Source organism: Cynocephalus volans, chromosome 17 (genome assembly GCF_027409185.1).
Source record: "Cynocephalus volans isolate mCynVol1 chromosome 17, mCynVol1.pri, whole genome shotgun sequence".
Taxonomy (NCBI): Eukaryota; Metazoa; Chordata; class Mammalia; order Dermoptera; family Cynocephalidae; genus Cynocephalus; species Cynocephalus volans.
This window is the reverse complement of record NC_084476.1, coordinates 42,438,580-42,665,695: the sequence shown is the minus strand read 5'-3', so window position 1 is coordinate 42,665,695 and position 227,116 is coordinate 42,438,580. Positions and strand designations below refer to the sequence as shown.

At 45.0% G+C, this 227,116-nt stretch overlaps 7 protein-coding genes across 18 annotated transcripts in view; 2 read left to right on the top strand and 5 right to left on the bottom strand.

The window, feature by feature from the left end:
* Positions 1-16,127: 16,127 nt before the first annotated feature.
* Positions 16,128-27,878, top strand: NUDT2 (nudix hydrolase 2). 2 transcript variants are annotated; one of them, XM_063082449.1, is made up of 3 exons: positions 16,128-16,210; positions 24,388-24,528; positions 27,109-27,878. In XM_063082449.1, the coding sequence occupies exons 2-3, from the start codon at positions 24,402-24,404 to the stop codon at positions 27,423-27,425; spliced, it is 444 nt and encodes a 147-aa protein (XP_062938519.1). In that variant the 5' UTR covers positions 16,128-16,210; positions 24,388-24,401; the 3' UTR covers positions 27,426-27,878. The 2 variants fall into 2 exon arrangements, with proteins under 2 accessions (XP_062938519.1, XP_062938518.1); XM_063082448.1 differs by lacking the exon at positions 16,128-16,210 and adding an exon at positions 16,220-16,318.
* Positions 27,879-40,780: 12,902 nt separating this feature from the next.
* On the bottom strand, positions 40,781-50,851 carry MYORG (myogenesis regulating glycosidase (putative)). Of its 4 annotated transcripts, none has more exons than XM_063082009.1 (3): positions 50,810-50,851; positions 45,130-47,206; positions 40,781-41,121 (listed from the first exon to the last, which is right to left on the bottom strand). In XM_063082009.1, exons 1-3 carry the CDS (start codon positions 50,849-50,851, stop codon positions 41,090-41,092), a joined length of 2,151 nt encoding a protein of 716 aa, XP_062938079.1. In that variant the 3' UTR covers positions 40,781-41,089. The 4 variants fall into 4 exon arrangements, with proteins under 4 accessions (XP_062938079.1, XP_062938081.1, XP_062938078.1 ...); XM_063082011.1 differs by lacking the exons at positions 40,781-41,121; positions 50,810-50,851 and adding exons at positions 47,351-47,718; positions 50,550-50,667 and having other exon boundaries at positions 43,363-47,206; XM_063082008.1 differs by lacking the exon at positions 40,781-41,121 and having other exon boundaries at positions 43,363-47,206.
* Positions 50,852-52,201: 1,350 nt separating this feature from the next.
* SPMIP6 (sperm microtubule inner protein 6) lies at positions 52,202-77,322 on the bottom strand. 3 transcript variants are annotated; one of them, XM_063082233.1, is made up of 7 exons: positions 77,191-77,322; positions 57,772-57,916; positions 55,540-55,649; positions 54,492-54,567; positions 54,027-54,261; positions 52,766-52,852; positions 52,202-52,307 (listed from the first exon to the last, which is right to left on the bottom strand). In XM_063082233.1, exons 1-7 carry the CDS (start codon positions 77,320-77,322, stop codon positions 52,202-52,204), a joined length of 891 nt encoding a protein of 296 aa, XP_062938303.1. The 3 variants fall into 3 exon arrangements, with proteins under 3 accessions (XP_062938303.1, XP_062938305.1, XP_062938304.1); XM_063082234.1 differs by lacking the exon at positions 52,202-52,307 and having other exon boundaries at positions 54,032-54,261; XM_063082235.1 differs by lacking the exons at positions 55,540-55,649; positions 57,772-57,916; positions 77,191-77,322 and having other exon boundaries at positions 52,766-52,849; positions 54,174-54,261; positions 54,492-54,558.
* Positions 77,323-77,870: 548 nt separating this feature from the next.
* FAM219A (family with sequence similarity 219 member A) lies at positions 77,871-144,793 on the bottom strand. Of its 6 annotated transcripts, none has more exons than XM_063082401.1 (6): positions 144,647-144,793; positions 85,179-85,278; positions 82,272-82,374; positions 81,955-82,035; positions 81,247-81,301; positions 77,871-80,757 (listed from the first exon to the last, which is right to left on the bottom strand). In XM_063082401.1, the coding sequence occupies exons 1-6, from the start codon at positions 144,704-144,706 to the stop codon at positions 80,599-80,601; spliced, it is 558 nt and encodes a 185-aa protein (XP_062938471.1). In that variant the 5' UTR covers positions 144,707-144,793; the 3' UTR covers positions 77,871-80,598. The 6 variants fall into 6 exon arrangements, with proteins under 6 accessions (XP_062938471.1, XP_062938472.1, XP_062938474.1 ...); XM_063082402.1 differs by having other exon boundaries at positions 77,871-80,754; XM_063082404.1 differs by having other exon boundaries at positions 85,230-85,278.
* Positions 144,705-203,938, top strand: DNAI1 (dynein axonemal intermediate chain 1). Its single transcript, XM_063081691.1, has 20 exons — positions 144,705-144,827; positions 144,920-145,021; positions 168,427-168,525; positions 168,732-168,812; positions 172,299-172,425; positions 172,694-172,809; positions 173,058-173,177; positions 174,202-174,261; positions 175,568-175,702; positions 179,425-179,509; positions 182,986-183,103; positions 191,746-192,013; positions 195,658-195,747; positions 195,886-195,973; positions 196,590-196,669; positions 197,781-197,929; positions 198,028-198,127; positions 200,621-200,806; positions 203,747-203,818; positions 203,885-203,938. Exons 1-20 carry the CDS (start codon positions 144,705-144,707, stop codon positions 203,936-203,938), a joined length of 2,253 nt encoding a protein of 750 aa, XP_062937761.1.
* A 617-nt stretch (positions 203,939-204,555) lies between these two features.
* ENHO (energy homeostasis associated) lies at positions 204,556-204,786 on the bottom strand. The gene has a single exon (XM_063081566.1). The coding sequence runs from the start codon at positions 204,784-204,786 to the stop codon at positions 204,556-204,558; it is 231 nt and encodes a 76-aa protein (XP_062937636.1).
* An 18,700-nt stretch (positions 204,787-223,486) lies between these two features.
* Positions 223,487-227,116, bottom strand: part of CNTFR (ciliary neurotrophic factor receptor) — a 17,707-nt gene continuing 14,077 nt past the window's right edge. The window contains exons 6-8 of the mRNA XM_063082435.1: positions 224,667-224,847; positions 224,094-224,262; positions 223,487-224,002 (exon numbers count right to left, since the gene is read on the bottom strand). Of these exons, the coding sequence (XP_062938505.1) occupies position 224,002; positions 224,094-224,262; positions 224,667-224,847 (351 nt within the window). The 3' untranslated portion in view covers positions 223,487-224,001. The remainder of the gene's footprint in view (positions 224,003-224,093; positions 224,263-224,666; positions 224,848-227,116) is intronic.

The following is a 227,116-nucleotide window of genomic DNA, read 5'->3' as shown; positions in this document are numbered from 1 at the left end:
CCAAGTATGTTCCAAGTACTTATACTAAAAAATCACTCACTGTTTATCTAAAATTCAAATTTAACTAGGTGTCCTATTCTGTTTTGGTTAAACCTTGCAGCCCTACATTAGAATCAAGTTTTACATTTATGGTAAAAATATTTCATAGGGGGCCAGCCCATGGCTTACTCAGGAGAGTGCAGTGCTGATAACACCAAGGCCATGAGTTTGGATCCCATATAGGGATGGCCGGTTAGCTCACTGGCTGAGAGTGGTGCTGACAACACCAAGCCAAGGGTTGAGATCCCCTTACCGATCATCTTAAAAAAAAAAAAAAAAAAATGTCATAGGTGTTATATGCTTCATAATGTGTCACATGAGAATATATACAAATGTCTGCTAGGACTGCAGCTTGGTCCCTTCATTGTAAAGTTCTCTAATAAACCAAATTAATCCAATGGTTTCATCCACTGAAGACCTGCCTCATTAGGAGTTACAAAATGGTTATTTTCTGATCCTATCATTCTTTGCGTAATTGTCCTATAAAGGAAAACTTTCTGTTAACAGCTAGGGCTATCTGATTACCCAAAGTAGAATTTGTACATGAAGGCAGGTATAAATGTTTAATTCTTTCCTTTTAATTCCCAATTCTCAGAGTAAGCAGGAGTTGCCCTAGTTATTCTGGATGGTATCTAATGATTTCTTTTAGAGTTCTTTTTTTTTTTTTTTTTTTCCAGGTTCACTATTAACTCATGGGTTTTTATATATTTCATGTGTTTCAATCAATTGCATTAGTGTTTGGTAGATTCAACTTGTATATTTCCTAGCCAAACCATAAAATCAGCTTTCCTCCAAGGAACACATGGCTCTGTTTTAGAAGTGGCTGCCTATAATCCTAAATTCAGATAAAAGTTATGCATTCCCAGCAAGTCTTAAGCAGGGAGGGTCTGGGCATCAGAGAAAGAGGGGAAAGAATGAGCATAACCACACTGGCCCTACTCTTCCTTTGGAAATCAGGAATAGCTCTATATACCCACAAGTAACTAATGCAGAATGGTCACTAATCACTTTTATTTGAGTTCCTGGATATTCTCTCTAGGTCAATTTTCAACTTCAATGTCAACTCCAAACAATTAGTTGTGGCTTCTGGAGGGATTTATTAAGAAGGACTTTGAAGTATTTACAGCCATTAACAGAATATACTTAGGAGGAGGATTCTGGGGGTTAGGTCAAGTCATTTCCATTTTATTTCTTATGCCCCTACCTATACATTAGAGCTAAAAATTTACCATTGACACCTTTGTTATATTGTGATGATAACGGTGTAAATGGAGTTCCTCTACATAAAGGTGACAGGATACAATAACCACTAAGAAGCAGAATAATCAGTTAAGTAAAACATAGGACAAAAACTTTTAGTAAATTAGGTATTTCAAACATTTTAGGAAACTTGTCTGATCTCATATGCCCTCTACCACTACTAGTTCACGAAGATTCAGATAAAAATGACAAATGGGTAAAGGAAGAGTTAGAGGTCAAGGTTGATGATTGCTGATTTTGCTTAATGTTTGAGCATTCATTACTATATTAGCTATAACTAATATATATTGGGTATACTAGAGCAAAGAAAGCAAATACACAGCCTACTATTACACAACACTAATATATATTTATACTGTTCTTCTCCCCTCCCGTATCTACAGTAAATAATCCAAAACTATTTTTCCTTATTAAGCTCTGAAACAGTCTAAGAATTCTCCCTTTTTGGGGTGGGTATGCATGACAATATACAGTTCCATGAATTCTGACAGCTGTATTCACCTGTGAAACCACCACCATAATTAAGATACGGCCAAGGTCAAGGGTTCAGATCCCCATACCTGCCAGCCACCAAAAAAAAAAAAACCCCCAAAACAAAGATACAGAACATTTCCATTACCCTCAAAAGATTCTTTGTGTCTCTCTTTTTTTTGTTTTTTGGCAGCTGGCCAGTACAGGGATCCAAACCTGTGACCTTGGTGTTACTCATGCCTCTGCATTCCATCCTTCCCTCTGCCCAAGCCCTAAGCAACCACTGATCTACTTTCTGTCATTATACATTATTTGCATTTCCTAAATTTTATATAAATGGAATTATATATTCTATTTTGTATCTGGCTTCTTTCATTTAGTATAATGATTCTGAGACTATTTGTGATGTACATACCACCTCCTCATTTTACTGAGGAGAAGGATTCAGAATGAATCAATGGGTTGCCCAAGGTAATACAGCTCTCAAGTGACAGTTCCAAGATTAGAACTTAGGTCTTCCCATGTCTGGTCCCATGTTCTTTCCATTACACCATGCTGTCTCCTTCAAAGGTAGCTGCAAAAGCAGCCCCATTGCTAGCCCTCTAACAGGCCTAGTAGCTACCCTGTTCAACAGACTGTGCTGTTATTGCATGGAGTCCCTCACAGCTACCACCATCAGGAAAATGCCCTGCAAATCAGTGAACCCCAACCTGGGGGTGGGGGTGGAGAACTGATGGGCAGGTTTTTATACATAGGGCCCACTGTCATTTAATGCCACAAAGATGCAGAGTTCTACTTTGTGACAAGCTCAGAGACTGCTAGATCTCAGCTGTTGAGGTAACAATCAGAAATAGAGTCTTGGAAGAAATTTCATTGGCAGAAATTCAAACTTTTTATCCTACTGGCAGAGAAAATCAATTGGAAGGGTAGTACATGCAACTTTATATACAATTAAGAAAGTTTATTCACATTTGAGGATGTGGATAAGATCCAATGATTTAACATGCTCCCTCAAACTCTCCACTCATATACCTAAACTATGTAACTCTACCCACCTGAATTAGCTGAAACTGAAGTTGGAATCAGATAATTCTCAGTCTTTTAGCTGTGCAACTTTGGGCAAAGTCACTTAGTTTCTCTGAGTTTCATTTCTATCTCTCAGAGGATGCCATGAGGATGAAATAAGATACTTATGTAAAACTAATTTGAAAACTGTAAAGTACAATACTCCACAAGAATGGGGCCATGCTGTCTTACTCGGTACTAAATCACTGTGGCCGACACGTGGGAAGTGTTTGTTGCCAAAGACAAATAGATGTACCTTATGAAAGTCTTTTAATACTATTAAAAGATGGTTTCTATTATTTAATTGAGGAAAAGCTGGGCCGGCCCGTGGCTCACTCGGGAGAGTGTGGTGCTGATAACACCAAGGCCACGGGTTCGGATCCCATATAGGGATGGCCGGTTTGCTCACTGGCTGAGCGTGGTGCTGACAACACCAAGTCAAGGGTTAAGATCCCCTTACCGGTCATCTTTAAAAAAAAAAAAATAATAATAATAATAATAATAATTGAGGAAAAGCTGAATAAGTAGTACAGAATCAAAAGGTTATGGATTAGAGATACTGAAGTAGATATATACTTGCAAAATATGTATCTACTTTTAAATATTAATGCTGTGTGCAGGCTTCTACTAACCTAAGAATATTTCATCAATGACAAGTGCTTTTCTCTCCTTCACTGGCATAAATAGTTGATATAATAATATGGAGATATTAGATGCTACATATTAAAAGACAAACACTTGATGCAAATATAAGTCTTGTGTATGGGTGGTCTTAATTGATTTTCTTTTAATCAACTTTACTTAGACATAGTTTATGTGCAATAAACTATACCCATTTTAAGTGTACAGTTCTGAGTTTTGACAAATATATACCCATGCAATAAAACACAAAAACAAAATATAATCAAGAAGGTCCCATTAATCATCCCTGAAAGTTCCTAGTGCCACTTGGCAGTTAATCCTGTCCTCTATCCTGGCCCCAGGCAATCACTGACCGGCTTTCTGTCACTATATCTGGGTTTGTATTTTCTAGAATTTCACATAAAATTATGTAACATATGGGTACTCTTCAGATTTTCCATTTTGTGGAAAATCCTCTTTGTGCAATTTTTCTTTCTTAGAACTTTAGAAATAAGTTAAAATGATTATACTATTTCTCATAGCTCTTTTTTCACTGACCTAAATGATATCTGCTAGTGAAAAGAAATTTCTTCAAATTTAAATCAATCAAAAAATTTTAAGTTAACCTGAGGGGGGGGAAAGTGTTGGTGAAACAAATATACATATAGAGCCAATGACTCAGAAAAAAATATTCTTTATAAAAAATTGTTTGAAGTAGTCCCTCGGGTAGATAGGATATTTTTGCTAAAAGAGTTTTTGTTTCTACCTTTAGGGGGAAACAATTCACTAACTAATGTGAACCCAGGAGCAGGTGTTATAATTTCAAAACCTTAAATATCGGAATCTGCTGTTGCCTGTTTGTATAAGTTTCAAGATTATTCAGTATTTCTTATAAAAGTTTTTAATCATTATAAAAAAGTAAAAACCTAAATCTAAGGTCTATATAATATTCCTTAACAATTAGAAAAACTGGGGAAAATGGCCCAAGTTCTAAGGCATTCACATTATTTTTAATTTCTCAAAGTCCTGTAATATCCCAAATACTTCAATTATCAAAGAGAAAATAGGGGGGAAGGGTCAGTAAATCCTTCAAGGACATCATTAAATTCTAACAACTTTATTGAAATAAAATTCACATAAAACTGACCCACTTAAAGTATACAATTCAATAGTTTCTAGTATATTCACAGAATTGTGCAAACATCATCACAATCCAATTTTAGAACATTTTATCACTCCAAAAAAAAAAAAAAAAAAAATCCCATACCATTAAATTTTAGATGCATCTAAAATGGAAAAGCTCTTTTCCTAAAACAAACAACTCTACAATTATCAAAAACAAAATTAACCATGGAAAAAATTGAGACAATATATTGACAATTCCTGTAGAAATTTGAGCTGTGTTTAGAGTTGTCAAGAATGCATATGTAGAATACATTTTTAGACTCTTCAAGCAGAGAATGAAAATCCCAGGAGCTTTAGCTGGATAAATTAGAAGAGCATAATGAACATGTTTTAGGTGGGTAGCAATGACCATAGTTTTAAAAAACTAATTCAACATAAACCTCATAATGTACAAACCAAAGCCTATTGCATTTTATTAAGATGCTTGGGAAACCTATTCTTACTTATTTTAAATAAAATAAATCTGCCTGTTTAAAAAAAGAAGCCTAACTTACTTGTACATGGATTTCATAATATCTAATAATCTTCCTGTTATTTTGATAATGGCTAATTAAACAATTTTTCTGTAAGGGTGTATTTATTTCTACTACAAAGAATACAGTGAAGAGGAAAGTAATACATGGCTTTCGTTAACTTTTACAGTAGCTCTACGTAAAAACATTTGAGTGTTCTTTGCCTTTTTAAAAGAAAAATATTTGAAATTACTACAGAAATAATTCATGTTCCTACATTAAAAAAACTCTCCATTCAATAATAAAATTTCAAATTATTTATACTGAGCAACTCCTAAAACTAAAAGTTCACAAATACCAGAAATAACCAGATTATTTGTAAGCTAATTGAAAAACAGAGCCACAAACAACAACAAAAACACAGCCACACAGTAAAAAGAACTTAAATCGAACTAATCCTAGATTGAATCTGACAAATATAATTTACAAAGTCCTTCAAATGGCCATTAAACTCTTAGATAAATATTTCTGCATGGAAAAGATAAACAAAAGGCACTTTCAGCAAGTTACATTTATGAAATATAAAAGGATAATATCTCCTAAATAGGATTATATTATGTTAGAGAAAAGATTCTTAATGCAATGGCAGAAACATGGTTCCCTAGAAAAAGAAAGTAAAGGGACAGTGAAGCAGGTTATCTCTACCAAGGGAAAAAGGTATGGAAGAAGAGAATACAATAAATTAAAGAAGACAGAGTTATGGAGAACTTTCAGAGTAAAGGATCATGGGCCTAAATCAGTAACACTGAAAATTATATGGCATTATCTTGTGAAGTTGAATCTTCATAAATCATACAACAAAGCAACTCTACTCCTTGACTAGAAAAACTTTTGCACATGTCCTTCAGGACAAATATACAAGAATGTTCATAATAGCACTGTTCACAAGAGCTGAAACCTGAAAATGATCTGAATCTCCACTGACTATAGAACAGATAAATCAATTTGAGTATATTTGCATAATAAAATATTATATAATAGTGAAAAATGAATTAACTACAGCTACACTAAACAATTTATCAAATCTCAGAAGCATCATGAGAAGAAAAACAAATCCCAGAAAATTATGTTCCTTTTTATAAAAGCAAGCAAATTAAAACAATGTATTATTTAGGCATCAAAACACAAAATTTAGGTTAATGGTTACCTCTGAGGGGAGATCAGGGAAATAGAGAGTGGGAAGAGAATATAAGGAGATTGTGTGCTAGGTCTTGGATACTTATTCATTCTTTATTATGCTTTATAACTTACACATACTCATATGTTTCACACATATTATTTGGTATATACATTATATTTTTGTAAGATAAATTAAAATAAGAATCCTACATCTAGGCAGGTCAACAGATATCATCTAATGTATAGTTATCCCTAGAGATCTTGAGGTGTCAAAGAAAAAGAAAAAAACTCTATAGCTGATCTGGTCATTAATATTTGGCCCATAAAGAATTCTCCTTATATCTTGCAGTTTGGCTTGAATAATGTTTAAAAATTTTTTGAAATAGTTGCAATATTTTAAAGTAAGGAGCAGCTGGCCTGTTAGTTCAGTTGGTTAAGAACATGGTGCTGATAACACCAAGGTCAAGGGTTCGGATCCCTGTACCTGCCAGCCACAAAAACAACAAAAATCTGAACATTAAAGGATTAGTTACATTGGGCCTACAATTAGATAAGACAACAATAGACCAAAACTGAGTAGTGGCTGTCTCCTTTAGAAGAGCATATACTGTTTTATACCCCACGGTCCCCACTGCTCCTGGTTCCTTTAGACCAACCAACTTTATTCATTTCCATTACCTGGTTAGCTCTATGGGCATATAAGTTTGCGACTCACAATTCAGTTCAACACCCACATTTTATGTGATAACTAGGTGCTCTAAATGGTAAGTTACTTACCACATGGTTTTGGTAGGCTAAACCTTAATGGCCTTTTCAATCATCTTACTGTTTTTCACTCCCTACTAATCAATTATATATGTTTTAAATGAATATACTGTTCCTGAAAGTGAGGGACTACATAGGAGGCTCATCAGGCATTAGAGCACATCCTTCAAATAGACCCATGTATGAAGTCCAAAGGTGAAATGAAATTTTAATTTCATTATTGTAGAAGTATAAAAATACAGGGACTGGGCTGGCCGGTTAGTCAGTTGGTCAGAGTGTGGTGCCAATAACACCAAGGTTCATGGTTCAATCCCTGTACCAGCCAGCTGCCAAAAACGCAATGCCAAAAAAAACCAAGGACTAAAATATCTTCCGATTGCTAAGAAATATTTCTTCATTTGAGTTCCACTAAACTGACAATGAACACTTTAAAAAAATATATAGCAATTTTATATATATTTCATATATCATATAATTCACCCTCCAAATTATATAATTCAATGTCTTTTTGTATGTTCACAGATTTGTGCAACCATCACCACAATCACTTTTAGACCATTCTCACCACCACACACAAAAAACATCCTGTACCCATTAGTAGTCACTACCCATTTCCCCCCAACCCATCCAGCCCTAGACAACCCCTAATAATGATCACTTTCTAAGGGGTTACTAACAAAGTCACTGGGCTAACAATTTTTATTAAAATGTTTCTGTACCCCATGTTAGGCATAAGGTCCCTAAGAACACAAGAAATCCAGTATTATCAGGAGGAGATTAAATATAGATTAAATATATACTTTTCCCTCTACAAAGAAATTAGTTATTTCAAACTCTAGGATTATTCTATCTCAAGACTACTGATCTCAACAGAAGACAAATGATACTAGACAACTGCTTAAAACAACAGCTGCAAAGGAATTAGAATATATGATATTTAATGGAATTCTCAAGGCAAGATGTGGATTTTGGGGTACCAATTGTGTGAGTTATACCCATATATTTTTAAAAAGTAGTTTTCAATATATTGTTTATGTTTGTAACTGGAAAAAAAATGGTGTCAAGTTCATTTATGGTTAAGTAGCTAGTGCTCTGCAATTACTGCAGTTCCTTTCAAGAGCCCCAAAATGAGTTTATTAAGTTTGTAAGTTTGGTGAAAAGCATGGAAGGAATCACCTAAAAATAAACATAACAAAATTGTTGAACCCAGTTATCTAAAACAGTGCAAGTATTACTCTCTCTAAATATAGAGGTTTAATTTTGAAAGAATTCCGAGGAACAGGTGGTAACCAATGTCGGGTTTAAATTCAGTGCTTTATTTTTAAAATCTTGGTCTAATCCAACTTCTGGAAATTGTCATTTGCAGATTTTTGCCATTTTGCAGTCATAAAATACTTTCAACAAAATATATATCATGTGCTTAACTGGAAAAATAACTATTATAATAAGTTTTTATAAGTTACCAAGATGATATAGATTCTTTCAGTCAGGGTTACATCCCTTTGGGAACTGTAGCCACTATGGCACCAGATTTATTTCCAAAGGAGTGACACTAAGAAAGCAAAGGACAATTAAAAACAATAATTCCATTTAATGTGATCTAAATTATTAATATGTAATTAACTGTGCTACCTGATTAATCTTTCAAGGATTTTTGTGATAGATGCAATTATCATCATCTCCCTTTTTACAAATGAAGAAACTGAGGCACAGATAATTTAATTTATTCAAAACAACTATATTAATTTTTAAAAATTATTTATTTATTTTAAAAGATGACCTGTAAGGGGATCTTAACCCTTGACTTGGTGTTGTCAGCACCACGCTCTCCCAAGTGAGCTAACCGGCCATCCCTATATAGGGATCCGAACCCACGGCCATGGTGTTATCAGCACCACACTCTCCCAAGTGAGCCATGGGCTGGCCCCTCAACTTGTTTTAGAAAGTGATTGGCTATCCATATGTTGGTTACATGATTCTATAATCACCAGTTTTAACCAATCAAATCTCAACATAAGCAAGTGGCTAACTTAAAAGAGTATAATAGACATAGTAATGCTTGTTTCTTATTGCTGGTGAAATCTCAACTAGAGTCTTTTATGCCTGGAGATTGTGCAATATTATTACATGGGTTACCTTACAGAATCCTAGTGTAACTTTAGTTTACCTCACAGTAAAACAGATAATCTCATGGATATGTCTTGCAGCAAAAACATGCAGAGATCACTATCAAAATGTCCCCACAATTTAGCATCTGAACTACTTGTCAATAATAGAACTCATTACCTCCTGACAAAATCTGCCCCTCCACCCTTCTCTTCGAGGGGTGGAGGTGGGTGGGTGACAATACCATCCACGCAGTCACTTAAAGCTAAACTGCGAAGTATCCTAGACACCTTCTTCTCCTTTAATCACAAATCTAATCAACAGATCCAGCCAATTTAATCTCCTAAATATTTGTCAAATTTCTCTCCTAACCTCATTCCAACCACAACAGCCTTGGTGATTTAGCTCTGGTATCTCTTACCTAAACTACATGTCTCTTAACTGCTCTCCTTGCCTCCAGTTTTGTCTCTGCCAAACTGAGATAGGAGGTGCTCAATTTCTGTGGGTTAGGGGTTTCAGGATATAGCTCTAGGTTTTAAGCCACTCCCCAATGTCTCAAACCCCTTCAAACCCCTCCCCTGGAGGAGAGTTACTTGTGCTTTTTGGACCTATTTTCAGCACCAACATGGGGAAATTGAGACCACAAGAGGGGGACTTATGCGAATCCAGTAGCTGAGCATGCTCAGTAAAAGGAATTTATACAGGCTTATACAATCCCAGTGACCGAACATGCTCTGTGGAAAGGAGTTTGTCCTTTGAATGACCTTCCACTGGAGGCGCTAAGGAACATAGAATATTCTCAGATATGTTCAGTGCATGTGATAGAATTTGACCAGTGGACATGCCCTAAAAGTAGAACAACTGAGAATGTGCAAGACTATGTTACATAACTGGGAACCACCCCCTTAATTGAATACTCACTAGATATAGTGAATATGTATTAGACAGAGAAACTATAAATGCTGAATCCCAGCAGAAGGTGGGGTTTTTGCTCACTTTCCTGGCACCAACTCATTCTTCACCCAGTAAGGAGTGTATGCTTTACTTTTGTGTTAAGCTTACTTTTAGCAGATGGCTGTTCACTGTCTTGAGCCAGCCTGCATTCTGTACTAAACTTTAAGTATTAGTTTCTTACTTTTGTGTTAAACTTGGAGTGGGCTCTAATCAGTCTCTGGAGCTAGGCCGCACTCTGTGAAATCTGTATCTCTCATTCATTACAGTAAACCTGCTCTTACTTTCTACTGTGACTCTGCTCTTGAATTCTTTCCTGTGGCAGAGTCAAGAACCTGGTAAGGGGCTGGTTGGTTAGCTCACTTGGTTAGAGCATAGTGCTGATAACACCAAGGTCAAGGATCAAGGGTTTAGATCCCCATACCAGCCAGATGCCAAAAAAAAAAAAAAAACCTGGTAAGAGGACAGAGTGTGTTGAGGCTGGCTATCAGGCCTCTCCTGACCCTCTCCTGTGGCATCAAAACTGCACACCAGACTGTAGAGCCAGATCATTCTTTTGAAAGTACAGTTATAACCATGCTGCTCCCTTATTTAAAACACTTCAATGGCATCTTGTCACCTACATATAGGACAAAGTCCAAGCTCATTAGCATATCCCATGAAGCCTTCTGTAATCTAATCCCTTCCTCTCTCCAGTTAAGTCAATTTCTCAGACTGTTTTTTTCTGTGCATTTATTCACATTGTGCCCTTAAATGGCCTCTTCCCACTCTCATCATACCTCTGTTTACCTGTCTACCTCTTACTCACTGATTAAACACAAGTGGGGTCCTTTCTGATCTCCCCAGATGTAGTCAAGATATCCCTTCTGTGTTTGCAACATACCTTTTGCATATCTCTACATTACATTTACATTTTATAATTACAATAATTATCTGTAAATATATCTATTTCCCCTTGTGGTTAAGGAATGTGTCTTTAATCTTTTTATCCCAGTATCTAAAACAGTGTCTGGAAATAATAAACATTCAATAATTGTTTAATGAGTAAATATCCCTACACTGTATTTAAAACTCTACAATAGCATGTGATACCATTTGTAGTTGTGGGTGGTAGAAACTTTTGTATCAGAGTAATTCTATTACTTAGGAAAATTCTGGCAGAGTTGGTGGTGCCCTAACTCATTGCACCTGGGTAACAAAATGAAGTAAGTTTGTATTACTCAAATGAATTGCTGTGGACACAGTTCCAACAAGATCCTTTATCCATTCAAGAGATATTTTTTGAGAGCCTTTTCTGAGCTAGGCCTTCTTCTAGGCATAGGGACACAGCAGTGAACAAAACAGACAAGGTCACTGCCCCCATGAGTGCTATTGTTCCAGTGGGAGAAAATAATCAATAATCAAATAAGCAGGATAATTTCAGGTGGTAATAAATGCTAAGAAAAAAATAAGGCAGGGTGAAGGGCCTACTTTACATTGGATGATCAGGGAAGGCCTCATTCAGAAGGAACATTTGAGGTGTGATGGAGTTTGGATGTGTTGTCCCCTCCAAAACTCATGTGGAAATTTGATCCCCAATGTGGCAGTGTTGGAAAGTGATTGAGTCATGGGGGCGGATCCCTCATGAATGGATTAATGCTCTCCCTGGGGGAGGGGGTATTAATGAGTGAGTTCTCGCTCTATTAGTTCCCATGAGAGCTGGTTGTTTAATAGACCCTGGCACCTCCTCTCTCTCTCTCTTGCATTCCTCCTGCCATGTGATCTGCTTGTACCTGCTGCTGGCCGCTTTCCGCCCTGAGTAGAAGCAGCCTGAGGCCTGTGCCAGCTGCAGCTGTCCTAGAATCATAAGCCAAATAAACCTCTTTTCCTTATAAATTACCCAGTCTCAGGTATTTCTGTTATAGCAACACAAAATAGACTAAAACAAGATGAAACCTGAAATAATATGAAGGAGTCATTCATGTAAAAAACCAAAGGAAGAGCGTTTCAGATGAGCACATCAGCCCTAAGGTGGAAATGAGAATGGCATGATCAAGAGAAGGCTAGTCTGGCTAGCATAGTAGGTGAGAGGGAGAGTGGTACCAGATGAGGACAGAAAAGTAGGGCCAGATTATGTAGGGTCTATTGTGCTTCATAAAGTTGCCTAAATTTTATTTTTAAGAGAAGTAGGAAGTCATTGGAGGATTTTAAGTGGGGAAAGGATATGATCTCACATGTCTTTAAAGATCACCTTGTCAGTTGTATGGGGAATGGATTGTAGGAGGTGGGCAAAAATGGAAGCAGGCAGGGGCCAGCCCATGGCTCAGTAGGGAGAGCGTGGTGCTGACAACACCAAGTCAAGGGTTAAGATCCCCTTACTGGTTATCTTTTAAAATAAAAAAATAAAAAATAAAATGGAAGCAGGGAGATCATTCAGGAAGTTACTGCATTGAACAGACAAAAAATGATGTTGACTTGGAAAAGATGTTTACTTTTGTGAGAATTAATTGGAATAATGTAAATTAAATGCTAAATTCAGTGTCAGATACATAAACACTCAACAATATATGGTACCTATTATTATTAGTTTATACCTATGGAAAAGTCTTGTTCAACAAGATATGAACATCAAAACCCTTGAGACAATAACTTGGGAAGTATACAATGACCACAACACTCCCAGTATAAGAAGTAGAACTCTATTACTCATTTAACAAAATTTGTTGAGGACCTACCCTGCACAAATTATGAACAGGTTTGCTAAGACAGTATGGGAAAACCAGATTAACAGATAAATCATAAGACACTAGATCTGGAAGAGATCTAAGAAGAGTTCAACCCCTCACTTTACAAACAACAAAATAGCAGCCCAGAGAAAAAAACTGTTGTTCCTCCTAAACTAAAAGATGAGAGGGTTATTATACCCTAGTTTGCCCCCAGGACATACTTTGAATAGCTGAAGATTTTCACTAATGAGATAAAACTAAAACTTTTTGATGAAATGCTATCTGGGCAGCACATTAATGTGCTATACTAAGGAAAATGTATTATATTTATAAAGCTCTTGATACAATGCTTTGCTCAGGGCAAATGCTCAATAAATGGTAGCTACTACTTTTAGCTTCTAAAAAAATCTGGGTTTTTTTGTTTGTTTTTTGTTGTTTCATAGCTGACTAGTACAGGGATCTGAATGTATAGTCTTTGGAAGGCTAAGAGTGTGATGTCTACCTGATATCAACTATTTGATTAAACCGGTAGTAGAGCCAGAGGAACTCTAATCTAATTCAACCCTTTGATTTTCCACATGTAAAAAGTGAGGTCTAAAGGGGCTAAATGACTTGCAAAGCCATCCACAGTGAATGAGTTAGAGACATGGCCAAGGCCAAACCTCAAATCCCCTGTCTAGTTTCCATGACATGTCACAGATCTGCAATTTAGCTATAAGATAGTGTTTCAAACTTTTGTAAAAGGGTAATAAGAACTTAGTTGCTATACCTGACTTGTTCATTCCTTTTATTAAAGTCACTATTGAGCTATGAATTTGATGATATAAGGAAGAATCATCAATGAGACTGTGAATATATAACCCATGAGTTAACAACAAAACAACAGTCTGGGTAATAAAATTCTATCATGGACACCTGATGAATGGATTGAAGGCTACCTGAGCAGCTGTTATATGCACTGAAGTAGAGATACTACAAAACCTCTCTACTTGTAGAAGAATACAAATACAAAGGAGAAAATACTTTAAATCATTTTCCAAACCACACTTAAAATGTGACAATAGCTGTGGGTCACTAAAAAACTAAAAGGAGATAAACACTCGGCATAAAGCAACAAACTGGTTTGTTTTAAGCAAAGACTAACAGGGGTCTAATAAAAGTATTGAGAGACCAAAACTAAAAGCCACAACGCAGGAAGAGCTGTAGTACTTAATACAAAATGTCTAACCTTTCACAAAGAGTGGAAAGGTCAACAGTAAACTTTCAGGTCCTTTTGCATATGAGATTAGGGTACCCTACCCCTAGCCCAGAAATAAAAAATCATTTCTGAGTGGGAGCAATAACGGGGCAGGGTATAAAGGGGAATCCAATTTATTTGTGGTAGTGTTACCAACAGGTCAGGCTCGGCTTGCCCTCTCGCCTTAAACAAATGACCTGAAAGTCAAAAAGTTGATGCAAGGATTGGAAGGTTTATTCAGATTACCGGTACTCAACTAAATCTCTAACCAAGCAAACAAACAAAGAGAAAAGAGGAGCAGTGGGGTCCAGTTTATCCCAGTCCCAATCGGTAGGGCCAACCTATTCCATTAACGGTAATTGATAAAAGCAGTTCTCCCCACTGTTTTCAGCATAAAGAAGAAAAGTATCAACTAGATTTAAATCAGAAAAACAAAGCATGGCCCAGGAGCCCTCCAGGGTTCACCTATACAGAAGTGGACACAATCCAACAGAACAGAAGAGGGCTCAGAAAATCAGAGAAAGGTAGAGAATAAAGCATTGCCTTGTCAGAATTTAGGCCAGGGACTCCAGGAGAGATCTACCAGCAGCAGAGACATGGGAGCAAAATAGTCCTAGTGGCCACTTGCCTCTTGCGGCTAGCTCTCCGGTGCCCAAAGCTTTCCAATTTTTGCCAGTGATTAAATTAGGCTCTCAGATTCCAAAGTCATAGAAATGAACAATGTACCCCAAATAGTAAAGCAAGCAACACTTTATTAAAAGAGGAGATAGACATGCATAAGGGGGGTAGCAACAGTAAAGCTAGCCCCGTGAGGGGAGCTGTTCAGGGTCTTTTATAAAGGGAAAGGAGTTACGGGGTGGCAGGCCAGCGTCACTAGAGGTGGTCCGTTCTGTTCTTCCTGGTTGTGTCATGAGTGCATGCTCAGTAGGCAGTGGTGTACATCATTGTCACCCCAGGAGGGTCATTGTAGCAGTCACCTTGATGCTTTGCGCCCAGGTGGGAATTCCTAAAGGGGTCTTTAAGGTTAATCTGTAACTTTTACAATTATAGTAAACAAACCTTGGGGAGGGGTTTTGCAACTCAGTAAATATCTGTTTCCTCTCTTATCTCAGTCTATTTTGTCTGGGCAACCCATGGGGTAATCATTTGCCCTGGGGGGTCTCATGACTGAGGAGTGGAAAAGTAACAAAGTGTCCTCTGCAGGGAAAATGGGGTCAGTTTGGTTCACAGGCCTAGCCTTACTCTGTTTCAGTAGATTAAATTCAATTTAACAAATATTTCCTGAAAATCTACTATGCGTAAGACATTGTGAAAGATGCTTGCCTTACCTCAGATTCCAGAAATATGTGAAAGAAGGGAGGAGAATGGGGTTCACGGAAGTACAAGAATAACTCAAGGCCGAATAGAAGCTCTCTAAAGAGGTACCAGTCAAGGTTCAAAGGCAAGAGGGCCTTGGGACTCAGAAGAGACTTCATGAGAGAGGTAGCACTCAAGATAATTACTGAAGAAGAGGCGTAGATATGAGGATAAAAGGTAGGAGTAGGTGAACGTTAGGAAGAACCAGGAGAGGCCAACCCCCGGCTGCCTTACAACCGCCAGTCGCCACGCGTTCGGTTGGACGTCAAGCACACCTTCCGCCGGGCAGGCATCTCGGCTCCCCGCCCCAAACCCCCGTCCTTTCTCACCAGGGGCTTCCAGACTCTTCCTCGGTCAGTCCTATCTGAGGGCAGAAGACGACGCCGTCTGGAGAGAGTCCCAAGGCCGGAGATCCGAGCCTCTGTCAACCCGCGAGCCTCAGGCGGCGGCCAGGCCGCATCCCCATAGCAACGCCGCCAAGCGCCAGTTCGAACGCCCGCGCTGACGCCCGCGTGCCCGCAGTCCCGCACCGCCCACCAATGGGCATCCAGGGAACCCGTTGACGTTTGCCGCCTTCGTCTCTAGAAGACCAATCAAGGATCCGAGGAATCAGTGGGCGTAACCCTCAAATTGGCTGCCTTGGACCAATCCTTACGCTTGAGTGAAGATCTCGCGACGTTCTCGGTAAGAGAAAGGCATCTTTGAGGTGGGTCGGGATCCTCTTTCTGTTGGTCGCTCAGGAGTAACCAAGCGCTCATGATTGGCCGCTGTACTTCCGGTCTCCGTTCAAGGCCCGCCTCCTGCCTTCCTCTGCTTGGGTGAGTAGCCTTAGGGCCCGCTTGCGTTTAGTCCTCCGCGGAGAAGCGGGGTCTCGGAGCGATATGAGTCCGCCGGTGATTAAACCTCCCGTCGCTACAGGATCAAAGGTGGGCACGCCCTCCTTCAATCCGGCCCAGGACCTGTTTTTCTGTCTACTTCCACAAAAGTGAGGGTTCAGTGGCCCTGTGAGCCTTGCTTGCCCCCATACAAGTGGTAACGGAGTGGGTCGTCGGAATCCCAGAGGCGGGCGAGGTCCGGCTTTAGGGCCCAGCGGCTCGGGCGCCATACCTTCCCCTTCTTGGACCTCCGTTTCACTTTGTTGTCTCCCATTAGACCCCGCCTGCTTTCCAAAAGAGATTTTATATTTTCTAATTGCTTAATTTATTGAGTGGATAATGTCGCGGCAATTATAGCAGAAGAAAGTCAAACCACCTTAAAAAAAAAAAAAAAAAAGGTGCGACAGCTTAAACGGAATGCAATCAAATTGTCAGATGTAAAACGCTAATACAGAGTCGAGGTTAAGAAAAATGATGTAGGGAGTCAGGCAGACCTGCGTTTCAGTCACTAACCAGGCACACCTCTGAGCCGCAGTTTCCTTTTTATTCTTCTGAAAAATGGCAGTAATGCCTCAGGGGGTTGTGGTGAAATAATGAAGGTAAAGCACTTGGCACAATGCCTGGCAGTAGTAACTTCTCAAAAAATGGTAGCTATTACCCTCATAATAAGAACATGCGTATATACTAGCCAGCAGGGCTGGTGTACTTACTGTGATTGAGTACCCAATTTAGCTCAAAATTTGTCAGTTAAGGAAAAAGGGTGATTCTCACTAACTAGTAATTAAGAAAACAAATCTGTTCTTCAAAAGAGAAATTTTGGGGGCTGGCTGTTAAGTTCAGTTGGTTAGAGCCTAGCCTTGTAACACCAAGGTCCAGGGTTCAGATCCCCAAAGCGGCCAGCTACCAAGAAAAAAAGAGAGAGAGATTTTTTTCCTAGTACCTATATAAGTGGGACCTCTTACGTTAGGAATAGACACAGTGTGATGAACAGTGTTCACCAGAAGTTTTACAGAAAACATGAAAAGCCATTTTTCGATTCAGTTATCAATAAAAGTAGAGAAGCCTTCTGATAAGCTTTTATGATACAGGAATGAGAATGACTCACATATATTCAGTACCTCTGATATGTTAGACTCTGTATATGTATAATTTATCTTAAACTCTACAACAACCATGAAAAGTAGGTGTTATCTTCATTTTACAAAGGAGGAAGTTAAGTATCCTGCTCTAAGAAACCGCTATTAGGTCTTTCTTACAGCAAAGCCAGCCATGCCTTTCTGTGTTGTGCTGTTTTTGACTGAAAGGATGCACCAGATGTAAGGGTAGACAGGTAGACTTATCCAAATTAGAGGAAAGTGGACTGCAGAAGTACCTACAGTGGAAGGAAAATGTTTCTTTAACAGAAAATTTCCACCTTGGGAAATGAAGAGATGGAATGAGATGATCACAGAACTCTGGGCCCATGTGTCCATTTACCTTGTGGGTAGTCTGTAGCACTTCAAATTCAACTTGTCCCAAACAGAAGTCTTTAGCTTACATTCTACTCCTTCTTCCACCCAGTCTCTCAAACCAAACACCTCTCTCTTTCCCTTGGACTATGAAACATCTCTCTCTCTCTCCTTTAGATGATGAAACATCAATCTTACCTTTAAATATCTCTCAAATATCTCCCCCTCTCCTTTCTCTGTCTTAATCTCACTCTGTAATTTGTCAACTGGACTGTTGCAATAGGCTTGTAACTGGTTGGTTTGTCTCTTCCAATCTTTCCTTAATTCTCCACCTTGCTTGCTGCTGGAATGTCTGTTAAATGTCAATCTGATATAGCCTTGACTAAAACCAGTCAAAGGCCTCATTGCCTACAGAATAGAAACTAAACTTTACCAATGGAATATCATCTTGTGCTTGAGGGGCTTTGCCCACACCCCTCCCTTTGTGTGAAGTGCCCCTTGCCTCCACCTTCTGTCTGGTAAACTCCTAGCCAGTCATCCTTCAGAATCCTTATGGGATATACCCCTCTGACGTAAAGATCCTTCTTTGCTACCTTTCTGTCTTATATATACCCTTATGATGCACAAAACACACTGTAACTTGTCTGTTTGAATGTCTTCCACTTTCACTAGGCTGTGAACCTTTAGAAAGTAGGCACTTTGTGGTATTCAGCTTTGTATCTACCCTTCAATCCTGTCAGACTGTCTGTTGCATGGAGCACATTCAACAGACATTAGAAGAGTAAAGAAATCCCTTCAGGCTGTAATATTAGAATTCCCCGAGTTTGCTTTCCAGAATTGTACAGCAGATGGCACTAATAGGCCACTTAACAAATTCCCTTCACTAAGAATGATTTTTGTTCCAACCTTGTCTGACTTTGGCCTCATCCTAGAAGCCAATATTCATGCTATTACAGGTGAAATCTCCTGTTTCCTCCCTCAGCCACATAGCAAAGATAACAAAGTGACTCAGCAGCTTGGTCTCTGTGAGAAGAATGGAGTGGCAGATGTCCAGGAAAAGGGGCAGTTGAGGGAATATTTTCTTTGTCTCAATTTATTCATGGTAGTTAGGGGCTTTTCTTCTTTTTTGTTTCTTCCTTTTTTCCTTTCCTCCTTTTGTTGTTGTGGTTAGGAGAGAGAGCTTTATTCATGAATGGGTGATTCATTTCTGTCCACTCCAAAAGGGAAGAAGGAAACTTGCGAATTGGAGAAAAGGTGATCATGATGTGGGAGATTAGGGAAAGCTGAGTAGTCACATAGAGTTGCTTGTGGGCAGGCAGCATTGACCTTCCTCCTCATACTGAAGTGGCCTGTGCAAGTTTTCTGGACACCAGGGCCCTAAGTTAGGTGCTTGTGTGCTTGTCTGAAGCTAGCATCAAGGGTATTCCCAATACTTGGCACTTGGAAATCCCAAGGTTACTAGGTAGGGCTTTTAACATGTGGTTTGGGTTCCTACTTCCCAAAAAAGAGCAGAGGAGGCATAGATACCCTTATCAGATGGGCACTTTTAGGGGTCTTAGGCTACACTTTATCCCTCCAGAGTCTTCTTTGGGCACCAGGACCATCATCTGCTGAGGCTCTGTCCCCCCAGTTAAAACCTGTTCAGTGGAAAGGATTCCAGCTAGACATCTTAATCTCCACTTGAATATAGATTAAAAACTGCAAGTGATTTATAAATCATTTGTGTGTCCTCTGTCAGGGCTATTTGTGCCCTAAGCCCTACTCTTTCTGGTGAGCAGAGCTGTGAAAAGGGAAAAAATGTGGACTTTGGAGTTAGACTTAATTTGGATTCAAATCCTTCCATTTACAGGTCAGCTATGCCGATAAGCAAGTATTTTAACCTTTTTAAATATCACAGTTTCCTCATAAACTGGAGATAATACTGCTTCTCTTGAAGGGTTGTCTTGAGCATTAGAAAGTATAGTTGTCAAAAAACCTTGCTTAGTGTAGCTGGAACAGTATAGATGCATAATTAATAACATGACATGAAACACTCTGCTAAAGAGATTTTAGACTATGGGGAACAAGTCAGGAGGAGGATTTGGGGAGCTCTTTCTGTATCTAAAGGTATATTTGTGAAGGCTTTTGGGGTTGAACTATACTTGCAATAGCACTTTAATTTGATGAAAACATTGGAACACATCAGCATAGCCATCTATTTGTAAATTCTTTTTTGGCATCTAGGTCTGGAGCCTCCTAGGCTGTAAGGGAATTGTATATAGAGAGAAAGCCAAGAACACTTTTCCTTAGCTTCTGGAACCTTCTGATGACATTGAGGGTTTTTTTGTTCAGGTTTTTTCTAACCACCTCAGGCACTCTGCCACTTTTCTGAAGTGTGAATTGCCTGCTGTCAGCCTGGAGTTCTCACCTCCGCAATCCTGGCTGCAGGCATATTTGCATATTGAATGCTGTGTTCTTTAACCCCCTGAGGTTTGAATCCACTCGAGTCTGTGCATGAAAGCTGACTACTTTCAAACCCCTGGACAGTTTCAGCTCCGTGGTTTCCCCTAACAATAACTCCACTAACTTTTATGTAAATTGTACTTTTCAGGAAAACACTGGGCTATTTCCCAGGACCCCAGAACATACTCAAACATTTGTTTGAGTGGGAGGTAGAGAGAGAGTTCTGTTGAGTCAATGAACATCTGTTGAGAGTTGTTGTGCTGGGTCCCAAGGAAACAGAACTCATAATCTGGCTCTTCCCTACCAGAGGTACCAGCAGAGATTTACCATATGAGGTATGCATGCTTGTGGTGGCTTTGTACTGTGTCAATTTAGCTAAACTGGGACTACTTTTCCCAGGATTCCCTTCCTATATGGTTTCAGATTAGTGCTGACTGCAAGAAAATTTTGTATGAGACTTAGAAAACTGAAGTGAAGTAGCAGCCAACACACAGAGCCGGGTACCAGGCATGGTGGCAATGCATTTATTTTGACATCGATCTGCTGGCTCCCCTTGTTGGTGAAGGACAGCACCCAGGCCTGCAGCTCTCCCAGCTCCTGTTGAATCTCCTTCAGCTCCTCTGAGTTCTGGGCCAGGTGTGCATTCAGCTCTATAGCACAGGGCTCCAACTCCTCCTGCACATCACTGAGCTTAGAGACAGTGAAAGGAAGTTGTGGGTTTCGATTTTTCCTCATCAATTTCAGTTCTTCTTGTAGGTTCTGATTTGTTCTCACAGGTACCAGTTTGTCCTTGCCCTCTTCCACTTCCCATCCAGTTTTCTTCCCAACTGCTGGCCTCACTGACATATAGAGACTTCAGGCCCAATACCAGATGCAGAGGTGATAGAGTTGCATGGGTTTCTCTGCCAACATTCTTAGGTGTACAAGATCTAATCCCTATAACAGATCCTTAATTTTTTTGTTGGTTACAGTGTTTGCTTCTCTTATCAAACCCTGTAGTTGGAGTTTGTTTGAGCCATGTGATTAGAAGTGATTAGAAGCCAGAAGGCGTCAGAGAGGAGGTGACATCTGAGCTACCTCTGAAAGGATGAGTAAGTGGTTGTGTGTATGGAGTGGGCAAAGGAATTCTAGAGAACAGCTGGCTCAAGCCAAGCAATTAAAAAAAAGGCAATGAGGAGTTCTGCCTTTCTAGAACTATTCTCTTCGTGGGTCCACAACATAGGTGGAGAGTGAGCATCTGATCCTAGCTTTTCTTGTCCCATTGAGATGAACCATTGGCTTCTCTGGTTCTTAAATGTGGTCACGTCTGTACACTGGGTTACATTCTTGCTTGGGTGCACTCTTGTCACTATCCTAAGATTCCTTCCCCGCACCACTGCTACATTGGAAAATATTGGCCTATTCACCTCTCAATGGCTCCACATGACCATCCCACACCTATTCTTCTCGGCTCTCCATGCAGGCATCTTTGCTTTCCCATTCTATGTTGGTGGTGGCAATGGTGGGGAGGAACACTGTGGGGCTTTCTGTTCTAGACAGGGAACTGTGTCCTCTAGTCTTGGATCCCTAAACTTATCTAGGTGTTCCAACATTCATTCCATGAGGTTCCACCTGAGGCAGGAGCAAGGGACCCTACATCTATAGCTTTCTGAGCATCTTTATAGGGAGGGCATGGAATTAGTTACCTGTTTCTGCCTGAACCATGAACCAGTAATTTGTAATCTTTGTTCACCAGTTCTGCAGTGACAGGGTATTTCCTTTGGCTTCCAGAATGGGGAAAGTTCTCGGCATATATAGGGACTCCAGAAAAATATGAGGGGTCTTCAGAAAGTTCATGGAAGGATTCATATTATCTTTCAATTCTATTTTACCATGAACTTTTTGAAGTATCCCTGCAGAACATGGTGTTTAATAAAAGCCTGCTTCCCCTTTTTATATGAATTTTTAAACTCAAACAGGATTACATTTTATATACTGTTCTGAACCGTACTTTTTTTACTCAATATGTCTTCAGATCTTTTCTTCCAAGCAACACATTTGGCTCTACCTCATTTTTTAATAATTTCATAATATTCCATTATATAGATATATGTACTGTACTTTGTAACCATTTCCATATTGATGGATAATTGTTTGTACCCTTTTTTTCTTTTTGATATTGCAAACAAGGTTGTGGTGAACATCCTCATGTGTACATCTTACACATGTATTTCTGTGAAAGTGCCAAGAAATGGAATTGCTGAGTCTTTGGGAATGTGCATTTTATTTTTTGATAGTTATTACCAAACTGCCCTCCTAAGAGGATATTCTAATTTACTCTTCCACCAACAGCATATGAGAGTGCATACCATTTTGAAAACCTCTTTTGAGGTTACATATTTCCAATCCTTGAAAACTCTTCATACATTTGGAAAGGTTTGGAAAGATCTCAGTGTTGGGTGTTTTTTTTTTTTTTGGTGAGAAACTGCTATTCTCTAGAGTAACATTACCATCTGTTGGCAGTTCTGAGAATTGCCCTGGAACAGGTTTCAGTTTGGGCCTGATTTTTATGCCTTTGACAGACAAAAGCTCATCTTGATTGAGCCACCAGTAAAGGGGCCAGGGAGGACAGCAGCTCCTATTTCAGCAGCCCTTCTACATGGGCTGTGCTATCCCGAGCACCAGCTCCTTCTTTAGCCCTGCTGAGATGACTCAGGCCTTATCCTGCCTTGGTCACTCTCTGTCTCCACTGCATTTTGAGACACTTGGCTTTCTTTTGGTTCTGCCATCCTTTGCCCATGCTGTTCCCTCCACTTGGAGCACACTCTCTCCCCTCCTTCCCTTTGCTGACTTCCCTTTGACTAATCCTTTGTTTCTCTTCTCAAACATCCCTTCTTTCAGAAAACCTTCCTTGACCAGGCCAGATTGCGCATTACACAGATTTCCTTTGTAGCATGTAGTTTATTGGCAATTATTTTTTAATTTGCTTAATTATTTGATTAAAGTCTGCCTCTCCCATTAGAATATTAGCTTCATGCGGGCAAAGTCCTAGCACAGTGCTTAGTACATAGTAGGTGTTCAGTATTTGTTGAATCAGTGACACAAATTTTTCCTTAGCAGAGTCTTACATAAATGATCTTCCATATTTTTTAACTTGATTACATGTCTCCAATCAGATGATGAATTTTCTTTTCAATTGTGCAGATATTCTTACTTTTCTCCCCTCCTTGTCTTTTTTGTTGTTATTGACTCTTTTTTTGACATGGAAAAATCTTTATTGTATTGCTGATTATAAAACTAATAAATGTTCTTTGTAAAATCCCAAACAATATAGAAATATATGGAGTAGAAAATGAAAGTCTTTCCATAATCTCACCTTCCAGAAACCACTATTAATAATGTATATTCTTCCAGACATTTTTATACACATACAGAAATCTACTGAATGCTTATTATGTGGCAGGCACTGTTCTAAATCGCTTTACAAAAATTAAATCATGTAATCCTCACAGCAACCCTTTGCAGTATAACTATAATCCAATCTCACAGATGAAGACACTGAGGAACAGGAGGTCACACAGCTAGTGTCAGACCCAGAACCTGAAGCCAGGCTCCAGATTCATGCTCTTGACCACTATGTTAATTTGCCTCTTACGGGGTGGGAAAGAGACTTTTTACTATGTGTGCCCTTTTGTACTTTGAATTTGGACCATGTTAATGTATAACATATTCAAAAATATGGATAAAATAAAAGGCTAAAAAAATCAACAACAAAATTTTTATAGTACACCAAGCTGTTTTCTCTAGGTGACCCTTCTGAATTTTGGGAAGCTCTTTGCTTCAGGGGCTCAGAATGTAGGCTGAGGGAAATGGGATTGTGGGTTTGATGATAATACTTGTACTGCATCTCTCCATTACCAACATCTCTCCTGTTTCAGTGGGTTTGCTTCTGAGGATCTCCAGTCTCATAACAAACACGCATTAGCCCTATGTTTTACCAGGAGAAGTGGAGCCGTTGGGATAGAGGTCACATTGACTGAGGATAGTTGCCAGGGTCCTGCAATTACACACAAAGGTCCATCTCTGATTCCTGTATTCCTTCCATTGGTTCTTGGCATGCTGCCTATTTCTATGGGTTATGAGATCACTGATAGCTATTCTGTGCTACTCTGCAGCACCCAAGTGCTACTTCTCAGTGTGTATCTTCCTGTTTTGTGTAACTTTCCAGTGTCCCATGTCTTCTGTGTTAAGTCCTTAGATAGACCATGGCCCTGAGAGCATGTGGCTTGATTGTCTTCCGAAGACACCTCATTCCCAAGATGGACAACAGTGCGATTGAGTTTCTACTGCTGCAGGCATCAGATGGCATTCATCACTGGACTCCTCCCAAAGGTGCGAGGCCAGAGGGGCTGGCTCTTGGGAAAATGCCAGGTGTTGCTCAGAACTCTGCCCTGCCAGGCCCCCACAAGGCTTGATTCCCAGTGGCTGCAGCAGGAGGGGGTGGGGTGGGCAGGAGCCCTTGATTCTTTCTTCACACAAGCTCTCCAGGCCAGGCCATAGCAGAGCTGGAAATAGAATTCTGTGACTGAATCCCAGGGCACAAGCAGCACCTGGTGTCTTTGTATCATTTACCAGCTCTCCAGCCTCTGGTGAATGGATGGGTAGGAGAAAAACCAGTGAGCTGGGAATTGGGGACCTTGGGGTCAAGACATGGAGGGTTGTGTGCCCCCCTCTCTGGACTTTGAGTTTTTCATTTGTCAAACAAGGCGTTGAGTAGAAAATTCTGTTTTCTTCCAGCCCTGTCTCTGACTTCATTTTATCAAGTTCCTTTGACTCCTAGTTTAGTGTCCCCATTACTAGGTTTTTCTTTTTAACTAAACACAAAGAATGACTTATGGAGTGTTTATAATCATAGTTGTGTTTTGAGTTAGGAGCACAGAGAAGGAGGGTTCCCTGGTCATAGATTAAACTGCAAACTCTGGCAGGAGTGGAGGAGTGAGGGTATGGAAAAGTCCTTCTCAGACCAGGAGGTTGCAAAGATTATAGAGACCTTGCGACTGCAGCGTGACCAGCTATCTATGCCCTGGGTCCATCACTCAGCATCCAGGGTGGAGTTGGCCAAGTCTCCAGAGGGTAGAACAGCAAAAATAAGTAGCCTTAGGCCTTACACCAGGCCAAGATCTGTTTGTAAGCTGGCTTACACCAGCATTCCAGATCCCACCTCTAAGAGTAAGAAAGCTGTGGTCAAATAGTCCTGAAAGAGAAGCTAGGCTGTGCAGGGAGAAATGGGAAAAAGGAGGCATCCTTGGCTGAGACTTTGGGATGTCTCAGTGGGCAGGGACAGACTGTAGCTCTGGCACCTGCTGGGATGAGGAGCCAAGAGTGAGCAGCCCCCAGACAGAAAGGAGCAGAGACTTTAAAAGGGAGTAAGATGGGGAGGGCGGACAAGGATCCAACAAGGAAATGGGAACAGGAAATAAATTTTGCACATTTGAGTTGCACTAGAGAGAAACAAGGTAAAAAAAGAGAAGTGTCACAAATACTATGAATAGGAATATTCACACTTGTCTCCTGATCACCTAAGTCACACTGCATGCTTCCTCTCACTAAAAGATGTCAAAAGACCTCTCCTAATCCTTTCCTGCTTGGGTTTGGGGAGAAGTTACCCTGTTAACATTGATGGGCAGAATACTGAATAGATGTTCCTGGGAGAGGTGTGCTCAGAAACTCCCACACACCTCTGAGGGAAGGTAGAGCATCCTGAATCAGTGTCACTTGTCACCACCAGCATCCCTCCCACCTTCTTCCCCCAATGCATTCCCTATCTGTTTTTGTTTACATCACTATAGGAGATGCTGTCAGAGTTGAGAAAACTCCCCAGAAGCCACGAGTTAGAATGGGTTTTTAAGTGCTAAGTTCTTGGTTGTTTTTGGTGCATCAGCAACTGACTGAGAGCACTGCTCTGTGGACCCCTGGGAAAGAAGAAGGCTAGGGGATAGCTCCGTCTCCAAACCAAGAAGGGAACAGCTAAGAGTTCCTGCTTTCCCTGAGCTTCTGAACCAGGAGGCCCCCCAGCAACTTGCTGGAGCCATGTGTAGACAGAGGCTGCTTGACCCCCCCCCCCAGTCCCTCTTGTTTCCTCTGGGCAAGCTGAATATTTGTGGGAAGGGCCTAGAGGTAAAGCTGAGGGCTGCTCCAGTCTGCAGAGCTTCAAGTTCCCCTACAACAGTTTCTTGGCAGCTGTCTGCTTGGGTTTGGGTCTTGCCAACAAATTTTCTTAGAACTGGCTCTCAGCTTTTCCTTAGTCTAAGTTCCCATCAGGACTTTCCCTATGAAATTGAAATCTGGCCTTGCTCAGTTAGAAAGATGAAAACAATTTGGAAAAAGCTTTGATAGCTACTTGGAAACAGCTGCGGCTGCAGCAGTGCAGGGTTTTGAGCCTGTCTGTCGGCCCTGGGACTGCAGGGTCCAACTGTAGACAGTGTTAATTCCTCACTGGATTGTAGGTGAAGTACTCCCTCTTCAGCTAGCTCCCACCTGCCAAGAAAGGACATCCCCTCCTTGGAAAAATAACTTTAAGGTTTCCAAGGGAAAAGTGGTCCCTGAGAAGATGGGATGAGGAAAGCTCCAAAGAATAAGAAAGCAGAGGTCGGAGGGAGGCCTTCTTTCTCACCATCAAAGAGCAATATTCTAAACCTGACTTGCCAAATACGTGGTCTGTTTCACTTTCTAAAGAGAAGATTGGGTAGAAAGGAGGGATTGCTCAGACCCCAGAAACCAGACACTACCTGCCCTGCACCCCCTTCGCAGGCATGTTATTGGCATGATATTGCCAATTTCCAAGCTTCCTTTAGCCTAGGAACACCTGGAAAAGTCACCAAGGACCCCATCTTTAAATCATGGGGCCTGGAAAATCCAGCTTTGGGTACTGTTGAAGATTTTCTCATTTTCTTCCTCTTTTCTCCTAACTAGGCCATGTGGAACCAGGAGAGAATGACTTGGAAACAGCCCTGAGGGAGACTCAGGAGGAAGCGGGCATAGAAACAGGCCAGCTGACCATCATTGAGGGATTCAGACGGGAGCTCAATTATGTGGCCAGGGGAAAGCCTAAAACAGTCATTTACTGGCTGGCGGAGGTGAAAGACTTCAATGTGGAGATCCGTCTCTCCCACGAGCACCAAGCCTACCGCTGGCTGGGGCTGGACGAGGCCTGCCAATTGGCTCAGTTCAAGGAGATGAAGGCAGCACTCCAAGAAGCACACCAGTTTCTCTGCTCCACAGAGGCCTGAGATGACTGAGCAAAGTCATTTGCTTCTTTTTCTTTTTTTTTTTTTTAAATATGACCGGTAAGGGGATCTTAACCCTTTGACTTGGTGATGTCAGCACCATGCTCTCCGAAGTGAGCAAACCGGCCATCCCTATATAGGGATCCGAACCCATGGCCTTGGTGTTATCAGCACCACACTCTCCCAAGTGAGCCATGGGCTGGCCCTCAAAGTCATTTGCTTCTGTAGGGTCCTTGACAGCCTTCCCTTCAGGTCTGGGGAAGGTTGTACTGGTCTTTGGCTGATCACAGCCAAAAGCAGATAGGTTAGTGAAATCGGCTCAGGACTCTCAGATGAGAACAAGCAAAAATCTCAGCTGGATGGAAAGGCAAAGCAGCAAAAATAAAAAGGCCGGACCCAGTAGGTGAATCCTTGTACTTTACAAATAAACCTCAAGCAGCTTATCTGTCCTTCTAACCCATTGTGTTTATTTCCTGGATTCTTATCATTGGTGGGGAGAAGAAGCTAATGTGAGTTAGAACTCTGACCTTAACCAGAGGGAATCCTGTGTCCATATACTGTACCTCAGAGAAGGGAGTCAGACTGGGAGAGACACAGCACTGCTCTTCTTCCAGGTGGCTGTTCTGCCTCTGGAACTCCAAGCACTCTTACCCCACCACCACTAGTGTCCCCAATACTTTGTAACCTGTAGTCAGGATTTCCAAACAAGTGGGACTGGAGCACAGGAATTGGGTCTGTTCTACTCACTGATGTCTCTCTCCCCGCCAGCACCAGGCACATATGTTACAGGTGCTCCCTAAATATTTCCTTAAATAATTAATTAAATACCCAAGGAACTTGGGGCTCCACAGGTCTCAGCAGAGAGAGGAGGGACAGGCAACCCTGGATCACCAGGTCAGTGACACATGCACCATGACCTCTCTAGCCAGGCCTGCCTCCAGGAGTGATGAGCCTTGTCAGCAAGAGTAAGGTCACTGGGAATGAGGCAGGCTCAGGCCCACAGGGCTCTGCTGGGCCACCCAGCAGCCTATGCATTCCTCAACTGCAGCTGCCTTCCCCACCTTCAGCAAACCCTCATCATTGAGGTTTCTCTCTTCCTACCTACTCCCTTTCTCTGCAATTCCACTGTAAGTCCTAGAGGTACAAGAGTTGGGTCTCAGCCCTCTTTTCCCTTGCTACTAGGGCTCAAGGAATGCAGGGGCAGGTGTTAGATCCTATAGCCCTTCCAGGAGCTGTTAGCAGCTGGGTTCATGTGGATTTTATTAGAAGGTTTTTGCCCAATGAAGTGCAAAAGATTGGGAGGGAAGGGGCATTGGCAAAGGTTAACCTGGATTACCAGAGTGAAGAACAGCCACCCCCAAAGGAAGGAGAGAAAAGTCACCCAGGTCTTAAGGAGGCTTCCAGATGTTTTCAGTCACTGGTTCTCTGTGCAGACAGGGCAGAAGTACTAGCGAACAGGATCTTGGAGCACAGCCAGGGACCTGACTGGTTTTGTTCTTCATCATCCCTCTGAGCAGCACTCTCTGAAGGAGGCCTGCTGCAGGAAGTTTTTGGAGCTTAATGTTCTCTTTCCAGGCCAACAGGGACTATATCCCACTGATTTAATAAATGCCTGCTGGCCAGTGGTGCCAAACCACAGACAAGCTGCCTCCTAACAAAGGCTGGCTGGCCCTGTACTCTCAGAATGGGAGGCTGTGGAATCTCAAGACTCTAAAAACTTCAAACATCAAAGTTGGAAGGGACCTGTAAAACGACCTGATATTGCTCCTCATTTTTATTGCTGGGGAAGTTGAGGCTTAAAAAGGAAGATGGTATTGGCAGTTATCTACATGTGAGGTCCTTTGAGGATAGGTGCCATGGGGAAGACTCTGCTTTAGAATATCTTATTAGCTTTGGAGTTACTCCTCTGAGCCATACAGAATGTCCATTAAATCATAGATAATTTGGTGAAGGGATCTCCCATAAATTGTATTCTTTGTAGGAATAATTGAATCTGAAATTGGAGGAGATTCCTGCCCCAGCCCCTCTGAGAGAGAGCTCCCCTGGCATCTCAGACAGTTTGCCAGGCCTTAGGCTCTCAGAGTCCCAGAGTTCTAGAGTATAATCCTTCCCAGTATCTGTGTGTAGAGTTTCAGTGAGTTACATGACTAGGGCAAGCAAAGAAATTGCCTATGTGGTTATCCTTCCACTCCACAGAGATCTCCCCAAGACACATGCTTAAGTAATGGGGAGCTGGAAGAGGTCCTCCTCTGTCCTGGGATTGGCTCCACAGGGCAGAGTGTAGCCTCTTGCTTCTTTCTACAGGAATCAGAAGAAAGAGGATCAATCATTCCTAAGGTCTCAGTAGAAGCTTGTTCGAGGAAGGAGCTTAGACAGGGCCACAGTTTGGAGAGGAGCAGCCTCTGGCTTGAGATGCCTTTGTTTAAACATTTTTGTCATCATTTCTATGGCTTGCAAAGTCCTACCTCATTCAAAAAGCTTTCCCAGGATACTCAGAAATTTCTGGTTTCCATTCTCCTTATGGCTACTTCCCCTCCCTCAAAACTCAACTTGCACCTTCGGAAGTTGCTTCATTGTTTTTTGTTTTGTTTGTTTTTTTAATCTGTATCCTGTATTGCTGTTCCCCCTTTAGCTCAGGGACCCCTCCCAGCCTCCCTCTCAAGATTACCAGTATCCTTGTCCCTCCAGCCTCAGACCTTTTCCTTTCTCTTGTTCACTATGTCCCAGACACTCTCCAAGACCATCATTCTCAGATGCAAGTGCTGAGGCGAAGGCGCAGGGTTGAGAGAGGAAGAGTGGTGCAGTGCTCTGGGGTTAATGCCTGGCTCTGTCACCGCTTTAATTTTGGGCGGGCTCTGTCCTCTCTGGGCCTCATTTTCTTCATTAAAACAGAGTTGGACCAGATGATCTCTGGTTCATTCCAGATCTGACAGTCCTGAGGAGTGAGTTTGAATTGTGACTCTAATTACTATGTAAAAATGGCTCTGACAGTCTCCTTCTCTATTCAATTATTCTATTTTTCTAAGACACTCCAGTTTTCTGATTCTAAGTTCAAAATGCTAAGTCTAAAGTTATTGACTAAGTATTGCTTATAATAGCATATAATTTAAAATAACTGGAATCACCATTAGTAGGGATTAATAGACTTCGATATATCAGAAAAAATAGGATGGTTCTTATGTACCTTTGTACCTATTAAAATTTAAATAAAAACAAAAGCAAAATGTCATACGAGGGGCTGTCTGTCTACCAGTGGAATAGGGTCTGACACTGAAAGTGGTGGCCAGCTGGGGCAGGATAGGGGATGAAACAATCAGCCATGCTGGTCCTTGAAGCATCTTTGCTGACTTGAGTAAATATTGAGGATGGCGATGATGACTCCCAGGACAAATGCCAGGCTGGGCGCTGAGGCCAACATGGCTATCTGAAATTGGATGCCAATAAAGAAAGAGGATTAAAAAAGAGAGAGAATGAAGTTGTGCTTCCTTCTCTACCTAATCTCCACTTCCAGGGAAGCTAGTACACCTGGTCGAAAGGTGGAAGGAGCATAAACACTCTCCCCTCAAACTGTCTGCTTCACATTTCTTCCATCATCCCTACCCAGAGTCAGTGATGGTGTTTATCCCCAAGGATAGATGGGGTCTTGTCCTCTAGCTTATTGAGTGTCTTTTCCAATGGCCCAGTTTCTCTAGTGGGAGTCAGAGAGTTACAATGTGAAGAACTATTGTGCGGGCCTATTTAAAAGTTAGATATGAGAATTGGAGTGATTTTAATATGGATTTGATATTAGATAATAGTAGGGAGTTATTTTTAATTTTCTTAGGTATGAAAAATAGTTGTGTAGGATAATGTCCTTTTCTTAGGAGATGCATGCTGAAGGATTTAGGGTGAAGTGTCACAGTGTCTACAACTTACTTTGAAATGGTTCAGAAAAAAAAATACATATATAAACAAAGCAAATATAGTAAAACTTTAACAACCAACTGTTGACTCAAGACGGTGATAGTGAGTGTTCATTATACTAGACTTTCAACTTTTCTGTATATTTGAAATTTTTCATAAGAAAATTTGGGAAACTGAATATGAGTATGATCTGAAGTAGGCAATAAAACTATGCACAGAAAAAAGGCAAAAAGGGAATTGTTAAGAGTGGTTGTTTCTGGGTGGGGAGACAAGGAATGATATTGTCTCCTTCCTTCTACTTTTATGAATTTTCCAAATTTTCTGTAAGGATAATGTATCGCCTTTGTACAAATGATGACTTTTTAAATGTTTTGTTTCTATTTAAGTGTGATGAAAAGGTATAGTTTGAAAAGAGGCCTTTGGTCCCTCTGAGAAAAAAAACTGGTTTGGCATGAGCAGAAAATGTTCAAAGGCTAGCAAAGTTCTTTGTGATCAGATGTAATTTTTAACAGGACTTAAGCTTCAAAGGGCTGGAAGATAGGAAAGGAAGGGCCAAAGAAAAGGTAAAATCTATTTCCAGGTGGAAAAGGACATTCAGGCCACAGTTATTCCTTTCCCCAGTCGAACCAAGCCTAACAAACAATGAGGTAGAAACAAACAATGTGTAAAGTATGTTGACTAAAAGGGTGAAATAATCAAAGGTAATAAAGGTCACCCAATAAGCACTACAACTTGAACAAGAATTCTCTGTGTCTCTTTATTCTGGAAGGCTTTTTAAAATTGAGATGTAATTCATATATTATAAAATTTACCCTTTTAAAGAGTACAATTCAGTGGCTTTTAGTTTATTTACAATATAGTGCAATCACCACCACCACTATTTAATTCTAGAAAATTCTATAAATCCCATAACCATTAGCAATTACTCTCAATTCCCCTCTATCCTCCATACCTTCCAGTCCCTGGCTACCGCTGGCTACTTTCTGCTTATGGATTTGCCTGTTCTGGACATTTCTTATAGGTGGAATCATGTAATATGTGGCATTTTGTGTCTGGCTTCTTTCATTTAGCATAATGTTTTCAAGATTCGTCCATATTGTACCATGTATGTATCGTTATTTCATTCCATTTTTATTATTATAACAGCTTTGTTGAGATATAATTCATATGCATTTAAAGTGAAATGTACAATTCAAGGGTTTAATATATTCAGAGTTTTGCAACCATCACAATCAAATTTAGAACATTTTCATCACTCCCCAAAAGAAAACCATACCAATTAGCAGTCACTCTCCATTTACCCCAAACCTCCTCAGCCTTAGGCAATCACCAGAATACTTTCTGTCTCTATGGATTTGCCTATTCTGGAAATTTCATAAAAATTGAATCATACAGCAAAAAAATAAAAATAAAAAATAGAGTTGGCCTGGCCAGTTAGCTCAGTTGGTTAGAGCATGGTGCTGATAACACCAAGGTTCAGGGTTCTATCCCTGTACTAGCCAGCTGCCAAAAAAATAAAATTAAATAAATAAGTACATACATAAATAAACTGAATCATACAACATGTGTTTTGTGACTCGTTTCTTTAATTTTCTTTCTTTTTTTTTTTTCCTGGATTTAAAGCTCAGTTGTATTTTTATAACTCCCCGGTTTATTTTGAAAACAATCTTTTCTGACATATCCATATGAATTTGAGATTAGTTATCTCAGAGTACACAGAAATTACCTAGATTTGCCTACAAATGTTTTAAATGCTGATGAAAGAATACTTACTAACATATCAATATTTCAGCATGCCAACAAAATAGAACTTTTCCCAACTTTTTAAATATTCTTTCCCAACTAAGCCAATTTATATGTGACATTTGGTTTATAGGTGCATATAAAAACAGACATATTCCTCAACTGACCAAAAGATAAACTAGCACACAAGTGTCCTTCTTTCTGGATATAATTAAAATTTCAGAGGCAAAGTGGTTCAAATGGGAGCAAATAAGCTGAACTTCTCATGAAATAAACTAGACAAACAAAAATCAAGAAGTATTAAAGATGCTTAAAGATTAATTCCATAAATCTTTCTTTCCTACCTTTTAAATATAAAAGGGTGTATTATGGGTGTGTTTGAATTAAAATACTTCTAATCTAAGACTGTGAGCTCCTATGGAAAGGGAAGCTATTGTTCCTCAATAAAAGGCTTTGGGACAAAAAGAGAAAGGTGGCACACATGAGCAGAGGGCACCTGTCCTTCATCAAGCTATCCATACAAACTTACTGTAGAGGTCGAAATGTGGTAAAGTCTTCTTGAGTACCCTGCCAGGCAATGTGACTCATGGGAATACCACACGTATTCGTATAATCGTGCCTTTGATAATCAGGAGGATTTCCTATTTCATATGTGGATGTCAATGCACTGTCTATCCTCCAATTATCTCAAATGTTTTGGTCAGTTACAAGTTTCTGAAAACTGATTCTACAATGGGTGACTGACAAATGTTACCCAGACCCATAAACAGCAACGACTTGGGCACCTGCTCAGCCATCTTCCAGCACACAGACAGAGGTACCCAGAGACACATCGGTTCTTAATCATTTCATTTTCATTTTTACCTGTGGAAGATACATTCCAAACCCCCAGTAGATTCCTGAAACCGTGGATAGTACCAGAACCCTTTATGTACTATGTTTTTTCAATTTGATAACTGAGACAGCTACCAAGTGACCAATGGGTGGGTAGCGTGTATAGAGTGGATATACTTGGCCAAAAGATGATTCACTTCCCTGGTGGGACAAAGCAAAACAGCACAAGAGGGTGTGAGATTTTGTCACACTACTAAGAATGGTTTGCAATTTAAAATTTATGAATTGTTTATTTCTGTAATTTTCCATTTAATATTTTCAAACTATGGTTGACCACAGGTAATTAAAACCATGAACATGAAACTGCCTATAAGGGAGGACTACTGTATTTTCAAGGTTTATTCATGTTGTAGCATGTATCAGTATTTCATATTCCATTGTATAGATATACCACATTTTGTTTACCCATTCATCAGTGATGGACATTTGGGTTTTTCCCATTTTTAGCTATTGTGAATAAAGCAGCTATGAACATTGTATACAAATTTGTAGGTGGTCATATGTTTTCATTTCCTTGAATATATGCCTAGGAGTAGAATTGCAGTATCATGTGGTAACACTATGTTTAGCCTTTTCAGGAACTGCCAGACTATTTCCCAAAGTGGCCGCACCTTTTACATTCTAGCCAGCATTGTATGTGGTTTCCAATATCTCCACATCCTCACCAACATCTGTTACTATCTGTGTTTTGACTATAGCCACTCTAGTGATTATGAAGTGGTATCTCATTGTGGTTTTGTTTGCATTGCCCTGATGGATAATGATTTTGAGCATCTTTTCATGTGCATATTGGCCATTTATTTATCTTCTTTGGAGAAAGGTCTATTCAGATCCTTTGCCTATTTTTAAATTGGGTTATTTGTCCTTTCATTTTTGAGTCATAAGAGTTCTTTATTCTAGATACAAGTCCTTTATCAGATATATAATATGCAAAGATTTCTCCCATTCTGTGAACTGTATTTTCACTTTTTTAGTGGTGTCCTTTAGAGAACCTTCTTTTTAATTTTAATGATGTTAAATGTTTTTGTTTTGTTTTGTTTTTTCACGTTTGTTGCTTGTATTCTTAGCATCATATCTAAGACATCATTGCCAAATTTAAGGTCATAAAGACTTACATGTATTTTTTTCTTCTGAGAGTTTTGTAGTTTTAACACTTTCATTTAGGTCTATGATCCATTTTGAATTAATTTTTGTAGATGGTATGAGGTAGGGGATTCAACTTCATACTTTTGCATGTGTTTGTTTGTTTGGTTTTTTTTTTTGTCTTTTTCCTGACCAGTATTCAGCCAGTGAGTGCACCGGCCATTCCTATATAGGATCCGAACCCGCGGCGGGAGCATCGCCGCGCTCCCAGCACCGCACTCTTCCGAGTGCGCCACGGGCTCGGCCCATACTTTTGCATGTGAATAGTCAGTTGTCTTGGCATCAATACTTGAAAAGACAGTTCTTTCCTCCATTGAATTGTCTTGGCACCCTTGTCAAAATTCATTTGACCATAAATGTGAGGATTTATTCCCAGACTCTCAATTCTATTCCATTGAACTGTAAATCTGTCCTTATGTGAACACAGTAGTACCCCCTTATCTGTGGTTTTGATTTTCACAATTTCAGTTACTCACAGTATGATACAATAAGATACTTTGAGAGAGAGACCACATTCACATAACTTTTATTACAGTGTATTTTTATAATTGTCCTATTTTATTATTAGTTATTGTTGTTAATCTCTCACTGTGCCTAATATATATTAATTAAACTTTATCATAGGTATGTAGGTGTAGGAAAAAACATATAGGGTTCTGTGCTATCTGCGGTTTCAGGCATCCTCTGGAAGTCTTGGAATGTATCCCCCACAGATAAGAGGGGACTACTGTACTACATTATCGTGATTACTATAGGTTTGTAGTAAGTTTTGAAATTGGAAAGTGTGAATCCTCCAACTTTGTTCATCTTTTTCAAGATTGCTTTGACTATTCTGGGTCCCTAGAATTTCCATATGAATTTTAGCATCGTCAAGGGTTTGGATCCCAGTACTGGCCAGCTGCCAAAAAAACAAAAACAGAAAAAGAATTTTAGCATCAGTTTGTTAATTTCTACAAAGAACTCAGCTGGGATTTTGATAGGTATTGTATTGAATCTGTAGATCAATTTAGGGAGTGTTACCATCTTAGCAATAGTAAGTCTTCCCATCTACAACCATGTTTTTCCATTTATTTAGGTTGTCTTTAATTTCTTTCAACAATGTTTGTAGTTTTCAGTGTATAGTCTTACAATTCTTTTAAGTTTATTCCTAACTATTTTATTCTTGTTGATGCTGTTGTAAATGGAATTATTTTCTTAATTTCATTTTTGATTTATTCATCGCTAGTGTATAGAAATACAACTGACTTTTATGTATTGATCTTTTTTCTTGTAACAACACTGAGCTTGTTTATTAGTTCTAATAGCTTTGTTGTAGATTCCTTAGGACTTTTTAAGTGCAACATTATGTCATGTGCAAATAGAGATAGTTTCACTTCTTCCTTTCCAATCTGGGAGTCTTTTATGTCTTTTTCTTGCTTAATTGCCCTGGCTAGTATCACCATTACAACCTTGAATAGAAATGATGAGAGTAGACATCCTTATCTTGTTCCTGATCTTAGAGGGAAAGCTTTCAGTCTTTAACCATTAAGTATGATGTTAACTGTGGGTTTTTGTAGATGCCCTCTATCAGATTGTGGAAGTCCCTTTTATTACCAGTTTGTTGAGTGTTTTTATCATGAAAAGATTTTGGAATTTGTCAAAAAAAATTTTTTTGCATCTGAGATGATCATGTGGTTTTTGGGTTTTTTTCATATGGTTTATATGAGGTGTTACACTGACTGATTTTGGGGTGTCAAATCAACCTTGTGTTCCTGGGATAAAACCCACCTGGTCTTGATGTATAATCCTTTTTATATGCTGCTGGATTCAATGTGCTAGTATTTTATTGAGGATGTTTACACATATATTCATAAAGTGTATTAGTCTGTAACTTTCTTTTCTTCTAATATCTTTGGTTTTGGTTATCAGGGTAATACTGACCTCATAGAATGAGTTGGGAAGCATTCCCTCCTCCTCTATATTTTGGAAGAGTTTGTGAAGTATTAGTGTAATTTTTCTTTAAACATTGATTGACTTCACCAATAAAGCCATCTTGTGTTTCTTTGTGGGATTGTAAAAATTACTAATTTAATCTGTTTACTACATCTATTCAGTTTTCTACTCCTTCTTCAGTCAGTTTCAGTAGTTTGTGCCTTTCTAGGAATGTGTTCATTTCATCTATTTTATCTAATTTGTTGGCATATAGTTGTTCATAGCATTGCCTTATAATTTTTTTTTTTTAATTTCTGTAAGGTCAGTAGTAATGTCCTCTCTTTTGTTCCCGATTTTAGTAATTTTAGTCTTCTCTCTCTTTTTTCATTAGTCAGTATAGCTAAAAATCTGTCAATTTTGTTAATATTTTCAAAGAACCAACTTTTGGTTTTATTGATTTTCCCTATTGTTTTTCTACTTTTTATTTTACTTATTTCCACTCTAGTCTTTATTATTTCCTTCCTTCTGCTTCTTTTGGGTTTACTTTGCTCTTCTCTTCCTAGTTTCTTAAGGTGGAAGTTTAGGTTATTGATTTGAAATCTTTCTGTTTTAGATTCTTATTTTTTTCAAATATAGAATACATTATCATTAAATATAGTCATCATGTTACGCAATAGATGCCCATCCTGTCCAACTAAAACTTTGTACCCTTTGACCAACATCTCCCCATCCCTTCCCTGCACCGCTCCCTCCTGCACCCGGCCCCTGGCAACCACCATTCTACTCTCTGCTTCTATGAATTTGATTTTTAGATTCCACATGCAAGTGAGATCATATGGTATTTGTCTTTCTGTGCCTGGTTTATTTCACTTAGTTTAATGTCCTCCAGGTTCATCCATGTTGGTGCAAATGACTGGATTTCCTTCTTTTAAAGGTCTGAATAGTATTCCATTGTATATACATGCCACATTTTCTTTATCCATTCATCCACTGATGAACACAGGTTGATTCCATATCTTTGCTATTGTGAATAATGCTTCAATAAAAATAGGATTGCAGATATCTCTTCAACATACTGATTTCATTTCCTTTGGATACATATCCAGAAGTGGAGTTGCTGGATCATCTGGTCGTTCTATTTTTAATTTTTTGAGGAACTTCCATACTATTTCCTATACTGACTTTCTTCTTTTATAATATAGTTGTTTACAGCTATAGATATCCCTCTAAGTACTGCATTTACTGCCTCCCATAAATTTTAGTATGTTATGTTTTCATTTTAATTCATCTCAAAATATTTTCTAATGTCCCTCGTGATTTATTCTTTGCCCATTGGTTATTCAGGAGTATGTTGTTTAAATTCCACACATTTGTTCATTTCCTCAATTTCCTTCTGTTATTGATTTCTAATTTCATTCCACTGTCACCAGGAAATATACTTTGTATGATTTCAGCCCTTCAAAATGTTTTGAGACCTATTTTATGGCATAACAGATTGTTTATCTTGGAGAATGTTCCATGTGCTCTTGAGAAGAATGTATATTCTGTTGTTGTTCATGGAGTATACTATAAATGTCTGTTGGTTCTAGCTGGTTGGTATTGCTACAGTCTTCTATTTCCTTGTTGATCTTCTATCTAATTGTTCTATGCATTATTGAAAGTGGAGGTATTGAAATTTCCAGCTATTATTGTTGGATTGTCTATTTCTCCCTTCAATTCTCACAGTTTTTGCTCCGTTTTTGCTCCATTTTTTGGCTTTTTGTTTCACCCAACTTTTATGCTAAAACTAGAGTTAGACTAAATCATAATTCATAATCAAGTTTACTAAAAGTGAGTCAAATTGTATATGTGTTTAAACTTTTAAAAATCTTGTACATCACTTAACAGAAAATAATGTATTACTTAACAGAAAATAATGTATTTATTTATTTATTCCTTTTTTTTTTTCTTTTTTTTTTTTTTAAAGGATGATGCGTAAGAGGATCTTAACCCTTGACTTGGTGTTGTCAGCACCATGATCTCCCAAGTGAGCCAACTGGCCATCCCTATATAGGGATCCAAACCCATGGCCTTGGTGTTGTCAGCACCACACTCTCCCAAGTGAGCCACGGGCCAGCCCCTCAGAAAATAATTTATTTTGTGCATTTGATTTTTCTAAAGAAACTTACTTGTACAAAAAGCACAATTTAGTAGCAGTGTGTTTTAACATATAGTCTAAGTTTCCCTTCCTCTGAACAGAAATCATAAAGGGGCCGGCCCGTGGTTCACTCGGGAGAGTGCGGTGCTGATAACACCAAGGTCCCGGGTTCGGATCCCATATACGGATGGCCAGTTCGCTCACTGGCTGAGTGTGGTGCTGACAACACCAAGCCAAGGGTTGAGATCCCCTTACCGGTCATCTTTTAAAAAAAAAAAAGAAAGAAAGAAATCATAAAGACCCAGTCTGGCTTCTGTGCTATGCTCAGAGGATATAGGGCCCAGACAGAATCATCAGTGGTCAGGATCAGGACTCAACTTGGCATCCCCGGTGATTATGTTTGGGAAGCTAAGTGGTATAGCTGAGAGTGGAGTTCAAGCGCAGCACAATTAAGATGCCAATTGTGGGTACTGGGGAGGGAAGAGGGACCAAGTATCCTAAGTGGAACAGACGATATCTCTGAGCCTGAAAGAACTGGACCCAACCAAGTTCTGGGCCCCAAGGGCTGGAAGGTTTAGAAAGTGACCAATATCTTTTGTAATATCTCAGGTACAGAAATAAATGTGTAGAGATGAATTATGTACCTTCTCTGGCCTCCATGGGGTGGCTGAGTAATGGGAGACGCAATTGGGTAAATATTGTGGGAGGCAGTGAAGGTGGGCGGTATCTCCTTTTTGTTTGTTTGTTTTTTGCAGCTGGCCAGTATGAGAATCCATACCCATTACCTTGGTGTTATAAGACTGTGCTCTAACCAACTGAGGTAACTGACCAGCCCATCCTCCTTGTTTTTGGATGAAGGGAAGAGATGTGGGGCCGAGACCTCAATTTCCCCTTCAATGTGAGGCCTTCAAAGCCTAGAATATCTTTTCCTGGAAGTTTTCCCTGATAATCACCCATCCTATTTCCCCATCCACACGCAAAGAGGCTCCTCCTAGAGTGCCACCTGTTTTCCCCACTATCACCTCCACCACACATGGTGAAGAAGCATTTAATGGACTTATCCCCACCAGGGTGGTATTAAGTTTTCCTCTCCTAGGGGCATTTAATAGAGGTTCTAGAAAACCCACTGCCCTCTTGACCTTAAAGAAATGATTTACACCTTCACAGAAGGCACTTGTTTGTTGAATTGAAGACCTAAAGGAATGAAGTTATAGTGGCAGTTATACTGGTAGAATTTCAACTGGAATTCCGGTGCAGGTATGGGACCCCAGATGAAGCCCCCATGTTTGGGGAGTGGAGGCTGACCCCTCCAACCATCTAGCTTTTGGCCCAACCAGTCCTTTCTTTTCTAGAAGAGGCCTGGAGGGCTGTGCCAGCATTCCCACTGCTGCCCTTTGAGGCTGTGCTATAGGCATTCAGTGAGACCTGCTCTCTGCCTTTCCTTCAACCACCTCCCACCCCACATCCTGCTCAGGATTGTGTAATAGGAAATTCTCAGTTGGATTCCCTGAGGAGGGGAAAGGGGGCCCAGGAGGGGAAAACAGCACAAGGATACAGAGCACAAGAAGCACAACCTCTTCCTGTTCACTAAACTGAGAGCTCCCAGGAATGGCGCCTCCTCTTCTTTCTTTTTCCCATACCTCCCTCAAACCCACCCCAAGCCAAACTCACGGCTTGCCACAAAAGGACAGTATTTTCCCCTCCCTCAAGCTGCTGGAAAGATCCTTGGGCATGATTAAGTAAGTGAGTAGTCTTAAGATAAAAAACAGGCTGTTCCTTGGGAGCTGGGGTATGTGCAGGAGAGGGTAGGGTGTCAGCAGAAGCCCCACTGAATCGAACAATGGCAGGAAAGGAAACCACTCAAGGCTGAGTCCAGGCAGACCTCTCCTGGCAGGGTGGTTGCACAGCTGTTCCCAGAACAGAAGGTAGTATTTCTTCAAATGCTTTTCAAAATATGCTTGTGTGTATCTGTCAGAGAGAAACAGAGACAGAGATGTGAGAAGGATCCAGATCTGAGAGGCCTTGAACAGCAGAGCTTGGATTTTTTTCTAGCAGGATTTCAGAAAGATTTCCTTGGCTGCAGTGCGGATTGGATGTCCAAGAGTGGAAAGTTAGGAGGCCATTGCAATGGTCCGGGCTGGAACTGATAAGGTCTGATTGGGGGTAATAACTAGGGGCTGGAGAGGTCAACACTGGCCTTGGATGCAGGGAGGGGTGAAGGGACCAGGGTATTTGGTGAAGGGAACCAGTCCCTGAGAGACATTTTACCCAGATCTGGGAGAACAACGGCAAAAACTCTCCCAGAAAACCCACACCTTGGGCTCAGAGAGGTCTTGGCTAGGGCTCAGCCCCTTAATCTGGTGTTGGAAGGGAAATTGAGGCAGACTTTCAGGAATACAAGGTCACAGAATGGGAGTCTAGGCCACAGTCCTAGGTTTTCTGCAGTGGTCACTCAGATTCTCTTTATTACCTCTGGAGAAGGAAGTTCCCCATTCCTGCATGTCACCACCAGCAGCCTTGAGGTACAGGGGAGACCAATGAGAAATTCTGGACATGACAAGGGTGCTGGAAGCTCCATGGAGGAGGGTCAGGTCTCCCAGATCCAGATGAGCAGAGAGAAGGATAAACTTGGAATGCACAAGATGTGCTGGCAGAGATGGGGGACTGGTCAAGGATGGAAGGGGCCAGAGTTCCTGCTACGCTGGGGAATAGGGATAGAGGTATCTTTAGCTGAGTTCCCTTCTGTCTCCCTATCTCTAAGACCAGCTCCTTCTCATGGATCCTGACATTTCAGCATCCCCCCCCCGCCGCTCCCAATTTCTTTAATCCCTCTTTTTTTTATTGGTGTCAACAGGGTTAAGGGGAACCCTTCTTGGCTTTGAATCAGGCATTGGGTGGCAGCTTCAGAGATGCCCATTTCAGCTAGCTCCCATCCTTGGAGGTACACAGGCAGGGCTGGGCAATGCTGTTGAAAGGTGGGTGAATGCTGGTTCTGAGATTCTATGTCTCTGGAAACAGGATACCAGAGTTCTAGTCCAGGCTTGGTCACTCACTTTCTGTGTGACCTCAGGCCAATGCCCTCCTCTCTCAGAGCTTCAGTTTGTTCATCTGCACTTTAATGAAATCAATAGCAGAGGCCAGACTACAAACCAGATCCCAAGCCAAGGGCTGTTTGCTAGAATTTGGCCAGACAGGGGTACCCCTTTGTCTTTGCCCAACATACAGTGAGTGCTCAGTGGACATGACATGCAGTGTGTCCCCTCCCCATTCAGACTATAAGACACCTCTGCCTGCCCTCAATGCATGTCTAAGGATACTCCTCCTCTGCCAGAGTACCCTCATGCATTATTTTCTTCCTCCCCATGCCATCTCAGACAGCACACACTGCTTGGTCTAGGGCTGTCCGATGGAACTTTCTGCAGCCATGGAAATGTTCTATAATCTGCACTTTTCAGTATGTTAGCCACTGAACATTTGAAATGTGGCTAGTGTGCATAAAGAACTAAATTTTAATTTTTAATTACTTTTAAAATTAAATTTAAAAAGCCATCTGTGGCTACTAGCTACCATATTAGACAGTACAGGTTCTAGCCAGAGTTTTTCATCTTTGTTTCTGTTTTATAATAACTAATAAGAGTTACCATTTATTGAGCATATACTTTTTGCCAATTTTTGCATAAGTGTTTTATAGACACATCTCAATGAATCCTAGAAATCCCATTTTAAAGACGAAGGAACCAAGGTTAGGTAAACTGGATTCAGGTTGCATAGAAAGCTGGAGTGCCATTCAAGTATGAGTCATGCTCTCCAGCATTTAAGTAACTTTCTAGGATCCAGCTGGTGTCCTCCTTCTAAACTCACTCCACAGCACATGGCTGGGTGCCAGGGTTTGGAAGGGCTCATCAGTGAGTATGCATTTGTAGATGGTAGGCACTCTTGACAAAAAGGAGAAACTAACTTTATTCACTCTCCATCTTCTCAGGACCCAGGAATCCTGGCTCCTGACATCCTTCCTTCAGGTATCTCTCCCCTTGCCTTTATCCTGGACCACATTGTCCTTTGAGCCACAGACTTGGAGCTCAGCTGGGTGTTGCATGCAGAAGCCTGGGGAGGGGGTGTTGCAGGTAGGCCCAGAGGAAGCCAGTTGGGGTGGGAGCTGGGGTCTGGAAGAATCCTTGTTTTTAAGCAAGAAAACAAGAAATAGGATTATAATAGCTATCTTTTATTGAGCACCTACTTTGTGCCAGGCACTTTACATACCTCTGTGCTTATAATTCTCACAACAACCTGGGAGGTAGGTATTATTACCACCATTTTATGTATGAGGAAACCGAGGCTCAGCAAGGTCAAGCAGCTTGTTCAAGTTCACAAAGCTGGTAAATGAATAATAGAATTGGCACTCAAGATGGACATCTGTGAAGGCCCCAAAGCTTTCATCAGACATTTTTCATACTGAGAAAATAAAGGGGGTAGACAGGTGGGCATAGGGATGCATTCTCTAAGGTGTTGGGGACTGGTTCTGCTGTCAGAGCTGTTGAGGCTCCCCTCTCTAGCAAGCCACTCCTTCCAGAGTCAGCTGCAAAGTCAGGAGAAACTCACTCTGGTTGAGGTTGCTCTTCCTAGAAAGGGAGAATGGCGGAGATGAAAGACCTTACCCTGTATGTGTTTTGGCAAGTGTCAGCATGTGTGTGTAGCCATGTGTGGAAGCATGCCACCACCAGAATAAAAACATCACTCCCTTCTAGGCTACACCCCTGCCACGTGTGCAGGGAGTGAGGTAACTGAGGAATCTTGAAAGGGCTGTTTATTTCCTACCAGAGTTCCAGGGAAACCACCTGGGGCAGGGGGTGGCTCAACAGTCAGAGCTTCAAATTTGCTCCCTGCTGCCTTCCTGAAGGTTTATACAGCCTCAGGGATGTTGTGTGCATGCATTCCGTAGATCAGGGAGCCATGGTGCAACACCACCCTCCTCTCCCCCTGCAATCTCTCTCTGTCTCGCTCCGTCTCTCTCTTCATCTCTCTCTCTGTCTTTCTGTCTGTCTCTCTGTCTCTCTGTCTCTCTCTCTCTCTCTCTCACTCACACACACACACACACACACAGGTTCTTCAGTTAAGGCACCAAGTCTGGCCTATATGGTCCTGCAAGTCTGTGCCCATCAGTCACATCTAGCCCAGGGCTGAGCCCATACGTGTAATAGACGAGTCAGTGCAGTGTTAGAGGAATCTTAAGAAATAGGGGACAAGGATGATGGCTCCATGCTAAGCCCAGTCCTCCTGTTCCCTGGGAGGGGACCTCCGGCCTCCTGGTCAGTTGGCCAAACACCTCTATCCCTTCTTCCCAGCGGGAGTGGGACCAGGTCAGCCACAGTTCATGCCAGTGCTGGCACTTCAGGGCCTGGCTTCCAACACCAAGAACATACACTTTCTAAGTGTGGTGGGGGCTATTTTGGGACGTTAAAGAAGACCAAGTTCCCATCTCAGAAGGATAAAGATGGCCACAAAGGCCAGGATGGAGAGAGAGGTTTCTCTTTGTGCTTTTAAAACCCAACAGGAAGAGAAATGGGCTTTTCCTCTGAGCTCTCTTGCCCCCACTCCAGGGGAGAAGTTTTTGAAAACTGGAGTGAGTGTGGAGAGGAAAGGGGGCTGTTAAGGTTGTGCCTTGGAGCGGAGGTTGCTTCAGCGCACCTTCCCCAGGCCCCACCCACAGCAGCTGGCTCCAGCACCCATTTAATGGGTGGGGACTTCCTGGGGGTACACGGTGCAGGTGTGATGGAAGGTTAAAGGTCTGCATGAAGTATGGGGTTAGGGCTGTGAGGTTCCTGGGTCCTGGGCTGGGTCAGGACGCCCAGGTAAAGTAAGCGATCTCGTCCAGGTCGACCGGGTAATCGGTAAGCAGCACAGGCGTCTTGTCGAAAAGCTCGCCCTTGTAGCTGCGCCACTTGCCGGCTGGCAGGTAGACGTCGCGCTCCTGCTTACCCGGCTCCAGCACTGGTGCCACAAGCAGCGTGTCCCCAATAAGGAACTGCGAATCGATGCGATGAGCCGCCTCATCGCCGGGTGCGATCCACCAAAGGGGGCGCACAATGGGGTCGCCTGTGTCGGTGATCTCACCGGCCAGTTCAAGCAATAGCGGCGCCACAAGCGAGGCCCGCAGGGCGGCGAACTTGTGCGCAATGGCCACCACTTCCGCATCGTATCTCCAGGGCGGGATTGAGAACTGCATGGCTGGCATGAAGGCGGCCACCTCCAGCCAGCGCACATAGAGCTCGCGCTCGGGCACGTCGCCGCCGCCCGCCATGCGCTCGGGCACCGCGTTGCCGCCCACCATATCCGGCAGGATGAACGGGTAACCCAGCATACTGACGGTGAGCACCGCGGGGATGAGCGAGCGCAGCCCCAGATCGTAGCCCCACACCGAGTCGCGGTCCACCAGTCGGAAGAAGCACGAGATGTTCTGTGACTGGTAGCCCACGCGGACCTCGGCCAGCGAGAAGAACGGCAGCGCCATCTCAGTGTAGCGCCGGCTCCACACGCTGGGGTCGGGCAGCGGCTTGTAGGTGCTGAAGTCCCGCGGTAGGTAGCTGACCTCGCCCGCGTCGAACTTGAAGGAGGCCACGGCATAGCGAGAGCGCAGCCGCCGCAGGTGTCCCTGGAACCAGTCTCGGGCCTCCGGGCGCGTGAAGTCGAGCACTGCACCGATGCCATTCCACCAGCGCACTAGCGCTGGCAGCCGGCCCGTGGGTTCGCGCACAAAGAGTTCGCGCTCCACGCCCTCGCCGAAGCGCGACGAGTTGTAGTTGACGAACGGGTGGACCCAGAGCGTGACGCGGAAGCCGGCATCACGCAGGCGGTGGAACATGTCACTGGCGTTGGGGAACTTGGCCTCGTCGAAGTCGAAGTCTCCGTAGGCGGGCGTGTACATGTCGTCGATTTCCAGGTGGCTGCTGTTGAAGCGGTGCTGACGAATCTGCTGGGCGAAAAGCAGCACTTTCTCTTGGTCCACAGCGCGCCCGTACAGCGCCCATGTGGACCAGATGGGGTCTCTGAAGGCCTCGGGCGCTGGCACCCTCGAGGGCTTGTTAAAGTAGCGCCGCACCATGTACTTGTGGATGGAGGTGACGTCTGAGCCGACGCATACGCGGTAGCTGAGCTCGGGCGCTGCGGCGCGGCCAGCGGGTGGCTTGTACGGCGTGTCGTGGTAGCGCGCCTGCAGTCGCAGCGACCGCTCCGTGCTGTTCCAGCCCAGGTGGAAGGGCACTGAGTCGTTGACTTTAATCGCAGCGGCGCGCGACGATAGCCAGTAACGCTCCAGGATACCCCCGAATGCGGCGTCGGAGGAGTAGACGTCGCTGGTGACGAATGGCTGTGGCTCCTGGTGGCCGTCCAGGCGGATTGGCCAGTGTTGCGTCCTCATCTCGGCGCCTCCAAACCAGTGCGCCAGAGCGTCGCCCAGGAACATGGCGTGCTCCACAGCACGCCCCGGCGCCGCCTCCTCCCAGCGCACGCGGTAGCACATGACTGTGTCCTTGGGACGCACAGTCTGGATGAAGAAGTGCAGTGCGCGCCCATCGGCCGTGCGCGAGCAGCCAAGTAGGGCGCCGTCGCGGCTGCAGGAGTCGAGGTCCAGTGCACCGGACCGGAAGGCCAGGCGGAAGACCTGCTCGCCCTTCTGGTTGCGGATGGAGAACCCGCCGCGGTTGAGGTCCAGCAGCTCCGCGCGCAGGCGTTCCGCCTTGCGTAGGGAGGCGCTGTAGTAGCACCAGGCAACGACCGCGGCCAGCACCAGCAGCAGCCCCAGCACCGCGGAGCCCAGCAGCGGCTTCAGCTCTTTGGACGGCTTGGGCTTGGAGGGAGAGAAGTTGTCTGGCAGGAAGGTGTACATGGCTGCGGTTGCGACAGCCTCAGGACTCTTATGGCCTGTGTTGCAACTAGGGCGGTGGCGGGGGTAGGCCTGGCTCTTCTCCTCAGGGTTCTCGGGCATCAGTCCCCGGCTAAGGAAGGAACGGAGAATGGGGCCACCCGACCAAGCCCATCTGAACCTGGCCTGCCCGGTCTGAAATGGGGAGAGAGAGAGAGGAAACTGAGCTTTCTCATTCCATAGTATTTCTGTTTGCTGCAGTAAGATAGGGGTGTATAGTTTGGGGAGGTGTATAATGGGACCTATGGGCTTGATGAGTGGCAAAGATGAGACTCTTACCAGGACAGTCTGTCTGTGCCTTACCCACCCTTTCTCATGGACTCCAATGCTTGCCAGAATTAATCAGGACTCTGAATGGTCGAGAAACAAACCCAAAGAGGGACAGGGAGTGTCCAAGATCACGATAAGTCAGGCCTTGCTGGATCACACATGGGGCAGTTGGAGCTGGAGAGAAGGTGAGAGAACTGGAGAGGGCCTGGTCTCCTAGAGGTATGGCCACGGTGAGAGAGGGAGGATGGTCCAGTCAGGCCTAGAGACTTTTAACAGGGCAGTAGGGTGGCTTCCCTGTCCCCAGAGATGGAGAGGAGAGAGGAAGGGGGTACAGCTCAGGCATGGAATTTGATCTTGAGTCAGAAGCCAGATGAAACCTGGAGATTAAAGAAGACAACCAAAGCCAGACTCACTCCCAGGACCTGGTTTGGAGGGAGGTAGGATTGGGTTCAGACATTAGGGCTAGGGTCAGGAGCCCTGGTATGGGGGCCATGGGCTTCTTAGATGTCCCCCACTTTGCCCTCAAACTGTATCCTGCTCTAAGCTATCAATCATCAAGTCCATTTCCCTACCCTACTTCCTGCTCTGCTCCCAGCACCACATCTGTGGGCCAGCTGTCTCCTAGCTCTGTCTCTACCACTTACCCATTGTCCTGCTGCCCCTGCCCTAGTTTGGGCAGTGTCGCTTCTGCCCTGTATTATTGAAACACTTACCCAGTAGGCCTTTCTGGCCCCACTTCTTTCCCTCCGGTGCCTTCTGCTCACAGCAACCATAGAAGTTTTTTTTTTTCTTTTCTTTTTTTTTTTTTTTGTGACCGGTAAGGGGATCGCAACCCTTGGCTTGGTGTCGTCCGCACCACGCTCAGCCAGTGAGCACACTGCCATTCCTACATAGGATCCGAAACCCGCGGCGGGAGTACCGCTGCACTCCCAAGCGCTGCACTCTCCCGAGTGCGCCACGGGGCCGGCCCCATAGAAGTTTTTTTAAAGCACTTATCAAACCATGTCTATCACTAGCTTTGAGAGCTGCTCACGACCCCCATGATGAAATTCAGAAGTATAATCTTTGCAATCAAGGCTGGAGGCATGCTGTGTTTTCAGCTGCCATTCTGATTCCATTTCTAGCCAGGCCTCTCTTGCGACTACCAATCTCATTTCTTCCCCAACCTAAATCCTTCAGGCCACCTACTTCAGGAGATTTCACCCACCCAGCTTGGGCCATACCTCTTCTCCACCTACCAGGTCTTCAGGGATCAGACACCCACCACTGCACACATGAACTCTCACACATTGTATGCTAAACATCCAGGCACGACTAGGGAAACATAACCTTGGGGGAAGGTGTGTATCTCAATCTACTGCTCAAGGTCACTGACCCTTTCTGTCTCAGCCTTCGGGGCAGAGTCCAATGAAGAAATAGCACCAGCCAGATGTACACACAGGCATACACACTGCCAGCCAGCCAGTGACACAACTGCTCCAGCTTGGGGGAAGAAGAGAGGAAGACTGGCAAACAGCGATTAGCCTCTTCCCAGATGCCAATGTATGTTCTAAGTCCCCAGCAGCTTCCAACTACTCAGGTTGTTCACCTCCCACACCTCCCTCATGCAGAGACTGTCAAGAATGCCAGGTGCAGGTCAGAATTTTGATCCTAGATTTCAGTACACAGCCCCCTGCCCCCAGCTTCCCCCTCAAGGTGCTAGCTCAGGGCCTCATTCTCAGTGCTCCCCACCCCCCAACTCCCTTAGCTAGTCTGGAACAACTTCTTATTCCCTTCCTCTCAGCCAACACAACCTAACTTTCCTGTAGATACAGGTTAGAAAAGCCCTCCTGGAAAACACAGGCAGTGGCCTTTTCCTAATGCCCTCGAGCTCAGTAGAACCTAAAGAAGGCCTTAAGGCAGCTCAGGTCCTCCTTGCTGTGTATTTATATTCATTCATTCAAGGCAACCAAGGCCTCATTCTGGGCTCCAAGGGAATAGAGAGAGTCCAGTCCAGATGCAAATAAAACAGGGACACCCTCATCCTCAAAACTTTCCTATTATCAGCCTAACTCATGACCCCTGGAGGCATGAAGAGGCCACCAGGGTAGCCTCAAAAGCCATTTCTAACACTGGGGTTCTGAGAATCTTAATTTTCTAGGATTCCAAGGTTTTTTGATGCAGGACAGGAGCCCACAGGTCTGGGCACCCATTCTATTCATGCACCTGCTAGTCTCCCAAATGCTACCACAGCTTCCAACCCTAACAACAATGTGGAGCAGCAGACATAGCTACAGTGCCCATTTAACAGATGAAGAAACAGTGGCCCAAACAGAAAAAGGAACTTATCTGAAGTCACCCTGGTAGCAAGGTTGCCTGGATCCAAAATCCTGACTAAACACTCCACAGCATAAGTTTCGGGAGATGAGAGATAATGGTCTGACCTGGCTGCCCGAATGCAGCAGCAGAAAGGAGCTATGGTGGCTGATAGGGTAGGACAGGCTTCCATCAGATGGTTGTGGACATGGTCAAGCCTGTCTTTCCAAGAGCTGGTCCTGCTATTTGCTCCAGGCAGACCAGGAAGAACTCGTAGGGGTGGAAAAGTGGCAACTTTAATGGCATCTGGTACCGGGGCTGTGGGGGAGGAACTTTGTGGTTCCGATGTTAGCAATGGCGCTAGAGACGCCTGTAATCTGCCGCCTCCAGCGTCTAGCCAACCACAGGCTAATGCTAGCAGATGGGGACTGCGGGGTGGACCCCATGGGCTCTGTCCCTGCCGAGCCTCTCCTCATTCTACACTCAACCTCTGACTTGGCTGCCAGCCCCCAGTCTGGTCTGAGGGGGAGCGACCGGTCCGGTTCAACTGAGGGGAGACAATTCTAAGCAGAGTCGTTTGTCTGACACAGTTCCCAGGGGGATGGAAATGTCAAAGGCAACTCGATCCGGCCCATCTCCCTCCCCTGCCGGGTGACGGGATCTGCAGGGATCGAGTGACTGCGCCTACACAGCCCGGAATACTCCACACCCACCCTCAGCTCCTCGCCCTACAGCTGCACAGTCCGAAGAGGCAGACTGAGGTCAAAGAACCTGTCGCCCGCTGGAAACTGCGGGCCCGAGGAGGGGCCCAGGTGTTCAGGCTCGCTTCACTCAATCGGTAGGAGCGAAAGTTCAGGAATCGTGTTCCCTCAGCATCCCCCTCTCCCCAGGTCCTCCCATTGGGCTCACTCACGGCAGTGACGGCCAAGCAGAAGCGGGGGTGACGGGAGCCTCCCGCAGATCCCCTCCGCGTTAGCAGGAGTTGAGCGCCTAGGCGCCGCGCGGGGCGCTGCCTGGCTCCTCACAGCTGAGGCCCTCCCTCGGGCCCCGCCCTCGGGCTGCTCGGCCACGCCCCAGCCGTCCAGTCTCGCTCTGGGCTTCTGAGTCCAGCCCCGCCCCTGGCGCTCGACCCCTCCTCCGTGTCGTCACGCGGGCCTGAGGTCCCGCCCTTACCCCCCACCTTCTTCCCAAGGCTCTCGGCACAGCCTCCGGCATCTGAGGCCCGCCACTTGTCGCTTGCCTCCTGGCTCCGCCTTCCACCTGCGGGCCCGCCCCTGCTGGGCCACCGCTAACCCGCAAGCCGGCGGGGCTCGGTCTCGGGCCTGTTGGGAAATGTAGTTCTTGGAGAAGGGAGCAGTCTCTGAATCTTGGGATTATTGCACCTCCAGGCTAGGTTTGGGATGTGTAGGAGAGCCACAGGGTAAAGGGGCAAGGCTGGCCTTTGGAATTCCCTTTCCTCCAGGTTTGGGCAGAGGAAGGCCGTATCGGCATAACGCTCTCACGAGCCTTTAGTTTTCTCATATGGAAAAGGAGTAGCGGAATGCCGGGAGGAGCTCAGGGTCCAGTGCAAGGCGATTCCAATCAAAGGCCCCACGGAGGTAATAAGCTCCAGCCAGTCGGTAGTTCCAACCAGCCTGGAGGCCCAAGCAGTCGGTTCCCGTCGACCAGACCAGCGGTGTCCGGTATCCGAGGCCAGGGACTGAGAAGACCGGTTTCCGCTGGGTCTTTTTAACGCCCCTTCCCTCCAGCCCCAACCTACTTATTTATAGAGTCCAGCCTCTCCTCGTAGTGACAGCCTTTAGTTAGAAATGTCCGTGCCGCGGGAGGTGGGCGTGCCCCACTATATCCCTTCCCCCGGGGGGCGGGGTGTTGTGTAAGACTCTGAAGTTTCATTTCTTTGATGAAGAAAGGAAAATACTGAAGATCCCAGAGATTCCAGAACACCCCACCCCTTGCTTCCTGAGGGGCAGAGAAACAGGGCTTTGTTTTGCAGTTTGAAATTTCTTGGTCATGAGACCCTCCACAATAATGTTTTGGACCCTGTGAGCTTGGATGCGGGAGGGCAGCAAGGGTGTCTGAGCACAGAAAGACTTTGTGGGGGCTGTGTTGAAGACGGGGAGCAGAGATCAAGAGTTTTGAGTGTAGGGAAAGGGCTTGGACTGTTTAAAGGAGGATTCTGTGTCCTCTGAGATGCGACAGGGCATGTAAGTTTGGGGGCGTATTGGAGATATGTCAGCCGGAGGGTCTTCCTGGGATGGGAAGTAGATGGGTCCTCTTTACATGGCTAGGTGGGCTCTGGGGTGGAGGGGAGGTGGACACTGGCTGGATATAGGGCTACTGTTGTGTGTCTGGGAGGCACTCAGGAAAGTAATGAGATGATGGGGGTGGGGAGGGCTCAGGGCAGGGAGACTTTGAGAAACTGCATCTCAGTTGAAGGGGCTTGCCAGAGTCCCGAGTGACTGACCCCACACTTCCAAATCTTAATGGGCAAGGACACAGGAGGCAGCCTTTAGGGGTGAAGAGTTTATTTACTGTTCCGCCCCCTTGGTCCGGCCAGCCCAGGCTCTACCAGCAACGGTACTCGGGATAAGTCTCGGACACAAACTCAGGGTGGACGACATAGTTGTTTCTCTGAGGACCACCGGACTTCTTGAAGTGACTTGTGTCCCATCTGTGGGGAGAGATGGGTCAACCATTTTGGACCCTAATACGTCAAAGTGAACATTGGACTCCGACACTCAATGCCAACCTTATCCCAACATTTTGCTGCTAACGCTGACCTTCTGACCTCAGGTTATACCGTTAAATTTCCTATACCCAATACCGCTTCCTAACATTGACTTCTTTTCTTTACTTCAAGCCCTGAACCCAACACCCTTGACTCTAAGCCCAGTGACAACCTGTAACCCCTCAAAACCGGCCTCCTTGCCTTCTCAGAGGGTCCTCCATCCATTTCCTTGCCATCTTTGACTTCCCCATAGTAGTAGCTCCCCCTGGTGGCATCTTCCGGTCAATGCGTCGCAGCGGACAGTACCCACTCCAACTGTGCCCCCCACCCCGCCCCCCGCCAAGCCAAGGGAACAGCCCCCAGTGTACGTGTGCAAGTGAATGCGTGTGCGCCCCACTTACCTAAGGTTCGGATACGGGTAGTATGACGGCGGGGGAGTCGTAACAGCACATTGCATTCCGGGCCGGTGCTCGTAGGGCGATACACTCCTGAAGGAGAAAGCGGTGGGCAGGAAGGGGTCGGGCCTTTTGGTATCCTCCTATTCCGCAATCCAGATTAAGCCTCTGGGTGGTGCTTCAGGCATCAGTCCCATGGCTTGGAGATCCTCCCCTCCGTCCTTGCCCTTCAAGACCCCACTGCGGTACCGCCTCCAGGAAGCCCCTGGAAGTCCCCTCCCTACAAGGCCTCGTTTCTGCTGCCCAGGGCGGGAGGTGGAGCACACTGTATTCTGGGGAGGGTGGGGCTCCGGTCGTTGAGGACCTGGTAGCCCCGGATCCCCGCCGTGGGACAGCAATTTCTCCAGCACTATGGACAGGTAACGTTTCTGAGCCTCCTAAAGGCTCAGGCACTTTCCCACTCCCCTATGCCTTTGTGAAGGAGAACATCCAGTCTCGAACAATGAATCAGGCTCTCTCGGCCTGGGGAGGGATGGAAGATCGCCATGGACCCCCTCTGCACAGCTCTAGACTGCTGCAGATATGGGAGTTCTCCCACGCTCAGCCTGCCTTGTCTGCCGCTGGGTGCAAGACCAAGCTGAGCTGCAGTCTGGGCTCCGGCTGTGCGCTCGGGCCCGTGTCCTTATCGGTAACACGCGAGGGTGTTTACCTCCGGAGGTGCTGTGGGGCTCTGAGGAGGTCAAGACCACTCTGGTAAAACGGTCACCATTCCCTTGCTTATTTAGCGCCTGGCAACGTCCCCACCCACAGCTGACGGTGTCCCGAGGCCCAGGAAGAAAGCACATTTTTCTGGGAACACATGGCACTCCGCAGGCTAGAACCTGCGTCTCCAGGGCCAAATGTCCAGGTAGGGGGGCAGGGCTGGTGGGTGTGGGAAGTGTGGGAAGAGGATGCGACTGATGTGTAGGGTTTTTCCTCAGATCGCTCCTGCAGGACCTCCAGAGCATATACAACAGCTGGGCTGACCTTGAACTCAGTTTGGGAGTGACAGGGTCGGGGATTTGGAGTAACCTTCATGTTGGTTCTCCCGCCTTAGCTGTTGGTCCAGGCCCTGGGGCCCTGTAAGCGGGCACATCTGGGCTGGAGGCCGGCGGGGAGCTGGCATAGAGCCGGGGCAAGGCTAGAAGGGGGCGGGATGGAGCGCGCACAGCCGGGTGGGGCGGGGCTCGGGGGCGGGGCTCAGCCAAGGCAGGAGAGCCCTGCGAACCTTACAGTCGGCTGCTCAGCGCACAGAGGCCGCAGGCGGCGTTCGGTGCAGGGCGCCCCGGTGGCGTGGTAGTCCATCCCGCGCAGACAGTAGTGGCGTCCTGAGCAAGCGCTTTCGTAACCCCGGAAGGGCAGGCGGCCCGGCAGCGGGTCTACGCATCCACATCGGTGCGTGATGTGCGGCAGCTGCTGGTTCCGTGACAGCGAGTTCAGCATGTTCACCACTACCTCGCGCTCTGCGACCGCAGGTCCCGAGTCCACGAGACCCAAAGGCAGAGTCACAGAGATAGGATGAGACAGGGTCGGAGACAGAGAGGGGCGGAGACCAAAACAGAGACAGGGTTACACTCTTTCCAGGACCCTCGGCCTCAGCCCCGCATCCCAGGTCCCCATCCCACCCTCCTTCTGGCCTCCCCCTGCCCTCTCTCTACCCGTTCCTCTCCACTGCCCCACCACCTCCCTTTACCGTAGGCATTGAGCCGCTCCGGCTTTGGAGGGCACTCCAAAGGCATTCCTCGAACTACTGTCTCCATCCCGGCCTCCTGGAAGTGGCACACACACTACCTCAAGCTCTGACCTGGAAAAGTTGCTCCCTTTTGGGTGTCCTCCCAGAACACCAAACCTGTCCCCAGGCCGTGCCTTCTCCCGCCCCTCAGCAACTCCCCTACTCCCAAGGCTCTCGGTGTTTGGTTGTCGCCAGGCAACGCGTTTACTCCGCCTATGGGGGCACGGGTGGGGTGGGAAGGACTGTAGGTGGGCAGGGTTTGGTTCTGGGTCGCTGACAATCCTGCCTCAGCGTTTGCCTTTGATTTTATCCCTCTTTGTCTAGCTGTGTCTAGATGTCTCTCTAATAGGGAGTTTTCAATATTGCCTGCCCATCAGAATCACCTGGGGAACTTGTGAAAAATTCCAATTCTTAAGGAAGTTTTAATTCAAAAGGGCAACCCAGGGTCGGCCATCAGCTTACAGCTTATAGATAAGAACCGCTGCTCTAGCCTTGGATCCTCTCACATTCCCTCGGGCCTGGGGCTGTGGGTGGATTGCCCCATCACCTTGGAAGATCAAATTTGCAGTGCTACTGAGTAGCTTTGCTCTACCCTTCTGTCTTTGCTCACATTACAAAAGAGGGGAAGGTGGAGCAGGGAGACTCACATCACTGAGTCCTTGGCCAGCCTCAGTGTCGCTGGGGCCAGACGACCAGTTGGCAAGCCTCAGGAAGATAGCATGTCAAGGAATGCACCCAGCCATCTCACCACAGAGCCTGATCAGAGTTTGGGGCCCAGAGGACCTAGTCCCCAGAGATTGGCACCCAGGGACTAAGCATATCCCCACTCCTGGGCTCCCTTTTCAGCTAAAAATATACAAATCCTAGTTTCACTGATGGGGAAGAGCCCTGGAGCCTTGTTGGTGGGAAATGGATGAGGAACTAATGAAGTAGTAGTCACTGTGGTTTGGAAGGTTGGGGGGGTGGGGTGTCCCAGACCCCAGGCATCTGTGTTGGGCACAGTAGATACCTTAGGCAGCCGGGGAAGATAGGTGGCATACTTGTTCCAGCAGGTGTTGTAAGGTCCTGTCCTCCACGTGCTGTATCGGTCACCCAGGTAGTTTGGGCTGCATCCATCTGCTTGATCGTAGGGGTGGAGACATAAGATCACATTACTCCTTACTCTATCCCAGGATCTGTGGCCCCCTAGATGTTTCTCCTCTGATCCCCAGCACAAAGCTAACCCTCACTGACCTCTCTCAGGCCAGTTCCCAAGCCTAGCCTGACCCCACACTTGTCTTAGTTACTGAGATATAGCCCATGTCCCACCTAAGGTAAACTTCTGAGTGAGGTCTGGATCCATTGTGCTGATCACTTTTCATCCAAGAACTACTGTCTTTGAATCAGCCAACCTGGAAATGGGCTCTTCTCTCAGTTCCTTCCTCTCTTTCACCTTCCACATCCAGCCTCCAAAGTTTGCCTATTCTGCCTCCTTAAAATCACTTGAACCTATCTCCTCTTCCAGTTCCCCATGATCTCACTCCTATTTCTCTGTGGCTCCTTAACCAGGAGACAATATAATGTCATGGTTAATAGAACGAACTCTGCAGATAGACAGCTTGGGTTCAATTTTCAGTTCTGTCAATTATTAGCAGTGTGTAACCTTGGCCAAGTTAATTAATTTTGCTATGTCTTTTTCCTCAACTTTATTATTATTTTTTCTTTTCCTTTTTTTAAAAAAAATTTGTTTCCTCAACTTTAAAAAGAGGGTAATAGTACTCTTTACCACATAGGGCTGTTGTGATGTTTAAATGAGTTAATGTACGCAAACCACTTACACCAATGCCTGGTTCATAAAAAGTTATCATGGTTAGCGTACTGGTCTCCTTGCCTCATCTATGAAATCCTATAATCCAGCTAATATAGAAACAGTGGCACTTTTTCACAAATTAAAAATTGACCAATCTACTTCTTAACTTAAAACCTTTCAAAGTCTACCACCCACTCCCACCCCCAGTCATTTAAGCCTGTCCTACAAGGCCCTCCACGATCCGCTCTCCCAACACTCTGAAAGAAAACATGTGAGATACATGAAAGAAGCCCTAGAGGAAGAGCAGGCATGTGAGAGGAGGGGGTGGAGTATTGGGATTTGGAGTTCTGGGTTGGTGGGCTGGACATACAAAGATTGAGGTATTTGGGGACATCCAGGTAAAGATGACCATAACCAGATGAAGGAGAGTAGAATTCTGGTGAGGTCAAGGCTGGAAATAAAGACTTGGAACTGTCAGTAATTAAAGCCATGAGTTAGATAAAATAGCCTCAGGGGAGGAGCAAGGAGAGAAGCGGGCTCAGGATAGCACCCTGAGGAACCCCACGTTTTCATAGTGGGTGCACAAGACACTCAGGACAGTGAGGCGTCAAAGATGCTGAGGGAGAAAGTAATTTCAAGAAGTAGAGAGTGGTCAGAAGAGTGAAATGCATAGTGTAAGTCTCATAAGGTAAAGACTGAAGAGTCGCATGGGTTTGGTAATTAGAACTACTTAAGAGCAATTTTAGTTTTTAAGTGTAGGAGATGCAGACTACATTCCCGACTTCAATTGGGAATTATCAACAAATGCTTATGAGCCTGGTGCTGTGCTAGATGAAGAAGGCTCAGTTGTGAATAAGACAAGACTTTCTGCTCCTTTGGAATGTACAGGGAGACAAATCAAAAACACTTAGACAAATGAGAAAGAGAACTCATAAGGTGTAGGAAGAGGTGAGGAAGTAGACAGTGAGTATAGACTATGTTTCTGGGAATCTTGTCTGTGAGGGAGAGGAGCAAGAAAGAAATTTTAGTCAGGAAGAAATTAGAAAAGGTTCTAGGGTGATGGAAAGAGGTGTGGTGGGGCAGAGGGATGCAGGAAGGATGGAGAGAGTAGAAGGAACAGGGCTGCTAAGAAGATGGGAGGAGATGGGAGGATTTGTCTGTACTCTTTCCATCTCTCTAGGGATGAAACTGAAGGCTCTTCCATGTCTTTTTTCACAGACAGAGAACTCCCAAACGCCAGGGTTTGGGTCATCTCCTCCATGGCCAGGGTCAAATCAGGTGGTTGGGAATCAGGTTGAAGTAGGGGTTGGTTAGGGAAGAAGCTTAGGTCATTGTGTGCTGATAAGGTTGATGTAGGATCAGGATGAAGGTCAGGATCCAAGTTGGGTTCAGGTTGAGAGTCGCTGTTGGGTTACTTCTGGGGTCAGAGTTGGGCAAGGCGTGAGGCCCTACCTTCCTCTTGAGAGAGCCAGTACTTCTCAGGTAAGTAGGGGTGGCCTGGTATGGAGCCCTTATAGCTGTAGTCCTGTGTGGTGCATTTGACCATCTTCTGCAGGGCTTCAGGGTCCACATGGCGCTGTGCAATTTGAGTGAGACCCTGGGCAAAGGAGAGGGAAGAAGTGGCTATGTGCATAAAGACCCCAGTCTTGGGTCTTGTTGGACCTAGTTCAATCCCCTCTTGAGAAAGTCAGCCCAGGTGGGTCTCCCAAGCCTCCTTCCTATGCCAGAGGGATACCCACGCCAGCGTTGCCCCTCTGCACAGTTTGAATCACGCTTTCCTCCTTTCTTTCCATCCAAGGCTGGGGCGTGGAGCCAGGCTCTTGCCCTCAGCCAGAGTGGTTTTCTGGCTTTCTCATTTCTGTCATTTCCTGACTGGGAGTTCTTGAAGGTCAGAGCTGAGTGTTTCTGCTCTCTTTCTTTTGGACTGTGTGCTTCTTGGGAGCAGAGCCTGAATATCCTCTACTAGAGCAACAGACCACTGGCCAATCTGGAGCCTCAGGAAAGGCTGGCTGCGTTGGGAGCTGGCTGCCTTATGCAGGTGTCTTGGTCAGGAACAGCTCTCTGGGAAGTTGGCACGTTGAAGGAGCCAAAGGATGGGCCTGGAGGGGCACCTACTTTAAAATTTAATTCCCTGACTCTAGTTCTGCTGTGGCTCTGACCCTGACACCAATGTTACCCTTGATCCTGACCCTCACTTTGCCCTGGTCCTCATCCTGACCTTTTTTCTGTTCTTGATTTAGGCCCTGGGACCCTCTGCTTCTTGGGGTTCACCTTATCTCATCCTATCATTCCCTGTTGGGCTAGATCTGTGGAATCCCAGACCAAGGCCTTCTTTTGGTAACCCCTTGTCCTTAGCTGAGAGCAGAATACCAACTTAGTTGTGGGTCCACAGGTCTCTGCAAGCAGTGGTCTGAAAAGGCAGCTGGGTCACAGGGGGTGGAACACTGAGCAAGGTCAGACACCAGAAAGGGCTTTCCCATATGGGCAGTGAGGTGCTGGGAAGGTGACTTACGATCTTAAGAGCAGATGCTTCTCTTGGTCAGGGCTGAGACTTTGTTGCTCTCAGTGCTCCAACCACTCTGAAAATCCCTCAGCTTAGGGGTTTCTGGGATTGTCTGTGCCCAGCTGACATTTTGTTCTGTGGGCAGATCCTGCACAGTCACACTCCCATGTGGGTGGAGGGCAGAATATGAGAGTTGTAGATGCGGGGCCCCGTGGCTTAGCACTTCCGTGAGCTTTACACACTCACACACACACACACACACACACACACACACACACACACACACACACACACACACACACCCCTATGCAACCAGATACACTCGTAGACACACACAAACAGATGTACACCCACACATACACATAGTCACACACTAAACACTCAGATACACACATACTCACAAATACAAAAACAGTCATTTAGAAGGATTCAAAAACATTATCAATTTTTTTTTTTGGTCTTTTTCGTGACCGGCACTCAGCCAGTGAGTGCTCTGGCCATTCCTATATAGGATCCGAACCCGCGGTGGGAGCGTCGCCGCACTCCCAGCGCCGCACTCTCCCGAGTGCGCCATGGGCTCGGCCCTCAATTTTTCTATTAAAGGCTTTCCTCAGATGTCTGCAATCTGTGTTTGTTCATGTTCATGAATAGGAGATTTAAAAAAGCTTGTCAGAGGCTTTGAGTTACGGGTGGACTTTGGCAACCATGGGAATCTCTGTAGGATGGTTTAGGTGGACTATTTTTTGTAAAGTCTAATGTCACTATCTGCAGGTCTTTCCTTTTGGGCTCATCAGATTCTTTAGAAGAGACTCCTTCAATCTTTGGCTTAGGGTAACGACCTAACTGCCAGGGTTCTGAGAACCTAGTGCAGTGGAGGGCTGGGCTTAGCATTCAGTACAAGGAGGCTCTCATTTTTTCCAGTATCGTATCCTGTCCTCAACTGGTATCCCCAGTCCCGAGATGTTTGCCACGAAATAAGCCTTTTGATTTTCGCAGAGAAAGGGGGGCAGTCACCCCATGGCATGGAATAGAAGGGGCTTTAACTGCTTCTTTTTCCCTTTTTTTTTTTTTTTTCTGTTTTGGTGGCTGGCAAGTGAGGGGATCTGAACCTTTGACCTTGGTGTTTTAACACCATGCTCTAACCAACTGAGCTAACCAGCCAGCTCCCTGGGTTTAATTGCTTCTTAAATGGCTTTCAAATAATTCTTGTTTTCGCCTTGGTATTGTCCCATCTTCCGTTCCAGAGAAACCTAGGATTACCAACTCTTGAGACTTTTGGAAATCCTGCAGTATTAAGTTGAATTATGTTTTGGGTTTCCCATTGCTGGCTTTGGATTCAGCTTTCTCAGATCTGCTAAGTCAGTTATTACTTATCTATCATAATTGACAGCCACCACAATTTGGTTGCCATTGTTCTTTCTTTCTCAACATCCTTGCAAATTTATGTCTTAAATAACTATAGTTTTAGGAGGGTTTCAGGAAGGAGTCAAAACACATGTGTATTCAATTTTAAACTAGAGAATTATAGTTCCTTATAGATTTCATGTAATAATCTTTTATCAGTAATATGTTACAAATAACTTCTCTCAGTTTGTGGTTTCTATCTTTAATTTTCTTTACAGTGTCTTTTGGTGAGCTGAAGTTTTTAATTTTAACATAGTTGAATTTATTAATCTCTTCTTTTATGGTTAATGGCTTTTGTGACTTAACAAATCCATCTATACTCTCGGAAAATGGAGATAATGTCCTGTACAAATATTTTCTTCTAAAAGCTACACAGTTTTACTTTCCATATTTAATCTGCAAGGAGTTGCTTTTTAGGTTTGATGTAAGTTAGGGATCAACTTTATTTTCATCTATATAGATAACCAGTTCTCCCATTGAGTAGTCTGTTTTTCCCACAGATTTGTAATGCTGCCCTGAGCCTGATATATCTTTTTCCATAGCTTTATTTTCAACCATCTCCATTGTATATTGTTTCCATATGTGTACAGGTATATTTATGTTATTTTCTACTCCATAAGTCAATTTGTCTATCTCTGTATTAATACTATGCTTTTTGAACTTTGATAGCTTTGTAATAAATATTACATTATTATTTATTAATATCTGATTGGGCCATTCCCCTTCTTGTTCTGGTGTAGTTTAGCTAATTCTTGGGCCTTTGCTCTTCTCTAAATTTTTGGGACAGCTTGTCAAATTCTTCAAAAAATCCTGTTGAGATTTTAATCAGAATTGCATTGAGTCTTTATGATAGTAATTCTTCATATCTATGAACATGTTATATCTCTTCATTTATTTAAGAATTTTTTAAAGTACTCAACAAAGTTTTATATTATTCATATAGTTTTGTACACATTGTTAGATTTACTTTTACTTATGTTTTTTTTGTTGCTGGAATAAATGATACATAGTTTTAAAATTATTCTTTCTAAATATTTGTTGTTCGTGTAAAATGTGATTGACTTTTAATCTTGTATTCGTCTAACTTTCTAAATTTTCCTATTCTAATAATTTATAGATTCTAGACACAATTGTATCATTTATAAATAATAAGTTTTATTTCTTCCTTTCCTATCCTGTGTCGTTTTACTTTTCCTTTTCTTGGTGTCCTGGCTAAAACCTCCTCTAGTACAATGTTGAAGTAGAAGTAGTGATAGGGCTCTGCTGCCTCTGCTTCCACCAATTTGCAATGTGAGACTCCTGGGTCACTGTTGCCACCACCAGCTGGACTTTGGACTTCCCCGCCTCAGAAACTAGCTGGGATACACTTTTCTCTCCTATCCGTGGACATCACAGTTTCAGACACTTCAGCTTTTGGGTTCCAGGACTTACACTGAGGACATCATCAGCTTCCCTGGTTTTGAGGCCTTCTGACTTGGACTGAGCCACGCTACCAGCATCCAGTTTGCAGACGGTCTATCTTGGGACTTCGCTGCACTATCATACATGCTGCTAGCTGTAGCAGAATTGGCGCAAAGGAACGGCTTCGAAAGGGTGTCTTTACCCTGCTGAGAACCGGGGAATCTTCCCCCAACCCGCGCGCGTGATCCGCCGGAGCGCCACGGCCCGTGTCCCAGCCACAGCTGCAGACGTGGAAGCATGGAGGCCTGAGCCGGCGTGTGTCACCCCGGGCTGCAACGGTGAGCGCGGCTTCTGACCCCCCACCGCCACCCGCCATCCCTGGAGCTGGAAGTGAATCAACTGGCAGCCGAGACAGGGAGACGTCCAGCGGGAGAGGCAGAAGCTCGGCAGAGACCACACGCCCTGTGGGCCGCCACTGCCTGATCCAACAGGTAGGCTTCACCACCACCACCCGGCTTCATTCCCAGCACAGCCCAGTGCACACAGAGCGGGAATCATCTGGCAGGGGAGGCAGGAACTCCACAGGGTCCACACTGCTGCCGTGCAATCCAGCAGCAGGTAGGCTTCACCGCTGCCACCCGGCTCCATCCCAAGCCCGGCCTAGTGCACACAGAGCAGGGAGACATCCTGCAGGGGAAGGGGAAGTGCTGCAGAGACCACACGCTCTGTGGTGCCTAGGCGCATCCCAGCAGCCCGGGCCAGAGCGCAGGGAACAGGGAGTCACTGAGGTAGCCATACCAAATTGGCAACCACAGCAACATCTTAGTCAGTCAATAGTGTCAAACATGTGGACTGTGAAACCCCCTGCCACAATGAATAAACATCAAAGAAAAGATACCAGAAATACGAAAAATCAAGACAGTACACCACCAAAAGATAATAAATCTCAAGCTCTAGATCCTATAGAACAAGAAGCCCTTGAAATGACTGACAAGGAATTTTGAGTGATAATTCTAAGGAAACTGAATGAGATACAAGAAAACTCAGCTAGACATCATGATGAAACGAGGAAAAGTATACAGGACCTGAAAGACGAAATGTACAAGGAAATCAATGCCCTGAAAAAAAATGTAGCAGAACTTGCTGAACTGAAGAAGTTATTCAGTGAAATAAAAAGCACAATGGAGCGTTTAACCAACAGGCTTGTGGAAGTTGAAGAGAGAACCTCTGAACTTGAAGATGGGCTGTTTGAAATAACACAAGCAGACAAAAGAAAGAAAAAAGAATCAAAGGCATTGAAGAAAATCTGAGAGAGATATCAGACAACCTCAAGCGCTCAAATATCCGAGTCATGGGTATTCCAGAAGGGGAGGAAAAAGGAGATTGCATTGAAAACATATTCAACAAAATAATGGCAGAAAACTTCCCAGGTATAGGAAAAATCACAGATCTTCAGATCCAGGAAGCTCAACGATCTCCAAACGTATTCAACCTAAAAAGGTCTTCTCCAAGACATGTTATAGTCAAATTGGCAAAACTCAAAGACAAAGAGAGAATCTTAAAAGCTGCAAGAGAGAAGCATCAAATCACCTATAAGGGAGCCCCAATCAGGCTAACATCAGACTTTTCATCACAAACCCTAAAAGCCAGAAAGGAATGGGATGATATATTCAAAATACTAAAAGACAGAGATTGTCAGCCAAGAATACTCTACCCTGCAAGGCTATCCTTCCGAAATGAAGGGCAAATAGTATATTTCTCAGACAAACAAAAACTGTGGGAGTTCACCACCACACGACCACCCTTACAAGAAACTCTCAAGGGAGTACTGGGTTTGGTTCCTGAAAAATAACTACCATTGCCATAAAAACCCAAGAAAAATCAAAACCCACTAGTATAATAAAAATGTCATTCATGAAGAGAAAACAAACAAACAAAAAGGCTATCTACAACCTAAGGAACCAACAAACACAGAAAACAAACAATAAATCAGAAAGCAAGGAACAAAAGACACCTAAGACAACCAAACAACAATCAACAAAATGCTAGGAATAAATCAACACTATTCAATAGCAACTCTTAATGTAAAAGGCTTAAATTCCCCAATCAAAAGACACAGACTGGCTGACTGGATTAAAAAGGAGGACCCAACTATATGCTGCCTTCAAGAGACCCACCTCACCCCTAAAGACTCACATAGACTAAGAGTGAAAGGATGGAAAAAGATTTACCATGCAAACAGAAAAGAAAAACGAGCTGGAGTAGCTATTCTTATGTCTGACAAAGTAGACTTTAAACTAAAAACCATAAGAAGAGACAATGAGGGACACTACGTGATGATAAAAGGACTGATCCATCAAGAAGACATAACATCATAAATATGTATGCACCCAATGTTGGAGCAGCCAGATTTATAAAACAAACTCTATTAGAGCTAAAGAAGGAAATAGACACTAATACCATAATAGCAGGGGACCTGAACACCCCACTGTCAATATTGGACAGATCATCTAGGCAAAGAATCAGCAGAGAAACACAAGATCTAAACAATACCCTAGACCAATTGGACATGGCAGATATCTACAGAACATTCCATCCAACAACCTCCAAATATTCATTCTTCTCATCAGCACATGGATCATTCTCCAGGATAGAGCACATATTAGGTCACAAATCAAGTCTCAATAAATTCAAAAAAATTGGAATTATCCCATATATTTTCTCAGACCATAATGGATTAAAACTAGAAATCAATAACAAATGAAATTCTGGAAACTATACAAACACATGGGAATTAAACAGCATTCTACTTAATGACATATGGGTCCAAGAAGAAATCAAGCAGGAAATCAAAAAATTTATTGAAACTAATGAAAATAATGATACATCATACCAAAACCTGTGGGATACGGCAAAAGCAGTACTAAGGGGGAAATTTATTGCATTAAATGCTCACCTCAGAAGAATGGAAAGATGGCAAGTGAACAACCTAACACTTCACCTTAAAGAACTATAAAAACAAGAACAATCCAAACCTAAAGTTAGCAGACGGAAAGAAATCATTAAGATCAGAGCAGAACTTAATGAAATTGAAACCCAAAAAACAATACAAAAGATCAATGAATCAAAAAGTTGGTTTTTTGAAAAGATAAATAAAATTGACAAACCATTAGCATGGCTAACAAAAAAAAAAGAGGAGAGAAGATTCAAATAACAATAATTAGAAATGAAAAAGGTGATTCATCTGAAATACAAGGAATCATTCGCGACTACTATAAACAACTATATGCCAACAAGTTTGAAAATCTGGAGGAAATGGATAAATTTCTGGACACACACAAGCTCCCAAAACTGAGCCATGAAGACGTAGAAAATCTGAACAGACCAATAACAATAAAGGAGATTGAAGCTGCTATCAGAAAGCTCCAAACAAAGAAAAGCCCAGGACCAGATGGATTCACAGCAGAATTTTACCAAACATTCAAAGAGGAATTGACACCAATTCTTTACAAACTATTCAAAAAGATTGAAACAGACGCAAATCTCCCAAACTCTTTCTATGAAGCAAACATCATCCTGATACCAAAACCAGGTAAAGATATAACCAAAAAAGAAAACTATAGGCCGGTATCCTTGATGAATATAGATGCAAAAATCCTCACTAAAATACTAGCAAACAGAATACAGCAACACATACGTAAAATTATTCACTATGATCAAGTGGGATTCATCCCAGGGATGCAAGATTGGTTCAACATATGCAAATCAATAAATCTGATACACCATATTAATAAAGTCAAACACAAGGACCATATGATCATCTCTATAGATGCTGAAAAAGCATTTGATAAAATTCAGCACTCATTCATGACGTATAAATTAGATATAGACGGAAAGTATCTCAACATAATTAAAGCCATATATGACAAACCCACTGCCAATATCATTCTGAATGGGGAAAAGCTGAAAGCTTTTCCTTTAAGAACAGGAACTAGACAAGGATGCCCATTCTCACCACTCCTATTCAACGTAGTGTTGGAAGTACTTGCCAGAGCAATCAGAGAAGAGAAGGAAATAAAGGGCATCCAGATTGGAAAAGATGAAGTCAAACTGTCCCTCTTTGCAGATGACATGATCCTATATATCGAACAGCCTAAAGCCTCTCCAAAAAAACTCTTGGAGGTGATAAATGATTTCAGCACAGTAGCAGGATACAAAATCAACACACAAAAATCAGTAGCATTTCTATTCTCCAATAGTGAACATGCTGAAAGAGAAATCAAGAAAGCCTGCCCATTTACAATAGCCACCAAAAAAATAAAATACTTAGGAATTGAGTTAACCAAGGATGTGAAAAATCTCTATAATGAGAACTACAAACCACTGCTGAGAGAAATCAGAGAGGATACAAGAAGATGGAAAGATATCTCATGCTCTTGGATTGGAAGAATCAACATAGTGAAAATGTCCATACTACCCAAAGTGATATACAAATTTAATGCAATCCCCATCAAAATTCCAATGACATTTTTCTCAGAAATGGAAAGAACTATCCAGACATTTATATGGAATAACAAAAGACCACGCATAGCCAAAGCAACGCTGAGCAAAAAAATTAAAGCTGGAGGCATAACACTACCTGACTTTAAACTATACTACAAAGCTATAATAACCAAAACAGTATGGTACTGTCATAAAAACAGACACACTGATCAATGGAATAGAATAGAGAACCCAGAAATCAACCCACACACCTACAGCCATCTGATCTTTGACAAAGGCACCAAGCCTATACACTGGGGAAGAGACTGCCTCTTTAGCAAATGGTGCTGGGAGAACTGGATATCAACATGCAGGAGAATGAAACTAGACCCACACCTTTCACCATACACTAAAGTCAATTCAAAATGGATTAAAGAATTAAATATACACTCTGAAACAATAATACTTCTTAAAGAAAACATAGGAGAAACACTTCAGGAAATAGGACTGGACACAGATTTCATGAATCTGACCCCCAAAGCACGGGCAACCAAAGGAAAAATAAACAGATGGGATTATACCAAACTAAAGAGCTTCTGCACAGCAAAAGAAACAATTAACAGAGTTAAAAGACAACCAGCAGAGTGGGAGAAAATATTTGCAAAATATACATCTGACAAAGGATTAATATCCAGAATACACAAGGAACTCAAACAACTTTACAAGAAAAAAACAAGCAATCCAATTAAAAAATGGGCAAAAGAGCTAAGTAGGCATTTCTCTAAGGAAGATATACAAATGGCCAACAGACATATGAAAAAATGCTCAACATCACTCAGCATCCAGGAAATGCAAATCAAAACTACACTGAGATACCACCTCACCCCAGTTAGGATGGCTAAAATCCAAAAGACTCTGAACGATAAATGCTGGCGAGGTTGTGGAGAAAAAGGAACTCTCATACATTGTTGGTGGGACTGCAAAATGGTGCAGCCTCTATGGAAAATGGTATGGAGGTTCCTCAAACAATTGCAGATAGATCTACCATATGACCGAGCTATCCCTCTGCTGGGAATATACCCAGAGGAATGGAAATCATCAAGTCAAAGGTATACCTGTTCCCCAATGTTCATTGCAGCACTCTTTACAATAGCCAAGAGTTGGAAACAGCCCAAATGTCCATCATCGGATGAGTGGATACGGAAAATGTGGTATATCTACACAATGGAATACTACCCAGCTATAAAAACGAATGAAATACTGCCATTTGCAACAACATGGATGGACCTTGAGAGAATTATATTAAGTGAAACAAGTCAGGCACAGAAAGAGAAATACCACATGTTCTCACTTATTGGTGGGAGCTAAAAATAAATAAATAAATTCATACACACACACACACACACACACACACACACAAACCGGGCTGGGGGGCGGGGAGAGGACATAACAACTACAATTCCTTGAAGTTGATACAACAAGCAAACAGAAAGGACATTGTCGGGAGGGAGGGGGGTGAGGGAGGAGGGAGGGAGGTATCGGTAATGGGCCATAATAATCAACCGCATTGTATATCGATAAAATAAAATTAAGAAAAGAAAAACAAACAAACGAAAAAGAAAAAAAAGAAAAAAAGAAGTATTGATAGTGACCATCCTTGTCTTGATCACAATTTTAAAAAGAATGCTTCTGACATTTAACTAATCAGAATGATGTTGACTGTATACTTTTGGTTTATCTGCTTTATCAGGTTAATAAAGTTTCTATTTATGTTTGCTACATAAGTAGAAATAGTTTCTATTTATGTTTTTCTTTTTAAAATCATGAATGGGGATTGGATTTTAGCAACTGCTATTTCTGCATCTTTTTTCAGTTAGTTTTATCGAAGTATAATTTACATGCCATAAAATTCACTCTAAGTGTACAATTCAATAATTCTTAGTAAATTTATAGTTATTCAAAAATCACCACAGTACAGTTTCAGAATATTTCTATCATTCCAAAAAGATCTCTCATGCCCATTTTATTTCTGCATATTTTGAAATGATCTTGTGATTTTCTCCTTAAATCTGTTAATGTGATGAATGACATTTATTCTTCTAATGTTAAACCATTTTTGCATTTATGGAATAAATACAACTTAACCACCGATTATTTTTTGTACACTGCTGGATACAGTTTACTAGTATTTTATTTAGAATTTCAATTTTGTATTTATGAGTGAATCAGGCCATATAAATTTCTTTTCATATACTGCTGTTGATTAGTTTTGTATCAAAGTTACGCTGACTTCATACAATGAGTTGGGAAGCATACTCTTTTCTGCTGTTCTCTGAAAGAGTCTGTATGAGATTGAAATAAACTATTCCTTGAACATTGGAGGAAATAACTGCTTAATTATCCATGCTGGGTGTTTCCTTTTTAGAAAGATTTTAAATTACTGATTTAATTTCTTTAATTGTTATAGGAGCATTCAGATTTTTCTAATTCTTCTTGAACTGGTTTGGCAAGTTTTATTTTTCTAGTATTTCTCCATTTGTTTTTAATTTTATGAGCATAAAGTTGTTCAGAACATTCTCATATTATCTTTTTATTTTCTTCTAGATCCGTGGTTAGACTCTTTTATTTGTCTGTGGTTTGTCTTTTTTCCCCCCAAGCTTTTATTTGCATTTATTTTATGCTAAATTTATTCTCATGCCATAAGCTTTTTTTTTGCCTTCAGTTTCTTCTTGGATACCTTTTTCTTCTGGTTTAAGAACAATTTGTTCCTTTTCAGTAAGGATCATCTCAATGTGGCAGGGGGAGCTCATGTATAGGTTAATCTGGCCATGAGCTCTGTAAGTGCCGTGTGGTGAATCTTGGGTGCTTTGTTCACCTGGATCTGCTCAATGATGAGAGAATCTACATCCAAACCCTTAAGTTCAGCATTGCTTTTTGCATTTTAAAGCATGTGCAGCAAAAATTCAGCACTCTTTTTGGGCCACCGACCCTGTGTCCAGCCCTACTGTTTGGTCAACTCCACCACTGTAACGACAGAAGGGTACAAACAACAAATAAACTTAAACCACGTCCAAACTGTAAAAAGTAATAGCCAAGGACAAAATAAACCACAAAAGCGACTTTACAATGGCCTGAACACATGACAGCTGGGACCCAAACTGGGATTAGACACCCCACTATGCTCAGCCATAAACCCAAGCGGCTAGCCAAAAAAAGCCGCTTGCCAGAGTACTACTAGCAACAGCTCCAAACTCAAAGGACTTGGCAGTGCTTCACATCCCTCTAGAGGAGTCTGTTCTATAATCGATAAACCCTGATATACCTCACCATCTCTTGCCAACTCAGCCTGTATACTGCCATCTTCAGCAAACCCTTCCAAGGCACAAAAAGTAAGCACAAGAATCCGCATAAAAATGTTAGGTCAAGGTGCAGCCCATGAGATGGGAGAAATGGACTACATTTTCTAACCCAGAACAACCCACCCACAATAGCCCCCATGAAAATTGGAGACCAAAGGAGGATTTAGCAGTAAACCAAGAATAGAGAGCTTGACTGAAAAAGGCCACGAAGCATGCACACACTGCCTGTCACCTTCCTCAGATGCCTCTGCAGACAAAATCTTTACCAAAGCTGCTACCAACAGACCTAGAGGAGACAAGTTGTAACGAGGTAAGTGTACTAGAAAGTGTACTTGGACGTACCAAAGTGTAGCTTAACCAAAGCATCTGGCCTACACCCAGAAGATTTCACACCAACTGACCACTTTGAACCAGCCCTAGCCCAGACAACCCAAACATGAAAAAAGAACTCAACTCTAAACCAAACCATTTAAACACTTTTAAAAGTATAGGAGATAGAAATTATCCACAGGTGCTACAGAGACAGTACCATAAGGGAAAGATGAAAGAACAAGCTCCAGTATCAAATAGCAAAGCTTCCCCCTTGTACCTTTTGCATAATGGGTTAACTAGAATAATCTTGACAAAGAGAACTTTAGCCAAAAACCCCAAAACCAGACGAGCTACTCACCGGCAGTCACAAGGACAAACTCATCTATGTAGCAAAACAGTGAGAAGACCTATGAGTAGAGGTGAAAAGCCAACCAAGCCTGGTGATAGCTGGTTGTCCAGTGCAGAATTTCAGTTCAACTTTAAATTTACCCAAAGAACTCACTACTCCAAATGTAAATTTAAATGCTAGTCTAAAGAGGTACAGCCCTTTAGACACGGGACTCAACCCCCCGTAGAGAGTAAACTGCCAACCATCCATTGTTGGCCTAAAAGCAGCCACCAATTAAGAAAGCGTTCAAGCTCAACAACCACAGAGATTTAATTCCTACGCCTGCACCAAACTCCTAGCACCCAACTGGACCAATCTATACTTATATAGAAGAAATACTGTTAATATGAGTAACAAGAACTCCGTTCTCCCTGCATAAGCCTATATCAGACCGGAGCCCCACTGATAGTTAACAATACAATAAAAACTGTCCAACCAAAATCCACTTATATCTTATCTTCAATTGTTAACCCAGCACAGGTGTGCACAAAGGAAAGATTAAAAGAAGCAAAAGGAACTTGGCAACTGTAAACCATGCCTGTTTACCAAAAACATCACCTCTAGCATTAGAGGTGCCTGCCTAGTGACACAGTTCAATGGCCACGGTATCCTGACCATGCAAAGGTAGCATAATCATTTGTTCCTTAATTAGGGACCTGTATGAAAGGCCACAGGAGGGTTTTACTGTCTCCTGCTTCCAATCAGTGAAATTGACCTCCCCATGAAGAGGCAGAGATACAAAAATAAGATGAGATGACCCTATGGAGCTTTAATTAACTAGCTCAAGCAAAGTAACATAAACCTAACCCAAGCATTAACAACAAAGCCCTCTGAGCCAAAAATTTTGGTTGGGGTGACCTCGGAGTAAAAGAAAACTGAATGACTATGGCCTAGACCAACTAGTCAAAGCAACACAATCACCAATTGACCCAAAACAACTTGATCAACGGAACAAGTTACCCTAGGGATAACAGCGCAATTCTATTTTAGAGTCGCTATCGACAATAGAGTTTACGACCTCGATGTTGGATCAGGACATCCCAATGGTGCAGCCACTATTAAAGGTTTGTTTGTTCAATGATTAAAGTCCTAAGTGATCTGAGTTCAGACTGGACCAATCCAGGTCGGTTTCTATCTATTACTGCATTTCTCCCAGTACGAAAGAACAAGAGAAATAAGGCCCATTTCAAAAAGCACCTTGGACCCCAACGAATGAGATAATCTCAATTCAACTCATACCCACACACCCCACCCAAGAGCAGGGCTCGTTAGGATGGCAGAGCCCAGCAATTGCATAAAACTTAAAACTTTACAACCAGAGGTTCAACTCCTCCTCCTAACAACATGTACTCCATTAATATACTTCTACTCATTATTCCCATCATACTCGCAATAGCATTTCTCACTCTCATAGAACGAAAAACACTCGGCTGCATACAACTTCGCAAAGGACCCAACATTCTTGGCCCCTTCGGCCTTCTTCAACCCTTCACTGGTGTAGTAAAACTATTCACCAAAGAACCACTCCGACCACTAACATCAGCTACCTTCATATTCATTACTGCACCTGCACTGGCCTTCACCCTAGCACTCACCATGTGCGTGCCACTACCAATACCCCACCCCCTGGCCAACCTAAATATAGGAATACTGTTCATCCTCGCCCCCTCAAGCCTAGCTGTCTACTCAATCCTCTGATCAGGACGAGCCTCAAACTCAAAATATGCCCTAATCGGAGCCCTATGAGCAGTAGCCCAAACAATTTCATACGAGGTCACCTTGGTCATCATTCTCATGGCAGTCCTACTTATAAATGGATCCTACACCTTATCAACCCTCATCATCACCCAAGAATTCATATGACTAATCATCCCATCATGACCACTAGCCATAACATAATGTGATTCATTTCAACATGAGCAGAAACTAACCAAGCCCTGTTCGACCTGACAGAAGGCGAATCAGAACTTGTATCGGGATTCAATGTCGAATATGCCTCAGGTTCCTTTGCCCTATTTTTTATAGCTGAATCATCATAATAAACGCCCTTACCACCATCATCTTCCTAGGAACACTTTACGACATCTCTACACCAGAAATTTTCACACTAAACTTTACTGCCAAAACCCTCCTCCTGACAGCCCTATTCCTATGAATCTGAGCCTTCTACCCACGATTCCGAAATGACCAACTAATGCATCGCCTATGAAAAAACATCCTCCCACTAACATTGGCCTTATGCATATGACACGTCTCAATACCCATCCTACTATCAAGCATCACCCTCCAAACCTAAGAAATATGTCTGACAAAAGAGTTACTTTGATAGAGGTCCAAGCCCTCTTATTTCTAGAACCATGGGAATTGAACCCACTCCTAAGAACTCAAAACTCTCTGTGCTACCTATTACACTATATCCTACAGTAAGGTCGGCTAAACAAGCTATCGGTCCCATACCCCGAAAATGTTGGTTCACATCCTTCCCATACTAATTAACCTCATAACCCTTCTTATTATCCTCATGACCCTACTCACAGGCACCATACATACAATACTAAGCTCCCACTGGTTAATAATCTGAACCGGCCTAGAAGTAAACATGCTTGCCTATATTCCCGTCCTGATAAAAAAAACAAACCCACAGTCAACAGAAGCAGCCACCAAATATTTCCTCACACAAACAACAGCATCCATACTCTTAACAATAGCCATCATAATCTATGCAACAAACTCAGGACAATGAACAATCACAAACATAAACAACCCCCTAGCAACCACACTACTAACATTAGCACTAATCATAAAACTAGGCTTATCCCCCTTTCACTTCTGAGTTCCAGAAGTAGCACAAGAAGTCCTTTTAACATCAGGTATAATCCTACTAACATGACAGAAACTAGCCCCCATCTCAATTATATTCCAAATGTCACCACTACTTAACCCCCACATCACCCTAAGCACCGCCGTCCTGTCCATCCTAGTAGGAGGGTGAGGAGGACTCAACCAAACACAGCTACGAAAAATTATAGCCTCCTCATCAATCGCACACACAGGCTGGATAGTGGCCACCCTCGTCTACAACCCCCAATCATAATCCTCAACCTACTAATTTACATCATACTTGCACTCGCCATGCTCACCATACTCAACCTCAACACCAACCACACAATCCCCTCTCTAGCACTCCTATGAAACAAAACACTGCTAATCACCCCACATCCTCCCAGTCCTACTGTCACTAGGAGGACTCCCTCCACTAACAGAATTTCTACCTAAATGAATTATCACCCAAGAAATGATAAAAAACAACAACATTGCCCTACCCCATTCATAGCCATTGCAGCACTACTCAACTTATACTTCCACGTACGATTGATCGATTCCACAGCACTCACCATATTCCCAGTGACTAACAGCACAAAAACAAAATGACAATTCAAAAACATAAAACAAACACTCCTCCTACCAACACTGGTAATACTATCAACACTCCTCCTCCCTCTTGCTCCAATCTCCTCCGTCCTAAACTAGAAATTTAGGTTAAACAGACCAAACTAATCCCAGCCCAGATCATTATCACCCGATGAGGCAACCAACCAGAACGACTAAAGACTAAATGCAGGACTTTACTTCCTATTCTAGGAAGAAAAGTGACACCTTTCAGATACTTGGTGGCTTTCGGACATGCATACTCTCGATGGCCTGGGCAGGTTCACAGGTGTTCTTAAAGTAAACATGAAGATTTGAACCTCTTGAGTTGCATAGTTTTGTGGCATTGTCTGGGTCAAACAGAGAACCATTTTCATAGATCACCCGGCAGAGGAAGAGCTGTGCTTTGTCTTTCTTTCTTGATTAGTCTTTCTAGAAATTTGTCTATTTTATGAGTCTTATCAAAGAACCAACTTTTGGGGCCGGCCCGTGGCTCATTCAGGAGAGTGCAGTGCTGATAACACCAAGGCCACGGGTTCGGGTCCTACATAGGGATGGCCGGTTGGCTCACTGGCTGAGTGTGGTGCTGACAACACCAAGCCAAGGGCTAAGATCCCCTTACTGGTCATCTTTATTAAAAAAAAAAAACAAAAAAAAAAAACCTTTTGACTGTTGAACTTGCTGAATCTTTGCTTCCTAATTGTTAAGTTTTGCTCTTATTTTTATGATCTCCTTTCTTCTACTTTCTTTTCATTTATTCTGTTTTTTTTTTCCCCTCCTAAGTTTGATGCTCAGCTCATTAATATTTCACCTTTTTTCTTAGACAAGCATTTAGGTTTGTAGGCTTTTCTCAACTTTTGTTGCACCCCACGTTTTGATATGCAGTCTTTTCAGTTCTGTGTATTTTTTCATTTCTGTTTTGATTTCTTATTTGACCCATTATTTAGAATGGTGTTTTTGTTGTATTTTGTTTCAAAACATAAAAGGATTTTGCTTATCTCTTTCTTGGTGATATGTAACTTAATTGCATTGAGTTTAGAGACAGTTGTTTTCTATGATATCAATCTTCAAATTCTGTTAAGGTTTGTTTTATGACCTAGTACTTGGTCAATATTTATAGTGTTCCTTCTTTGCTTAAATCTGTATTTTTTGGATCCAGGGGTCTATGAGGGATCTTCAAAAAGTTCAAGGAAAAATGAAATTAAAAGATAATGTGAATCTTTCCCTGAACTTTTGAAGATCCTCTGCATTTATGTTCAATGAATCAAGTGTATTAATAATGTTTTCAAGTGTTTTATGTCTTTCCTTTTCTTTTTCTTTTTCTTTAGTCTGTTTGACCTATCAGTAATTGTGGTGTGTTAAAATCTTAGATGGTGGATTTTGTCAATTTCTCCTTCTAGTAGTTCTATTAGGTCAATACAAGTCTAGAATTGTAATATCTTCCTGAGTTGAAACTTTATCATTTATGTAGTGATCCATCTAAAAAATGTGTATGTATGTATTTATTCTGAAGTTATTTATTAATTTACTCAACTTTTTGTTATTGTGTCTATATCAGTCAGGTTTGGATAAGAGCAGAACTACTGGGAGTGAAACAGCATAAGGGATTTATTTTTGGAATTAGACTGTATACAGTTGTGGTAACTGGTTAAGAACTTCACAAGGCTGTTGATTTGCATCTATTATTGAGCCTGAAGTCACTGTCAGGCAGTCAGGAAGGAGAGTTGGATGTGAAGTGGGGAAGAGCAAGGACAAACCAGAACACTTAAGGACGAACTAGAACCTGCATCTTTCTCATTGCCTCCAATCTTCATGATATGGATGGCCTCCAGAAAAAGCTGATACTATTTGCCATAGAGCCACACACACCTGCCCAAGACTCAGAGATGGTGAAGGAGGAGATCCAGCAGAAGCTGGAGTTGTGGCCAGATTTGCCCTATGCCAAGAAGGTGAACTACTAAATTAGTAACATTGTGCACAGCCGCCATAGAGTCTGGTACCCTCCATTAACCTTCAGAGGATAGAAATGGCTGCTTCTTCATTTGCGCCCTCCAAATCTCATGCAAATTTTTCTTCTTATGGTACACTTATAACATAGAATACTATACAGTTATTAAACTACACTGTAGAATATTTTTGACACAGGAAAATGTACCTGATATATGGCTATGTGAAAAAGGCAAGATTCAAAATATTAGTACAATATGACACCATTTTTGTAAAAAAAATAATATTTGCTTCCTAAAAGGGCATATAATAACATGTTAACATGGTTATTTTGGGTAATGGAATTATGGACCTTTTTTCTTTATGCTTCTCTGAGTTATCCCCATTTTCTGCATTGAAGATATATTTATTTTGTAGTTAGACAAAATATATTATTTAAAAAATTCTGTTCTATTCAACAAATTCCTTTTTTCACTTCAATAGTCTTTCTTATCTCTTACTCACATCCTCCTTCCTCATCTTTCACTCCTCACTGGACTTCCTACCCTCAGCCCCACTCCCTCTAATTCACAGTGGTCTAACTCACAATTCAGCCATGACACTCCCAGGTTTAAAAACCTGGAGCCTTATGTCCATGCTCTTCAACATAGTTTGAGAGGCTCTTCTTGGTCCGCAGGCTACTCTCTCACCACAGGGCTAACCTCTCCTTCTGCTCTAGCAATTTCAGTTCCTGTTGGGTTCCTGCTCCCAGACTGTCTTTTCTCAGGACTCTCTTCTGCTGGAAGCCGCCTCCTCCTAGATCACTTAGTAGCCTTGCCCTTCAAGTCCTGGGAATGTTCTGCCCCTTCTGGCTTTCCTATCAGCACATGCCTCTGCTGGTGCATGATCTACCCTGGGCGAACTTTGTTCACTTGTTTGCAACAGGCTCCTCAAAAGCAGGGTCTGGCCCTTCCTTTTTGCATTCTGGGTACCTATACATAAAGATACTCGGCAAAGTTTTGTTGGATGGTTCACTCAAATAAATTCTTAGGCAGAGTTACAATTAGACTCACAGATCTACTTTCCCTTCTGTGAAAGCTGCACAGACCCACTTGGCCACCCATCTTCAAACACAGACACACAGACACAAGGAGATTGTGATATACGTGCATGAAGACATGCCTCTAGGACATTTTCTGGCCTATCCCAAAGGCAGCTTCAGGGACTTCACACTTGCTAATCACTGTTTGGAACTTTCAGTTCTTTTATTCTTTCAGCTGTTCATGTGGCCAGTTCTCTCTCTCCTTTATGGTCTCAATTCAATGTTGCCTTGAAAGAAAGAGGTCTTCCATGACCTAAGTGGCTCTCCTTTTCCATTTCCATTACCCTGTTTATTTCCTTTATAGCATTTTGGACAATTTATAAAACTCTTGTTTATTTCTTGTTTATTATCTGTCTCTCCCCACCTCATACCCTGATGTAATTCCAGGAGGGCAGGACCTTGTACTATTTTATATACCATTATAAATTCTGTGCCTAGGCAAATGAATAAAACACACAAATACACAAAGCTACAAATAATTACAAACACGTAATGACAACCACACACTGGCAATGTTAGAGTGGTGACACATTCTGGCCTGCTCCTCCCCCAAGCCTCTACTTACCGGAGTCACAAACTTGTTGGCCTCCCAGGCCCACAGAGGGTCCTTATAGACCTTCTTGATGGAGGTAGGAGCCCTGTAGGAGTCACTGTAGGTGCTGATGGGGGTCTTGGTCTTACGGGAGAAGAGGAACATGGTGGGTCTTGGGGATGCTCTGGTGGTGGGCTCTACCTACCAAGGGCTCCTGATGGACATCAGTGACCACTCCCTCCCCTAGATGGCCCACACCTTCAGCCTGGCAGGTGCCCCTCACTGCTGTGACCCCCTCCCGTGGAAGACCCCTCAGCTTCCCTTCCCCACAGCCTTCCTGCTCCTACCCCACCCTGCTTCCCCCTTCAGGATGGGCACTGGCCATTATGATATCACCTGGCTCATCCCTGGGGAGGTGAGGACATTCAGTCCCCTCCCTACTCCTGGCCCCTTCATGCTTCAAGCCTCTCAAAAGAGGCCAATTTCCAGGAGGTCAGAGGGCCTCTGGAGACTTTCTAGGCCAAGCTTCTCACTTTGTTGAAGAGAAACAGAGGTTCAGAGGGATTGTGACTCACTCAGGGTCATGCAGCAGGTCAGTGGCACCCCTGGGAACTCATGGTGGAGACAGAGTGACATGTGCACCCAGAGGATCAGTTCTCTCCCCTTCCCCGCCCACCTGCCCCTTGCCCACACCCCAGGTAGGGAGCGGAGGCTCACTTGTTTGATGATTTTAATATCATTATTTGTGTTACACGATACACAACCAAGGATGATGGTCAATACTGCAATGGAAATGTTAAAAAAAAAAAATATTATACATGGCTCATGTCATCCACACACCTTCCTGGAAATAAATTAGTGAGCACGGAGAAACCTGGCTGGGTGGCAGCCACAGCTGAGGGTAGAGGGAGTGTTAAGGCAGTATCTACAAGGGGGAAGGGTGGCAGGGGGCAAGCTAAGACCTTGATTCTTCCACTCCATCCACCCAGACAGGGAAGGAGGGAGCCATACACTCTGCTTAGATGCAGAAGCTGTTGGCTGCCAGCTTCCTACCTCTGCTACACATATACTGCTTCAGTTGAAAGCCCTTGCCTGCCAGGGAACTAGCATGTCCCGTTGGGGAGGGAGCTTTTCCCTGGTTCCTCAGGGCCACAGAGATTGAACAATGGCCAGAGTCACGCAGCAAGTCAGCAACAACGGCAGCAATTTAAGTGATCCTGAAAAAGAGGAGGTACCCATGTTCTAGAAGGGTGAATCAAGGAACCCAGAGTGATGGTGGTAGTAGTGTGGGGCTTGGATTTAGGGCCCAGATGACAGGGTCTGGGGATGTTGAGCAGGGTGGGAGAGATAGGCTTAGATGGGAGCCAGTATGGACCTTGTGGGCTTTGCAATTACCTTCTCTGTCCTTGTTTCCCTGTGGCATTTTCTCATCATCTAAATAGTTTCCCTGCACTAAAGGAGGTAGGGGTGGGAGGAGGTGGTGGGGGTGAAGATCTGTACCTCAACACTTTGGAGTTGGCAGCTCTTGACTGTGGCGCAGGGGGAGGTGCTACCCTTCCTAAGCCAGCAGTCTCACTCCCTTCTCTCACTACCCCACTTCTAGCTCCCACTTCTCAGGACTGACATCTACAGAGTGAACTGTGGGTGTGTCCATTGCGGCTTGCAGCATGGGAGTGGTATCCATGAGAGTGGAGACTCCAGTGTGTGGGGTGTCAGCATGGAGGAATGGGGAAGTATACACCTTGGCCCTGTGATAGGAGGTTTGTGGGGCATAAGTGTGAGCAGTCTTAGGCTATCTGTGCTTTCATTTGTCTTCACATGGGGGCAGGTCTGTATTTCCCAGCCCCATGGAAAGGACCTGTTCACTTCTTCCCTTTTGATTTTCATCCTCAGCTTTCTTGCCCCCACCCCCAAACTACCAACAGCAGCAGAAGCAGCAGTACACACATTCTGACCCCCAGACGCCCTGTACAGCTACACACACAATAGACACCCCCTACACATACACATTCACAGATACATACACATATTCCCAAACAGATCCACATGTGCTCCGACATACACAGTCTTGATAGGAATTGCCTCTTTCCTTTTCCAGACACACACCTCAGGGAACCTCCTAAGTGTACTCAAAAATACATAGAGATCTCTGTATACCCCTCCACAGAAGAAAAAATTCTTTCATGGAAAGGACTTTAGAAATAATTTCAGCTGCTGTTTATTTTACAGTTGAAGAGTGGAGCAAGCAAGTGGCTTGTTGAGGATCACAGAGAGAGTACTAGAGCTAGGACCAGACCCAGGCTTCTGACTCCCAGTCCAGGGCTCTCAGTCCATCGCACTGCTGAGCAGCCTCTCCCACTATAAACAGGCCACATAGTCACTTTCCCACCATGGACACCCACACCTATGACAGGAATAGACAGTTGGAGAGACAGGCCCGACACAAAGACACAGACACACACCCTGACAGCCTCAGACGTACACATTCTGCCAAGCACTCCCTACCGCATACATGCAGCCACTCAGCCTACTCTATTCTCCTAAGCTTGCTCCTTGAAGATTCTTATTGGGAGCCAGCCTCCCAGATCTTGGGCTGGAGTGAGATGGGAATGGGACATTGGAGGCCAGCCTTATCCCCTGCCTGGGACAGAGACCAATGAACAGAAGTGTTGGTGGAGAGAGAGATGGATTGTTGGTGGCAGAGAGATAGATGCATTGGTTAGGGGTGGATGAGGACAGATCATACCATCCCAAATTCTGGCCTGTCTCAAAGGCCCACCTTACCCTCCCCCACACCCAGAGAGTAAGGAAGAGGATGAGTGGGGGCAAGGAGGAGGAAGCAGGCAGTGATCTGATGGGGGGGGTAAGGAGCGGGAATATCCTGCTGGGCAGCTTTGCCAGGCTTCCCATCTGGAGGTGAAGGGAAAAATGCAAATAGGTACATGGGCCGGCAGGGGTCGCACGGAAGAGGTTCTGAAGTACTGGGACCTAACCCCACTGCCATGGGCCTTTCTCTCTCAGTGCCCCACTTCCATGTGAGGCTGGGTCTGGAGGTTCATGGCTTTGCTGGGGTGGGGCCAAGCCTCTGGCTTTGTGATCCCTCCCCCACTCATTACTGTTGGCCTCCCTGCTGCCCAGCCCCCAACCCCTACTGGACGGCAGCCTTGGGAAGTGGGGTAGGGTGCTGGGTAAGGTCCCCCAAGTAACTGAACAAACAGCCCCAACCCCTCCTCTGCCCCCGGGTGGAGAAAGACCCGGTTTTGGTTTCTCCGGCTCCATGAACACACAGAGGTACACGTCCTACCATAGGAGGAAGCAATGACTGTTACGAAGTTGGCGGCTGTAGGGGGCGCGGGGGGCCCGGAGGCAGGCAGACTAGCACGGGAGGGGTCGGACCCTGCCCCGTCCCGCCCCCGGCCAGCCGCGCGGCGGCCCCGCCCGCTACTGGATGTGGCAGGCGGTGGAGGACGTGGCCTGGCAGCACATGCAGGTGGGGTTCACGGACTTGGGGGGGATGAGGTCTAGGTCCTCGTCGTCAGGGATCTCATCTAACCGGTAGCCGTCCTTCAGCAGCTGGATGTTCAAATCTTGGTTGATCTGCTGTAGACAAAGGGGAGGGGGGTCAGGCTCAGGGAGAGACCCTAGGCCGTCCGCGCCCCTGCCCCACGCTCGGCTCCGGCCTCACTTCCTTACACAGGCACATCCTCCTGAGCCCCTCCCCCACCCCACCCCACCCCCCCTCGCTTACAGACCCCTCCCCATTCTAAGGTCAACTTCTCAACCCTGGTCCCGCTTCTTTCTATTCGGGTTTTACCCCTATTTCAGGCTCGCTCCTATAAAGTATCGCCTGTATTTCACACTCCATTCTATTTCAGCGTTCTTCTCCAATCTCAAGCCCAGCTTCTAACCCTGGGCTCCCGGCCGGTGACTTCTTTCAGACTCCATCCTATCCCAGGCCCCGCCCATATGGGGCTCCGCCCAGCTGTGCCTATTCCTCCTCTTAGGGTGTGCTTTGCGTTGGCCCCACCCCGTCTCGATAAAATTGGTCCAGCTCCTGTGTGTCTAAGGCGGGAAGGGGTGGGGCCTCACCTCAGCAGAGGAGTAGCCAGAGGAGGAATATCTGGACATGTCAAAGTCATCATCGCTGGCAGTGGAGGAAAGAGGACAGAGAGGGAAATTAAACAGAAAACTCCCTACACCTCACCCGCACCATCAGTCAACACTCCACCCTTCCCTCACGATTCCAAATAAACAGCACAATCTTAAGTAAAAACTGTGCTTGCTGTGCAAATACAGATTTTAAAAGAGAGGTTCCCTAGCTCCACCCTTCTAAATAAATTGCTAACCTTAACCTCCTTCTAAATAGAGCTGCTACTCCCTTTCCCCTTTCCCTCCACTCCTGTTTTCTAGGCTCAAATCACCTTGACTTGTTTGGGTTTTCCAAAGTCCAGGTCTAGCCAGGTGTTTTCCCAGGTGTAGACTCCTCCCTTAGAGGGGGCTGGGCATTAAGTATCACATCCTGCTGTCCAGAGACATCAGGGCCCATCTATGGGCAGCCATTAGATAAGCTGTCCTAGGATGGCAGCAGACTGCACAGGTCCCCCTTTTCTCTCTGCCCTCCCCCTTTCCCCCCCACCCCCAGTAAAAATTCCATTCCCTGAGGAATTCACCCTTGGAAAGCTCCTGGCTGAGGGATACACCAATTGTGACAATATAGCAGGTGTGGCCTGTACAGTCCACTTGTGCTCACACAGATTCCTGTGGCTTGCCCAGCTGCCCCCAGGCCCCTGTACACACCTGTCCGTGTCAAGGGCTACCAGTGGCTTCTCATCTGGGCTCTGGTCAAGCGAGGAGTAGCCTTTATTGGGGACGACCAGCCTGGGTGAAGAATTTTGGGGGTTGGAGTGGCAACCAGAATACAGAAATCTGCCAGGGGACTGGGCTGAGTCCCACCCCACTACTTCCCACCCTCCCTCCCCGCCTTGGATCCTACTGAAGCTCTCTCCTGTCAGAGAGGAGCTGGGCCTGAGGAGGGAGGGAAGAGGGGAAGGCTCAGGACCAGCAAAGATAGGTGCTGGCTGGCAGGGTCCAGGCAGGATAGAGAGGGCCTCTACCTTGTCCGAGCCATGACATTGTTCTTCTTGGGTTGTTGGTTGACAGGGCTACCCATGCTGCCATTCTTCAGGGAGCCCTTCCGGGCCAGCTCCCGCTGCTTCTCTGCAGGAAAACATGGGAAGGAAGCTGTGTCCTGTCCCAAAGCCACCCTGCCTTACCACTTGGGGTAGGTTGGGCCAGACCTCCATTGTCAAACCCCTTGCTCCTATAGTGTCTGAGGCAGGAATCCCAACTCTAGGCCTCTGTTGCTTGGTGGAAACAGTACTTGGCCCTGCACAACCTGAGGCAGATAGTGGGGGACAAAAGGAGGAGGCTGACCCCTGTCTTTGAGGAGTGACAACTCCCATGTGGGACAGTTAGTGTGTGCTTGATGGCTGGAGAGGGAGAGAAGATTACAGAAGGATGGAGTAATCAGGGAGGGCTTCCTGTCGGTGCCATGAACTGGAGAGAGGAGGACATTCTAGGAAGGAGGGATACTGTGTACAAAAATGCATTTAGAAGTAAGCGCAAGTGTGGACCTGGATGGGATGGAGGGGTAAAGAGGGAAAGAGGTCAGGTTGGAAAAGTAGCATCCATTTATTCAGTAATTTATTCATTCGTCAAACAACTGTGTCACCAATCATGTGTCAGATCCTGTGCTAAGGGGCTGAGGACTCCCCCTGGTTACAAACTCAGAGTATGAAGGCCTTGAGAGGAGTTTGGGATTAATGCAGAAGGAAAAAGGAGCCACTGAAAGTTGTGGATTAGGAGGAGCAGAAGAGTAGGGGGCAGAAGGCTGGGGGAGCCCATTTGGCTACATTGTCTAAGTGATGCTGCTGATTCCTGTCAGCTTCTGAGCTCTCCAAAGCTCTAGAGACTACCAGGTTCACGGGTCTGGCCATCAGGTGACACATTGCCTGGTATGTGACAACTCTTTCCAGCAGTAGCTGCCTGGGCCCTGAGGAGGCCCATCTACCCTTTCCTATTCATCTCAAGAAAATCCCAGACCTAGGAAAAGAGACAGTTGGGTGGAAAGGGATACTAGGGGAAAGCTGTCTCATAAAATAACCACATGCTTAAGGGAATAAGTATGGAAAGAGCCTTTACAACTACTGTGACTCATTTTGAAATTTCCCTTGACCTCCATGTATCTGAATCTCTTGTCTTCTTTGCTCTCTGACCCTCGTTCTTTGCTACTACCCATCTGACTCCAGCTTTTTTCCAAATTCTTTCCAGCAGGCAGCAGCTGCCATTACCACTCCAACCCTCAAGGGGGTGCAATTTGCCTTAAAGTTCCTGGTGGTGATTTTTTTAGTGCAACTGGGACAAGGTTATGAATTTTCATGAGGATTTTTAGTGGTAATAAAAAAGGCAGAAAAAAGTTTATTTTAAAAGCATGCTGAAATAATTTGTAATGGTGAGAAAAATGCAAACAATAAACTGGCAAAAACCAAACTATGGACTACTATGCAATCATTTAAAAGAATGAAGTAATTTTCTATATACTCATACAGGAAGGGGCTCCAAGATATTAAGTATGTGTAGGAGGAGTTTCATAAAACGTGTACAATATGATACCACTTATGTTAAGATACAAAATTAAACCACAAAAACTAAAAAAGCTTGAAGTGATTACTTCTGATGGGGAAGAGTAGAGGAGAACTTATACTTGTTAGAATACTTGTATTGTTAAATATGTTTTATTTTCTTTCCTTTTTTCTTTTTTTGGCAGCTGGCTGGCAAACTTGTATTGTTAAATTAAACAATAGCAAACAAATAAAACTGGCTGCAGTTTGAGTATGATGTCCTAGGAAGATGAAATGAACAGACTCCACTGAGAGAACTGCTCTCTTGTTTAGAAAAACAGCTTGAGGGGCTCCCTGGATGTGGCCTGGAAGGAGGGAAGCAAGGCTAAAATAAAAAAGTTGGATGAAGGACAGGTCTCTGTGGAAAGAAATCCTGCAGGGGGAGAAGGCTTTAGAATAGATGGTAAGAAGCTCTTAGGACTGAGGAGGGGTGTCCAGTATTTGGTGGATAGCTGGAGCCTAAGGAGAAAGATGGATGGGAGTATGGACAGGATGTCAGAGGAGTTTTTGAAGGATAGTAATGACCTATGTTTAACTGTAAATTCTTTCCTATATGTACTGTGTTGTAATTTCTCTTTAAGAAACCAAATTTTTAGTAAAAGTCTGTTATACACAGCAGGCTTGGGTCAGTGAAACTTTGGTCCCTGAAGGGAGGGGGGCAGTGTTCAGCAGAGGGTGAAGTGAGAACAGCAGCTGCAGGAGCTGTGGGCAGTGGTTGGCAGCCAGGTGACTTTAAAGGAGCAGGCTGTACAGCAAACTGACTTTGTAGTAGACATGAGATAAAACCCCAAGGGAAAGGTGACCTGGAAAGGTGGGGAAATATTTGGATTTACCAAAAAACTAAGGGAAAGCCCTCACCCCACCCCCCAAAAGGAGCCAACGAGACACTGAGATCTCCAGATGGGCTGAGGTTGGAATGGGAAGAGGGGCTCAGCTTTTAGGCTTTGGAACCTGTATTCCTTTCTATCCCTTGGACATGGCAACTGATACCCCACCTTTAAGGCAGCTTCCTCTCAGCCTGATCCAGTGTTTGATGGGACTTCCAAATCCTCTCTCTGGGGTTCCATGCTTTTACCCCTGTAGCTATCACTTAGACTACTTGGAGCCTTTTTGGCCTCAGAGATGCCTCCTAGAGTTTTGAAATCCTGTAGAGTACTGTTAATTGCCCTCTTTGCCTCACAGGAAATAAGGTGCCTGGCAGTGCCAATGACTTGGTGGCGTGAGTCTTGGAATCACCTAGCCTGAGTTGGTTTATTTGTGGCACCTCATTGCAGACCCAGCCCAGAGCACCTTGTCTACTCCCCACATCTCCTCACCATCCGTCCCCCCAGACACACTCACCCAGCTTCACTTGGAGCGGGGATGGTTTGTAATTCATGGCTACTGACTCACCCTCCCGGGCGTCACAGTCTCCGTCTGAGATGGAGGCGGCGGCTGGATCCTATGGGGAGAAAACAGACAGGTAGTTATTAGGAATTGAGTACAGGGGGCTGCTCTTAGCACCTGCCCTCCGGGAGCATTCATTCCTGGCAGCAGGAGTGGCAATGAGGGAAAGAGGTGCAGACATATTCACCATGAAACAAAGACACTGAGCTGGGTAGAAGAGCCAGGTCCCAGTTATACCCAACTGGGCGTCTGTCTTCAAAGTCCTGTGTGATCCGCCCTCCTCCTTAAGCTAACTGCAATTTCCTTAAGCCCACAGGACTTCCTTCTCTAGACTCCTATACTAGTTGCCCTGATCCTTGGGCCTGTCTTGTGTACTTGTTTGGCAAGGTCTTTCAAGGTTCCTGTGAATTTAAGTCTGGATTAAGGTCAGAGTAGGTGTTCCCTGAGATGAGCCTTCTCTCTCTGTTTCCCCTAGTGCTAGACAGGTCTCTTCACAGGATCGAGATAACTGACTGGCAGAGCCAGGCCAGACTTGAAGGCTGCAGCCACTGGACAAAAAAAGTCCTAATGAGAACTTCTCCGGTTCACAATGAGTCCCACAGAGTGCTTCCTGGGAGAACGTGAATGATTGGCTGGGTATGTTAGGTGAGAAGACAAATAGTGACAAATCAGCAGGTGGCCATTTAGTTTTTGCCCAATGTGCACAACACTTGATACTACAGATGATAATGAACATAGGAGCACATGAGTTCTGTATACTGTCCAAGATCTACTACCTTTTCAATCTCCTCACCACCCTTTTCACTAAACTTCTCCAATTGGACTGGGCCCTGTGTTGCCCAGAGTCCTTTTCTAACCTTGCCATCCCCTCCAAAACACTCTCCTCTGCTACAAGATCCAGGGCCCTGGCTGCCCCAGGCAGTTGGAAGGGGCTGGAGTCATTCACATTCTCCCAGAGAAGATGATGACCAACAATTGATATGAGTGCTGCCATCCTAGGCATTTTGCCTTCTAACCAGCGACTGCAGAGTGGTAATAAGGTATGAGGATTGCAGAGGGGATCCAAGGCTGCTGTCTGTTCTGCCTCTTAGGATGCAGAGAGTAGAAAGGCAGGAGAATGCTCCAGGACTGGGTCCACAGCGGTAGTGCCAGGGATCTGAGTGGCTGCTGGTGACCCAGCAAGGGAAGGATATATAATAATTATGGTAGCTTCTGTTCCCTTTAAAATGAGGCAGTGGGAATGTCGCTAAGGGGAATGCTTAGGAGGGAAATTCTGGCTTTGTTTGTGTTCCTTCAGGCTATCCAGAGCACAAGGCCTTGGGTGGTTGTGTTGCCACAGTGGTTTTTCAGTTCTTGAGGGCAGAACCTGGGCCTCCCTCCTTTGCTCTGATCTCCACCCCTTAGCAATGGTGGAGGGGGAGAGGGGCTGGAAGCTCTGCTCAGGAAGGTCAGGTGCCACAGTGCCTGTATCTCAGGCAACTTTCCACGTTACAAGCTGACAGAGTTTGGATGTCTGGTCCCTGCCAAAACTCATGTGGAAATCTGATCCCCAATGTGGCAGTGTTGAGAGCTGTTTGAGTCATGGGGGCGGATCCCCCATGAATAGATTAATGTTTTCCCTAGGGAGGGAGGTCTGAGTGAGATCGGGAAAGCTGGCTGTTTAAAAGACCCTGGCACCTCCCCCGCCCCTTGCTTCCTCTTGCCATGTGATCTGCTTGTACCTGCTGGCTGCTGCCACTTTCCGCCATGAATAGAAGCAGCCTGAGGCCCATGCCAGAAGCAGCTGTTCTTTATAAATTACCCAGTTTCAGGTATTCTGTTGTAGCAACACAAAATGGACTAATACACAAGCCTTCCCAATCCTTCATCCTCCATGGCTCAGCAACTTCCTCGGGAGACTCGTTATAGACAGCACCTGTTCCCCACAGCTTTGGAGAAGCGGGCCTCTAGCGGCCCTTACCTGCCTCTCTGTGACTAAGACAAGGCTCTCAGCTGCTACTTTCGCCTACGGCTCACCCCAAAGCAGCCAGAGGGAGGGCTTTTCAAAGGGTAAATTGCATAAGCTTGCCAGTGGGACCCTACCAGGGAAGTACTGGCACATTTCCAAGTTTCTCAGTCACATTCCTTCACTTTTTCTGTAGCATGTGTCGCATGTCACAATACCACATTCTTATGGAAATAGTTTCCTCCCCTGGCTTTCAGGACACTGTGCTCCCTTGGCTCATATCTTGCCTCTTTGACCATCATTTCTGTGTCCTCCCACAGCCTTTTGTCTCCTCTGCAGAGTCTTGCCCTCAGTCCTCCTCTCTCTTCTTGAGGAACCTTGAAGTCTCCTACAGATTGGATTGTATTTTTATTTATTTTTATTGACACATAATTGATTGTTCATATCTGTGTCATATAGTGTTGAATATCAATACCTATGTGCAATATGTGATGCTCAAATCAGGATAACTAGTATATTCAACCTTACACATTGTAATCATTTTTTGTGGCCCTTTACCAATCTCTTGCTAACCTGCCCTCCCCCTTCCCCCTTTCCCACCTCTATTGGCCTCAGTTCTGTTCTTCCCTTTTGAAAGTTCAACAAAATATTGTGATTGTTGTATCTTTCTTTCTTTTCTTTTATTTATTTGTTATGAGTGAGGACATGTGGTGTTTCTCTTTCTGTGCCTGGCTTATTGCACTTAACATAATTTTCTCTAAGTTCATCCATGTTTCTGTGAATGGCAGATATTCATTTTTTTCTACGGCAAGATAGTATTCTGTTGCGTATACATACCACACTTTCCTTACTCAGTCATCCATCAGTGGACATTTAGATTGGTTCCAACTCTTGGCTATTGTAAATAGAGCTGTGATAAACATGCAAGTGCAGGTATTCCTTACACATGATGATTTCCATTCCTTTGTGTATATACCCAACAGTGGGATTGCTGGATCATATGGCAGTTTCTCGAGTTGTTTGAGGAAACTCCATACTATTTTCCATAATGGCTGCACTAATTTTCAGTCCCACCAACAGTGTAGTGGGGTTCCCCTTTCCCTGCATCCTTGCCAGCATTTGTTATTCTCTGTCTTTTCGATGATTGCCAGTCTAACTGGGGTGAGATGATATCTCATTGTTGTTTTGCTTTCCATTTCCCTGATGCTTAGTGATGTTGAGTATTTTTTCATGTGTCTGTTGGCCATTTGTATGTCTCCATATGAGAAATGCCTATTCAGCTCCTTTGCCCATTTTTCAATTGGGTTATTTTTTTTTACTGTTAAATTGCTTGAATTCTTTGTATATTCTGGATGTTAATCCCTTGTCAGATGCATAGTTTGCAAATATTTTCTCCCATTGTGTAGGTTGTCTTTTTAATTTGTTAATTGTTTCTTTGCTGTGCAGAAGCAAAGAAAACAATTGTTTATTTTTAATTGTTTATTTTTTCTTTTGCTGCCTGTGCTTTTGGGATCTTATTCATAAAGTTTTTGCCCAGTCCTTCTTCCTGAAGTGTTTCCCCTATGTTTTCCTTTAAGAGTTTTATAGTTTCAAGTCTTATAGTTAAGTCTTTAATCCATTTTGAGTTGATTTTGCTATATGGCAAGAGGTATGGGTCTAGGTTCATTCTTCTACATATGGATGTCCAGTTTTCCCAGCACTATTTATTGAAGAGGTAGTATTTTCCCTATTGCATATTCTTGGTGCCTTTGTCAAAGATCAGTTGGTTGTAAGTATGTTGGTTGATTTCTGGATTCTCTATTCTGTTGCATTGGTCCGAGTGTCTGTTTCTATGCCAGTTCCATGCTGTTTTGGTTACTATAGCTTTGTAGTATAATTTGAAGTCAGGCAGTGTTATGCCTCTGACTTTATTATTTTTTTCCTCAGGATTGCTTTGACTATTTGGGGTCTTTTCTTGTTCCATATGAATGTTAGGATTGTTTTTCTATTTCTGTGAAGAATGTCATTGGTATTTTGATGGGGATTGCACTGAATCTGTAGATTGCTTTGGGTAGTATGGACATTTTCACAATGTTAATTCTTCCAATCCAACAGCATGGAATATCTTTCCATCTTTTTATATCCTCTTTAATTTCCTTCAGCAGTGATTTTTAGTTCTTGTTGTAGAGATATTTCACCTCCTTTGTTAAATTGATTCCTAGGTATTTTATTTTTTTGGTGACTATGGTAATTGGGCTTGCTTTCTTGATTTCTTTTTCTGCTAGTTCATTATTGGAGTATAAAAATGCTACTGATTTTTGCATGTTGATTTTGTATCCAGCAATTTTACTGAAATCATTTATCAGCTCTAAGAATTATATTTGTAGAGTATTTAGGTTTTTCTATATATGGGATCATGTCATCTGCAAACAGGGACAGCTCAACTTTGTCTTTTCCAGTCTGGATGCCCTTTATTTCTTTCTCTTGCCTGACTGCTCTGGATAGTACCTCCAATACTATATAATGTAGGAGTGTTGACAGTGGGTATACTTGTCTTATTCCCATTCTTAAAGAAAAAGCTTTCAGCTTTTCCCCATTAAGGATGATATTAGCAGTGGGTTTGTTGTTATATGGCTTTTATTGTGTTGAGATACTTTCTTTGGATACCTAATTTGCTGAGAGTCTTTATCATGAAGGAATGTTGAATTTTGTCAAATGCTTTTTCTGTATCTACTGAGATAACCATATGGTTTTTGTCCTTGATTTTGTTGATGTGGTGCATCACATTTATTGACTCGCATATGTTGAACCATCTTTGCATCCCTGGGATGAATCCTGCTTGATCATGGTTTATAATCTTTTTGATGTGTTGCTGTATTCTGTTTGCTAATATTTTGTTGAGGATTTTTGTGTCTATGTTCATTAGAGATATTGGCCTGTAGTTTTCTTTTTTTGTTGTTGTACATTTGTGTGGTTTTGGTATCAGGGTGATTCTGGCCTCATAGAATGAGACTGGCAGAATAGCCTCTGTTCCAATTTTTTGGAATAGTTTGAAGAGAATTGGTATTAATTCCTCTTTAAAGTTTTGGTAGAATTCAGCAGTAAAGCCATCCAGTTCTGGGTTTTCTTTGCTGGGAGACTGCTGATTACTGCTTCAATCTTGTTGCTTGTTAATGTTCTGTTCAGGTTTTTTATTTCTTCTTAGTTCAATCTTGGTAATTGGTATATGTCCAAAAATTTATCCATTTCTTCCAGGTTTTCAAATTTGTTGATGTATAGTTGTTTATAATAGTCTCTAATGAGTCTTTGTATTTCCATGGTATCAGTTGTAATGTCTCCTCTTTCATTTCTGATTTTTGTTATTTGGGTCTACTCTCTTCTTTTTTTAATTAGCCTGGATAATGCTTTTTCTATTTTGTTTATCTTCTCAAAAAAACAACTTTTTGATTCATTGATCTTTTTATCATATTTTGGGTCTCTGTTTCATTTAGCTCTGCTCTGATTATAAGTATTTCTTTCTGTCTACTAATTTTGGGCTTGGATTTCTCTTGTTTTACTAGTTCTTTGAGATATAGCATTAGGTTGTTTATTTGAAATCTTTCTGTTCTTTCAATGTAAGCATTTGATTGCAATAAACTTCCCTCTTAGTAGTGCTTTTGCAGTATCCCACGGGTTTTGGTATGACATATCTTTATTTTCATAAATTTTAAGAAATTTTTTGATCTCCTGTTTAATTTCTTCTTGGGCCCATAGGTTGTTCAGGAGCATATTGTTTAATTTCTGTGTGTTTGTATAGTTTCCAGAGTTTCACTTGGTATTGATTTCTAGTTTTAATCTGTTGTGGTCTGAAAAGATACTTGAAATTATTTCAAGTTTAAAAAATTTGTTGAGACTTGATTTGTGACCTAACATGGGTTCTATCCTGGAGAATATTCTATGTGTTGATGAGAAGAATGTATATTCTGTAGTTCTGGATGAAATGTTCTGTAGATATCTGCCAGGTCCAATTGATCTAAAGTGTAGTTTAAATCCTGTGTTTATTTGTTAATTTGTTGCCTGGATGATCCATCCAATGCTGAGAGAGGGGTTTTCAGGTCCTCAACTATTATCTTATTGGGGTCTCTTTCTTTAGTTCTAATAGTGTTTGCTTTACATATCTGGGTGCCCCAGTGTTCAGTGCATATATATTTATGATTGTTATGTCTTCTTGCTGGATAGTTCCCTTTATCATTATATAATGGCCTTCTCTACCTCTTTTTAAGGTTTTTGGTCTAAAGTCTATTTTATCCAATGTAGGAATAGCTACTCCTGCTCATTTTTGGTTTCCATTTGCATAGAATATCTTTTCCCATCCCTTCACTATTAGTCTGTGTGTGTCTTTAAAGGTGAGGTGAGGTTCTTGAAGACAGCATGTAGTTGGGTCTACCTTTTTAATATAGTCAGTCAGTCTGTGTCTTTTGAGTATGGAATTTAATACATTTGCATTTAGGATTGTTATTAAAAGGTATTGTCTTACTCCTGGCATTTTATTGATTTTCTTTTGGATGTTTTAAATATCTTTTGTTCCTTTCTTCCCCTTTTATTGTTCACCTTCAGTGTTTGTTGGTTTTTGTGATGATAAGATATAGTTTCTTTCTCTTTCTTGTTTGCATTTTTGTTCTACCAGTAGGTTTTGTTATTCCTTATGTATTCGTGGTAGTGATTATTGCTTTTCGGATGCCATATGCAGGACTCCCTTGCGGGTTTCTTGTAGGGCTGGTCATGTGGTGGTGAACTCCCACAGTTTTTGTTTGTCTGGGAAATAACACTATTTCTCTCTCATTGCTGAAGGATAGCCTTGCTGGGTATAGTATTCCTGGTGGGTAGTTTTTTTCTTTTAGTATTTTGAATGTATCATCCCGTTCTCTTCTGGATTGTATAGTTTCTGTTGAGAAGTCTGCTGTTAGTCTGATGGGGATTCCCTTAAAGGTGACTTGACACTTTTCTCTTGCTGTTTTTAAGATTCTCTCTTTGTCTTTGAGTTTTTCCAGCGACTGTAGTGTGTCTCAGAGAGGACCTTTCTGGATTGAATCTGTTTGGGGACCTTTGAGCCTCCTGGATCTGAAGGTCCATGTCTCTCCTTATACCTGGGGAGTTTTCTGCTATTATTTTGTTGAACGTGTTTTCAATGCCATTTCCTTTCTCCTCCCCTTCCAGAAAACCCATGATTTTGGTGTTTGTGCACTTAAGGTTGTCTGCTAGTACTCTTAGATTTTCTTCATTTTTTTTTTGGATCCTTTTTTTTTTTTTTTTTTTTTTGTCTGCCTGGGTTATTTTGAAAAGACTATCTTTAAGATCAGAAATTCTTTCTTCTGTTGCTGTAACCTGCTGCTTAAGCTCTCAGTGTGTTCTTTGTTTTGTTGAATGAAACCTTCAGTTCCAAGAGTCTGCTATATTCTTTTTTAAGGTATTAATCTCTTGGTAAATTTCCTCCTTCATGTCCTGGATACTTTTTCTCATTTCACTGAATCCTTAAGATTGTTACTCAGAATTCCTTTTGTCATTTCAAGGTGTCCTGCTCTATGGGATCTGGAACTTGAGAATTATTGTATTCCTTTGGTGGTGGCATATATTCTTGTTTTTTGTTGCTGTTGTTTGTTTTTGTTTTTGTATTTCCATTATCTCTATGGTGATGTCTGGTCATCTTGTAGGGTAGTTGCTTCTTCTATTACTCTGGAGTGGGCTTTGAGGAGAGAGACTTCCTCCTGTAGATGTGCTTTATATTGACTGTTGAGTAGGTTGTTTAGCATTGGGTAGATGCAGTAATGTAGTCTCTGTGTGGCTACTTTGGCTGCATTCAGTGTTGGAGTTGCGTCTAAGTGCCTCCAGAGCCTAGGCACTGTGGCACTGATTCCTTGCTGAAGTTAGTGACACTGTGTTGTTTGCTGGAGATGTGGGTGAGCTCTTGAGTTCTTGGGAGAAGTACCTCAGTGCCCTGTCACTCTTTGGCTGGGGTGGGTGACCATGGGCAGGCTTGTTGCCATCCCAGCTAGTGTCCTGTGACCCTGATGGGTACACTGGAGTATACTGGAGCTCCTCGGCTTGAATGGGTGGCCATGGGCAGAGTTTCTCTTTCCTCTTTCCTGCAGGTGAGGCTGCCTCTGGGTCCTTGCCTCCCCCAGTAGGGGGACGGTTGGTGGTGATTGGGAATTTTCTTCTTTACTCTATTTGGGTATCCTAGTTTCTGCACTCTCAGGGGGTCCTGCTTGTGTCTCTCCTTGAATCAAGGCAGTTGTGTGGGCTGTGCACATACCTCCTACCCCCTAGGTGTGCTACCATGTGTGGCAGCATAATTCTCCATGTGGGTTGGGCCACCGGGTCATGAGTCTGCACTTGCTGACCCCTTTCCCTGGGCTCTGCTGGTGACTCTCCTTATGTCAATGTAGTTGAGTGGTCTATGGGCCTCCTGCACAGTTGTGGTGGCTACTGCTGTGTCAGCAAGCTACCATTGAGGTGGAAGTGGCTGTGGAGGATCACCCACACAGCAGCAGTGTGTGCGGCAGTGGCAGGGGCTGCCTGCAACTGCTGAGGTCTGTGGGCACACTACCTGCCATCTGCTGGTCAGGTGAGTGACTGCCCATGACTGCTGGATTGACATTTTTACACTGGTAACTTCTAAACTGTGGCCTTCCAATCATGCATTTCCTCCTTAATCCTCTACCCCATATATCACATGAGAGTGTTACCCCTCACTGTCCTTTCCCTGGGGCTGATTTTTAAAATCACAAGCCCCTATGCATGAGGGGCCAAATTTTCACTCCTTAATGCACATGAGTTTATCAGTTTCTTCCCTCAGGCTGGAGGGATTGGGTGTCTATGGTAACACTGGAGGGAGATTGCCCAGGAAGGAAACAGGGCCTGGGGTGGGTGGGTGCTTGGAAGCTGTTGGGCAACTCTGGTCACAGGAACACACAAGTGGTCCTTGAGGCCCACTGGGCAGTTTCTGGTTGTATTTGATCTTGAGTGAAACTGCCAGCTCCTTTGTGCCATGAGCCAGAGTGCAAAGCCCTAGGCTGAGAAGTCTCATGCAAAGCCCATCATTCAACATCTCCCTTGTCACTGTCTGTGATAGACGGCTATCTTAGTGGCAAGCACAGAATTCTCTGGCACTGTGCCTGCAAACTCAAGCCTTTACTTTACTGAGGCTTCCTGTATGTCTTCCTTGAGAAATGCAGCTAATGCACCATGACCGTCACATGGAGATGTAATCAGGGAGATTAAATGTAAAATATTCATGAATATAAGTATCAGAGAGGATTCCAGGCAAAAGGAAGTATCTGGCTCCAAGAAATCAGGGAGAATTTAAAATGCCCCCAAGGACATCTAACAGGCATTAGCTAGATCCAGGAACTAGAGTGGGGATTAACAAGATTATTAATAAACACTCAGCAGAGACAGACATTGAAATGCATCTCTAACAGCAACCCATGTTTCTGCAACCCTTCAGACAAACTCTCCAAAGGCTCCAATGATTAATAGCTCATTCTCACTGTTTCTGGGACAACATATATAGGCTAATGGCGAGTGCAAAGCTAATATAGCTAGAGGAAGACATAAGTGCCGGAAGAATCCTGAGTTAGTCTAGTCCAGTGATTTTCATTAAATTGTGTTTACTGAACCCTGTACCTTGGGCAGGGCTGAGTACAAGGGGGAGGGCGGTCAACAGAATGGGGGTCTGGAGTAGATCCTTCAACCAGAGTAGTAGATTCGCCTGTTTCTCATTTACATATCAGCCTTTCCACAAGATTCTGGTTGGAGAAAGGGTTCTATTGCTTTATGTAAAAAAAAAAAAAAAAAAAAAAAGGCTAAATATCCATTTATTTAATCCAATCTGGTCATTACATTTTTTTTTATTATGGAAATTATTATGGAAAGTAGAGAAAACAATACAGTGAGATCATGGGTACCAGCTTCAACAAATATCAACTTACCAAACATTCTTTTTAAAAATGAGGAAACCTGGGCCTAGAGGGAAAGTGTCTTACCCAAGGTAAGTGATGGAGTCAATGACCTTTCAAAGCATGCAGGGAGGGACATAAGGGAAGAGAGCAAGACTAGAACTTGGAGCTAGAGACAGGCCTTCTGGCAGGCTGCTCTGTTCCTGCAGGCTCAAGCATCAGTCCACATATTAACCTCCTTCCTCCCTTGCCTCCCTACCTCAGGGCTATACTAGCTCATGAATTGTCTCCAGCTGGCTGGTATTACTTTTTGGAGCTGTGGGTAGTGCAGTGGATACAAAGGTAGGCTGGGACCCAAGAGACCTGCAGTTGAGCAGGATGGAACCGGGTGTGCAAAAAGGGAGACAAAGGAAAAACTCAGAGAGTTGAACCTTCAAGGCTCATGCCTGGGGGTCTTAAGAGGAAAGGACCTTGAGAAGTAGATGGAAGGGAATGCTTTCCTGAATGACCAGCAGAGCTTCATAGGTTGCTCTGGTAGGAATCTGGGTGGAAAAAAAGAAGACTTTAAGAGGGTTTTATAGTTCCTAATGTATGTCTTCAGATCCATGAGCTCATCTGATTCTCATGAGTACCCAGCAGACATTATGATTGCCTCCCCAACACTCAAATTATACTCCTCCTCCACTGGGTAACAGCTACATGGCTTGGGTGAGTTGACCTCATTCTCAGTGCTAATGGGATGTCCTGACTAAAAGAAAACAATCCACACAATCCCATTCTCCTCGCCACAGAGGAGACTGTAATGGTTAAAAGCACAGACTCTGAAGCCAGAGTGCCTAGGTTCAAATCTCAGCTCCTCCATTTGCTAGCTGTGTGACCTGGGCTTCAGTTTCCTCATCTGCAAAATGGGACTAATACTAACAAATATGTCAAAGGTTCTTGTGAGATCAAAATGAGTTAACATGTTAAGCACTTAAAATAGTATAGTACTTAGTATATTACATACTGAGAACTTTATCTGTGTTAGCTATAAAGTTGTTATTAGTATAGATTCAGTGAGGCCTACATAGTCATGGACAGTGTACCCTGGGAGTGACTGGCCCACAACTGCAGCCCTGACACCACAGATTGGGGCTTGGCTTATACATGGAGGTATCTGTGGAACAGTTTCTCTTTCCATGGGGCAAGGAGGGGCCTGACCAGGGGACATCCTGTTTCTTTCCTCACTCCACCATGCTATATTGCCCTCATTTATTTAACCATGCTAGGCCTGGGGTACATAAAGATAAATAGAAATTTAGTCCATCTTTAAAGAGCTCCCAATAATTATCAATAAAGGTAACAAGAGCCATATTAAAGTAGAAGGCATGGGACAAAGGGAGGGTGGTTGGAGGATATACTTGAAAAGAGGGTAGAATTGGAAGTCTTCAGAGATAAAATATAAAAGAGGCCAGACATTCCTAGTTTTCTATCTAGAGTAACTGAGAAAGGAGTACTAATTACTAAGACAGAAAATGCAGCAAAAGGCACAGCTACATTGCCAGGAAAAACCAGATGAATTCATTTGACGGCAGTGTTGAGTTTTGAGGTATCTTTTGGATACCCACATGATATCACTAGTCAGTAGGATTTGAGGTTTGGGTGCTTGGGAAAGAGGTTTGGGCTGGTGGTGATGGAAGCCACAGAGAAGAATAAGTCCTCTCAGAGAGAATGAGCAGAGTGAAAAAAGACAAGAATCAAAGATGGAGCCCTGGGGGACATCCAACCTTGGATCATGAATGGAAGAAGGAGACCGGGTAGGAGCAGAGAGATGAGATGTATGAATAGAACTAGAAAGCTATTCACATAGAGTTTCAAGTTGGAAGAAATCAACAGTGTCAAAGAAGCAGATGGGCCCATAAGAAAAAGATGAATTTAGAAATAGGAAGTCATAGGTAGCCTCAATGGACACAGTTTTAGTTGAAGTGTAGGAACAGAGCCCAGATAACAGGGGATTTAGGAGGGAATAGGAGATAAGGAAATAGAGACAACAAACATAACCTATTTTTTCAAGGAGCTAGACTGAGAAGGAAAGGAATGAAAATGGATGACTGCCAGGATGAACTTTAGAGTTGTAGGATTTCTTTAGAGCTAGGCAACACCTGACCTCTGTGCTAGACTGAGGGGAAGGAATCTGGGTAGAAAAAATGTCTGATGGGACATGGTCTTTGAGAAGTCAAGAGCAGATTGAACCAGAACCTTGGACCAGAGGAAGGAGGCTCCTTACTGAAATGGAAGGGAGGTGATGGGGGTGGGGAGAGGGGGGATGTAGATAACACAGAGGCAGAAAGGTGGATGGAAAGTGAAGGGAATTCATTCCTAAAAGCCTCATTAGATAAAGGAATGGGATAAATATTAAGGGGTTGAGGAGAAGAGGAATACTTAGTGGCTGCCCAGAGTGGAAAAAGATTAGACTGACTGGGCTCCCAGCTACAATCTTCATTTTTCACTCGCCTGTGATCCAGTCACGAGGATGAAAGGCGCTGTCCACGGTGCTGAACTATCCTGCCTTTGTCTGATGGACTGAGCATGGATGATTCAGGGTAAAGACGTGATTCGATTTTAGCTTTCCCACAGGGCAAGGTAACCTCTGTCTTCACCTCCAAGTACTAATTCTCAGGAAGACTGAAACCGAAATGGATTTAGAGGTATAAAGAGGCAAAGTGCTCACATCAACATTATCTAACCTTCCTTCATAGAGCACACATGAATTTTTCTCTAGTTTTAGGTGGATCTTGGGGAGGCACTTCTGAGTTAGGGAATTCTGAAACACTACCTTGGAATAGAGTCATGTCTATACCCTGTTTAGTTCTCCTGAGTGAAAGAAGGAAGCAGGGCAGACAGAAAAGCAGAAATTAGAAAACAGGGCCAGGAAGGATAGTGTTGATATGGAAATAGGAAATCAGAAGAAATCTGGGGCTCAGGACACTCTCCAACAGGTGGGCACAGTAAGATGGGGCATCAAAAACTAGCTCTTTTTCTTGTCACAATTTGTCCAGAGGTCATCTCAGGATACTGTGGTCCTCCTTTTCAGGGCTATGCCACTCCTCTAAAAGGCCTCTTGGCAGTGGGTGGACATAAATATGTTTAGATATTATACTTTAGAGGGAGATCAATCAAATAGAACTCAACTTCACTGAGTACCCATGGCTGGGCAGAAACCTTACCTCTTGTCCAAGAATATTCAGTAGCAACCTAGCATTGGTTATACCACTCTATTTCCCTGCAGGGAGGGGGGTTGTTCATTCAGCCTCTAAGGCATTTCCATGTCTCTGAATCCACACCTCAATATGACAGCCATTTGGCCAGTCACAGCTCTTACTCTGTGGTATGACTTGAAGTCACACCTCAACATTTTTCTTTTCCTGAGTCCCCTTGGGCAGTCCTGCTTTTGTTCCTCATCTCTCCTTCTCCAGGATTTCTTCTGAAATTGCCTGCAGTGCCAGGCAATTAGTTAAGATTTCTATCCTTTTGGGACATACTAAGATCCTTAGGGATCCCACTTATAGAGAAGGATGAAGATTCTCATAGGGGTAAGGTCTTTGGGGGAGATCTGGAGGAGAATCATGAAAACATAAGGGAGACAACCTCTCCAAATGTTAGCGGATCTTACAAAGAGAGGAAGAAGAACAGAAAAGCTGGAGAGAAAGATTATGAAGCCTGAATTTGGGAGAGAGGGCAGATGATCCTGGCTAGCTCAGGAGGCCTTTCTTTTTAGTATAAATCTCCCCAGTCTTCTAGGTTTTTCTCTAATAGAAGACTCCATTTAAATGAAGTCAACAGATTGAATGTCCACTCTCTTTCCAGCTCTGGACTATATGCTGGCAGTAGAATTCCCAGGAGGAAAGCACTCTTCTCTTTCTTTATACATACCATGCTTCTGCAGAGCATCTTGGTTGTTGTTTTTTTTTTGTAAAGATGACCGGTAAGGGGGTCTTAACCCTTGACTTGGTGTTGTCAGCACCATGCTCACCCACTGAGCTAACCAGCCATCCCTATATAGGGGTCCGAACCCGTGGCCTTGGTGTTATCAGCACCACACTCTTCCAAGTGAGCCACAGGCCGGCCCTCTGCAGAGTATTTTGGAATAAAGTGAAGCTCACCAAAAAGAAGTGGGAAGTAACAACAAAAAGAAGTTCAACAAAAAGAAGTGGGAAGTAAGCCTAGTAACAACAGTAGTAATGGCAAGTTTAATAGATTTTTCTATTATAAAGTAATACATGCTAAAATTTTTAAAAAATCATCTTTAGTTTTATCACCTTGAGACAACCTCTGTTAATGTTCTAGTGTATCTTAGTCTTTTGTGTGTACTACAATAGCAACACTCTGAGGTTTCTCTTTTCTGGGAGGTGGTACTGCCCCCATCCTCCTGGTCACAGAGGTGAGCTCCTAGGAACCATGTTGGTTCTATGTGGCCCCATCCCTCTGGATACTGCTTGAACCTGGCAGAGCCAAAGACTTCCCCAGAACTGGGAGTGGGACTAAGAGGAGATGTAAAGTTCAAGACTGTGGATTGGGTAGCAAAGAAAGCTGTTGAGCAGGAAGACAAGAATACAACTGATGTTCAGAAAGAAGCAAACACGAGATGGAGAGATTGCTCTCTAGGTTTCAGGCTCTGGTTCTAGAGCCTGCCCTACCCTTCCAAAGCTTGACTTCATGCTGCCCTTAGACACTATGAGAAACTTTACTGCTGTGGATTGACTGAATGGTGTTCCCAAAGTTCATACATCAGAAGCTTAATTCCTACTGTAACTGTTGAGCATGGGCAATCCTATTATGGTAATTGAAAGGTTGGGCCTTGAAGAGATGATTAGATTGTAGGACCATGCCACAGTGAATGGATTAATAATGGTGGTCAGGGGCGTGGTTCTGAGGGTTTAAGAAGAAGAGCACATGAGAAGTTTACTCTCTCTGCTCTGCCATTTTCTGCCATGTGAGACCCCTGGGTCACTGTCAACGCCACTAGGACCTTGGCCAGTTGTGTTCACTGGACTTGAGAATTCCCAGCCTCTGAAACTGTAAGCAATAAATTTTGTTTTCTTTGCAAATTGCTCAGTTCCAAGTAACAGAAACAGACTAATACACCTAGTCTCTTTATAGTCTACTCTCCTTCTTAGCTTAAACTAGCTTCAGTTGGATTTTTTTTACTGTAACCAGAGAGTATCAACTAATACATGGCATAGGACAACTTTTAAAGAAAAACGCATTGTATCTTGTATTTTGTATTTTTAAAAATTAGTATCAGAACATAATGTGCTCTCCATATTCTTACATAGTTTTGTAACATCAGTTTAATGGCTGCATAATATCCATAGAGAGGATTTACAATAACTTTTCCTTATTTTTGACATTCAAAAATTGTTTGAAAAATTTCAATATTATACGTAATGCTACACTGAAATCCACATATATTTGCATTTAGGATCGTTTCCTAAAGAAAGTAGGATTACTAAGTCAAAAAGCATGAGTGCTTTTAAGATTCTTGATACATATTGCCAAACTGCTTTTCCAAAGATTGTTCCAATTTACAAAGCCTCCAGTCATGACTGAGAGTATAGCTGGTTTTTAATATTTTATCTTCCACTGTGTGCCAGGGAATTTCAGGTCATCACATCTATCCATCATCTTCTAAGACAGCTTTGCTCCAGTCCTCATTTACCTGGTTCCCTTTGGGGAATCTTCTTTCAAAGAATACAATTTCCACTGAACACCACCTGCCAGACAAAATACTCATGAATTGAGGCCACCAATTAAGAGCAAAAGGAGGGAAGACTTTGTTACACTGAGCTTGGGAAGGGTTCTAAGTGGAACACCAGTCTTGCCTGGTAGCTGGCATGCTTTAGCAGGTCTTCGCCTGTGCCAGCACGTTAGCTGCAGAAACCATGACTGTAATTGCATAGCAAGGAGGCAAACCCGACTGAGTGTCTCACTTGCTTTCAGGCTTGGAGTGGGAAATTGAACCAAAATGCCTCTGGAGTTATCTCAGCTGGGGTGTCAGCTCCTACTCCCATGGTTTTCAGCAACAACTACTCAGAAACGGAGAAAAAAGGATGGTGAAAGAAAAGAAGCTAGTAGTGAGATGGTTCCTTAAATTGAGTGTCCCCCCAAAACTTGACCCCCACTGTGACAGTGTTAAGAGGGTTGGAAATCCTATTACGGTAATAGAAAGGTGAGGCCTTAAAGAGGTGATTAGACTGTAGGACCATGCCTGGTGAATGGATTTAAAATGGTGGTCATGGGTATGGTTCTGAGGGCTTTAAAAGGACAACGCATAAGGAACTATCCCCTCTCTCTGGTTCTACCATCTTGCAATTTGAGACCCTTGGGGGTCATTGTCACCACCACCAGATGTGTTCCTTGGACTTTGGACTTCCAGGCCTCTGAAACTGTAAGCAATGAATTTCATTTTCTTTATAAATCACCCAATTCTATATATTTTGTTATAAGCAACAGAAGTGGACTATTACAGATGTCAAAGAACTAGATTTGTTTTGAAATGGAGACAAGGCACCAGTGAATTTGTAAAAAGATTTAGAATCCTGCTCTGCTTCTTCACGGTTAAGACTGTGCTTGTCCTAGACTGCTGCTCTGCTATTCATTCCTGTTCTCACTCATCTGAAAACCTTGTGACCAACAAGGAGATAGGGAAATACTAAATCTTGGGAGATAGGGAAATACTTAACTCAGGGATACCCATGGTAGCAACTGTGTCTCGGGAGAAGCCTGTGCATAAAGGCTGAGGGGACAAGCCTCATGAACCAGGAGGAGGAGCCAGAGTAAAAACTGAGAAGGCTTGGATCCTTCTGGGAGCACCTGACCCTCATCCCCTGTGCCAGATGTTGAGGAAGCTTCTGCCTAACTTGGCCAGCTGGAGACATAGATCTTAGTCTATATAGCCTTGTGACCTACGAAGGTCTTTGAGGCCCTCCTCCTCCACCCGATTTCAATCTCTTTAGGGATAGACCACCTCATTTAATGGAGAAAAGAGTGAATGCATGGAGTTTTTAAAAAATAGATCAACAATGGTTAAAATGGTAAATTTTATGTTACATATATTTTACCACAATAAAAATTAAAATTAAAAAAAGATCAATCAGCAGGGCCTAGGCAGAAGGAGAAGACAGTGTGAGGGTGGGCAGAGGAGAGAAGGTAGTCCCTTCTTTTTTTTAAATGTAGGTTCAGCCAACACAGACTTCTGGGGATGAGGCCTTTCATAAGACAGGGGAAATGATTCTAAGATTAAGGGAGCTGGGTGGGGAGGACTGTGGGGTTTAGATTGAATTCTTGGGGGTCTTACACTTGTGTTGCCACTTAGATAGGGCCTAGAGGACAGGAAGAAGGGAAATAGATGTTCAAGGTTAACAGAGCTTTAGAAAACATGGTCAGAGGATCTTTCATTTTCTTTCCAGGATGTGGATTCCATGTTCTCAAGGTAAGGAAGGAGGTACAGACACTGAGGAGAGATACTGCCCAGAAACGAATACAGGGCATTTGGTTGGAGAGTCCTTGAGACTGACCTCTCAAGAGCCCTGCACATGGTAGGACACTAAAGTGGGAGAAATGCCAACAGACACCAATATTTGTTTGGGCCAGATTGATTTATGGATCCTTGTCCAGACTTGGCTCCATATCTCACTTAAGGATTTTTGGTAAGCTTCAATTACTCAAGGAACTGAGACTGGCCTGCACTGGTTCATGAATCTTTGAGGTTCCTTGATTTCCCAGGAAAGCAAAGTAATAGTCTGACAGAGTCTATGGGATGCCCTCCCAGAGCTGCCATTTCTGATCCCTTCCCTCTGGCCTTGGAAGAATAAGATGCTACTTGTCTGCAATGAATGTGGAGGGCTGGTATCAAATAGTGTCTCCCCTCTGTGGCATTTCCTGCCCCTACCCCTCCTCTCCAATTCCCATTATGCCTGGTAGGCACTACTTTTTGCTCACAGAGACAATTTGCATTTCTAAAGCTCAGCTCTCTAACCAGAGCAGTCTCCTGTTCTTTCCTTTTTTTATCCCAATAATTAGACATTGGTAAACCCGCCACTTGTTAAAAAATTTGATATTCACTGAACACCAATAAGGGGCAAGGCACAATGAACATTATGGAGGGAACAACACCAAGCCCCGGTTCTTGCCAAAAAGACTTTAAAGGTGGGGAGATGACAGGCACACAAACCAGCCTATTTAAGGCAGAGAGAGGAACTTGGGAGTCAGAAATGTGTGAAGGGTGGCGAGAGCACACAGCGGAGAGTGCTGGAGGGTGGGAGAGGTTTATCATCCTCCCTGACACAGAGGGGAAGGCCTGGGCAGGAGCCTGGAGGCCTGGCTGTTGGGTCACTGGGTACTTTGGCAGAGGGTTTAAAGCAACAACTTGTGGAACTCAGCCCTGGGGCTAGGATTCTATTCTTACAGCTTTTAATTGCTGCTGCAGCCCCTACTCTGCCACAGGGCACTCAGCCCACCCCACTTCTGGGGGGTCAGGTACAGCAGGGCCTTTTCCTTTACCACTGAGATGCACAAATAACCTTCCCAAGAGAAGGATCAAGAGGCTCTAGGTGTGTCTGGGAAGGGTTTTGCTGAGAAGGCAAACAGGGATTCAGAGTCCTACAAGTGCTAAAGAGAGCAAGATGGCAGCTGTGGTGAAACAAACTCTTGCTGCCTCCAACCAAGCCTAGGGCTTGTAGTCACTTTCTCCAGGCTTGCTCTGTATAGCAGAGAAGTCAAGGCTGAGGGCCCCATGGCGGCTCTGGGCTGAGTGTGGCATGAAAGAGGTCGGGGAGGAGAAGGAGAGTGTTAACCCTTAGAAGGTTTTGACACCACCTGAGTCTCTAAAGATAAGACAGTGTGTGTGTGTGTGTGTGTGTGTGTGTGTGTGTGTGTGTGTGTGTGTGTGTGTGTGTTGGGGTGAGGGGTGCACGTAGAGAAGAAGAGGAAAGACTAGCTTAGTACAACCTTAAGGCAAGTTTTCAGCAGTAAAGCTAGCCAGTTGCTGGTTATGCATCTCTCAAGAGAAAGAATACTCAACTTCTAAGCTGCTAGAGGGTCTCCCCATGCTCATGACAGCAGAGAGCCTTTCTCTGCCCACCTATCGCTCCCTGGCTGGTACAGTGACACTGACTGGCTAACTCAAGGGTACAACTTCATGCGCAAGGCACCCATAGGAAGAGGCCCTGAAATAGCAAATAACAAACACCCTCCCAAAGAACACCCCCACTGCTCTGTAGCCCACACCTCTGATGATACCACCTCTGTTCTGGCTGTACCCCCTGCCACAGTCCCTCCATACCTCTGCAAACTTCACCTCTTCTAGACAGCTCTGACACACCTGCAGGGCTGACATCCTCCACTGCTGCTGAGCCTATCTATGCGCTTCTTAAAACATTAATGTGCATACAATCACCTAGAGATATTATTTAAATGCAGATTTGGATTCAGTAGGTATGGAGTAAAGCCTGAGTGACCTTCATACCAGTTCCCTGGTGATACTAATGTTGCTAGTACAGGGACCACACTCTGAATGGCAAGGCTCTATGCCAGTCCCTCTACACCCATACCATCCCCAGACAGTTCCTCAAAGAGCCTTCTATCATAGCTTTACCTTGGCTATTCTTAGGGCCAAGAGGGGACAATCATTTAGGAGGAAAGGAGAAGAGAGACTAACCAAAGCTCATGTTGCGGAGGCAGCTCTACCAAAAGCTTTGGCTGGGCCTAGGCAGGAAGTCATTCAGAGCAATTCAGCCCAGGTGTGGTTCTTCTGGAATTCATCAAACTGTTAATATTACTTGAACATCTGCTATATGTACAGCCATGGTACTAGATGCTTTATCTACATTATCTCATTTAATTCTCACAGAAACCAAGTAAGGTAAATATCATTCTCACTTTAAAATTGAAGAACCAGGTTGTGTAAGGCAATATGTCCAAAATCACATCCTGGAGGTAATTTGAATTTAATTTGCTCATCTCTCATACTCTAGACCCTCCTCAGAGACATCAGATAAAGTCATGAGATTAACAATGTACCAGAATTTACACAGCTACAGGACTGTGGTCTTGCAAAGCAGTTACTTGGAAGGCTGGTACCTAGTCCAATCATGTCTCTAGGGCTCAGCACACATGTGTAGCCCCTCTTTAGAAAATGGCATGGATGCTTTCTGATCACCAACTTCCTGCTCCATGAGTTAGGAAACAATGGAGCCACCGAAGCAGTCAATAACTCAAGATGAAGTTAATAGGCCAGTGAATGAGGCAAATGAATAAGCAGATAATTTTAATAATATGCTAAGTGCTATGATGGGGAAGACTTCTCCAAAGAAAGCTGAAGCATGAAACGTGAATAGGAAGTAGAAGTGAACCAGATGGAGAAAGAAATGGAGAACAAAAAGGAAAAAAAAAAAGAAAAGAATGGGGAGGAAGATGCACATGACTATATGGAAGGCAAAAGGAATAGCTCAACCCTGCGAGCATGTTAAATGCTGGGGGTGAAGTGGCAGGTAATGAGATTAGAATGAGAGGAAGAATTAAAATCATGAATGGCTTTGTAAATCATGTTCAGGGCTTTGGACTTTAACCAGAAATAATAGAGAACCATTGAAGGATTTTCAGCCTATTACCAGATCACTTTGGGAGCAGTGTCAAGACAATGGGCAGGAATGATTAAACTGGAGACAGGGAGACCAGATAAGAGTCACTGCATCAGGTGATAAAAGCTTGCAAAAGGCAGTGTCAGACGGGTTGGAAAAAACATATCAAGATCAAACTGCTAGCGCTTAGTAGCTGATTGGATCTGAGACCAAGGGAAAAAACGTAGGCAAGGATGACTCCTGGGTTTCTTCCTAATTCAGGTGACTGGGTGAATTGTGGTGCCACTAAACAAGAAAGAATAACAGAAACAGAAGTAAGTTTTCACAATTTTGTTTTGTGCAGGAGTGTGTGCATGTCTCTATATATGAAGAGCTGGAGAAAAAAAACTTGAGGAACATCAACACTGGAGTGATAGGCAGAAGAAGACTGACAGCCATGGTCAGAAGGGCAGGGGACTGAGGAGAGAGTGGTACCATGGATGTCTGGGAAGGACAGGGTTTTGGGAATAATAATATAAGACAGGGAGGAACCAGAACCAGAATCCTGGAGGGGCTCTTGTCGTATGACAAGAGAGACTGGAGGGTAGTTGAGGCTGGGACAAAGGGACTTCAGAGAATGGCCAGCTGTTTGATGACGTCAAGAAAGAGAACTTAAGACACAGTTTGTTCTCAGGTTTGCTGACATTTAAGCAGAAACTCTATTTCATTCTTAACAATTATGGTTGATCTTTGGGAGGACTGAGACTCCGCACAGACAGAAGCCCTCCAGTAGAGAAGTCTGGTCATAGTCCAGAAATCATGGCAGTTCTGCTGTTTCTTAGGAGGTGTGGGCAAGGGATGGGCTGAAGGAAAGGGAGGCTGACCAGGGCCTGGCCAACCTAGAAGTAACAGCAAGTAGTGGGGTGGGAGTTGCCCCAAGTTCTGGCTTCACCAGAGTCCCCTGACTTAGTCTTGGGTCATCTTCCCCAGGCTATGGCAAGAAACAGCAAAGACTCTGGACTTCTAGTCCTTGGAACAGGAGGCCAGCACAGACTTCACAGGAGTGGCCTGGGAATCCAGGACAGAGAGGAGAGCAGCCTACATTGAGATTTTTCCAGAACCCAGAACACTTGCTGCACCAACTGTACACATCCAGATGGAAGCTCAACCTTGGAACATATACTCTGTTATATGATTGTGATTTTTCACTTTAAAACTTTCCATAATACCTTTCTGTAAAAACAAACAAATAAAAGTAAAAACAAAGAATCACTTGACTTAATGTGGAGCCACTCAACTAATGTAGGAATCCTGCCAATGTCGCCAACTGTAGTTCTCTTAATCCTGTTTGTGATGCCAATTGTCTAGCTACATGACCATGCCAGTTGTTGGGCTCCTTCACCTGCCAGCAATCCTGTACTGACTGGGCCAACTGCTGAGCCAGGGCTGGATCTGGTGCTCACAGATCCCTCAAGCCCATTCACAGACTGGGTCACAAACCCTTCACATGCCAGGCTGGGTCCCCAGACCCCTCACATACCAGGCTGGGTCACTAGACCCCTCACACACAGTTCTATGAGCTAGGTAACTGGCCAAAAGGTCCTTGGAGCCACAGGTTGGAAAGCATGGCTGCGCAGGGCAGACACCCAAGGCAGACGCCCACCCACCTGCTTCACTAAAACTTCTCTCTCTCTCTCCTCCTCCCTCTCTCCCTCTTTCCCTCCTTCTCTCCCTCCCTCCCACTCCCTATCACTCTCTCTCTCCCTCTCCCTCTTCCTCTCTCTCTCACACATGAGAATAGCAACAAAACTAAAAAGATACATTGGCACACATTGGCACACATTTGCTTACAAAAGATGTGCTAAAACCACACCCAACTGGACCCGAGGTGAGGACCCTGACCAAACTATTCTATTATCCCAACAATCCACCCCTTCAGGGTCCTCGTGTACAATCTACGCATTCAGAATCTTCCACAATGTTCCCTTAGCAAGAATAAATGACCCTTACATTTACATACTACACATTCCATCCCAGTCCCAAAAGTCTTTAGCTTGTTGCAGCACCAACTCAAAAGTCGAAAGTCCAAAGTCTCTGAGACCAAAGGCAAAAGTCCTTCCAGCCATGAACCTGTAAAGAGTCAAAAACAAGTTTATCTACTTCCAAGATACAGTGGGACAGACATTGGGTACACATTCCCATTCCAGAAGGGAGGAAAAGAAAGGAAAATGGCTCCCAAACAAATCCGAAACCCAAACAGGGCAAATGTTAAGCACACTGGGGCACCTGGACCCCTAAAGCATTGGGCAACCTTGCTCCTACAGCTCTGCCAGGTGCAGCCCATTGAGCTGCCCTCGTGCCTGCAGCTTCTCCAGACTGGCGTTGCACACTGCCAGCAACCCCACAGTCTGGGCTCCTGGCTGCAGTCCTGCCATCCTGGCTCCACTAGATATTTTCTCCATGGGGGTTCTCTGTGGGGACTCTGACCCCACTTTTCTGCTCCACATTGCTCCATAGATGACCTTCGAAGTGGCTCCACCCCTGCAGCAGGTCTCTGCGTGAGTCCCCCAGCTTATGCATACATCTTCCGAAATCTAGGTGGAGGCTACCATGCTCTCACAAACTGCTTACAAACTTAACACAACATGAATGCCACCGAGGTTTTCGGCTTTTTTTCTTCAGAGGTGCTGAGGCAGGATTACTCCAGCCAGAGCAGCTGGGATGCAGGGAGCAGTTTTCTGAGGGCAATGACACCTCAGGTCTGTCCTCTGGGACAACTCAGTTCTCCTAGGATGGGAGGGACACTCTCCCAAACTTCTTAAAGGCACTTAGGGCCTGTGATGTGTGGGGCACCCATCCAGACTTCTCAAATGTGTTTAGGGCTTTTTTCCCCATTGTCTTGGCTCTTAGCATCTGGCTGCCTCATCTCCAAGATAATGTCTTTAGCAAACAGGTTATCTGCCTCACCCTTGTGTTTTTCTCCTGCTCTCCACTTCTCTACCACATTGCCAGGCTGCAAATTTTCCAAATCTTTATGCTCTGTTCCCTTCACATTCTGGCTTTTGAATTACTTCAATCAGCTCAGCTTTCACTGGCTACTCACTCAGTCTCAGGCAGTTTTGCAGCATTCTCCCACAGTTCAGACAGCTGCATTTTCCCAGTCCATCAAGGAGTGGCTGCCCTGCCCCTGTGCATATCTGCAGCTATCCTGTAACCACTGCCACAGAGACAGGCATGTAGTAACAGAGACTAACTTTTCCACCTTTTCACCAGGTGAAAACATACTCGAAATTCTGCAGGGGCACCTGTCCTTGGGTCATCTGCCCATCAGCATCTGGCACTCTTTTTCTTGGGTTTTACGGCACCCGGCTGGCCATCAGGTTTAATTGGCACCCTTCAAGCCATTTGCCTTCAGACAAACGCAACACGCCTTTACTATATTGTCTCTAGAGCACGTTACACCATCCACCCCTAGGTCCCATAGCTGTAGCAGCCAGGGGCTCTCCATGTTTCTGCTGCTTTACTGTCTCAATTTCTCATGCACAACAGGTCATGCCTGGAGATACACAGTTTCCCCAACTCACCACTGGGTTGGTCATCTTCCCTGGTGTGAGAGGCGGGAGTGGCCAGTCACTGCACGTCATCCTCCAGGACATTTATCCATGCTTCCAACAACTCTGCTTTCTGCTGCAAATCTTGATCAGTTTGCAGCATAGTGAGCAATAGCCAGGCTCCAGTCAGCAGAAAAGTGGCCACCAGGCACCACATGCTCAAGGATAGCCACATATCCTCCCCTTCCCAAGGGGTTTTCCATTGTAGTACCTGGTCTCTGCTGCCTTGCAGTACAGTGTGCAGCAACCAGATCCCAGTCAACAGGAAGGTGGCCATAGGGCAGAGCATATTCAAAAGTAGCCACATTTCCTCTTTTTTCCAAGGGCTTTCAGCTCCTGTACCTGCTCAGAATCCTGTAGCAGACTACACCAAATGTTGGGCTATGGCTCTAATGTCTGGAATCCTGCTGATGTCGCCAATTGTAGTGCTCTTAATCCTGTTCGTGATGCCAATTGTCTAGCTACACAACCATGCCACTTGTTGGACTCCTCTACCCGCCAGCAATCCTGTACCGACTGGGCCAACTGCTGAGCCAGGACTGGGTTTGGAGCTCACAGACCCCTCAAGCCCATTCACAGACTGAGTCACAAACCCTTCACACACCAGGCTGGGTCCCCAGACCCCTCACATACCAGACTGGGTCCCCAGACCCCTCACATGCAGGTCTATGAGCTAGGTAACTGGCCAAAAGGTCCTTGGAGCCATAGGGTGGAAGGCATGGCTGTGCAGGGCAGGCACTCAAGGCAGACACCCACCCACCCGCTTCACTAAAACTTCTCTATCTCTCTCTCTCTCACACACACACAAGAATAGCAACAAAACTAAAAAGATACATTGGCGCACATGCGCATTAACTCCACACACACACACACACACACACACACACACAAGTTGCTTATAAAGGATGTGCTAAAACCATACCCAACTGGACCCAAGGCGAGGGCCCTAACCAAACGATTCTATTTTCCCAACACTTAATTATTCATTTGTCTCCAGGTATAAGAGTCAGTAAGCCACATGCCTCCACTGTGTCTAGAAAAGTTTAAAAAATGTGCAGTTATACACAGGGGTAGATCCTCGATCTTCTGCCTCCTGCATCTAAACACTGAAACCTATGAGTGATGGGCAGGGCATTGAGGTACAGGAAAGCCAGGCTTGCACTAGGGCGGAGGACTAGCAATTTCAATGATGTTGGACTGACTTCTTCCAAAACCTTGACCTTGGTGACTTGACCTACTGCATTTGGGGAAAAAAAATCATGTTTCAGGCATGAACAGCCTGTGTTTGGCTATTTACAAAAATAGGTCTGTGAATGCTGCCAGAATTGAATGAATGTTTTATGCTATTTGATGCATTTGAAATAATCCAATAAGCTGGAAATTTTTTGCTGTGAAAGGAATGATTGTTCTATAGAGTTAAATCTTGGCTATGAATAGAAAGGAAACCCCAAAAGTTCTTATGTTCCCTGGCAGGGGAACAATACTTTATCTTCCACTCCACAACTTTGTGGCTGTCAGGGGGTTAGTTACAAGACCTTCACATCTAGGCTTCAAGGCAGCACAGAATAGCCATTTCTAGGAGTATTTTGGCTTTTACATGGACATCTAATTTCACAGGCAGTAGGAACCTGCAATTTTCATATAATGACTTCCACTCTTTCCCACACCACCTTCTATTTTACACTCCAATGAAAACCTCCTAAGTATTGGGTCATCAGTGATTTTATACAATTCTGATGTTTAGAAGAGTAATTTTTAGCTACTTTTTACATCTAGGTGGGACAAAATTCTCTCTTTACAGATAGGAGAAATGATGGTCTATGGAAAGAACCCTCAAATCCTGGATCCCAGTTTACAGTAGATACTGAGCTGCTCAGAATTCTGAGAGAATTTTGCACACCCTGCCTCTGGCTCAGCTCCAGACAGCTGCAAATTGTCTGGATCGAGCTGCTTCTACATGCTGATGTTATCCTCCTCAAAGTGCCTGGAGCGTGCAGATAGGATGGCGCCACCTCACCGGATGTAGTAATGTAATTTAGTTTCTGAAATCCAAGTATAAAATCTTGAGAGCTGACATTTTTTTATCTGCCTCAGGAGGTGGGGTGGTGTTGGGGAATTCCCAGTAGAACCATCTAAATAGTGAAATGGCTTCTGTCATGCATTAATAAACAGTTCAAAGCAATGAAAAAACACACAGAGAAGATTTGTAGGAAAAGTAAGTGCCTAGTCTGTCTTGCCTCCTCCCTCCTTCCACCTCTGAGATTTGCTCCCAGGTGAGGACCACTCTATTTGTGTGATCCCCAAACTGGGGCTAGAAGTGCCTCTCTGGGAAAATTCCTCTGAGAATCCCCTGTGCTAGGCAGATGGAACAGGCACTAGCCTGTCCCTGGGGGCATGTGATGGCAGTTAGAATGGGTCTAAACCAGCACTTTTTATTTTTATTTATTTATTTATTAAATTTTATTTTGTCAATATACAATGTGGTTGATTATTGTGGCCCATTACCAAAACCTCCCTCCCTCCTCCCTCTCCCCACTCCCAACCAGCAATGTCCTTTCTGTTCGCTTGTCGTGTCAACTTCAAGGAATTGTAATCGTTACATCTTCTTCTCCCCCCCAGTTTTTTTTTTTTTTTTGTGTGTGTGTGTGTGTGTGTGTGTGAATTTATTTATTTATTTTTAGCTCCCACCAATAAGTGAGAACATGTGGTATTTCTCTTTCTGTGCCAGACTCCTTTCACTTAATATAATTCTCTCAAGGTCCATCCATGTTGTTGCAAATGGCAGTATTTCATTCTTTTTTATAGCTGAGTAGTATTCCATTGTGTAGATATACCACATTTTCCATATCCACTCATCCGATGATGGACATTTGGGCTGGTTCCAACTCTTGGCTATTGTAAAGAATGTTGCAATGAACACTGGGGAACAGGTATACCTTCGACTTGATGATTTCCATTCCTCTGGGTATATTCCCAGCAGAGGGATAGCTGGGTCATATGGTAGATCTATCTGTAATTGTTTGAGGAACCTCCATACCATTTTCCATAGAGGCTGCACCATTTTGCAGTCCCACCAACAATGTATGAGAGTTGCTTTTTCTCCGCAACCTCTCCAGCATTTATCGTTCAGAGTCTTTTGGATTTTAGCCATCATCACTGGGATGAGATGGTATCTCAGTGTAGTTTTGATTTGCATTTCCCGGATGCTGAGTGATGTTGAGCATTGTTTCATATGTCTGTTGGCCATTCGTATATCTTCCTCAGAGAAATGGCTACTTAGATCTTTTGCCCATTTTTTAATTGGGTTGCTTGTTTTTTTCTTGTAAAGTTGTTTGAGTTCCTTGTGTATTCTGGATATTAATCCTTTGTCAGATGTATATTTTGCAAATATTTTCTCCCACTCTGTTGGTTGTCTTTTAACTCTGTTAATGGTTTCTTTTGCTGTGCAGAAGCTTTTTAGTTTGATATAATCCCATTTGTTTATTTTTCCTTTGGTTGCCTGTGCTTTTGGGGTCATATTCATGAAGTCTGTGTCCAGTCCTACTCCATGAAGTGTTTCTCCTATGTTTTCTTTAAGAAGTTTTATTGTTTCAGGGTGTATATTTAATTCTTTAATCCATTTTGAGTTGACTTTAGTGTATGGTGAAAGGTATTGATCTAGTTTCATTCTCCTGCATGTTGATATCCAGTTCTCCCAGCAGCATTTGCTAAAGAGGCAGTCTCTTCCCCAGTGTATAGGCTTGGTGCCTTTGTCAAAGATCAGATGGCTGTAGGTGTGTGGGTTGATTTCTGGATTCTCTATTCTCTTCGATTGATCAGTGTGTCTGTTTTTATGCCAGTACCACCCTGTTTTGGTTATTATAGCTTTGTAGTATAGTTTAAAGTCAGGTAGTGTTATGCCTCCAGCTTATTTTTTTTGCTCAGCGTTGCTTTGGCTATGTGTGGTCTTTTGTTATTCCATATAAATGTCTGGATAGTTCTTTCCATTTCTGAGAAAAACGTCATTGGAATTTTGATGGGGATTGCATTGAATTTGTATATCACTTTGGGTAGTATGGACATTTTCACTATGTTGATTCTTCCAATCCAAGAGCATGAGATATCTTTCCATCTTCTTGTATCCTCTCTAATTTTTCTCAGCAGTGGTTTGTAGTTCTCATTACAGAGATTTTTCACATCCTTGGTTAACTCAATTCCTAAGTATTTTATTTTTTTGGTGGCTATTGTAAATGGGCAGGCTTTCTTGATTTCTCGTTCTGCATGTTCACTATTGGAGAATAGAAATGCTACTGATTTTTTGTGTGTTGATTTTGTATCCTGCTACTGTGCTGAAATCATTTATCAACTCCAGGAGTTTTTTTGTAGAGGCTTTAGGCTGTTCGATATATAGGATCATGTCATCTGCAAACAGGGACAGTTTGACTTCATCTTTTCCAATCTGGATGCCCTTTATTTCCTTCTCTTCTCTGATTGCTCTGGCTAGTACTTCCAATACTATGTTGAATAGGAGTGGTGAGAGTGGGCATCCTTGTCTAGTTCCTGTTCTTAAAGGAAAAGCTTTCAGCTTTTCCCCATTCAGGATGATATTGGCAGTGGGTTTGGCATATATGGCTTTAATTATGTTGAGATACTTTCCGTCTATACCTAACTTATAGAGGGTCTTTGTCATGAATGAATGTTGAATTTTATCAAATGCTTTGTCAGCATCTATAGGGATGATCATATGGTCCTTGTGTTTGATTATTATATTATTATATATATATTATTATATATTATTAATATGGTGTATCACATTTATTGATTTGCGTATGTTGAACCAACCTTGCTTCCCTGGGATGAATCCCACTTGATTATGGTGAATAATTTTACGTATGTGTTGCTGTATTCTGCTGGTTAGTATTTTAGTGAGGATTTTTGCGTATATATTCATCAAGGATATGGGCCTGTAGTTTTCTTTTTTGGTTATATCTTTACCTGGTTTTGGTATCAGGATGATGTTTGCTTCATAGAAAGAGTTTGGGAGATTTGCATCTGTTTCAATCCTTTGGAATAGTTTGTAAAGAATCGGTGTCAATTCCTCTTTCAATGTTTGGTAAACTTCTGCTGTGAATCCATCTGGTCCTGGGCTTTTCCTTGTTGGAAGCCTTCTAATAACAGCTTCAACCTCCTTTATTGTTATTGGTCTGTTCAGATTTTCTACGTCTTCACGGCTCAGTTTTGGGAGCTTGTGTGAGTCCAGAAATTTATCCATTTCCTCCAGATTTTCAAACTTGTTGGCGTATAGTTGTTTATAGTAGTCGCGAATGATTCCTTGTATTTCAGATGAATCAGTTGTAATATCACCTTTTTCATTTCTAATTTTTGTTATTTGAATCTTCTCTCTTCTTTTTTTTGTTAGCCATGCTAATGGTTTGTCAATTTTATTTATCTTTTCAAAAACCAACTTTTGATTCATTGATCTTTTGTATTGTTTTTTGGGTTTCAATTTCATTGAGTTCTGCTCTGATCTTAATGATTTCTTTCCGTCTGCTAACTTTAGGTTTGGATTGTTCTTGTTTTTCTAGTTCTTTAAGGTTGTTCACTTGCCATCTTTCCATTCTTCTGAGGTGAGCATTTAATGCAATAAATTTCCCCCTTAGTACTGCTTTTGCCGTATCCCACAGGTTTTGGTATGATGTATCATTATTTTCATTAGTTTCAATAAATTTTTTGATTTCCTGCTTGATTTCTTCTTGGACCCATATGTCATTAAGTAGAATGCTGTTTAATTCCCATGTGTTTGTATAGTTTCCAGAATTTCATTTGTTATTGATTTCTAGTTTTAATCCATTATGGTCTGAGAAAATACATGGGATAATTCCAATGTTTTTGAATTTGTTGAGACTTGATTTGTGACCTAATATGTGATCTATCCTGGAGAATGATCCATGTGCTGATGAGAAGAATGAACATTCTGAGGTTGTTGGATGGAATGTTCTGTAGATTTCTGCCAAGTCCAATTGGTCTAGAGTATTTGTTAAATCTTGTGTTTCTCTGCTGATTCTTTGCCTAGATGATCTGTCCAATATTGACAGTACGGTGTTCAGGTCCCCTGCTATTATGGTATTAGTGTCTATTTCCTTCTTTAGGTCTAATATAGTTTGTTTTATAAATCTGGCTGCTCCAACATTGGGTGCATACATATTTATGATTGTTATGTCTTCTTCATGCATCAGTCCTTTTATCATCACGTAGTGTCCCTCATTGTCTCTTCTTATGGTTTTTAGTTTAAAGTCTATTTTATCAGATATAAGAATAGCTACTCCAGCTCGTTTTTCTTTTCTGTTTGCATGGTAAATCTTTTTCCATCCTTTCACTCTTAGACTATGTGAGTCTTTAGGGGTGAGGTGGGTCTCTTGAAGGCAGCATATAGTTGGGTCCTCCTTTTTAATCCAGTCAGCCAGTCTGTGTCTTTTGATTGGGGAATTTAAGCCTTTTACATTAAGAGTTGTTATTGAAAAGTGTTGATTTATTCCTAGCATTTTATTGATTATTGTTTGGTTGTCTTAGGTGTCTTTTGTTCCTTGCTTTCTGATTTACTGTTTGTTTTCTATGTTTGTTGGTTCCTTGGGTTGTAGATAGCCTTTTTGTTTGTTTGTTTTCTCTTCATGAATGACATTTTTATTATACTAGTGGGTTCTGATTTTTCTTGGGTTTTTATGGCAGTGGTAGTTATTTCTCAGGAACCAAACCCAGTACTCCCTTGAGAATTTCTTGTAAGGGTGGTCGTGTGGTGGTGAACTCCTGCAGTTTTTGTTTGTCTGAGAAATATACTATTTGCCCTTCATTTCAGAAGGATAGCCTTGCAGGGTAGAGTATTCTTGGCTGACAATCTCTGTCTTTTAGTATTTTGAATATATCATCCCATTCCTTTCTGGCTTTTAGGGTTTGTGATGGAAAGTCTGATGTTAGCCTGATTGGGGTTCCCTTATAGGTGATTTGACGCTTCTCTCTTGCAGCTTTTAAGATTCTCTCTTTGTCTTTGAGTTTTGCCAATTTGACTATAACATGTCTTGGAGAAGACCTTTTTGGGTTGAATACGTTTGGAGATCTTTGAGCTTCCTGGATCTGAAGATCTGTGATTTTTCCTATACCTGGGAAGTTTTCTGCCACTATTTTGTTGAATATGTTTTCAATGCAATCTCCTTTTTCCTCCCCTTCTGGAATACCCATGACTCGGATATTTGAGCGCTTAAGGTTGTCTGATATCTCTCTCAGATTTTCTTCAATGCCTTTGATTCTTTTTTCTTTTTTTTGGTCTGCTTGTGTTATTTCAAACAGCCCATCTTCAAGTTCAGAGGTTCTCTCTTCAACTTCCGCAAGCCTGCTGGTTAAACTCTCCATTGTGTTTTTTATTTCACTGAATAACTTCTTCAGTTCAGCAAGTTCTGCTACATTTTTTTTCAGGGCATTGATTTCCTTGTACATTTCCTCTTTCAGGTCCTGTATACTTTTCCTCATTTCATCATGATGTCTAGCTGAGTTTTCTTGTATCTCATTCAGTTTCCTTAGAATTATCACTCGAAATTCCTTGTCAGTCATTTCAAGGGCTTCTTGTTCTATAGGATCTAGAGCTTGAGAGTTATTATCCTTTGGTGGTGTACTTTCTTGATTTGTCATATTTCTGGTATCTTTTCTTTGATGTTTATTCATTGTGGCAGGGGGTTTCACAGTCCACAGGTTTGACACTATTGACTTGACTGACTAAGATGTTGCTGTGGTTGCCAATTTGATATGGCCACCTCAGTGACTGCTCAGTTGGCCACTAGTGCCTTGCATGTGTGGTTGCCTTGGGTCTTGGGCCTCTTCAGGGAGCCACCTCTCTGGTCAGCTTGGACTCGGCCGGGCTGCTGGATCATGGAGCGGTACCACAGGGTGTGTGGTCTCTGCTGAGCTTCCACCTCCTGTGCTGGATGCCTCCCTGTTCCGTGTGCACTGGGCTGGGCTGCTGGGATGCACAGAGGCACCACAGAGCATGTGGTCTCTGTAGAGCTTCCCCTTCCTCTGCTGGATGTCTCCCTGCTCTGTGCGCGCCAGGCCAGGCTTGGGATGGAGCCAGGTGGTGGCGGTGAAGCCTACCTCCTGCTGGATTGTGCGGCAGCGGCCCCCCCACAGGGTATGTGGACTCTACGGAGCTTCCATCTCCCCTACTGGATGTCTCTGTGCTCCGTATGCATTGGGCCGGGCTGCTGGATCATGCGGCAGTGGTGTGGTCCCCGTGGAGTCCCCACCTCCCCTGCCGGATGTCCCCCCACTCTGTGTGCACTGGGCTGGGCTGGGAATGGAGCCAGGTGGCGGCGGTGAAGCCTATCTGCTGGATCATGCCACGGCGGCCCCACAGGGAATGTGGTCTCCGCGGAGCTTCTGCCTCCCCCGCTGGACGTCTCCCCATTCCGTATGCACTTGATGTTATGTTTTTATAGTTTAAATCGGTTGATTTGTGGGAGAGAGTGATGCTAGGGACCGTCTATTCTGCCATCTTGACCCTAAACCAGCACTTTTAAAAAAGGAGTTATTCAGACTACGCTAAGAATGGTGGCAAAGGAGCAATTGCTTGCCTTCCCTTCCATGTCCCCAACTTCATCTTGTGCCACTCTTACCTGGGCTTACTACACTTTACATCACTGATCTTTGTTCCTGATGGGGCACCAAAATCCTTCCCACCTCATGCTCCCCTTCTGGTTAGGGCTTACTCATCATTCAGGCCTTGGCTGGCACATCACTTCTTAAAACAAGCTTTCTGTGAATGATGCCAAGATAGGTTGGATCCCTTTGTAATACACTCTCACAGCTCTCACAGCCCCACCCCCCCATACAGTTCTTTCATACACTTATCAAATTTTACTTAAATGATTATTTGTATAATTTACTTGCTTAATAAATATTCATGAAGATAGGGACTGTGCCTGTCTCCACTGTGTCCTCCCAGTGCCTAGCACAGAAAATGAAGGGCCGTAATCTGATAACAGACAAACATTGCCTTCTACTTGGTTTGAGGGCACAGCAAGGATCTTTTTGTAACAGAGAGGAAGCAAAAGGCTAGTGATCTACCAGGCTGCACCAGGGCCTTGTTCACTGCTGTCTCAGACAGATGTTGCACTGTGTATTCTTTGTAGGACCACTTCTATGTAAGCCTCTGGTCAGAGGCTGAAAGACAGCCTTCCAGGAAGTTATTTTGCAGCACAGCCAAAGAGTCCTCAAAACTCTCACTCACTCACCTGAAGGCTTGGCCTAGTTAAAACTCCACTTAAGATCTATGGCCAAAGCAGCAACTCATCTCCAGGTCAACTTCTTTTGGGGACTGGCCCCCTGCTGAGCAGACATAGTCTTCTTTGTGACTCAATGGCCAGGCTCAACTGTTTAATTGCAAATATATACTTCCACAATCAAATCTTATTCTTGAGTTTAGAGGAGTAGGCAACCAGCTTGGAATCCAAACCATCAGAAAACCCTTCGGAGGAAGGTAGGGATGGGGCTCTGATCTTCTGCTCAAAGTGCTTTCTGACAATCTGGGGCTTGCAACATTGTTTACCAGGCATTGATCTTGCCCAAGGCAGGGGAGTCTTTGGGAGTTCAGATATAAGGACAAGGAGACAGTGAAGGAAAATGCAAGAAACTTCCCTAACAGTAAACACAACCTCTGGATGGAGAATAGGCCCTATGGATTCTAGTTCACCTATGAACTGCACTGACTTTGAGAGTCTGGACAGGTTGTTTCACTCTCTGAGTTCTCAGGTCTGTTTTTATTCAGGCCCTCAGATCCCAGAGAGAGCCTCCAGGGTAGAGAGTAAATGAGCTGTCCCAGGTCAATGCCAGATGGCAGTCCTGGGATTAGAATTCATGGGCCCTTCTTTCCAGCCAGCTGCTCCCTCTCTTGAGTCCTAAACTGTTTTGTCTTCTGAATGCTCAGGATTGTATTCAGTTTAGTAAGGTTTGTGGTCACATAATAACAGCTCCTAAATAAAGCAATGACTACAGAGAATCTGCTGTGAGGAAGGCAAACACTGGGGTGCCATTGCCCCTGAGAACAGACTGAGAGCACGCTCTGGCTGAGATTAGGCCTGTTCTACTTGAACAAAACCAATACAAACAAACCTCTTGGGATCTGGCAAAATCCTCATCTGTTCTTGTTTCTTCTCCTGGCTTCCTTGTGCACTGAAAGAGCCTGTGCTTAATCCTACAGTAAGGGCCTCTCATGCAAGTTGGGATATCCTGTTTCCAGGAGCAAGAGAGCGGCCAGGCTGAGAGACAGCCTGGATCCACATCCTCTTTTCACCCATAAATTAGTTACTACCTTGTAAGTGGCCCCATCTCCAGCACTGCTATCCAGAAACACCTCTTCAGGTGGGGTGGGGGCAACCCTAGTCCTTCCAGCCCAAACTCTACCAGGTCTACTCATGGCTCAGTGAACACCAAATGTTCTTTTCTTCTCCTTGTCCTTCCCTCTCCCATTATGCCTGGTTGGTGCTAGGAGAGGGAGCCTGCAGCTCTTCTCCAGGGGGTTCACTCTTTAGCACCAGCTTCTTTAACCAGGAAGTTCTTTGAGGTAATAATGCATGCAATGGCCTTTAGACTTGACAGTTTCTTCAATAAGGGACGCAAGAGCCTATCAGAGGTGAAAGACACAAGGTCTCGAAAGGAGGAGGGCCTTGCACAAGGTCCAGAGCAGGGCTGGTTGAGGGGGGAAGGATCCTGAGTGTTTTGGTTCAGCTTCAATCCAGGAAGATTTACCTTCCTTTCTCACTCACCAGCCCAGGGAATTTTAAAGTGAGGGCACAGTAACCTCATTTGCTGGTTTTGATTCATTTAGCCATAGAAAAAATGTGGAGGTACAGGAGAAATTCTGACCAGAAAACCTAATCCCTAGTAAATGATTATGATTATTCTTCCCTTTCAGATTCCTCACACATACCCCTCCCTTTACATGACTTGGAGACTTGGGGAGGAAACCCCTTTCAGTGCTAATTTAACTCTCCAATGCCTGTGGACTCTGGGGGCCATGTTCATGGCTAGGGTGTGGTAGCAGGCTATGAACCTCCGGACTCACTAGGTTCATTTTTTTTTTTTTTTTTTGGACCGGTAAGGGGATCGCAACCCTTGGCTTGGTGTTGTCTGCACCACGCTCAGCCAGTGAGCGCACCAGCCATCCCTATATAAGATCCGAACCTGCGGCCTTGGCGCTACCAGCACTGCACTCTCCTGAGTGAGCCACGGGGCTGGCCCTCACTAGTTTCATTTCTGCTTCTACTTACTACACATCCCCCACACCCAACCTCATGTCAATGCCCTTCCCCTAAAAAAAACAATCTTTAAATCAAATGTATTCACATTGCCAGGCTGGAAGTATAGTGACAGCTCATGGATGACTCCTCCTTCAGGCCTTGAAACCTGCTTAGTGTCTCTCCTTAGTTTCTCTTCCTTCATGCCCCACCCCATATGGAAGAGGGGAGGCCAGGGGTATTAGAGACAAAGGCCTTTTAACACTCCTTTGTTCCACTAGACTCTTACCTGTCACCCCCAAACCCCGCTGAGTCCTACAGCCCTGAGGTATTAGGGTGTCCAACCCTGGCCAGGGACAGCATAGGAGGTGACATGGTTGTTTTGCAAGCTTACTTCACTTTCAGAGTTGATAGTGACTTCAACAGAGAGCTCAGTCAGGCTAGATATGTATGGGGGGGAGGCAGGGCAGGGTCTGGAGGAGATAAAGAGGATCGCTTGGACCCATAGGGCTGGTCTTGGAAAGAGAAGAGGCCAGGCCCCTTTCAAAGCAACAGACATGTGTGAGGAGGCTATTAAAAATTAAATAAGCATAGGGCCTTAAGGACACGGCATCTGGCCTTTCAGACCTGGTAGGGGTAGAACTCCTCTAGGAGCTATCCAGGGTTCTGAACTGTGTACCCTGAAGACCTTGGAAACTCTGGACAAAAGCCTTGCCTGTGGGCTAATGCTGACCTTAAATGCTGCTGCTCATCTCTGCCCATCACTGATAACAACTGCCTGCTTGGACCCATGGCCTGCATGGCCTGAAGTAGCTCCAGCATGACTCCAATCACTCTCTATGGCTGCAGCCTAGGCTTCACGCCAGCAGCCTAGCTCCCTGGCCAGATTTTCAACAAGGGATGAGGTTGGTTTGTATGAAAAAATATCTCCCAGTCCCCAAATGGGCCTGGCTCAGGGACAAGGTGGCTATCAGGGAGGGAGAGTTTCCATGTGGTTTATCCTCAGACAGCTCATCAGTTCCTCTTCTCCCCTCAGCAGCTGCTGTACACACGCAAGCACACACACACACACACACACACACACACAAATACTCACATATACACACATGCTAGATTCTCCTTCCTGTCACTGCAGCCTGTGCTGCTGCAGAGAAGGTAGACACTCCTTTGTCTGTAACTGAGCAGAATGCACCTGCTTTGTTCTCATCATAGATATTACAGAAATTTGGCAAAGAGCACCAAATCTTAAAACTTAAATAAAATAAAACAATCATTTCTTTTTTCAAAATTCAAGAGACTACATAGGCACTGTAAAAAGCCCAGAAAATCACAAAAGAAAAAAATCATCACCCTTAATCCTACCATCTAGAGATCTCCAGTGTTAACTGCCTGGCACACAGCCTGGGTCCTGTGTACATGTATGTGTGTGCACATGCATATGTGAATGTCAGCAAGTCAGTATACTGCAGTACTTAAAAGCACTGGTTTTAGAGTCAGTCCTACCTCTGCCATTTACTTATCAGTGTGATCTTTATCAAGTTTCTAACCTCTCTGGGTCTCAGACTTCCATTTTTAACATGAGGAAAATAATAGTACCTGTCACAGAGGGTTGTTGGGAGGATTAAATGAGATAATGTACGTAAAGCACTTACACAGACCCTGCCACATGATAAGCAGTCAATAAAGCATACACATGGTAAGTGTATGTTTTATTATACATACATATACCCACACAGAAGCTAGTCTGTAATACTATCTTTTAATATCTAATTTAAAAACACCGATTTTCTCCATCTTAGATAAAAGCTGAAGACAAGATGAGTAAGTTCAGCTTACTTCATTTCCTGACTGGCCTAACTTTCTGGTCCACAGTGGGGATAAGCTGGGACTTGGGTAATAGACTGGCATCCTGGCTAGGGAAGCAAAGAAGCAGTCCTTGATCCAGGGCTTCTAGCTTCCAGCATGATTTCTGCAGCCACAGCCAGGAGAGGGCAGGGGGCTTCTCTTTGGGAGCTTTGGGACCCAGCCCTTAGGCCCACTTGCTCTGGCCATCACTTTCTGCCTCTTCTCCCAGGACTGGCCCATTCTCCTCCAGGGGCTCCTTATAGAAGTCCATTTGCCTGGCCTGGACAAGCCTGCTTCCTCACTATGAGTCCTGGCAATTTGATTCCTATATCTATCATCCCCACCTCTCCTTACCTGCTCTACTAATACTGTTGTCTCTGAGATCAGCACTGAGCTCCTAGTTAAAATCCAATGACCTTTTCTGTAGTGATCTTCCATCATTTTTCAGTATCATTGGACAGTGCTGACCAGGTCTTTCTAGGAACTGTATTTTCCCTTGGCTTTTATGGAAAAATTCTATTCCTATCTGTTTCAGCCAGCCTCCCTACTGTTCCTCCTCTTATATTCTAGACATAGGTGTGCTTTCAAGTGTGGTCAGTCAATGTCTCTCTTTCCACATGTTCTCTCCTGGCATCTCATTTAAACTTATTATCTCAAGTAATATGTCTATGGATTTTATTCTCAGACCTATGACCTCTCTCTTAAATGACTCACATTTCCAACTGCCTACTACTTCCACTGATGTCATGCTCTTTCCCCAGACTAATTCTTGCTTTTAACTATTTTTATCTTGTTAATGGCAAACTACTTTCCCAGTCAAATAAATTCAGAAAACGGGGTGTGTGTGTTCATTTTATTTTGAAATAATTTCATTTTGACAGAAGAGTTACAAAGACAGTCCAGAGAATCCTTGTATAACCTTCACACAGCCTCCTCTAATGTTAGCATCTTGCATAACCATGGTACATTTATCAAACCTAAGAAAGTAACACTGGGACAATACTACTAACTAAACTACAGATTTCATGCAAATTTCTTCAGTTTTCCCACTAATATTCTTTTTCTGTTCCAGGATCCACACTGCACTTAATTGACATCTCCTCAGTTTCCTTAGTTTCTCAGTCTTTTCTTGACTTGTATTACCTTGACTTTTGAAGAGAACTGGTTAGGTATTTTCTAGGATGTCCCTCCCATTTGGATTTGCCTGATGTTTTCTCTTGATTAGGCTGAGGTTATGGATTTTGAGGAAGAATACCACAGAGGTGATATGTCCTTCTCATCACAGAATATCAGGGGTACATGTCTTATTACCGTGGTGTTTGCCAGGTTTCTCTACTACAAAGTTAGTATTTTTCTCTTACCATATCCTATTAATCAGAGGCAAGTTACTAAGTCCAGCCTATACTCAAGGGGAGGGGAATTAAGTTCCATCTCCTAGAGGAAGGAGTATTAAAGAATTTGTGTACATATGTTAAAACTACCACAGTGATTAATACATACTTTGGAAGACATTCTTATAGTCTCTGCAAATATCTTGTTTTTCTTAAAGTTTCAACCACTAATTTTAGCAATCAGTGGATTTTGACAGCAGCAATTATTACTAAGATGTTCTAATGGTAATTTTTTATTTCCATCATTATTTTTATAAGTAAATGTAAATTAAATTTAATAAATTAAAATTCTAATATAGAAAAAATTGGAATTCTTCTGGAAGAAATATTTGTCCCTTCTCTTCCACTTATTTGCTTATTCAGTCATTTATTTATAACAGTATGGATTAGTGTATATTTATTTTATTTGGGGGTTTATAATCCATTATTATTTATTTTATTGTTCAGGTTGTTCCAGCTTTGTCCATTGCAAGCTCCTTTAGGTTGGTTCCTGTCTCCTTTTGACCTGCCTGTGGGATCATTTTGATTCACCTCTGTGCCCTTTATCCCTCTGGTAAACCAATCATGGACCTATGGTAGCACTGTCTTCAAATTACCTAATATTTGTTCTTTGTTTTATTTTGTTTTGTTTGTTTTTTAACAACTTCCTGCTTCAGGTCCTTAGCAACTTATTCCAGGATCACTGCAGTAGTAACCCACTCATTTCCCCACCTTGTCTCTTCTTCCTCCAAGTCATCTTGTGTATTATTTTTAAAACACTCTTTTGAGAATCAAACACTGCTCTGATTATAGAACTCCTTTGCTCAAGACCCTTCAGTGGTTCCCATCACTTAAAAACTCCTTGACCTGGCATTCAAGAGTTTTAAAAACATCGCCCCAATTTGCCAATCTGGCTACTTCTCCAATTGCTTGTCTTTCTAAGTCCTTTGTTCTCTTTGCCCCAGCTATCTGCCCTATATGCAGATGACTTCCAATTTCTCTATCTAGTCTGACTATATCATTTTAAGCCATTAAAAAAAGACCTTTATTGGTTTCCTTAACTTACAAAAGTAATGCATGTTCCAATACAGAAGTGGATAAAGTAGAAAATGAGTCTCCGACTCTCCTCTGCCCTCCCCCTCCCTCACGTTGGTTTTAAGAATAAAATGACCTTTCCGGATTCTTCAATATCTCTCCTGTCTTCCTCTTAAATTGCTATACCATAGTAAACAGATTTAGAGACATGCTTCTTGACATAAGTTTATAATACAAATCAGAAGAGGTTAAATTTAGAAAAATATGGATCTTTATGTTTCTATTGGATTTATGCTTTCAAATCTTTGTCCTTATTATCATCTCATTGAACCTCTGTCAATCATAAGAGATAGAAACAGCATCAATTACATATCCCAATTTTACAGAGAAGAAAATCTGAAACTCTATAAGAGCAGCTCCCCTGAAGTCCCTTAGCCAAGGCTAGGCCACAAGTTTCCTGGCCTCCTTTCTACTTTACCACATAAAAAGGCCATACTGAAACCACAACACAATAAGCAGCAACACTAATGGGAGGGAGACCAGAAGTCAAAGAGAACCAACCAGAACATTCAGACATTAGTGACCATGGCTTTACCTTGGGGAATGTGAGAATTAATTTGTACCCTTGCTTCTCTTTTATGGTGAAGGTGAGATTGCAGGCGATCTCTCATTAGGGAGTAAGAGACAAGAATGTATCTGTTCAATGTTGATGGCTTTCTATTTCAAAAAATGCCTTGCTTCCTGAAAGCTGAAGTAGAACTTGAGAAGGAATTGAGAAGATGTGAGAGTCATGTGTGGCAGGTCAAAGCTCGGGGTGCCCAGCAGCAACAAGATCGGCCAAACAAGTGGCATACAGATATCTGGCAGCAGGAACAAGATTGGTCAGATAAGTGGCATACAGGTATCTGGATACAGGTAGCCATACTCAGTTCATCTTACCAACTTGATGGTATACGTACCTGATTCAAAATATGGGAATTATGAGGCAAAAGCTCTATCGCTTGGGTAGGCATGATACAGTGGAAAGAGCATAATTTTTGGCCATTTGTTTCCCAAAACGGAAAAAAAAAAAATCAGAGAAAAAGCTAGTATCAGTTTGTCATAAATTCAAACACGTAGAGGTGAATACAGAAGAATGTGAAAGTTTTGTAATTCAGAACGGTTGTGAGTTTATTTTATACTTCCAGACTTTTAAAATATGTAATCATATATATAAACTTAAACATAGATATAATCAGATTATCCATATTCCACATGTATTTTACAATGGTAACTTTTATGTTATGTGCATTTTACCACAATAAAAAATATATACTATGAACATCTTTTCATATCAATCCACATTAGGCCCACGTAGCTACTTTTAAAAGGGTGCCTATATCTATTCTGTGGATGTACCATAGTTTATTTTATTAGTCCCCGCTGATGGAAGTTTTGGTTGTTTGCTTCTTTAAAAAAAAAAAACTCACTATTTTAAGGTTGCAGCTACTATAACTATTATAATGTCTATTATAACTATTATAATGCTATAATATAAAATTATATATATTTGTTTATAACTATTATAATGTCTTGTAAAAGAAAGTCTTTGTACATTTGTCTATTTCTGTAGTTTAACAAATTTCTGGAAGAGGAATTGCTGAGGAGATCAATGGACATGTACACATTTTGTTTTGAGACATATTGCCAGTTGTCTTTCCAGCGAGGCTGTGACAATGTATATTCTCACCACTGGGTGTGGGGTGGAGGTGGTATCCGAGTTTTGAAGTCAGAAATACCTGGATTAGTTCTAAAGCCAGCTGGTTGTATGACCTTTGGCAAATTACTTTTCTTAATGTCCCTTTCCTTTCATGGGGTGTAATTACCTATTTTGCAAGGCCGGTATTAGAATGAAATGAAATAATATATGTAAAATGTTTTACAGCATGCCTAGCACATACAACAACAAATGGCAGCTGTTTTTTATTTTTATGCTGCTCTCTCTTCATTTACTTTGTTTCTAGCTAGTCTAAACTATTCATCAGTCCCAATTTCCCTGCCACCAAAAGGAACTTGGGACACTGACTAACTTGAGCTTTGCTAATCAACAGCAAGAGGTGTTGCCCCCTTACTGGGTCTGAGCTTCCCAGGAAAGACTTGAAGCCAATTTTCAGAACTCTATTTTTAGTGACTAAATCACAAAGAGACAAACACTACTCTCTTCCTCTCAATTATCTTTACTAGGTTCTTAATCAGGCCATGCTTACCACCAGGACACTACTGATCAGGCATGTTAAACAGCTGTCCCTTTTCTTTAAAACAGGACACCACATTACAACCTAGAGGCTACAAAGGGCTCATGAAAAATAGATGGTGAGACAGACCCTGAGACGCATGAACCTATGGAACACTGAGGAGTCCAGGTTGAATTATTTCCCTGTGTCCTTCTACAGCCTGGCCCAAAAGTGGAGAGCTGGAACTGGATCATGCCTTCTTGAGGCTTTAAGTTACAAAAAGTACTGATTAACAATTGAAATTAACCAGGGACCAGTGACAACTCTCCGAAATGCCAAAAGGGGGCAGTGTAGTGTCACAGTTAAGAGAAACAGCTTTGACCATTGAACCCACTTTGCCATTTATTAGCTGTGTGACTTGGTTCTCATTTTCCTTTTCTATAGATTATGGTGTATCTTCTTTACAGAGTTGAGAGGATTAAATGAAATGTTGTATGTCTGGTGTAGTAAATGCTCATAAACAGGACACATATCTGCAGGGTGTATGGTTGAATATGATAGTTAGATATGACATGGTTACCAAGTAAAGGAGACAAGGAGACTAAATTTATTCAATTCAATTAATTAATTAATTCATCAACAGATATCTAGTGAATGTCTACTATGTGAAAGGCACTTTTCAAGGCACAGGAGACATAATAGGAAGGAAAAATATATATGGTCTCTGACTTCATGAAACTTAGCTTTCAGAAGGACCCATGTTAATAGAATAATTATACATATGTATGTAAAATTATGTTAAAAGTGCAATAAGGAGAAGGCCACTGACCAAGTCTAGAGATTAAGGGAAGCCCTCTGTGATGAAATCATAGCTAAGAACTGAAGGATAAGAGGAATCAACCAAAAAATGGTAGGAGATGCAGGAAAAGCATTCCAGGCAGCAAGAACATTATCTGCAAAGGCCCTGGAAGCAGAAGCGGGCCTGGGACATTACAGAAATGGAGGAAAAGCCAGTGAGGTAGATAGGTGATGGGGGGTAATATGGTATGAGATGAACTGGAGGGAAAGGCAGGAGCCAGACCACATAAGGCCTTGCAGGTCATATTAAGGATTTGAGTCTATGATAAGGATTAGCAGAAGCTGTTGAAGTATAAGTTGCTACACTGGGCATCCCTGCTATTTTGAAACACTTTCCTCTGGTATCTCCTTTCATGTGGATGAAAGGGATAGGGCTTCACACAATTCCTGCTGTGACCATCCAGGAGATGGGAGCAAAGAAGTGATCTGCAACAGGTCCCTTCCCAAAACAGAATGAGGCCCTCCGATTCTCATTGCTCAAGGAAGAGCTAGACCTAAGGAGGAATGGGGGTGGGGCATCCAAGACTGTGAGGCTCTCATCAGAAATTCTATACTGGGTGATCGGCTGTGACTAGAGAACCCCTAATGTTTTCTGGCTGCTGCATTGCCAGTCCCTAGCCAGCCTCCCCTTCTCAGACTTCCTGCTCTATCAGATGCTCCATTGTGCTGGACACCATGACCAAGAGACTAATGACTCTTAGGCTGGGTGGTGGAGATGTAGGACTCCTATGGGTAAGAGGAGGGCATTGGGGTGGATATAGGTTTGCAAGAAGCAACTCTCAACTTCTGTGTGCTTCCTGGTTAGCTGACTCACAGTGCCCGTGGTGCATGCACTGTATTTGTCTGGGGCACATGTACACACAGAAGTGTACAGTCTCTATTGTCTTTCCTCTGAGAGAAGAGAAACGAAATGTAAAGATCCTGGGACAGCACAGGAATGCCAAAGTCCCAGAAGGTGGCAACTGTGTACCAGCCCTCAAAAGTCTTTTAACTTGGCCGGAAAGAGAAAAGGACCTAAGAGGGTAGAGCTGCCCACCCCATCCTTCCCCCCAACCTCTCCGAGCCTGCAGCCCTACTAAACAGGAAACCAGGCTTGGGTCCTTGCCAGGGCCCAGGCTAGGGCAGGAAGCTTAGGAAATGAGTGAGAAAGACCCTCCTCAGCATAGAAGAAAGCTGCTCAGAAATCCCTGGGAAGGTAAAATAAATCCAGCCCCTGCTGAACTCTCTCCCAGAGGAGAAAAAGAGTAGAGTTGCTTCCACTTCCTAGCATGGATCCAACACAGCCCTAGCAGGGTTCACAGAGAGTAGACCCAGGAGCTTCATCAGGGGAGATACTGCTGTCTCAGTGAAAAGAGACTCTAAGTAAGGACTCTCCCCTCAGAGAAGCACAGGTCACTAGTGAAGCAAGGTGGGGTAAGTCTGAAGATACCTCATGCCCATCTTGGGTTGATAAGGAAGGAAATGAAGGTGCAGGATAAGGACAGTGGTGGAAAAAGTAGACCCAAAGGAGAGAGGGCCAGAGAGCAGGCAGGACCTGTGGGGAATGAAGGCAAAAAATTAACAGGGGTTCTTTGCTGTACAAATATGAAGGAAACTCCTGATCAAATAATGGACTAAGGCAATGACCATGAAGGGATGCTAAAAACATTAGGTGAAAGGTTGAAGGGGAACCTTTGTAACAGTGAGATCAGGACGATCAGGCTAACTACATTGCTAATCAATCTGAACATCACAAAAAGGTGAACAAATATATGTCATGTGCCTCCTGAAGTGAATGAAGTACACAGCACACCTCAGAAGTATCCATCAGAAAAAGCTGAATCTAAATCTGATCAGAACTTGAGATCTAACTACCAATTTGCAGAAATACATATGGGAGACAAAAGAATAGGATAAAAAGCACCAGGGGGATGCAGTCAACAAAATCCAGAATGTAGGAAACTCTATAGGACAAAGGACTAGATTTTTTTAAAACAAATAAATTGCAAGGAAAGAAAAAGTGATAGGAGCAACCATAGATTAATAGAGACATGTCAACCAAATACAATTTGAGTCATATTCAAACAAACCAACTAGAATTTTTATGATGTCAAGGAATTATTTTTAGTGATATGATATTGTGGCCATGTTAAAAATTATCTTTTTTATAGAAACATACTATAATATTATACATGAAATAATTATTCAGAATAATCCAGTGGGTGGAGTATAGGTGGAATAAGATTAGCTTTATGTTGATAATTGTTGAAGCTGGGTGATGAAGACTTGGGGTTCCTTTTACCTTTTCCTCTATTTTGTATATGTTTGAAAATTTCCATGAAGAAATGTTTTGAAAATTTGAAGAAAATCAGCAGATTGGAACTGCCTCCTTCTCTAACCCACTGACACGGGGGAAGAGTAATAGCAACATAGACTTTTTCAGATGTTTCTTGAGCCCTGAAACAGCAGCAGGATGCCCTCCACTATCATCAATAGTGGGGCTTTCCAGGAAGGTCCCACTCTACCAATGGAACTCTGTGACAGCTCTGGCAGGGAGGGGTAGGGGCAGGGCCTCAGCTGCCCTCTACAGCTCGTCCAGCCCAGACCCACTCAATGGGAACCTCCTCTGGGTATCAATGAGGGCACAGAGCACTTCTTTCTACAGCCTGGCCTCACCACAGCCCTGTCAAGGAGGCCCAGAACTCTTCTCATTTGGTGATGAGAAGAATAAAACCTCTCCTCACCCTCTTGGGAACCACTGACAGAAAAAGAAATCACCAACCCCTTCATCACCATTAGCCCTTAGACCAGAAATGATAGAGTAATTTGCAGTTCATTTTCACATACATGATCTTATTTATTTTACAAATGGTCTGAAAGAGGTTAGGAGGCTGGTCATAATAAAGTCATAATAAAAGTGTACCCAGGATGTGTACTAGGATGTACCCAGCCAACTTCTTATTACCACTATGCACAGATCCTGCCCTGAGTCCTGTTGCCCTCATTAGCTCATCCTAATTTCCTCATCCCCTCAAAGATACTCAAACCAATTCCTATCATGGGAGCTTCCTGAGACTGCCTCTCCACTGTGTCTTAGCTCCTGGCAAACAAAGGATGTAAAACATGAGGTTCTACTAGGAAGTTGATAGGGAGACTGATAGATGGTTGAATCTTGGTTTCTGACTGGTTTCCTTTGCAGCCAATGTTTGCTACATTAAATACCACCCTCCGACTTGGGCTCTCTTCCTGACTTCATATAATTTTCCCCCTCTTCCCCAAACCACTACCCACTAACCACTTCCCCACACCACCACCCACTACCACTTCCCCACATCATTATCCCCACTTGGCCTTTCTCTGAGTCTGTGATCTCCTCTAAGCCTGGGCTAGAAGCAGCAGGCCAGCTGAGAGCAGAGAGGACTTTATGGAAGCTAAATCCTCAGGGAACAGCTTTAGGGTCACAGGCCGTCTCATCTGCTGCTGCAACCTGCATGCCAATATGGCTACTGGCTTCCCACCAAAGTCAGGCCTGCCCCCAGGCAGAATGGCCTATAGCATTTAGTTTTTGTGGTAAGGAGAATGTGAACCTCATGCCTGACACACTAAGGACAGGATATGCAGGCTGGCAATCTTCCCTCCCTCCAAGATCTCCAATACCTTTTCTATTTCCAGGCAGATATGTAGAAGTCATACAGTGTTGGAAGACTCAGGTGGAGTTCTTCATCAGCAGAACTAAGTTTTTTGCTCATTAAATATTAAAGTTCAAAATTCTGTTAATAGCTTCTCCAGCCCCACAACAAAGTTGGAAGCACAGTTATCAGCTCTGCTATCAATGGGAGAGGGGCTGGATTGGCCTTCCAATGTCTATGTCCCTCACTTCTGAAAACTTACCTAATGCTGCAAAAGGAGAGGAAGAGAAAGGCCAATATGTAAAGAACTCAGACTACCCACTCAGCTGGAAGCCTCTGCCCCACTGAGGAGCAAGAAGCAAGTCACTCCCTCTCTTCAATGACGTCAGAGCATTCAAGGTCCTTCTCATCTTGTAGTCTGAGCTCAAACATCACTTTCTCATTGGAGCCTTACCTGACATCCCAATCTAATATAGGAGGGGAATTTATTATTCTCTCTCATGCTACCTTGTTCTTGTCTTTTGTATCACTTGTCACAGTTCGTAATTGTAATTTTGTTTGTGTGCTTTATTTGTTTAGTATCTGTTTCTCCCTCTTGATTGCCAGCTTATAAAGGCAGGAAATATGTTTGCTTTATTCATCATTTTATCTCCTGTGGCTGATACAGTGTCTTGCATATAGCAGATGCTCAAAAGATGTTATTTGAATAATGAATTAATGCCCTAACCCATGTATCACCCTGAATCTCCCACAATTCCCCAAATTGTACCTTCTACTCCACTCACTCACTACTCATCCCCCTCTGGGTCTCTACCATTCTCATCCTTAGAATCAAATCCTAACCTCCTCTCCACTCTTACTCATCCTAAAAGGAGCCAGCTGAATTCTTCTATAGTTCTGTTTTATGAGAGCAAGGCTCTTCTTCACTAGACTGTAAGCTCTGGGGGCAGAACCTATTTGCCAAGGAGATCAAAGGGGAGTTAGGGTGACAAGACTCACAACACAACACATTAAAGTAGATACTTTAAATCAGAATATTCTATGCACCAAGTTATGTGCTAGAGGCTACAGAAGCTTTGGGATTAGTTGAGAGCTCACTAGAATAGTCAGGGACGGCTTCCTGGAGAAGGGAAATTTATACTGATCTCTAAAGAATGGTTAATAGTGGAATAGGCAGAGAAAGAGATCGAAGGGAATTCTTGAGAGGAGGCCTCAGGTGCCAATAGATGAAAGGATGTGAAGGGCTTGGCTAGACATACTAGAAAGGAAGTTGGCACGAATGGTAGAAAGTGTAGCCAGCTTTGAGGGGCAGAAGTCTAGTGTAGATGCCTCAAAAGCCAGTGGAGAAGTTTAAGCTTGATGTAGAAGAACTCAATTAAGTCTCAAGTTGTGAAGGAACTATCACGGGCCTGGGAGTTGGGATACCTGGGTTCTAGTCTAGGCCATGCCAACCTCCAGATGGGTAATGGCCAAGCCTATTTACCTTTCTGGAATTCCGCTTGCATATCTATAAAATGCACAAAAATGATTTTTCCAATCTACTTTTCAAGATGATTCAGGTACTTTGGAAACATCTTTTCATCTACCTTAAGAAAGAATTTAAGATAGGGATAAGACAATTGCACCCACAAACTTTACACAAAGATAATGTATAAGGGCCACAGGACAGGTGAAATGGAACATATCACTGAGGGAAAAGGAGGCATGAAGAAGACAGTGTTTTGGGGATAGGCCTTGAAATATAGGAAAAATTGGCAAACACACATTAACAGAATACAAGGAAAGTGCTGCTGGTGTTAAGTTCCACAGTGCATTTTTTTGGACATGTTTAATTGTACACACATAATAGAGACATGTTTATGGCTAGAATATTATTCCTAGCTCCAACTTTGGAAAGAGTGTGGTATTTTGCAAAGAGCAATGTGTCTTCCAGGTACCCTAGCCACTGGCCATTTTAAGAACTGCTACCACAGGGAACAGGAAGTAGGAAAACATTCACACTCTCACCTACTAGCCCTACTTCCTCCTGGTCAAGTCACAGGTGACAGGATGTTTAATCTCCTTTCCTTTCCTAACTTCAGTCCTTGAGGCATTTGAAAACCTTAAAATGCTTTTCTCAAATAGCCTTGATTCTTCCAACTGTTCTCATATGACATGGTTTTGACTCCTTCATCATTCCAGTCACTCCCTCTCTCCAATGACGACATTAGCTCAGAATGTAGGACTTCAGATAGCCCTGACTAGTACAGAGTAGGGCAGAGTAGGATTATAATCTCCTAGAACCTGATACTTCCTCCAGGTTCCAGAGTAGAAGTATACACCTCCACACTTCTATTAACGCAGTCCAATAGCATATTAGCTTTTCTGGTGGCTATGATATATAATGGACTTATATTAAGCTTTCTGTCCACTCAAGCACTGGCTCTCTTTGAAGGTCTACCCTAGTCCACGCAATTACACACCCTCACTGTTACACTTCTTGCTGTGTAACGGAGATGCAAAAAAGATGACTCAAAGTGACAGGAATGCAATGAGAAGCCCGAAGAGACTGCAGTACAGCAGCTCCTCTGTGAGAAGGAGAAACTGGGTGCAGCCCCGATTCAAACTTAGCTTCTGTTTTTATTGTAAAGACAAGGAAGTTTCACAAGAAAAATCAGTTGATTAAATCATTTCAAAAGAACACAAAGACATGGGCAATGTGACAAAAGTCATCTATGGCTAAGTACAGCTTAAACAATCGAAACTAGTAACATCATTTAAAGTAACAACATGACATTCCAAAGTACAGTTTGTGAAAAGCTAAGTTGATCAAACTGTGATCATTATCTAATCTAAAATATAACCTCTCCTTAAATGATTTAAGCAAGAGTTACATTCTTATGATTAAATCTAGGTATAATTGTCTCTAAAGTTTCCACCAACAAACAGCTTGGCCTTAGCAAACATTTTTTCACATTTTTCCCTACAGCAATTCTTTCAACATCTTTTAACAACAATCAGTATGTTAAATAATCAAAGTAATAATCCCATCCCTAAACAGTGATTAGAATTTATTAGATGGGCTCCCCCCCCCCCCCCCCGCTAGCTGTAGACAAGGACTTTTGTCCCATACATGCATTACCTAAAAATCAAATGAGAATCAAAATTTTGACTCCACGGGTCAGAGACTGACCTGCAAAAGCCTTGGAGAAGAGGAGTCTGACATTTACTCATCCCGGTAAGGGAGTCACAGACGGCCTTTCAGTTAGCCTTGCACGCCTGCGGCAGTGTCTAGCTAGGTTTTCACCCAAAGTTTTCTTTTCTTACTTTCATTTTTTATATATGGGAAATTCTTTAACTAAAGAGGAGATTCAACATAAATTACAACTCCAATGTCTCCTTAAAGCAGCTGGCTGTAAGGTAACTGAACAACAGCTTGTTGAATTATTATTGGTCTTTGGACAACAATGCCCTCAGTACCCTAAAGAAGGAAGTTTTGATATTGAGGATTGGGAAAGAATTGGTTGCTGGTTAAAAAATGCAATAGGTCCTGTCAAGGCTTCTCACCTAATGGTTTGGAATCTATGTCAAGTCGCTTTGAGACCTATTCAGGACCTTAACAAAAAACAAAGACATGATTATATCACTGAAAAAGATGAAACATACTCCTCGCCACCAACTCCTCCTCCATCTGCCCCTGACTTTTCTCCTCCCAGCCGCCTCCAACTTCTGCATTCCCCTTCCATCACCAAATCTCACAAACCTAAAACCCTCGGCCCCTAAAGATGTATTTTGGGTAACTGAAAGGACTTTAAATTGGACGAACTAAAGTTAAAGAAGTTGGTATTTCTTTGCAACATTGTGTTGGGGCCCAGAAAATTATACCCCAAAATGAAAGCCTCAAAAGCAAATTATTTTTGCTCTGACTTTCTTCTGCCCTCCTATCTCTTGGTGCCCAATGTTCCCTTTGGGCTTCTCATTGCATTCATGTTGCTTTGTGTAATCTTTTTTGAGTCTCCGTTACACACCCCACCTTGATCCCTATTTAAATTCCACCTTGCTGAATTCAGCCAGCTACCTCTCTGAGAATAAGAATTACATTACACACATGTGATGTAGTTTCTAATAAGTATAAAACCACCATCTCAGTAGCCCAAGCAGACTCTTACCTGTATTGACAGCCAGCTCACGATGTGATTCCAGGTTCTTGCCTTGATTTTTCCTAAAGCAAAGAGTTACCCTATTTCAGATGTGTCCTGAGTTCAATATAGAAATAGGTACAGCTATTAAATATGATCATAAAATCCCAGCAGACAATAATAGAAATACAATACTAATATTATGGGTAGAGGCAATGCCACAGTAATCTGTGCTAGTCAGATCACATGGGGAGGTCTGTGTCCAGTTTCAGGGGTGAGAAACTCAAAAGTATCCACTAGGGCAGCCAAGATGACTGGGGACTTAGAAAGCCAGCCTCTAGAGAAATAGTAGAAGGAAAAAACAGGGCCTATTTAATCTGGGGGGGGAAAATGTGCTAAGGCTATATAGCCTATAGGGCCTTTCATCTCTAGCAACTGCTGGCTTAAGGGTCTCTTCTCATAGCCTACTCCTTCTTGCTCCTTTGGTCAAGGGTTTATAGCTTCATTTCAATCATGGCCAATCACTCATATCATATTCATGAGATTGCTTCCTGTATCTGCCTCTTTTCCTGTCTTATCTGCTCAGCAGAGTCAAAGTTACTCTCTCACCTGGACTATTTCCAGAGAATTATTAACTTTATATTAATTCAGCACTTCAAAAATCAACGCTTAACTCCAAGGTCAAGAGTTCGTATCCCTGTACAAGCCAGCTGCCAAAAATAACCAAAAATAAACAAAAAACAAAATCAACCCTCCCCTCCCAAAACCAATACTAAAGATCAGGGTAGGAAATACCATTTCTTTATCCATTTCTTAAGGGGCCATATAATAACATTCTAGCCTCTCAGTGAAAAAGATCGTTAAGCTGGCAAACATCCCCAAGAGCCTCCCTTTCCTGTGTTCTTTGCCCAGGATAACTATGATGATTCAGGGCTGCCAGCATGGCAAGTGGAACATTAGAATTGCTGTTCTTCCTGCTGAAGACGACAACAGACATGGAAAGTCAACCATGTCATTTTTTCTTACTGAAACAATACTCTGCCTCAGAATCCATCTTAACACAAAGCTCCAGGCAGCCACTACTGATCAATGGGCATTGGCATAAGGAATGAAATCTGCTTATCATCCATGCTTTATCTAGCCCATGAAGCTGGGGATATAAAGTGAAAATGCAAGAATGCCTCTTGAGCTGCTGGGACCAGTGGGGATATTTAATGATACCGCAGAGGAAGTATTGAGACATCCCCTACTCTGGGAATCAGTTTTTCATTTTAAATTTCAATTGAGATGGGATTCTTCATGACAAAAGATTTTGATAATAATCCCTTATCTTCTCTCCTGCTTGGCAGAACACAAAAGGATAGAGAACATCCTACAGGTTAAAAAAAGATAAACAGAACTAAGGCATAGGGTAGCTCTACCAAGGTTAAAAGTAAAGTACCAAACGGCTAGAGTATACATTATATGAATTATATCTCAATAAGCTCAAAATAAATAAATAAATAAATAAGTTGAGCACCAAACCCGCATTTGGTAGAGGGGCATAAAGGGAAATAAAATCCCCTTAGCAATATTATGAGAAAAACTAAGCATTTTATACTTGCTTCTGCCCCTGACCAAAGCTCACTAAGAACTTCCTACTGAGGGCAACAAGTTCAGACCTTGAACAAATCAGCAAAATCCCTTAAGTGACTAGAAGGGGGGAAATGGTGTGGGTTATAAAAGGGGCTCCAAGGAATTGGGAAGAACGTAAACCTAGACTGGATCAGAATAGACTAATTTCTTGGTCGGAGTTTCCCAATGAATATTCCATGAAACACATTGGTCCTGTAAGATGTTAACAGATGTAACATGAAAAAATGTTCTCTAGTTAAATAAGCTTGGTAAACATTGAGTTAAACAAGTTAAAAATGTTTCTTTACTGCAGGACTTCTCAGAGCCTTTGAAATGTTTGTGGACATTGTGACAGGATAGAATACGTAGTGTTTCACAAAGGAATTTGTCTATGGAGCCTTTTTTTTTTCTTAAAGTATCTCAAGGACCAATATTCCTAACAATGTACTATAGGAAATGCTGGTCTAAGCTACACTTGGCTAAGGGTTTCACCAGTTCTTTTTTAAGGATAAAATTGGAAATTAATGTGGGAACTATAAATCATTTATAGCTTATACATAATTATGTTTAAGTTTCATTATAAAATATATTTGGTTCTCACTCCACAGTTTGGGTGTAGTTAATTCAATAAATCTCAGTTAAAGTGTCCCTTTGGATATTGTTCTAAATAGATGGGTTGGACTCTGTTTATGATAGCCAAGAGTTTGGTGGCCAAAACAGGCATAATCAGGCAAGAAGCCACAGTAGCTGGGCTTGTTTCTGTCTGGGTGTGGCCTGTTATCATACTTACACTTCTCAGGGCTAGCATGGTCATTCAGAGAACACCACTCTCGGCCATTAATCCCCTCTTACTCTGCACATATTCACATCCATCATTGTCATCACAGAAACTTTAAATTGACACTCAATAATCACAACCATCTGATCCTCAATTTGACATCTCTGAATAGCAATGACAACAAATACAAAAATAAATATGTACATATTTGTTTGAACTGACTCCTAAGAATGTAAAGCCTAGGAGGAAACTTCAGTAGGCCTGTGTCCAACTCCTCACCCAAACCAGAGCCTCTGGGCCTCTGTCCTAGATGACTTCCCCACTCCAGAGTCCCTGCCTACAGCTCAGGACTTTTCCTGGCTGCCCCACAGTGAGACCTTTATGTCATGTGCCAATTTCCGAACTCCAGAGCACAGCCAGATCCAGAGTTGGTCCCAGCTCTGCCTCCTTCCTCCCTTGCTTCCTTCCTTCCACTCAGAAAGCCAGATTCCCACCAGAATCTCCTTAGGAAACAATGACTTGGTAGCCTACTGAGCCATGCCTCTTGCTTCCTTCTGCCAGCACCTCTGGGCATCTGCATTAGCCTGATTCTCCCATCCCACCCCCTCTGGGGCTCCCTGCACCAGTTCTCCCACAGTCTACTGGAAGGCACAAAGCAACTAAGCCCAAGAAGCTGAGTTTCCCATGTTCCCATTCCAGACACAAGGCTCCATCTGTCCTTTCAAGGAGGGAAGAGGGTCCCTGAGGTTAATCAGATTCAAGTGAAGATGACTGTTTTCCATTTCTGTTCACTCTGGGCTATACATAGTAAGAGGCAGCAGGCAGCTGGGGGATGGGAATGACTCAGCTTGAACCCCAGCTACCACGGAAGTGCCTGCCTGCAGTGGCCACACTTGGGGCCTCTGAGAAGTCAAGTCACCTCTGAGTGATCTCATCCTAGAAGACTGCTCCCTTGGCACACCTTGCCTGGAAGACAGCAGCTTGGGCACTGCTTCTACCCCAAGTACAGCTTTTCAGGCTGGTCTCAGAAAAGGGAAGTGCATGTCCTTTTCCATTTTGAATCTTGCAGGTGATGCAGTAACATACACATCCATTCTGGAAGAAAATCAGTGCAAGTGCCCAGCTCGGTCAGTCAGAAATAAAACCATGGGTCTGACTAGAATGATGATAAAAGACTAGGCCAGAAACTGCAACATAAAACACTCAGACAACAAAAGATTTTATTTTTCCTGCATCAAAGTGCTGCTAGAACAACAACAAAAATGCACTATGGCTCCTTGCTACCACCAATTCTCTTTCATTCATCAAAGCTGGTTGTAGGGGGAAAGTGTTCATTGGCAGGTGAGCACATTTCTTAGCAGCCCTTTTGAAAGGACAGTGCCACACTGACCTTTGATTTTCTAGGACTACTGGGTTCCCCATAACCCCAAGAATGTAGCTACAGCAGTAAGCAAAGGATAACAGCAGCCTTCTCTGTTATAATCAGACCCAGAGGCCAAGAGGTACATGGGTCCCTGAATTTCCTGAGGTGGCGATAGTCCCTTCCTCCATCCAGGTGTTCACACTAGAAATTTGGGAGTCATCCTGGACCCCCCTACCTCTCTACCCCACCTCCAAACAGGTATCAAATTCTGCCTATTCCACCTTATTAGTATGTGTCCCTTCCTGTTTCTCTGCTTCTGCTTTAGCGCAGGCCTCATCATCTCTTGCATGGATTATTGCGTCCACCTCTGTAGGAGTTTTCCAACTTCCAATGTCACCTTCTCCAATCCCTCATCCCCCACTAGAGTGATAACCTATACTCAAATTTGATCATGTTATTCCCTTAATTACAACCCTTCATTCATTCCAAATGTACCCTTTTGCTTCTTTTCCCATGCCCTTTGCCTGGAATTCTTGCCCTTTCCTCATCTTGTTGGTCTGCCAAGCTTTTAGGCCTCTTCCAAGAGCCAGTTCAGTGATGTCTCCTCTGTGAAGCTTTCCCTGATCACTTGATGAGAGCTTCCTGTTTTCTTTGGACCTAGTGAACCTGGTTCTTACTTCTTTTGCAGTGCTTACTACCCTGTAGTGCCTCAATCTCTTCTACACTGTGCAAATCCCTATAGCCAGATTCTGTGTTATTGAGCCCAGCACAACATCTAGCAGACAGTAAGTTCTTACTTAGTGTATGTTGCATGTGAAGATGAGTAGCAAGGAGCTAAAGGCCTGAGCAAACCTGATCTGCAGTTTGCAATATAGAAAGGAAGAGAAGGGTGTGCCTCTCCCCAGGAGCCTGTGAATTACTGCTGGGTCATGAGCCACATGGACCCACTGGGAGAATCTACCCTTAGACTGAAAAGTCATCTGACTACAAGGAGGCAACTTAAGGTGCCCAGACCATAGAATGCTTGTAGGTCAATTTTCCATAGTGGCTACTTGCTATCTTTATAATGTTCTCTCTGACACTTTCAGGAGCCACTGTGGGCCATCTGCTGAATTAATGTCCTGACCGTTTCCATCCACGAGTGTCAGGAGGCAGTAGGAGTCTGAAACTCCTTTCCAAGTTCATGTAGTCAAAATATCAGAACCTTGGCATTCCTCACCTTCTCCTAAAGGAGGTGTCTCTTTCTCAGGAACACCCTACATTCATCTCCACTCTTTTCTGACATGAGTCTAAAAATCTTCCTGTAGCTGTTTGAACCCATCCTTCTCCTGGCCCCACTGCAGAGATCTCCTTGTCACTGTATTCTTAAAGTACCTGGAACTGAGTAGACACATAGCAAATGCTCATGAACTAAACATATGAGTTAACGGATAACCTGGTTTCACTGAGACAAGACTAGCATTTCTCTCAAGCATGCAGAGACCCCATCTGGTTCCATATGTCATTCTTTAAGTCTCTTTGGCCTCTGAGGGCACAGGAGGTGAGTGTTGCCTGACACAATTAAGTACTTAAAAGCTCCATTTGTTTTTCTTGCAACAAATGTCTTCCTCTCCAATTGCAGCCAAAGAGAAGACATAGACTGTGTGGCTGCACCAGCCCAGCAGACAGACAATAGGGCCAGAGAGCCTATCCCTGCTATTCATACAAACAATAGCCCAAACTCAATTCAATTGCTCAACAGAGAGCCTTGGGCAGCTGGGAGCTTTCCTAAACTTGTGAGGTATGTGGCTTGGACACAAAGCTGACATGCAAAGTGTGCTTATCCGTTGCAGTTTCTTTGGAAGAAGCTGTGCTCAGAAACACTCAGGATTGCCTGGGAGATAGACACAGCAGGAGTGGAGCCCAAGGAATAGGTCTCCAAGAGAGGCTCTTGTTCCTTTCATAAAGAGACAGGAAGAGACCCTGGGGAGCTCTCAGGGATTGACCCAAGCCTGGTTCAGCTGCTGAGACGCAGCCAGGCCAATTAGATAATTGGTGTGATAGGGAAAGGAGGGAAGCCTCCACTCTCTTCAGGCAAACTCCCACCCCAGACAGGAGACTCCATGCAGCTGTGGCAACAGCAGCAGCAATAATAGAGCAGGGATCTCTTCCTCTTCCTCCCACTAGCTGAGAACTAATGCTTAAATTAGCACCTTGGAAACACCCAGATCTGCTGGCTGTGCCTTCTCTCCCAGCTCCTACCGCTCCCCCAGGCCTCCTTTTCAAGTGAGTTTCTCTTTCAGGTAAATAATAAAAAGATGTTCATCTTCTCAAATAAGGAATGGTCTCTGGATTCTTCCTACCACTATGGGTGGGGGAGGATTATTTGACGATGGAGCCCATGTGACAGGCCTCTATCTATACAGCTTGGTCCAGAAAAGGACAATGATTCTGACACCAGCATTGCTTTATGCCCTTGGGGATTAAGGAGGCAGCCCTGCCCTCTGCTCTCAAAGGGGAGTCACAGTGAGGGAGTGAGCAAGAGAAATAAACTTTCACTGAACTGTGAGCTCCAGGAGGGCAGGAGCACATCTGTGTTTGTGCTGCTAAACCTATGTTCTTAATACCTACTGTAGTATCTGGAACAGAGCAGATGTTCAATAATTATTTGGTGAACTGATTTGCTGAATCAATGGTACTAGGTCTCTAATGAAAATACCTCAATGATATTCTTTGGAAGGAAGAGTGAAAGCTATTATTTAAACTTTAAATAGATTGTCTTCATTTCATAAATAGGAAAACAAACCAGGGAAGAGAGATTTGCTAGAGGTCTCAACAAATAAAGGCCAAAAAAAAAAAAAAAAGAAAAGCTGAGTCTGAGCCCAGGACCCTAGTTTTTATGGTCTACCCAAATACCCCTAAAGAGCCATTTTGCCCTCTCTTCTACCATTTACCTCTATGGTATCCCATCTTGATTTCTTGTGCCTCAAAATGAAGGCTTCCGGGGAAATGCCACACAAGATTCTGCTGGTCTTAACAATACACAGGGCATTTAAGGAGCTTTGGGGTACCTCTAGACTACAATCTGGAGACAGGTCAAGAAGCATGGCAATGTCTATGATCCCCAAAAAGGGGAATGACTGTACAGTATGGCTACATGAGTACTTTGGAGAGTTTATGGAAAAATTGAATTAAAAGATAATATGAATCTTTCCATGAACATTTTGAAGACCCCTCGTATTTCCATAAAGCTCTCATTCAACCTCAGCATAGTATTCTCTTGCAGACAAGGGCTACTTTAGCCCTCTGTAAAAGGGTCTAAAGGCAGCCACAGCTTTTCTGCTAAGTGCCTCCTTGCCACAAGCAATTCTCCTACTCCAGGGCCACACAGACCAGAAGCAACTCAGGAGTCCTCTACCCAGCTAATCCACTATTCAGAATTTCAGGCAATAACAGAGGCACCAAGGACAACTAAGAGAGCCTAGTGGTCCTAATCCTTCTCCCCTTTCCTTGGAGAGCTATTGCCTCCCTTCTCTGGCGCCCCAGATGGAAGACAAGAACCAAATCATTGCTTCCTTCTCCCGACTCACTTGAACCTTCACCTCCTCCTCCTTCATTCACCTTCCCTTTTGGTTCTTGATTAGATGCTTAGAACTGTGGAAGGGCAGTCTAGTTTGACAAGACAAGTTGGCTGGTAAAGAGAACCGAGAAAGGGAAGTTCTCTTAATCCAGCCCAAAGTCCTTCAAGTTCATGGGATGAACCTCTTTCTAGGATTTTCTGGTTCCCAAATAATCCAATGATGGCATCAGGCTAGGAAAAAGTCCTGCAGCATCTCTCTCCCCAATTTAATGTTGTACACTTCTATAAAGCTTCTCTGTTTTAGCTTCTAGAACTAAGTAGTCAAAAAAAGCAGAAAAGTAGGAAGAAGAGCCACTATCTCCTGCTAGGTGGCCACTAATGCTTCTCTTTACAATCCCCCAAAAGGTGTGGTGTAGAGGTGGTCATGGGTCCCTGCCAAAGCCCATCTTGGCTACTGTAATGAGCAGGTTACTTGCCAAGGAAGCCACAAAGCACATCTGTCAGGCAGGGGGCTATGGGCCCAAGGGTAGAACCTGTTCCTGGCTACCCCGCCTAACAGAGGGAGGAGACTTAGGGAGCCCCAAAGCTTCAAGACTTAGAGAGCTAGGCTCCCTTCCAGCAGAGCTCAGTCTAGGGCATCCACAGCTTCAGGTTTGTGGCCTGCCCTGCCTCCTTCCAGCCCCTCTTGGGCTCCAAGAGGGGAAAGCTAATAGGACTTCAGCACTCCCTTCCTTCTCCCTCTCTTTATACTCATACCAGCTGTCTAGGCCTCCGCGTCCCCCACCCCTTAACCGGGCAGACAAGCTAGTCAGGTATCTACCCAGCAGGTGGCAGCGAGGTATGGTCTCCCTTAAGGCCTGGCCTCGGTACACCCGCGTCGCCCTCCCCCTTCCATCCCCTCCTCGTCGGCAGAGATGACATCATTCCTCCCTGACTCCGGGACCGCGGACCGGCAGCAGGATCCGCGCCTAGCAAGGGCTCCAAACACGGAGGCCTAGGATGTTAGGGGCTCATCCGAACGGGTGGGCACACAGCTCCAACGCGGCCCCACCTCCTCTCCTGTCAGTTCCCGAGCGCCCTCATCTGCACCCCTGATTCTCCATCTCGCCTCAGCGCACTCTCCTTCCCGGTTCCAATACCCTCAGCCTGGACTGCCTGAACTCCGCTCCGGAGAAGAATGGAATTCCCAGGTCCTGCACCGACCCCTGTCCCCACCGGTCCCTGGCCCCAGCCCCGCGTTCTTATCCATATCCAGATGACTGGCGGGCAGGCCCCTCCTCTTCTAAAAGCCTATTCTCAGTCCCTCTTAGCCCGACGGCTCCTCTACCATCGCCCTGAGCACCACAGGCCTCTAGGGCTAAATGCCTCCCCACCTCCCATCCCAGGCCCCTGGGCCTGCCACCGGCGATGCCCCATGACACTTCCCTTGCCATTCCCCGCTGTGGGCCTCCACTAGCGGTGTGCACCATTGTGCCCCTCTCCGTTCTATCCGACAGCGCTCTGCCTTCGCCGATGGTGCCCTCCGCCTTTACAAATCCATTCTCTCTCACCCCTTATATTCTCCCATGGTTTTCTGGTCCTGCAAGTCCCCCTCCCCCGGCAATGCGTTTTCAGGGCTCTCTTTGCCCTATCCGATGGCGCCTCCTCTGCATAATCCCCACAGCCTGATTCCCTTCCTCCCCCTCAGGCGGCGCCCCCTCCCGGCCCTGGCCTGCCCGCCGCCCACCCCCTCACCAGTGGCTGCATCTCCGAGTGAGCGGTGGGCACCTGGAACCGGTCGATCTCCTCCATCATGGTGCCGGCGGGCGAGCGGGCCAGGAGCCGGGCGCGGCCGGGGACGCCGATGGGGACCGCGCGGGGCGGCAGCCCCAGGAGCCCGCGGGTGGTGCAGACTAGGCCTTCCCGGACGAGTCAGGCGGGCAGGCGGCCGGGCGGACGGAGGGGTGGGCAAGGGGCGAGCGGTTCGCCGGCGGCCTGAGTCCGGCGTGGCTCTATGGGGTTGCCTAGCGCTACCGCGGCTGTGGCCGGGCCAAGCCGCAGGTCTTGCCTTGCCTCGCCTCCTACTCCGCCGCCGCCTCCTGTCAGCAGCTCAGCCACTGCGGTGACTCGGCAACTCCACTTCCGGGTCCGGGACACCGCCCGGAGTCTGCATTATTCATGAGGAGGCGGTGTCTGGGCGCTCCAGCCCCGCCCACACGCGGGACACGTTATTCCTGAGGGGGCGGGGCTTAGTGGAGACGGCGGCTCGCCGCGCGCCCAGCCCCGCCCCGGGAGGGGTCTCCTGACGCGCCTGCGCCTTGGCTGCCGGTCGGTTGCTGGGTAACCGCGTCAGGGAGAAGCCGGTTCTATCCTCCTACAAGGGCGCGGGGACCCACAACGACGGCTGTCCCCAAAGAATCCCTACGACTAGGAATTGAAGTTGAAAAGAGTCTTCCTGTGCGTGGTCGTGGAGACTGACAAACTTCTTGTCTTCAGGCGAGAGTTTTTGTAGGCTCTCCAGGGGCTGAGGTGCTTCCTGATTCTGGCAAGATGCCCCCGAAACAGCCTCGTTGGCAGGTAATGCACACCCCAACCTGCCCTCTCCCGATGACCTCTGACCCTTGCTGCCAATGACCACTGATCATACCTCTCTTACTGATCTTTTCCCCGTTGACGCCTAACTTTCTCTACCCTGTTATCTCTGGCCAGTTCTCCCACTGACCTCGGACTCTGTTCTGCTCTCCCACTCATCCTGGCCTCCTCTCTCATACTGCCTCTAACCTACTGTTTCTTACTTCTCTCTCACTTGTCTTTCTCTCACCATTCCCGTCCTCTCACACCACTCGCTCCACAGACTCTTCCTGACCAGTTACTCCTCCTTTACATCATCCCCAAGCCCCACCAGTCTGTTTCTCAATGCCCTCACATTCTTGTCCCAGAGGAATTATTTATCCAACCTTTTGCTGCATGCCCAGCACTGGACTGGGTGGGGACACAGGCCTGGCCTTTTAAGAGTCCATAGAGGGGGTGCAAGAAAACTGTACAGGAAACACCAAACAGATTACGTGCATAAGTGTGGTTTAGATTTTTCTGTGCTGGGAGACTTGTGAGGAGAGAGAGGTCAGGCAAAGAGGAAGAGGAGAGAGACCCTTTTCCCATCCCTGCCTCCCCTTCACACACTGCACAACCCAAACACTGGCCCCAGATATTTCTAGACCCTCATAAGTGTCTCTTCCCTGGAGCACCTGGTCCACCCCTTTGATTCATTCAGCAGTATGAACATTATATCCTTTTTCCCACCTGGCCAGATGTCATACCTTCTTCCAGGAAACAAGAGTCACAACCTCCTCCCCCTTAACCCACTGAGCACAGAGTTCTGCTTTCCTTCCCAGCATCACCATGGCAGGTAAGAAGCATCACCCAGCTTCTCCAGGAGCCCTCTGTGGCGAAGCCACTCAGTCCTTCAAGAATCACTTTGTCCATACCCTTTATGAATTATCATTCTGGAGCAATTATGCAGTTTCTAGCTCTGTAAAGCAGGGCTTCTATTTATTTATTCTAAATTGACCTCACTCAAGCCTGGGTATATTGAAACTTGGAGAGCAAATCTGTGTCCATGCTACTTATGATTTTACATATTTTGGTCTGGCCTCCTCCATGTTAGCCTTTGGTCTTCTGAGTCTTTCACCTAGCCTTCTGTAGCAGATGGACCTATCTTTATTAGATCTCTGCAGCCATGGGAGGCTGCTCTTCCTGTATGGCCATGCCCTAGTTTTATGTCAGGGTTGAACTGTGTTTTGAATCTCATGTGCTGTGCTTGGGCATACTGACCTTTAATTTACAGGCAGTTTGTTTTTAAATCAGTATATTGAGGTTTGGTTTACACAGAATAAAATGGGCCATTTTAGTTGCACGTGTTGACAAGTTTTGACAAATTTATATACTTGTGAATCACCACCACAATCTCTATATAGGATATTTCCTCTATCCCAAGAATTTTCCTGTGCCTCATCCCAGTCAGTTCTCCCTACCTGCACCCCCAGCCTCAGGTAACCACTTATCTGCTTTCTGTTACTGCAGATTAGATTTGTCGGGTTTTTTTGTTTGTTTGTTTTTTAGCAACTTGCAGTTTGGACAAGCTTGGGGATGAGTTCCTCCAGCCCATTAGAGACTAGTTACACTGAGAGCAGAGAGAGGTGACAGCAGACAGGATGCTGAGAAACATGGGTCAACTGGCCTGCACACATTAGCACTGCCCTCTGGAGGGAAGGGTTGTTTTAGTACAGAGTTAAGTATTGGTTTAGAGGTGTGTGAGAAAAGGCTGGGTTGTGCTAGGTTGTATTCATCACCCTCTTGTCTTAGTGTGGATAACCTAGAGATGTTTAAGGAGTTGTACCTGTCCTCTGGAAACAGTTCAATGGGGGAGACAGAACACAAGCAGACCAAATAAGGAAGAATGGGCTCCCTGGGGCTGAAAGGGAGAGAAGTATGCAGGTTGGATCAGCAGAAAGGCTTGGATGCATGCAGTGATGACGGAAGGTTAGGGTTGGGTTTGTTAGGGGATAGAAAGGAAGGAGTTTAAATTCCATTTATTCATGTCACTCCACTGATCAGACCTTTTAGTGGCTCCCTGTTTCTCTCAGGATAAAGTCCCCCAAGTCCAATTTGCTTGGTATGGTGTACAATGCCCTGTATGATCTGGCCTTTGCTACCCACTCTTCTTCAGATATCACGATTGCTCTGTGAAAATTGCACAATCCAAGCACACTGAACTTCCCTCATGTCCTGGAAAGCTATATCCATACTCTCTCCTCTATGCCTTTGAAACTGGTGTTTCTTCTGCCTGCCTAGTACAGTCTTTTCTGTCTGGTGCCACCTGTTCAACTCCAACTTCAGGTCTCAGCTTAGCCTTCATATTCTCCTGCAAGGGATTAAGTCCCTTCTCTGGAGACAGGATAGGGTGATAGACTATAAACGATGTTATGGTGGGGATCATATGTGTCTTGTTCATTGTTGATTCGCCTGTACCTAATACAATGCCTGTAATACATTACATTCTGAAAAAATGAATTGAATATGAATTCTGAATGCCCTGATCTACTCTTTGAAATCTTCATCTGAATGTGTTTGAAGGATAGGAAGGGTTGAGCCTGGGATGGGAGACTAGCGGGGAATGATAGCAAGGAAATATCACTGTATAAGCATATTTTTCATGTTTTTCCAGATTTGTTTATATCTGCTTTGGCAGTAGGGTTATGAATGATTCAAATTTGAACCACATGTATCATGCCTTAAGAGCTAGGTGTTGGAAACTAAGAGTTAAAAAATTCTTATGGTATAAAATATTCATTCTCATTCAATAATTATTTATTGAGTACCTAATCCATGCCAGATACTGTTCTGCGTATTGATGATATAACAAGAAATAAAACAAACAAAAATCCCTGCTCTCATGGAGCTTATCTTTTAGTTGGAGGTAAATTGTCAATAAACAAATAACTAAATAATAGGTGCTAAGGAGAAAAATAAATCAAGGAAGTAGACTAAGAAGTTCAGGAAGGATCAGAAGATTATAATTTAAATAGGGTGGTCAAGGAAGTCCTCACAGAGGTGAGATGTGAGCAAAGACCTGAAGGAAATGAAAGAGTTAGCTATGTGATATCTGGGAGAGAAGCATTCCAGACAGATGGCATAGCAAGTGTAAAATCACTGAGATGGGAGCCCGCTACACAACTTTTGGATCAGCAAGGAAGGGAGGGGGAAAGTGGCAGGAGATAAGGTCAGAGAGCTGCATCCCTCTACCCCACAGAGTTAATCAAATAACCCATGGTGTATTGAATTGGTCATGATGGAGCTCCATGAGTTATAATTTGTAATTAAAATGCATGAATGTCAGGCACCATAAACCATGACCAGCTCAAACATAACTGGTAATGCCCCAATAACAAAGTGTCCTTCCTGAAAATTTAAAGAATGCCAACTGGCTTCATGTGTACATGTGCAGGAAGAGCTTTGCAGTGTTGCCAAACTTGCCTGGCAGCCAAACTTCCTAGTAGAAAACCAAATTAGTATCTTCTGTGAACTCCAGTTAATTTTAGTTTATGACTAACAAATTTTAGTACCTCTTTATAACTCAGTTGGTCACCATAAAAAAAAAAAAAATGAAGTCTGGAATTTTGCATCATTCGCCTGTAAAAGCCAAAGAAAAGACTTGCATTTTGGATCATTTTGTGATCTCTCACAAGGCCCCTCTGTGACAATACTTCTAGAAATATTGATCTAGAGTAGGGTATGGGCAAGTGGGAAGGATTCTGTGCAAAGCCAAGAGACTAGGGTGATTCAGAGATTTTGAGTCTGGTGATGGGGCCTGGGATCCACAGAATAAAGGAGACAAGGTAAGCAGAATCCATAAAAAGTTAATGTGTTTCTTTATGTACACAGATATCTTACTGTGTCATTCTTACACCTATCTTCCTCAAGCCTTAGATATGAACTTTTACCCCTTTACCTCCTAAATATATCTCAAATCAAACCACTTTTTTCATATTCACTACTTCACTGCCATCTCCCTAGCCCAACCTATGACTATCTCTCACCCAGAGAGCTCGAAAAGCTCTCATAACTGGTCTTTCCCTCATCCACCCATGCCCTTTCCAGCCCATTCTCTGCACTGCAATCAAGATCTTTTCAGACTGTCAATCTGATTATGCCATCCCTGACTCAGAACCCTTCAGTGACTTCCCATTGCTCTCAGGATAGGGACCTAATTTTTATATAACCCTTCAGGAGCCTGTATCACCTGAGGCCTGCCTGGGTCTCTAAGCCTTAACTTCTACCACTCTTCCCTCATCATTGCTATGCTTCAGTTCTATGTGTTGTCCCCTCTTTCCGGAACACTCTTCATACCCTCCCTCATGTATGTGCTCACTCCTGAGATTTTAGCCCAAACATCAATTCCCATAACCCATCCCACTGCCCCGTGCCCTGTCCTTGAAGATAGGGTTAAGGTTTCTCTATTATATAATCTCACTGCACTGTGTTCCTTTCTTCTATAGCATGCATCACAGTTTGTGATTCACTTATTTGTGTAATTATTTGACTCCTGTATGTCTCTCCCATTAGACTGTAAGCTCCTTGAGAGTAGGGCTTGTGGATATTTTTGCTTACATCTGTATTCTCAGCTCCAAACACAGTGGATGTCACATCAAAAGCTCTCAGGGAATGGTTGTTGAATGAATGGTGGAATGTGGGGGGAAATAACATACGGTGCTATGGAAGTAACATAGGGAAAGTAACATAGGGTGCTATGGAAGCATGTGGCAGGGGATCCTAACACTGATTCTGGGGAAATCAGGAAAGACTTCTGGGAGAAACACCAGTATTTATGGTTTGGACAGGAGGAAGAGTACAAAATGGAGAATAAGAGGAGTAACCAGAGAAGTAAGAAGACAACAAGGATAAACAATGTTCCATAAGCCAAAGGAAGAGTGTGTTTTAGTGAAAGTCTGTGGCCAGCTATGTTGCATACTGCTAAGGTGTCAATGAAGTTAAGTAATAAGACATGGCTATTGGATTTAATAAATAGGAAGTCACTGGGGACCTTAAAAGGAATTTCAGAGGTAAAAGCTAGACTGAACTGAGCTAAGAAGGCATAAAAACCATATAGGCAAGGATTTTTTGAAAAGATGAAAGTAAGACTTGAATTTATTAAATTCTGGGGTGAAGGACCCTAGATAGAGAATGGAGTTGAAGATAAAAGAGAAATAATAAATAATGACTATAGCAAAGTCTCTGAGAAGATGGGACTGGATCAGTTGTGAACAGAAGGAGGAACACTTTGTAACAGAAGAGAAAAGATGGATGCAGGTGATGATAATTTTGAGGTTGAGTGGCGGGGGGGGGGGTTGAGAGAGTTTTCTCTTCTCTTCCCCTAGTGTTATGGAACTCCTTCTGGAAGTGATAACGGGAAAACAAATTTTGCCAATAGCTGTTCCATTTTGTTATGATTACAGTCATATTATGTTCAGAGTTATGACCTGAGGTTTGTCATGCACAATTATCAAATTACAAAACAGCTGTGAGCATTTGAGGCCAGAACTTGGTCTTCTCCCCTGTGTACTGTGGAGTCTAGGACATTATTAGTACTCAGTACATGCTAGGTACTTGAATAAAAATGGCAGAGGGCTCTTGTGCTTATTGCTGGGCTTTGCAGCCTGAGAGCTGATGCTAGAGTGATGTTAATTCTCTGGTTCCAGCTGTGAGCGAGCCACATGAAATTGTTTTCTGCTGGTTAGGAATTTGTATGGAGTTCAATCTTTCCAGTCACTGAACACTGACAGTTGTATGGAGGAGCACAAGCAAAGGACAAAGCTATGGATCAAACTTTGGTTTCACTGCTTTGAGTCTCACCACACTTTGTCCTACTCATGGAGTCACTGGACTCAGGTTTGTTTGGTGGGCTTATGGACTCCATTTATCTCACCTCCTAGATCTGAGAACCCTGGGAGTGGAAACCAACTCAACCCTGGTTTTTCTTCAGCTGTCATCCTAGCACCTGGCACATAGTAGATGCTTATTAAATACTGCATGAATGAATAATGACTCAATGAATTAGCTGTTGTGTGAATAAATGAATGATGGAAGGGTATGTACTACAGTACTCTGAACACTAACCTTTCTTTCCAGACCTGCAGAAGAATAGTTCATGTCTCCTTCATCCTAGTCAAAACAGCCTAATCTTGCTAATTATGTAGGGACTGCAGTGGATTGAATTATGTCCCTCCCAAACTCACTGAGGCTTGAAATGTCTCCCAAGTTTTATGTATTAAAAACTTATCCCCCACTGTCACTGTTAAGAAGGTGGGAAGTCCTATTATGGTAATTGAAAGATGGTGCCTTAAAGAGGTGATTGGATTGTAGGACTGTGCAGTAGTGAATGGATTAAAAATTATGGTCAGGGCATGGTTCTGAGGGCTTTAAAAGAAGAGGAGAGTCTGTCTTTTTCTCTCTGCTCTCCCTGCTTCCACCATCTTGCAATGTGAGACCCCTGAGTCACTGTCATCACCAGCAGATGGACTTTGGACTTCCTAGCCTCAGAAACTGTGAGCAATAAATTTCATTTTTCTTTATAAATCACCCAGTCTCAAGTATTCTGTTATAGCAACACAAAAAGGATTAACACAGGGACCCTACTTGGTATTAAGCTTATTTTTCCACTTTTATTTTTACCTCACATGCATTTTCTCATTTTTATTTTTTCAATGTGTCATGTATTTAGCCTCAAATCTTGTCTGGGGACAAATTGGAGTATAAATGGATAAAATAATCTGCTGATTCTTGCATAGACACCTCGTTCCATGCCTCTGTGTCTTTATTAATGATTTTGCTCCCTCCACCTGGAATGCCCAAACGTTCTCTACTCTTCCTGCCCTTTATGGGCCTGGCAGATTCTAATACACTTATATTTTAGTTAAACTTTTTAAGTTGAAAAGAACAGAGGCTCACCCAAGTTACTTCAAATAAAAGGGGGCAGAAGATGGGGAAAGGTATATATGTGGGAATTTGTAGATGAGTGTTATATTATCTCTCTTTCTTTTTTTTACTTGTTTTTTCTTGGGGTGTGGGGTGGATGAGTACTATAAATATACAGATAGCCTAGAATTGGAATTGGAAAGCTATTTGTTCTCAAACAGGTGTAGGAAACAACTTCTTCCTCCATATCTCTGAGGGCCTCTCTACTTCTCTTAGCAACTATGTTTCATTCCCTATTCTCATTTCCCTGCCAGTCAGCTTTTTCATGGTCTCTGTTCCCTAATAACTTTAGTGTGTTTCAGCTCATTATTGCACTCTGGCCTTTGTCTACCTCACAAGTATTTCCATCAATATCCCCATTCAACTACTGGTTTCCTCTGTAATTCTAGTTCAAACTCTTAGAGAGGGAATTTGGCTGACCCTAGCTCATCTGTTCATGCTAGGCTATGTCAGTGAGGGACAAGATCCTGTAGCTCTCTAAGCAGCCAAAGCTGTGAGCAGGGCAGTTTCCCATAGAAAGAGGTAGTCTCTTTCCTTGGCTCCTCCAGTGCAAGATATAACTTGCTTTACTCTAAAGTAACTTCTGTGTTGTTTCTGGTAAATCTCTTTCTCATGAATTGTGCAAGAAGGAGACTCAGATTTCTCCTAGTCCAGTGCCTCATTCAGGGATAATATTTACATTACAAAAAGTTCTGTCCTTTATGAAAGCCTTTACTGTAGGAACTTGAACATAGTACATTTCTGCAATGAATTCTAAAATACAGCACAACTTATATATAAACTCTTAAAGACCTTGATACAGGGGATTTATATTCTGGCTATGATGGAGTAATTCAGACTGGCTTTTCCCTCCCTCTATCAAGAACTATAAACCTGGACACAATATATGAGGTAACTGTTTTTTAGTTTTTGTTTTTTGAAAAGATGACCGGTAAGGGGATCTTAACCCTTGATTTGGTGTTGTCAGCACCACGCTCTCCCAAGTGAGCTAACCGGCCATCCTTATATAGGGATCCGAACCCGTGGCCTCGGTGTTATCAGCACCACACTCTCCTAAGTGAGCCACGGGCTGGCCCGAGGCAACTGTTTTTAGGCATTGGGCAATGAACAATACAAGACAGTGATTCCTGAGGGAAGGAAACACCCATCATGAGTTACACATTTACCCTCACTGTCTTCCTGGGTTCAATTTCTTGATCATAGCTCAGGGAGATAGATCCAAAGAAGAGCATGAGGTTACCAGTGAGATAACCCAGATGTTGGAATTAGAAGGCAATGACTTTAAAGAAGCTGTTATAAATATATTTATGGACTTAAAGAGAATATTTTCCTAATGAATGAACAGATAGGGAATCTAAGCATAAAATGGAAATAATAGAAAAATACGATATCAAAAATGAAAAATTTATTGGATGGGCCTAACAGCTGAATGTGAAGATGGATCCATAGCTATTATACAATCTGAAGAACAAAAGAAACAGGATTTTTTTTAAAAAGAGCCTTAGTAACCTGTGGGAATATATCATATATGTATTTGGAACATTAATGTAGTTGGAATACCAGAAGGAAAAAAGAGGAGGAAGAAATATTTGAAGAAATAATGGTCAAAATTTTCCCAAGCTTTGTAGAAAATATATAGAATTATGAGAAGCTCAGTGAGCTGCAAGCAGGGTAAATACAAATAAAACTATGTGTAGGTCCACCACAGTCAAACTACTGAACACCAAAGACAAAAGTAACATTTTGGAGGTAGCCAGAGAAAGTGGCACATTTATACAGGGGAACAATGATATGAATTATGGCTGACTTCTCATAAACAATGGAGACCTGAAGACAATGAAATGATGTATTTAAAGCACTGAAAGAAAATTACTGTCAACCCAGAATACTATATCCAGCAAAAACACACTTCAAAAAGGGAAGGTGAGATAAATACATTTTAAAATAAACTAAAGCTGAGAGAATATGTCATCATCACACATGCACTACAAGATATCTTAAAGGAATTTCTTTAGGAGCTGGCCACTTACCTCCGTTGGTTTGAGCACAGTGTTATAACACCAAGGTCAAGAGTGCAGATCCCCATACTGGAAAGCTGCCAAAATAATAATAATAATAACAACAACAACAGCAACAACAATAATAATAATACTAAAGGAAGTTCTTTAGTTTGAAGGAAAATTAAAATTATATCTGATGGAAACTTGATCTATGGGAAGGACAAAAAGTATTGGTAATGATAAACATGTGGGTAAAGATAAAAGACTAACTTTTTTCTTTTATTAATTTTCTTTTTTTAAAAAAATTGTATCTCATTTTATTTTTATTTTATTTTGTCGATATACAATGTGGTTGATTATTGTGGCCCATTACCGAAACCTCCCTCCCTCCTCCCTCGCCCCCCTCCCACCCAACAATGTCCTTTCTGTTTGCTTGTCGTATCAACTTCAAGGAATTGTAACTGTTATGTCTTCTTCCCCCCCTTGATTTTTTTTTTTTTTTGGTGTGTGTGTGTGTGAGAATTTATTTATTTATTTTTAGCTCCCACTAATAAGTGAGAACATGTGATATTTCTCCTTCTGTGCCTGACTTGTTTCACTTAATATAATCCTCTCTAGGTCCATCCATGTCGTTGCAAATGGCAGTATTTCATTCTTTTTTATAGCTGAGTAGTATTCCATTGTGTAGATATACCACATTTTCCATATCCACTCATCTGATGATGGACATTTGGGCTGGTTCCAACTCTTGGCTATTGTAAATAGTGCTGAGATGAACATTGGGGAACCGATATACCTTCAGCTTGATGATTTCCATTCCTCTGGGTATATTCGCAGCAGTGGGACAGCTGGGTCATATGGTAGATCTATCTGCAATTGTTTGAGGAACCTCCATATCATTTTTCCATAGAGGCTGCACCGTTTTGCAGTCCCACCAACAATGTGTGAGAGTTCCTTTTTCTCCGCAACCTCGCCAGCATTTATCATTCAGAGTCTTTTGGGTTTTAGCCATCCTAACTGGGGTGAGATGGTATCTCAGTGTGGTTTTGATTTGCATTTCCTGGATGTTGAGCATTTTTTCATATGTCTGTTGGCCATTCATATATCTTCCTTAGAGAAATGCCTACTTAGCTCTTTTGCCCATTTTTTAATTGGGTTGCTTGTTTTTTTCTTGTAAAGTTGTTTGAGTTCCTTGTGTATTCTGGATATTAATCCTTTGTCAGATGTATATTTTGCAAATATTTTCTCCCACTCTGTTGGTTGTCTTTTAACTCTGTTAATGGTTTCTTTTGCTGTGCAGAAGCTCTTTAGTTTGATATAATCCCATTTGTCTATTTTTCCTTTGGTTGCCCGTGCTTTGGGGGTCATATTCATGAAGTCTGTGTCCAGTCCTGCTCCCTGAAGTGTTTCTCCTATATTTTCTTTTTTTTTAAAAGATGACCGGTAAGGGGATCTCAACCCTTGGCTTGGTGTTGTCAGCACCACGCTCAGCCAGTGAGCAAACCGGCCATCCCTATATAGGATCCGAACCCGTGGCCTTGGTGTTATCAGCACTGCACTCTACCGAGTGAGCCACGGGCCGGCCCTCTCCTATATTTTCTTTTTTTTTTTTTTTTTTTTTTTTGTCGTTTTTTCGTGACCGGCACTCAGCCAGTGAGTGCACTGGTCAGTCCTATATAGGATCCGAACCCGCGGCGGGAGCGTTGCCACGCTCCCAGCGCAGCGCTCTACCAAGTGCGCCACGGGCTTGGCCTCTCCTATATTTTCTTTAAGAAGTTTTATTGTTTCAGGGTGTATATTTAATTCTTTAATCCATTTTGAGTTGACTTCAGTGTATGGTAAAAGGTATGGGTCTAGTTTCATTCTCCTGCATGTTGATATCCAGTTCTCCCAGCACCATTTGCTAAAGAGGCAGTCTCTTCCCCAGTGTATAGGCTTGGTGCCTTTGTCAAAGATCAGATGGCTGTAGGTGTGTGGGTTGACTTCTGGATTCTCTATTCTCTTCCATTGATCAGTGTGTCTGTTTTTATGCCAGTACCACACTGTTTTGGTTATTATAGCTTTGTAGTATAGTTTAAAGTCAGGTAGTGTTATGCCTCCAGCTTTATTTTTTTTGCTCAGCATTGCTTTGGCTATGCATGGTCTTTTGTTATTCCATATAAATGTCTGGATAGTTCTTTCCATTTCTGAGAAAAATGTCATTGGAATTTTGATGGGGATTGCATTGAATTTGTATATCACTTTGGGTAGTATGGACATTTTCACTATGTTGATTCTTCCAATCCAAGAGCATGGGATATCTTTCCATCTTCTTAAAAAAATTGTCAGGTGGGGCTTATAGAAATAAAATATGTGACAATAATAGGGCAAAGGATGGGATAGTGGTGGTGAATGGAATTATGATGTTGTAAGGTTATTATATTGTGAAGTATGAAGTAATATGGTACTTATTCCTAGCCGATTATGGTAAATTTAGGATCTATATTATAAACCTTAGAGTACACACACACACACACACACACACACACACACACACACACAGTGCAAAATAGCACAGTTAGAAAGCCAATAGAGAAAATAAAATGGAATAGTAAAAAATTCAATTAACACAAAAGAAGGCAGAAGATGAACAGAGGAACAAAAGAAAATGGGGAAAAGATAGAAAATGAAGAGCAGCATAGTAAAGACAACCATACCAATACCTCCAATTAAGAGGTAGAGTTTATCAGGCTAGGGGGAAAAAAAGCAAGACCCAACTATATGTTGCCTATAAAAGATATAGTTTAAACACAAGCACATAGGTTGAAAATAAAAGAATGGGAAAAATACACCATGCAAATGCAAGCATAAAGAAATCTGTGTGGCTATCATTATCAGACAAAGTAGGCTTCAAGACAAGAAGTATTTCCAGAGATAAATAGGAACATTTCATAATGACAAAGGGACAATTTAAGAGGAAATATAAAATCACAAAATGTATGCATTCATTACTAGAACTTCAAGATATATGAATCAAAACTGACAGAACTAGAGGGAGAAATAGAAATCCTCTATGATAGTTAAAAATTTTAACACTCTCTCTCAGTAATTAAGAAGTATAGAAGATCTGAACAATGCTGTTAACTAACTTGACCTAATTAACATTTATAGAACACTACACTCAAGAACTGCATATGAAAATTACACCCAAGAACTGTAGAATGTTCTCAAAGACCAACCACATACTGGCATATAAAACAAGTCTTAATATGTTTCAGAAGATTCAGGGCCGGCCCGTGGCTCACTCGGGAGAGTGCAGTGCTGATAACACCAAGGGCCACGGGTTCGGATCCCACATAGGGAAGGCCGGTTAGCTCACTTGGGAGAGCATGGTGCTGACAACACCAAGTCAAGGGTTAAGATCCCCTTACCAGTCATCTTTAAAAAAAAAAAAAGATTCAAATGTTATAGAGTTTAATTCAGTTTAAATTCAACATCCATCCATGACAAAAAAGAATCTCAGCATACTAGGAATAGTTTGAGCAAAATAGAATTAAACAATACCTTAAAAAATCTCCAAATATTTAGAAATTAGAGAACACCCTTCTAAATAATCCATGGGTCAAAAAGATCACAAGGAAAATTGGAAAATATTTTTAATTGAATGGTAATGAAAATATAGCATATCAGATTGTGAAGTGCTGCTAAAGTTGTACTTAATGGAAATGTATAACTTTAAATGCTATGGTAGAAAAGAAGAAATACTTAAGATCAATGTTCAGAGTTTCTACCTTAAGAATATAGAAAAAGATAAGCAAATTAAATCCAAAGTAGTAGAAGCAATTTTATTTTATTGATTCAATTTTATTTATTTATTTAAAAAATTTTTTAGAAGATGACCGGTAAGGTCAGCACCACGCTCTCCCAAGTGAGCCACGGGCTGGCCCTTATTCATTTATTTTATTGTTTCAGAGTAACAAGAAAAACAATAGAGAAAAGTAACAAAGCCAGGAATTGGTTCTTTGAGAGGATTACTAAAATTGATAAAACCTAGCAAGGTTTATCAAGATAAAAAGAAAGCACAATAGCCAATATTAGGAATGAAAAATGAGATATCCTACAGATCCTACAGACATTAAAAAGGATCATAGGGGAATATTATCAACAATTTTATTCCAGTGAATTCATCAGCTTAGATGGAATGGATGAATTTCTTAAAAAACACAATTTACCTTAACTGACATGAGAAGAAATGGAAAATACCTCATACCAATTAAAGAAATTGAATTCATAATTAAAAACCTTTCCACAAAGAAACTCCAGCCACAAATGCTTTCACTGATAAATTGTATCAAATATGTAAGGAATAAATAATACCAATCATACAAAGTCTTTCAGAAAATAGAGGATAAGGGGAAAATTCCCAACTCATTTTATGTCAGCATAACCCTGATATCAAAATCAAAGCTCTTACATAAAAAGATTATAGGTTGATATCATATCCATCATCAACACAAATGCAAAAAATTTTAAACAAAATTTTATCAGATCTGTTTCAGCAATATATAGAAAGAATAATGTATCAGACCAAGTGGGGTTTGTCCCAAGAATACAAAGTTAGTTCAACATTAAAAAATCAAAGTATTTCATCATGTTTACAGAATGAAGGAGAAAAATCACGGATGATATCTCAATAGATTCAAGAAAAAAATGACAAAATTTAACACCCATCCACAAAAGATTGTTATAAAGTTCAAATGAGATGTTCTCAAAAATGCTTAGCAAACTGAAAGATACTACATAAATGGAAACTATTTTTATTGACATCCCTCTGCCGGGTCACCCTGAGATTGACATGCTCCTTTCTGATAGAGTTCTTGGGACCTAACAACACACTTTTCAAGTATTTATTATATGCCCTCAGAATGTGACTCAATTGCCTTATTGGCAGACTGCAATGAAATAATAAAATGATGACCACAGTGTTTACATTGCCACTAGTACTTGAGGGCTTACTGTGTGCTGGGCTCTGAGTTGGTGCTCTTCATGCATTGTTTTATTTTATCCTCACAGCAATTCTATGTGGTGGTCACTAACATTTTTCTCCACCGTATAGATGAGAGAATGAGGGTTACAGTCTAAATACTTTGCTCAAGGTCTCACAGGTAGTTCATGGAAGAGCCAGGAATCCAGCCAAGGCTTACCTTACAGCTCCAACTTTTAAACCCTATGCTGCCTTGCCTTCTGCAGCCTTACATGGGAAGGGTCCCACAGAGTTAGCTTCTGCCTTCCTGGGCTTCCAGGCAGGAATGGGGCTGGACTTGTATCCCCTTTTCCTGCATTCCGAGCACGGTTCTAACACTGCATTAATAAGAAAGAAAAACCTCTTTCACTGTACTTTGTTGATTTTTAATTCCTAATTCACATTTTAAATTATAAATTAAAATATTAAAACTGTGACAATGAGTATAATAAGGTGAACAATACAAGGGTACTTCAAAAAGTTCACAAAAGGATTCATATCATTTTTTAATTCTAGTATTCCATGAACTTCTTGGAGTACCCTCATATTTGTCCCCCTCCCCACAGTTCCCCAGTCACACTGCCTGGACAACAACAGATTATAAGTATTCTTCCAGAAATTTTATATGTATATTCAAATACACATGCACATATATGCTTAAAGTAAGCAGATGGGTCATCTCTTTCTGTAACTTGCTTTTCTATTTAGCAATATACCTTGGAGTGCTTTCCATAACAACGCATAAAGTTTTACCTCATTCTTTGTATTTTATTTATTTTTTCAGTAATATACTGTTTTTAAAATTTTATTTCAATTGGCAAATAAAATTAAAATTGTATATATTTACCACATACAACATGATATTTTGAAATATCTATACATTGTGGAATGACTCGATTGAGATAATTAACATATGCATTACCTCACATATTTATAATTTTTTGTGTGTGGTGGGAACACTTAAAATTTACTTGCTTAGCAATTTTCAAGAATATAATACATCGTTATTAACTATAGACACTATGTTGTATAATAGTCATTTTTGAAAAATATGCATTGAATTGCAATAATAATTTATTTTTATTAACTAGGCTCCTATTGATGAATTTAGGTTTCTTCCATTTAAAAAATATTACAAATAATTCTGCAGCAAGCAATTTTGTACATACATCTTATGCAGGTATATGTATTTCTATAGGAAAAATTCAAGAAAACAAAGTTGCTGAATGGAGGAGTACATGCATTTTAGATGTTGGTACATATTGCCAAATGATCCTACAAAAAGTTTGCATCAATTGGCACTCCCACGACAGAGTATGATAGTGCCTGTAGTGTTATATGGGATACCAGTGTTTCAAAATTCTGAGATCTCTGTCAATTACAAACACTTATTGAGTGCCTTCGGTGTGCTTTAGACACTACACTAGTCTCTGGGATTTGAAATGCATTTAGTGTATCTGGAAGAAGATTTGTTGGTGAATTGCTGTTCCTTTGGGACTAAGAGCTCTTACTATTTTAGAAATGGAAACTGCAAGCTGGTAAGGTATTTAGTTTCAGTTTAGCTTAATGGAAACCTGTTAGTGAGTTTTAAAATAAGGACCAAGATAACTGAAATGGTAAACGAAGTCTCCTGGGCCCCAGGAAGGAGGATATAACATCTGTGGGTTTGCGTGCTTCGAAAAGCTTCTCTTTCCAGGAACAATCATATTTCAGCATTGAACTGTTTGGTGGAGATGTGAGATGCTGAAGGCTCTGGTCATCCCTAGGGTGGGTGCTTCCTAGTAGGCAAAAGGCCACACAGATCCTGACTGGCTGAGGGCAGAGCAGTGTCTATAAATGGGAATGTAATGCTGCCATCCATCATTTATTAGGCATGAACTCTGGCCAGGTACCCACTCACACTTTATGTGCCTCGACTTATTTAATCCTCATAACAAGTCTATGATTGTCTGAGAGGGTATCGTTATGATGCCTATTTTAAAGACAAGAATACTGAGGTTTGGCGATGACAAGTAACTTGCCTACAGTCATAGAACTAGCAGGTAGCAGAGTGGGGACTCAAATCCAGTTATGGTAAACTTCAAAGCCCACACTTGGGCTCCATCGCTCTATCTGATCACACGCTCATTTTTAAATGTTATGTGCTCATGATAGATAGCAGCTTAAGAATTTTTTATCTCCTTATTTACCCCTAAAATATGCTCAGGGAAAAATAGATCGCTTACACTGTTCAGTGGGTCATGAATCAAAACATATCTAAGCGCAGGTAATTGCCCAGCAGGTGGTGATGATAATCATCTCTCACATTGACCAGAATTTTTGTTTTTGAAGTACCCTTCCACTGACCAGATCATTTGATCTGAACAATTCTTAGTATCCTTGTCTTTAAAATGAGAACAGTTTTACCCACTTTGCAGGGAAGCTGTGAGAAATGGGTATAACAACTGTACAATGCCCACCACAGTCCCTGGCTATTAGTGAGTACAAACTAGATTGCATCTAGGGATGGTGATGGTTATCAGCGGCTCCCCACCTTCCCCTCCCCTCCCCTGTACCTTCTGCAGATTGTGCTGGGCTGATAGACTTCGAACTTCTGTTCTTGGTATGTTATGGCTGTACATGAGAATGTCTCTTGTCAGCTATCTTATTCTCTCTCAGCTCCTCTCCACAACTTTCCAGACTTTTTTGGGACCTACTCCTTAGCCTTTGGCTTCCTCAAGTGTTCCAGGACAGACTAAGTGGGGCTGCACCAAGGGCTGCTTATGGAAGGGGACAGTCTAAAGGCTAAGGCTAGGAGGGATGTTAACCTGAAGATCATCCAAAAGTATGCTGAGCCAAGGCGGTGATCCAGAACTGTGCTAGAAGAACAAGGTGGTTACAGGCCCACTCGTGCAGAGGCTGGCCAGACTGAAGGGTTTTAATCGTGGCCAGATATCATTGTTGGTAGTTGGTAGCATCTTACTTGGCATAGAGCAGTGAGGTCAGATGGTTCAGGAAAGAAATCCTGTGGCTATGGAGAAAGAGAGGAGACATTTTATGTGGGCAGTCCCTCCTAGGGCAGTCACTTTCACCTGCCCAAGGTTCAGAGAGCATACCTGGCTGCTAAGCACACAGGCTCATTCTCCCTGCTTACATGGCTCTTTCCTACATGAGCTTAGGGAGAATTGTAAGTGACTGAGTATGGCTGTTGGAGAAAAAGAGTAGGAGATGAGGTGGATGTTATGTTAAGGAGTTTGGGCTTCATCTCATGGCTGATGGGATGGGGAGCCTTTGGGAGCTTTAAATCAGGAGGGTGACATGATCAGATTTATGTTTTAGGAAGATTATTTATAGGTAGTGATTAAGAATTTGGCTTCAAATCCTAGTCAGTTTTGGGTCAGTTGCTTGATCTCTGTATGCCTCAATTTCCTCATCTGTAAAGTAGGAATAATGATAGCTCCGACCCCACAAGACGGTTGTGAAGAATAAATGAGATAATGTACATCAACAGCTTAGTAAATGACTGGCCCAGAGTAAGTGCTCAATAGCTGACAATGATAATAATGGTGTAATTATTAGAGTAGAAAGAAACTGGAGTCAGGGAGACTAAATGTAGTTAGGGAAAAGATAGTAAGGGCCTGAATTAAAGGAGGTGTAAATGGAGAGGATAGTTATGAAACACATTAATAATATGAAATTGTTAGACTTTGAAATATAATGCTAATGAGAGAGTGAAGAAAGGTGGGCATCTTTGATGGATACCAATTTCCAACCTGGCTGGCTAAATGGATGGTGGTACACTTGAGTGAGATAGAAAATACTGGAGGAGGGGGCAGTTTGGGGTGAAAAAAGAACATAATGAGGTTGGTTTTGAAGATACCAAGTTTGAGTACTCTGCTATCATTTTAAACAGGAGGTTCTAGGAAGTCTAAACTACAGAAATAGATTTGAGTTTTATTGTAAGGTGGGACATGAATCTATGCGTGGGGATAAGAGCACCCAAGGAGAATGTGTAGAATGAGAAGACCAGAGGGTCGAGCATATATATATATATATTCCTGGGTGGGGATAAGGATATTGAGAAGGAGCCATTGGAGAGATCATGAACATGGTAACAAAGGTGGAGAAGAAGTTTCAAGAAAGAGGGAGGAAGCCCTCGGCAATGTCGGGTCCTCTAAGAGAACTAAGAAATGACTACTAGGCAGCTGAGTTGTTATTGGTGACCTTTGTAAGGGCGAGTGAACTCCATCCAAGTGCTAGGCTCTGTGCTAGTGGTGCAAAGATGAATAAGACACAGATCCTGCCCTCAGGGTGCTCACACTGAAATCTGTGACATTGAGAATAGAAAAATGCCCTACTGTGAAGGAGTTCAGGCTGGGACATTTGTTATCCCATTGATCACCAGCATTAAGTTGTCCACCATGGCAGGTTGGGCGGGTTTCCCCTTTCTGCCTCACTTCTACATTAGACGCCTCCCTTGGCCAAATAGAATGACCTATCCAAGAGAAGAGAACCTTCTTTGATCAATAGCATAAGAATGGTGGGCCTCCCTTGCTAGAACTGCCAAGCTGCCTCCCATGTGTACCGCAGTGTTATGTTTCTTTCCATACTACTTTCCCCTTTTGTAAACCAAAACCCAGAGACAGTAGAGTGTCTACTTGAAGACATATTTTTCCTTAATCTCGCAACAGCCAGTAATTATGGTGATGATGGAAGGTGGAGGAGAGCTTTGCTCAAAGTGAGGAAAGGAAGAGTAGAGGGAGGTAGGAGAGAGGTGGTAACCTGTCAGGAGGAGTTAGATAAAGGACTAGCAGAGGCTGGTTGGATAGGGGTTGTCAGGCAGTGATAGTGGAAGCAGGGAGGGGGGTGGGGAAGATGGTTTTCCTGGCAGGAGGAATAGAAAAAGCAAAGGGAGCGAGGTGGGAAAGTACAGGCCAGGCTCAGGCACTGTGAGCAGCTTCACTGGACGGCACCTCAGAGTCCTAGGATGCAGGGAGTGGGAGAGCAGACCAGAGTGGAGACCTGGGGCCAGATGATAAAGTTCTGAGGGCCAGGGGAGGGAGTCTGGGCTTTCTCCTTCTGTGGTTTGATGGCTTCTGGGAGGAACCATCCAAAGCTTTTCAGGAATTCGGGCTGTCTATCTCAAGCATCTCCTTCTGGAAGACCAAGGGCCCAAAGTGGCAGCCTGACTTTCAATCTCCTTTGCCATGGTTGGGAAGCCAGGGCTGAAGCTGATTTCATTGGCCTGTTTTGCATTTATTATAGTGTGGTTTTTATAGAGTGTTAATTGAAATATTTCCAACTGCCAAAAACAATTACACTCAAATTGCCTTGTCAGATCTTTTATTGCTGGATAAATATTTTACAGACATATTTATAGGGGACAGTGGTAACTGGATCTCATTTTCTATGTAAGGCTGGTGGTTTGGGTTGGGATTGGCCCTCCAGCACTGTGCTGTGGGCTGGAAAGCTGTTGGCCATTGTGATACTTCCATCCCATTACCTTAGGGATCAGGGGCTCTTCAAAGGAAAGCAGCTTTCTGGCTCATGTGGTTTAGCCTCAGAGACGGGTTCCCATCACTGGAAACCTTGGAAATCTGGCAGAAATTTGAATCCTGCTACCCACCCTACCAGCAACAATCCCAATCCAAGTTGAGACATGCTTTTCTCTTCCCCTGGAATCCCTTTCCTCCCTTCCACCATCCAGGCCTTTCCTAAAGATCTTATCATGTAAGAGCTGTAAGAGCCCATCTAGTCTAACTCCCTCACCTTTCATTTGGGAAACCAATGTCCAGAGACTTCCCCAAGATGATATATATAAGTGGTCAATGACAGAGCTGGGAGCTGTATTAGTTCGTTTCTGCTGTTTATAACAAAATCCACAGAACTGAGTATTTTATAAAGAAAACAAAATTTATTGCTTACAGTTTCTGAGGCTGGGAAGTCCAAAGCCCAGGGAACACAGCTGATGAAGGCCTTGGTGGTGACAACAGTGATGGCATGATATCACACTGCGAAAATGGCGGAGCAGAGAGAGCACAGAGTAACCTCCTCATTCACTCTCTTTTTAAAACCCTCAGAACCATGCCCCTGACCACCATTATTAATCCAATCACTATGGCATGGTCCTACAATCTAATCACCTCCCCAAGGCCCCACCTTTCAATTACCATAATAGGATTTCCCACCCTCCCAATAGTCACAGTGGGGGCCAAGTTTTTAATACATAAAACTTGGGGGACGTAATTCAAGCTTCAGTGAGTTCAGGGGAACATTCAATCCACTACAGAGCCCATCTAGTCTAACTCCCTCACCTTGCATTTGGGAAATCAAGCCCTAGAGACTTCCCCAAGATGAGATAAGTGGCCAGTGACAGAGCTGGGAGCAGAGGTCTCTTTCCAATGTGCCATGCTGCCACCAACGTATTTTCTTTGGCTCCTCTGCTGCCTTGACCCCTCCTTCAATGTTCTGGCCTGCTTCTTCCAAGAGCTCCTCTCTCACATCTCCAGCCCCCACTCATCTCCCTCGTGCTTGATCATCTGAAACACTTTTCTTTATATACATTGTGAAATTTTTGTTTGTTTGGTGGAACATTTTACTGTCTCTGTCATTGTTCTTTTCTTGCGTTTGTACTTCCTGTTCTCCTTCTGAAAAATATTTTCTCCATCTAATCAATGCATACTTGTCCTTTGACACCCAGCTAAGAATCGGCCACCCTGGGAAGCCTTTGCTGTGCACTCCAGGCTGGGTAGGTGCCCCGGGCACTCCTACAGCACCCCGTGCACACACATCTCCATTGCTGGCACAGAGCCAGCTTCTGAAGGATCATATGTTGAGTGAGTGAGCGAGTGAGCGAGCAAGGAGCATTGATCACACTCATCTCTCCTCCATGGACCCTGAGCAAACTGCGATAGGGACCTCATCTTTCTCTGTCTTTGTCCACTGCTTAGGTTAGTGTCTGACACATAAATAAATCCTCCACAAATTGTTTATCAAATTGGATTGAGCAAGCCACTGTTGAGAACATAAAATTTTAGCATGTTAGAATTGGAAGGTCATCGTATTTAATTCGATGCATTTTGCTGATGAGGAAACTGAAGCCCAAAGAGGAAAAACAGTTTTCCCAGGGTTATGATGACTAATAGGTTTTGATGGCATTCACCCATTTATTCAATAACACCTACTATGTTCTGAGCATTGCTCTAGATGCTGGGATGCAGCAGTGTACAAAGCAAACAAAGTACCTGCTCAAAAAGAGCTTATGTTCATCCCAAATAAGTGTTTATGAATATAATATGCCTTTGAACTCCCCTTATTGACTAGTACAGAGCTGAGCACCTAAAATATGCTTTTAAAACATTTGTTGAACTAGTTAAAAATGAAAAATGCCCAGTGCTAAGTTACCTGGTTGCTCTTCATAGGTCAGTCCACTGATGCTGAGATGGGGTTGCCTCAGATACAGGACCTCCTTGGACGGGCTGAGAAGCACATGCTGCCACTGAGAGTACCACTGACACTGTTTCTGAGACTTGGGAAAGCTCCACGTCCTTTGTTTGCAAGATCCCTGGACGGAAGCCTCCCTGTAATTCTGTTTATGATATTCCCATGTCTATTCACTGTGACTTACCTTCTGTTTCTGTTTTTCCTTCAGAGCATCAACATAAGCAGAGGAACCAGGAAGAGAGTAAGTGCTGAGACCACCGCAGTCTCTCAGCAAGATGCTAATAGCATTTTTCATGTTGAAAATATTAGCTATATATTTTTAGGAAATACAAATGAGCTAAAAGAAAAATGTTAAAATCACACTTACACCTACCTCCCTGGGATAACCTCTTAGTTAACATGTGATGTTATATCCTCCCAGATATTTTTATGCATATATAAAAATTATATTATTTACTTTTAAGTGTAATCAAACCATATATGTTATTTTATAACCTGTTTTTACATAAAATAGAGTATCTTCCACTGCTAATAAATATACTTTTAAAGCCTCATTTGCAATTACTGCATAATATTTTACCATATATCCCTTAGGACCATACCATAATTTGTTCAACCATGCCCCATTGTGGGACATTTAGTTGTTTCCTCTTTTTCACTATTGTGATCAATCCTCTAACAAACATCTGTACATCTAAATCTCTGGACATGTCCTTGGCTATTTCCTTAATATAAATTTCTGCACATGGAAATTTTGGTCAAACAGTATAAACAGTTATTAGACTTGTAAAAATATTTCCAAATTTCTCTTTAGAAAGGTTGTGCTAATTTATGGATGCCCGTCTTCTCACAACCTCAACCAATGCTGGATGTTAGTTTTGTTTGGTTGTTTATTTTATAGTTTGCCATTTTCATGGTGAAAAATGCATTGTTTTATTTTGCATGTCTTTGATTGCTAGTGAGGGTGAACGTTCTTTTAAATATGTCATGAGCCATTTTGGCAAGGTGTTTAACTTGTCTATCAGAGAAAGACAAAATTTCTAGTCCTTGATTTTTTTGCTCCAAGGACCTAATGGGACTGTGAGGCTTAAAGTAAGCAAGAACAGAGAGTATTGCTTTAAGAGAACCTTAAGATGGCAGATTGGAAGGCAAAATATAAATTAGAGTTGAAGTAGTTTAAAGAACAGCGTTATGTCCTTTCTTATGTCTAAGCCACTTTGCGTAAAGCCCTGCTTTTGGCAGCTGGTCCTAGGCATTAGCTTCTGGGCTTTATGGAAAGCAGCGGGGAGGAGCCAGTTCTTCTGGTCCCCCTACTGGGGCCAAAGATCCACCACAATGTTCCAGCTTATCCCTGACCCCGAGGGTGGAGGTGGCCATGATCTTCCAGGCAATGAGAACTCTAGCTTGAGGAGTTCTTTTGGACTCTTCCATGAATGATCTGTTATATATTTTGTATTCTATGTACAAGGGGCAGAGCTTGGCTTCTGAGAGGATTTGTCATTGAAAGGGCTTCCTGCAGCACTGCATGCTTATCCCAGTAAATCAGACACTCCCAACCCTCATGTGAGGTTTTGGTTCAGGATGAAGATTCAGGGACTGAAGTGGGAGAAGGGACAGATGAATGGACCCAGTCCAAAGCCACAGTTAGACCCCCTGACCAGCTGGAGTTGACTGATGCGGTGAGTAAGCAACCTTCTATCCTTGCTGCTTCTACCTTGTCCAGCTTCAGAGATGTGTTCTTCCATAGAACTGATTAGGAGCCTGAACAGAACTCAGGTGTGAGATGTCTACTGATATGCTGGGGGTATCGGGGAGGGGCTCCTTCCACTGTCAGAAGGAGTGGGGGACCTTCATGTATGATCCTCTTGGTATTTCTCTCCTTCAGGAGTTAAAAGAGGAGTTCACCCGGATCCTGACAGCCAATAACCCACACGCACCCCAGAACATTGTCAGGTACAGCTTCAAAGTAAGTCATCTCCTCCTGGGCAAGGGCCTCTGTATTCTTCTTGGAATGGCAGTGACTTGCTACATTGCAAAAGCCTCTCTGCTGTTCTAGAAGAGATTACTTCTAAACTAGAATTGGCTAGAATCCTGAGATTTTACATGGAATTTTCCAGAGATTTTTGAAATTTCTTTATGAATCTCCCTTGTAATCTTGCTAATTACAGTGTCTCAAATGCCCTGCAGAGCCACTCTCTTCAAGAATCTTGAAATAAATAATTTGGTTAGAAAAATACTTTTCCAATATGTATAACATGTTTTTCACTGAGGTAAACTATTGGGTCTTCAGAAGCTGGGTTTTCTTCCAGCCAGACACCTGGGTGGAGTACAAACTCCCTTCTGGAAGGTAAGGAGCTGGCCTCCCCCACCCCTACCCAGCATTCCTGCCTTAGAGGAAGTCCCAGCAGGCTCTGGGTCCCAGCATCTCCTGACTTCACAGCCAAGCAGGCAGGTGACCCTGTCAGGGCCTTCCTTTAATACACACAGTGTGGGGTAAGTTCTCACTTGATAGACACGTATATGGCATGTCTTTATGGAGGACAACACTGTTTTCAGCCATAGCAAGGTCAGCTCCTGGGGGAATGAACTGAGGAGAATTTCAAGGTACATTTTGAGCTAAAGTGGAAGTGATGCATATGCTTTTTATTTCATTATTTTGAGACCCATTTTTTCTATGCTTACTATTCGCCAGTCTCAGATCCTATATTAGATCTTTTACATAGGATATCACATATAATCCTCACATTTCTTTGATATGGGAACTATTTCTATCTTCATTTTTTGGAAACTGGGGTTAAATTAGATAAAACACATTGCAAAAGTCACACAGCCAAGATTCAAAGCAAGATTAGGAATAGTTTGTCTGACTCCAAAGCAACATTACACTGCTGCTTAAAATTTTTTTAAAAATAAATATGTATTAAATTTTGAATGTGTAATAGAAACTCATGGTACAAATTGCAAAAGATTAAAAAAAAGAAAATCAGTGAAAATCTAACCTCCCTCCCTGGTCTGTCCTCTTCCCTGGAGACAACAAGTTTCTTTTTTTGTTTCCTTTTTAAAAAAACAGTTTTATTGAGATACTTTACATGCCATACAATTCACCCATTTAAAGTATACAATTTGATGGTTTTTAGTATATTCACAGATTGTGCAACTATTGCCACAATCAATTTTAGAACATTTTCACTTTCCCCAAAAGAAATCCCACACCTCTTAGCTGTCACTCCCCACTTCTCCATCCCTTTTAGTTCTAGGCAACCACTAAACTATTTTCTGTCTCTATAGATTTGCCTGTTCTGGAAATTTCATATAAATGGAATCATATAATATGTGGTCTTTTGTGACTGGCTTCTTTCACTTAGCATGTTTTCAGTTCATCCATGTTGTAGCTTGTGTCAGTACTTCATTTTTTATTGCCAGATAATATTCCATTTTAGGAACATACCATGTTTTATTTATCCATTCATCAGTTGGTGGACATTTGGATTGTTTCTGCTTTTTGGCTATTGTAAATAATGCTGCTATGAACATTTGTGTACCTATTTTTGTGAAAAATTTCTTAAACGCACTGCTTCTTATATAAGATTGTGTAGTCAACCTCTCCACCAAAAGGTTGCAACAAATCCAGATGTGTTTCTCAAAAGATGCTGCTCATGAGTTATGCTAATGGCCTCCCTTGGGCAGCCTGTAAAGGTCAAAGGGAACCTGCCTCACCCTCCCTGATGTTATGCCGGAGCATGGTGCACTCTACGGGCTCCTGTCCTTCTGGACATCTGAAAGAGGGTCTCTCTAGGACTCAGTGTGCTGGCCATGGAAGGCATGCTATAGTCAGAGGATTGGTGCTGCCTTGTCGGTACTCCTCTTGACCCTCCCTTGAGTCAACTACCAGATGGGTAGCCCTAAGCTCCCAGGAAGGCTTACCTTACCCAACCTTCCAACAGTCTCCCAGGCCTACCTGGAATTCTCCAACAGAGCTAGTCTCCATCTTTTTGGCCCTGAGAAATCCAAGAGTCTTCAGAGCTGCTGCTTTCCTTTGATGTGCTGGAGTGAGGAGGCAAATGGTTCTGATCTAGGCATGCCTCCCCTCCTTTCACAGAAGCAATGGAGTCTGAATTTCTTTCCTAAACTGAAGATGGTTGCAGTCAACTGGGGACAGGATGAAGGTGAAATCTCAAATGACACCTATATGGAAAATTCATCAGGATAATAGTTACTATTTTTGTTGAGCATTAATACTGAGGACTTATTATGTGTCAGGCACTGTGTTAACAGATTGTTTTCATTATTTTTCAATACTTACAACTATTGTGCAAATTATCCTTATTTTGTAGGTGAAGAAATTAGGGCTTAGGTGGTTAAGCCCAAGGTCATGTAGATAATTACGGACAGAATAAGGATTTGAACCCAATTCTACCTGCTCCGAAGACCATGCTCTTAACCACCTCACTGTCCCGTCTCTCCATCCATCTGAGTTTCTGGGAGAGGAAGGGCTTGGTGGTGAGTTTTTAAGGCCGAGCTTCCCGGCCTGTGTGATAGCAATCCTTCTAGCCCTCCATAGGCAGGTAAATCTGGTACAGCTGGAGCCCGTGAGGTGGTTTCCTCTGCTGACTTTACCCCAGTGTGCCATAGAAATATAATTATTTTCTGTATAACTTGAAAGAGTTGGACAGAACTGTTTTAAAAGAAGAAGAAGCCCTGTTTCTCAAAGTTAATTTTATGGGTTGCTAGGATGCTGATCAATGAGGAGGCAGTCCAGAGGAACCAGACTATGGGGTCTATAAAGGCAGAGACTGTGTCTGCTTTTGCTCAGCTTTATAGTCCAGGCCCCTAGAAAATACTTGGCACATACTGGCTGTTCAAAAATTATTTGCTGAAGGATAAATGAATAAAGTTGCCTGGGCTTTAGGCCTAGTTCTGCTTCTCATTTGCTGTGCAACCTGGACAAGTGCCAAACCCAAACCTTCTCTGAATCTCTGTGATCCTCTTGTATGGAACAGGGGGATTGGGAATTTGACTGTCTCTGAGGATCTATCCAGCCCTGGAACCCACTAAATACAGTGGAGAGAGGGTCATGCCACATGTGTTTGATGACTATGTCTGACCTGACCAGGGTCAGTGGTGAGGCAGGTGAACTGGGATTCCTTGGCATGGACGTAGGAGACAAGGCACCCGAGCTGGTGATGCGTAAATCTGGAGCTCTTTGAAGTTAGAAAAGGAAGGTATTCTAAAACAAATCATTGACAGGAACTTTAAAAAATATTTGATTTCATTTGCTTCCTCTTTTTAAAACTGAAATGCAGTAAAAACTTCCAGTTAACTGAGAATTTGGTGAGTTATATTTACTGTAACAAGATGGACTGTCTTTGGCCTTAGAGAATGAAGGCAGACTACATTTTGACTCCAACCCTTTTGGGGACTCCTGGTCTGACTCAGTTCCCTCTCTTCTTAGGAAGGCACATATAAGCTTATTGGCTTTGTGGACCAACTAGCAGTTCACTTCAGCCAGGTTGGGAACCTGGTCCCCAAAGACTCGGATGAAGGACGGCGACAGCACTACCGCGACGAGTTAGTGGCAGGTAGACCTCTGGGCCAGCCTGAGGCTGCTTCCCTGAGCCTCATCCCCTTTCTCTGGTCACTCTATGGAGTAGATCCCTAGGCCACTTTGTAGAGCCTTTACAATAGCTGGCTGCCTGAATGGGTCTGGGAGCTAATCCATGAATACTCAGACCAACGAGAACCTGGGGGACAGGCAGGGTCTGAGAGGCAGGACCTAAGAAGGCCCTCCTTGCCAGAGATTGGGGGAGCAGTCCTGCACTTTGGGCTCATTGGCAATATCCTACCAAGGTTCTCAGGAGTCTGTCAAGGTGATGCTTTCAGATACAGAAAACTTTGAAGAAGACGAAGAGCCCAAAGAAGCAGAAACTGAAGCTGAGAGTCAAACCGATGTGCCTGTAACTGGGGTACAGTATAATATTACACTCCATCCTCCCCTTTCAGCATGAGCTGTGGATGGAGACTTCAGGGAAGACTCAGGGGTGGGAGGAGGGATGCTGAAGTGAGAAGTTAGAGACTGCAGGTACCAATGCATCCAGCAGCATCATTCTCTCTTACCTGCATCCTATCCCAGCACAGGACTACCCCCAGCTCCCAATTCCCTGCCACCTCCTTCTCACAGCTGAGTCCTGATCCTCTGGGTCTTTATTTCTAGGTAGCTGAAAATGTGACAGAAGAAGAACTGATGACTCCTAAGCAGCCCAAGGAGCGAAAGCTCACTAACAAGTTCAACTTCAGTGAGAGGGCCTCACAGACCTTCAACAACCCTCTTCGGGTAGAGCAGCCCCCATCCCAGCCCCTTTATTTTGCAGCTCTGCACTGTGCATGGCAGGGAAGAATCAGACCTGACCCTGGCCTCTGCAGCCCTCAGCCTTGCAGGGGTGAGAGGGCAGACACCATAGTTTATCTCTTCAAGGAGAGCTGGGACTGTGTGTTCAGGTCCCTGTAAGCCATCCAGACAGGAGTTCAGAGGGAGTAGCAAGGAGGCTAGAGCCCCCAATACTCCACTGAGAGGCTGAAACTTTAGCTGAGCTTTGAAGAGGGGTAGAAATCAGGACCTGGGGAGGAGAGAGGGGACTACAGTGTGCTGGGGAAAAGGACCTAGGAGCCAGTTTGACTGAAGTTGATGGTCTCTGTGGTAGACCAGCTGGAAAAGGCCAGAAAGATTCCGTGACTTGTAAGTATGGAGGATCCTGAGAACCAGACTGAGGGAGCCTCTCAGGGTTTTAGGTAAGAGATTCATATACGTGAGTGAGGGCGGTGTTCTACAGAGATGAATCTGACGATGGAGGGTGAGGCCTACAGGGTAAGTTTTTGTCAGGACCTCATCACCCTGTGTGGTGCTCACTCTGACATCCAGTAATCTGGGTGATAGACAATGGGGATGGAGCACACTCCCCTGGTGAAGCCAGAGACCCTAGTATTAGGGAGAAGCCTTCTCAGGGTGAGGGACATTAGTCCAATGGCCTGCCAGAGGCTGACCTCTGTGCCCAGGGCTGGCTTCTTGCAGATCTGTCAATCCCTCACTTGGAATTTATCTTGGTTAAACTGGCACAATCAGGCTTTGCAGGCCCTGTTTTCTAGCTTCATCTTCTTCTGAAGGAGGCTAGAGTGGGAAAAAAGTGTGGGCTTCGAATTCATCATTCTATCCTTTGTCCCGGCCTCCCTTTACTTCCACAGCCCTGTGTCCCACCCCTCCCTCAGCTCCAACCAAAATGCTTCTCCTAAGGATGTACTATAGGTTAAGTGAGAAGGGGTTGAGGGCTTTCTGTGGGTTTTCTGCTGTCATTGATCCCTAGGATCGAGAATGCCAGATGGAGCCTCCTCCCAGGACAAACTTTTCAGCCACAGCCAATCAGGTAGGACCTTGGGTCAGCATGAAACCCATCACTGCCTCCACCCCGACCCCCCAATCCCCCGTGCATCTTTGTCTCATTCAGCAGCAAAGGAGAATGGCCTGGCCAAGGACTCCTCTGGCTGTCTGCCCTCCTCCTCCAACCACCTCCCTGCTCATTGTCCTGAGTATCCAAGCTCTGAACACAAGACACTTCAGATGATAGGTCACCACCAAGTGAGCACTGGAGCAGCCACATGTACCCAGAGCAAGGCTGTCCAAGCTGGAAACAGGCATGGCTTCTGGAGCTTCCCCCAGGGCCAGGGGAAAATGTTTGTTCCCATGGATTCTGGAGCCTGGGGCACCCTGTAGCTGAGCCTGAAGTGTCAGCACTCTGGCCCTGCCCTCCTAGCAGACTGCAGTCTTCCTGCAGGTCCTCCTCCTTTCCCTCAAGTCCTCCTGGATAGCCACACTGATCTGGAGAGGATATGGTGCCAGGTGACCTGAACTCAGGCCCTAACTCTGCTGTTTCTGTTGTAAGATTCTGGACAAACCACGTCACCCTTAATGCCTTTCTTTCTCTGTCAAGGGAGGATGATGAGCCACTTCACAGGGTTGTTAGAGGATTCTGAATGAGATAAACATTGAAATACTTTGCAGCATGGAGTCCTGGCCCATGAGTGAATTATTAAATATAAGGTGGGCCTACCTGGCCTCCAGGTGGCAGTGACTGCCCAGCTCTGGGAAGCACACAATGTGATCTGGGGCATTTTCCCAGCCACAGATCCTTGCTGCTTCCTCTGCTACTACCCTTGGGCTTCTCTTGCTGTCAAATATCATTAGCAGGGGTTTTCTAACCTTTTGTTTATCTCCTTTTAATGCTAAAGTGTGGTCAGTGCTGTAGAAAGACAGCCTGAGTCAGTATGTTTATTCCATCTCTGCAGGGGAAGACATTTTTAAAATTTCCTAATTCAGAGTCTTATAAATCACCCACAAAAATGTGAGCTAGCCTGATGTTTGCCCATTTGTTCTGCCTGGTAAGGAGTGCAGGCTAAACAATGTTGATCTCCAGCTTAACACCCAGCCCCTGGGCTTCAGGATAAGGTCTGCTCAGATGTGCCCTGAGAGCTTCTTCATTTCTGTTCAGAGCTAATGGATAGCAGGGAAGACAGACATTGAACACATAATTACAATGGGCCAAGTAGAGGGTACTATGGAAGCATGTGACAAGGGTTAACATGACCCACTCCTCAAGCTCTAAAGGCTAAAGAGGAGATGGCTGGGTGAAGATTGTGCCCCGTGATGATCTCTCTCATCTCACCTTTGCCTAGTGGGAGATCTATGATGCCTATGTAGAGGAGCTTGAGAAGCAGGAAAAGACCAAAGAGAAGGAGAAGACAAAGACACCTGTGGCTAAAAAAGTGGGGAAGACAGCCATGAGGAAGCTGACATCTATGGAGTCCCAGGTTTGGTGATGTTTCCCACAGCTCTGCCAAAGAATATGTGGGGTAGACAGAAGCCTGGCTGTCTGGAAGGGTTTCACAGACACTTAAAAGTGGGCATATTGTTGAGGTATAGATAGTTTTTTCCTTGGAGGAAGCTGTGAAGAGAGCTACAACTGCCTCTGGCATTCCACACCTCCCCCCAATTCAACACATGTCTGGATGTTAGCAAGGATTCAGGACTATTGGGCTAGGGGGCAACAAAAGACATGAACCTTATTGAAAGCAGTGTGTGCATCCTGGAAGATCTGAGGAGTCTGACCAGGATGGGATGTGAGGATAAGGCATCACTTCCCTGGGCAAAGGCTCTTGGAGTCTGGGAGGGTGAGATGATCTTTGACTTTCAGTCCTTGAGTTTACTTGTGCCTTATACTGTAGATGAGTCTCCAGGGCCAGGAGTCAGATCAGAGATGATCACAGATACCATCAATATCAGGTCAATGTATGTGGCCACCCTGGGATGGGTTTAGCATGAGGAGCCATGCAGAAGTCATTATCAACATCCTAGTTGGGAGGCTTACTGTGAGTGTAGCCAGCATGGTTTGGGTATCATCATGGGAGTTACAATGATGCAAGGGAGTCACTGCAGTGAGGGTCAGATTTGTCCCTTCAACAGAGAGAAATCGGGGTTAGGGGTCAGAGTCCCAGTGTGGAGATCACAGTGGGTTTGACCTACAATGGAGTGGGAGGGACAAGGTCCATAGGAAGCGGGGGCTGGTTTCAGCACCTCGGAGAGTTCCTACAACAGCTCTCAGGGAAATGGTAAAGCTCCACTCCAGAACAGAAGCCAGATCAGTTACAGGAACTTCTACTTCATTTGTCTGAGATATGCCCACTTCCACTCAATTCTCTGCTCCATAACCCTGATAATGTCACATTTTAGGGGAGGTTTGAGGGTCCCCTGCCTTGGCTTAATAGGAACTTTCCCAATTTGGTTTCATTCAATCACTGACCGAACACCCAGTGGTCATGGCCATGCTGGGTACTGGAACTCTGAGGTGAAAGATAGAGTTCCTCTCTTGAAGACTGCCCTGTGCAGACCCTTGGCTTCCCTTCACCACTCCCTAGAGATGAGAGGCTTCAGAGAGGCCACTGGCCAAGGTCAGGGTTAACATGAAGATCCATCAAGGGCTTGGCTATGGGCTCTGTGCTGGGACTGATGGTGGCAGAAACCCCAACAACAGTCACCAGGACTCAGAAACCAGCAGAAAAGTCCCTGTGGCTGACACTGGAAACTGACCTGGGGTTTAAACCCTGTCAGGGTTGGTGTCTAACACCCTCAGGCAGGAGAGACTACCTCCCTCTGTCACACTGGGCTCTTCCAGTTTGGCTGACATGGAAGGCTGTGATACAGGCAGATTCCAGCCCTTGGGACCAAGAAGCCACAGAGGAGGCAGGACGCTTGGGGTGGGGTATAACATACACTCCCCCAGCCCCATGAATGCCTTGCTGTGCAACCTCTGCCCAAAGGAATCTAACTGGAAATCCCAAGTATTGGGCCAGGCTGTCTGTGGAATAGAGTGCAAGTGGAAAGTCACCTTCCCCTATTCCCAGGTCCAGTGCTTGAGCAGAGTGACACCCCTTCCTCAAAAACCCGGATCTGATTAGGTTGGTATAAAACTCAAGTGTTCAGGAGGGGGGAAAGGGAATAACTTCATGATACCCTGTAAGAAAGTCCTCAGTGGTGGACCTTAGGTTTCTGTCTCATTAATGATTAATGCACAGACATGAATGCAAGCTTGTCTGATTTGGAAGATTAGGCAGAAAGGAGGAAAGGGCTTGGAGGCCACGAGTTCAGTCAGAACCAATAAAGAGATTGGCTGCTCGGGTAGCATAGTACCCAGAACAAGAGAGGTGGTAGTCCACTGCACTCTCTCCTCAGAGCACACCTGGAGCCCTGAGTCTCCCAGGATCAGGAGAGGGTAGTCAGCCTGGGAAGGGCTGTCTGTCTGTGTGGGGCTGAGAGCATGAGCCCTAGGGGTCCACAGATGTGTGTTTGCATCCTGGCTTTGCCACTTATTAGCTGGATTTTTCTGAAGCCTCAATTTCTTCATCTGTAAAGACATCCTAATGACACCCAGTTTGTGAGATTGTCATGAGAACCCAAGATAATGTAAGTGTAGACCCTAACATAGTACTTATGTGCAACTGATCAATAGGTGGTTGCTATTGTTGTCATTAATATGCATGCCATGGCTGATGGGGCTAGGAAGGGGTCACCTGAGGAAGTGCTGACTTGGGGGAATGAGGCACTGTCCTACATCAGAGGACCTATCACCAGACACACAATTCCTCATGCCAGAGGACGGAGTTTGGACCATAGGTAGAAGATCCAGGGAGGTAGGTTTTAGCTGGTTGGCCACAGAAGCCACTGTCTGAAATGGGGAGTCAAGCTTGCCAGGAAGCTGCTGAGGGGAGAGGATTCCTGCTTTGGGTCAGGGAGCAGAGGGAGTAGCTGTGACCAGGGGAACTCTAAGGACTGTGGTTGTAAGACTCCAGTGAATGTCCTCCTCGGTCAGTTTTCTGAGATAAACTTGGAATCGGTTCGAGGTCTGGCAAAAGGCCCTCAAAGAGCAGTTCCCCAGATGTCTCTTTATAAGCCACCATGGCACTAGTCTGCATGTTTCCTTTGACACCACTGCTACCATCACCACCAGGAACTGGGTTAAATAATAACGTGTATTATTGCATTTAATCCTCACAATGACCCTCTGAGGCAGATGACAGCATCCATCCTCATTTTATCATGAGGACTCTTAAGACTCAGAGAAGTTAAGTAACTTGCCCAAAGTTGTCACCCAGCTCCTAATCAGTGGGATGGGGCTGGAATGCAAGTCTGCTGGCTCTAGGACTCATTCTCTTAACCACTGCGTGATATTGCCACTCTTGGGAGATCCAATGGGCCTGGCCTCCTGGGCCCCCTCTGGAGGGCTGCCACCCGGCTGGTTCACTCCTGCCACCTGTCCTAAACTCTATGCTCCTCTATTAACCTGCCAAGTGATTCACCTTGTGGATTTTTGGAATTTCACACAATGATAATCTTTCTTTTTGGTTTGAAATGTGTCATTTTTCCCTGATGTGAAACTTCCTGCTTTCTCTTTGGTCTGGGCAGTGGGCAGGGCCCTGGGATTAGGAGTCTCAGTTCTGCCTCATACTCCGTGTGTACAAGTGTGTCTCTCCCCTCTTTGGGCCTCTGTGTCTTCCTCAACTTTTGACTAAATTAGGAAGTTGAACTAGAAGATCTCTGAGGAGGCCTTTAATGGCAATCTGTGTCATTCCCTGAGCTGGTGAAACCTCCCTGTCTCCATCAAAAAAACCTCTAACCTGTTGTTGTATGCTCTCTTCCCTCCAATACCCTTCCTGGGCTCTCTTTGATGCCCTGTCTTGTGCTCAGAGATAGGCCTTCTCCAAAACAAGCTCAAAATGGAAGAGCATGTAGCAGGCTCTATCCAGGGGCCAGGTATGTCAGCTCAGACCCCTGGGCCACTTGTGAGGTAGGGGTTCCTGTAAGGGAGTTGTAGGTGAGTTGGGCCTTGAGGTAGGCAGAGATACTTTTACAGAGCTACCTGGGTGGGTAGTGTCAGACAGGCATTGCTGAGCCCATCCCCAAGTCTGGTATGGCTCAGGGCACATGACCTTGCCAGATGCTGGCTTATGAGGATCCCGTGGCTTCTGTATCCTTACAGAGTGATGATATCACCAAAGTGTCCCAAGCTGCTAAAATCGTGGAACGGATGGTCAACCAGAATACATATGATGACGTTGCTCAAGGTAAGATTTGAAGTGCTGGCAACCACTATTTTTGCCTGTACTAAAAATCCCTTATAAAAGGTTGGTATTTGAGTGTCCCATGCTAGGTCCTATAGGTGCAAGGGGAGAAAAAATAATCCTCCCCTCCTCTGGATGTCATTGGGGAGACAAGACTTATATGGGTCAACCATGAACAAAGTCATAAGAAACAATGGGTATAGTGATAAGATCTGACAGTGATGTAGCAAAAAAACAACTGCACATCACTGATCTGATGTCATCTTCCCAATAATCCTGGGAGGCAGGCAGAGCAGAGATAATCACTCCTACCTTACACCTGAGTAAGCTAAGCCAAGGCCACCTGGCTTCTGCTATCCTCCCTCTTATCCCTTGGAATCTAGCTCATCCCTCCCTGAAGCCTTACTTTACTCTCGCACTCATCCCTCATTTTCCTTCTTCCCTTCTTGAGGATCCCCAGAGCAGTTTACATTCTAGCATTTATAGGATCCTCAAGCAAGACTGAGTAGAGGACAGACAGAATAAGAAAGCTCAAGACCTAGAGCTGGGTCCTGTCTTTGGGCAGGGCCATAGCCTGATGCGAGAAGGGCTGGAGGAGGATGTGCTTGGGCTGAAGACAGGGATAGAGGTAAAGATGAGGTTCAGGTGTGGGGTAGAATGGGCCTTGCCATATGTGACCCAGCCTGCATCATGGGGGATAGAGAAAAAGGAGCAGTTACAATAGAGAAAAACAAGCACCAGCATTCATGGGGAGTGGCCTGTGTGCCAAGCATGGTGCTATACAATCTACATGTATTACTTTATTTCTTCTGGACAGCCACACTGTGAGGTGAATACCATTGTTGTCTCCATTTTATAGATGAGAAACTCAGGCTGGGACGTTGCCACTTGTTCAAAGTCACAGCTAGTGTGAGGTGCGAGTGGTGGAATCAGGACTTGAACACAGGCCCCTTAAACATAGCCTAAGCACATCACACTAGACTACAAAGCTACTGGGCTGGAGGAGACATTTCAAATAAACACACTCAATAGATCCTTCCTGGTGATTAATTAGTGATGAGGTAAAGAAAGATTGATTTGGAAATGCCTAAATCCTAAGGGCCAGGGAAATTCTGGTGTCTTTGACAGTGCCAGGGCAACGGAATCCTTTCCATGGCATGAACAGCACATTCCCAAGTGGCTTGTATTTCCCTATGAGGTTGTGCATGTATTTGGAGCAGCTTCCTCCCCAGACTTGGCAGCTCCTCCCTGCTGGCTGGTCTCCTTTTCTGACAGCCTAGAGCTCTTCTTGGTGACTTGATGCTCATTGGTTACCCATGGGACATAGAAACCAGGACTTCCAAGAGCAGCAGCCTAAACAAGCCCCCTTGTTATCATTCAGGCTGGAAAACGACCTTGAGTGCTTTTCAAAGCTGTCAGGGTACACAGCAGCTATGAATGAATTTGTCACTCACACAACTTGGCTTTCTAAAATGCAGCCTCTGCAAGTGGCCCACCAAAGGGCTGCAAACCTGATTAACATCCATGGAGAAACTGGCCTTGGTGAACCACTTTCATTTGTAAGAACACAGTCACATAAAAATGCATTGAACTTTGATTTTTTTTAATTGCATACTCTTTTCCCTTTGCGAAAGTATAACCATAAAGGAGAAGTGAAAATAGAGAAGGGTTACCAATTAATCTCCTCTCTGAAATTAAGTATTTTCAAAGATACCCGAGCTCGGGAAACTCTGATGTGGTCAAGGCTCATGCCTCTCTGACCACTCTTTTTTGTTCTGAGACATCTTTGAGATTTGAAATGTACTCCCAGAAACATCAAAATGTGGGGCATTGTAGCGCCGGCCCGTGGCTCACTCGGGAGAATGTGTTGCTGATAACACCAAAGCCATGGGTTCGGATCCCTATATAGGGATGGCTAGTTCGCTCACTTGGGAGAGCGTGGTGCCTGACAACACCAAGTCAAGGGTTGAGATCCCCTTACCGGTCATCTTTAAAAAAAAAAAAAATGTGGGGCTTTGTGAGAGAGGCTGGGGCAATGCCTGGGTATGTCCTTGACTGGGTTGTATGAAAAGATTCATTTGCTAATTGGTCACCCTTGCTTGGAAAGAAGACTGAGAACTATCTCACTTCTGTTTATTTATTTCATTGCATTCTTTGAACAGTCATTGTGTGTCTGCTCTGTGGCTGGCCCTGTGCTAGGTATTGAGGACCCAGAGATGACAGCTCTCCAGGAGCTTTCTGGTGGGGAAGACAGGCAAAAGGATAAAAAGAGGCAACTCAGTGTGACAGATGTTTTAGTAGAGGAGAGGCAGAGCTGGAATAGAGGAAGAAATTAACTCTGCTCAAAAGAAAGTGAAGGCCTTACAGAGGAGGAGGCATTTGATCTGGATCTGGAGTGGGTAGGAGTTTGCCACGAAGAGCAGGACATTTTAGACATGAAACAGCATGTAGAAACACAAAGAACCATGAGACAACTTGACTCATTTGATATGTTTGATATATAGACTATTTGATATAGAGGGTACAAGCACAGCTGGTGTGGAAATGCCGTGGAAGCAGTGGCCATGAGCCTCGGTTTGACCAAGGAGCTCCTGTGCATGGAGAGACATGGAGGGGTTTCAGTGGGGTGGGGAAGGTGGTGTCGTGAGGTGATTTGTTTGTTCTCAGTTTGGTAGTTCTGTGGAACGTGGGCTGGAGGAGGACTGGAGGTAGGAGACCAGTTAGAAGACTGTTGTAGTCATGCAGGTGATGGATATTGCGGCCTGAACCTGGGCAGTGGCTATAGGTTTCAAGAGAAGTAAATGGATTAAAAAGATAATCAGAAGGAAAATATGAGAAATGATGAGAAGAGATCAATCAAGTGTTACTCAGGTTTCTGATTTAGACAACCTCAACGATGGGGCTTTTACCTAACTTAGAGAAAATGGGAGGCAGAGACAATTTTGAGGGCAGAAGATGAACTTGAGTTTGGGGAACCCATGGGGGGATCCGGTCAGCTTCATTATAGTGAGGCTTGGCAGTGGATATGAAGATGGGCTGCATTTTAGGCACTTAGGATGTAGATTGAATAGAACTATTAATAAGCCCCTGGCAGCTGAACCTATGAAATGTGGCTGCTCAAATCTGAGCCTTCTGAAGTATTGGGGAAACTCATGGGTCCAAGGGCCACAAACCTGGGATTTTATCCATGCAAACATAGCTGCTTTACTGTAATTTACCTCCAACAACAACGATGACAATAACAATAGCTAACACATAGAGAGAGCTTACTATGTGCCAGAGGCATTTTTCTAAGCACTTTACATATATTAAGTCAATTAATATATCCTCACCACAGTCCTTTGCGATAGCTACTATTGTTATTCCCACTATGAAACACAAAGAGGTTCATTGTTTTGCCCAAGGAGGTGCAGTAAGTGATGGATCTGAGTTTGCCATAAAATGGCAGTTCTTGGGCTGACTGCCTGTGTGTGCTTAAGATTTTAAGTACTATGAAGATGCTGCTGACGAATACCGGGACCAGGAGGGTACACTGCTGCCGCTCTGGAAGTTCCAAAACGACAAAGCCAAGCGCCTGGCCGTCACCGCCCTCTGCTGGTAAGTGTAGGAATTACAGTAAACCCAGAGTCCCTGAGTGTCAGCTGCGTGCCAAGCCCTGAGTGGCCTCTTCTACTGCACTTAACTACCTTGAGTGTGAAACATGGCAATATGGGAAAATGGCACTGGCATTCTTATGGGATTGCAGGATCATCCCAGGTTTCCCAGTGGCTGAGGGCCGAAGCTGGACAGTAGATGTCTGCAGTGTAGTTAAGCACCAATGCCCATGGGAAGGCCCGTGTTCATGGAAGGGTCATGTTCATTTCCTGTGCCAATGGGTTCATATTTCTTTTGCAGGAATCCAAAGTACAAGGATCTGTTTGCGGTGGGACATGGCTCCTGTAAGTGATCTGGCTATTCATTCATTTGCTCATGCAAACAGCAAACATTAAGTACCTGATCTGGGTAGAGCTCTTTGCCAGGTGTGAAACATACACAGTTGACTAGGATGCAATCATTGCCCTCAGGGGGACTCACAGTCTAATGGAGAAGACCCACAGTCACACTGGTAATTAGTGCTAGATAAAGGAAGGTACAGTATCAAGCTGAATATGCCAACTTGAAAGAGTTATTCTGGTGAAGAGAGAGGGGGAGAGCATTTCTGGGAGAGGGACCAGCATGTGCAAAGGTCTGAAAACACAAAAGATATGGCAGAAATGAAGCTGTCGGGGTCAGTCCTCAAAGGGCTTGGTAAGCCATTCCAAGAAGCTGGGACTTTCTCCTAAGGAGGAAATAGCTGAAGGAATTAGAGAAGGGCTGGGACATCACCAGTGCAGGGAGGAAGTGCAGACATGAGACAGGAGGCTGACAGACCAGTTAGGAGACTGGTGTAGGCATCCCAAGGAGAGATGGCAGGATATTAACCACAACTTTGGAGTGGTGATGGAGGCCCCCTTCTCTGCCTCCTCATCGGGCCTTCCTGATTAGACCCTGGTGTGGGGGTCGAGGATGGGTTGGGGGCGAGTGCTTGAGGTTCATCCCTTGGCCCTTTAGCCCTGGGAGACCACTATTGGCCAGGGTGTTCCAGTCCCTGCCTGTTCCCCACCCACGGCAGGGAGGCAGCACACAGTAGTAACTGTCTGGGCAGTTTGCTTTCCCCACGTTACTCAGTCCCAGCCAAAGCCCCTACCGCTGTGCTGGCCTGGACGTTTCCCCTTCCTAACGGGAGAGGGCCCTACACTTCGCATTAGTTGCAACTCCCCAATGCCAACAGCTTGTTCTCTGTCTGGAAGAACCAACTTCTGCAAATGGAAAAACCTTTCCATTCTCCAAGCTGCTGCTGGCTGGCAGGAATACAAGCTCCTGGTCTCTGCCCTTCAGACCGCCTGTCCTCCCATTCTTTGACGGGGGTGGGGAGGTGAGAGGAGGGCAAGGAGGAGTTGGTGTTTGTCATTCCTCTCAGGGAGGAGACCTTGGAGCTGCTCCCAGTCTTGTGGTCTGGGCGGCCTCTGAGGATGGCCTAAATGCCTGCTTTGTGTCCCCAGTCCTGAGGGTGGGCTGCTGCCAAATGGGAAGCACCCTCCTCCCCTGGCAGGGAACTAGCACATTCCTCCTCCTCTTCTGCTGCAGCTACTGGGCCTGGAATAGTGCCTGGGGGTTGGGCAGGCCCTCCCAGGAGTGGGTGTGGACCCCCCTGTGAGGTTGCTCTCAGCCCAGGCTCTCTGCCCAGGACTGAGGTGGGGGTGGGGGGCTCCCCAGAAGCTGTGAGGAGAAACTACTTCAATACTAGCCCCATCCTCCTCCCACCCAGGTCAGAGCAGGGTCAGCTGGTTGGGGTCAGGTGGAAGCTGTCCATGGGTGGGAAGGGAGAGCCTTAGTCAGGAACAGTAGAGAAGAGGAACTCACCTCCCGTGAATAGATGACCTCGAGCCTGACAGGCCCAGCAGCCTCCTTTGGGCAGGCACTTTCCCAGGGTCTGTTTGTCTTTCATCAGTCCTTTTAGCCACATCCACATGCCTGAGTGGGTGCCCACAGTCAACAACAGACCTTTTCCTGGAGTGTCACTTCCCAGTGGTGTTACCTGGGGCCAGAAGCCTCTCTGAACCTTGGTTTCCTCGTTGGTGACATGGAGAGGCTGACAACCTGCCAGGCCTCCATCCCAGGGCAGTTGTGAGGCACATTTGTGAGAAAAGAAGTAAACGTGCCCTGCGAGCTATAGGAACCACCTACACATAAAGGATGATCATTGCTGATTTGTCTGTCATTCTTTCCCCCAGCTTTCCTGCATACCTTCAGGGGGTGTGGGCAGAGAAAGGAAACTGTGAGGACAGAGGGGATCTCTCTTGGGGAGCAGGGCCCAGTGGCAGTGGCAGTGGAATTTGCTTTTGCTGTCACTGGCACGGGAGTTGTTGGCCAGCTTTCAGATGAGCATTTATTCTCCAGAGCTTTGCATAGCTCAGTACTTTTCTCTTCTATTGCAGAGAAGGGGAGGGAGGTTGGGACTTGGAAAGGCCCCTGCATCCACCCTGAGGTCACCTCTGGGAGTCCCATATTCTTGAGTACCCATGGAAGAAAGAGGGCAAAGCTGAGGCAGGCAGAGGGCACCCTAGTTGCTGGATGGGGTCAGGTGAGGAGCAGCTAGTTTCACCAGCATCCATCACACTGTCTTTGGAAACTCCCAGATACCAGCCTCCCATGACCAGATCTTGCCTCATGAGGACAACACTGGAGTGAGAATTTGGGCTTGTTGTTGGGTTTGACCCTGGGGAGCTCAATCCAGACCTAGTAAACCTCATTTTGCCTGGAATTCGTAGATGCTTATTCTGTGACCCAGCCAAATAAAACCTTGGCAGAGCTAGACATGTACCCTAGGATTGCCAATCCCCCATTTGGGGGCAGGGAAGGTTGGCTGGAGCCAGGCTAGGAGCAGGCAGATGGGGAAAAGGGAGTCCAGGCAATTGCCTGCAACGGCACAGAAGCCTCCCGTCTATGCTACCGGGAACCAGGTGCTGAGCATGTCAGGCTGCTTAAAAGGCAAACACTGGGATGCCTCCAAGGGCCAGACTCCATGTTCCCAGCAGAGTGGACAACGAGGCTGTCGGCAGATGAAAGGAGGTGTAGAAGTGTTGGAGGGCAAAGGGACTTAGTCCAGGAGGAGATGGCCTTGGACCTGCTGGGATGCAATTATGTCAGCCTGCTCTACTGAAGGGGTCCTTTCCATCCCATTAGCCAGTTTACAGTAGAGAAATGTGGACTCCTCATGTTCCATCAAGCAGGGGTGGTGGAACAGATCCTGGATACTGTGTGGTCCTGCAGTTATAATGCAGGAGATGGGGCAGGAAGCTTCCCAGCAGGCCAGTATCAGAAGAGCAGGGGAGCCAGCAGTCCCTCAACCCAGCCTCCCTCTGGGGGCAGCGCCCTCAAAAGGGACCAATGTCAGGCCCTCAGTCCCAGCACTAAACCCATTCCTGCTCTGTCTTGCCACATTTTGGCCTGCCCAGGCCAGAGATAAACTTGTAGGGATTTAAATCTTTCCTGATCATTTATTTGTCAGCTTCACTAATTAAGCATTGTTAATTTCATTTACCGAAAATGGAAATTCATCCACCTCATTTCTCCCCATTCATCCTCCACACACAAAATCCATCACTTCTCAGCTGCAGGCTGCATAAAATTTACAGGACTAATTATGTTGTCAGGTCTCTTTGTAAATACAGTTCATAAAGGCCACTGTGCTTGCTGGGTTGTAGTGCAAGGGCATTCGGTTGTTAGTTTAATTACTGGTTAGTTATTTAGGTTCTCAAATGTTTGCCTCATTTTCCCTAAATCAAATTAAATGTCCCGCTTGATGTATTCTGTCTCCAGGGCCTTGCTGTTATCTCCCACACTGTTTAAATATGACTTCAAATTGAGTGAGAGTGCTGGGAAAACCCAGCTGCCCAGGAGGCTGAGTGCAGCTTGGCACCATGGCCTCTGGGCCATGCTTGAGGTTTGGGACCCTCTAGCAACTGATGCACTTTTTTAAGGCAGCCTTGGGCAGATCCCCTGTCTTTGGAGACTATTAAAACCCCCCTGACACAAGTGGCATTTCTGATCTTGGAGTCCAAGGTGTCAGGGCTGGGGTGTTGGAAACTGAGAGAGGGTTTCATCATTGTCATCAGAAGAGCTGAGGATCATTGCATCCATCCCCCTGACTTCTAGAGGAACTGCTTCCAAACCATCCTAGAAAAACGTGCCATCTATGGGAGGCTTGCTCTCTGGTTCCTAAAAGTAGAGTTGGGGTCAACCTCCCTGAATGCCCACTGTATTAGTTTCCTGTTGCTGCTATAACAAGTTCCCACAAACAATGGCTTAAAACAATACAAATGTATTATCTTATAGTATTGGAGGTCAGAAGCCAAAATGGGTTTCATCAAGCTAAAATTGGGTGTTACCAGGGCTGCATTACTTCTGGAAGCTGTAGGGGAATATCTGTTTCCTTGCCTTTTCCAGTTTCTAGAGGCTGCCCACATTCCATGGCTTGTCGCCCCCTTCCAGCGAGCAATCACATCATTCTTACCTCTGCTTCTGTCATCATATCTCCTTCTCTGACTTTCCTGCCTCCCTCTTTCCCTTATAAAAACTCTTGTGATCACATTGAATCACACAGATAATCCAGGATAAACTCACCATTTCAAGGTCTTTAACTTAATCGCATCTGCAAAGTCCCTTTTGCCACGCAAAGTGACATGTTTACAGTTCCAGGTTCTGGGAATTAAGATGTGGACATCTTGGGGTGGGGGGTCATTATTCTGTCTACCATATACCCCCTCCAAGTGCCTCTTGCATGACTTAATAAGGATGTCACTAAACAGCTGCTGCCTTGGAGCTTGTCCTGGACTGGACTCATTTAGGATGCCACAGCAAGAGAGGAAGCCTCCTGTCTGAGGCTGACTTGGTATCCTTGTCTCTGCAGCTTGGCATCTACTTCCCACTGACCACTGACTTGGCTTTAGCCTGATGCCGTAACATGCCCTCTGCCTGCCTTGCTGTCCCTGAATTCTGCTTGGGGTTCTCCTGACAGCCAGAATGCTTCAGAGTGGGCCCTGCAATCTAGAGGTGTTACCTGCTGGGCAGGAGTGGAGTTATGGGGCTGAGGCCACAACTGATGGATGCTGGTTCAAGGAGACATCAGTCTGTGTTCCTTGTGGGCACTGTTCTGCCAGAAATCTAGCAGAGGAAGCTGAAGGCAGTCAGAGCTTTGGTCTATGGTGGAATTAAGCCACCCCATCCCTGTTATCCCCCTGGCCTGAGACCATAGCTTTCTGAGAACTGCCAGATCAGACTCTATCTATTAGGGGGTTGATTCTCCTCCCCCAAATCATGTGGATCATAGAAGGGTAGAGTCAGGGAAGCCTTAGAGATTATCCAGCAGAGCAGGGTTAGCAGGGGGCAACTCTACCACTGGAGAGAGCAAGCCTGCTGGGCTGCACCAGGCCATACTCCCTCCATCTTTTATGGCAGACTGAGGAGAAGACTGCTTACGGTTCCTTGAAGGGGCAAGGGGTGCACCCAGAAGAGATACCCCTAGTGGCTGAATGGTCTGGAAGGCTTCCCAGAGAAGGTCCTCAGTGGCTAGTAGACTCTCTCTAGACAGTGTGGGAAGAATACAATGCAGCTTGAGGAAGCAACGTGGGCAAAAGCCCCAAGTGGAGCAGGGGGACTAAGTCACAGCCAGCAATTCTCTCCCTCTGTCTCAGGGTCACAGACAGGTGTTCATTATTTCTCTCTCTCTCTCTCCCCCTCCCTCCCTCCCTCCCTTTATTACTCCTTCCCTTCTACCTAGCCACATGTATTTACTGAAACCCTGTGGCCTACAGGACCCTGGCATTTCTCCACTGGTCCCAGACTTGAGTCTCTGCATCTTTAGACAAGGGAGGGTGGGGTTAGGGAGCTCCCATCTGTGTCACTATACCCTCTAACCCTGCTTTGAGGAGCCAGGGAGCTTGTGGGGTCCAGGACAAAGTACCTCAGGGCCCAGGGCCCAAGGCTCTGTAATCCTTGAGCCTGATGGGATTCTAGCCCTCATTGGAAACTGAGGCATTGTGGGTGACCTTGGTGCTAATGTCATACTGGGACTTCTGGTGACCTGGTTGGTGATGTCATTCTGGGAATGCTAGAGGGCTGAGCAATTATATCATTAGGCTGCTGGTGACCTGATGGGTGATATCATACTAAGAATGTTAGAAGATTGGGCAATGATGTAACTAGGACTGCCGGTAGCCTGAGCAATGATATCACATGGGGACAACTGGTGGTCTGAGTAGTGATGTCATTCAAGGACTTTTGGAAAATGAGATGATGATATCATGCTGGGACTGTTGGAGGTTTGAACTGTGGATGTTTGGACTCTGAGAATGGAGTAGTGAGGTCTCATAGGGGCCACTGGAGTCAGGGATGAGGAGTTCATAGAATAAGATAGAGTTGAGAGGGTTTTCTCTGATTTCCTTGTGTGGTTTGGTGGAAAGAGCTCTGTATTAGTCCATTTATGTTGCTATAACAGAAATACCTGAAACTGGGTAATTTATAAAGAACAGGTTTATTTGGCTTACGATTCTGGGACAGCTTCATCTGGCATGGGCCTCAGCCTGCTTCTACTCATGGTGGAAAACGGCAGGTACAAGCTGGTCACATGGCGAGAGGGAGCAAGAGAGAGAGGAGGTGCCAGGGTCTTTTTAAACAACCAGCTCTCATGGGAACTAATAGGGTGAGAACTCACTCATTAATCCTCCCCCAGGGAGAGCATTAATCCATTCATGAGGGATCTGCCCCCATGACTCAATCAATTTCCAACACCACCACATTGGGGATCAAATTTCCACATGAGTTTTGGAGGGGACAACACATCCAAACTCCATCATTAGCTCTGAATAAGAATTCAGGAAACACATAGTCTAGCCATGGTTAGGAACTGTGATCTCTATGTCAAGGACTCGGTTGCAAGTAACAGAGACCACCAAAGCCACATTAAGAAAGTGGGGCTTGGGCTGACCAGTTAGCTCAATTGGTTAGAATGTGGTGTTGATAATACCAAGGTCAAGGGTTCAGTTCCCCTTACTGGCCAGCACAAAAAGAAAAAGAAAGAAGCAAAGAAAGAAAAAAGAAAGTCGGGCTTATTGTCAAGATGCATATGGCCTGGGAACTAGGCAGAATCTAAGGTTTGATTGGTTGTTCTCTGTGTCCCTTTCTCAGGAAATTTATGCTTCTCTCTGCACAGTCATTCCCTTATTATCAAGCTTGACTGCTCTGTCCCTTCCACGTTCTCTAGTCTAGAACCTGGAGGGGTTCCCAACAAGAGTCTCAGAGCTGGTGAGGACCATCCCCAGCAAGGGAAGGTGGGCTTCCAATAGACGGGCATGCCAGCTTGCCTCAGCTTTCAACTGTACCCTTCTAAGGCCAGCTTGGTTCCTGGTGGCTCCCTGCCCCCAGTCAGAGCACAGATTGGTATTTGCAGAGTGCCCAGGGTGGGGATACCTGGGACCTGGTAGTAGCTGAACTAATGCCATGAGCCCAGGAAGTGGGGCCAGATTGTCCCTGAGTTCATCCCAGTCACTTACTCTTTTGAGTAAGGGGTGGCCTTAGGAATAAGACAGAGAGAATGACTCAGCAGAACTAGTCAAGTTGGAACTGCTCCCCTGTCCCTCCCACTCATGGGCTCCACACCTCAGGACTGGCCACTTTCTTAGGAGGTCCCAGGCCCTGTCAGGGACACAGAAGGTAGCTCTTGAGCAGGGATGGTGGGGAGGACCCTTATAGTGGCCAAAAGACTGCCTTAACATAGGATCCCCAAGATGGGGGGGCTGTACTAGCCTTCTACCTCTTCAGCACCAGCTCCTCTGAGCTTGGAGAATAGGCTGGAAAGACTGGGCTGGTGGAGGCAGGAGAGCTGGACTCGAGGGCTGGGGCTGTGTTCTGTTCAATGATTACAGATTGGGATGGATGCCAAGTGTGCAGAAAATGAAAGAAAAAGCGGGAGGCATGCCCTTGGCATCAGGCGGGCAGGGAGGAGGACCTCAGCTGAGTGGCCCATTGTTGATCACCAAAAGCTGTGCCCAGGCTGAGTGGGCCTGTGGAAGCCTGACTGGCTGGCCTGGGACTTCTGGATTTGGGGAGCATACCTAGAGCTTGGGCTCAGGCTACAGCTCGGGACTGTGGGGCTAGAAGGTATGGGGAGATGCTCATAGGTAGCTAGTTTGGGACTCACTGTAGACAATTCCATGTTAGTTCAAGCTTAACCCCTGTCTTTGGCTGGGCAGTAGGGAGTACGCGCGCATTATCCAGGCATCTGCAGGACAGCAGCCTGCCCCTGGGCTGGGCATCTGAACTCCCTGTGAGGGTCCTGCCCCTTCCCAAGCCCATACCCATTCTTCAGTTAGTAACTCTTTGAGCTTGTGTCCCCCTTTCCTGTGCCCCCAGAAGAATAAGGAGAATAACTGTCTATCCCTCAGATAAGCCCAGTCACCTTTACTGATTGTTGGATCTTTCCATGAACCCTGGGAAGGGGTAGGCCAGACCTCACAATTCCATTTCACAGATGTAGCAGATGAAGCCCAGAGGGGCATCCCACCCTCTGACAGAAGCAAAGCAGGCCAGGGCATGCCTACCTGGTGGGGTAGGGGCAAGAGGGGCTTCCCCGGCAGGGCAGTTGGCTCCTCCAACTGCAGCCACCCATCTTCCTGCTCAGATGACTTCATGAAGCAGAGCCGGGGCATGCTGCTGCTCTACAGCATGAAGAACCCCAGCTTCCCCGAATACATCTTCAGCAGTGACAGTGGCATCATGTGTCTCGACATGCATGTGGACCACCCCTACCTGGTGGTGGTGGGCCACTACGATGGCAATGTGGCCATTTACAACCTCAAGAAGCCCCATTCCCAGCCCTCCTTCCGCAGCTCAGCCAAGTCTGGCAAGCACACGGATCCTGTCTGGCAGGTCAGCCTCGAACCAGGATGGGGGAAGTGGGGACAGGAGTAGCATGTGGGCCTGGGAGCCATTGGAGGAGTGACTATGGGAGGAGAGGGCCACAGGCAAGGGGATGGAGGTGGTAGGTACCAGCTTAGAGACCAAGGAGCTGGGTGTGAGAAGGGGCAGAGAAGGGCAGAGGTGAGAATCAAGAGGACAGAAGGTCTCCGGTGAGAGTTGGGGTCTGCTGCTCCAGAACTCCCATTAGGAGGCCCCTTCTGTCTGCCAAGGATCTCTTAGGTGTGGCGATCAGTAACTTAGAGGCCATGGCTGGAAGCTCCAGGGCCTGACAGGCTCCAGCTGGGTATGTTACGGACTCCAGATTGCCAGGAAAACAGAGCCTTTGCAAAAATTTGCCTTGGCAAAACGGAAGACTCAGGATTCTTGGCTGGAATCATGGCATATGACCTGGGAGGGACCTATCTGTCTTTCATTGTTTACTCACTTCCTATTCCCTTTTTTCCCCTCTCATTTCCTCCCTCCCTTCCTCATTCATTAATTCACTCATTTATCCATTCAGTAACTCCTTCCTGTTTGCTCCTTTGGTTGCTGAGGATGCTTAAGGGCCTGATCTCTGGAGTTCCTAGTGGGGAGATAACCACAACCACAGGCTGACCAGGGCAGGGCAGTATGCTAAGTGCTGAAGTAGAAGTGTGCACGGAGGGGCATCCACATTGTCCTGGGTGGGGACAAGAGGCAGGAGGGCCAGGCAAGTCTTTCTAGAGGAAGCAATGTCTGAGCTGAATGTGAGGGATGAGGAAGTGTTAGTTAGATGAAGAAGGGTACGAAGGGGCTCACGTGCACAATAACATGAAGCATCAGGCAGAGTGGCTTGTTGGGGAAAAACACACATTTGGAGCAATGGGTGAGAGACAGGAAGAGAGGAACAGTACCTGAGAAAAAGACAGGCACTAATCGTGAGTGTGCCTATCCATCAAGTTAAGAAGCTTGGGCATTGTAGGCCAGTGGTTTCAAATGAAGTGTTAATACAGAAGCCCTATATATTAAAAAGATGAGAGTGAGATGCTCTGGTAGGATCAGGGCCCTGCTTGCTTAAGGGCCCCTTATTATCATTCCCCTGCCCCCTGAGGTACCTTCACAAGGCTCCTAAGATTCCCCTGAGCATAGTTTGAAAATCGCTGACCAACCATCAGAGGGTTTGGGGCACAGGAAAAACAGTCGTGTGTGTGTGTGTGTGTGTGTGTGTGTGTGTGTGTGTGTGTGTGTGTGTGTGTGTGTGTGTGTGTGTGTGTGTGTGTGTTGGAAAGGTCCTCTGGCTGCAGCATGAGGACCCACAAAAGCTGATATGGGGTAGGGGCAGTGGAGATAGAAATGAGAAGACAGGGTTGAGAGGTAGTAGAATGAATAGAAGGAAACAACTGACTGGATATGGGCAAATGGAAGAATCAACGCTGCCTGGGTTTGGGTGCCTGGTAAGGCAACTGCAGCAGTGGGAAATGTCAGAACAGGAACAGGTTTGGCCAGAAGTTAATGCAAGAAGCCTGAGGGGCACCCAGAAGGAGGCGTCCCACAGGCAGTTGGCTGTATGAGACTGAACCTTGAGGGAGAACCAGGCTGGTGAATGAGATGTGAGAGACTGAGTGTGATCAGAGTCCGGGTCCTTCTTAAACAGACTGTGTTAGAGGTATTTGGGGGAGTCCAAAGAGGTTGTTTTGGTTCAAATGCCAGGCTGGGGCAGAAGTTTGTTCTGTTGGCAACGGGGAGCCAGGGAAGGTTTTAGAGCCAGGGAGAGAACTGTCTGTTCTAATAAGACTGGGCTCCTGTCCCATGGCACAGGTTACTTCTCCAGGGAGCCTGCCTGGGTAGCCCAGTCCTGTTCAGACTCTACTGTGAAGACTCAAACCAGCAACACATGTGTATGTGTATGTGTGTGTGTGTATGCACGTGCGCACACGCACACACACACACACGTATATACACTGTGCAATTCTGGAGAAGGGAGCAGGAAGGGTAAATAAGTAGAGACTGGGGTCAAGCTAGCTGGCCCTAGTCAGATAAGGTGGAAGAGAAGGGACCAGTTAAGCTGGCGCTATTTCCTCTCTGCCACCTGGTTCCTGGGCATTCATTCTCTTAAACTCACTTACCACTCTCCCTCTCCTGCTTTATTCCTACCCTCTCACCTCCACCCCAGGAGATCTTGTGTGACTTACACTCACTTACACACATACATAGTCACTTGCAAATACACACACACCAACCTCTGTCGGGCATCAGGCTGCTAAGTGGGGTGTGAAATACAATTTCCATGCATGCTGGCGTCTGCTCATTAAACACTTCCCTTAGCAGCTCCCTAGCGCCTCTTATAGCCTGGCCTTTGACAACCCCTGCCCCCTCCCTCCTCTAAAGGGACCACCTTTACACAGAAGGGGAAGTGGTCTCAATATCAGGGCTGACGCTGACTTGGGCTTACAGGCTCTGCGGTGGTGTGGTGGTGTTCTAAGCCCCCAGTGAAAGTGGAGAAAGAGCAGCTGCGCAGACAGGCGCAGGCAGGACTCAGTTACCCTCCTGCAGCTCTGATTCACCAGGCCTGGGGGGTGGTGGGGGAGAGGCAACCCCTTTCCCCCACCTTCCACCCTGCAACAGCCATGGTGACAGCTGTGGTTACAGGCAACGGTGCTGGGTTCTTGGCCTCCCTAACTGGGCCTCTGCTTGTGACAGGGGAGGGGACAGGACAGTGGCCTCAGCATGGGCGGTCTAGAAGGAGCTGGAGGATGAAAATCTCCGGGCACCCAGCCCCACCCCAGCCCTCTGGGACATGGCTTGGCCAGGCCTCCACATGTGGCAACAGAATCTTGAGCCTTAAGCATGTCATCTTCATAAGACAACAGCTCTGTCTCCAAAACACTTTCCCATATGTTTGCTTCCAGCCCAGAGAAGATGGGTGGGGCAGGATAATTAACCCCAATTTGCAGATAGAGAAATGCAGCTCAAATTTGGGATTTGGGAGCAAGATTCTAGGAGCAAGAGCTAGTGGTGAAGTGAAGGTGGGGACAGAGGAGAAAATTCCTAGAGAAATGCCAAGCCTGGAAGAGGAGGGCAGGGGACGAGGTTGCCCCTCCCCACACCCCAAGCAAGCAGGAAGAGGCCCCTGTAGAACCTTGGCTCCCGGATTGCTAGGATGATGGTAACAATGAGAACATTAGCTGACAATTTTTGAACACTTAATATGTGCGATGTTCTAACCTGAGAGCTTCACAGATATTATCTTATTTATTCCTCACAAAAAAACTATGCTATTATGACTCCTGTTTTACAAATGAGGAAACTGGTTGATGGGCCCTGTCCTTTCCAGGCCATGTCTATGTAAGGAGGTTGGACCCAAAGCTCCTACACCCCAACCCAGGGAGGAACTGGATACCTCCACTGCCAAGCCAGTAGATTAGGGCAATGCCCTGACTAGCACTGTTGCCCCCAGATGGTCAGGGAAAGAGGGATGAGACAGAGATGGGTGGAAAAAGGGAGGGAGGACCAATCGTGGGATTCTGGGAAACGGGCTCCCAGAACTTGCTTCTGATCCTCAAATGGGTGCAGCTCACAAGCCCTGACTCATAGCCCTAGCAGGGTCCCAGAGCTCATGATTTGGGATGTTTCAGGTCAAGTGGCAGAAGGATGACATGGACAACAACCTTAACTTCTTCTCTGTGTCATCTGATGGCAGGATTGTGTCTTGGACGCTTGTGAAGGTGACTGTTTCCCAGAGAGGGTCACACAGGGATGGATGGGGAATGAGGGCAGTGGAGTGGCAAAGGCTCCCCCAAGCCCTGCAGCCCTGCTGATGCAGCCCAACCCATGTGCCCACCCCCATCTCTCTGTGACTGTAGAGCGAGCTGGTTCACACAGATGTCATCAAGCTGAAAGTGGAAGGCAGCACCACGGAAGTTCCTGAGGGGCTGCAGCTATACACAGTGGGTAGGAGCCCCAGCCCACTCACCTCCAGGCCTGGCCAGGTCATTCAGGCCCCGTGAGGGTCAGTGACTGTGGCCCTCCCCCTAACTGAGCACTCTCCCAGGCAGGAGGTAATGGGAGAGCCTGGTCCTGGCTGCAGACCCTCTCTATTTATGCAAGTCCCGGCCCTGTTTGCAGACCCTGTTCCTGTTTATGCAGATCAGGTGCTATTATGCAGATCCATCCCTGTTTATGCAGATCAGGGCCTGTTTACCCAAATCCTGTCCCTGTTTACTCAATTCCAACCCTGTTTATGCAGACTATATCCCTGTTTGCATAGACCATGTCCCTGTTTGCAGACCCTGTCCTTGTTTACCCTGACCCTGACCCTGTTTAATTCAATCCCTGTCTTGTTTACCCAGGCCCCGCTCCTGGTCGTTTGCAAAGTCCTAACTGCCTAGGCCAGAGGGCTGGTTTCCGTTTGTTTGGCCTGGTCCCAGCACTTACAGGGGTCCAGGTTTAGTCTGTCCTGCGCCAAGTCCTGTACTGAGAGTGCCTGGCTGAGCCCCTTGCTGAGTGGGGGCGGTGCTGGGAGCCTCCCTCTCAGAACTGAGCTAAGGCTGCTCCCTCTTCTCCCAAGGCTGTGGCACCGCCTTTGACTTCCACAAAGAGATTGATTACATGTTCCTAGTGGGCACAGAGGAGGGAAAAATCTACAAGGTGAGGCAGTGCTGCCCCTGTGCCACCTCCTTACAGGGCCACTTAGAGCACCCGGGGAGCTTATAGTTCTCAGCAGATCCTATTCTGACAGATCTTAGTGCTCATCAGATCTGGAAAGCTTCTTAGAGGAAGAGAATGCATTTCTTGACCTGCTAGGGTGGCAGGAAGTGGTGGGGATTGGGGGAGGGAATGGGGGAGACAGGGAGGCGGGTAAATACAGGAAAGGGGATGGAGAATCTAGAGGGTGATTTTAGCCTAGTCCAGCATCTTTCCCTCTGGCCCCTCCCGCCCTCACTTCCCGGGAGCGGAGGTAGAGGTGGGAGTGGAGTAGAGGAGCTGGAAAAATTCTGGGAAGACTCCCTGGAGGAGATTTGAACTTGAGCTGAGCTTTGAAGGCCAGATAATAAGCAGATTTCTTTCTGAATACTAGGTGCACTTCATGGCCAGTTTCTGCAAGGTCTCAGTGTTAGTAGGTGAACATCCTTCTGAACCTCCATCCATCCAGAAATAGCTCTGCCACAGCTTTTCTCAGGCTCAGAGACTCAAAATGTTAATTACCGGCAGCCTCCCGGGAGCCTCTGAGGCCCAGTCAGAGCTGGTCTGAATGCAAAAGAGGTCCCCACCCCCTCTCCACACCTCCTGATGGCAGCCCAGGAGAGGCCAGAGGGAAGGAGACACTAGGCAGTCACATTATCTCCAGGAGGGAAGGAGAGAGGGGCATGCTAGTCAGGGCAAGAAACTGAATGGGAAATCTGGAGATCCCAGTCTGATCCTGGCTCTGCACCTGCTCTTAACTGGAGAAGATGGGATGTTTATCACTATTGCAAGGAAAATGTCTGGGCTGCTTGCAGACTATGGCACTTTCCCTCACCCTCCAGGAAGGCCCCCTGCCCTTCTGAACACTCAGTCCCTTAAGCCTCTCCTCTCTCTGGGTGTGTTGAGGGTGGGAAGAGCAGCCAGCAGCTTGGCTCAGCTGTAACAATGATGTGGGGTAAGGACAGAAGAGGAGTCTCAGGTTCTGATCCCCCAGAGCCCTCAGGGAAGTGGTGGCTGCTGATCTTTCTTTCACCCCTGACCCTTGATCCTATCCCCACCCCCACGCCCGCCCCAGTGCTCTAAATCCTACTCCAGCCAATTCCTCGACACCTATGATGCCCACAATATGGCAGTGGATGCTGTGACCTGGAACCCATACCACACCAAGGTCTTCATGTCCTGCAGCTCTGACTGGACAGTGAAGATCTGGGACCACACCATCAAGTGAGGGGCCTGCCCCTGGCTCTGTCCTGGGCCCTACCCTGGGCTCTGGCACTGTAAGCCCTCTGTGTCATGGGCTTTGCACCCCTCCCCCGCTGCAGGACTCCAATGTTCATCTATGACCTGAACTCAGCCGTGGGCGATGTGGCCTGGGCACCATACTCTTCTACTGTGTTTGCCGCAGTCACCACAGATGGGAAGGTGAGTGCCCCTTCCTGAGCCTACTGAGCTCCTACTGGAGGCAAGAGGAGGTAGCTTGGGTCTCCCTCCTGGAGAGTCCACCCCATGGCCAGGACAGGGAGGGGAAGGTGGGACATAAGGACTGTGTCCTCTCAAGGGCCAGGCCATCTAGTGTTCAGTCAGGAGAGGAATCATTCATCCCATGAAGCCTCCAGGAGGGAATAGGGCTGTTTGCCTTGGAGGAGAAAGCACTCTAGGGAATGAGATGCCATAGAGTGGTTATTTTCTCTGAGGTTCCTGTGGAAAGAGCTTGAGGGTGGCAGGGGCCAGCTCCATGTAAAGAAAAACTTATGAGCCAGAGTTGATCTGTGACTAAAATAGTGTCTGTAAGGTAGCAAGTCCCCATCCCTGGAAGTGTGCAAGCTGGTTTTGAGAAGGGGCTTCAGTGGGGTGAGGTGGGAGGGGTCTATTCAACACTGAGACTTGGTGAAGGCTCGGAAGCATTTTGTGAGCATATTCTTGGATGCAAACCCATTTTTCCTATGAACTTTGATATAAACTGAGAAGTATCTGCTGTGCCAAAGAAAGAATCTAGTGATTAAGGCATCACCCTAAAGTCAGTCAGTCATCTATATTCGCTGAACAGATGTTTACTAAGGGCCAACTATGGTATCCAGCTCCAGCCTAGGCCCTGGTGATTCAGGTGCCTGCTCTCATGGAGCTTACGTTCCAGTGAAGGGAAGGAGACAAAAAGAAACAAAACTCTCATAGTGTTAAGTGCTAGGCAGAGAATTAAAAGAGGAAGGGTGCTGGCTGGTTAGCTTAGTTGGTTAGAGCGTGGTACTGAGAACTCCAAGGTCCAGGGTTCAATCCCTGTACTGGCCAGCTGCCAAAAAAAAAAAAAAAGAGGGTAATGAATGGACACAAATGTTCATAGCAGCATTATTAATAATAGTCAAGAGTGTAACACCCCAGTGCTCATTAACTGGAGAACGGGTCAACAAAATGTGGTATATCCAAAAGGATTATTATTCAGCAATGACAAGGAATGAAGTACTGATACATGTTGGAGCAGGGATGAACCTTGAAAATGTGTTTTGTATAAGAAGCCCGTCACAAAAGACCACACATTATATAATATGAGATATGTCCAAAACAGGGAAATCTATAGAGACAGAAAGTAGATTAGTGGTTGCCTAGGGCTAGAGGAGTGGCTGCTGATAGGTACAAAGGTTCTTTTTTGGGATGATGAAGACGTTATAAAGTTGGTTGTGGTAATGATTGTGTAACTGTGAATATACTAAAAACCAAGAATTGTATACTTTGAATGGGTGAACTTTATAGTATATGAATTATATCTCAATAAAATCATTATATTAAAAAGAGAGAAAAAAAGAACTGGACTGGTGGTCTCTCAGATAGAGCGGGCAGGAAAGGCTTCTTTGAAAAGGTGACAGTCAAGCTGGGAGCTGAACAGCAAGGAGCCAGCCATGAGAAGATGGGGGCAGGGGTGGGCATTCCACACGGAGGGGACAGCTGGTGCCAACATCCTGAGGTGGAATGAGCTTGAAGGCTTTAAGGAACAGGCAGGCAAGTGTGACTGGGGCGGGGTGAGCAAAGGGGAGAGAGCATGAGATGAGAGTGGGGTGTGGGCTAGAGTAAGGAATCTGCATTCTGGGCCAGCCCGTGGCTCACTCGGGAGAGTGTGGTGCTGATAACACCAAGGCCGTGGGTTCGGATCCTATATAGGGATGGCCGGTTAGCTCACTGGCTGATCGTGGTGCTGACAACACCAAGTCAAGGGTTAAGATCCCCTTACCGGTCATCTTTAAAAAAAAAAAAAAAAAAAAAAAAGGAATCTACTCTATTTATAGTGCCATGGGAGGATTTTGCATTTTTTAAAGGTAGGTCTGGCTGGTGCACGGAGGATGGATTGTAGAAGGGCAAGAGCGGAAGCAGAGAGACCAGTTATGAGGCCACCACGGTTGTCCAGGCAAGAGATGATAGTGGTTTGCACTTAGGGTGTGGTAAAGATAACATCACACACTTACTGAATGCTTCTATGTCAAGCACCATTTGAGCACTTTACATATATTAACTGGTGTAGACCCTGGCTCTGCCACTTACTAGCAACGTAGCCTTTAAGGGTCTCTAACTCCTCAGTTATAAAATGAGGATAATCAGAACAAACTTAGAGTGGTTGTGAGGAATATAATCAGACGATACAACCATGTAACATGCCTGCCCAGAGTCTAGCACATAGTAAGTGCTCAATAAATGGTGGCTGCTACTATTGTTAATTCTGCATAAACTTCAAATTTTTATTCTCACTCCCTCAAATGCAGGAAAAACATGAACAGGGACACAACATTCCCTTCCCACTGCCTCCAGCTCCAGTGTGTTAGCCATTATCCTTCTGTAGTGTCTCCCCAGAAAGTCCAGGGGCCGGATCCTCTGAGGTGGGGAACAGGGGCCTCCTTACCCCTGAGCGTGCTGAAGTCAACCTCTCCATAGGCCCACGTGTTTGACCTGGCCATCAACAAGTACGAGGCCATCTGTAACCAGCCTGTGGTGGCCAAAAAGAAGAACAAGATCACCCACGTGCAGTTCAATCCCATCCACCCCATCATCATCGTGGGTGATGACCGTGGGCACATCACCTGCCTCAAACTCTCACCCAATTTGCGCAGGATGCCAAAGGTATGAGCTTTGGGCATTTGGGCTGCCACAAGAGGTCAAGCCTCCAGGATGGTGGGGATTAGAGAAGAGGGAGGAGCCAGGTGGTGACTCCTGGGTTTCTGGGTTGGGAGACCCAGGGTGAAGATGGTATCATTGCCCTAATGAGGAGCATAGGAGAAGCAGGTTTGTGAGGAAACAGAAATCAGTTTTGAATACTGCATCTGAGTTATCTGCGGGGTCCCCAGGTAGAGATATCCAGTGAGCAGGTGGGTCTGAAGCCTGGGAGAAGTGTGTGTGAGGGCATCATTAGCTTATTCAGCGTGGAGGATACTGTGGGTGTGACAGATACCCAGGCAGGGGGCCCTGGACTTAGCCACTGCTTCATCGGTTGGGCTTACACAGGGCTTCAGCTCCAGTGGTTCCTGAGCTGGGAGCTGTAGGTCTACACGGGGAAGGAGGAAATGAGCCCAGGAGAGTAACTAGGTCAGCAGCTATGCAGTCCTTCTTTTGTGCTCTGATTCCTGTTTCTGGGGACTCCAATGATCAGGAGACCCTGCCCAGAGCACAAGGGCCCCAAATATAGGCCACAGAGCACGGAGCCAAGACCTCAAAGTCTAGGCCTGAGTCCAGATTCAGACTTAAGAACCAAACCTCACAGCCCAGGCCTTAGAATCTAGAGCCCAAGTCTGGCCCGTTTGTGTGCTAAGAGTAGCAATGGCTCTTTTGCTTTCTGCCAGGATCAGGGCTGGTCCAAGTTGCCCTAATGACTATACCTCCCAGTTGCAATTTGAGGTATTTACTGCAGTTTGAGGCAAGGGCAGGGACCTGTCTCTTCAGGCTCTACTAACTTCTTCCCATGGTGCCCCTACCTATGCCGCCGGCTTGGTCTATCCCCACCACGGCTAGGGAGGCAAGGTCCAGGAGTTCGGCCGGCCAGGCTGTAATTGCAGCCAGCTGGGGGGGCGGGGGTGGACTTGGCTATAAATACTCAGAAGGCTGCTAAGCGCCTGCAGCTGTGGCCCAGAGGCTGTGGTGGGCTTTGGAGGGCGGGGGGGGGGGGGGGGGGGAAGGGGAGGAGGTTGGGCGTGGTCTGAATATCTCTGCTGAACCCAATAGCTGGCCTCATGGAAGCGGAACAATTAGTGGAACAGATAAAATCTGTTCTTAATTTAATGAGAGAGACCCAGGCTTAAGCTGGCAGAGCTGGACAGCTCTCTGGGGGGGGGGGGGGGATAATGGTCACTCTTGGGGAAGGGGTACAGCCATGACACCATGAGGGTGATAGGTATGGGGGTGGGAACCTGCCCTTTCTACTCTGATCCAGGGAGGCAAGGATCTCCCACAGTTTCAAATCCCCTCAGAGCTAAGGGTCAGTCATGGCTGGGAAAGCTGGGCTCTATGTATCTGGGGACCTACATCTCTGAGGACCTGAAAACTTGGGTACCTGGGGCTCTGAGGACCTGAGCAGGGGACAGCTGGGGGCTGGTACTTGGGTAGATTAGAGGTTCCTGTGAAATTGCCATCTGACTCTATCAGCAGCCAAGTGATTCATGTAAAAGGAAGTCCTCTGGGCATCCCTACTGCCTTTCCTCAGACTCTCTGCCCTTCCTAAGAGGGCTTACCCCCAGACTTCCCTGCCCAGGATCTTTCTATGATAGGTGTCAGAGCCCACCTTGTCAAAGGTCAAGGACTCTCCCTAACTACCATATAAGATGGGAAACTGCCCAAAGTCATATAGGGAATTAAAGAAAGCTGGAACTAAAAACCAGGTCCCCTAACTCCCAGGGGATGGGGTAAGGCCAAGAAGATAACCCGAGCTTAATTCGGGAGGGAGAGAAAAAGAGCTCTTTGTCCTCTGTCCTCTGCCTCAAGTGCAGAGGTGAGCTAGATAATGGCAAAGGCACTGGGCTGCAAGGGGATGCAGACTTGAGAGCAGGTGCAGTGGTCAGGCCAGGAAGAAATCTGAGCTGTGTATGGTGTCAGCCTGGGGATGGGGCCAGTGGGGGGCCCACTGGCCCTGCACTCTCTCCTCAACTTACAGCCTAGGCCAGACCTGGGCTGGACCCTCAGCAGGCAAGGCTGGGGCAGGTGCCAGTGAACAGTGGGCACAGGTGGCTGGGAGGGCGGGGGCCCAGGAGCAGAGGAAAGGCAGGAAATGGCAGCTGCCCAGCCTGCTGCCCCAGCATAGCCCACAGCCCACTGTCCAGACCCCCCTGTCCAGGAGGATGGGACTGGGGCAGGACTGGGGCTGGTCTGCCAAGAACTTCTTGGAGCCTGCGAGCAACACACATCCATGTCCCAACATCTTTTTTCTGAAGGCCCAACTTACCAGTGGAAGCATGAGAGTGCTTTGCAGGCAGGGGTCACAAACTCAGGATCTGTTCTTCTAAGAGGACAGTCTCAGCCAATGACATCTGGAATCACATGGGAAATCCCATCTGCCCTCACCGGTCTCCTGACACCCTCCCCCATCTTGGTGTGTCTGACACAGCAGATCTGTCCCCAAATGGCACCCCACTCCCAACCTGACCTGAAGGTATTAGCTACGAGTACTAGGTTAGGCACCTATGGCTTTGTCCACACCCTTCTCCCTCTCAAACACATACCTATTAGCTACTTGATGGGGACCTTCCTGGGGGAAGGGTGGTCCTGACAGGCTCTACCCCTCCCCAGAACTACAGCTCTCCCTGGCCTGAAAAGCTAGTTCCTCTGAGCGTCAGGGGATGGATGCTTTCTCCCCCTCCTGCCCAGGCTATGTCCATCTGAGGCTAAATCAGAGCTGGATGCCTTCTCGTAGGCCCTCAGCTGGGCCCATGTGTCACCAAACCTGAGTTGGGGAAGGATTATGGGGAAGTGGGGGAGGCAGGGATCCAGAATTTACCGGGCAGGGGAGGCAGCACTAGGTCCCACCTGGCCCATCCTTCGCCATTCCTCTCCCACATATACTTCCCCTCTCCCCAGGAAAAGAAGGGACAGGAAATGCAGAAGGGTCCAGCTGTGGAGACTGCAAAATTGGACAAACTGCTGAATCTGGTGAGGGAAGTAAAAACCAAGAGCTGAGGGCCTGGCCTCGGACTCTGTCCTGTTTCTTGAACCCAGTACTTGCAGTGCCTGCCCCTGGTGTCCAGCCCAGCCTTAGCAACCAGCATGTGACACCCTCCCCCAACCCCCGTCAGGTCCCAGCATCTGCCCTTTTCACTCTGCTCAAGGTCCCAGCACCTTACCCCAGAACTTGGCCCTCAACCACCATTACCCCCTCTTACTTTGCACAAATAAACCTGTATTAGAAAGCCTACTCATACCTTTAATTTTGCTACTGCAGGGCCCTCAGGAAGAGGAGAAAAATCTCAGGGTAGAGCCATAGTTCCATTTATTATCCAGCAAACAGTGGGAGGACCAGGGAAGGGGCCCAGCCTGGACACCCTCCCGTTATTGCCATGGGTTCCAGTTTGCTTCCCCAACCTAGAGGAGCCTATAGGCGCTTATCCTAGGGAAAGGGTGGACCCCAGCCCCTGGCCCTTGGAATGGACAGAGTCCGGATGGCCCTGGCCCTAGCACCAACTCATGAACCCCCACTCCAGGCCCATCTCCCTACGGCCACCTGAGCCCCTCTTGTAGCCAAGCTGGCTAGACTCTGGGCTGCTGGGTCCAGCTTCAAGCAGACTGAACTCCGAGTTCTGGACCCCAGGCTGGCTGAATTCTGGGATTCTGATTCCAGGCTCTGGGTGGGGTGGACTTAGGTCCCAGGCTCCAGGCTAGACCAGAGGACTTCAGGGCTGCAGCAGATAGCTGCCTTCATGGCTAGGCTTCTGAGGCGGTGGTGCCTTCTCAGGACAGGGGCCAGGGCTGGAGTTGGGGCTGGATTCGGAGAGAGAGTCGATGTCGGCAGAGCGAGAGTGGCAGGCCCAGCAGAGAATGACCCAGAGCAGCAGCAGCAAGAAGCCTACAAGGCCATTGCAGACGATGGCGATGAGGGCCCCCTGTGAGATGGCTGCCCCCATGACGGGCAGCACCCTCAGATCAGCACAGACAGCGGAGCTGCCTCAATGGCAAGGCCCATGCCGAGGTGGGACTCTGGTATGGCCGGCCTTCCAAAGAGGCTGTCCTGTCCGCACACTCAATGATTCCTGGGCAGTGGAGATGTGTACCTGCAGTCCTGAGCCTGTGAGGGGTACAGAGCAAAGGAGAAGGTGGTGAGGAAGGAGAGGTGGAGTGAGGCCTAGGAGGAGAGGAGTAGGGAAGAGAGCACCCCTTCACCCCTGTCCTCCCTGACAGAAGACCTTGGGTCTCAGCAGGCTCAAATACCTAATAGAGTCAACATCCCCATCTGGGTGGGCGTGTAGGCAGAGTGGGAAGGGTGGAGTAGGCAGCCTTTATCTCTTTCTCCTTAGAACCAGTGGGCATCGCCTGGCCCTGCCCACTAAGCTTCCAGTCCTCAAAAGCCTTCTGCTGATGGGTGGGACTGGGTAGCCCAAGGCCCAGAAGGATGGGGGTTGTGACTGGGATGGGGGTGTGTGGCCTGGGTGCCTCCTCTCTCTCAGGACTCCAGCCAGCTGCCCTAGAGACCTCCACAGGCGCCAGCTCACACAGAGGGAACTTTATGGAGGCCCTGGCAGGCATGAGTGGGTCTGTGTATCCAAGGCTGTGTGCCTAGGTGTGCCTCTCTGTGAGACTGTCTCTCTAGGTCAGGTGTGTGTGTCTGTGCGTCTGGCTGTCTCACTCTGTCTCTCTGCTCTCTTGTTGGATGTGTGCCTCTGCAGACCCACCTCTGGGTTTGTGTGTGGCTGTCTGTCTCTCTGTGTAGCTCTCTTTATATTTGTCTCCCTGAGTGTCCCCATCTCCAAGTGTCTGAGTGTGTCTCGTTTCTCTCCCAGACTCTCTTTGCTTATCTCTCTAACAGTCTCTGTGTGTTTCTCTGTCCCCGTGGACGTGTCTCTCCCCTTCTTCGTGGGGTCTGTCTCGGTGGTTCTGTGCGTCTCGTGTGTCTTTGTGTGTGTCTCTCTCCATCTCTGGGTCTCTAGGTCTCTGGGTCTCAGCCCCTGTGCCCGTGGGGGGAGGCCCCCCTTACCTGAGTTGAGCCCGCTGCGCGCCCGCGGGAGGGTCCGGGGCAGCGGGATGCTCGGCGCTGACTGAGGCTCGGGAGCCTGCGGGCGGAGGGCGGCAGGGGCGACGTCCGATCCCCGGCCCTCCCCCTCGGCCGCGCAGCCTCCGCGGCCGCTCCCGCCGCGGCGCGACCGGGGCGGCCTCTGCCGCGGGCGGTCTGCGGTGAGCGGGCACCTCCTCCCCCTGGGGCGGCGCCTCCTCCGCGGCCGCTCGCTCGCTCGCTCGGCGGCGCTCGGGCGGCGGCGGCGGGAGCGGCGCAGGGTTCGGCTGGGCTCGGCTGAGTTCGGCTGGGCTCGGCCGCGGTCGGCTGGGCTCGGCCGGGCTCGGCTGAGCTCGGCCGACCGCAAAAAGCAGCGAAGAGCCCCGCCTCCAGGCAGGCCGGCGGCCTGTGGCCTGTCGGGGGCGGAGCCGTCCCCCCCGTGCTGTTGCCGCTATTCAATTGGCTGGCCGAGCCAGTTTCCCGCGCTATTGGCTGTGTGCTGGGGTGGGACTGGCCGCCCCATGTGCAGGAGGGGCGGGGCAGGGGGGAGATGCTGAAGGGGCTCTGTCTGGATCAGTCCCGGGAGTGGGGGTGGGGGCGAGGCCTCAGGGATTTGTGGCATCTTCTGCGTCTGGGAGACCTAACATCTGAAAAAGGCCAGGGCCTCTGTACCCCCATATCTGAGAAGACCACCCCTCCGCATCTGGGAGAGTTCTCTGTCCTCCTCATCCCACACCTGCGTCTTGAGGAAGAACCGCTGTCCCAACATCTGGGAAGAAAGTGAACTTCCTCATATAGGAAGCCCCCTGTAGTCTCGCAAGTCCCACTCCCACCTAGGTGTGGACTTGCATCTCCACTCTAGAGGGTTTGTAGTTGGTCGCACATCCCCTGGCCCTAAGAGGTGTGAAAATCTCTGGCAACACAAGTTCTTTTGGACACATTTACTGAGCTCCCACCCAGTCCTGGTCGCAGGCTTGTGCTTTGCTGCGCTGTCAGAGAGAGTGAGGGATGGCTCAGCCTTGGCTGGAATAAGTCCAGGCATGGTGGAGGTCCTGCCTGTCAACATCCTAGAAGCTCTCCTGAGAGGAAGTGTGGACAAGGAAGTCAGGTGGCCTTCTCCTGACCCTCACATGCCAGTGATTTTTAAGTGTTCTGGCCTGGGCCCTCATCCCACTCTACATATTCTCCAAGGACGATTACATCCCTTAAAGACACATGAAGACTCCCAGTGCTCCCCAATCCAGTCTTGTCTTCTCTTCAAAATTACAGAATCGTATAGCCAAGTGCCTACTGTAATCAGGGTGGTGTTGATTCCTGGTTCTGCCACTTATTAACTTGGTGACCTTAGGCAAGTTACTTAACCTCTCTTAGCCGCAACTTCATCTGTAAAATGGTTATAGTAATAGCTACCTCTCAAGGTTATTATTCACTAATCCATTTATACCAGACCAACCATATCTCAGCAAATGCCAGCTGACACAACGCCAAGGACCATGTGGCTAAGGGGCTTCTTCCCCACATGCCATGAAATTCACATAAGATCCTTATAAATCCAGATGCTACCTTGAAAAGAAAGGGAAGGTTAAAATAATCTGAAAGACTGAGTCATCCAAAACTACTGAATTACTTAGAAACTGTCTAAAATAAATTATTGGATCCTACAGACTTTACCAGAGTGGATTCATTTTAGTTCCCCCCTCTCCCCATTACCCAGCAGGGTGAGGTCACTGTGAGAAAGATCAGATCAGTTATAGGAAACAGAGACTTATATTGTTGCACATCTGAGCATAACGTGAGTGAATTTTGTGACCCAGCTGCAGGAGTTCAGATTTTATCCTGAAAACAGTGGGGAGCCACTGAAGAATTTTGAGCAGAGGAGTAATGTGATCATATCCAGAAATTAGAAGGATGGTTTGGGCTGCTGGGTAGAAGGGGGCTTGAAGGCATTTGAGAGCAAAGGCAAGTAATAGTGATGAGGGACAGAAGTGATGGAGGGGAATAGGAGTGGGGAGAACAGGAGAACACTGAGGATATTTGGGAGTTACAGTTAGCAGAGCTTAGAGACCGAGAGGATGGGGAGGTACAATGGTTTGAATATGTCACCAAACTTCAAGTATTGGAAACTTGATACCCAATGCAACAGTATTGAAAGGTGGAACCTCTAAGAGGTGATTAGGTCATGAGGGTTTGGACTTCAAGAATAGATTAATGCCATTATTGCATCAGTGGGTTAGTTATCTCAGGAGTGGGTTCCTTGCAAAATGGATGAATTTGGCCTCTTTTCCTCTGTTGCCCACACATGCATGCTCTTGCTCCTCTGCTTTCCACTGAGGAATAATGCAGGGAAAAGGCCCTCACCAGATGCAGCCCCTCGATGTTGGACTTCTCAGCCTTCAGAACTATGAGCCAAATAAATTTTTTTTTCTTATAAATTACTTCGTCTGTGGTATTCTGTTATAGCAACACAAAATGGACTAAGGAAGTAAGAGGGAGAGAAAAATCTGGGATAACTCCCAGGTTAGTGGTTAGGGATACTATGATGCTCTTTACTGAGTTGGAAAACATATGAGAAGGAGTGAGTTTTAGCAAGGGACTGGGGTAATGGGGATAATAAGTTCAATTTTGGATATGTTGAATTTGAGACATCAGTAGGACACCCAAGTGGAAATATTCAGTGGGCAGATAGATAAACAGGTCTGAGGTTCAGGAGAGGTGTCCAGGCTAAGGATAGCGTTTTGTGAGTTATCAGTAAAAGAGTGGTCGGTAAACCAGAAAAGTGGGTGAGCTTACCCAGGGAGAGTGAGAACTGGCTTAAGCAAAAAGATACATGTATAATCAAACACTGAAACCTACAGATAAGAATGCCAAAGCAACAACTGTAACTGAGACTCGAAAGCCATCAGGGTTCTCTCTCTACCTGTCATCTCTGTTACTTCCTGCCATTGTTTCTCTCCTGTTATCCACACCTCCAGACTGGTTTCCAATGCTCTCCTGGTCCGCATGGTGAAACTGCTGGTAGCTGCTGCTGCTTCTCCTTTTTTTTTTTTTTTGGTTGCAGTTTGCAAATTCCTCAGGAAGTACTCTGATGGGCTCAACTTAGTTAGATGCTTAACTTTAGACCAGACAGCAGTGGCCAAGGGATGAGTATCTAATTGATTAACATCGCCCACATAATAACCCTGTGGACAGTGGGTGCTGGGGGTGGTTTTCAGGATAAGAGGGATCACGAATAAGCAAAATGGCAGGTTTTCACTACAGTCCACCCTTTGTTTGCCCAACACATACATATCATTTCCTATATAATGATTCCAAAAATGCCCTCACCTACATAATCCAACCATCCTACTATACATATGCTGATAAATTCACCTCTCTCCAATGGAGGGCAACTTGACAATACATCCAGCTACTGCTTCTGGAGGTTATATCATAGGACTACAGTTCTTCAAATGTACCACGCCTCATGCTTTAGTTAGGTTCCATGAGTTGTGAATATGGCTTCTAATAATCCCATTACCTTTTAACTGCCTTTGAACTACCTTTAAACCACTCTCTTCACCCCCCAAAAAAGTCCTGATATTTAGAGATGGAAGAAATAAAGAATAAAATGGAGTAAAAAAAGAAGCACTGTACACTGCTCACTAATCAGAGCATCATCTGTATTTTTTTGGCCATGAATAATAATGAAAATGATGGGACTAGAAAATCTCATGGCCTCTGTTTATTGACTCACTTCTTTGGCTGTGGAGTTCTTGGTCAGCCAATCTGGCTGCCTCAGGTTTTTCCCACAGGAATGAGATCTCTTATCCAGTGTTCTAAAAGGGCTATTGTGGGGGATTTCTCTGTGGGGCACTGTACTGATTAGCACTACACTTTCTGTTGGTGTCTTAGAGATTATCTTGAAATTGAGTAGCCATAGATCTCTGCATTTATAAGGATTGGGTGTGGGTTTTTCCCCCCAGATGATAAAATTCTTTTAAAACCATAATCAGCTGCCTATCAGTTTCATTTGGGGGAATCTATTTGCTAATAACATGTTTCATTGATTCTAAGGTACATTTTAAACAACTCTGATATTAGAATGTGTCCTACAATTAATGGTATGTAACAGTTTTTTAGCCTCTTTTTTCTTAGTAGTTCATAAAATAAATTGCCTCTTGTAATCAGTGGAATCTGAGATTTATTAAATATAGTAATTTTACCAGTCAGGGTTCGTTTTCATAAATAATAGAATCTACTCTGGACAGTTGAAGCAGAAAAGGGATTTGTTAAAAAAGATTATTGAGGGGCCGGCCCGTGGCTCACTTGGGAGAGTGTGCTGCTGACAACACCAAGGCCGTGGGTTCGGATCCCTATATAGGGATGGCCGGTTAGCTCACTTGGGAGAGCGTGGTGCTGACAACACCAAGTCAAGTGTTAAGATCATCTTAAAAAAAAAAAAAAAAAAAAAAGAGGTTATTTAGCTCAGAATTGTTAGGGGGGCTGGGGAAATGGCCTTGAGTCTAAGCTTCTAGGAAAAATACCAGAACCATACCTCACAACCTGATGAGGAAACCACAGCCATTGCCACTCCAAATACTAAGTACCAAGAGTTCAATTTACCTGCCGATTTTACAAGCTCTATGGTACTTTTGTGGTTGGAACTCAATACTGCAACCACAGGGAACCAGCAATATTGCCACTCCCACCCCCAAAAGCTGGACACTTGTGTTACTACCAGCAACAGCAGAAATCTGAGCCCTCTGTCCATCCTGCTTCCTAAACAATCACAGGTGACACAGTAGTTACAAACAACCCTGAAATCCAACTGAACCTGCTTCCTAATCAATCAGGATTAGCTAGGTAACAGAGTAGTTACAAACAACCACCAAATCCAACTGGCTTGAAACAACAAAGATGTATTTATTACTCATGCTATAGTTCCAGCATGGGTAGGCAGTCTTGCTCACTGTGGTCACTCAATGATCCAGGATGTTGGAGGCTCCACCCTCTTATGGTGATGCCACCTTCTTGACATGAACTTTCAGGGCTTGCTATGGCAGGAGAGGAGAGTGAGGAAAAGCATACACTGGGTTTTGCTCACATTGCATTGATCAAAACAAATCTCATGGCTCCACCTAACATCAAAGGACAAGGGAAGTGCAACCTTCCTGGTGCTCAGGAGAGGAGAACCAGAAATGCTGGTGAACTTCAGTAATGCTGACATCAATCATACTGCTCACTTCCAGATGGAAGTCTCACCTGGGTGAAGTATCATATCTATAAACAAGCTGCAAGGGGTGCTGGGAATTTTAGATCTGACTTCTATATTGAGGAGCATGGATTATAAAATGGGAATTTTCCCATATAGAAAAACCACCTAAAAGGTGAAGGACATCCATGAATACAACAGATTCCTACTACTGTAATCAATACCAGAATTTTGTAGGATTGTAGGACCATGCTCTCTGAATCTTCAGGTTTGCTGAGAAGATCCAGGGCATGAACAGACTTTTGGAGTGATTTCTCTTTTTTAGCACTATGTGTGGGGCTCTTTTAATACCTCTTATGATGCCTATGACTTAATGAGAAATCACAGTCTGGACAGATGGGGCGAGAAGGCTTTCTTCTTCCACCTACCCTGGAACACCACCCTTGCCTCACCCCATTCCAGTCACTGCATTTTACCATGGGAGGCATCATGACATTTGCCTGGCAGGGTAGGGACAATGAGAGGGCTTCCAAATTCCTCTGAATCTTCCAGTGTATCTCCATCCTGATTGCTAGGATCTCACAGTTTCCTAATCAGGGTATGAACATTAGAGAGCAGCAAATAAATCAGCTTCTGAAATTCAGCAAGGCACGTAATTATCTAACTTGTAGCAATCTGAGGTTAAGACTGAAACAAATTTTCTTATCCAAGTTAAATGCTTCCTCTGTTGTACCCTAACTGCTTGTAGACCACCCATTTTGGATAACTCATTTTGTTATCTTGACTTTTTATTACTGTATCTTCAAGTGCTTCAGCTTTATTTGGCATACCATCTAAGATACGAGAGACAACAGGTGGTAGTTTAACTAATTACTATGCCACCACATGAAAAGGACTTCCAGATTCCCTGTTTGAGATTAGGAGATCCTTACAATCCCTCTACACTCTTCAACTTAGCCAGTTCCTCATCTTAAGGTCTGTCACTTAGAATACTTCAGTCCTCATGCCCAATGTCTGTGTTGTTACAAGTCAAAGACACCCAACTTGAACTAGCTTAAGCAAAACGCGTATTTATTTTCAGAAAACTATAGTGTTTCATGTAATCCTAGCACTAGAATATGGCAAGAACTTGAGAACAACTGGATTTGGGAACTTCAATGTCATCCGGACACGCTACCTCTCATCTTTGCTCCTTTCTGCTTGCTTCATCTCTCTGTCTGTCGTTCTCTCTCTCCCCATCCATCTCTCCCTCCTTCCATGCCTTTCTTCATCCTCTACTTCCCTCCCTCCTCCTTCTCTCCTTTCCTTTTGTCTCTCCAGACAAACTTCCAATGCTTCTCTATAAACCCAGCTTCTGACAATTCTCAAATTTTAGAACTTACAGTCCCAGTTCCCCACAGGATGTTGGTTCATCTTCAGTTCCAGTTCCAGATCATCCTTCTCAGTTCCAGTTCCAAAATTCCTAGGTACTTGTTCTCATCAGCCTGGCTTTGGTCAGATGTCATTCCCTGTACCAATGATCTGTTGAGGGGTTGTACATGGTGGCTTCCATGATAATCGCATGAATAAAAGGCAGTTCACACCAGAAGGGGGTGCCATCCAGGCAAACATAAAGGGGCCCACCATGGTAACTTTTATGGATGCAGGGGGAAAGATAAATCTGCAAAGCAAATAAGGAAGGATCCATCAGAGAGGTAGAAGGAAACCAGAAAGGACCATAATTTCAGGAAAGCCAAGAAAGGACAGAGGTCCAGCAAGGAGGGAGGGGGTCAACAATCTAAAATGTCAAAGAGAGGTCCAGTAATTTATAGAAGAGGGATCACTGGACTTAACAAGGAGGTTGTCAATTATCTTGGCAAGAAGTCGTTCCAGTGGGAGTAGGAAATGGAGATGTAATGGTATGTAGTGGATGATAGATTTCAGTGGATTCACAAGTAAGAAGTAGATACAATATAGATGATTATTTCAAGAAAGCTGACTACACATTAGGAGCTAGGAGAAATGATATAGGAAGATGTGGAATCAGAGGAATATTTTTTTTAATTAAAAAAAATTGTTCATGTTTCTTACGCAGACATGTCCAAATACTGGTGGGAAGGAATCAGGAGAAAGGATATAATTGATAGCTATTTTTATTATTACTGCCCATCTCCCCTGAGCTGTGCAGATGTGGGCAAGCAGGGACAGGGACAGAAGCAGGCCCTGGCAGAAAGTATGAACCATTTCAACTTTTCCCAGACCACACTGGAAAATAGGGCAGAGAGAGGAGGTACCTGGCCTCAGCCTTGGGTGACCCAGGTTGGGGCCCAGGGAGAAAATAGGGGCCTGGGATTGGACCCAGAGAGGATTCGTGTGGAGAACAAAGGGTCCTCAGGCTGGAACCAGTCCTTGGTGGGTGGGCACACAGCAGCTACATTCAGGAACAGGCAAATTTGCCATGTGCTCTGATTTCCCCATCTCAGAAAGCCATGCCTATCGCTATCCCCCCACCTACTCATTCCTCATCATCTCTGCCAAGCTGTCACCTTCTTTCTCAGCCCCACTTCTGCATCTCTCATCACTCCTCACCATCTTGAAAACTGGCTTCTGCTCTCACCATCCTTGAAACTGGCTCACCAAGGTCACTTTCATCTCCTTGTCACATCCAAAGACTCCTTCTTAGTCCTATCTTTGTCAGCTACTTGGCAACACTGAGACTATTGATACTTTTTTGAAACTCTATTTTCCTTTTTCTCCCATGAAGCCACTCTCCCTGAGAATATTTATTCCTCCTCCTAGGACAACAACTCTTGTTTATTAAGCACCTAGATCTGTAAGGGTTGTGCATTCATTATAAATAATCCTCACCTGGATGCAAGACGGGTCCATGAAACAGATGAAGATACCGAGGCTCAAGGCAGTCAAGGGGTTTTTCCCCATAGCAACCAGTGATAGAGTCTGGATTAGAGCCCAGATTTGCTGCACTGCCCTCAACTCAGCCCACTGTCTCCCTCACCTCTCCGGCCCCTCCTCAGCTTCTCTAGTGGGCTATGGTTGCACCCACCTCCTTCTCTTCTCACTTCCTTAAGTGAGCACCTCTGTGAATGGCTTCAGTACTCACTTTTGTGTTCCATGTCCCACACTGGTAGTTGTTGTAGTTGTTGCTGCTGCTATTATTAAGAACTGAGATTGGTGAAGTGTTTGCAACATGGTAGCCACTGTGCCAACTTCTTTACATATGTCATCTCATTAAATCACTACAATAACCCTATGAGGTAGGTACTGTTATCCTATTTCCACTTAAGGAAACTGAGCTGTAGAGAGATTAACCAACTTGTCCCAAGATCAACAGGAGCTCAGGTTTGTCTGATCCAAGAGACATTCTCTTAACTGCCCTCTACCTGGAAGTCCTGCTAGTGCCTCACACTTGACATGTCTACATTTGAGCTCATCTGCCCCTTACTTTCTGTGTGACTGTAGGCAATTGAACATCTGAGCCATGATTATTATCAACTTGCCCCAAGCCTGTCCTTTTCGTGTGCTATTTCAATGAACAGCCCTACCATCTCCCAGTCAACAGGAGTTGTACGAGACTCTTCCTTCTCCCTTTCCTCCCCATTCCTCATTCATCAAGAAGTGGTGACTGTGCTGTAAAAAGCACTGTTCTCTCTGACCCGGTCCTAGTCCTTCTCCTTCTTGGACATAGCAAGAACCTGTTCTCGGGCCTTCTGCATCCTTCCTTCAAAGGACCTCCCTCAGACCTGCTTGTCCACATTATTTTCCCTTCTTAGCTTCCTCTGCATGGTCACCAGAGCAATCTTTCTAAAACACAAAGCTGACCAGGTCTCCCGAGCTCCACGGGCCCCTGAATCTCAGCAAAATCTCCTGGCTTTCAAAACCCAGACTGCCTGGCCCCGCCTCCTCTGCAACCCCTGCTCCCACACAACCCACTACTGACCATGGGAGAATCTGCACCATTCCTGGCTTTCCCTTTCACCTTTCCTCCTGCCCTTTCCCCCAGCTGTAGAGGGTGCCCTCTGCCTCTCCACAATCCCAGTCCTGCCCCACACAGCAGTATGTGTTTTCCAGCAACACTGAGCCTAGTGGTGAGTGTGCTCAGGTGGGCAAAATCAGTAATATCTATTTTATAAAAACTATGTGGTTGCAGAACAATATGAATGTACTTAATGCCATAGAACTGTATGCTTAAAATGGTTAAAATGCTAAAACAAAACAAAACAAAATATAACTCTTCTCCCAGGTTCCAGCCTCTGGAACTGGTAGCAAGGTCATTATTAGGGCCCTCTTTACCCCATCCTCCCCAACTGTGAAGAGGTCCTGAGTATTTTATGCTGTGATTCACATGGTCTCTGCCGAGATGCCCCAGATTCTGAGCTCAATGTCCAGGATCCTTCCTAAGCCCACCCTGCACCCACTCCTGGGGCACCATTAGGGAGTATTCCTGGGTCCCCCCTGCCCATGCAAACACAGACCCCCGCTCTGTCTGGGAGGGAGTCCTCTGGATTGCTTTGCCTCCTCTTCCCTCTCTGTAGTATAATCACCTCAAGAAGCTTAGGCTTCCGGAAGGCCAGTCAGGAAGATGAGTTCAGGCTTAGGTCTGAGTTCCTCCCCACAAGAGGCAGAAGAAAAAAGGCCCCACCTTCTGCACAAGACAGTAAAGGGAAGACCACAACTAGAACAAAACTCAGTTAACATCTCAGTAAGTTATCCTAGCACACCAACTCCTGCCTCAGGTGGTCAAGCCCCCTGAGGGCACAAATCAAAAGATATTCTTATCTGCACACACAGACACACACTGCAAACACACATACATACATCTCACAAAGCAGAGGTGCACATATGAGTACATACAAGCAAAGACACGTGTAAACAGACAACAAGCCTACTTGCAGACATAAGCATGCACATAAAACCCACATTCACACAGAGACACACGTTTAACACTCACTACACACTCACCACACAGGAAAATACACATAAAGAGATTCACAGGCCTCCATAACACACAACACACACATGCACGCACACACACATAAAGATAAACCTACCGACAGAGTCACATGACAGGTGTCAGCGAAGGTGTTTTGGACCAACGACTCAAGAGAGAAGTCCGAGATAAAGATACAGGTCAGTTTTCTAGAAATTGGAAGAATGTGTGCATGTGAAAGGCAGGCTGGTGGGAGAGAAAGCCAGGTAGAAATAGGGAAGAGTGAGATCTTGACGCCAAGGAAAGAGGCTACTGGTTATTTATAGGGTACCAACTGCTGCCCTAGCCCTCATTTATTCATCTATTCATTTAACAGTTGCTGAGCTGAGCCCTCTGCTGGGCGCCCCCCTATCCTCACATAGGCATGGTCTGTGAGGGAGAGAGACCTATCCATGACACCTACAACAGAGTGGCAAGTACTGTGACAGGGGACGCACCTCCCACCTCTGGGCAGCAGTGGAATGTAGATGTCACAGAAACTTGAATCAAATGTTTAACAAGTAGGAGTTGGCTGGATGAAAAACAGAGATGAGGAAGTCAACTTGGGCCAAGGGAATATTGCAGAGGAAGGTATAAATATCAGTTTCCTGTTGCTGTTATAACAAATTAAAAACTTAGTGGCTTTAGACAACACAGATTTGTTCTATTACAGTCTGAAGGTCAGAGGTAGGAAATCAGTTTCACTGGACTAAAGTCAATGTGTTGGCAGGACTGGTCCCTTCTGTAGGCTGAGAGGAGAATGTATTTCCCTGCCTTTTCAGTCTCTAGTGGCTGCCTGTACTCCTTGGCTTGTGAACCACTATTCCATCCTCAAAGTGCATCACTCCAGTCTCTGCTTCCAGCATCATGCTGCCTTCTCCTGTGACTCTGAATCCTCCTGCCTTCCTCTTTCCTATCAGGACCATTGTAATTACATCAGGCTCACCCGGATAATCCTGGATAATCTTCCCTATTCAAGATCCTTAACTTAATCACCACTGCAAAGTCCCTTTTGCCAAATAAGGTAACATTCATAGGTTCTGGGAATTAGGATGTGGATATATTGGGGACTATTTTTGAGCCTACCACAACAGAAGTGGCATTATTACTTCGCAATCTTCAAAACAACCTCTAATGTAAATTTTGTTATCCACCGATTGAAGGTGAGGAATCTGAGGCTCATAGAGGTTAAGTGATTTGCCTTAGACCTAGATAGATAGATAGATAGATAGATAGATAGATAGATAGATAGATAGATAGATAGATAGATAGATAGATAGATAGATATTTAAAAATAGACTGAAAAAAATACATGCTTATTATTCAAAAATTATAAGCCATATGAAAAAATACAAAGAAAAACACAAAAAATCACTCAAAAATCTCACCACCCAGAAATGATCAGAATTACATTTGGTAATCATACACATAGATAGAGAAAGATGTATGGAGAGAGGGAGAGGGAGAAAGAGCAAGAGAGAGCGAGTGCCAGACAGGTAGAAAAAATATACTTTTGCTTGAATTTAATAGAGGGAAAAGAAACTAAAGTGAAAAATCAGAGAATAGCTGAACTTCTGCCAAGTATTTTTTCACCTCAAGAAAGTCATTCCTAAAAGACCTCTCTCAAGTTTAGAAAAGTGAGGTTGAGTAAGAGTTTGGAGTAGGATTTCTACCACATTAACTCTCAGTATCTCAAGCCTTTCCTATGCAACAATACTTGGTTTTTAGCCATATCTATTCTGTATTTTGCTGTTTCTAGTTTATTACATCTGTGATGGTATTATTTTGGTCCTCTATTATTTTCCCTTTTTTCATCTCATTCTGTTGTTTTGTCATCTCATCTATGATTTCTTTGTTCTATTGATTTTGTACTTTTAATAAGGCCTTCTCTAACAGTAAGAACTTGCCAGGAATCTGCTTTTATTCTTTTGGTTGTGTTTTCTTCTAGACTGGCTTCTTCATCTACTTTTTGCATTGTCCTCCTTGCCCCCTTCCTTCTCTCTCTCCCTCCTTTTCTTCCCCTTCTGCCTCTTTCCCTCCTGCCTGCCTGTTTTGGCTGTGGTCTGTGTGCCTAAAGGCCATGCCATTTTCTTTCCTCTTACCCCTATCTGCCATGGCTCACATTTAGCAAACCTCTCCTTGCTCTGGAGTGAGGTCCTTGAACCCCCTCCCCTCCTGTCTGGACCAGTTTATCCTCCCCTGGAAGCTATGATTTGAAGGCTGGCTGTTGCTTTCAAATCCTCCACCCCACCTCTGTGGCCTGAAGGTGGCTTGGCTGGGACTGCTTGACCTTGATGGGGCCTCACTGCTGTCTCTTTTTACTACCCTGTTGAGCATATCCAATTCCTGTAGGCATTGGCTTGTCCCCTGCACCTCAGTCCCATACCCTGGAAGATGCCAGGTCATGGCAGCTCTTCTTGCCTCTGCTGAGGTCTCATGGAGGGACATAGGGACTTCTGCTTATGAAGGTTTTTTCCCAGACTGGCCTACCTACTCACCTAACAGTCGACTTCTTTCAGATGACAGGATACTAGTGAGAATTCTTGTTTTGTTGACTCATCTTTTCTCAGTGCTACCTTGTGGGATGGGATTAGGAGACATACCACTCACTCATTGCTCCAGAATCTTCTGTTGCTTTCTTCAGCTATCACATTTTAAAGTTTATAAAAAGGATTTCCTTGTTGGACTTGGTGAGTTTGTAGCAGTGTTTTGTTTTGGGTTTGTTTTGGCTTTTGTTCATGTTTTTAGTGGCAGGAGGGCTGGACTGGGGGGATTCTGTGACAGCTTCACTTTGTCATCCTAACCCAGAAATCCTCACCCTTGCCTTATCCATACCTTGCCCCTCAGACCCCTTCCTGTGGGCAAGACCCTGGCAGCCCCAGGCCCCAGCATTTCCAGATCCCTGGAATGAGACAAAAGGCCCACAGAAGTAGGCCTCAGCACATAGTAGGTGTTTGGTCCATGGTAGAGAGGGAATGTACAGGGAGCATCTCAAGGAGGCAGCATCAGAGGAACCTCATATGCTTCACAGGAAGGCATCCTGGGCAGAAGCACAGCCTGAACCAAGGCGTGGAAGGAGAGGATAGGAACAATTACTGGGGAGCAGAGGGGAGTCCAGCTGAAACAGTGCCAGCTAAAGAAGCAGGAGAGAAGCTGGAGAGGTGGGTGGGCATGGCCTAGGCATGCAGGCTGGCATGGGGGCCGTCCTTGTATGGGACCAAAGCACTTAGCTCTTGTGTCTGGAATCCTAAGGCAGGGGCAGGTACAAGAAGGGAAGTCTGGTTCGTTGTCTCTCCTCGTCATCCTCAGCCCCTCCCAAGGAACCTTCTCTGACTGCTCCACTCTCACTGCCTCCCTGTCCTGCTAAGCCCCAAGATGCTCCTGCTGTCTTCTCTACAGCCATAGATCAGGCCCCTGCTATGGCCACACCAGGCACACTCTCCAATGCAACCACACTAACATACCACTGATACGCCCCTGGCCACCTAGCCACACAAAAACTTAGACATGGTGCACAGTTGCATACCACCACAACTTGCCTGTGATGGCAGAGTGACACATGCTGTTGTGGGCATACTTTGCATACAGCCCCACACTGGCTAACTCCCTCTGGGGCCTTTGCTTCTGAATCTCCTAAGAACCTGCCCTGCCCCCTGGTGGCCACTCCCCAAGCTACTGCCCTTCTGGAAGGACCCTATCCATCCCCCTTCTTGGCCTGGTTCCTGCCCAAAGAAGCATCTGGCCTAGAATAGTTTCTCCCCTCAAACTGGACCTGTCAGGCCAGCCTCCCCACTCAGACTGGTGCTGTCAGGCAAGGCCTTCTCAAATAAGGTGACCAGCTGCCCCAGTTTGCCTGGAACTGAGTGGTTTTCCAAGACTGGAGATATTCAGTGCTAAAACTGAGAAAGGCCAGGCAAGCTAGGACAAGTTGGTGGCCTTTTTCTTCAGACCAGTGTATCTTCAGATTAGTCTCCCTTCAGCCTAAACCCGTCAGACCAGGCTGTTTCCAACAAAATCCTTTCAGAAACATGTCCCAGACCAGCCCCACTCAGACTAATCCTGTCACACAGTCCCTCTCAGACCTACTCACCTTCAGATTAGCCTTCCCCATCAGAGTGGTGCTCAGGTAAGGTCCCCTCTAGCCTCTCTCCTCAGACTGGCTCCATGTGATTCTTCTCAGAGGAGGCAAGGGTGGGGGTATTACACTCCAATCCTTCCTACCCCCAGGGCTCTAGTCCTGCATCCCCAGATAGGTAACACCTTCTGAGGGTCCAGTCGGTGGCTCTGGGCATAGTGGACAAATGGGCCTCAGGACATAAAGACACAGATCAGATGCAGGATGCAGAACTGGGGTTTGGAACCAAGCATTCTGTTCTCTCCATGTGAGAATTAACTTTCTTAGAGTCCCATCCTACAGAGGTAGTGTGCCCACCGGCTCTGGGGAGTTCTCAGGGCCGGGGCTGCCCAGGAGGGATTCCTGCTTAATATCTCTCTCTCTTCTGGCTGGCTGCTGGGAAAGGCAGATGTGGGATGCATGTGTTGGTAGCCACCAGCCGGGAGCAGGAATGAAGGGCAGGCAGGTGGCCGAGAGGGGGCAGCAGAAGCCAGGACAGCCCCCCAGCTCAGGCTGGAGAGAAGCAGCGGCCATAGGCTGGGGTCTGGACCTGGGTGGGAACACACAGAGGGAGGCAAAGAGAATGACTGACAGAGTAGGGGAAGAGGAGACAGAGATGGAGATACATGCCGAGAGACAGAGACACAGAGATGGGAATAGAGACACCCAGAGACAGAGAGATAGGGAGGAAGGCAGAAGGGAAGATAGAGGTAGGGAAGAGGGACAGAGATGTGGTCAGGGATGGAGACAGAGAGAGAGGGATGGATAGAGAGACAAAGAGGGGAGATGAGATGGGAGATGACAAAAGATGGAGACACACAGAGAGAAAGAGATGGGATAGAGACATACAGAAAAAAATACAAAGATAGGGACCAGGAAAAAGACATATTCAGAGAGAGGAATGGGACAGAAAGAGACAAATATAGAGATGGGAATGGGTTCAGCAAGAAGAGAGGGGTGGGGTGGGGGCGCAAAGTCTAGACGTGTAAGAATGGGGCTGAACCTCGCTGGGAGGAGAGATTAAGTGGGCAGGGGCTAATAGGCCAGGACACAGAGGAGGGTCCCCATCCCTAGTGCACTAGGGGGAGCAAAGAGAACTGGGGCTGGAAGGCTGGGCCACTATGCCTTTGAGTCTAGGATCCAAACCTCCCCCTCCCCCACTCCCCAGTAGTGTTTTAATTCTCCATGTTCTGTTTTAGCTCCAAGACTGATATCTGTACTTATCCCCGACTCCCCAGGGCCACCATGGGAAATGAATGTGGAGGGGCAGTACTTGAGGGAGGCAGTGGCAGACAGCAACCAAGACCCTCCCAGGTGAACAGCCTCTGCGAGGTCAAGGGGCCAGGACCTGCACAGAGAGATAACCACACCGGGGTCCAGCCCAGTCAGAGACAATGACACTGCTCCTCCAGCCACCTTGGGCTTGGGACAGGGCTGGGTCTCTCTTGAGGCTGGGGGACAGGGAGACGCCCCAGCCCTCCCCTCCATCGGCCTCCAAGGCTCCAGCAGGCCCCTTCCCCTCTTCTGTCCCCTCTTTCCCAGGCCCCACATAATTGCTTTCCCATGTTGCTAATGGAGGCCAGATTACTGATGCCCAAGCCCTAGGTGGGCAGTGGGTGGCTCAGGGCTGACCAAGGCTCTCAAGGCAGGAAGGCAGCACCAACCAGACCCTCAACTTCAGCCCATGCACCACAAGGATGGAGAAGGGTGGAGGTTTTGACACACCCCGGGAATACAATGTCCTTGGCAAGAGAGTTGGCAACCCCCTGCTGTCCTGACCCCTGCTGGACCTGAATGCAGGTTCAGGCCCAAGCCACACCTCACAGAGACCAGATAGGCAGAATGGGGCTTCATGGTAGAGACAGGTCCACAGCCACTTCTCAGGATGTCTATCTCGGGACCCTCTTTCTGTGAATGAGGAACCATGCACTCGCAGCCGGGGCTCTTCAGCTTGAAAAGCCACAGGTCTCTCCCCTCAACACCAGGCGGATCCCCCACCTAGAATACCCCTCTCTCCTGTGGCCTGGAGGAGAGCCAGCCCTTTTCACTCTGGAGCCCCGCACCAGGCCCCTACTCAGGGTCTGTGTCCTGTCCAGGCCTGACTCACCCGTACTTGAGGCTCTGTGAATACCCCTCCCAGGGCATGATCTCAGGTGGGCCTGGCGAGACCAGTGAGGAGCAGCCATTTTCTGAGCTTGGTCTGAGAAGAAGGGTTTGAATTGGGGGTGTGTGTTGTGGTGACATTGGTGGGATTAGTGCATTAATGGAGGTTAGTGCTCAGTACCTGCTATGGGGAGTGTTTGTCAGGGTGGACATATCTGAGTAGGTCAGGGCTTTGACTCCACCCCTCTTCTCGCTCCAGGCTCCCAGGGCAAGGCCAAGCCTGGCTTCCCAGGTTGGGGGTCTGGCCTACCCCCCACCCCCATCCCCTGGTCAGAGGGTCTGCCAATCTGGCCCCAGCCCTGGGCATTCCCAGCTAAGGAGCCTCAATGAGGTGGCTTCTATGAGAAGGGCTACACCACCAGGCCTGGTGCAGACAGGAAGCCCCTCCCGTGAGAAGTCAGAGGTACCCTGGTGCTGAAATTTGGGGACTGGAAGGGTGTGGACAGGGTATGGAGCTGGACCAAAGACTGGTCACCCTGTAAAACCAAAGCCCTAGGCCTCTCTAGCTTGACTTTGAGTTCTAACTATAATCTAACCCTGGAGGTAAACCTTGTACTCCACAATTCCAGTCCCTAATCATACTCTGAACAGCCTCATCCTTCAGGCAGCCTCGCTGCCTACCCAGGCCCAGGCCCCTCTTTGCTCTGAGCTCTTGTGGCCTATCTGAGCCATGGGCCTGACCTACTGGCACTCCTAAACTATGTCTCCTGACTTGCGGGGATGTCACATGCACACACCCCAAGGATGAAACCTGGCCGCCCCGCCTCCTTCCATCTCTGCCCCGTCCAAGACTTCAACAGCCTCCAGGACTGCCTGGATATCCCCATGTGGGACCAACCCCTCTGGGACCCCTCATTTCCCACAACTTTGCCCCTGGCCGTATCTCTGTGCTCCAGGGAAGCCCTACTCCTGAAGAAGTAGAAAACATTGTTACCAGATATCTCTGCCTGAAAGCTGAACTGTCTCTCCCCATCTTCCCCAACCATAATTTCTTTCCTCCTCCAGGCCTAGAAGGGGAGGGGTCCTTGGAAGAGGGGTACCCTCTCAAAGTGGGTCTGTTCCAAGGACTCATGAAATGGTGACATTTAATGAGAACCCCCCACCCACCCCCCCCATCCCTGTATATACATCTATAAAAAATTCAAATACAGCAAGTTACCATTGAGTCAGACTAGAAGGGACTGACAGGGCATTAAATACTGTGGGGTAGGAGGAGGATCACAGGAGAGTTGTACAAAACAGGGGCAGAGGTGGGGGGACTGAAAAGTGTGGGCGCTGGGGGGAGGGGGATGGCTGGGTCCCCCCAGCATCAGGAGCTTATAATCTGATGGTGGCAACAGAGACCCTGGGACAGACAGGAGGCTGGGGCAGGAGGAAAAACTGTGGATGTGAGGGGCTCCCCTCAGGCCCCCCAAGGGCTCCTGGGAGTCGCTGGCATTGGAGGGTCCAGCCCGAGGGGGTGGGTGGGGTCTTTGGTGGGTGGGTTAGCTGCAGGGTCCTCCTCTCCTGAGGGCCGGGCTTGATGTGGCGGGGTTAAGGGGCGGCAGGCCCGGGCCCGCCGGGGTCTCTACAAATTGTGTCTGAAGAGAATGCAAAAGGTCCTCCTGCCCGTGTGCAAAATAGAAACTGGGGTCTGCAGGCTCAGCTCCAGCCTCCTGCTCCTCTGCAGGTGCTCTGGCATGTCCTCAGTATGCCGGGCTCTGGTGAGAAAGGGCAAGAGGCCGTGAGGGATAAGGCTGAGACAGGTGTCCCCTGAGGCTCCCCTCTGCCACCTAGCCTCACTTAACCTACCAGATCAGGAGACTGCTAGCAGTGGTGGCAGCGGCAGCCAGGGCCAGGGTGACAGGGACACTGATCAAGAAGGGTGCTGAGGGTCCTTCTCCGCTGCCCAGCTCCCCAGGGTCACAGATCTTCGTGGTGGGCGGGGGTGCCAATGAGCTGGCGGTGCTGGTCGTGGTCTCTGGGGAGCATGGGGGAAACTCAGGGCAGGGTCAGGCTGGGGTCCTGCCCAGATGTGGGGTTCATGAAGCACACTGTTCCTGCATCAGACTGGTACTGCTTCCCCCATCAGTCAACCCCTGCTTCCTCTCTCAAAGGTACCCTGCCTCCCCCATCAGGGAGCCTTGTTTCCCAAGGCTCATAGATGACCCCTCCACCCAGTGACCCCTACCAAGGATGTCCAGACAGCAAGGACCAGGAATGGCAGGGGTTGGACAGACAGATGGGAGCATGGCAGCCACAGAGTGTGGCGACCCTTGGAGCAGAGGCTCCCAGTCCTGGGAAGAGTTGGAGGGAGTGGGATAGAACGAGGTAACAAACAGGCCAACTGAGAGCACAGGGTACAGGGGAGAAGGGCAGGCTCACCGGGGGCCTGGGCCTCGGTGGTGAGGTGCCGTGGTTCCTCAGTCCAGGGTGTGGCATGGGCAGCCACACTCCAATCGCTCCACGTCCCAATCTCATTGTCCTTGGCTGCCACCTGGATGATGTACTCCTTCCCGGCATAGGCATCTGTGATGGTGTGCGCTGTGCCATCTGACAGCTCCACCTGCAGCCAGACCATGGGATGGAGAGGGGAGTAAGGACACCCCTGGGGGTCAGGAGAGTGAAGCACTCCCCAAAGGAAGTGAGAACACCTCTGGGGAGAGGAGAGTGAAGACAACCCTGGAGGAAAGACTTCCCTGGGGAAGGGAGGGGATGTTGAGAACATTCTTGCCGGAGAGGGAAGACATCTCATGGAGCAGGCCCCCAAGAGAAGGAAGTCATCACTGAAGGAGAATAATGAACTCTTAAAGGAGACTAGAAACACCCCCAGGGGAGAATAAGGAGACTTCGCTCAGTGTCTAGGAGTCTGCTGTTTCCCCAGTTCTCTCACAACCCCCGGCCTGAGTCCTGACCTGAGCCCCAGCCTGAAGATGACAAGAGCAGTGTGGTTAGAGCGGACAGTGGTGCTGTCCCCTCCACTCCCATCAGGAAGCAGCTTAGAGAGAAGGTTACAAACAGACACTGGAGCTCGGCTGCCCGAATTCAAATCTTGGCTCATCACTAGCTAGCTGAGCAAGTTACTTAACTTCCATGTGCCTTGCCCTTCTCATCTGTAAAATGATCAACCATAGCATATATCTCTTAGGGCTGTAATGAGGACTAAGGCATTTGGAAAGCGGCAAACAGACTTCACCTAGCACTGTCATTATCCTGGGTTCTGGCTGAGAGTGTGGGTTCCCAGATACCCAACACACCCACCAGCCTGGCCCCAGTCTAGTTATCACCCTGCCTGAGGCAGAAAGGGTGGGGGGCAGCCCCTGGGGAGGCAGGACACAGGACAGCTGCTCCATTTCCTCCTGGAGGTATCGCCACCCAACTCCCACCCCAGCTGGCCCCATCCTGCAGATCTCTCCCCCACCCTCCAGGCCGGCCTGCCTGTCCGGCACCCCTCCCAGGCCCAAGCTGGGCTCTGGTTCATCTCAGCGGCACCCGCCGCCTCATTAAGCCGCCTCGTAAACAGGGGCAGCCGGCAGGGGCGAAGGAGGGGGCTGCTCTGGGCCATGTCTGGCTTCAGGGCTTTTTTGGTCCCTGCTTCAGTCTTCCTCCCCAGAAAACTGGGGTCTGGGCTACCTGATCTGACAGTCTGTGAATACACGCACACATGTGTGCATGCATATTCGTGCATGTGCAGTTGGGTCCAAGTGGAGCAGGAAGCCCCTCCAATTCCTGCTGAGTCTGTGGCCCTGATGTGAGAGGCACTGGTAAAGGTCAGGGACATGGTGAAAGATGTTTTGGGCCCAGACCCTGGGTTTGGTAAATCATATTCCTAGCTCTGGGAGATGGGTAGGCCCCAAAGACCCTCCGCTCCTGGAGCTGGGGCCCCAGTTCCTCCTCTGCCCCCGCCAGTCCCCCTGTGCTCTGCAAAGATGCCCTCTGGCTGAGTAGCCCCAGCTCCTTTGGCTTCTCCCTTCTTCCATGATTTGGCCCACAGGCCTCCACATCTGTCTTTCTCCAAAGGGAGGGAGCCATGGGGAACAGATCAAATTGCCACCTCATTGGTGGGCTCATGTGGGCACCATAACTCTAGAAATGTTCCCAGGAGCCCAATGCTCTCCCGGTGGCCACATTTCCTAGCTCAGACTCTCCTTGCTAGGTTGTCACTGATCCCTTAATCCACTCCTTTAAGAAAAGGGCTCCTCAAATGGCAGGAACTCCCTAGTCTCTGGCTTCCACCTCACCTCAGAGTCCTCCATCCAGTCAGCTATAGCAGATGTCAGCCACAGCTTCCAGGCCTCCATGCTGAGTTAGGACCAGAGCAGGTGATGCAGGGAACTCATGCTGGGTCCCAGTACTTGCCTCCCCCTTGTCCATGCTGAGACAGCCCCTGCCAGACCTCCAGTACACATTCTTTTGCAATTCCTGGCCTGTATTTTCCTCCTGAAAATCCAAGTGATGCTTCTCTCTGCTCTCCCCTCCACATTGCCTCCCAATCATCCACCTGCCTCTCTCCAAGATCAAGGATGGTAGGGAGTAGATTCTGTTCAGAACAAAATTCAAGTTGAAAAGAGCCATAAATCTAGCCATCTCCAATGCCAATGAGATATGGACAGGGCTAGTATGTGCCACAGGCCATGTGTGTTCCTGCCAGGGAGCCTGCACACTTCACTCTGCCCACATCAGTGTGGGAGTCAGTTCTGCCCATGGTGCCGGCCAGTACATGGTCTTGGCATGTGGTCACACGCATGTATGGAGCATGGTTCCTGCTGGGAGCCACGTGTGCGTGTGCACGTTCCTGTGTGTGTGGTGGGCGTTGTGCCAGGTCCATTGCAAGG

Coding starts and splice junctions, on each gene's coding strand:
- FAM219A (XM_063082401.1), bottom strand. CDS start 144,706: ATGATGGAGGAGATCGACCGGTTCCAGGTGCCCACCGCTCACTCGGAG. Junction 85,279..144,646: donor ACTCGGAGATGCAGCCACTG/GTGAGGGGGTGG, acceptor TTCTCCCCATAG/GATCCAGCCGCCGCCTCCAT. Junction 82,036..82,271: donor AATGTCATGGCTCGGACAAG/GTAGAGGCCCTC, acceptor TTCTTCACCCAG/GCTGGTCGTCCCCAATAAAG.
- NUDT2 (XM_063082449.1), top strand. CDS start 24,402: ATGGCCCTGAGAGCATGTGGCTTGATTGTCTTCCGAAGACACCTCATT. Junction 24,529..27,108: donor TCACTGGACTCCTCCCAAAG/GTGCGAGGCCAG, acceptor TCTCCTAACTAG/GCCATGTGGAACCAGGAGAG.
- SPMIP6 (XM_063082233.1), bottom strand. CDS start 77,322: ATGTTCCTCTTCTCCCGTAAGACCAAGACCCCCATCAGCACCTACAGT. Junction 54,568..55,539: donor ATCTTCCCCGGCTGCCTAAG/GTATCTACTGTG, acceptor TGCCACTTCCAG/GAGGCCGGGATGGAGACAGT. Junction 52,308..52,765: donor TACCCGTATCCGAACCTTAG/GTAAGTGGGGCG, acceptor CTCTCCCCACAG/ATGGGACACAAGTCACTTCA.
- ENHO (XM_063081566.1), bottom strand. CDS start 204,786: ATGGGGGCAGCCATCTCACAGGGGGCCCTCATCGCCATCGTCTGCAAT.
- MYORG (XM_063082008.1), bottom strand. CDS start 50,851: ATGCCGGAGGCTGTGCCGAGAGCCTTGGGAAGAAGGTGGGGG. Junction 47,207..50,809: donor CCTTGGGAAGAAGGTGGGGG/GTAAGGGCGGGA, acceptor TCCCCATTTCAG/ACCGGGCAGGCCAGGTTCAG.
- DNAI1 (XM_063081691.1), top strand. CDS start 144,705: ATGGTGCCGGCGGGCGAGCGGGCCAGGAGCCGGGCGCGGCCGGGGACG. Junction 144,828..144,919: donor GGCCTTCCCGGACGAGTCAG/GCGGGCAGGCGG, acceptor GGGGTTGCCTAG/CGCTACCGCGGCTGTGGCCG. Junction 168,813..172,298: donor TTGTCAGGTACAGCTTCAAA/GTAAGTCATCTC, acceptor CTCTCTTCTTAG/GAAGGCACATATAAGCTTAT.